This window comes from Trifolium pratense, linkage group LG7, assembly GCF_020283565.1.
Source record: "Trifolium pratense cultivar HEN17-A07 linkage group LG7, ARS_RC_1.1, whole genome shotgun sequence".
Taxonomy (NCBI): domain Eukaryota; kingdom Viridiplantae; phylum Streptophyta; class Magnoliopsida; order Fabales; family Fabaceae; genus Trifolium; species Trifolium pratense.
The window spans coordinates 17957539-18245896 of NC_060065.1; the positions used below are offsets into that span (position 1 = coordinate 17957539).

The 288358-nt window shown below is 33.0% G+C and overlaps 24 protein-coding genes, 3 long non-coding RNA genes, 1 other non-coding gene and 2 pseudogenes across 42 annotated transcripts; 11 read left to right on the forward strand and 19 right to left on the reverse strand.

Annotated features, from left to right (window-relative positions):
* Positions 1 to 393: 393 nt before the first annotated feature.
* Positions 394 to 3075, forward strand: LOC123894569 (40S ribosomal protein S19-3-like). Its single transcript, XM_045944597.1, has 4 exons — positions 394 to 577; positions 1425 to 1515; positions 1657 to 1840; positions 2746 to 3075. Exons 1-4 carry the CDS (start codon positions 494 to 496, stop codon positions 2816 to 2818), a joined length of 432 nt encoding a protein of 143 aa, XP_045800553.1. The 5' UTR covers positions 394 to 493; the 3' UTR covers positions 2819 to 3075.
* A 3317-nt stretch (positions 3076 to 6392) lies between these two features.
* LOC123894570 (probable purine permease 5) lies at positions 6393 to 9017 on the reverse strand. Of its 2 annotated transcripts, XM_045944598.1 has the most exons (3): positions 8855 to 8992; positions 8685 to 8717; positions 6393 to 7839 (listed from the first exon to the last, which is right to left on the reverse strand). In XM_045944598.1, the coding sequence occupies exons 1-3, from the start codon at positions 8880 to 8882 to the stop codon at positions 6758 to 6760; spliced, it is 1143 nt and encodes a 380-aa protein (XP_045800554.1). In that variant the 5' UTR covers positions 8883 to 8992; the 3' UTR covers positions 6393 to 6757. The 2 variants fall into 2 exon arrangements, with proteins under 2 accessions (XP_045800554.1, XP_045800555.1); XM_045944599.1 differs by lacking the exon at positions 8685 to 8717 and having other exon boundaries at positions 8855 to 9017.
* Positions 9018 to 10828: 1811 nt separating this feature from the next.
* Positions 10829 to 12422, reverse strand: LOC123894571 (protein ENHANCED PSEUDOMONAS SUSCEPTIBILITY 1-like). The gene has a single exon (XM_045944600.1). The coding sequence runs from the start codon at positions 12392 to 12394 to the stop codon at positions 11066 to 11068; it is 1329 nt and encodes a 442-aa protein (XP_045800556.1). The 5' UTR covers positions 12395 to 12422; the 3' UTR covers positions 10829 to 11065.
* Positions 12423 to 13665: 1243 nt separating this feature from the next.
* Positions 13666 to 22045, reverse strand: LOC123894572 (methyltransferase-like protein 17, mitochondrial). Of its 2 annotated transcripts, none has more exons than XM_045944602.1 (13): positions 21810 to 22045; positions 20816 to 21003; positions 20445 to 20710; positions 19740 to 19813; positions 19544 to 19638; positions 17544 to 17641; positions 16283 to 16366; positions 15943 to 16023; positions 15758 to 15841; positions 15566 to 15661; positions 15383 to 15462; positions 14844 to 14932; positions 13666 to 14328 (listed from the first exon to the last, which is right to left on the reverse strand). In XM_045944602.1, exons 2-13 carry the CDS (start codon positions 20949 to 20951, stop codon positions 14000 to 14002), a joined length of 1512 nt encoding a protein of 503 aa, XP_045800558.1. In that variant the 5' UTR covers positions 20952 to 21003; positions 21810 to 22045; the 3' UTR covers positions 13666 to 13999. The 2 variants fall into 2 exon arrangements, with proteins under 2 accessions (XP_045800558.1, XP_045800557.1); XM_045944601.1 differs by having other exon boundaries at positions 20816 to 21000; positions 21810 to 21995.
* Positions 22046 to 34400: 12355 nt separating this feature from the next.
* LOC123894573 (protein MIZU-KUSSEI 1-like) lies at positions 34401 to 35178 on the reverse strand. Its single transcript, XM_045944603.1, has one exon. The coding sequence runs from the start codon at positions 35154 to 35156 to the stop codon at positions 34401 to 34403; it is 756 nt and encodes a 251-aa protein (XP_045800559.1). The 5' UTR covers positions 35157 to 35178.
* Positions 35179 to 37923: 2745 nt separating this feature from the next.
* LOC123895987 (protein MIZU-KUSSEI 1-like) lies at positions 37924 to 38640 on the reverse strand. The gene has a single exon (XM_045946446.1). It carries the CDS (start codon positions 38638 to 38640, stop codon positions 37924 to 37926), a length of 717 nt encoding a protein of 238 aa, XP_045802402.1.
* Positions 38641 to 57203: 18563 nt separating this feature from the next.
* Positions 57204 to 61248, forward strand: LOC123894574. Of its 4 annotated transcripts, none has more exons than XM_045944605.1 (6): positions 57204 to 57497; positions 58292 to 58345; positions 60099 to 60236; positions 60333 to 60454; positions 60559 to 60631; positions 60722 to 61248. In XM_045944605.1, the coding sequence occupies exons 2-6, from the start codon at positions 58295 to 58297 to the stop codon at positions 60848 to 60850; spliced, it is 513 nt and encodes a 170-aa protein (XP_045800561.1). In that variant the 5' UTR covers positions 57204 to 57497; positions 58292 to 58294; the 3' UTR covers positions 60851 to 61248. The 4 variants fall into 4 exon arrangements, 2 of the variants coding, with proteins under 2 accessions (XP_045800561.1, XP_045800560.1); XM_045944604.1 differs by having other exon boundaries at positions 57487 to 57497; positions 58285 to 58345; XR_006803870.1 differs by lacking the exons at positions 60099 to 60236; positions 60333 to 60454; positions 60559 to 60631; positions 60722 to 61248 and adding an exon at positions 59400 to 59715.
* A 1295-nt stretch (positions 61249 to 62543) lies between these two features.
* LOC123894575 (protein FAR1-RELATED SEQUENCE 7-like) lies at positions 62544 to 66407 on the reverse strand. Its single transcript, XM_045944606.1, has 6 exons — positions 66269 to 66407; positions 65989 to 66102; positions 65757 to 65824; positions 63361 to 65671; positions 63203 to 63266; positions 62544 to 63114 (listed from the first exon to the last, which is right to left on the reverse strand). The coding sequence occupies exons 4-5, from the start codon at positions 64666 to 64668 to the stop codon at positions 63246 to 63248; spliced, it is 1329 nt and encodes a 442-aa protein (XP_045800562.1). The 5' UTR covers positions 64669 to 65671; positions 65757 to 65824; positions 65989 to 66102; positions 66269 to 66407; the 3' UTR covers positions 62544 to 63114; positions 63203 to 63245.
* Positions 64674 to 65437, reverse strand: LOC123895988 (protein FAR1-RELATED SEQUENCE 5-like). The gene is made up of 2 exons (XM_045946447.1): positions 64785 to 65437; positions 64674 to 64728 (listed from the first exon to the last, which is right to left on the reverse strand). Exons 1-2 carry the CDS (start codon positions 65435 to 65437, stop codon positions 64674 to 64676), a joined length of 708 nt encoding a protein of 235 aa, XP_045802403.1.
* On the reverse strand, positions 66375 to 70850 carry LOC123894576 (protein LNK3). Its single transcript, XM_045944607.1, has 7 exons — positions 70626 to 70850; positions 69198 to 69584; positions 68413 to 68501; positions 68227 to 68303; positions 67520 to 67630; positions 67280 to 67425; positions 66375 to 66844 (listed from the first exon to the last, which is right to left on the reverse strand). Exons 2-7 carry the CDS (start codon positions 69572 to 69574, stop codon positions 66748 to 66750), a joined length of 897 nt encoding a protein of 298 aa, XP_045800563.1. The 5' UTR covers positions 69575 to 69584; positions 70626 to 70850; the 3' UTR covers positions 66375 to 66747.
* Positions 70851 to 85789: 14939 nt separating this feature from the next.
* On the forward strand, positions 85790 to 88870 carry LOC123894577 (cilia- and flagella-associated protein 20). The gene is made up of 6 exons (XM_045944608.1): positions 85790 to 85922; positions 86388 to 86443; positions 86548 to 86579; positions 87611 to 87852; positions 88195 to 88431; positions 88529 to 88870. The coding sequence occupies exons 2-6, from the start codon at positions 86391 to 86393 to the stop codon at positions 88535 to 88537; spliced, it is 573 nt and encodes a 190-aa protein (XP_045800564.1). The 5' UTR covers positions 85790 to 85922; positions 86388 to 86390; the 3' UTR covers positions 88538 to 88870.
* A 1168-nt stretch (positions 88871 to 90038) lies between these two features.
* Positions 90039 to 94661, reverse strand: LOC123894578 (GPI mannosyltransferase 1-like). Its single transcript, XM_045944609.1, has 4 exons — positions 94139 to 94661; positions 92513 to 92695; positions 91186 to 91718; positions 90039 to 90616 (listed from the first exon to the last, which is right to left on the reverse strand). Exons 1-4 carry the CDS (start codon positions 94407 to 94409, stop codon positions 90302 to 90304), a joined length of 1302 nt encoding a protein of 433 aa, XP_045800565.1. The 5' UTR covers positions 94410 to 94661; the 3' UTR covers positions 90039 to 90301.
* Positions 94662 to 100611: 5950 nt separating this feature from the next.
* LOC123894579 (retinoblastoma-related protein) lies at positions 100612 to 107826 on the forward strand. Of its 2 annotated transcripts, XM_045944611.1 has the most exons (17): positions 100612 to 100928; positions 102378 to 102482; positions 102568 to 102710; positions 102792 to 102888; positions 103008 to 103054; positions 103139 to 103331; positions 103474 to 103540; positions 103709 to 103888; positions 103980 to 104182; positions 104265 to 105141; positions 105367 to 105529; positions 105607 to 105679; positions 106106 to 106282; positions 106362 to 106638; positions 106724 to 106845; positions 107255 to 107370; positions 107450 to 107826. In XM_045944611.1, exons 1-17 carry the CDS (start codon positions 100827 to 100829, stop codon positions 107601 to 107603), a joined length of 3096 nt encoding a protein of 1031 aa, XP_045800567.1. In that variant the 5' UTR covers positions 100612 to 100826; the 3' UTR covers positions 107604 to 107826. The 2 variants fall into 2 exon arrangements, with proteins under 2 accessions (XP_045800567.1, XP_045800566.1); XM_045944610.1 differs by having other exon boundaries at positions 100657 to 100928; positions 102568 to 102888.
* Positions 107827 to 111157: 3331 nt separating this feature from the next.
* LOC123894580 lies at positions 111158 to 119315 on the reverse strand. 2 transcript variants are annotated; one of them, XM_045944612.1, is made up of 5 exons: positions 119174 to 119315; positions 118895 to 118982; positions 117019 to 117611; positions 112125 to 112300; positions 111158 to 112036 (listed from the first exon to the last, which is right to left on the reverse strand). In XM_045944612.1, the coding sequence occupies exons 2-5, from the start codon at positions 118914 to 118916 to the stop codon at positions 111583 to 111585; spliced, it is 1245 nt and encodes a 414-aa protein (XP_045800568.1). In that variant the 5' UTR covers positions 118917 to 118982; positions 119174 to 119315; the 3' UTR covers positions 111158 to 111582. The 2 variants fall into 2 exon arrangements, with proteins under 2 accessions (XP_045800568.1, XP_045800569.1); XM_045944613.1 differs by having other exon boundaries at positions 119123 to 119215.
* Positions 119316 to 146679: 27364 nt separating this feature from the next.
* Positions 146680 to 167636, forward strand: LOC123894581 (DNA-directed RNA polymerase I subunit 2). Its single transcript, XM_045944614.1, has 27 exons — positions 146680 to 147134; positions 147333 to 147418; positions 147519 to 147650; positions 148239 to 148315; positions 148589 to 148652; positions 148861 to 148931; positions 150574 to 150651; positions 150764 to 150809; positions 150917 to 151097; positions 151173 to 151225; positions 151688 to 151761; positions 151924 to 152041; positions 153657 to 153744; positions 153950 to 154065; positions 156056 to 156183; positions 156285 to 156364; positions 157516 to 157757; positions 157843 to 158007; positions 158137 to 158301; positions 158382 to 158456; positions 158662 to 158765; positions 158845 to 158920; positions 159968 to 160093; positions 160175 to 160315; positions 162137 to 162349; positions 166120 to 166374; positions 166994 to 167636. Exons 1-27 carry the CDS (start codon positions 146960 to 146962, stop codon positions 167393 to 167395), a joined length of 3531 nt encoding a protein of 1176 aa, XP_045800570.1. The 5' UTR covers positions 146680 to 146959; the 3' UTR covers positions 167396 to 167636.
* Positions 167637 to 168891: 1255 nt separating this feature from the next.
* On the reverse strand, positions 168892 to 176399 carry LOC123894584 (kiwellin-1-like). The gene is made up of 3 exons (XM_045944615.1): positions 176382 to 176399; positions 172822 to 172825; positions 168892 to 169382 (listed from the first exon to the last, which is right to left on the reverse strand). The coding sequence occupies exons 1-3, from the start codon at positions 176397 to 176399 to the stop codon at positions 168892 to 168894; spliced, it is 513 nt and encodes a 170-aa protein (XP_045800571.1).
* On the forward strand, positions 175765 to 176324 carry LOC123894583 (annotated as a pseudogene).
* A 3472-nt stretch (positions 176400 to 179871) lies between the features above and the next one.
* On the reverse strand, positions 179872 to 181247 carry LOC123894585. Its single transcript, XR_006803872.1, has 2 exons — positions 181088 to 181247; positions 179872 to 180466 (listed from the first exon to the last, which is right to left on the reverse strand). It is a non-coding gene; the product is annotated as an uncharacterized LOC123894585 (long non-coding RNA).
* Positions 181248 to 181266: 19 nt separating this feature from the next.
* Positions 181267 to 182664, forward strand: LOC123894586. Of its 2 annotated transcripts, XR_006803875.1 has the most exons (3): positions 181267 to 181276; positions 181357 to 181448; positions 182070 to 182664. It is a non-coding gene; the product is annotated as an uncharacterized LOC123894586 (long non-coding RNA). The 2 variants fall into 2 exon arrangements; XR_006803874.1 differs by lacking the exon at positions 181267 to 181276 and having other exon boundaries at positions 181284 to 181448.
* A 1770-nt stretch (positions 182665 to 184434) lies between these two features.
* Positions 184435 to 186330, reverse strand: LOC123894587. Of its 2 annotated transcripts, none has more exons than XR_006803876.1 (2): positions 186037 to 186330; positions 184435 to 185250 (listed from the first exon to the last, which is right to left on the reverse strand). It is a non-coding gene; the product is annotated as an uncharacterized LOC123894587 (long non-coding RNA). The 2 variants fall into 2 exon arrangements; XR_006803877.1 differs by having other exon boundaries at positions 184435 to 185775.
* A 3946-nt stretch (positions 186331 to 190276) lies between these two features.
* Positions 190277 to 196694, reverse strand: LOC123894588 (cysteine desulfurase 1, chloroplastic). Of its 2 annotated transcripts, none has more exons than XM_045944618.1 (11): positions 196279 to 196694; positions 195238 to 195461; positions 194751 to 194884; positions 194430 to 194589; positions 193864 to 194050; positions 193010 to 193155; positions 192863 to 192935; positions 192624 to 192687; positions 192150 to 192249; positions 191032 to 191190; positions 190277 to 190659 (listed from the first exon to the last, which is right to left on the reverse strand). In XM_045944618.1, exons 2-11 carry the CDS (start codon positions 195457 to 195459, stop codon positions 190489 to 190491), a joined length of 1416 nt encoding a protein of 471 aa, XP_045800574.1. In that variant the 5' UTR covers positions 195460 to 195461; positions 196279 to 196694; the 3' UTR covers positions 190277 to 190488. The 2 variants fall into 2 exon arrangements, with proteins under 2 accessions (XP_045800574.1, XP_045800573.1); XM_045944617.1 differs by having other exon boundaries at positions 195238 to 195465.
* A 1748-nt stretch (positions 196695 to 198442) lies between these two features.
* LOC123894590 (serine/threonine-protein kinase Aurora-3-like) lies at positions 198443 to 203568 on the reverse strand. Its single transcript, XM_045944622.1, has 7 exons — positions 203419 to 203568; positions 202709 to 202842; positions 201832 to 202074; positions 200731 to 200826; positions 199445 to 199659; positions 199258 to 199330; positions 198443 to 198681 (listed from the first exon to the last, which is right to left on the reverse strand). The coding sequence occupies exons 2-7, from the start codon at positions 202811 to 202813 to the stop codon at positions 198586 to 198588; spliced, it is 828 nt and encodes a 275-aa protein (XP_045800578.1). The 5' UTR covers positions 202814 to 202842; positions 203419 to 203568; the 3' UTR covers positions 198443 to 198585.
* A 4016-nt stretch (positions 203569 to 207584) lies between these two features.
* Positions 207585 to 224992, forward strand: LOC123894589 (protein unc-13 homolog). Of its 3 annotated transcripts, none has more exons than XM_045944620.1 (27): positions 207585 to 207736; positions 208160 to 208229; positions 208542 to 208717; positions 208807 to 208871; positions 209527 to 209857; positions 210378 to 210444; positions 210555 to 210711; positions 211772 to 211939; positions 212067 to 212177; positions 212551 to 212760; positions 213565 to 213666; positions 215441 to 215662; positions 216436 to 216510; positions 216625 to 216708; positions 217561 to 217743; positions 217839 to 217994; positions 218617 to 218709; positions 219110 to 219181; positions 220095 to 220212; positions 220339 to 220526; positions 220813 to 220894; positions 221662 to 221754; positions 221836 to 221942; positions 222714 to 222791; positions 222864 to 222959; positions 223664 to 223759; positions 224554 to 224992. In XM_045944620.1, exons 2-27 carry the CDS (start codon positions 208222 to 208224, stop codon positions 224725 to 224727), a joined length of 3312 nt encoding a protein of 1103 aa, XP_045800576.1. In that variant the 5' UTR covers positions 207585 to 207736; positions 208160 to 208221; the 3' UTR covers positions 224728 to 224992. The 3 variants fall into 3 exon arrangements, with proteins under 3 accessions (XP_045800576.1, XP_045800575.1, XP_045800577.1); XM_045944621.1 differs by having other exon boundaries at positions 207617 to 207732; positions 208158 to 208229; XM_045944619.1 differs by having other exon boundaries at positions 207612 to 207736; positions 208160 to 208717.
* Positions 224993 to 226676: 1684 nt separating this feature from the next.
* LOC123894592 (peptidyl-prolyl cis-trans isomerase CYP22) lies at positions 226677 to 233337 on the forward strand. Its single transcript, XM_045944623.1, has 7 exons — positions 226677 to 226985; positions 227474 to 227497; positions 228072 to 228159; positions 231200 to 231292; positions 231636 to 231668; positions 231768 to 231824; positions 233047 to 233337. The coding sequence occupies exons 1-7, from the start codon at positions 226822 to 226824 to the stop codon at positions 233155 to 233157; spliced, it is 570 nt and encodes a 189-aa protein (XP_045800579.1). The 5' UTR covers positions 226677 to 226821; the 3' UTR covers positions 233158 to 233337.
* A 143-nt stretch (positions 233338 to 233480) lies between these two features.
* On the reverse strand, positions 233481 to 233816 carry LOC123895989. The gene has a single exon (XM_045946448.1). It carries the CDS (start codon positions 233814 to 233816, stop codon positions 233481 to 233483), a length of 336 nt encoding a protein of 111 aa, XP_045802404.1.
* A 1344-nt stretch (positions 233817 to 235160) lies between these two features.
* On the forward strand, positions 235161 to 239391 carry LOC123894593 (NADH dehydrogenase [ubiquinone] 1 alpha subcomplex subunit 6). Its single transcript, XM_045944624.1, has 2 exons — positions 235161 to 235491; positions 238966 to 239391. Exons 1-2 carry the CDS (start codon positions 235279 to 235281, stop codon positions 239152 to 239154), a joined length of 402 nt encoding a protein of 133 aa, XP_045800580.1. The 5' UTR covers positions 235161 to 235278; the 3' UTR covers positions 239155 to 239391.
* A 15772-nt stretch (positions 239392 to 255163) lies between these two features.
* LOC123894594 (transcription factor TGA2.2) lies at positions 255164 to 262353 on the reverse strand. 3 transcript variants are annotated; one of them, XM_045944626.1, is made up of 11 exons: positions 262132 to 262353; positions 261368 to 261515; positions 259940 to 260037; positions 259114 to 259391; positions 258636 to 258710; positions 258470 to 258529; positions 257551 to 257628; positions 257314 to 257365; positions 256880 to 257151; positions 255761 to 256009; positions 255164 to 255642 (listed from the first exon to the last, which is right to left on the reverse strand). In XM_045944626.1, the coding sequence occupies exons 2-11, from the start codon at positions 261448 to 261450 to the stop codon at positions 255496 to 255498; spliced, it is 1392 nt and encodes a 463-aa protein (XP_045800582.1). In that variant the 5' UTR covers positions 261451 to 261515; positions 262132 to 262353; the 3' UTR covers positions 255164 to 255495. The 3 variants fall into 3 exon arrangements, with proteins under 3 accessions (XP_045800582.1, XP_045800581.1, XP_045800584.1); XM_045944625.1 differs by having other exon boundaries at positions 262004 to 262292; XM_045944628.1 differs by lacking the exon at positions 262132 to 262353 and adding an exon at positions 261667 to 262012.
* Positions 262354 to 266186: 3833 nt separating this feature from the next.
* Positions 266187 to 266292, reverse strand: LOC123900256. The gene has a single exon (XR_006805904.1). It is a non-coding gene; the product is annotated as a small nucleolar RNA R71 (small nucleolar RNA).
* A 10684-nt stretch (positions 266293 to 276976) lies between these two features.
* Positions 276977 to 280075, forward strand: LOC123894595 (annotated as a pseudogene).
* A 4603-nt stretch (positions 280076 to 284678) lies between these two features.
* Positions 284679 to 285274, reverse strand: LOC123894596. Its single transcript, XM_045944629.1, has one exon. The coding sequence runs from the start codon at positions 285215 to 285217 to the stop codon at positions 284852 to 284854; it is 366 nt and encodes a 121-aa protein (XP_045800585.1). The 5' UTR covers positions 285218 to 285274; the 3' UTR covers positions 284679 to 284851.
* Positions 285275 to 288358: the final 3084 nt, after the last annotated feature.

Consider the following 288358-nt stretch of genomic DNA (forward strand, 5'->3'; position numbering starts at 1 on the left):
ACAGTACCCAATCGATTATATTACTTGATGTTTTCTCTTCCTACCGCGTGTTTCTTTTATATGTCTTGAATTTTCAATTGTGTCCTTGCAAAAAAATTCGATTTTTAGAAACCAAAATTTTTTTGCCTTGAAAAAAAATTTCAGTTTCTAGAAACCGATTTTTTCTCTGAATTTGCAGTAGAAAAAATTCGGTTTCTACGAACCGAGTTTTTCCGCAAGAGCAAAATTGAAATATTGGGGGTTAAAAAGAATCATGAGGTGTCGGAAGAGAAATCATATTACTTTACTTATAAAAATAAAAGGGCCCAAAAATATTATCAATTATTAAATTAAATTATTAATTAATTAATTATAATGAACTTTATTTATAGAAAATAGCATTTGAAACTGAAACCCTAGTTAGGTATTGTGTTCGTTTGTTCACTCTCTCTCTCTCTCTCTAGCGGCGAAAGCTTTACCATTTTCGATTACCAAACAATAATCAGATTCAGCCATGGCAACTTCAAGAACCGTCAAGGATGTTTCGCCTCATGAATTTGTCAAGGCTTACTCCGCTCATCTCAAGCGATCTGGCAAGGTCTGATTTTCTTTTCTGCAAAGATTTTAAATTTATTTGAAACCCATCAATTTTTCTGTTTTATGTGAAATGGGTTCTTAATGTTTTATGCTTTTCACCCTTTTTCATGAATTTTTATTTTTTTTAGTTGGGTTTAAAGTAAATTGTTGTGTGTTGTGTGTGAGTCAAATGGTTACATATAATTACTTAAATTGCTAATGTGAATATCTATTTAATTATTGTTTTCATGATTCTGTTATCAACTAGTTTGAGTCATGTGTGTGCAACAAAAGATTAAATAAATTAATTAATTCATTATTGTTGGATGCGAAGATTTGTGTTTATTATCTTCAACTAGTGTTATAGGTTTAATGCAGTTTTTGATTAGTTGATTTCAAGGAAATAATCAACATGCTAATAGAGCTTTTAAAAATGTTTTTTTATCCTCTGGAAATATATGAAAAAACATGTTATTTGGTCATAGAATTTTTTTTGTTAGATATGTAAGAAATTTTTATTCTTAATAAGTTGGTCCAAACATACAATTGTTTCATGACTTTCGGAGTTGGATTAGTTGTTTGATATGTGGATTCGGAAAAGCCGGCCTGTTCAGTTGTGAAAACCCTGTGACTTCAGGTAGTCAGTCACCCACATTTGGCCCGCACGATTATGGTTCAGATTTCAAGCTCAGTATTTTAGATTTAACATAAAAAATCACAATCTGCATTGAAATCTGGACTGTTAGATGTTGATCGGACAATTTAAATGTGGCTGACTACTTGCGAATATTTGGTTCTGTTTATTTATTTAACATTTTCATGATTTGTTTCGTCTCTATTTTAATTTTCGCTTTTTTGGTTCTAAATAGATGGAGCTGCCTGAATGGACTGATATTGTGAAAACTGCAAAATTCAAAGAATTGGCTCCCTATGATTCCGATTGGTATTACATTAGAGCTGGTGAGATTTTTTTCTCTCGCAAGCTTGCTTCATGATTGTTCTTAAACATGACACTCCTATTGTGATCTTTGTTGGATACTTCGTTGCTTTGGTAATTTTGCAATGAGTTAACTTTTGTGCTCAATTCGATCTTGATTTCAGCTTCAATGGCTAGGAAGATCTACATTAGAGGGGGTCTTGGTGTTGGTGCATTTCAGAGGATTTATGGTGGGAGCCAGAGGAATGGAAGTCGTCCTCCCCATTTTTGCAAGAGTAGTGGTGCTATTGCTCGTCACATTCTTCAACAGTTGCAGAACTTGAACCTCATCGAAATGGACACCAAGGGGTAAAGCTCTTTTTTCCTTACTTGACTTTGTTTTGTCTGGCTTGTTTTGTTATTAAAAGCTACTTTAGAATTAGAGTTTAGAAATTAAGTATAGGTTTTTTTACAAGGAAAATAAAGTAGAGTTTATTGGTAATTATTGTTACTTTTTAGCTTAATAAAGATATCTCTTTAATAAAATTTTAGAATTTGAGTTAAATAATAAACAATAGATAAATTATCCTATGAAGCACATATGCATACACCGGACACCACACACACTAATACGACACCAATTATAATTTTGACAAAATGACATAATTGAATGTAATCATATTTGTCGGTGTTGTGTCAGACATGTGTCAGACATGATTATCATTGGTCTAGCACTGTTTGAAAATCTTCTCTCAACTCCACTACTTTTTGAGAAGGTCCTAATATCTAGTTTTAATACATAAAGCGTAGGCTAATTTTTTATTCAACTACTAGTAGAAGAGAACTCAGAATAAATCAGGCCAAACTGACCCTATATCTACTTGAGCTTATAATTTATATACCATACAATATTGTCTGTTGCAAGCTTCAAAAAAAAAATTGAACTTGATTAACCTGAAAGATTTTGATGTTTTCATGACCTCTATTTCTTAATATCAACGATTGCAAATCTAATTTGTCCCTGATCTAAAATTTTGGTCAATATTAGCCTTAGATGAGTCAATGATTCTTCGGAAATTGATTAGCTATTTTACTATTTTTTTATATCATGGAATTGGCAATATTGGTTAGAAGTGAATAGTGTACTCATTATTATATTGCTATGCTTGTGAAGTTATTGATCCTAGGCTATTGTTTTTCTATTCTGCATCATCATATTACTATCTTTGTATCACACATTTGAATGATTCATCTAAAATGTCTTTAAATATCAGTGGCAGGAAAATTACATCCAGTGGCAGGCGGGATCTCGACCAAGTTGCTGGACGCATTGTAGTTGCACCTTGATTTGTAAGCCAAAGCCAGTGTTACTTGGAGAGAAGTTCTGATGCCGGTTTATGCCAAAAATTTTGGTTTTAGCTACTTAATATCTCCTAAGTTTGTTTTAGCTACTTAATATCTTCTAAGTTTGAACATGAAATGCTGCTTTAGTTATTTAGATTATATTTTCCTACATTGAATTTCCAGTAAAGAGTTTTCAATCTTCACTTTGGACATTATTGATCATTGATTGTCAACCTATGAAATTGAAAGTTTTGATTATAGGGTGCTGTTAACATGTGCATATAGGGCACATGTTAAGGAGTAATAAATGACAGTAGATCCCATTTATTTTACTTTGAAATAAGCAGTATCATAAAGTATGTCTCACATAAAATTTAAAGACAAAATTGTCCTACACCCACTTGAGAATTCAGATCTGTCACCACCTCGTCAAATTCTCTTTCTTTCTATCAATATCATGTTTCTTCATATATGAAAAAAAAAATATATCTGAAGCATTTCCTTTTTATTATCATATATGAAATTGAAGAAACATATAATATTTCATCTTCTTTTTCTATTACCCTGAAGCTTTCCAACTTTAAAATTGGTTACAATCAGTCTTCAATTTCAATCCAAAACTCTTCAATTTCAAACTGAGAAAAGGGAACGACGACGGCAAGTAAGGTTGGGAACAGGCCAGACCTTGACAGGCCAGACCTTGACAGGCCTGAGCCTGGCCTACGATTTTTTTTCAGGCCTGAGCCTGGCCTATGGCCTATCAAATGTTATTTTTTTTTGGCCTGGCCTGAGCCTTTTAAAAGCCTGGCCTTGTAGCCTGTTTAAAAGCCTGTGTTACATTAAAGCTACTCTATATAGTTTTTTTAAATATGCTAAACAGGCCTTAAAAAGTTCACATTTAAATTTTTATAATTTCTACAACATTAAGAAAAAGCTAATAATATGATTAACACAATAATTAAAAACTAATAAAATAACAAATACGATTACAAAAAGTCGCAACAATTAAAAGCTAATAATGTTTATATAAATAATATTTTTTTATAAGATATAAATAATAATATTATATAAATAATAATTATTATAAACAGGCCGGCCTATCAGGCTTCGTAGGCCTTTTTAGAAGCCTAAGCCTGACCTATTTATGTAAACAGGCCGTTTTCAAAGCCTAAGCCTGACATTTTTAATAACCAGGCCAGGCTTATACAGGCCAGGCCGAAGGCCCCTGTAGGCCGCCTGGCCTATTCCCAACCCTAACGGCAAGTCGGAGAAAAAACACAAGAAAGATGGAAAGTTAACATTGCCCTTTATCATGTGCATTTAGGGTTTAAATTCGAGAATTACTCTTTATCATGTGCATTTAGGGTTTAAAGAGTAATAAATGATGGTTGGTCCCACCTATTTTATTCTTTATCATGAGTTAACATTGCCCTTGATTTATATAATGGATTATTTTTAAGAGAAATGCTTAATGTCGCCAAACAACGCAAATATGATGTAGCATAGCAAATGGCAATCTGACTTAAAAATCTTTCCTCTTCTTCCTTTTACTCTTTTCTCCTCTCATCTTTCTTATCTTGGAAATCTCCATTTCAGTTTACATCAACATCTCTACCTTCCAACTGCAACAATACCAATCTGTCGGTGTTGAATGCCATTCAACTGCAATACACCATCGGCTCAATCACAGTCATGTTCACGCTAAACCACCTATTCGCCACTGTTGCTTATCAAAAAAAAAAAAAAAAAAAAAAACCTATTCGCCACTGTTGAATTTGTTGCGCAATTAACCCTTGTGGCGGTGGTTTTATTGGGGAATTTGCGGTGCTATTTATGGGGATTAAACTTTCTTGTAGTCTTGCTTTAGTTTCATGTTATAAAGATTTTAAGTAAGCATGCTGCTGTTAGTCTGCATCTTCATAAAACGAAACGACAGATTTTTTAAAAGATTCAAACACCATTACACCAACATAAGGGTTAATTTAATTCACACATAATAGGATGCAATTGAAAATGATTTTAATCTGCCTCTACTCTAATAAAACACATTGGTGATTTTCGCGATCAATTCTGTTTACGATATATAGCACTTCTGTTTTTAAAAATGTTGAAGAAAGTTCTTCCTCTTTGCTTCGTGAGGTTCACGATTTGCTGCTTTGTCACAGTAAAGTTACTCTGCTTTTTCTTTTATATAAAGTTATTGTTTTTTTATATTGTCACAGTAAAGATTAACACAAAAATGAAAATAAGAACACCAAATTATAAATTTATTTTGAGATGGCTTCTTGGATGAGAGCTCTATCAGGTCTCTCTCACCAGTGTACCACTTAATTTCATGGTTAGATTGAACCACCTTTACCCTATATATAGGCGAGAAAAAAGTCTCTCTGTCTCTCTCACCAGTGTACCACTTAATTTCATTGTTTCAGATCTAATTTGTTCTTTGATCTTTTAATTACATCCTCTTCCCCATTTTATATTTTTTAGGGTTTAAATTCGAGAATTAAAACACCAAGGGAGAATGATGATTTAACAATGGGTCATGTTAACTTGTGCCCTAAGGGCACATGTTAAGCTACCTAAAAATAGAAATATAGCATTTAATGATACATAGAATTTAATGTTTAGATAATTGAATATACCACAAGTTCAATAAATTTTTTCCATATATATCTTCTTAACATGTGCCCTTAAGGGCACAAGTTAACATTCTCCTTTAACAATAAACCTTGTGATTTCATAAACTCAATTGTCACACCTAAATTTCACATATAAAATCAATCCCTATATTATGATTCACCGCTTCCTAAATTCCACACCTAACTTATGATTTCACTGCTTCCTCTCCAATTGGGATTGTTTTAATTTTATAAATTTTGCATAAATTGATTTCATGAACAAAGATCCATATGATGGAAATGCAGACAAAATATTGAGTTGTAATAGAGACTAAAAAAATTATAGTATCGCACAACCATTATGTTTCTCTCGACTGGAATTTTTCAATGATCAAAAAATAAATAATAGGATGCGGTTGAAAGAAAATATGAGAATCACAGATTAATTATAAGCCGATTGATTAATTAAATATAATACATGGTTTAGATTTGGTGTCAAACAAAATTTTGACACATGGTGTCAACGGATCCTAACTATATATATCTATTTGAGGAGATTAATTGCTATACTACACAAGCATCCAATCTAATCACACCATAGGAACATTGTTATAAGTTAGTTTTTAAGATATATCTCAACAAAAATATACATGGCATTATTTTATTAAATGCATGTGTAAAGAAAATTTACGCATATAAATTAAATTTATATTTGGATATTATGCAACTCAAACACCATAAGCCAAAAACATGTTGTACATGGTGGAATGTGGATGATAATTATTTTTGTTAAACTGTGCCTAAAAATTAGAAATAGAAAATTATTACAGTGAAAGATTTGTCTTCTGCCACTTTCAAACTGATACATGTGTTGTGCATACCTTTGTTGGCCAAGATGAACGAGGAAGCATAAGTGAAAAACACAGAGAAGAAATAATAAAACGTAATAAAAAAAGAAGTAAAACGCAAAATAGTAACTATTTAATTTATATGTTTCATTTCATTGATTAGCCTCCAAATTGGATGGAATGAAAAATAAGAGGAAAGAATGGTGTGGGATGGATTCCATCTTATTCCATACCACTCAGTCCAGTTTTAAAAATTCTAAACAATGGCATCTAATTTTATGCCGTTCCGTTCTATTTCACTTCATCATATTCTATCAATCCAAACATAGCCTAAGATACATTCTCAATTTTGAGAAAGAGAATTAAAATTAATATACACATTTAATATACAAACAACTCAAATGTTGTCTCATAGTATTACCTTAGAACTTTAGAAGCGAATATGAATGGAGGCAAACCAATGTAGAGACTAATTCTTATGATTGATTATCGTCCATTGAACTTCCATAAATATATGAGCCAAACCCCCAAAAGGTAATCACCAGAGAGAGGATCTTGAAGCCACTCATTGGATCATGCAACAGTATAACAGCTGCAATGCTTGTTATTGGTGTTCTAATTGCATTGAGTACACCAGCTAGAACAGTTGAAGCCAAGAAAATTACAGCAGTTGCTCCTAAAACCCCCAACTGAAATGTTACTGCACTCCAAACTAGAACTTGATAATAAGCACTTTTACCGCCTTTGAAACTAGTAGCCTCGGATGTCATTGCTTGAAAATCACCACTTACAAATGTCCCTAAACTGGTAAACAGAAATGCAAATAATGAAACCATGATTTGCTGCTCTAAAACAACGATGAACGATCGTCTTCCGAGTAACTTGACGAAAATCAGCTCGGAGAGGGCGAAAATAAGGCCGTGAAGAGCAGAAGCTAAAACATCCCATACTAATCCCATGATGTATTGTTTGTCGGTAATATTATCATATCTGTCTGAACTTGAATCCAAAGCAATGATGGTCAATCCAGCAGTTATGACAAAAAGGGCATTTATTATAGAAGCATTCATTCGGTTTTTTACGAGAATGTATCCAAAAAGTGCTGAAAACACAAGGGATGATGATGCGACAAGAGCAGCAGTCGACGCAGGTAGGTAAGCATAGGCATAAGCATACATTAGGTTATCAGCAGCACTTAGAAAACCCAAAATAATGTAAGACAGAAACAGTTTTAAGTTGAGAGGAGTAGGAAAGGTTTTAGTAATGAAGTATGTAGGAAACAGTATTACGGCAATTAAAGGCCATCCGGCAACAGCTACCCAAGATATGATCCACTTGCTCTGTCCGCCGTTTTCGTAATAAACACGAGATAGAATGCTGGAAGCAGGAAATGCCACTACCATTGCAATGATTCCAAGAATAAGAAGTATCCAATAAGGAATTGGTTTGCTTTTGTATGCTGCAGTCATCATGGTTTTGTATTTGGAAATCTGGTCCTTGAATGACTCCGAGGGAACTGGTGCCGCTTCTGCTGCCACTTCTGCTGCCTCCATACTTTCTGCCAGTACAGTATAATAATAATTTAGAACTTGGTGATTAACTAATCTTATGACATCATATGGATATACAAACACTGCTCGGATTAGATGTGTCCCGGTGTCGGACACGCATCGGTGTCCGACAGCGACACTTATGATTACATTGAATTATGTCATTTTCACAAATTTTTATCAGTGTCGACGTGTCAATGTCGGTGTCGTGTCTGGTATCTGTGTTTGTGTCAGTGCTTCATAAAATAAGCAATACTTTTTAACATAGCTCAGCTCAATGTATGTGAATGAGCTAAATGAAGATCTAAAACCATATTGATAAAAAAAAACACTAAACAAGTTTCAAATCCTTAAGACTAACATTATCACTTGCCAAGAAAAAATAGAAATGTTATTTGAACATCAATTCGGATTTGCTAAACTATACTATTTTTTGTCTCTACGTAAATTTTTTAGGTTCCACTTTAGTCCTTAATTTGTTTTCTTTTCTTTCACTTTGGTCCCTTAAATTACGAAGGTTAAATAATTTGTTCCCTAAGTTTTTTCGTTTCATCTTAGTCTTTTTAAGTTATGAATTTTGAAACACTCTGGTCCTTTAAATTACAAATATTAAGAGTAATAAGAGGACTAAATTGTCTAAATTTTGTAACTTAAGCAAATTGTCTGACATTAATAACTTAAAGGACCAAATGATATAATGTTTTGTAACTTAAAAGGGACTAAAATGAAACAAAAGACTTAGAAGGACCAAAGTGAAACCTAAAGTAGTATAATTTAGCCTACAAAACTTATTAAATATTTAAGGCTCAGTAGTTCATAAACGTACTTAATCACAAATTTATAAGCGATTAACCTTGATTGTTAAGTCTATTTGTAATTGAAAAACCTGAAACCATAGTGATTAACCACATGTGTGAATTCTGAATCTGCATAATTCCCACGCACACAAAAAAAAGCTACGAAAAACAGTGAATTATATAGAACTCAATAATTAGAAAGAAAGTGAAGAAGAAACAAACAAACCAGGTTGAAGCAGTGAGGCAGACAGCATGACAATTGAGTTGGGTGGGGAGAAGGTACGGAAATGGTCAGTCGTCTTACTCTTGTAACCACCACAACGACGGGAGATATCGATTATCGATTATGTGGACACCCCATTTCTTTCTGTATTATTATTATTAGTAGTAAACATCCAATCATTAAAATTAACTTTTGATAAAAATAAAAATAAAAAATCATTAAAATTAACGGTTCATCATTGCAAAAAGAAAAATAATAATAACTGTTCACCAAAATAAAATCATTAAAATTAATTAAAGGTACTCAAACTATCATATAATCGAATACTGTTGATGAAAATAAAAAAAATAAGTAAATTTTTAAAACAAAATTATTTTTTAAACCTTAAACAAATTCACCATATTTAGTTTTTATACTAAATTTTTTTAACCTAAAAGTCCTCAAACTATTTAGTCTCTTGATTAACATTGATGTTAAATTAACCATTATTATTTTCTCATAAACATTAAAGGTAATCTGAGATAATTTGACACTAAATTCATTCTCTTTATCAGAGTTTAGTCCTTAGCATCTTTTTCCCGTGATAACAATTGCACCTATGAAATTTTTACCAACATCATCGATTGTTACCCTTAATATATAAGGATAAGCGATTGAATTATAACTTAAAAAAATATTATCATTTATTTGATTTCAACAAAAACAAATTAATATATAAAATAAAAAATTTAAATGTGCATGGATATATTTACTTTATTTCAATTAGTATATTATATTATGATGCACACTGTTTTTATGGGATGATTTCTTATTAATTTTTGACGTAAATATGCTTATAGCATTTCATTAATTAGAATGTGTAATATGGTATATCAACCAAAATTTGGGGACTAGCTGAAATATGTGACCGCCTTAGCTAAACTATGAGCAACCTCATTTGTTTGTCGCTTAACAAACTCAACACGAGAATTATTATAAAATTGGGAAAAAAGACTCTTATAATGTGTTATTATATCACCGAATTCAGTAGCATCATGTGTACGTGCATGAAACCTGTCTACTACTCCCCCGGTTCTAATTATAAGAAGAGATTTACTTTTTAGATACATTGAAAGTTTGATGTATCTAGTTTATATTATTGTCTAGATACATTAAATTTTGAATGTATCTAAAAAGTTGAATAGTTTCTTATAATTAGGACTAGATGAAGTACTTTCTTCGAATCGAGCTCAAAATCAACCAATCCAAAAAGTTTAACTCATGAGCCCAAGTAAGAGGAGAAAGTAAGCCAAGAGCTTCTCCAATATGAACCGCACACAGGAATAAATTAGTCATACCTAGCCAAAAGAAAGGCTCCAAACTCGTATCTAATGCATATGCCAATTTCCACTTTATTTTATTGAGATGAGAAGGAAGCATCTATATTACATTTAAAACGTCATGTGGTAGGCTTGGTCTATTTTATAATTTGCTAAGGCATTTCTGATTTGAAGGAATAAAATCTCCTATAGCTTTCATGAAGTATGGTTTTCATCCTACAGTAAAGTGATAGCTCTCGTATATACAAAGTTTTGATCATCAATTATATTATTCCACAATTTATTATTCCTTAGTTTCCATATACTCCAAAGTATACAAGCAAGCAAATATGGATGACTCCTTATCTATGAGACAAAGTAACTAATGGAAAATTAAGTAAACTAGCATACGAGGCACTGGTGATAGCAGAAACAACACAGAAAATTGTACTCGTACTCTAAATATTCAAACTACTCGGACAAGTAAAGAACAAATGTTTGTTGTCTTCATCATGAACATTACATAATACACAATCAATACTACAATTAAATCCTCTATCACGAAGTCTAACGCATGTTGGTATACATCTTCTACCTATCCGCCATATGAAATAAAATGTTACATTAAAATTTTAAAAAATAACATAATTTATAATGAGAAATTCTTATTTCAGTTTAAGGCATGTCCCTTAAATACTCAAAAACATAAGAGAGGCACAGTAAGTGAGTGACAAATCAAAACGAATGATATTTCTTCAAACGGCCACAGCCTACAGGATTCTTGCTCTTATACATATTTGCTGTTATAAATAATAATTCTATTATTTATTAAAAATAATCCAAATTAAAAATGAAACCTTCTTAACATAGGCAACAAAAATACTCCATAAATACAAACCAAAGGATCAAAACCACATTAATTGGACACAACCTCCATAAACTCAGAATCATTTCCAATTGCCTCTAAAATTTCATAAGGAAGACACACTTCGAGGTCTATACTTCCTTCTTCTACACCTGCATACACAACAATCTTTCCATTTTTTTTATTCGAACCCCCACTTCGCACCCCCACAGGTATTCCCCAACCAAAATCATTACCATAAACATCAAACAAAGGTGAATTAGCAATCACGGTTGAATTATTATTCGCGACACTAAGGGTAAAAAAACTCGGTTTAATCAACCAATTCTCATAGTGATTTTTCAATTTCTCATCAGAGTACAACGCAATCATCTTGTTCATCTCCCAAGAACCTTTACCAAGCCCAATGTCTTCTAACAACTCACCAGCTTGCATGGTAACCACACACTCTATCACAGCATTACCAAAATAATCCTCTTGCAATGGAGGAACTAACCTATGTCTAACGCCTATATCCAGCATAAAATTCACTTTTTCTTGTGAGTCAATTTTCTTGGAACGTATAATAGAGTGCCAAATGTGCGTGAGAAGTGCTTGTAAAGAAGATACGTTCTTTGTGCCGGCCTCTAAATTGGCTTTGAATTTTAGTTTTATGATATTCTCCTTTTTGAAATGAAATAATCTGTATGGTAGATTGATTTTTGCTTCATCATTAGAGTGATTGTTAAGTAGATCTATTGTGAAAGGAAATCGAATTGGACATTCAATACCTTTAGGAAACCAACGTTCAAATATTGGAAGTTTAGATATTTTAAGACAACCTCTCGAGATTTCAGACCATGAATTAATGAAATGCCAAAATGACTTACCATCAACAATGGCATGGTTGATTGTGAAGGCAATGAAGATGCCATCAATTAATTCTGTTACTTGAACTGCAAGTAATGGTTGTGATGTCCCTTCGTAGTTTTTAACTCCGTTAAGTGCAAAAAATGAAGGGATAATAGGAAGATGATAAGTGGATCCAAGAATACCGGCAACACTAATACTTTTTGCTACGGCATGAACAAAGAGTGCGCCTTCGTTGTTGCAAACAATGCAACATGAGATCGTGTTATCTTCATGTTCCGTTATTTTGAGACGACTTGTGAGTGGTGGAAAAAAATCAAGAGTATTGGAAAGAGAGTGTTTAAGGTGTTGGATTTGGTTTGTTGTATCTAACTCGGAAGAGTGGTGATAAAGAAGACCCTTTTGATTGTATCCATATGGGAGGAATTGTAGATCCCATGGTGTTAGATTGATTGTATGATAAGTTGAGTCACAAAGATTGTGATTTAGTGCATGAATTGGAGCGGAAGAGAGGACTTGGACGGAACTCATATTAATTTCTTGGGTGAGTGGGTGTGTGTGGGAGATCATAGTGTTGGTTGTTGGACCGTCTCATAAATAGCCAATTGCTGTTGTATTGTGTTATGCTTTTTTATCATAGTGTCAGAAAATTAAAGTTTTTATCATAGTGTCAGAAAATTAAAGTGGCAGGGCAGGTAAAGATAACATTAAAATATGGAGAATGTTAAATTGTGCCCTTAAGGCACATGTTAAGGAAGCAAAAATAGAAATTATTAAATGCTAATTTGTGCATTTTGACTTTTGAAGCATTAAATTTCTTGTATCATTAAATGATGAATTTCTATTTTGGTATATCTTAACATGTGCCTAAGGGCACATGTTAACAAGACCCTTAAAATATATATGTGCAAGTTCCTCGTGGACAAGCTGTGTGTAAGCTACTATGAGCAATCAAGTTTAAAATTAGGGTTAAATATTTTTTTTTTATAAATATTTCGAATTTTAGTCTCTAGAAATTTTTAGCAAGTTTTGGTCTTAAATATTTTTTGTTTTGATTTTTTATTATTATTTTTCATTCAACTCGTATATATCATTCAAAATTTTTTAAAAAAAATTCACGTACATATGTTTAGAACATTATAGGAATCTATCTAACAAAAGTTTAAATTTTTTTAACAATGGATGAATTAAGTATGATATTTTTTAGTTTTTGGCACTTAAAAATTCATAAATATTTATCTTATGATAAAAAATTCTAAATTTTTGTGATAGAAATTCTTATAATATTATAAACATCAATGCAAAAAATATTTCAAAGATGTGAAAGCCTACAAGACTTGATTAAAAAGTAGTGACCAAAAGTTATGACAGAAAATATTTGAGATTGCTGAAATTTTTTATAGGGATTAAAAACTTATTTAACTCTTTGTACCAAAAAAAAATATAATTTAACTCTAAAAAATAAATAGTCGATAAGATCCAAAATGAATTTAAAAATAACATGAATCAATTAACTTGTTAGGTAATGAAGTTAAAAAAAAAATGGAAAAAATAAATCATTAGATTTTGCATGTATTTTATAAGCAAAAGATAACATTATATATGCAAGTGCACTATCACCAATTAATTTTTTTCTCATTTTTTTCATTTTCTTTCACTCATTCTTCTTCATCTCCTTTATACATTCATCAATTAAATCCAGATTTTCAAACCCAGTTTTGAAAATTCATCATTCAAAAGTTTGAAGGACAATTTACCCAATTTTGTCTATTCATTTTAACAAATAGAAAGACTAAACTATCTTTATACAACTAAAATATCTTCATTTTCACACATAGTTTTTACAAATGTACCAAAAAAAACATAGTTTTTACAATGAGCTGGGGATCGAACCCAGGACTTATAGCGTACTACCCAAACCCCTCACCACTACATCAAACCTAAACCTAGTGGCTTCATTTTCACACATAGTTCTAATCCCTTTATCATGAATATAATGAAAAGAGCTACTTCAAAAAAGAAAAAAAAACATGAGAAATTTCTTATTTTAATTAAGCAGATATGGCCCTTAAACACTGATACATATAAAAGTGGCACAGTAATAAATGACAAATAAAACTAACAAATGGTTTTGCTTCAGAATGGCCACAAATCACCCCAAATAGATCTCTTGGCTTGATGATGCAAGGTAGGATTCTGGCTCTTTGTTACGACCATACGGTCAAATGAACCCTCTGAGCCATCCCTTTTGGTTGACTTACACACATTCAATACTACTTGTCTACCCCTTCTAAGAGGCATGTACACAATTCTTCCCCAGCCACCTCCAAGATCAGCACTCTCTGTTTCTTCTTCAATTTCCTCATTCTCTTCATTATCATCGTCATTAGGATCAGAATCATATTTTACTACATCTTTTTCACGAGGAGCATCATCGTCGGCTTGTTGCAACTTCAACCAGTCCTCTGAAAAGATGAAAATAAATACATACAAGTTGCAATTCGGTTCCAGAAAACATTTCCATTTAATTTCATGTTTACACTAATAAATATAAATTGTAAAAATATCACATTAAAGGTCTGTTTGCTATAGAAAAGTTTTCATTTCCTATTTTTACAGTTCATAGCCAAATCTGCTGCATTATGTTCACACTGCATCTATTTTTTGAAAACTTGTATATAGAAAAAGTGAAAATGAAGTTGTTCTCATTGTTTCCTATAAGTATATTTGAAAACAGGAAACATGGTGAAAGTAAAGTCGCAAAATATAGAAAAAGAAAACAATTTCTCTTAACCAAAAGACTCTAAATCATGGTTTCTACTTCCAATACAAACATTTTAAAAACAGGAAATAAAATAAAAATAATGTGTATTTTTGTAATTATTATCAAAAATAAGAAATAAAAATTGAAAATGCTTTCTTCAAAATCATAGACCATGAAAGGAAATTTATTTAAACAGAAAACAAGATAACACAGTACCGTAGTCAATTTCAAGATCCTCTGGATTTCTTTTTGCATGCTGCTCCTTCAGAGTGTCAAATGTAATACCATCCAGGGGCCAAGGTTCACTGGTCCAATGGTTCAGTCAAAAAATCAAAATCAAAATTACACCGTGTTGAAAACAAGATTAGGATCCATATTTTGATTATATAGGATAGACATATAACGTGTGAATAGGGATAGAATATTTTGTAATTATTCTATAAATATTTAAGTCTATAAAAAGAGAGACAGTTGTTAAATTGAAACACGATTTCACCATCTCATGCATCTGTTTTTGCTCATTCAACACATGGAATTAAAGCATATTGTTATATGCCTCAAAAATTAAAAAATTTGACCATATAGTAAATTCCATCGAAAGAAAAAAATCATAAAAAGTAAAATTTGACCATGAGATACACATCAATAGGACTGTTTAAATTTCATGTAAAAGAACTCGGCTTTGTTTGTTGTCCTATACTCCTATTTGTTCAATAATGAAGTTCAAACATGAAAGATTTATTTAAAATACATGCCTTGGTCTTCGTCCTTTTCTAAAAACAACATAGGAGAATTTCTCATCTTCAAAACCACGTAAGGGCTCGCCCTTCGAACGCTGCAAAATGATGAAATTTAAAACAGAATAAGTTGGTAATTATGAATGCTGGGACAATATGTCTCTCCAATACATAAAAGTAAAATATGGATTAAGAAAAAACCTTGTAAGCACGCTGCGACGATGTCCTTTCCAAGCGCTGAACAAAATGACAATATTTTCCAGATTTTACCAGTGGACAAGTACCATCATGAGGACACTGCATGAAGAAAATTTATCAAATAAAAATTAACAACGGGAAACTGCAAAAGTGAACAAATGTTTCGGTAAAAAAGTAAAAATAAAATGTACTTACAGGAGCAACCACAAAAGCACCGGCCTTCTCAGTAATCAAATCTTTACAAACTTCATTGTTCTTTTTAGAAGATTTACGAAGTTTCTGCAAAGACAGCAAAAACCAGTCTTATTAAGTATATAAACTATCTGAAGTAAACTGCACAACCAACAATGATGGGAAAACACAGGAATACATAAACTTACTCTATTTTCCATCCATAATATGTGAGATCTCATCTGAGCTATAATACTGGATCCATGAGGCGTTCCAGGTTCAACCAAAACCTACAAGATTTTGATTTCACAAACATAGATAGCATTAGATACACGGTCGAAAAGTTCCTCCAGTTATTTTTTTTCAAGGAATTTTTTCTATAATTCATATATATTTTTCTTTGCTCTGATCACTACATTTTCTCTCCCATTGACTCTGTTTTAATTTCCAAAAATAGTGAAGATAACACCGTTCTAGTAAGTAAAATAAGTTTGTAGCAAACAATCCCCGCCTACATAAGACAACAAAACTATGAGTTTGAAATCATACCAGAACATCTTCTGTTAGATCCCAAAGCTGACGAACTATGGTAATTCTATCCTTTAGCGACGGGATCTCTCCCAGCACATAAGACTTCATTCCACAAAAATAGAGCACAAGCAATTAGTTTTAATTTACATAAACATACGCAAATAATTTATATGCCTAATGGCTAATGCTTGAATAAACAGTATAAAACAAAAGTATATCCCTTATAGCATTACAAAGGGAACAAAGAACGTTTTAAAACCAAAAAATGAAACTAAACATACGGATCAAATTCACCTGAACTATTTAGTTTGTTTAAATGGAAAAATAAGAGTAGTCAATTTGTTTACTATTTGAACATATGAACCGTATACAACTAGTTGATTATCCTTGATACATATGTTCAATGTTATGATAGAGTCTGATAAACTACGTAAAAAAATATTTACATCTCCAAATCCATCTAAGATTTTAGACAGTTAATCGTAAATTAGAGTTGAATCCATGGAATAAAATATGCATAAACTAACAAATCTCAATTACTCAAGTTACATGTGAAGTATAAAATTTTACTCACAGTTCTAGCTACTGACATGATGTAGTTGGATAAGATGTTGCTGAAATTTTATTGTATATAATGCTGATGTAATTCTTTTGTATATGAATATTTTATATTTTTAATTTTAGCATACTTGCTAAAGTAAAAACAGATTAACTAGCCAATCCAAAATGATTTGGTTTTAATATTTAATTCCATTTTATCATCATCAGAGGTCCACATGAAGGAAGCAGGCAAGATTGAGAGTGGAATCAGGGACTGGTAGTGAGAACCTTCCTCACACCAGTAGTGATATTATCAATTTATCATAGTGGGAACATAGTTATTTTTATTGCAATTGTCCTCACTGGAAGGAGATTGTTACCCCATTCATTGCCTTCCTATTCTAGATCATTGTAAAGGGTTAATCTTCATTATTCAGAATATTATCAACAACTTAATAGTTAATACTATTCTGTGTTATATCATATTTAGAGTCTATTAAACTTCAAAGTTATTGTGTTTGTCAAGTGTGATTTAAATGTTGTACCTCATAGATAAGTTAATGTGTCAAAACTAGCTGGTTGTAGAACTTGGTTGGGGTCTGTCCCAACTCAGTCTAACTTTGCTACTGCTGCAACTGTTTCTTAATGCAAATGTGTTTCAGTCCGGAAATAAAAATAAAATTGAAGAACAAGCTGCTTGTTGCAAATTTACTTAAATAATCCAAATGAACAAACTTACAGCAACTACAAGGTCATGCCCTCTGCCCGATTTACCAGTACTTGTTGACAGAGCTTGAATGCTATCATAGCTATGAATAAGTGGCAAATCCTTGAGACCTATATAATCAACAGCAAAACAAAAACAAAATAAACTCATCTTTCTTCAGCATAGCTATCACATGTTACATAATTAAAGACCTAATTCTTAAAAGGTTGATTTTCCCATTCAAATCATCCCTCAGCTATGCCGCAACAAAATTATAACTCTATTCTGATATTTCCCAAGATTCAGTCACCTTCATTTTTTATTCATAATGCAGGATAAATAGTAAAACTAATCCCAATTCCAATCAATCAAGAAATTTGCTAGACACCCAAAAAGATTTCAAGAATAAGGACCATTATCCATCAATCAAAAACTTATTTAACAAATACAATGAAGAAAATAACTTTAAACCACTCTCCAGTCTTGATTTTAAGAAAAAATAACTTTACACTGATGAAGAAAATATCATTAAGTGCAATTAATTTTCTTTATCTAAAAAATAAAGTGTATTCTCGTAAGTTCCCTTCATACGAACTTGCTCCATGTAAATAGAAGAGTCATTGCAAAATTAAACATATATCAATTGAGGGGTATTTTAGGAATAAGTAGTGGCGGAACCAGAAATAATAGTTTAGGAGGGCCACAATTTTTTTTTAATATACAAATTAAATACGAAAATTATATTGCATATAAAAATGTAAGTCGTAAAAAGCACAAAGATACTATTTGGCATCCAAATTTTAAACTTAGAGCTTATAAGTTCATATTAAGAAAAAAAAACTTGTGTGGTAAATTTTTTTCATGAGTTTATAATTTATTTTGATAAGCTAATTCAATTAGCTTATAACTTATTATTTTTTATTCTAATTATCCCCCTATTATCTCACTTAAAAAATTAGATATTAATAAACATATTTATTTATATTATTATTATTTCATATTTATATATGCTGTTCAATTGCTAATTTTACCAATACTATAAATTCAAATAATTATCCGTTATTTTTTGACAAACAAAGTCGAAGTTCATTATTATAAAATTAAAGTGTATAACTTAAAATAATACTCTACTTATATATATTGAGTGACTTGAAATCATCAATAATAGACTATAAACTAACATTTGCACTGATAGTTGAACTAATATGAGTACCGAGTTCCTTATTATCATTAATAATAAACTATAAATTAATATTTACTTTAATATTTGTATAAATACGTATACTGAATTACTTAAAATCATTATTAATATATTTGAATTAATACCCTACCTATATAAAAAAAAAAATTTGGGGGCGGGGGAGGGCCGTGGCCACTCTCAGCCACACCCCAGTACCGCCTCTGGGAATAACAGTATTAAATAAAGTAAAAGTAGTTAGATTTGCTTATATTTGAAACCACTATCGCTGGCATGCCCAAAGTTACCAAGTACCACCATAGTTTCCCGAGTGTACCAAGTGCCAACGCTTGGCATGCCCAAAGTAACAAATACGAGAAGCCCGTAAACAATAACATATCAACCAGTGTGGTGTACCTCATCCTGATAAATTATATTTGCACTATAACACAACAGTTTGTTATTGATTGCTCATCCTCTGTAAGCATTAGAACATGGAAAAATGCTCAACTCTCTAATCAAGCATGCAAATGAAATAATGTTTTAGCTCTGATAAATTCATACCAAATAGTAACATACTACCCTCTAAAGAATAATGTCAATTTATGAGGAATTCCCACAAAGGATATGCTTCAAATTACAATTACATGATTTCAACATAATGGTAAATGTACATCACCTGACCCTCTTCCATTCATTCAAATCTAAATCCAAGCTGGGCTTTACCTTTCTATAGCTCTACTAAAACTAACTATTATTCATCCTTTCTCACCTATATTTAAAACCCTTTACAATAAAAAAAATAGTAATAATAAAAAAAAATATGTATCTTGTCAAAAAACTTATCAACATTTACCTTGTATGAGGCTCTGACCTGCACGCTGCATTGACTGTGATGGTTCTATTAAATTAACTTTCTCCAAAGATTTTGGCCAAACTTCCCGCAGTGCCCTTTGACATCAGATTGAAAGGCAACAAATTAATTCAAAAACAATGCTAAATTTATAATATTGAAGTTAACCCTTAACCAGAACAAAGTTCAAGAGTCTTACCAGAAAGCTGAACCAGTTCCAGCACCAAAATCTAAGACCCTGGTTGGGGAGAAACCAGGAAGCCTTCTACGAACCTAAAAAGACATAGCATTGAAATTACAGTAAAAAAGTTAAAGGGAACATAAGTCAAGGTTCATACTTCACAACTTAAGGAAGCAGAATCATAAAAACTGATCCAACACCTATATGTTATAACTTGGAAAATAAATGGACAAAAGGAGGGGGGGGGCGGAGAGAGAGACCCATCTCACAAGCTGGAGATTAGCTATCATTATTCAATCCAACACATGAATTCCAGTCCCCTGTTTGATTAAATTTAGACCTTAAACTTGCCAGCATTATTCTTGCTTCCATATCCAAATCAGATATTGTCCGACTCCCTAACTCCATCTCATTAGAGCATTCATTTATCATTAATATCCAAATCAGATACTTCCCCTACAATCCTATTGTTCCATATAGTATCATGGATGCACACAAAACTCAAAACCATATTTTACAAATAAAATTTGACTTTTTTATTTTTTCTTTAAACCGACTTCGTCTAATCATTTTGCCGACCAAGTAAAGGAGTAATATTAAAAATCAAATATATTTGAGCCTATTATGTCATAGTTAAAACTTCAATTATTTAATGGTGTGAGCTCCCTACCATTGATATTTTTTCTTTATTTTCAACCTATCAGGATTATATTTACAACCTACCTCTTTAAGTACTCTGTAACAAGCAGAGTAAACGGCAGGCATTCGAGAAGCCACATAAGCAATTGTTTCTTCATCTCTGTAAGTGAGACCAATGTCACCATAGGAGCTCGTAATCTTCCAACGTTTGGATTGTTCAGAAGACTTCAAAGGGTCTTCAACTAACTCCCTCGATGTGGTGGTTGCCAGCTGCAGATTGGCATTCTTGATTTCATTGAATGACTGTGACAATCTCAACACCTTCCTCTTCATATATGGCTCCGACTGCTCTATAATCCCAAGACCACCATGAAAAATTGCAATCACAAATATATTAATAGAATCAATACATATAGATAAAATGTGAAAAAGTAAAACCAGAAAAAATAAAGTACCTCGAAGGTATTTCTTAATGGCACGGCGGAGACGGAGAGGGACAGTGAGGCAACGTTGAGATTGTTTTGCTGCATAGAGGAGGGTTTCAGGGGTGACAATTTTCAGTGCAGTTTCAGCTATTGTCTGAGTAGCCATTCCGACCCACAATTTAACAACTTCTCCTGGTGCTCCAAACAATGCACTTCTTCTATCACCATGAATTAGTATGTTAGCAATACACTTTTTAAAAATAAAACCTCATCAAGGCACCTACACCAAAAATGAAAACTGAACAGAAGATAAGGTATATTTTCCACACCAAATAGAAAGTTCATTTTGTTCTTCATTCCCTGAATGGTTATTCAGGGAGGATTAGGATGATGTGATTCTCAAATTCAGTCCACAAAACTAATTAATGATTTTAGTAATAAAATATGCGGTCAAAGCTGCCACGATGCTAAGTTTAATCCCCTTTTATGAATCCCTTAACAGAATTTCTCTTGCTAGACTTCTACAGACTACTGGTCATAAAATACAACATTATCATGACGGATGTTACAGTTATATCACATTACTAACAACATCAGAAATTGCATTAAATATATGTCTGCGGATTTTCATGGTTACTTATAAATATTTCATGAACTTTGAGTTATTTGTTTATTACATTAAATATATGTCTATAGTATTATTTATGATATAGTGGTCATCCGCTATCTCGCCTTCTGGGTCAGCCGCTATCCGGGATTGACTACCTAGGTTTCTACACTACACTTCCATACAAAACTTTCATATTCAGCCTAATTGAATCACATCAAAGACTTATATAACCCTAGTAGCTAAACAAAAGTCATAGAAATAAAGGCATTAAAAATGAAAACAAAAGTAAATTGTTAATGATTCATTGTGGCAAATTATCAAACAAGTGATGTGCACAAAAGTCAGTCTTTTGTTTTGCTGAAAAATGGAAGAAACTAATAAACATAACAGAGTCATAATGATCTGGTTTTGTACCTTAATTTATGGCGAGAAGGTGAACTCTACAATGATGCAGTTGCGGCGTATGAGTGAGTGGCGAGAGTCATGGAAAGTGGCAGAGACGATAAAGAGAGACAGTGAGTCAGTTTTCGTGTGTAAAGACAACGGCGTGACGGCAAGAAGATGTTGTGCTTTTTTTTTTTTCCAGAACCTACACGTGGTGGAAAAAAAACAATATTTCCAGGACACTAGAAGATCGACCCGTGTATCTCTCTGATTAGCCGTAAGATATATAATTATTAAATAAGATATAATAATTTCAATAATGTAAGGTATATGAAAACAGTTGAGTAACATTAAATGATAGTTCAACAATAATTTTGGATAAATATTCATACAAAGAAAATTATGTTATAGGCTTAACTACATATTTGGTCCCTTACGTTTATTTTAGGTTTCAATTTGGTCTCTTACGTTTAAAAAGTATCAATTTGGTCCCTTACGTTTATTTTAGGTTTCAAGTTAGTCATTTCCGTTAGTTTTGTCACTAACACCTTTTGAACAGGACACGTGTCAGCGTGTCAAAGTGCCACGTGTCAGTCCACGTATGCAAATTGACTGCCACATGTGACAAAATTGACGGAAAGGACTAACTTGAAACCTAAAATAAACGTAAGGGACCAAATTGATACTTTTTAAACGTAAGGGACCAAATTGAAACCTAAAATAAACGTAAGGGACCAAATGTATAGTTAAGCCTATGTTATATTACGAAAGACTTCCTTATATACCACATTCGAAGTCTTAGTCGTATCTTCACAGTCGTCATCGATGATCAATATTTTTAATCATTTTCTAGAAGTAACTCTTGAAATTGCAACATACAACTAACCATGTGAAAACACTGGCGACGGAAGATATATTTCAACATGCTTTAAACATTGTTTCTGACTCTTATTAATAGTCATCGCAAAAGAAATCATTATAGCAAATTGTCTCCGTTGAAATTTAAAAAGAATTCTCACGTCAGATGGTGTCAGAGAAAATCTAGGTATGAAAACCTGATCACCAATATTACTTCCTGAAATAATTATTCCTTCAAGAGCACGTTTTCCCAATCTCGTAATAATAAGCCTTGTTACATTGCATAATCCTAATTTTTTATTCAAATTCCTTTAATTCTCAACTTGTGATTTGGAAGTCCCAACGCAGAAATCGTGTTCAAAAATTCGGGAGTATGAACATCATCCACTGTTTGACCGTCTACATTTTGTGTGAGTGGAGTATCATAACTCAAATATGTTTTTTCTTCACCAGGAATTAAGTCCAACATATAATCATTTATTGTGTCGACTATTGAATTTTTAGGAGCTAGTATAGCTCTATTTTGAAAATACGTTATATCGTTCATGTTTTGTAAAAGTTGAGGATAGGTGCTTTCAACGATAGAAGCAAGAGGATCACATGAATTTGGAATTAATAAATCTGATGGAATGTCAAGTTCTAAATCATCTTCCTTGTCATCTCCAATTTCCCATCGCCAACACCCAAAACCCATTCAGAAAACAATTTTCTTTGTTCAACGTCTGCACTCGAAGCACCACCGAGAAGCCTCATGTTTTTACTCAATGTTAAAACTTCACAAAAATTCCAAAGAACCGAAGAATTAATAGTAGCATGAACAACTTCTGGCCTTATACCTTTGGGTATTACTTGTAGAATTTGTCTAAAATCTCCGCCAAAAACAACAACTTTTCCACCGAAGGGAATGTGTTTATTTTTTTCATCAACAGACTTGAGAATATCTTTTAAAGTTCGATCAACAGCTTCGAAATAGTGTTTGTGCATCATTGGTGCTTCATCCCATATAATGAGCTTTGCTTTTTGTATTAATACCGTCAAAGTACTTTTAGGAGCTATGGTACATGTTGAAAACTCGTCAACATTTAGAGGAATACAAAACCTTGAATGTACTGTTCTACCGCCAGGTATAAGCAATGCAGCGATCTCACTTGAGGCAACTGTTAAAATTATCTCACCTTTTGAGCGTAATGCGGCTGACATGACGCTCCAGATAAATGTCTTCCATGTACCGCCATAACCATAAAGAAAAAACAAACAAGTTTTGTTTTCGTTAATTCTTGTCATAATTGTGTCATATACTTTACGTTGCTCTGAAGTCATAGTTGACATCAATCTAACATGTTTCTCAGCTAATGATTGTTTGTTATAATTCAATTCGTCGTGTATTAAACTATTTTGTATATATATCAGGAACTAATGATGTGTCTGCTCTAGACATCTCAATATCTGCTAGTGCATATTGTATCAATTGATCATCGGGTAATATTAAATCTGCAATGTTAAAATCAAAATAATGAATGTGATTAGTGACATGACTATGGTCGTGTTTGGTTGTATTGCAAAAAAAATTGATTTAGCAGAATTGAGTTTGAATTAACTTTCCAAATCTCACATGATAATTATTCTCTAAATTTATGATCCAGTAAAAAAAAATCATTGATCAGGAAAGAAATAAAAATATTTCGTGTGAATAATATAGTTAACAATAATTTTGATATGATATACTTTTAAAATTGATGGTGTTTATCAATTATTGCACATAATTTTAATCACAATTGGTATACTTGCCATAGTGGTTGGAAATATTGCCTTGCATTGAAGGGTTGCGAGTTCGAATCCTAGTCAAGACAAAATTGTATTATTTTTTAATAAAAATTGCAAGATAAAATGGAGGGAAAACAGGGAAAACAATTTAGGGTTTGCTTGTGTATACAAGCTTATCTATATATATAAATCCTAGATAGTTGTGGAATTATTTATCTAAACCCTAATCCACAAACCAATGAAAACATTTCATTTAGCCACATCATCCACTTTCATCCATTTAATGTGGGGTACTAATTGTAATTATTATTATTATTGTTTTGGGTTATTATTCATTTTAAATTTTTTTGTTCATTTTATTATTTTGTGTATTTTATTGTTTTTTTTTTCAAAAAAGTTAATGTTTTTGCTCCTAATCTTTGTAAATATAAGGAGTTGGTCGATTGTCATGACTACTTTCTAATGTTAGTAAAAAAAAATAGATAAAATAAAATTCACTAATGATTGTTATGCCATGTATGATTTTTATCATTTTCGATATTTGAGTATGAGTTAAGTTGGTTTATCTTTGCTCCAATAAGTTTCAAATTAATATAAATGTCAAATTCGATAATTATAGTAGTTTTTTTGTAAGAGATAATGAAGTAATTGATCCAACTCAGAATCCTTCAATGAGATTTATAATATAAATAAAACCTTATGTTTCAACATCGATTGTTTTCCATGGTCAATTATATGTTGTCATTTCCATAGTTATTTTGAAGAATGAGTTAAAATATTGCTAATCTATGTTAATGAAGAAGATATCAAAGTAACTTCAAATGTGATGTATAAATAAGTTTTTTAAATGTATAAACATCTATATATAATTCTTAGAGAGTATGACCACAAACCGTTTTCATAGTGGCATGCATGACAATTTATGGATTACCAACTTATGTTGATAGATGCGATATGATCCATTGTAATCTTTTCGAAATGTATAAACACATCTTTAACTATCTTATATTTACATCACTTTTATTATTATTATTATTATTATTATTATTATTATTATTATTATTATTATTATTATTATTATTATTTTGTTGTTGTTGATGTTATTAATTATTATAATTTTTATAATACTTATTGTTTCAATTTATACGAATGATTTTTCAACGTTATAATATAAAATACAGCATAACACCCGTGCATCGCACGGGTGTGGGACTAGTATAACTAGAACATCGACCCGTGCGGTGCACGGGTCTGATTAGCTGTAAGTTATATAATGATTAAATAAGATATGATAATTCCAATAATGTAAGGTATATGAAAAAAGTTGAGTAACATTAAACGATAGTTCAACAATTATTTTGGAAAAATATTCATACAAAGAAAATTATGTTATATTGCGGAAGACTTTCTTATAGACCACATTCGAAGTCTTAGTCATATCTTCACCGTCGTCATCGATGATCAATATTTTTAATCCTTTTTCTAGAAGTAACTCCTGAAATTGCAACATACAACTGACCATGTGAAAACACTGACGACGGAAGATATATCCCAACATGCTTTAAAGATTGTCCCTGACTCTTATTAATAGTCATTGCAAAAGAAATCATTATACGAAATTATCTCCGTTAAAATTTAAAAGGAATTCCCACGTCAGATGGTGTCAGAGAAAATCTAGGTATGAAAACCTGATCACCAATATTACTTCCTGAAATAATTTTTCCTTCAAGAGCACGTTTTCTCAATCTCGTAATAATAAGTCTTGTTCCATTGCATAATCCTAATTTTTGATTCAAATTCCTTAATAGCATAACTGGACCTACAACTTTAAGTCTCAACTTGTGATTTGGAAGTCCTGGCATAGAAATCGTGTTAAAAAATTCGGGAGTATGAACATCATCCACTGTTTGACCGTCTACATTTTGTGTGAGTGGAGTATCATAACTCAAATATGTTTTTTCTTCACCATAAATTGAATCTAACATATAATCATTTATTGTGTCGACTATTGAATTTTTAGTAGCTAGTATAGCTCTATTTTGGAAATACGTTATATCGTTCGTGTCTTGTAAAAGTTAGGGATAGGTGCTTTCAACGATAGAAGCAAGAGGATCACCTGAATTTGGAATCAATAAATCTGATGGAATGTCAAGTTCTAAATCATCGTCGTTGTCATCTCCAATTTCTCCATCGCCAACACCCAAAATCCATTCAAAAAACAATCTTCTTTGTTCAACGTCTGCACTCGAAGTACCACCGAGAAGCCTAATGTTTTTACTCAATGTTAAAACTTCACAAAAATTCCGATGAACCGAAGAATTAATAGTAGCATAAACAACTTCTAGCCTTGTACCTTTGGGTATTACTGGTAGAATTTGTCTAAAATCTCCGCCAAAAACAACAACTTTTCCACCGAAGGGAACATGTTTATTTTTTTCATCAACAGATTTTAAAGTTCGATCAACAGTTTCGAAACAGTGTTTGTGTATCATTGGTGCTTCATCCCATATAATGAGCTTTGCTTTTTGTATTAATAGCGCCAAAGGGCTTTTAGGAACTATGGTACATGTTGAAAACTCGTCAACATTTAGAGGAATACAAAACCTTGAATGTGTTGTTCTACCGCAAGGTATAAGCAATGCAACGATCCCACTTGAGGCAACTGTTAAAACTATCTCACCTTTTGAGCGTAATGCGGCTGACATGACCCTCTAGATAAATGTCCTCTCTGTACCGTCATAACCATAAAGAAAAAACACACCAGGTTTGTTTTCGTTAACTCTTGTTATGATTGTGTCATATACTTTACGTTGCTCTGAAGTCATAGTTGACATCAATCTAATATGTTCCTCAGCTAATGATTTTCTGTTATAATTCAATTCGTCGTGTATTAAACTATTTTGTATACCAGGAACTAATAATGTGTCTGCTCTAGGCATTAGAGGATATTCTTTTAAACTCTTCCCACAACTACGTAACATTATCTCAATATCTGCTAGTGCATATTGTATTAATTGATCATCGGTTAATATTAAATCTGCAATGCTAAAATCAAAATAATGAATGTGATTAGTGACATGACTATGGTTGTGTTTGGTTGTATTGCAAAAAAAATTGATTTAGCAGAATTGAGTTTGATAATAACTTTTCAAATCACACGTGATAATAACTTTCCAAATCTCACATGATAATTATTCTCTAAATTTATGATCCGGTAGAAAAAAAACATTGATCAGGAAAGACATAAAAATATTTCGTGATGAATAATATAGTCAACAATAATTTTGATATGATATACTTTTAAAATTGATGGTGCTTATCAATTATTGCACATAATTTTAATCACAATTGGTATACTTGCCATAGTGGTTGGAAATATTGCCTTGCATTGAAGGGTTGCGGGTTCAAATCCTAATCAAGACAAAATTGTAATATTTTTTAATAAAAATTGCAAGATAAAATGGAGGGAAACAGGGAAAATAAATTAGGGTTTAGGATTTGCTTGTGTATACAAGCTTATAATATAAAAGACTAGGTGTAATATGTAACAATAAAAAATAAAATAGGGAATTTGCGGTGCATGGGTCTAATTAGGTGTAATATGTAACAATAAAAAATAAAATACAAAAATTCTAAGAGCATTTTCAATAAGAGTAGTATAGGGAATTTCATGGACTAATTATTCTATATTTGTTTATGTGCTTATTTTATATTTTATATATTTTTTAAATAATTTTGGAACCCCATCGTTTTGTTTACTTATTAAAAAAAAATTGCTGATAACTAAAGGTTAAAAAATTGATGATAATTAAAGGTTAAAAAAAATTAAAGACATAATCAAGAACATAAACTTAAGTAGACATCCATAAATAAATAAAAATTGTGATTAATTATGCCGTTCAAATTTATTGAAAACAGGGTTAACATATTATGATTCCTAAATTCTTTCATAATTGAATTGAAGCACATGTTTCAGCGGTTGAAAGGTTTTATTGTAAGTATGGGATGCAAGTTCGATGACAAATCTGTATTTTTTTTAATATAAAGCTGCAATAAAAAGAAAGAGAAAATGAGAGGGGAAAAAATTGGTTTAGGGTTAGCTTATGTTAGTAAGCTTATAATATAAGAGATTATCGGTTTTTAATTGTTTAAATTGTGCAATGAAAATTGATGGTGCTTAATTGTCGTATGAAATCTTTCCTATGAAAGTTGATGGAGCTTAACACTTTGTGGACATAATTTACATATTGTATCAATTGATCATCGGTTAATATTAAATCTGCAATGTTAAAATCAAAATAATGAATGTGATTAGTGACATGACTATGGTTGTGTTTGGTTGTATTGCAAAAAAAATTGATTTAGCAGAATTGAGTTTGGTAATAACTTTCCAAATCTCACATGATAATTATTCTCAAAATTTATGATCCGGTAGAAAAAAAATCATTGATCAGGAAAGACATAAAAATATTTCGTGATGAATAATATAGTCAACAAAAAGTTTGATATGATATACTTTTAAAATTGATGGTGCTTATCAATTATTGCACATAATTTTAATCACAATTGATATATTTGCCATAATTTGGAAATATTGTCTTCCACTGAAGTGTTGTGGGTTCGAATCATAATCAAGACAAAATTATATTATTTTTTAATAAAAATTGCAAGATAAAATGGAGGGAAAACAAAGAAAACAAATTAGGGTTTAGAGTTTGCTTGTGTATACAAGCTTATAATATAAAAGATATAAAAGATAAGTCGGCAAAAATGTCGAAATTGTTAGACCGGACGTCGTGATTCAGGTTCGAATCCGAGATCTCACAATTATATGTGAGTTTAATTTCAGTGGATTATCACTTCATCTAAAGACAAAAAAAAATTCTAAGTAAGTTTAACGCAAGGATAAGACAATTTTTTTTAAGTAGTTTGATGGCTGAAAATTAGACTCTTAAGTGGATTAATGACATTATCAGAGTTCGTTCGAACTACAACCCTATAATGTAATGTTCCTGTCAACAAGACTAATTAAGTCACTAGACAAGATAAGACAATCTAAAAGAGAACTTTAGGTCTTTAAAAAAATATTATGAGAAAAAGGTATCTCATCTAGTCATTTAAGCTCATTAGTTTACTGTCCAAAAAAAAATCTCATAATAAAAACAAAGACCTTTGGAAAAAAAACTTAAAATTTTGAACCGTATAAAATAATGTAAGATTTTGTATTATGTGAGTAACCGAAGAATGTTTATTCTTTATTTTTATTTGACATTAACGCTCTTTTTCTGAATAAATATTTGTGATATTTTATAAAAAAAAAATATAAGACTCTTTGTATTCTTTATTTTTGTTCGACACTTTCACTCTTTTTCATAATAAAAATCTAAAATAAAATTTAAATAAAAATTAGTAGATAGTTTTACAAAATTTAAGAAAAAACCTCATTTTGATGTTTGCTTAGACCTCATTTAATGTTAAACCGGCACTACTTCTACATTCAAATACATTACTAGAATTATATATAATATTATATTTAGATGTGTTATGAAAATTAAACTAAAATTATTCAAAATTGTCAGCAATATAATCAATCTTTTAAAATTAATCAATATATTTGTAACTTATAAGGATTTGGCTCTTCTAAATGATTCATTTTAGAGTGTAAAATAAGTAATATTAAATGTTAAATGATAAATCAAAGATCAATATTATAGTTGAAACATAATAGTTAACAAATCAAAGGTTGATCTTGTAACCTTAGGCTATAATCACTTTACAGATCCAAAACCTACCTATATAAACTAAAATTGGGTCGGTTTGATGGTATTGAATTGAGAGATAAGAATATGCTCCTCCTTAAGGTTTCAGGTTCGATTCTCTCTGGTGCCAATTTGGATGAGCTAATTTAACTTCTTAAAAAAAAAACTAAAATCATAGCAAATAAATCTTGTTAATAATAATATATCTAAAAATATATTTGACCCAGGTACAACAGAGGCTGTTATGAGAACTCCTTTATTCCATCAAGTTATAGATGATAGACTGATTTGGAAAGCAGATAACAATGGACATTACTTAGTTAAGAGCGTGTACCGTTTATGCGTTAACGAGCTCATTGACACTTCCCATCTTAGGCGACCCGATTTTTGGTCAGGTATTTGGCGTCTCAAAGTTCCTCCTAAGGTAAAAATATTTAATTTGGCGCATGTGTCGCGGGTGCTTACCGACACATGCTCGAAACTCTTGAAGCTTTGGCAATAAGTTTCAGAGACTAGTGTGAAGGGATTTAAGAGGGGTTTTTCAAAATAATTAATCCTCTTAGCGGAACAATCCCGATGAACAGATCTTGATTAAACCATTAATCACAAATCAAAGAACACAAAACCATAAGTTTATGTGTTTACCTCTTGAAGTGCAGAACCTTTGAGGTAGAAACTGTTTCTGATCACGAGCAAAGCAAAGTAGCGATGCATCTACTCAGTCCACACGAACAGAACTTCTCCGATGACCGGTGCTAGCCAATTCCACCAGAGATTCAGAGAGAATAGGGTTTAGAGAGCGGCGGCTAGGTTTCACTTTGTGAATTAGGTTAAAGCTATTTGAAACTTCATCACAAGGGTTCTATTTATAGAACCACTTGTGTGGTCATCAAGCCAAGCACTGCACCGTACCTTACGGTGGACCGCATTTCTCTATTTTCATAAATTAAATAATAAGTCATACTTAATTATTTAATTACTAATAAGTCTTACTTATTTATTTCTCTCATCTATCTGTTCTTTGTGTGTGACCTTATAGGTTCTCGTAACGTTGGCAATAATATTAAATCACATATTTAATATTATAAACAATGAGCGGTATCTAGCAACACATCACTGCTACCCAAGTGACGAGAATGTCATGTGATCTGACGAAACCTTTCCGTGATAACGATCGTGTGTATAATTACCCCTTTGCCCTTATATCTATATTGAACACAAGGCATAGATCGTGTCACCCTTGTATGGTTCAATATCTTATTTCTTGATCCCAGAATATACTGAACAACGAATAAGCTCAATATCTCATATTGACTTAGTTCGGCGTGGCCACGCATTTTATCAGTCATATTCCATCAAGAGGCCTACAGATATTGCTCCTGTTATGTAGGAGGGGCAAATTCCATCTAGGTCACTCATGTCCCTCAGCATGATTTGTAGAGTACCCATCAACCGACTTTATAGTCATCATGTTACGGACAATGTTTGAACGGCAACTAAGTACTCTACTCCACATCTAGGGTCCATAGTGGTTTCAAGTCGAAGGGTGGTATACACCATTATCACTATGAGAATAACTTATGACACTTTTCATAACATACTATGTAGTATTCTCATGGCGGGTCAATCCAATATAAATATTACTCCTAATATTTATATCTATGTGAAGACTTGATATCTCATATCCATGACTCGTGAGATGAAGTCATCAGTCTACTCAAAAGATTTCCTTCTTGAACTTGGCTGGGTTTTGATGATAACAAACTCACATCATAAAAGAAGAAAGCTTATGGAGGCTCAACATGAGGAAACAACATCAAGACCAAAGTATTAGACTTAGTATTTAAATTATTTGTAAGTATGATCCTTATCTTTGATTTATTACTTTTAATAAATATATAACTTAGAATGCTCATAAATTATTTTAAAATTAATTACACATAAATTTCTAAGTTAAATATAAAAGTCCATATGAAGCAAGCTTTTAAAATTATAAAAAGCTGATTTTGAAAAATAGGTGTCAGGACCTTTTAAATCTGTCCGGTTGTTAACCGTTTTAAAATGATCTGTTGCTGTTGGTAATTCAAAGCAGTGCAACGTTAGAATTTTGAAACCAGATCTTGTTACATCGCTTGTTCGTAACAACAGTCTTAATATGTCCTGGACAGAATGCATATTTTATGAACCATTGCGTTTTTTAAACATAACTTTTTTATATAAGTTTTTTCTAAAAGTTGCCTTGCTTCATGGACATTTTCTAAAGCCTCTATAAATATATTTGTGGTCATTACAATCAATAACAACTTTCATATTCACTATATTTCTAAGTTATTAATATCACTTTTTCTCATAAACTTTCATACACATATCTTGTGAAACTTTGATTATATTTTCATATCCAAAAAGGTTTCTGAGCACTAAGATATATATATTATTAAAGTGATATTGATTTGATAACAGCCATACATAGTTTTCTTCATTGTAACTTTGTATTGTTGCTTGTTTTCCAAGGTTGTGGAAACAAGTGTTGTTTAAGATAGTGGGGTGCTATCTTGTGTTGTATGAGAATTTCACCATAGGGTTTGGTGAAGATTCTTGTGGTTAAAGATAGTGGGGTGCTATCTTGTGTATGTTAGAAAGATTGTTAGGGGGTCTTGGGGTAAGATTGCTTGTAACAAAGATTCTAACATAGTGAATTCCTTCGCGGGGTGTGAAGGGAGTTGACGTACCGATAGGGGAACCACTATAATTCTCTTGTGTCGCTTTTCTCTTTCCCTTTTCTCTTTTATTTTTCAGCATATTGTTATTACCTTCATCATAACTTTGAAGAAAAATAAAAGGAATCCAAAACATCTCTAAAATAACCAAAAAGTCTTAAAACTTAATTCATCCACCCTATTAGGTTGCACTCTTAAACTTACAGAAGGGTGGTATACACCATTATCACTATGAGAATAACTTATGACACTTTTCATAGCATACTATGTAGTATTCTCATGGCGGGTCAATCCAATATAAATATTACTCCTAATATTTATATCTATGTGAAGACTTGATATCTCATATCCATGACTCGTGAGATGAAGTCATCAGTCTACTCACATAATAGTCTCTATGTTTTACTGTTATCCCACATCACAGTAAAACTTGACTATGGATACTTTAAGAATAGTGTCATTATGTTTAATGGAGTCTCACTATTAAGTCACACTTAATGTTCCATTAATTAGACTAGCTATTCTAGGGACTTTATTAGTTTGAAACAAACATAATAAAGAAATGCCTTATTGTATATACTAAATATATAAATCAAAGTCATCATACAAAAGACGATTCTATCAAAATAGATTGGCTTTTAGGGCTTACTCCAACATAGTGCACAAATTGTGGATAGAGCAGTGTGCTTATTGGAAGGTTGGAATTCTGCAAATGTGAACACACAGAGGGACACTGCAGGTGTGCGTGGGACTGGTAGTAGATATACCAATGCATACACCGATTGATACTGCAGCTGTTGACTATTATGCGGTGGGCAAAATCGGCTTCCAAGAGATATAAGTAAAATATTGATGCATCGTTTTCATCATCTTGAAATCGTGTAGGTCTTGGCATGTGCATCCGAGACGACGAAGGTCGATTTGTTCTTGCTAAAACGATGTGGATATCGCCTTTGTGTAATGTGGACATCGGAGAGGCTTTAGGCCTCTTATATGCTATCAATTGGTTGCATGATTTGCAACTGGAAGAAGTTGATTTTGCTCTTGATTCGAAGAGAGTGGTTGATTATTTCCACAAAGAGCAATGAATGACGCTATTGAATTTGGTGATGTATTAGTAGAATGTAAGCGTCTTTTTGATTTATTTTTTAAAAACTCTTGTGTTGAGTTTAATAGGAGACAAACAAATGAGGTAGCTCATGCTCTTGCAAGGATAGTCACATCTATAGCTAGTTCCCATATTTTTATTGATGTATCAACATATATTAACCAGTTGATTATGAATGAAATGCTATAAGCACTCTTTAGTAAAAAAATAAGATAATCAATCTTGAACGTTGACAACTAAACCAAACATGTAATAATACACTATGTTAATAGGACAATTACTATATTTATATGAATATACAGTTGTTCTAATTAATCACATGCAATCATACATGCATATAACTAACACAATCATCCATTGTGTGTTATGCAAATATTTAAACAAATTAAACTCAAAATCTTGCCAACTGAATATATCAAACCCTAACAAAGAACACACTAAGTTCGGGTCCATTGTTATTTCCATCAGGCATCATCATATAATAAGTCTCTGAATCCTTAGACCCAATCACACGTTCAAAATGTGCCCTCATGTATGACAATTCTCCGTCTTGAGGGTCCGACATTTCTTTTGGAAGCACGCCAACCGCCACTGATACCGCATGCAACATTTGCATCACATTTAAGTCATCATCTGTTGGATCTCTCTTCACTCCATAACCCGTTTTCTTCCCATTGCAAAATAGCGTCCAAATAGGTTCATCAATGATCTTTGTTTTATCATTGTTGGAATGCTTCTCGCACTCCAATGCTAATCTGTTAAGCCCCATTCCCATATCTTGGAGCAACTTTCCCGTGTGAATAGCCAGCTCCAAGAGAAGGAATGGGTGACATTTAGAGTCTTCTTGAAAAGCAAGATTCACCCTTGCTTTTCGATAACCAAATAGGGTTCCAGTTATCCTTGTTCCGCCATGGATGATTGTTTCACTTGCTCGGTTTCCGTTCAAGGTAGCCATCTTGCACGAGGGCACAATTATGGGAAATGACCGGAATATAGAACGAAATTTGCCTAAGAATTTGTTTGTGGAACTACGTTTGCTTTTGTTGTTTGCTGGTAGTAAGGAAATCGGCATGCGAACTGTCTGTGCGGAGGAGTTTGTGGGAACGACCAATGGTGGTGGTGGTCTTGGCGTTGGCAATGGCATTGTCTGAGCTGCATGAGGCGGTGCCATTGGTGTTTGGGAGAATTAAGGAAGTTATGAGATGAGTGAGGAGAAGAAAATTTTGTGATTTAGTTTCAAGAAAAAACTAAGATTGAAATAATGAATGGTTTGTTGGATGTTTTTATACATGGTATAATTTGTCTGAAGAAAGATGGATTATGGGGTGCACGTTGGGATTTGGTAGATGTTTTTTTCTTTCTACAAAGTATGATGTTCTTTTTTTATAATTTAATTTTTTTACTTTGACTTTTGTTAATTAAACATTATAGTTCTTTCTATCAAGGCTGGCACGATACTAAGTTGACAATTGGTATGGAAATGGATTATGTGCAATTGAATTTTCCATGCAGTCACTTTATAGTCGTCTGATTGTGATCGGATGGTTTAAACAAATGCAGTCAATTAATACAAATTTTAAATCATGACTGTCCGATCTTGATCGAACGACTATAAATAGCATGAATGCACGACTGCACTAACAACCTGACTGCACGGAATCCGGATCCAATTGGTATACAATATTATCAAGAATCTCTATATTCTCGACCTCGAGAATCTCTAATTTCCTATACCTTTATCAGCTTCTTGTGTCTAAGAGAGTTGTGAGGATGCTGCCGGAGAAGCTACAATGACCATAAAGAAAAGAATTAACAAGATTATTTTTTTAATCTTATAATAATTATTTCTGAAATTTGTTGTAATTTTTATCTTCACTTAGTATCTACAAAATTACATGTTTTTAATCACATGTTGTTTTATTAATTTAAAAAAAATGTAAAGTGGATATAATAGATTAAAAGTTTTATAAGGACTTGCACACAAAAAAAAAACGAAAAGTTTTATAAGGATTATTATTACAATTTCTTCTATATATTTTAATATTGATTGTGTTAAATTTTTCATTTTTCAAAAAGGATTTTATGACAATGATTTTATTTTTTTTTACAAACAAGGATATTTATTATATTCCAGTATCCCAATTATACTTTATTTTTAAGTAGGAAAAATACATAATTTTTATTTAAAAAAATAATTTCGGGGGTAGAATAAACTGTGAATTTTTTAAATAATGTAAACAGTGATTTATATTTATACCTATAAACGAAATGGTAAACACCGTATAAAACTCACATAAACATTGAATTTATATGTAAAAAAATATACACGCGAATTTATAAGGACTTGCAAAAATAACGAAAAGTTTTATAAGGATTATAAATTATTATTATTATTATTATTATTATTATTATTATTGCAATTTCTTTATATATTTTAGTAATGGTTGTGTGAAATTTTTCATTTTTCAATAAGGATTGTACGATAAGAATATTTATTATATTTCAGTGTTTCAATTATACTTGACTTTTTTGATAAAAAAATATATTTTATTTTTAAGTAAGAAAAATACATGATTTTGATTTAATAAAATAATTTCAGGGGTAGAATAAATGGTGAACATTTTGGATAGTCTAAACAGTGATTTATTTTTAAGTCTATAAATAAAATAGTAACCAGCATATAAAATCCACATAACATTGAATTTATAAGTAAAAAAAGTATGCACGCGAATTTATAAGGACTTGCAAAAATAAGAAGAAAAACAATTATAAGGATTATTATCATTATTCTTACAATTTCTTCTATATATTTTAATAATGGTGTGTGAAATTTTTCAATTTTTAATAAAGACTTTATGACAACGATATTTATTATATTTCAGTGTTTCAATTATACTTTATTTGTCTGATTCAAAATAATTACTTTATTTTTAACTAAGAAAAATACATGGGTGGAACAATTTTTTGGTCAGACTTTACTTAACTCGTGACCGAACTCTGGACTACTAAGACCCCTTTCCCCTAGCTAGGAAGCAGAGTTATAAACCCAAAAAAAAATTCTTAAGGTAAAATTAAGGGAAATTGACTTGTTCCTTGCTAACCATTGTACTGCCAATAATCTCTCCATGACTTATCATTTTGTTGACCGGTCATTTTCCATTTTTTGCTAACTACACTTTGACCACTGATTCCTAACTTACTTAATTCAATCCTCAACTTTCCTCCCTATATTTTTGCCTCTAAAAACCGGTCATATATATATATAAGTGGCAATCTATCCATACTAAAAAATTTCACACGCATGTACAAAACAATTAAACATCAAAAAATAATAATTTTCTCTCATCTTATATATACATATCTAGTTCATATAGTAACATTTCATGTGTTCGTTTAATTTGAGTTATTGTATTACCTCTGCTATTGAGAAATGACTTGTTGTATACTCTAATTAAGAGATTTGTACACATCCAACATATATGTCTTGAAGGACAGTCTTCGTGACGTCTAAGGTATTATTCCACTCTTTTATTTTATTTTTTGGTCGATGTTAAATTTCATTTACTTATTGATTTTCGTGGTTGTTGGCGACATCAAATAACAACAAATTATATATATAGTATATTGTTATTGGAAAATAACTATTGTTACCCTCAACCTTCTTTGAATTTCTGGGTACTTCTATCCTCAATCCTTCGTATAATAATAATTAGAGTAATTCTTACACGACTATATCATTATAGATATTAATTAAAACTTCAAGATGCATGTATTATGAAAAATAAAATCATGCCAAATAAATATTTTTAACAATATAATCGATCTTGACCTTTTTTTTTTAACTATAATAAAACACTTTTTTTTAAAAAAACACTATGTTCATAGAAGAATAACTCTATTAATTAATATATGAATATATATAGAGCTGAATATATCAATTAAACCCTAACGAAGAATACACTAAGCTCGGGTCCATTGTTATTCCCATCAGGCATCATCATATAATAAGTCTCTGAATCCTTAGACCCAATCACACGTTCAAAATGTGCCCTCATGTACGACAATTCTCCATCTTGAGGGTCCGACATTTCATCCGGGAGCACGCCGACCGCCACAGATACTGCATGCAACATTTGCATTACATTCAAGTCACGCTCTGATGGATCTCTCTTCACTCCATAACCCGTTTTCTTCCCATTGTAAAATAGGTTCCAAATGGTCTCATCAACTATCTTTGTTTTATCATTGTTGGGGTGCTTCTCGCACTCCAGCGCTAATCTATTAAGCCCCATTCCTATGTCTTGGAGCAACTTTCCTGTTGGAACGGCCAGCTCCAAGATAAGGAAAGGTTCACATTTAGAATCTTCTTGAAAAGCAAGATTTACCCTAGCTTTTTGGTAACCAAATAGGGTTCCAGTTATCCTCGTGCCACCTTGTATGATTGTGTCATTCATGATGGGCATCTTGCAAGATGGCGCGAGGATGGGAAACGATCGGATTATAGTACGAAATTTGCCAAATAATTTGTTGGCGGATCTACGTTTGCTTTTGCTGTTTGCCGGTTGTAAGGAAACCAACTTGCGAACTGTCTCAGGCATAGGCGATTGTGGTGTTGGCAATGGCATCGCCTCATCATGTGCATTAGGTGATGCCATTGTGTTTAATTAGGAGAATGAAAGGAAATTATTTATGAGATGAAGGGGGAGAAGAAAAATTTGCGGTATTGTTTGAAGAAAAAAATTAAGGTTAAATTACTAATGGCTTGTTAGTGTTTTGAGGGAAATTATTATACAGGATGTAATTTGTGTGAAGAAATTATGTTATTTTCTTTCTATCAAGCATTATGTTATTTTTTGTTTCTTTATAATTTAATTTTCTTCATAGTTTGCTTTGACATTTGTTTATTACACGTTATAGTTTAATTAGTTTTTCTGTTTTCTTGTTTATCATGAAGGGAAGCCAGCTTCTAGATTAATTAATTGATTTGATTCAGTTGAAAAAATGTGCTAAAGATACGAACAATGTGAATTTCAAATGATTTTTTCGGTTTAAAATTTCTTATTTCTTAGTTGTAATAAATGTGATTTTGTTTTTATTGTTTTTATCACATGCTGGATTTGCTGGAAACCTAACAATTACCAGAACTATTTTTTTTTTTTTAACATATAATTGAAATTAATTGTGTTTGTGACACAAACCTTAGCATAAATTAAAACTCATTGACAATTTCATTTGACTATTGTTTGATATAGATTTTGTAAAACCTTTCAAGAAATCAAGAGGAACAAATTATAGAAATCAACCATGGTGCCATTGTTGCTTGTGGAGGCTTGGTTCATGACAATTCTAGCATTTTCTTTTTTTGCTATGTTGCTTCTCCTATTGCTTTCTCCATTACATAGGGCTAAAGTTTCTTTTTGATGTTGAATCTAATTCAAAGGTTGTTGTGAATTTGATTCATGATGGGTGTAATGTTAGTCATCCCTATTACTCGATGATGGTTCGGAGGACGGCTACTCCGTGGCTCATATTTTTTGTGAAGCTAATCAGATTGTTGATTTATGTTATTTTTGTAAATATGATTTTTGTAAATCAAAAAAAAAATGACTTGAGTCTTTTCTAGCTTAACCAAGGTTCTGGGTTCGATCTCTGACTTAAGTATGCAGAAGTGTTAAAATTCTTAGGGAGAGTTTGCCACCCATTTGGATATCCAAGACTCGAAGGATTGGTCTCTCCAGTTACGCGCAGAGGATACCCGCTTTACATCAAAAAAATAAAAAGAAATGCAATGTGGAAGTCACTTAATGGACACCGACATATCATCCTACAGTATGTAGAGTCGTGAATGCATTTGCTTGCAATAATATATAAATATTAAATTATTAGAGTCAGGCATCTATCTTGTTTCCTAAATGCATATATAAAACTATGGCCAATTCTAGCATAGGAGACCTTGGCATGTCTCCTACCAGTGGGAAACCAACTTTTAGCTGTGTGATGGAGAGAAAAACACACAAGCGGCTGAGATGCATCATATGCAACCTGTTGCTACAGTGCAAGTAGCAGATTTGGAATTTTACCTTTTATTGTTTTACATTAATTCACCATTACATGAATAATATTAGATTCCTTTAAAAAAATAAATTAAAACTAGTTTTTTAAAAATAAAAAATACCATATGGTTTTTACATTGACGGTAAATATAAATGTCTGAGTTATTTTAAATAGCACAAAGGTCCCTCTAAGTACTTGTTGTTGTGGTTTTAGTCCCTGGACATATTCATTTTAAACAAATCCCTGCATGTGAAATTCATATTGTGTTTAGTCCTTGTATAAGTAGACAACTGAAGGATGAAAACCAAAAATCATTATAGTCCCGCCCCTAATTCATCTATTTATAGGTAATTCAAGTGATAACCCTAAGATTAAGAGGAGATTTTGGAAATGTGCAAATTTGGGGTTAAGGGGCGTTTGATCCGCTAAAAAAATAGGGGACTGAACTAGACAACGTTTGTTGTACCATTTTTGATTTGAAACTGGTTATGGGATTGAACAAATTAGGCAGCAAGGGATAGGACAAAAACAAGATATTTTGTCCCTCACATAACAACAAGACAATTTATTGTCCAAAGTACAAAGATAAAAAATCGCCACAAAAATATTATCGCCATATATCTCTCCGGTACAATTTTGTCTTGCATTATCTTGTTATGTCCAGTTGTTATTGTTTTATGAATCAAACGCACCCTAAGTGTTTCAGCTCACAATATTTTGAACAAATGTTTTGAAATTACCATTTTAATTCATGTAGACAAGGAGTTGTTATTGTTAAAATGAGATGATGAAATTCATGGTCAACCTTCATATGTTCGACTCCCGATACATGAACATCGAAATGACACAACAAAATTCATGTGTGGTTGCAACTGCTCTGGGTGTGTCAAGAACATAAGTTTCAATGTTAAGTTGTTTGATGCAGTATTAATCAGTTTAGCAAGGCCTACGCCACGATGAATATGTGTAAGCCACAATTAATCAATCGGCTTACTAATTGTACATGAAAGTTGACAATTGCACAGACTAATAAGTTGTCTTACATAATCATAATCAAAATGCATATGACCATTAAGCCACATGACTTGTGTCAAATACATACCAACAAGGCATAACAAGTTGTCTTAAAGGCAATTAACAAGTAGCTTAAGGAGTTAACGATCTAAAATACATAATCAAAATACATATCCGAATAAGCATCGTAATAGCTCTTAACACACATTGCCAACTACTGAGTACATCGCCCGCTAATAAATCCCCAACCCCTCAATGCACCCAAGCATCCTCTAATCTTTGGGTCAATAAAGCTTGGCTGTGATGAGGGATGATCATCTTGCCTAACAGTAGGTTCTTCGTTACCTTCATCGAGTTCATCATCAAAAGTCAGAGGCTGACTTGGATCACTTCCAGGTCCCTTAAAATTTTTGCATCTCAAAGTCCTTGTCCTATCACTCCTCCTTAAGTTTTTAAGATCAATTTGTCTTACAACCTTCTTTCTTGTTTTCTTTTTCTGCATAACAAGCAGTAACAAGTCAACTACATTGTAAAATGCGGACATGACCATCACATACTCACAGTCCAAAAAAAATCACTTACAACTCAATGACATTAATAGCAAGCTAATTAAAATACTTAACTGGTTTAAGAACTTCAGGGTTTGAAGAAGCACCAAATTCATCGGTAGAAGAGTGATGTACGACTTTTGTTGTTTTCTTTTTCTGTTTAATGAAAAGCGATGACAAAATAATTTAGTTAAATCAGTGGCAACTTAATAAAAACACTCAACTGGTTTATGCAATCTATGGTTTCTTGAAGAACTAACTTGAGAGGCAGGAACATCACTTTCAACAGGTTGCGACAAAATGAAATCATCTGCAGAAGAAATTATATCACCATCTGGATCAGCATCTGTAAGAGCAACTGTATTACACTTGGTCATAACACTTGCATTAGGAACAACATCATTAGTAACAGCATTCACAGTTGGTTGAGTTTGAGTTGGTTCAAAAGCTGCTGCAAGATCTGCAGCAAGCATTTCAAACTCAACATCATCATCAACATTAGGAACCTCAGGAGGTGCTGCACTTGTATTCGGATCTTGGGCAGGTTCAACAATTGCATTTTTCTTTGGCTTTCTCTGCATAAATTAGGACAATATATTAGACACAACTGGGTTAAAAAATTGAGCATTACTAAAATAGCCAGATATTAATATAAGTTACCTTTCTCTTTTGAGCCTCTAGGTTAACCTCAAGACTTTTGCAAGACAATGCATTATGTTTTTCACCACCACATGTTGTGCAAGTATAAGTTGTTTTTGTCCTCCGTTTGCTAGGATCAGGATGGGGGTCCCTTCTCTGCCTTTTTTTAGGTCGTCGAGGCCTTCTATTGTATGCTGGAGGAAGCATTTCTTCAACTTCAACATCAGGCCACATGTCTTGGCCATTAATAGGACTCACATAAAAACTGTAGCATCTTTTATATGCTTCTCTTGAGTAAAAGTCATGTAAAAAATCCTCAGGATTTTCTGATATAAGCCCTAATGCAGATACTGCATGTCTACAAGGGATACCAACTAATTCCCAGAAATTACAAGAACAAGTTCTCTTGTCCGTGTCAACAATATAGCTGCATCCGTTGTTGATATGCTCTACCTGAAATGTGTTATCACCAGTACAGTTTGGTACCCAATTACCACTATGTTCAACCTCCTTTTGTAACCTCAACTTTGGGTTAGGACAAATATTATGTTCCCACATATCAACCTTTTGTCTTAAAGTTGCATTTCTATTCATCAAGTATTTTCTTATCGATTCACACATGGTTAAAATTGGTTTATCTCTATCAGATAAAATTGTAGCATTAAAAGCCTCAGACATATTATTGATAAGTACATCACACTTAGCATAGAAAGGAAATGCATGCTTACACCACAATTTTGTAGGAATTTTTACCAGCCAATCCCAAGCATCTATGTTAATGCTCTTCAGTTCTTGCATCTTAGCCTCCCAGGCCTGTACATATGTTGCCTTTGCAGCTCTCATAATTAAGTCTCTATAGCGTATGCCTCCCCCAAAATTTTGTTTGAAATCAGCATATAAATGCCTGAGACAAAGCCTGTGCTGAACCCCTTCAAACATCTCCTCGAAGACTTCGATCAATCCCTACACAAAATTGAAGATATAATAAAATCAAATAAAAATTTAAAAATTAGTACCTTGTAGAACAATAACAAGTATATATAGTACTTACATTTTTGTGGTCTGAAATGAAAACCCATTTATTATCTTGACCTATGTCATCCAACAAGAGTGTCATAAACCACCTCCATGATTCTGTTGTTTCAGTTTCGCAAACACCAAATGCCAAAGGAAAATATTGGTCATTTGGGTCCCTTCCAACAGCAATAAGTAAAGTGCCACCATATTTGGTCTTCAGATGGCATCCATCAACTCCTATGAATGGTCTGCAAGCTGATACAAACCCCTTCTTAATGGCATCGAAGCAAAAATAAAAACTGCCAAACCTAGGTTGTAGTGTGGGTCCAATCCTGTTAACATTGATCTTGCAAGTATTTCCTTTATTTTTAGTCCTCAACTCTTCAGAGTACCTCCACAGCAGATTGTACTGTTTTGCTACACTACTGTCAACAATTTCCATTGCAATTTGTCTTGCTTTTCGTGCCCTGCTCAAGGTTATCTCAACAGAATAGATCCTTTTTATCTCAGATATTATGTCACTCAACTTGATAGTGTCTTTTTTTGCCAGCATTTTTTCCAAAGTTTTAGAAATCCATTTGGAACTAGCTGTTGTATTGTTCGAAGACGCGGGACACTTGTGAGGACCCACATATTGCTTCATTCTATAAGTTTCCTTATTCCCAACTTTACTTACAAGAGCCAAAAACCCACAATTGTACTTGCAAACCAACCTTACCCTAATTTTGTCATTCTTCACATATTTATGTTCTCTCTGATTCATTACTGCCCAGTCAGTAATAGCTAACTTAAATTCGTCGATTGATGCAAACTCCAACCCCTTTTTAAACTCGTAATTGGCAGTTAACTCCTCCATTTTAAACTTAGCATATTTTGGTAACTTCTCACAATCTGAATCATCAGGATCACTACTACTAAGGTTGTCACTATCATAATCGTCATCCATGTCAAACTGACGATCCCCAAGTGTTGAAGAACCAGTATTAACCACTTTGGTTTTCCCTTGGGATTTCTTTTTTGAAACTGGTTTTTTATTGGATTTTTTTGCACCAGTGACATCAGCATTTTTTGGAGGATTTGGGGGCTCTATGACTACATTAAAGCCGTCGTCCAATCCAAGAGCCCTCTCATCCTCACTGTCGTCAAATGATATACCATTAGCCATATCGTCACCACTGTCATGTTCATCTTCATCTCCACCACCCCCTTCAACATAATTTGCATCACCTCGTGCTACCTCACATGAATTCCCCACTTCAACATAACTTGCATTGTTACCTGTTGTGCCTTTACTAGAATGCTCCACAAATAACTGCACATCGGTGTTCATTTTAGTGGCATATTTCGAAACCTGATACGCACCCTTGTCATTAACAATTATTTTGTAAGTATCAAAATCAGGCTTATACCACCATAACTTATATCTACCTTCAACATGACATTCATCTTTCAATATATCCTTAGCTACACTAAAACTCCACCTATCAACATTCATTACAGGTACTTGATGTTTTTTACCCCCTTTGTAATACATCATAGAGTCCTTAACAAATTGACCCCCATAATGGAAAGTTATTTTGAAACTCATCCCTGTAAAATAATGCATATAAGTTAACTACACATGCCACATACATATGGATTGCAACCCTACCACAAAAAGAAACCAATATACACAAAAAGCAAATGGAAAAAAGCAGATAACAACAACAACAACTCCAAGGAACAGGGGGAATATACTAAATACAAATCTAACCCACATGCATAATGGTCCCCACAATGCCATCGAATGGAGTTTATTTACTGCACACGCACTCAACAAACAGCATACTAAGAAACAATCGACAACAGACAGGGAAAAAGTTTACCTCAAATGCAGCGACACAAATTGATCTCCGCTGAAATTGATCGAACGTGTCGGTTTATATTTTGTCACATATGTACCTTGTCTTCGTCGATTGCTCGTTTTCGTTGTCGTCTTCGATTTCGTTCCCCCTTTACTTGTCGTTGTCTGTATGTGTGTATGTCTAACCGTAAACCCTAAAGAGGATGAACCCAAAAACAGGTGAAAAAGTAACTTTACCCTTGTGATTACGTTGTGGGAGGTGAACAAGAAATCTTGAATCAGGAGGTCCATTTACCATTCACCACGTCAAGCCTTGCCACCACACCATTACAACACGTCAGAATATTAGCCACGTCTTACTATATGTGGGTTCTTACATGATGAACACTATGGTACTAGCTATTAGCTAAGGTGAGGTACTATGGGGTCGCGGTGCGGGTACGCTACCATTATTCGCTATGGGTTGTAGGGGGTGCTCAAATCCAAACCAATCAAAATAAAAACGGAAAACCGATCCAAAAAAAATCGAAAACCGCAAAAAACCGAAGTTTTTTGGATATGTTTGGATCCCTGCATGTGAAAACCGCTGCATCGAATCAGATTTCGGATTGATTTCTTTTAACCGATCCATAACGAACCAAACCGCATACTTATAATTTAATATTTATTTATCTTTTTATTAGTATAAATATATATATTGCATTAATTTTTTATTTCATTTTAAATTTTGTTAATACTATATGTTAGTTTAATTTAATCTATATTTAAATTAAACCGAAACAAACCGCATGAATATTAACTTATCTTGTTATTAGTGTAAATATATATGTTTATTGTTAACCTATTTTTGTAATTTTAAATTTTGTTAATACTATATGTTAGTTTAATTTCTTCGATTTAAAATTTTGATAATACTATGTGTTAGTTTAATTTAATCTTTTTTTTTTTTACTTTTTATATGTTTCGAATATAATTGGTAATTGTCATTCCAAAATATTAATTTTCAATATATTATATGTTATATTTTACATCAAACTTAAATTTTTTTTTTCAAAAATGTGAAACTATTTTTTGCAGCGTTTTTTTGAATATTTATATTTAATACAAAATTTACAATTTATAATTTGGATGTCCGAAAACCAACCCAAATTAAACCGCATATTTATTTGATCGGACCAAACCGCAAATGAATTTATTTTCGGATCGGATGAGTTTTTTCATCAAAACCGATCCAACCCGAACCGCGAGCACCCTTAACGGGTTGTACGGGATACATCTCTTTTAGAAAAATTAAAGTACCGGTACGTCCGAATACTTATTTTTGAATATAATTATATACACCAAATAACTTAATTATATTATCAAAACAAATAAATATGCGGTTTAAATGATGTATGTACACCAGATACATCAAACTTTCAATATATCTTAAAAGTAAATGATTACTTACAAAATAAGGATGGAAGGGAGTACATTTTTTTTTCCCGGAATTCCATATATGAATAATGGATGCTAATGCAACAGTGGACCACCTTCACAAGTGGTCCATCGTGGACAATTGATATACCGAATTTAAATTTTGAGAAATTCACTGTTGGATTGAATTAATAAACCGTTAATCTTGATGTGTCTCAATAACATATCAAATGATTTTAAATTTTTCTAAATTTTTCTACGGATGATCTATACGATATAAATTTTCAATCCAACGGTAGATTTTGTAAAATCCGTATTCGTTATAATGTTATTCATGACTGGTCCACGATGGACCACTTGATGAAGTGATCCATATTAGAATTTACGGACTAATGTATACTATTTAAAAAGTAATTAAAAATTGGTTAAATATGTTGTTTTAAATCCCTTTATATATTGTATATAGACTTTTGTATCCCCTTATTGTTTTCTGTTAAGGATTTTAGTCCTTATTATTAACGGATGTTTTCTGTCACATGTTCTTAACTTAAGTCAATCTAACGTCGATTATCGGTGAAACGGCCACATGTTCGTAACTTAAGTCAAGATAATGTCAATTTTCGGTGAAAACGGTTACAAATTCATATATGTTATTAACTTAACATTAAATTTTTAGGTGAATCCACACCTAAGCATTACTAATTAGTAGAGCTGTCAAAACGGGCGGCCCGGACAATTTCGGGTCGGCCCGGTCGGGCTCCAGTCTTTATCGGGCCGGGCTAAAAAACCCGGATAAAAATCGGGCTATCAAAATTAGTGCCCGAGTCCGGCCCGATACTGGTAGTCGGGCTTTCGGGCCGGCCCGGTTTATTTTTAAATTTTTTTTTTTACTTTTAGTGCTCAAACTCAACCATGTAAATAGCATTAATAATTCTCGCGCGTCCTATTTTTTACTCATCCGCTATATATATATATATATTCTCGCGCGCCGTATTTGTACTCATCCCCTATATACGAGTTTCTCGCGCGCCATATTTTTACTCATCCGCTACCTACGAGTTTCTCGGGCGCCCTATTTTTACCCTTCCGCTACGTACGAGTTTCTCGCGCGCCCTATTTTTACGCTTCCGCTACGTACGAGTTTCTTGGGTGCCCTATTTTTACTCATCTGCTACTTAAGTAACGGACGGTGTTTTATAATTTATATTACAAACTAATTTAAAATCATCAAAAACAAATTATTTATATATATATATATATATATATATATATATATATATATATATTTTAATTTTAATTTTTTCGGGCTTGCGGGCCGCCCGCGGCCCATTCAATCTAGCCCATATTTTAATCGGGCTTTGGCGGGCCGGCCCATTCGGGCTAGCCCATTTTGACAGCTCTACTAATTAGGCACAACAAATTAAAATAATTACAAATTAAAATAATTACAAATCTTTAATATATTAAGTCATTTTTAATAATTAATAGTGTATTGATTAAAATAAAATCTCAATAAATAAGGAAAGGAAAAAAAAAACAATAAGTTGTCATTAGCATATTTTTTGCCTTCTTGTAATAGCTTTTTCTTTTTGTTTTTTGTTTTTATTTTCCTTGTTTTTATTTTCCTTGTTTTTATTTATATATTATTATTAAATTATTTTTATACACGAAATATTTTATTAAAATAAAATTTCGGCATATCAATTTTTTTAATAAAAACATATAATTAATTTAAAAACTATTATTAAACATTAGAGATGATTTTGTGATTCAATAGAAGTTAGTCGTACTTTTTGAACTACCTATAATTTTCGATGTGTTTCAATGAAACCCAGAAATTGTTTTAAGTTTGAAGTTGAATTCTAGATTGATTTTATATCAAGTTTGATGTTGATGAAAGTTGCCACATCAAAACAAATTTGCCCTAAAATGGGATGGGATCAAAACCTAAAAAAAGTTAAAATTGGGGGACTAAAAAGTTTGTTTTTAATATATGGGGACCAAAACTTCATTTTTTTTTAAAATATACGGATAAAAAATGGATTAAAGCCTAATATATTTCTTTAAGCATTCATTATATCAATATTTTACCAATTTAGTTTATTTTTTTGTAAAAAAAGTTTTTTTTTTTTTTTTGTTAACAGTCTGCGGGTTAACCGTTAGGGATGAAAATGGGTATCGCATTGGTAGGGTACTATAGTACCATTCCCCATATTCGCGGATTAGAAAAAAACTCTTACCCATCATCTTTCCCGTGTGGGTAACAACTCTTCAAACGTCCCCATATCCTATGGGTATCTAGGTACCCATACCCGTACACGTTACACGAATTGTCATCCCTATTAAACGTTTAACCCGCGGGCTTATGTGGACCCGACTTAGGCTTAATATTATAACTCGTTTATATTTGCCGACGGGCATGTTCGCCCCGTTTAATATGCGGATTTATGCGGTCGGGTTTAACGATCCGGGCTAGCCCGCATACCCATCTCAATAAAAAAACTGCAGATAACACTAAGTACATCAATTTTTTAATGAATATAAACAAGTTACTTTTGCTAATATATGATGCCAGGTTGAATACACCACGTAGCTAGCGTATCATGTTTGAGTAATTCATAAGTCGGAAAAAAATATTGACATTACATATTAAGTTCAAATAATAAAATTTAGGCAAAATTACATTACCGGTCCTTTATCTTTTTTTTTTGTAACAGTTTGGTCCTTTATCTTTTTTTTGTAACACTTTGGTCCTTATCTTATTTATTTATAAAAAATAAATGACCAAACTGTTACAAATAAAAAAAGATAAAGGACCAAACTGTTAAAAAAAAGGGACTAAAGTGTTACAAAAAAAAATAAAGTACTAAAGTGTTACAAATAAAAGATAAAGGACCAAACTGTTACAAAAAAAAGATAAAGGACCAAAGTGTTACAAATAAATAAGATAAAGGACTTATGGTGTAATTTTGCCTAAAATTTATATACTTAGTTATAACTTTATTTGTTATTTTTTTTAATTTGGATTGTTATAACTTTCTTTTTTAAAAAAAGTTAAAATGGTTTCCGGTCCTAGGACCAACTAATCCAACGGCGTCAAACCCACCGACCATTACCGGGGGCTCATGTGAAGCTGTAGTTTTTTTTTTAAAATTCTATATCTATATGTACCTAGCAATCGAAATTGCCACTACGAGGAATCTAACCAGAGACATTGAGATAACCATATTACAAGGGACCAACTCAACTGCAATATACCAATCCCAAATGGATTTTTTTTTAATAAATTGTTCGTCCCATCATATTGTGTTATCGGGTTTTTTTTTTGTACACGACTAAAAATACCGTAAACAATTCGGGATATGATTTTGAAAGCCCAAATATGAGGGAAAAAACTCCCATTGTGATTTATATTTTTTGACAGTTGGATGTTGTATGCCTGGGGGAACATTTTTTATGTGGGTCTCACACAACCTTTTATGGCATATCCTAGGTGAATAAAACGAGTTGCAGACTTACAAAATTCCCAAACAAACAGTAGCCCCCATGGATTAATTCTACTACGTGTCAGTGACATAAAACTAAACTTGCATGCGTTGGTTATTTATTTCCACTTAGACTGATCAACCACCACTTCACATGCATTCATTCCAGCGTTTATTTCTGCAACCACCACCAACCAAACATAAATCCTCTTATATATTACTACACTGCAACAATTATTTCATTCACCATTACCGAATGAAAAACAAGAAGAAAGAGGAAGTTACAGACCACCACAACATGAGTTTTTATGTTGTTTTTAAAGAAAATATTATGGGAGTTTACGATTCATGCACCAAATGTTTGAAAACGGTGAGTGCTTGCGAGGACAACAATTACCAGTCATTTTATTCTCATGAGGAGGCCATCGTTGCATGGGAAAGGTTTTGCAGTTCAAACGGTTTGAGCAATGGATTTTAAAAATGGGTTATTGCATACACTCAAAATCTCCTACACAGATACAAACAACAAGGGATCTTGCAGTGGAGTTTTCAAATGTGAGCAAGGTGTAACACATGCTCAAAATGCCAACTTAGATGAAGAACAATTAGCTTGGGAAAAAATACGTGAGTGTCTTAATACTTTCGATTTGCATTTTTTTTTCTTTGTAAAATTGTTTTAATATTTGTTGTTGATTTTTTTTTTTTTTTTTTATAGATATGGAGGTTACCTTTTTTGCAGAACGTAACAGAAATAATAAATGGATCATACAACATAGCATGCAAGAGGAGTTGAAGTACATGTGCATCACCATCGGGATTAAATCACCAGTTTACACGAAGGAGGAAGTGCGTGTTCGACAAGGTGTCCCTTACGTTCGTTATAAGGTTTCGTTAGAGGGAATAAGTCCAAGTGGGGAGACTTATTTGTGTTACGGCCGATTTGCAAGACAATCAAACGATGCAAAAGAGGATGCGGCCGTAGTTGCCATGCGACGCTTGCTTGAAACCACCGGTCATCAGATACGCGATTTCAACTACTACAACGTCAAGATATTGGAGCAGAAAATTCAAGTGTTGGAGGCTGAGAAGATTTCAATGAGAAATGTCATTCGAAGTTTAAATGAAGAAATTGATATCATTATGCCCGAATCTAAGTAAAACAACGGCATTACTAGTCGTATTATTAGTTATATTTTACGGATGTTTTAGTACTTATGTGTGTTTAATTATAATCATGTTTTTAATTTATTATGTAGACTTGTATGTATTGTGGGGGTGTCACATGTGGTGATGTCTTAACTAATATTATCAATTTCTCCCTAGTAGGATATAATAGGTTGTGTTTGTTTTTTTTTTCGTCTTTTTTTAAAAAAAATAGCATATTAAGTTTTTAAATTTTATAATGTAATTTTATATGTTGTTCAATAGTTTAACTGTATTTAGTTTGTCAATTGACATTGCATTTTAGATTGTCTAAAAACATAACATAAAACCAGTTTCATTTAAAATTAAAATGGCAGGATCAAGTTCTAGTGCTATGTTCACTTGATAGTAAACTTAATTCATAGCAGTTTACAACTAAAGCATCGGACAAATTGTAAAAATTACATAAACTTGTTACTTAACCAACACTATAAAAAAGGTTAAAAACACCATTAGTAACATTGAAGTGAACATCAACTTTGAACTGGTTGCAATGTTTTTGATTTCATCCATCACTCTGCTTGTTTTCTTGACATCATTCTCTACCGATGTGATTCTGTCCTCTAGAGCCTTCACCACGTCTGCAACATGTGATACATCTTCAATATCCGCAACATTATGAGATGATTCTTTATCATGGCAAGGACAATTAATTGGGTGTGCCCAATCGACGAACCCACAGACATGGTCTTTGCATGCAAAAAACAATTTGTGAGGGTTTCGATCTGTAGTTGATATCCTAAGATCTGCAAATTTGTTACATTTACACAACTTTTTCATGTACTGTAAGATGCATGCTCGACCGAAATTTGTGCAGCTAAAGCTTGAAGAAGACATTGCAAATGAACAAACAAAAAACAGAGCACAAGACACCACAAACTCAAAGAGGAGGCTCACTATTTATTTTGGTGACTTACCCACTAGTTTGAAATTCAAAAACAATGTCCCCCGCGGCAAAACAGATTGGAGTGTTTATGTTTGCAATTTTTTAATGTTTGCAAGTTGTGTTGGTGTTGTATTATATCAATTTAAAATTGTTTTGGGTAGAAGTGTTTGATGCAAGCTATGCAGTAATGATAGCATAGGCGGGTGAATTGCAACAGTAGGTAGAAGCTACTTTGATTATTATATTGGAAGAGAGTTTAATTTCGTTAACCAAGGCCGCTGTCAGCTTATTATATTTATTCTGCAGGTTCTTGGAAAGGAATTAAGGGAAGGTGAGTTAGCGAATTTTTAGCATATTTTAATGCAACTGCTTTATCCAAAACCGGTCACAAAGCCAACAAAGGATCTGAAAAAATATTTTTATAGTGGCTTAACCTTATATATCCTGCATGTCAAATCAGTACTTCTTTGCACAATACCACCTGTGCATATTTGTATTTTCTCTTAAAAAAATAGTAATACCCCATTTGGTCATTATTATTAGCAAAAAAAATAATAATAAATTACGCATTAGTGACGTAAAATTTTTTTACACCGTAAAAGTTTGTCATTTTCGTTAAAATGTTGTTTAAATTTTAGACGTGTATCATTTTATTTGCGTGTGGATACTGCATAAGATATCACGATGTCAAAATTTGACAATAATTTAACTCAAAACTTAACAAAAAAAAGTTACAAACAAATAACTAACAATTTAACGAATAGTACAAATTTTTGTTTAAATGAAAAACACAAGTTACTTAGTGAGAATATGCAAACACGCCGGATCATATCGAAGCATGAAATAAATAAAATGACTAAATATGTTAAGAGCGTCAATTTTTTATTTTAAATGTTAATGTAACTTACGCCGTAAAATTACTAACCAATGCTTAAATAGAAAACACAAAAATTATTAATTTTTTTAATAACCGTATGGTTAATAAGAAAAGGAACATGATAGTCCAGAGTTCGGCCGTATTTATAATCAACAACATGCTAGATACATTGGTTTTGCAAGCTACGTAAATAACAGTTTTTGCTTCAAAATAAGGCCGAGAAGGGAGAATTAATTCGTAACAAAAAATAAAGTTACCCTATAAAACTATTAATCCTGGGAAAAAAAATTAAAATAAACAAGACAAAGAGGTGTTAAATGGTTTGGGGATATACCCTCGTATGGTTGAAAGTAGGTGCAATAAATCCAAATATTTTATGTTGATGGCTTATTGTCATATCATTGCTTCTGCACCAAGGCTATTTTGAATCGACCTCCATTAGTCATGCATTTATTGTGATTAGCTTGGCCAAATCAAGGTCATCTCATCACAAGATTAATACTAATAATTTTTTTCTTTTTTTTTTTCCAGGATTAATAGTCAATTGGTCCCAAATTATAAAAAAAAAATAATTCAAAAAATTGTAATGGATGTCGAGTATTTGGACTGAATACATTTACTTTTGTTGACCACATTTTTTATTTTATTTCTGGACAGAGAGGGAGTACTTATTTTCATTAACTATAATGTTGATATTTTTTTAAAATGCAAATAGATAACTACTACAAACAATACAATGTTTTTTTTTTTCCTTATGTTATCAGATAACTTTTACGATCCCTAAATGCGATATGTCATATATATCTCATGATTATTAGCCAAGAAATAATTATAAAATAACTGTTACTTTTTTAAAGTTCATTTTTACTTTTTATATCCGCAGTCAAAATAAACATGTTGTGGATGTATATAGTCTATATCGTGTTTTACTTCTCTTTGTTTTTTATGTTTGTTGTTTCGACGGAAATAGTAAATAATTTTTTCCGGACACAAATACAAGCAAAATAACATTTTTTTAATATTTATTCGATATAACATGTGTGTAATTTAAATTATAGTCCGAATAGATCCCTTAAAGAAAAAAAAGTCCGAATAGGTTCCTTAAAGACATCTCCGTTAATCAGTTTGGTCCTATTTAGACCACTTTTTAGGGACCAAACTGATTAACAAAGATGTCTTTAAGGGACCTATTCGGACTTTTTTATCTTTAAGGACCTATTTGGACATTTTTTTCTTTAAGGGACCAATCTGAAACCAAAAATGTCTTTAAGGGAGCATTTTACTAATTAAGCCTATTTTAATAAATACATATTAGAATTACACTTTTGCTTATATTTGGGTCCGGTGAGAGTACTAATTAAACACAATAGAGTAGAGGTGTTAGCATTGTTAGCAATCTCAGTTATTTTTTTAAAGTTATGTGTGAGGTTTTTACTTACCTCAGTGTGATGATGCCCTCTAGTCCTATAAGTGTGTGTGCCTTTGTACCTATACATCTACTTCCATAACACACCTTATTGGTCTTCTTCTCTGAACCAAATACAGCTCAAAAACCAAAAATAAAACGCAGAGGCCATTCACGCTTCATCCTTCATCTCTTGAATGTACCAAAGCTATCACCATGGATTTCGACGACGCTTTTAGCCAAGAAATTGGGTATGTGACCTTTGCTATTTTGTTATAATTGTTCAAAAACTTATTCTGATTTGTGATCAATAAACTTCGATCCATTAATACTCACATCCATTAACTATTGTTCTGTTTGTTTAAATTTACAGGACAAACTTTAATGAACTTGAAAGTGAACTACCAAACGCAATGGAAGGAGTATTTGCAAACACCCCTTATGTGGTATTTACTCATGTTTTGTCTGTAACCTTATTCTTTTTTAAAAAAAAACACTAGATCATTTAATGCTACCAACAACGTTAGTAAAATATGGTTTGTTATGATTTGTTCCTAGATTTTGTCAGACACCAAAGAAAATAGTGAGGTTGGTTCATATTCCGAGTCATGTAGTCACGACGTCCTTCTAAACAAAGTAGTGAATGAACTCAAGGTTGTCATCTATACTCTTAACCATAAAATGAAAACTGATACCTGATCTTGTTTTGATTTTTATTTAAACATATATTTCTTATGTTTTATATAGGAGCTTACATTGAAAGTTGCTGAAATGGACTCTACAAACAATAAAATGCTTGAACTCATGATAGGCCTATTGAAATTAGAAATAAAAACACCAAATGAAACTGATAGTAGCATGTTTGAAACACAAACCACAAGGATTGACCATGAAAATGCAAACTTGACTGCGAAGTTTACAACGCTCAACACCAGGGAAAAGGATGTTAATGTTACAACTAAATTAAGGATCCCTGATTTAGGAAAACAGCCCTTCATGAATGATATTTCAACAGTTTTTATATCCTACAATGATGAAAAGCACGAGTCTGATAATCTCAGCAATGTTGTGAGACCATATGAACATGATATGCGTTGTAACCACCCAAAAAACATATATAAGGGTCCAACAACTTTGGTATTTGATTCTGATGCTGGTGCAAGAGGTGTTGATGAATTCACTGGCTCTAGATTCGTAACCGGTAGCTGCAGCTATAGAAAATCCAAGGTTAAAATCTTGCATATTTAATTTTATGAAATTTATGGACCAAGCTGTGTCTAAATTCATTAATATATTGTGCAGGATGATAGGAATGATCCAATAATGTGTAACAAGAAACTGAATTTCCCTTCTCCGTCGCCAAATTATGGAAAATGAAGGCGGTGTGACACACCTAGGCCAGGGTTCAATGCAAAACGCAACACGCCTCCGCCAAAGCCAAACACTGAATCTGCCAAAAAACCTCCGAGGAATTATAAGTTCAACCCAAATAAGGCTACATTGCCAAAAGTATGTCCAATATGTCAAACTTATTCTTTTGCACATGACTATTTGCAAGTGTAAAGTCTTAATTTTCCTGCATAAACTTTGTTTTATGTATGTTATGTTACTAATAAATTCTTGTTAAACTTATAGCTTTTGAAATGCAAGTTTCGTCCCACCGGTGAAATGAGACTTAAGGAGCACCAGGCGAAGTTGATTGCTTACATATTTAAAGATGATAATGACAAGACGTATGTGGTTCATCAACAAGAAAACTTGAATACATTTCAATTTGAATCTTCAAAAATTTAACATGAACCCTATATATAATAAGTTATTCATGTTTTTATAAAAAATTATAGGGATGAAGATGTGGTCTCAATTGGCCATGATTTTGTTGGAAAGAGATCTGATTTCCAACATTTTGTCCCCGGAGGATATGTGGGAATGCCGGTAAATAATATAGTTATTTTATCGGCATCTTATATTTGCGATTTATTTCAATAACAATAGGACATAGTCTAACGTATATGTCGGTATAATGTATTTGTAGATCATAAACATGATGGTCAGGAAGCTTACATGGAATCAAGCTAATGCCGTGTCCCCAAATTTCTGGTGTTTACCTCCAGCATTTGCGGTATAGTAAAACTAATTTCATGCATTAACGAATAATTTGTTCAGTATCAAACATTCTTAATGTATGTTAATAATACTGCCATATTGTTTCTATCGATAGAGAGACGCTTTAATGGGTTATGGTCCTGAAGAATTACAAGCAAAGTATCGAGAACCATACTTGCCTTCTATGCAAAACCTCAAGCTGGTAACTGTAACACCCCAAATTTTATAAACTAGTATTTTATTTATATTATTAATTTAAACATTTTAATAAAATAAATTTGATGATTTAGTTATATGTTCATAATAGTTTGTGAAAATAATTTATTTAAAGAGTATACAATATTTTGTTAGTCCTAGTTACGTGTCTAAAGTGTAAGAATGTTTAAGTAATTATTTTTTTGGAAATGAACTTTAGATGAAGAAAATCTATAGATCTAATCTAATAATTTAATGTAAGATATGGTTGAAATTTTAGAACTGACCGTATAAAAATATACACCGTTAAAAATAAATAGTTGATATCCTAATATTTTCACCTCGTGTAGACTCGTAATTAATATATTCTTTAGACCGTGAATTTAAGAAAAGTAATTTTAGATATCAATTATGAAATATTTTAGTAGGCTATGATAAAAATTTGAGCATAAAATTCTACCGGATTTCGGACAGTGGTTCACTCGATAGTATAAATTTATATCACTGAAAAAGAAAACAAAAATATCTTTGAGACCATAGAAATATCCAGGTAAAGATAGTATCATTAATTTTATCACTCATGTTATTAAAATTAAATGAAAAATTAAATGAAAATTAAAGAGATAAGGATGCACTATTAGATAAGAATTACACATGTAAAAACATGGAAGTGAAAACGTGGTTTAACTTTCTACACAAATGGGAGTGAAAATGTGGTCTCCTAGTTGTCCTTACAAATCATCCAAACTCCCCTATAAATAGCAACCATCACCCTCACCAGTTCTTCACACCAGCTCTGCTCTCCCTCTCTGCATACAATTGAAGTTAGTAATTTCTTTCTTATTCTCTCTTTGTTCTTTTGTTTGTTTTTCTTTTAAATTCCTTTTCTTTCATTTCATTTCTTATTTATATTAGCTTAGTTTCATAGATTCTTTCATCTTTTCATTAGCTAGCATTTGTTACATATACATGAGCCTTTCCATAAAATTCCATGAAGAACAAATGATCTTAGCTATGCAACCTAGACAATACCTGAAATCATGATCATATACTCCAAGAATGATGAAATTCCATTTCTCTTGTTCTGCTTTTATTCAAGTCTTGTGATTAGGAACAGTTGTGTCTAGAATTTATTTCTAAAATTTGATTCAAGCTGTTAATTTCCATACTTAAGCTTATTTTAAGAACAAACTTTCGGTCCTCTGTACTCTTGTCCATAACTACTTGAATGGTATCAAACATATACTACAAGACTAATATTTAATATGGACACATGGACTCATCACTACTACAATTTTGGCCTACAATAGCACTAATTTAATAGCACTTTTTCTAAAGTGCTATTAAAAATCTCAATCTGACGCTTATAATAGCACTTTTTGTCGAAAGTGCTATAATTTAATAGCACCAGCTTCAATAGCACTTAAAAGTGCTATTAAAGCTAAAAAAAAGTGCTATAGTAGTCCTTTTTTGTGGTAGTGCATGTTAATCTTTCTTTACAATAATAAAGCAAATTTAGACCGAACTTCTTATAGGTACATTTTATTTATTAGTTATGAGGAGTGAGTGATTTTGTTTGATGGTGAATTAAGATATAGTTATTGTGATGAGTAATTAGGTGATGTTGGAGTTCAACGACGTAATTTATCAAGAGATTATGGAAAGCTTCGAGGTAAGGGGAATCGCTAATAATAAGTTTCGATGAGCACAAGAAATGTGTTACTTGTATATTTATATTATTAGTTATAATTAGGGGTGTTGTGTACTTTATAGTAATTTAAATTCATTAAGGTATATGCAAAATGCAAAATGATGAGTGATTGATTTGGTTTGAGTTTATGTGAATAAATCTTCTGCAATGATATGATTTGAAAATGTTCATGTGCTTGAGTGTTTATGGTGAAAGTTTGAGGTGATCTCATGAGTTGTATGGTGAGTTTTGAGGATTAATATGTCTAAGTTAGATATTGACAAAGACAAATTAAGTTGAAGAGTTAAATAATTAATCACCTTTGATAGGTGAAGAGCAAAACAGGGTGTTTCTTACAGTACTATAATGTATGTAAGACTGAGGATAGGTTCGTCTGGGTCGCCTCAAGACCTAATGGGGATCACCGGCGTTTTGAACTCCTACCAATAGTCAGAGATAGCCACTCTGACTGGAGGAAATCATATAACCCGACGTGGTGAAACCTGACTGTGCAGGACTATCTATAATAAGGTGTAGCGCTCGGGCCAGAATGGTTGAGACATATTTGATATATGTTGATTTGCAAACGACCATGTTATGGCAGTTGAAACGGCCTTACGCTCATAATAGAGGTCTCCATGGAGTAGGTTGAATAAAGATAATACTAACCAAGTTAGAAGACTAACTTTGAGTGAAGAATTATATGATTGGATTTTATATACATTTTAAATGATTAAATTTTGATGTTTGATATATTTGATGATTGATATATTGGATATATTTGATTATCTTTGTTTTTGACTAATTGTTGAATTGTGATATTGATATAATGTTTTGTGCAACTCATATTTTTGTGACTATTTGACTATATGTGACTATTTGACTACTTGATTCTATTTAATTAAATACATGATTAGATACTTAGGTATGTATATATACTTTTAAATAAATGTATATACTTGTATAATATTATCTGTAGCCTTGTGACATCATCACGATGGTAACTTGTGTACGAGTGATTCACCCCTTACAACAGTTAGTGCAGGATTCTAAGACCTCAAGTTGAAGTTCATTGAGAAAAGAAAAATGGCATTGTGAGAGACATTAAAATAAAGAACGTTAGTGCTGATTGGTGGTCTGGTTTTATTTTTTTGGAGTCCGAAGAGAAAGATCTCTTTGATATGTATTGATGACGTCATTGGAGTACTCTCTAGGTGACATGTATTTTTAGTGTTTGACCAGCTTGTGATCATTTCTGGGATAGAGTCTTCTGTAGGAATTTATATTTTATTACTTCATATTGAAAAATTGTACGATACTTATGTGAAATGGAAATGTTTTATATTTGAAAATCCTTTGAGCAAAATTACTAGATGATTGTTTGATATAAGTGATGCATATTATTTATGGGCTTACTTTAAATTTTTATAAAGAGAATTTTGAAAACTTTCTTAAATAAAAATAATAGTACTTATATTCGAGAACATTTCTCACTTATTACTTTTCCTTTACCAAAAATAAACCAGCATAATTTTATTTGCTTGTATTTAAGCATTTAAATTTGGGTAGAGAACTGTGACGCTCTTCTTTTCAGTCTCTGAAAAGGGGGTGTTACAGTAACTATCTACATTTTTTTATAAACCAGATAATTATTGAGTTCTAGAATTAATACTACATAGGTAAATATTGCATAAGTAAATTTTTGTAGTTCTAACATCGATGAACCTTGCTATAGATATATATTCCTATGGAGGATTCATGTGGCCATTGGTTTATGATGGTAATTCATCTTGAAAAAAGTAAGATATTCCATCTTGATTCATTCTTGGTTGACGACAAAACTGAAGGCAGGCGCCAACAAATTAGGAAAATTGTAAGTTGATTCAATGACCTTAAATTATTAAGCAACTTTTTCCGGTGTTTGTATACTATATTCATTATTAAAATTATGTGTTTACAAAATTCGTAGGCAATTGTTCTTTCAAGTCTGCTTTTGCTCATATACAAAGCGGACACGTCATTTTGTTTATTGCCGGACTTTGAAAAATGGGAGATTGTTGAGCCTAGGGGGATACCAAATGTTGGCAATAGGTATATGGTTTTTATTTTGTAAACTGCTTAATATCTCTTAATATCTCGTAGATGATATATTTTGTATAATTTACTAAAGTTACACTATATTACAACTTTTGAAGCGAAAATTCTGGGTTGTGGGTGGCGGAATGGTTGAACATGGAACAATCGTTCAACGAGCAAATGACAGGAGTGGTAATATTTATTCTTTTTTTTTTTTGTTAATTGAATCTAAATACGACACATCTATTTATTGTAATAATTCTTTGTTTGTAAACATTACAGCTTGACGATCGGACTGTGAGGATGAAAATCGCGTTGAGGTTGTTAACGGGTCCCCACAATGGTCTCCGTCGAGTGTTGGAGATGAAAGCAGCTGACTATTGGAATATGCATACAGATAACACACCATAATCAAGTTTAAATGGAAGTTTGCTTGCGAATTCACAACTGTTTAATGCCTTTTGTAGTGTTTTGATGGTTATGTTGTTTATTTTGGAAGGGCATTCAATGAAGGCTAAACGTGATCCTCATGTAGGTGATTGCTGGAAAAAAACCTGTTTTTTAGTTATCAGATTAGGAAAAAAAAATAATGTTGATTAGTTTTCCAGCTTATGATTTGGTTGATCTATTATTTTCTATGTTTATCTAGGTACTAAGGTTATATTTTGATCAGTAAAACTGCCTTAACTTTGTATCATTTATGAATACTACTTATTCATGGATTATGCATATATGTGACATTATGTTTATGCATTTGTAATTGTACTTGTATCACTCGAACCTGTTCTTAATGTGATAGCTTCTTCTAATGCTAATACCTTCATATTAACAATTATATTCCTTTTCATTTAGTTTGTCTGTGATTAATCTTCTTCTTGGATATGTTTTTCAAGGCAAAGAAAAACATTTTCAAAGTTATACAAAATGGTTTTTTTAGAGATGTTTTTTTCCTAGTATTTTGCGGACAAGTTCTTGAGGTGCCAATAATTCTATAGAGTTCAATTTGTTTATCTAATTGGATTGAATTTTAATGTTTAAATTGGTGTAGGTGAAAAGAGATTTAGGGGGTTCTTAAATAAGTAGTAAGAGATTCGATATCCCACTCTTACGTATTAAAAAAAATCGGTTAATATTTGAGAACTCATCATGAGAGTGGAAACTCTACACATATATTAGCAATTCATGGTTATTGGGATGATATGATGACTACAATAAACAGTCACAATGAGGTAAATTTCATGGAAAAAACAATTAAATTGGTGTTTGTATATGTAATTGACACTCAAATAGGCCACCAACCCTTGCTTCTCAATTTGGTCCCTCGTTTTAAGTGACACGTAGTCAACGGTCAATTTAAAACAACGACTATTTGATGATAAGAATGAAAAAGACATAGTCTAATTTGACGATAAGTTAAAGAATATCAAGGATAATTGGTAATAGAAGGTGAATGAAGACAAAAACTGATTTGACAATTAGAATGGACCAAATTGAAAAACTTTTGATAGAGACAAAAACTAATTTAAAATATTAAAGTCAAGTGAATTTTTTTTTTTGTGTACAAATCAGGAACTTATTTAAGAATGACTTAGAAAAATAAAAACTGAGGTCAATTCAGTGGTTTGCTTAGTATTTTTCTTTAACTTAAAAATTAGAAACTAAGAAATTTTGATTAGTAGTTTCAACCACCAATAAGGGATTAAATGGCCATTTGAGCTACCATTTACTTATAGCCTAGAGAAAGTTTAATAATGCATGAGTGAGTCACGCAGCAAATGCGAAAGTGTTGTTAGTTTCCTCACTCTATACTATTTTTCCCGTCCATAAACATCTACATCTACAAGGCCCTATGAAAGTCTCTCAGCCTATACAGAGCCCTCAAAGAATTAGGCCCAACACCATCAAATCCGAACCAACATGGACACCTCGAAAGAAATTCATTTTTGGGCACGCAAAGTTTTTGCAAATGAAATGCACTTCTTGTAAGAGATAGAAGATAAAAAAAAATTCAATCAAACGGAAAAGGCGAGTAACATACGAAAAAGGATTTTATTTCATTGATCTCTCAATCATGGTGAGCATCATTACATATATAGGCCATAAATTTCATGAATACTCCTATATTTAGGGGTACATGACTCAAGTCTCAGGTGAAGTCATATACTTCCAATCTATTAGGAGGTTTGACTTTTCTTTTGGGTATTTCTTTCAACTGGATCCTCGTGGGCTGCCTCATGACCCAAATAAATAGATCACCCATATAAGAGTATTACCAAACCATTGCCATCAGCATTTATTTCCATCGAACAAATTTTTTCCTTTTGTTTCGATTACATAATTGTCATCAGCACTATCAAATGTTAAATGTGTGGTTTTATGCAAAATTTCGACAACACAGTTTACACATAATAACCAACCCATCAACGTTCACATTAACAAAGGACCATCGAGGCCCTTAAAATTTCACAGAACAAAAACAATTGTCCATTCAACCAAAATTAAAACTACTAGAACAACACACCAAATACGAACAGATACTTTAAATATTACATCAGAACACATAACTAATTAAAAATGAAAAGATACTGAAATGTTCATTTGGCAACATCATAACTGTATAAGACAACGACCATAAAGACAACAACACTGCAGAGTCGCCGGACCAGTGACAAGTCCTGGATCAAACGAAGATGCATTATATTATTACAAGTTTACGCAGTTCAACAAAAAATAAAATAAAACGGTAACTCGTAAGACACTTACCTGATATAACTTTTATTACCACATTCCATAACCATCAACACGTTCAGTATTGCCTTTCATAACCCTACGAACAATGTTTAAAAAAGATTTCAATATTCACTCAACATGTATACAATAAAGAACATAAATTATTTTACTTAATATAACATTTCACTTACAGATTGACCAACGAACTCATAGGAATCGTCATAGTAGTGTCTTGATTCAGATGCCGAATATTGCGTATCTCCACCAAGAGGGGTAGTATGGACGTGAGGACAGCTATGCTTGTTATGACCTACCACGCGATAAACTCCACAGCTACGATGACTTCTATGATTGCTTGGCGTCCCGTTGGGCATTGCACCACACCCTTTGGTTCGAACAACATCAGGGTTCAAAATATCCACTTCTTCGATACCCGTCTGCAGTACTGGAGATAATTCACCACTTTGGTCGCCACTTTGGTCGTTTCTTTTAATTTTCAACCGCCTTATTTCACCACCAAGTATGTCAACAATGTGATTATACTCCTCTAAATCATTAAACACCAACTCCGCAGCAACTTTGCACATCTGCACAATGGCAGAAAATCTAGCAGCCGGTTGTGCATCCCAGTACAAGGAACCACTAGCATAAGTATCACGAATTGAATCTTTGGCATATTTTGACCACCGGGGCAAAACTAAACACTCAGGAAGCTGATCAAAGTCCAGATACAGCATCGTGGCTAAAATATGATCGCATGGCAATCCAAGAGATTCCATCCTCAAACAAGAACATTTAAAATCGATTGGTTCTTCACAAAAGGTTACGTACCATTCACTGCCATCACCGCAATATTTTGAAACATTGAAAATATACCCCATAGACAGTTCTACACTTCCTGTAATACGTAGGAGCACTGCGTTCTTAAGTATAGAGCGGAACAACAAAAATATCTCCTTTGTAAACTGTTTAGCAGCAGATTTCTCAATGGACCTCATGCTCGTTTGTAATACTGGCTCGCCATAATTGGATTGGAAATCAGCCTCGATCTCTCTAAAACGAAAAAAAGTGAGGCACCTGTGAAATTGCTGAACAAAATCAGTCATATTGATCCGAGAGTGTAGAAACTGTCCAATGTGGCTGTGGAGTGCTTCACATCGAGAAGTAGTTCTTATACCCGCAAAGAAACTACCTCTGATATGAGCGGTCGCCCACATTTTCCTTTTCTCGTACATATCCTTCACCCAATTATTGTCTTGCAACCTAAATTTTTCAACCATCTCAGACCAAAGGTTTTCAAATTTCTCAACTTCCATGTCACCCAACATACATCTTTTGATATGAGACATACATTCCGGAATCCCAATGTTGGACGATGCATTCCTTAACAAATGCCATGCGCACAATCTGTGGTGGGAAGTGGGGAATACCCTCCTAATAGCATTTCTCATTGCAAGGTCCCCGTCAGTAATTACTGACAACGGATGCTTGCCATTCATTGCAGTCAAGAATTGTTCCAGCAGCCACACATGTCTCTTCGGTTTCTCGGGTTACAATACCTGTTGCAAACACTATGGTCTGATTATGGTGATTAACCCCGGAAAACACAACAAACGGGCAATTGTAATTGTTTTTCCGGTAAGTGGCATCGAAGGCCACAACATCACCAAATATTTCGTAGTTCTTTCGACTTTCCCCATCACACCAAAATAGCCGCTCAAGCCTTCTTTCCAAGTCAATGGAATGTGTGACAAACATTAGTGGGTCTTTGGTGCTGAGATCTCTGAGATACCTCACTGCACGGCACGTATCAGAATACACTTCTTTGCGCTGTTTCCCAACTTGGTTGTACAAATCCTTTTTAACAAACCCCACTTTGTGGAAACCGCCAGATGCATTAGCCATCGAACCATACACCTGATATGGTCTTATCCCTGCCGTTCGGTTGCGCTCAATCTCATCTATATCACCTTGAGCCATTTTCCTATATGCTGGTAAAAAACCACACATTGTTCCATTCAACAGCTCATGGTTGTGTTCAAATTCAAATACGGTGACATACCATCTTCTGGATCTGATGTCTATGTGCACTCTACATTTTGCCATACACCCACGTCTTGTTGTGTTCTTTTGTTGACGTTGTCGATCTTCCGGATTTAAACCCTGCGAATGTCTAAATCCTTCGCGGGAACATAAAAATGTTTGCTGCAAAACATGCCGCTCCCGATTTCTAATCACATGGCCTTTGCGAACAGAAAACCCAGACATTTTAGCAAATCAACAATAAAACTTGTAGGCCACATCCAAGCTCGCAAATTCGTATTTTGATATATCAGTTAAATGAAAATTTTCTACAGATATTTTCTTTATATCTGCCATGTCTCTTATAACAACAGTGTCTTCTTCAGCAGTATAACTTCCAGCATCATGTTCACTTCCATATTCATTTGAATTGCTATCATGTTCAGGACTTGACATGTTACTACCGTCACTTACATCGTCCTGTGTTATAGTATAATTTTAGCGAAAAACCACAATGATTTAATTGACATTCATACTGGAAAATAACCCTATCACTACAACTTACCGTTTCGAGATCCAAGTTGGTAACCTCCGGATTTTCACAGCTTAATTCTCCTTCCATTGTCTCCAATCCTAAACGTTTCAAAACATAAATATGAAGATTTAACCCAACCAGATGACATAAACATCTTCCAATTGTTTAACATACACATACAGATACACATAATCGTCTATTGCATAATTTTGTTCCCTAAAGTTAAAATCATACTTCTGCAAGCAACTAACAATATACTTACGATTAATTCTGCAGGTGGGCTTGCTCTTCTTCGCTGATTAGAGATCCGATCTGCTCTTCAAATTGAATTCATCGGCGACAATGGTTTCTCATCAAGGTTCAGAGAACAATCGTTCTATCGATGATAAGTCTCAGTCAAAAGTGAATAATTTCCCTTCTAATTTCTATTAATAAAGTATTGTTTTTAATGAATAAATAAATCAATTTGCCAAATATTTAGAAACATTATTTATTATGTCTAAAACTAAATAGTAAAATAATAAAAAATATATTGGTATTACCGGTTCCACCTTCTATAGCAGGTATTTAGGTCTCCCACTGGTAGGAGACATGCCAAGGTCTCCCATGCTAGAATTGGCCTATAAACTATTAACAAAAATGATGATCTTACCCAAGTTTGCAAACAGTTAGTTGATAAACTCAATCATTTACATTCAGTGGATCACTAATAGCTAGTTAATAAATTCACTCATAAACACTCATAGCACAATAGCAAAGTGTTACACTTACACACCTAAGAATCTTGTCCCTAACTTAGCAACTAATAAACATAATTACTTACTGGAGTACATTACAATCAAAATTGAGCTGGGTGGAAACAGCTATTCCTTCAACAAAACTTACATAATACCTATAATTTTTCAGGTACAAAGTGCTTAATAATTTACAGGGAATTGGTTTTTTTAACTTATTACTTATAATTTTCAGCTCAAAATTGCATTGCTAACCAAATTCGGGCATGAACAACCTCTTAATTGGATCAACATTCACAATATGCGGTTCCGTTGAACATGAGATTTGCGACCGCTCTGTCAACACTGTTGGTCTCTGATTCCATCGGTTGCTCGTCCTCAGACCTAAATAAATACCAAGGTAACATTTTAAATAAGGTTGTCATCACTTATCATATGCTTGAATCATAAATTGGTTTTGCTTATTATATGACATGTTTGGATGTTCTCGAGTAGAATTGATTTTGCCTGTTGAAAAAACTATGTTGATTTATGTCAAACTAGTTTCTAAAGTAAAAACATTCAAACATGATCATCCAAAATCAGTTTTTAAAAAACCTCACCCAAACACATACTTCAAATCCTGGTAAAGAAAACATAAGTGTATGTTTGGATGAGGGGTGAGTTTGGCAAAATCACAGCGAAACGGTTATTTTGTTGAAGCTTCAAAGTGTAACTTTTACTAAAATCACGGTGGCCGGGTGGCCGAGCGTGATTCTGACAATCTCACTGTCAATCCAAACATGCACTAGAAGTATACAGCAAATCTAAATCATGTACCTTAGGGATTCATTGTGAACTGCCCATGGCATTGGCTCTTGCATGCTAACATCTCCATCAAGATCATCGACTACAAGCTGTTGTTTTGTATCCCTGGCGAGGCGGTAAAGTGCATCTCGGAAGCTAATTCGAGTCTTATCAGTGAACTGGTTAAGAGAGATAGGGAAAAGATGTATTAGCAACAAATATAATTACACGTAAGTCAGATGTTAAGGATTTCACAGTTCTTAATTATGTTACCTGTGAAATTATTGCTTCAAGATTCTGCAGTGTTGATTCTTCAATAGATGAGTGATTACCCATTCCTTCATCTCCACTGAATTGCTCGGAAAGATCCATGATTTTGAGTGTCTGTGGCATAAAAGATAAATAACTTAATAGATATTACATTAAACTATAAGGATACCGATGAAGCACCGACACAGGCACAAACACAAACACTGGAGACGATACAAACATTGACACCGGTAATAATTTGAGAAATGGAATATTGAAATGAAAGTTGTTTTCATAAGTTATCTTGAAGAGCTTGTGGAGATAAACTGAAAACAGCTTATGGACATTTCATAAGTTGTTTTCATAAGCTCTTCAGAACAACCTCACACGTGTAAATGTAAAATAGGCCAATCCAAACAGTCCCTTAGAATAAAACAAAAACTCCAAGATGACATCAATAATAGGCACAAAATTTTAGACCGAGAAAATATCTGAAAGAGAATAATGCTCATTCTGTGTCGTAAGGACTAAATAAAGACATTATTGAAAAGCTTGGTTGGTGTTAGAATGAAATAATCTATACTACTGTATAGAAAATGACTTGCAGACCACATAAACAAGATAATTTGGATCTGACTACAAAAGTTTCGCAGACTATACCGTGGCATATATCTTACAAAGAAAAGATGAACTACAGATTCGTGATTTTAAAACAATCATCAGAATTATACCTCTATATTCAAGCAATCATCGGAATTCGAGTTGCATGGAACAAACTCGGAAGCTTCAATATCTTTCTGATATCCACCTGATGGAAAGAATGCATATGTATTAAGCAACTTTGTACAACCAAAGAAATCTTTTCGGCTACATATTATTCACAATAAAGTATAAAAACGTGTAAAAAGGGTTATTACCGGTTGAATTGCTGCATTGATTTTCAGGATAAAAGTAAAATGACTTGTTTAGGTTTTCAGCACATGGATAATCTTCAAGTATAGAATCCCTGCATTATGTGAAACATGTGAAGCTGTAAGAATAAGACATACTCATATGAATCGGAATAATTTCATGCCTATGGTAGCCAGTAAGCATTGAATGTCTCGTTTAAAAATTCATTTGTGATGCAACATTAAAAAATATAAGATAATTTTCACGATAGAATCGTCATTAAAGAAAATAGTAGCCCTTACCCTGCTATAACAAGTTCATGCTTATAGAGTTCGGAAGAACCATTATGTATTGGCTCCAATGATAAAGATAAGATTTAAATATATTTTTGATCCCTGCAAATATATCAGTTTTTGTTTTTAGTCCATGTAAAAATATCTTTTTTTTTTATTTTTAGTCCTTGCAAATATAGCATTTTTTGCTTTTGATCCTTAGTGTTTTGTTTTAGTCTCTACAAAATTCGTTCATATTGAAATTGGCCCGTGTAATATAATACTCATTTTAGTCCTTGTGTAACACATATTTTGAGGGACTAAAATCGACTATTCCACATATTACGCAAACCAATTTCAATATTTTTAAAGGGACTAAAAGTAAAAAAATAGTATATTTATAAGGACAAAAAACATATTTAAACCTAAAGATAAATTTGGTAAAATTTGGAATGCAAAAACACAAGAGAGCATTCAATTTGAACTGGAGTTGCTAAAATGCAAAGCATGCTCATGATGCTAGACGATTATTATCATACAAGAAGATGTCATCGGTCTGTTCGAAACTTGATGATAGTTCTTGAAGCTGATAATTTTGCTGCTGATGATGTTGATGACGTGAGAGCCGTGTTTGTTGAAAAGATTGTTCAGTTAAACTTGAACTGCTAGATTGATCTTTATCATAGGAAGAAGATTCAAATTTGACTGCATTATTACTGAAACTTTTGCCGTTGAAATTGAAGTTGGCTTCTGTTGTATTTGAATCCATGGTCATAAAGCTTTTAGGTGAGTTGTAACCTTCAGGTGCAGATATTCCCCATTTTGACCAATTCTCCGGTGAATGATTCTGAGCCAATAAATCTTGATCGCTCGGTACAACAAAATCGTTAGTTCCACATCCATAGTACCAATCCATGGTGAATAATCTGTACATGTTTAAAACATAACAAGATTAGTATATAGAAATTGGAATTTATAATTGAAAATATGTAGAATTTTCTGTCTCAGATCTAAAAAAGCTTTTTGATTACCATGAAAAGTAAACTTCAACTAATAACTATCTTATGTTTCATCAATCACTTTTTCACTCTAGATCTCAATTTATGGAAACTTAATTGAACATTATTTCTTATAGAATCCCTTTAGAACATGTTATCAATTGCCGATCGCGGAAAATAACAGTTTTGTTCAAATTCTGCTAAGCAAAAATCTACTTCTCAGTTTCATTGAATAACTGATGTATATAGACCAGATTCATCGGTTATTCAATGATCTGAAAAGTGAACTTTAGTAGTGCTAAAGCCACAATATTTGACAACACTTTGTACTAAATAATGTATTCCAGAACAATAGCGATTTGAACAAATCCAGCCGCTATTTGACAAAACTTCTTTAGAACAAAGTATTAAACTTACAAGAATTAACCCAAAAAACTAAGAACAACAAGCTAATAGACTAAAAAGTTCTTACTGCTTAGGACAAAATTGAAGAAACTAAGCCATAAAAACAAGTCATCTTGATAAAAGCCTTTTACACAAAGATAGAAAATCACAAAAGAAAAACACTTTGCAAAAATTCTTTGAACATAAAGAGTAAAAAAACAAATGAAAAACCATAAATCCTCCAACACATGATTCAAGAAACTCAATTAAAAGAAGCATAGGAAAGTAATTTCCATATAACTTTCTCATCAAAGACTAACCAAACCATCACTCACAACCCTTTTTTACCCTTATCAAAAAAATCAAAACCCACTTCATATAACCTTTAAAATCATCAAAAACAAGTCTCAAAAACCAAAAAACTAAAAGAGAAAAAACCCAGAAAAAAAAAATTAAAACTTGATCAAAATACAAAACACCACATATAATTCCCATCAAAACTTCAAAACTTGAACTTCAAATAAAACCACTCCTTACTACTCCAAATATAACAAAACATGAGAAGAAAAAGAAGAAAAAAAATACCTTTCTTGCAAGATTGATGAAGAAAACTTAACAAACAAATGAATCCGATTGAAAACTATATGAAGCAAATAACAAAACTTGTTGAAAGGAAGGAACCAAGAGTGTTTTTTTGTTCTTTGTTTGTTTGAGTTTTTGTGATAGCTGAAAAATAGAGAGGCGGCTATAGCAAATGTTGAGTTGTTTAACAAGTTGGAAATATTATAATGAAATATATTTGGAAACCGTAAGAAGAGTTAAGAAACAAGGGACACTTGTAAGAAAAACAATAGGTGAGAGAAAGATGCTTTATTATGTGTTTGTGGCTGAGAATGTTTTGGTGATGAGTTTTGTGGCTTAAAGCTCTCCATCTAAATCTTAAATGTTATTGGGACACGTTGCATGTGGGTCATGTTTTAGATCTCAGCAGCTGGATTTCATGGCTAGAAATGAAAGATCCTATATTCAATCAAAGACTTTTTTCAAGCCAAAGTTAGATGGATATGCTTTGAAAATCACAAACTATACTAGTAATATTATACGCTACTCTCTCCGATCTTAATTATAAGTAAATTTTTATTTTTTCAGATTAATTGAATAATTAATGTGTTTGACCTCAATTATATACTAGATATATTAATTTGAGTCAGGATCCGTTGACACCAACTAGTTTGACACCAAATGTTACACCTCTCAATAACGTTTTAACCGATATAAATTTTATAAAATCCACCGTTGGATTGAAAGTTTACATCATATAGATCATTTGTGTAAAATTTCAAATAAATCCAAAATCATTTGATATGTTATTGAGATACATCAAAATTAACGGTTTTTGTATTTTTTTAAATGCCGTTAATCTTTATGTGTCTCAATAGCATATCAAATGATTTTGGATTTGTCTGAAATTTTACACAAATGATCTATATGATGTAAAATTTCAATCAAACGGTGGATTTTATAAAATTTATATCGGTTAAAACGTTATTGAGAGGTGTAACATTTGGTGTCAAACTAGTTGGTGTCAACGGATCCTGACTCTATTAATTATTCAATGAATTTAAAAAACGAAAATTTGCTTATAATTAAGGTCGTAGAAAATGTTTTCTTAGGATAAAATTATAAACAAAATTATAATGATATATTTGATTTTAGGCGACGTTTATTGTGCACCAGTGTACTAAGTCTTGCACAGTGCACTACTCTCAATAATCTTATTACAAATACAAATTTTATAAAATTTACCATTAAATTGAAAATTTATATCATATAGATCATCATATAAATTTATAAAAAAAAATTGAAAATCATTTGATATATTATTAATACCTGTTAAAATTAACGGTATTGGAATTAATGTACTTCCACCCGTCAATCTTAAAACTAGATAATAATAAATTTAAAACAATCATTTATCCATTTAGAATTCTAGATACATTAATTATTCAATAAATTTAAAAAACAAGAATTTGCTTATAATTAAGGTCGTAGGAAGTGTTTCCTTAGGATAAAATTATAAACAAAATTATAATGATATATTTGATTATAGGCGACGTTTATTGTGCACCAGTGTACTAAGTCTTGGACGGTGCACCACTCTCAATAATCTTATTACAAATACGAATTTTATAAAATTTACCATTAAATTGAAAGTTTATATCATATAGATCATCCATATAAATTTATAAATAAAAAATTAAAAATCATTTGATATATTATTAAAACCCATTAAAATTAACGGTATTGGAATTAATGTACTTCCACCCGTCAATCTTAAAACTAGATAATAATAAATTTATCATTTAGAATTCTAGTATTATGAACATTATCCACCATCAGTGTCAAATAAATGGATAAATGGTTGTTTTAAATTTACTAGCATCTAGTTTTAAGATTGACCAATGGGAGGACATTAATTCCATTTACTAGTGGAGGTTCATTTGAAGATATGGTTTTTGGCCTGTCTTTTATAGGTGGTTTGGTTGACTTTGAGGAATTTGGTTTGAGACTTGGCACCAAGTAGCTATAGTTTTTGTTTTGTATGAACTAACTCAATATAGAAAGTGACATCAAGAGAATTCGAACTTGAAATATTAAGAGGATCATACAGCGAAAAATAAAGATAATGCATACTGTCTTTTCTATATTTAAATATCACATTTCCATCCAAATTATGAGACCCTATTTTTTTATAATATGTAATATTTTTTCTATTCCTAACCACTCATATTTAGTTCCTTCAAAAGAAAAAAAACTCATGTAAATTCACCGATTCAACATGAATTTAAGATGAATTTGGTCCACAAAGATATTGTGTTTTCATTAAATCCAAAGACATGTGGTTAGGAATTAGGATGTTGTTGATGATTCATTATCTACTCTCTCCATTTTACTTAAAAAAAATGGGGGCGTACTTGTTTGTGTGATAATGCTTCTTTTCTGATTCAAAAAATAATAATAATGCTTTTTTTCTCTTTTAAACTTATGTGGATAAATCTTTTCTACTTTATATTATAGACCAGTGTTTTGTTTTTGTGATTTTTTATGTCAATATGAAAAGCGGAGTTCATTTATATGACAATAAAAAACATACTCGATTCTTATTTAGAAGTAGCCGTCGTGATTTCTAAGAGCTTCTACAATTTAAAGAAACGCATACCTTCACATTCAAAACCTTCGTCAAAATATGTAGTAAATAAAGTATTGTTAAAAAAATGTAGGAATGTAGTTGTTGAATAAGATTATGTCATTCTTCCCAACTCCAATTTATCATCATTAATTCTTACTTTTTTTTACTAGTGTTAAGAAGAAACCATAATATAATTAATAACTACAACTTGATCAAAATACTAAACACCACCTATATATATTTCAATTAAAACTAAACAACTTAAATTTCCATAAAATCACTCATATTCACACATGATTACTGCTCCAAATACATTTCTTGCAGTTGATTGTTAAAACAAACAAAAAAATCACTCCACTTAAAAACTACATACCAAATTATGAACACAACTTCTTCAAAGGGAGCCAATTGTATATTTTTTATAGCTAAAGAAAATAATGAGGCGGCTATGGCTTGGTTTTGTTTTTTAATAAGGGTGAATTCTTCGGCACATGTCTTATTTGAATATGTAGCAATATATCTGTTGAGGTGGATAATTCTAATAGATTCAATGTTATCTAAAATCTGAATAAAATGTTTATCGGAGTGTTCATCTCTAATATATTTGATTGAAATATATTTCAAAAAATCCCAAAGATGAGTTAAAAACTTAAGAAGCAAGAAACACTGGTATCAAAAACAAAAGCCAAAGGAAAGAAGCTATATTAGAATTTAGAAGTTTGTGGCTCAAAATGTTTTGCTGCAAATGTGTGTGGTCTAAAGTCTCCATCTAAAACTGAAATACTATTGGGCCAGCTGGCAATGTGAGTCCCATTTTAGATCTAAATATATGGATTTCATGGCTAGAAATGAAAGATCCCATTTACAAAAGACTTTTGTTTGTGCTTCAAAAACAAGTAACAGTGTTAGATATGCTTTGAAAATCACGTTCTCACTTCTCAATCTCAATAAGCCACTAGTAGTATACTATACTACTGTATAGTACCCTACCGTTTTATTGGACGCGTCTCATGTTAATTGTGGATAATACATATTAATGCTATCATCTTCATAAGTGATTCATCATAGACAAGTGATTAGTATTATAACAAAACGAATTTTATAGAATTGATTGTTGGATTGAAAGTTTATATCGTATAGATCATTCATAAAAAAATTTAAAAAAATAAAAATTATTTGATATGTTATTGAGATGCGTCAAGAATAACGGTATTTAAGAAAAACTCATAAACCGTTAATTTTAATTGGTCTCGATAACATATCAAATAATTTTCAACTTTTCTAAAATTTTTTATGAATGATCTATATGATATAAACTTTCAATCTATTGATAGGTGGCATTGGCGCCCTGATCCTGCCACAGGTTACTCTGTTAGAGGAGGAGATGTTGGGGGAGTGTCAGTCTTTACTTTTTAACATTTTTGTGCAGACTCATTCTATTGATAGGTGGCATTGGCGCCCTGATCCTGCCACAGGTTACTCTGTTAGAGGAGCATATCAACTTTTTACTTCTCATGTATCGGTTACTATGGATGGCGCGAATAATCTCATTTGGCACCCTCAGGTTCCTTTGAAGGTTTCTATTTTCGCGTGGCGTTTATTGCGTGACAGGTTGCCCACAAAGGACAATCTGATCACTCGAGGTGTTTTATCTTCTACAGCTCAGTCTTGCGTTTTTGGATGTGGAGAGGCCGAGTCAGTCTATCACTTGTTCATCTCTTGTAGTACTGTGGTTTCTCTTTGGGATTTAGTGCATTCGTGGATTGGTATTCCTTTGGTGGATTTCACTACTTTGCATGACCATTTTGTTCAGTTTGCATCTTTAGCAGGTGGCTCTCGTGCGCGTCGATCTTTTTTACAGCTCATTTGGCTTGCTTGCGTTTGGGTTGTATGGACGGAGCGAAACCATTGATTGTTCACAGGATCAGCAGATACGCCCCATACGTTGTTGGACAAGATCAAGCTATTCTCTTTTAGGTGGTTGAAGTCGACGAGTGTTACGTTAGCTTATAACTACCATAGCTGGTGTGGTCTAGTCCTTTGATTTGTTTGGGCTTTGTATGATTTGTATTTGTTTTTGCTTCTTTGACTCTTTGTAAACTCTTGTAGTCTATCCTAGTACGTCTTGTGCTGGGGAGGCTGTTGTGGTAATATATCTCATTTTAGCTTGTTCAAAAAAAAGGTTAAGTTAATAGTTATTAAAAATATTATTGGAGGGATTAAAAGTTTGAATCTCAAATTTTCTACTTTTTTATATTTATGATGTGCGGATTTAGTCACTAGACTATTGAATAAAAAGAAGAAAAGAGAAAACATAATATAAAATGCTAGAAATGTTTTTACCACTTTTAAAATGTGATTTTTTTTTGTCCCGTGAGCTTAGCTGAATTGGCAAGACATTGATTATATATGCAGCGGACCGAAATTTGAACCCCGGTCATCTCATTTATCCACGTTAAAAGCATGAATATCGGCATTGTTTGCACTGTTCTTTAACTGTGTGTTGTCAGGATATTGCCACTTTCATTGCTCCCAAAGTAAAAACGTCTCTTACTGCAACAACGCTCTTAAGGGTGTGGACATAGTTTTTTTTTTTTTTTAACAACTAAATACTTGCTTTTTTGTTAGTTTTTGTGGGGTCTGATGGGACCCATTTGAGAGTTTTTAGTAAGTTGTATGGATATTTAAGAAATATGGTTGAGTTGTTTAAATAATTAAAAAATGTAAAATAATATAAAAAATTGAACGGGACCCACTTAAAGAACTCATATTAGTGCAATGGATAATGGTGCTCTAAGGATGGAATTTTTAGTCATTAGACCAAAAAAATATGATTTTAATTGTTTGGATTTGTGTCAATAAAAACTTATTTAAAATGAATTGATTATGTAAAATTGGTTAAATTTAAAAGTGAGTTGTATGCGGAATAATTTATAATTATTATTAATATAAAAGTGAGTTTGCTTATTTAGTAGCCGAATTCTAAATTATTAGGTTTCGTTTTTAATACCAAAAAAATAATACTACTTTGGTCCCTAAATATAAGATCAATTTTTTTTCTTTCAAGATTCTCGTTGAATTTTCAACCACATTAATTATTTCCTTCCCAACATACCCCTAATTTGTTTACCTCTTTTTCTATAATTTACAATGTTATAATAGTAGCAAACAAATTCTCTTTTATACAAAGGATAAACTTGAAAGAACAACATTCATTGTTAATAAATTTATTAGTATTAATTCATTAAATTTAGTCAATCGATTTATATATTTAAGAATGCATGTAGTATATTTTAAGCTACATACTCCCTCCGGTCTTATATATATGAAAAGGTTTGTTTTTTAGATTCATTGTAAAGTTGATGTATCCAGACAGTATTATAGTCTAGATACATCAAATTTACAATGAATCTAAAAAGTAAATTTCTTCTTATATATAGGACCGGAGGAGGTATATTAGAATATGTTTATGTTAGGGATGTCAACGAGGTGAAGATTGAAAGGAAACTTTCCCACTTCATTTCATATAATCTAAAGTTCTTCCCATTCTCATCTTCATTCACTCATGAGCATACTCAATTGATTCAAATTTTTCCAATCAAAGACTTTGGGGTTAATCCACTTGGATTGGCCTAGTGGTGTTGCTTTGAGATCGTGGAGTGTGCTCCTCTCATATATAGTCTCGGGTTCGATTTCTTCTAGTGTCAATTTTGGTGGGTTAGTCCATACAGAACAAAACAAAAACACTGAATTTAACTAGGCCCTGCAAGTGGACGGTGGGATTCCTTCCCTCGGATTAGTCGATCATTGGGTACGATACCGAGGTTTTAAATAAATAAAAATAAAAAGCAAAATAGATGTTGGGGCTAGTTAGGTTGGCTGTCGTGGGTAGGGAATTAGTTGTGATGCGTATTTATAAGTCTAGTTCGCGTTGTTGCACGTTTTATTTCTTGCTTGATAATCACTTCAACTCCTTCCACATTATCACTCACTAATTCTCAAGTAAAATTCGTTGCGTCGTTTCTTTCTTTCACCATTTGAAACCCTAATTTCTTGTTTGTTCCACAATTTCTCAATCCATCGCTCACAATACCATGAACATTTCTCCTTCTTATCATCATCATCATCCAAACCTGTTCTTCAACAAGGGTGATCATCTTGATGATCCTGAATGGTTTCTTGAAATTGATAAGAAGAAAAACAACCTAGGTTCAACAATTTACAAATGTGAGTTTTGTCACAAAATATTCAACTTCGCCAAAACACTTAGTTCCCACAAAACTTCTCACCATACAACTTCCAAACCTATTCTTCAACAACCTCAAACCAACAATCAAAATCACATCTTGAAGATCACATGGTTCTTATCTTCTATATGTAATAAGGAAAATAACAATCATGTAGATGATCGGGGAAACAACAACAACGAAAGAAACCTTATTCATGTCGTGTTTGCAACAGGGTCTTTTCATCGAACAAAGCTTTGAACGGACATATGAGATGACACACTTCCAAGAAGGGTTCTTCTGCATCTTCGTTGTTGGAACAAAACAAGATGAAGAGTAGTTATGTTGATCAAGATCAGTTACCAGCTATTGACTTGTCAAGGTTTTTGCCCCCAAGAACCTACAAACCAATAAGCGGTGCAAGAGATTTGTTATTGATCACGATGTTTGTGACGTTGCTCAATCATGGTTGGATATGTCTTGCATGAAATCTCTATATTTTGATGTGGATAATCACCCTGAAGTAGAAATTTTTTATTTTTTTTAAAAAAAACATTAGCGTGCATAGGCATCACATGATAACTATGACATCCCAACTATGTTGGCACCCCATAATTATCACCTATCATTTGCAGCACCCTAATAAATTTATTAAAAAAAACAAGAAAAAAAATACAAACTTGGGGGGACTAGACCAAAACCCAAGGAAACAATAGAAATTTGTTTACCAAAAAATCAAGAAGTTGAAATTTGATGAAAGAAATATATAAAGTAAAAAAAATATCACTATAGTGAGAAGGATCGTGTGTTCCGCTGGAAGGCAATGTAGGTGAAGGATCGTTTGAAGAACACATGGTTATTGTGCAATTGAACAAGATAAACGATAGTGCCTTTAGAGTTAGCCAGGAGGGGGTTCTCAAGAAGGGGGTCACTTCGTTGACATTCTATCACCTTCCGTATTTAAAGCATCCATACAAGAGTATGCTTGACCTCATCTCGGAGACTGTGATATCGAGGATTGTTGAGTCTTTTTCAGATCTTTTCCCAAAGCCTTAGCTGACTCTTGTTGCTTCGTTTCACATAATCTGATGGAGGTTTGCATATTCTTGTATTCGTCTTAATTTCCAATGGGTTTGAAAAATAAATTTCATTCCCACATAAACTTGAAGTGTATTTTGATAAAAAAAATATTAAAAAAAATAGTTTGTTTAAAACCCGTCTTAAAGAAACAAAAACAAATTAATGTAATTTTTTTTGTGTAGTAGTCTAGTGGCTAGAAATTCTAGCTTTAAAGGTGAATAAGTCGGGTGTTCGAGTTCGAACTCCGGCTCCTACATATATATATATATATATAATTTGTTGCTCCACAAATTGTTGGGTTTTTTTGTCAAGGTTTTTGCTCCAAGAACCTACAAGACCAATAAACGTTGCAAGAGATTTTTAGTTGATGATGATGTTCATAACGTTGCTCAATCACTGTTGGATATATCGTGGATAGGGATATCGTGCATAGGGATTTAAATATAAGTGTAGCTTGCGCCGTTGCGCGTTATATTTGTTTCATTCTTGATAATCACTTCAACTTTCTTCCACCCTCTCATCACTCACTCATTCATTCTCAATTAAAAGTTGTTGCGTCGTTCCTTTCTTTCAAAATTCAAACCCCAATTTCAAAAATTTATTCCCCAATTTCTGAATCAATCTCTCACAACACCATGATGATAAATTCTACTTCTTATCATCATCATCATCATCATCTTGATGATCCTGAATGGTTTCTTCAAACTGATAAGAAAATCAACCATACAAACAATCAAAATCGCATCTTGAAGATCACATTTTTCTTATCTTCTGTTCGTATTAAGGAAAATAATAATGATGATGATGATCGTGTGAAACAACAACAACAACAACAACAACAACAACAGAAGAAGAAGAAGAAGAAGAAGAAGAAGAAGAAACCTTATTTGTGTCGTGTTTGCGGAAGGGCTTTTGCTTCCAACTGAGCTTTGAATGGACATATAAGATGTCACACTTCTAAGAAGAAGGGTACTTCTACATCTTCGTTGTTGAAACAGAACAATAACAAGACTAGTTATGATCACCAAGATGCTATTGACTTGTCAAGGTTTTCGCCCCCAAGAACCTACAAGACCAATAAACGTTCCAAGAGATTTGTTATCAGTGACGATCTATGTGATGTCGCGCAATTGTTGTTGGATATGTCTCGGGGGAAATTTCTATATTTTGATGTGGATAATCAGATGAAAAGTAAGGTGTTGATTGATAATGATGTTCGTGACGTTGCTCAATCACGGTTGGATATGTCTTGTGGAAAATCTCTATATTTTGATGTGGATAATCACCCTCACTACCACAGAAAATGGCTACCATAGCACTTTTTATGGTTTTAATAGCACTTTAAAGTGTTATAGAAGCTGGTGCTATTAAAAGTTTGTGCCTATTATAGCGTTTTTAGAAGCGCTATAATATACTTGTTCATAACACTGTTCACAACTTGATTTAATAGCGCTTTTTACAAAAGCGCTATCATAGGTTTCAGTTTCAATAGCACTTGTGCTCAAAAGTGCTATTGTTTTCCCTATCTTTAATAGCGCTTCACCACAAAAGCGTCATTGTATGTCTTTAATTTTTATTTTTTTGCAGCTTGCAATTTAATTTTTTTTTCGCAGATCTGTTTCAATATTTTGTTATACAACCTGGAACTATTATAGTGTTTAGACTATAATAGGAGGAATCCTGGATTAGTATCCCCCAGAATAGGTGTGTTTACACTGAACTGGGTTAACAAACCTACTGTGCCTTTTTATTATTCTGCACTTTATTATTTTGTTAGTCTGTTGTGTTACATATATAGACAACTGTTGTAGCATCTGTCATAGCACTTGTCCACTGCGTGCTAGGAATTTCAATAATGATTATGGTTGAGAAATATATCAAAGTTTATTATAATATGCCCTAGTGGTTGCGTGCTGGATGGATCAACCTGTAGGTATAGGGTTTGATTCTTGTCTCTTGCTATTTTGCGTTTTCTTTGTTAATTAATTTGAATTATTAGAATTCGAATTTTTAGCAAAAAGTGTAACAACCAGGAATCGAACACACATCCCATCGTTACTAGAAAAACGCATACGCCATCATACTAAGGAAGCAATTACTGATATGTTTTGAATTGTAACCGTTAATAACAGTTATTAAGAGCAGTTATTCTCTTAATCAAGTAATGGTAATTTCTCTATAAATAGAGAAACTTGGAACCTGTAAAAGCATACGAATTTTACATACTCCAACCAATTTCTCCCTCATTTACATTATTCTAAATCATCTTTCACTTCATTAATGTATGAGTGAATTGTTGGAATCATATTTCTGTAAAATGTTATCAAAGATATGCTTGTTGTATTAGTGCAAATCACATCAAGGTATTCAAAGTATCTTGCAGGGTATTCGTTGTTCATCTCATTTGCATCCAATATACATTAATTGGTGGGGGCGAATAGAACCTAAAGGCTAGTGTCAAAACACGTTTTGAGTCTTTAAGTGCATCCGTCAACGACATCTTCTTTGTTCAAGTGTTGCAGTATCTTCCCCAACAAATATCCAATATGAGATACTTAATTTGTGTTCAATCTTTACCTTATACAAGAGCAAGACATGCATAGACACAAATCCAAAATTTTAAAACAAAAATAATATAATCACATCAATCAACATCATTTTATTTCCTTTATCTTTAATTTTATTTTGATTGTGTGAGCGTATCTAACACCTATTATTTATGTTTGTGCCTATCCAAGAATTTTTCTCTTATACAAACTATGCATTCTTTATTGTGTTGTGTTGTTTGATTTTATGATTACAAACTTAATTAAGAAGAGCAACATTCTTTATCAAAATTGGATAAAGAGTGATGACAGAAGAAGAGAGAGAGAAAAAAAAATAGAACAGTAAAAAATTATTAGAAAAAGACATAAAATTTAAAATGACACAAATACCCATGATTATACCTTTTTTGAAAAAGAAAAATTAGAGATTTAATCCAAATAAAATGATGTTCAATGCTAAAACACACCTTGTGGGTGTGTTATAACATTCCCCATATATATATACTAGACGCTTACCCGTGCGATGCACGGGTCTTATGCTCTATTTTATATTATAACGTCAAAAAATTATTTGTATAAGTAGTAATTTAAAATTGAAATAATAGGTATTATCAAAATAATAGTAACAATAAAAGTTATCTAAATGTGATATAGATGTTAAATATGTGTTTATACATTTAAAAAACTTATTTATTTATACATCACATTTGAAGTTACTTTGATATTTTCTTCGTTAACATTGGTTAGCAATATCTTTAACTCATTCTTTAAAATAACTTTGAAAATGACAACATATAATTGATCATGAAAAACAATTGACGTTGAATAATGCATGATTCTGAGTTGGATAAACTACTTTATTATCGAATTTGTCATTTATATTAATTTGAAACTCATTAGAGAAAAAATAAACCAACTTAACTCATACTCAAAATCGAATATGATAAAAATCATGCGGGGCATACCAACCATTAGTAAAAAAAATTTTACTAACATTATGAAGTAGTCTTGACAATCGATCAACTCCTTATATACACAAAGAATGGACAAAGTATTATTAGCAAAAACATTAACTATTTTGAAAAAAAAACAATAAAATACACAAAATAATAAAATGAACAAAAAAATTTAAAATGAATAATAACCCAAAACAATAATAATAATAATAATAATAATAATAATAATAATAATAATAATAATAATAATAATAATAATTATAATTATAATTATAATTATAATTAGTACCACACATTAAATGGATGTAAGTGATGTGGCTAAATGAAAGGTTTTGATTGGTTTGTGGATTAGGGTTTAGATAGACAATTCCACAACTATCTAGGATTTATATTTATAGATAGATAGATTAGGGTTTGTGGATTAGGGTTTTGATTGGTACTTAAACAACTTTTCATTCTTAACTCAAATGAAGAACAATTCTTCATTTGAGCGTTGTTTTGGTTTTGATTCTTAACTATCTTTTCATTTGAGGTAAGTTCTCATTACTCAATATATGAGATTTAAATTAAAACGAAAGCTAATAATCATTACCAACTATTTTTTCTTCTTAAGTTGAATTCAAAATATCTTGGAATGGCATAAAATCAAAATGGTTCAATGGAATGCGTGGAGCATCGATCTTGGTAAATGTAGTAGTGTGCGATGCACGGACATTATGCATTGTTTTATTATGAAGCGTCAAAATATTATTTGTATAAATAGTAAATTAATAATTGAAACAATAGATGTTATCAAAATAATATTAGCAATAAAACTTAATTAAAAATATTAACAATATGAATTATATTTGTAATTGCAATTCAAACAATTTATTTGTAGTGTTTCGTAAATATCATGCAAAGTCCCACTACAGAAATATCACAAATTAGACAATAAGAATGCTAAGAAAAAAAATAAATATTGAATATTAAAAAGGAAAGAAATGAAGAAATAAGGATGAGAAAGAAGGTTGGGTAGAAGGGTTATACAATGACTATGATAAAGTGTTAAAATAGAATATACTTGCAAAATCAATAATATAGTCTCACTCGTTAAATACAAAAAAAAAGAAAGATACAATAAAATTATAAAATTTCAGAAACATAGTGGGAATGTCAATCAAAAGGTTTGGCACTAAAAAAATATTAAAAGAGGTGAATACTTATTATATAACTCTTGATTTATCCACAAAAAGAAATGATTTAAAGGCTATGATTGATTGATACAATTAGGGTTAGGATTAGTGATAGGAGAACTATTTGGGATTAGGTCTATATATATAATTCCTAGATAGTTCTCCTACTATCCATCTTAACCCTAATCCACATCACCCACTTACTCCAATTAAATCACACAATAATGCCACATCACTTCCTTATATTATATCATTCTCATCTCTATTTTTTTTTATATTATATCAATCTCATAATAAATAATAAAGAATTATCTTCTCCAATTATCCAAAAGTTGATGTCACAAGATCTCATCTCTATTTTTTTCATAGAAACAACAAAGAGTTTATAATTTAGTCACACAAAAAAATACGAAGATTGTATACATTATTGACTTAATTACATTATAATTGTAGAGAAGAGTGAAGGTTATGCAAAAAGTTAGGTTATGAGATTGAAATATATAACCATTATCATATTTCATTCAATTTTGATGGTCCCTACTCATTCTCTATACATATAGGTATATATATGTAACAGACAAATACAAACTGAGGTTACGTCTATGAATATATTGTTTGTTGATGAAAATGTGATGTACTATCTTGATATACTTATCACATTTTCACAAAATCTCTATTGATGTTTTTTTTTTTATTATTGACTTTTTCTCTTTTTTTACTTTGAGCATCCAGTGTGATAAGATTCTTAACTTTTTGTGGTATTTTAAAATGTATGCTTACCCGTGCGATAGTTCCCAAGGTAAGTTCTTATATGATGTGAAATATGATAATGATAATGGTTATTATATATTTCAATCTCATAACCTAACTTTTTGCATAACCTTCACTCTTGTCTAAAATTATAATGTAATTAAGTCAATAATGTATATCTTCGTATTTTTTTTGTGTGACTAAATTATAAACTCTTTGTTGTTTCTATGAAAACGGTTGACATTTAAATGGGATAAATATTGAAAGAGAATCCAACCATGTTCATCTTCATTGTCACTAAAAAATGTTATAATAATGTAGAAAAATGTAACATCACAACATCAATTTTTGGATAATTGGAGAGGTATAATTCAATAATAATGTAGAAAATTATAACATCTTGTGACATCAATTTTTGGATAATTGGAGAAGCATAATTCTTTATTATTTATTATGAGACTGATATAATATAAAAAAAAATAGAGATGAGAATGATATAATATTGATTATATTGAAAAAATATATAAGGAAGTGATGTGGAAACAAAAAAAATAGAGATGAAAATGATATAATATAAGGAAGTGATGTGACATTATTGTGTGATTTAATTGGATGTAAATGAGTGATGTGGATTAGGGTTATGATGGATAGTAGGAGAACTATCTAGGAATTATATATATATATATATATATATATATTATTGGCAAAATTACACTACAGATCCTTTATCTTATTTTTTTGTAACAGTTTGGTCCTTTATCTTTTTTTTTTGTAACAATTTGATCCTTTATCTTTTTTTTTTTGTAACACTTTGGTCCTTATCTTATTTATTTATAAAAAAAAAGGACCAAAGTGTTACAAATAAAAAAAAGATAAAGGACCAAACTGTTACAAAAAAAGGACTAAAGTGTTACAAATAAAAAAAAATAAAGGACTAAAGTGTTACAAATAAAAGATAAAGGACCAAAGTGTTACAAAAAAAAAGATAAAAGACCAAAATGTTACAAAAAAATAAGATAAAGGACATGTAGTGTAATTTTGCCTATATTATAATATATTTTTTGTTGTACATATCTGATAATAGTATGATAAGCTATACCACATTTAATGGCAAAATCATCCTTATAAAATAATTATATATATTGTGTCAAAAAAAATTATATATATTTTTTGCTTAAAAAAAATAATTATATAGTACACTAACAAGTGCCCTAAGTAGGGGTGCTCGCGGTTCGGTTTGGATCGATTTTGAGGCAAAAACTCATCCAATCCAAAAATAAATTTATTTGCGGCTTAGTTCAATTTTGGATGACAAATAAACAAAAAATCTGATCCAATCCAATCCTTTTTTATGCTGTTTTATTTGGATCGGTTTTTGGATATTCATATTATAAATTGTAATTTTTTATTGAATATAAATATTATAAAAATAATATAAAATAATAGTTTGACATTTTTGACGAAATAAATATTAAGTTTGATGAAAAATATAACATATAATATATTAAAAATTAATATTTTAGAATGATAATTATCATTTATATTTGAAACATATGAAAAAGTAGAAATATATTAAATTAAACTAACAAATAACATTAACAAAATTTCAAATGAACAAAAAAAAAGTTTAATGCAATATATATTCATACTAATAAAAAATAAAAAAATATTAAAATATATGTATGCGGTTTGAATTGATTTTAAAATCAATCCGAAATCTGATCTAATCCAGCGATTTTCACAAAAGGACATCCAAACACATCCAAATAAATTTGATTTTTTGCGGTTTTCCCATTATTTTGTTAAACTTTTTAATTTTATAAATTAAAAAATTAGGAATTTTAAATCCCCAATATACCCGACCGACATCCCTCTCCTCTCAAATCCCCAATTTATTGCTAGCGACTGAATTCTCGCCTCCGTTGCTGTTCTTCCGACGACCTGCCACCGCTCACCATCGTAAGTTTCTGCAACCCTCTCTCTCTCTCTCTGTACCCATCGTTCGTTTTCTCTATCTGTGAATTCCACTAAACCCTAACTTCATCTTTCTCTCAAATCCCTAAATTGTGATTAATAGTTTAGAAAATCGATGTAGCATCATAACTTTGCCTCTGTTATCTAAATTACTATGTAGCATCATAACTTTGCAATAACACAGTTATTAATCTTAAAAATTGAGTCTTTAATAACAATAACACAGTTATTTAAATTGTAAATAAAATCAATAACATAGAGGGATGGATGATTGATAGAAACTACTGTGCTAGCTGCTAAGGGCTTGTACCCATACTAAGGGCCTTGTTGGACTTGCATAGAACTGGCCCTGTGGAAATCGATGTCATTTTTTCATTAGAGTACTGAAATTTTTATTTTTATTGCTTTTGTGTTGAAAACTTGAATTTGGTGTGCCTTTTGTCATTACAGAAAATGTTCAAGAACACATTCCAGTCTGGATTTCTTTCCATATTATACAGCCTTGGGTATGTGGTGTTTTGGCTTCTTTGTTTCATATTTCAGTTTCAAATGTTTGCTGTGATTAAGGGACTGAAATTTTGCATTGTTTTTCAATATTTTATTTTTGTAGGAGCAAACCTTTGCAGATATGGGATAAAGAAGGTAAATGTTTTTTATGTTTGCAGTGGCATCAGGTGTTCATTTTTCAGCTCGTTAGAAATTTGATATGTTGAATTAAGTTGATCGTAAATCATTAACACTAATTGATTCTTTATTCTCATTGTTGAATATTTATTTTGTTATGTTGCGCGTTTGAAATGGTAAGGTTGCCACCTTATGTGTAGCGTTGTCCATTTGGTCATGTTATGATTTATGAAAGGCTGATGTGTAAAATATGTTGAAGAGTGCCTTTGAGGAAAGAAATGTGTTATTTTGACTCTCATTTGTGCTGTGAAAGGGAATTGATGCATTCTGTATTTAGATCAATATATTAAGCTACCCTTTATGTATTGAATTAAGTTACTCTTTCTCTCAGTTGGGAAATGTCGTGTTTTGGAACCCACTTATACTGTTTCAATATGTGCTTAATAATATCTTTTGGATTACTCTTCGTGATCATGCTCTTGATGCAAATTTAGGTGGACAGGTGGAAAATAAAAACTTATATTAGGCATGAATAAGAAGATGGCAGAAACTTGCTTTAGGTTATTTGGCTGTGACTCCAGTGAGAAAAAAGAAGTGGATTAATGTATTGTAAATACTATTATTGAAAATTTAGTTCTTGATGGAGCCCTATTGCATTGATTGGTCGATGTAATTGACTTTCTAGTAGGACAAGGCTAGCTGGTGGTTGTTTAAAGGTGCTTGATAAAAAGTAACAAGATAGATAAAAATTTCTAATTCTCTATGATATTTATTCTATTTCACATTCGAAATAGTTTAAGTGATATGCTTGGTACTTGTCCTTGAAGCGTTAAGAGAAATGAGAATTATATAATCTTTCTGTTATTTTGTTCTGATTCCATTAACTGCTCAATCCTTTTATTTTGTTTCTTGGTGATCTTTAGTACTTTAGCAATGAAATTGTCTCTAATAGTCAACTGTTTATCTTAACATATCTGTCATTTGCTTGATAATAGTATTAGTAACAATTTTTTTATACTTATAATTTTGTCTTGGGGTATTTTTTATAGTTGTGAATGGCCATATTAAGCGACCACAAGATGAAGACATACAATCCAATGTGCTGGAAATAATTGGATCCAATATTCAGTCCACATTCATTACGTGCCCAGCTGACCCAGCTGCCACACTTGGTATAAAACTTCCGTTCTTGGTTATGATCGTCAAGAATCTAAAAAAGTACTTCACATTTGAGATTCAAGTTTTGGATGATAAGAATGTCAGACGACGATTTCGAGCTTCTAATTTCCAAGTGTGTAAGTCTGCCCATGTTTGTGTGTTTTGTAGGATTGGCAATATCTTGCAGATGTTAAATTTCTTCCATATAATATATATATATATATATATATATATATATATATATATATATATATATATATATATATATATATATATATATATTGTGCAGGAGTTTTTTTCCTCGATCTCATCATATAGAGAACTTTGATTTTCTGACTAGTAGCACATACATGATAATTTTTTGCTGGAATAAAATCTTATAATAGTATGAAAAATACTACATTGCTGCCCTTTCTACCCAAATTGTTGTCAATGTGCGTTACAAATGATTTATTATATGATTTTCATGCCATAGGGTGTCACTCGAGTAAAGCCTTACATTTGCACTATGCCACTGAGAATGGATGATGGTTGGAATCAAATCCAGTTTAACCTAGCTGATTTTACCAAGAGAGCATATGGTACTAATTATGTGGAGACGCTGCGAGTTCAGGTCCACGCAAACTGTCGCTTGAGAAGGATATACTTCTCTGACCGTCTCTACTCTGAAGAGGAACTTCCACCAGAGTTCAAATTGTACCTTCCAATGCAGGTAAGAGATGCCTACATTTGAACATCTAGTCTTTTCGTTTATCTTTTCATCTCAATCGCACGCAGCCAAATTTAACATTGTATTGTTCATAATGCAGAAATCATGAAAATGTCATGGGAGGATGGAATTAACGCCACAAGATGGTTGGATGTTATGTGTAGTTCTGCATCGGCTTCATTGCACTAAAAACTGTATCTCTGTTATGCTAGAACAAGAACTTTTTGCAACTGAAAACTGTATCTCTGTTATGCTAGAACAAGAACTTTTTGCAACTGCTCTATTTTCGTTATAGGATGTTCTGATTATATGTAATATTTAACTCAACTATATTGATGAATCTGTGCTTTTATTTTGTATATTACAAAGAAAGTGGGTTGATATGTTTTGAATTGGTGCCCTAAACGATTTTTTATCTTTAATATGAAAAAACAAAGTTCAACATCTTCACTTTTAAAAGGGTTTTATTTAAATACCACTGATATGTTGAAACTTAATCTTATAATTATGTCCTCCAAATGATATTGATGAAAGAAGGTCATGCAAAACAATCATGAATGTACAAATAAGATTTATTCGGCTACCTCTATATCTCATTCTTTTGAATAATACTTATAATAAATATACCTAAACACTTTCTTAAGTACCATTAAATAAGTTTACCTTTGGAGATGCTTATGTTTGATGCATGCTATTTACTAGGCTTATAAAATGCAATGGGATCAATATATTGTCGTCCTCGAGTTAGATTCAAAGAAAATTGTCAATAATTTCAATTTTAATTAGTTTGATGAATCGAAAGCTGGAGCCAGCCATTATTTTCAGAACGCTAATTTTTTGTTTGTAAGAGATAAGAAAGTACATTAGCATAACGTTTGGTGTGAAGATCGACTCTAAATAGAGTGCCTACAGGCTACAAAGGCAAATCTGGTTGGTAAACACATTTTCCCTCTATTTGAAGGGATGTGTTATGGGTGTCAGTCATTTGTAGAATGCTCTACTTATCTATTTTTTGAATGTCTTACTCACTAGTATGGAGAACATGTCTTAAGTGGTTGAGTATTTCTTCTATTTTGCATAATGAGTGCAAGAGTCTTATTTTTGTTTACAATTAGCTACAAATTGTGCATCAGCAGAGGAATTTAAGCTCATAAAGTTGAAGGCCTATTAGGAAACAAACTTAATTAGTGCTCATGTGAAAGGGTTACTTTGACCCTCACTAATTTCTTAAAAAATAAAAATCACACTCATCCGTCGGAGGAGGGAAAAATTATTTTTTCTCGCGTCTAGATGAATAAATCTGAACAAAACGATATTTTCCACCACCTAGATGGATAAATCCAGACGAGAGCGGTTTTGAAGAATCACACGATGAGAAAAGAAAACTCCCTTCATGTGGGAATGGCCTTACCATATGTGCATCTTACGCACCACATAATGTGTTATTTGCACATTTGGTTTAACGATACTGAGGGACTGGTTTGATTAACAGAATAAACATCAATTTGTTGTTAACAAGTTGTCAAATGTAGTAAGGAAAATAATTAAGAGTTTCTTGAAAGACCCTGAGATCAGTTCTACTTACAAGTGCAGATAAAAGAACAGAAAGCTAAGAAAGCAATAAAAATAAATTCATTGATCAAAATTGTGTACTGCAACAACAAAACAAAAAAGGCATACAGGGTTACAAAACAATAATAATACATTGAGTCGCCTCACCTATTGTTCACTTTTAGAAAATTACGCAAGTTTCAACATGAATGTCGGTTGCTGTAGTAATGCCCTTGCATTGTTAAATTGAAGTGCGACAAGGACGATACATAGAAATGGTGGTGATGAAAATTGAAATTCATTGACGACAAATCAGAGTCACTCATTCAAGCTTAGCTTCATGCTTGGAGCGAGTATATTCTAAAGCTTTGAAAATAGAAGAACAATCATGTTGACGAATAATCATGACAAGGATGAATATGTTGGCTGCTAGAAACATTAAGCCTGCCACCCAAAGCTGTAAAAAAACATTTTTACCCTTGAACTCAAGAAGGTAGCCCCACAACAACCAGTGGGTTTGAGCTCCTATCCACAAAAGAATACAAGACAATCCACCCCATTTAAGCTTCATTTTACTCCATGGGAGTATTAGAGGCAATAAGCAAAAGAACCAAACAAAGTACTGTGCTGTAATCACCTGCAATAAACACAGAAATCAGATGCTTTGACCAAGACATTTCTGCTAAAATATGAGAAAGTGTTTTGAGTAACTTGATTTGAAGGACAATTTGGCAGCAAAGGCTCAAACTGACACAATAATGTTTTAATTTACTGATATGTTACACCTGTAGTTAAAGAGTAAATGAGCATTTTAATTTTTAGTCCTTGAAGAGTCGGCCAATTTGGCCCCTCAAATTTGTGGAATAGCAACTTAGTCCTTTAAATTGAAAGTTGGTCAATTTGGTCCTTTTTTCAAATTCAGCATCATAATTTTTTCTTGATGCAATAAGAGACTATTCAAGTCAATATGTAGGTCTTTCATTGATGTTGATGGATGTTAACCAAATAGATATTTTGGTTGAGGAATTAAATTGATGGACATTTTTTAATTTAAAGGACTAATTTGCTATTTTGTAAATTTGAGGGACTATATTGCTCGACTCTTACAATTTCAGAGACCAAAATACTCGTTAACTCGTAATTAAATGATAATATGTAGCAGTGTTGGAAGTCTCAGCATAAGTTTTTCTGTATTACTTAACAAACCTTATTGAAGGCCACAAATGATACGGTCTGCACAAAAAAGCAAAAAGGCAAATCCCGTGCAAAGCTGAAAATAAGAACCAGCTGAACCAAAAACTGTGGCAAAAAGGACACAAGCTTTTCCACCACTGAGATGTCATTTCCATAATGAAGATATATGTGATAGAAATAGATGGAGAAGTTATGCCTTGGATCTGTACGAGTAAGATGGTACAGTAGTGCCTCGTGTAGGAATTCCCATCCATATAAACAGTAGAACAGACCAGTACAAAAGACGAAAACCAATCCTGAGACCAGTCCAAATATGATCCTATTCCTTGTGAATATGCTTTTCAATAAATTATGTAGGGTAAACTGGCCATTCTCGTCTTCGGATCTCTCTTTCTGAACAGCACTCCAGTTCCTTAGGACGGGTTTCTGGCCAGACGGGAAGAAGTTCGGATCAAGAACTAGGATTATAGGAATAGAATAAATTATAGGATAAATCCTGAAATGGACAACAAGTCCATACCAAAATGCTGACTGTAACACATTACCTGCAAACCAGGGGGAATAAGAAGGAAAAAAGAGGAAAAATAACATCACAGCAACAAGATATATGCAAATATCTAACATTTTATATCTTTTACGAAGGAAGCTTTCTTTGGTGTGTCAACCAACAGCAAGACTAAGAATCAAATGAAAGACTCAAACTTAATCTTCTTCAGTTGATATTGAAATTAGAAAAGAAAATTGAAACAGAGGTAAAAGGCATTCTGCTCTTGCTCTACCCCCTACTCAAGCAATATACTTATGTCATATACTGGAATGTTTATCTTGGTATCATTCCTTTTCTTTTTTAAGGATACCGAAACTGCTTATAAATAATGATTTAATATTTGTTCATGTGTCCCTCTTACATGAAATATAAATATAACAACTTTTTTGAATAATTCTAGTTAAATAACACGCATCACTGAAAAGTGTATACTTATTGTCACCACCCTCATGAAACAAAGGATCAAATGAGGTTTTTGAGTATTTTAAATGCTTCGTAAGTGGGAAAAAAGTGGTAATAAAATTAAAACATTTCAATTTTCAGCGGTGAATGCTTGGTAAAAATACTGAAAAATGGAAAGATGAAAAATTACTTCAGTTAACTTCTTTACACTGCATAACATAATGCAAAATCTATTTTTGAATAGTGCTTGTTTTGGTATGTTAAACTGTGTTTTACAGAAAAGAAGACCACCAACTGTTCATAGGTACTAGTACATTTTAAGTACATAGAAAAGACTACAGATTTAAACAACACCTTCAATTTAATCTAATACAAAAGGCAGAGCCATACCTTTCATAAGACAGACAATGATCCACAATATCATGGCAGAAACAATGGGCTCACAGTTCCCTCGTGTCCCAATGGTGAAGGTAAATGGATTAAAAAGCCATGCCATAACAGAGTAGTTGCAGAGCTTTTCAGGAACCTTCTGCAGCTTTAGAATATAATAGATAAAATATCCCACAAGTAAATCTGCATTTAAGAAATAATATACATATGCTTAGGTATAAAGAATGGAAGATCATTCAGCGTATTCATCGTCTAACTACACATTAAATTAAAATTATTCCAGCGGGACAAAATAGTCACTCAAATCAACTAAAAACAGAAATTCCTCTCTAACCGTATAAATATAACTAGGTAACAGTTAGCTACTGTGGTTCCAGTAAAACCGAGAACAACATTGCCCCAGTCACAAATAAATAACCTGTTAAATTGGACTCAAATCCAAATCCTATCTAACCGAGGTCTCTCCAATCCCTCTCTGGGCTTCTCTATCTCATCCCAAAATCCTTTCGTTCACTCAAACATTTGACCTCTCTATTACTCTCCTAATTTCCTAACCACCCTTTGTAATCCTGCACCTTTTTTTCTCTCTGAAGTGCATCCCTCACGTAGGAGAATCTAAATTCTATATAAAAAGAATATACCTAACCACTGCCACAAAGAACCCTTCAATCTACCTCCACATATGCTCTCACAAAGTAGTTTTCATAAACTTGATGAGATAACTTATCGAAATAAGGTGAAACAAAGATTATTAACATATCATAAGCTATTGTCATATGTAAGCTCCTAAACACCATGTCCTCCAAGGAGTAGCTCAGTATTATGAATTTATGAGTTGGGACGCCAAAGTAGTTCTATGCTCTGTAGGCTGTAGCACCGACACTTCCGATGGAATGCGTGTCCGGAGTCCGGAGTCCGACACCGACACATCTGATTACACTGAGATAATTCATTTTTTCAAATATTTACTGGTGTTGAATGTCGATGTATTAGTGTCAGTGTCGTGTTCGATGTTTGTGTCTGTGTTCATGCTTTCTACTCCCTCCGGTCCTTTTTATAAGAAACGGATGTATCTGATCTATAATATAGACCAAATACATTAGTTATCCAATGAACCTAAAAGGTCAACAGTTTCTTATAAAAAGAACCTGAGGGAGTAGGTTTTATGAAGAAAGTTCGGAGTTTGGTCTTGGCTACTAACATTTCCCCCTCCCCAGTCCCCCTAAAGGCTATACCATCCTAGAAGATCAGACATTATTCTCGAAAAGCAGCTACTACCAGGTGCCAGCTACACGGATTCACCACTACTTATGACTTATTACTCCTGCTCCAAGACAAACTAAGAAGCAAGGAAAGAGGAACTATGCTTCTAATGACTATTGTTAGATAAGCTCAAATTCATGAGTCAATTATTACTTACCTAGTTTTTTAGGTTATCTGGTTCGGGGGATCGAACTGCGGTCCTCCCTACTAAGTTCAGCGCCAATCACCACTGAACCAACTAACTATTGGTCTTATAACTTACCTAGTTGAACTCACCTTCTATAACAATTAATAAATCAAATTTGGTAAAAGTATAATAAAAATACAGAATGATAGAGAAAAAGAAGATCTGAAAAGATATACCTGCAGAAGAGAAGAGAAATTTTCCCCAAGAGCGATGAAGTAACGAATTAGGAAGAAGAAGAAAAGCTAGTAAAGGGGAATAACGATAAGTTGTTCTCTGATAAGGAGAATAACCAGAAGCAACAAGAGAAGCGGCATCAGAAAAAACAATGTAATCAACATCAGTATATCTAACTTCCATATGAGAATCTTGCCATTCTCCGTATACGATGAGAATTACGCGAAAAATTGCAGAAAATGTAAGAAGTGAACCAATATTTAACCATGCCATTGATTTGATTTGAATTTTGAGTCTTCGTATACAAGTGGTTGTTGGATTTAAATTGCATAAATGAACCTGAGATAGGAAGGTCAGAGAAAGATTAGCATGTGATCACTTCACCTTGCGACGATGAGATTGGAAGAAGAGATTGAAGTAAGTGATGAAGAAGGATGGTTGAAGGAAGTTCAAACAACTTAGTTGCTCAACATCGGAAAAGGAAAACAGAAAGTGAAATTTAGCTTTTTTAAATAATTTTTCCCCTTTATTTTGTCATTTTTTCCCATAAAGAAAGCATTGCGCGGTTCGATCCCCGCAACTGCAATTGGTAAAGAACTGAAATCACTTGATTTCAGAATTAACCTCGAACCAGAATAAACTGGTGGTGAAAATCAAAAAAATAAAGAAGCATTGCGTATTTGGCTTCTTTGGTAAAAAATAGTGGAATCAGCTCATAGCAAATAAGTTTGTTTATTGAATTTGTAGTGTTTGAAAAAATTAGTTGTTAAAATAGCTTATAAGTTTTTTTTTTATAAGCAATGTTAGTCGTCAGTATTATAATGTTATGTTAGTTTTTTCTCCTTTGTCGGGACTTGAACTCTAGACCTCCTCCTTAACCCTTAGCTCAACTAGCTTAACCAGTTGAGCTACCCATTCCACCCAACTAGCTTATAACTATGAAATGACGTAAAAAAGATATGTTTAATTTAATATTTAATTTTTTTCAAGTAATATGATAGGGGTAAAATTGGAAAAAATTTATAAGCTATAAGCTCATAAACTACTTAAAATAGCGTTTGAAAAATAAATTATAAGCTAGTAAAATAAGCTATAAACTCTTTTTTTAAAATTGTTCTCAATCATCGTCGTCGGTCGCCGGAAAATTGTCGGACAGCCGCCGGCGGTCACTGAAGGTCTGCCATGAGTCTGGCGGCTGCCACCACCAGTTATATCATTATTTTATTATTTATCAATGTAATTAATGTTAATTTATTTAAATATTTATAAACTAATAAAATAATTTAGAAAAACTTGATAAAAAAATATGAAAAAACATTAATAAAAAAAATTTGACCTTCCCGTGAGCGTAGTTCAGTTGGTAGTGACATCGCTTATATATGCAGGAGTCAGGGTTCGAACCCCGGACACTCCACTTATTCACCTTTAAGGTGAAATTTCTAGCCATTGGGATACTTGACAAAAAAAAAATCTAACCTTGAAAAAGAAAACTAATTATAAATAAAAAAAATAGATAAATGCAAAACAGTTTGTAATTTATAAACCAGTTTTAAACTAGTAAAGTAAACTGATTTTGAAAAATAAACTAATTTTTATAAAAGTGGTTTTTATGAACTGAACCAAATCATTTATATGATTCAGTTCAATGTAGTCCATGAACCGTGAACATCCCAACTAATAACTATCCTGCAACTTTGTTGAGGAAATGTAAGTGAACAAGTAGCTGCTATGATAAGACAAAGTTCAATTTTCTGTTATGTATCAATGATTTAAATAATGAATATTTTTATTTTACAAAATAAATAATGAATATTTGAATCATATATATAATGTGAGACACTATTAATATAAATTCAGAACATTATACTTTATTGATAGCTAAAAGTAAAATACTAGTTTTAGGATAACATTGGTTTTATTAATTATGATCAAAGAAGTTAAATTTTCATCTTTTTCACACTTTTTGCTTATAAAAAAAAAGGTTAAATTTACATCTTTTCCACACTTTTACTGGTACCAAAGCGTATATAACATTAGTGGTTATAATTTAATCATCTCTTATGGGTCATTGGTTTCAGACCGTCGGTGGTTGAGCCCCATTGTGAAAGAAGGGGTGATACTTGCACAAACTCCAATGATCAAGTTAATAGACGTCAAATGTGAGAGGTATTTAGAGTTATATGTGACATATATGACATAAGTCATAAGGTAGGCTTATATAGGTGAATAAATAGGGTTTTTGGAGAACCTAAAACGTTCTACTAGACACTTGTTCCCGGGAAAGTTGTAGACTAATGGTCGATGTGGCCTAATTGGCGGTCAATGTGACCCAACGAGTGATAATCATGTGACTTTTAGGGTGTGTCCAACGTATAACTCGCTCAATTAGGCGTGGATCGGGTGACCCAATCCAGTTCGCAAATGGACCATAGCCCACATAATTGATATGAATATGTTTATGTTTGTTTAAAGAAAAAATAAATAAATTATTCTCCCTATCTTGAAAGAAGCATGCATGAATTACACTCTCATCATCTCTTATGTTAAAACATACACTTTAGTCAATTTTAACATAAATAAATATTTTTGTGATAACAATTAACTTTAAACCACTATTTTATGTCAAAAAACTTTAAGTCATCATTGAAGAAATTAATTTTTCTTTCTTTGAAAAGTTTATTATTTTATAATGTAAATTTAATATATAATAGTTTTTAATCCAAGTTAGTAATTTATCCGAGATTTGTATTTTATTTTGTATAGTTTCATAATTATAAAAACATTTGACATTATATGTTAATGATGTGCCTAAAAAACAACAATAATAATAATAATAGTAATAATATTTGCATTAGAAATTTGATTATATTGAAATGAAGTTTTATTAAAATGGGGAAATGTAAGTTTAAATATTAAGGGGGAGGAGAAAGAAATCCAGGATTCTTTCAAGAGAATGGAGTGTAATTTTCTCTAATATATTTTGTATAAGAAGGGATAAAAGTGTATATTTTAACGTAAGAATGAAGAGAAGTGTAATTTAAGCATCTTTCAAGAGAGTGGAGTGTAATTTACTCCAAAAAATATTTACATCTATTTTATTTATTTTGTTGTAAACTAGGTATCCTCCACGCACAAATACAGAGACAATTTTTTTTAACTTTGTGGGACCCAAACCAAAAATCAAGTTAAAAGAGAATCGCGTTATCGCATCTAACATTTCTTGAGTTACTCTATTTTTTTTTTATTTTTTTATATCTTGGGTTACTCTATTTGATGTAGAACAAAACAAATGTTCATAACCGAATATATTAATATTAAATTGTAGTTTTCTTCATTAATAGCTAAAATTATAGTGGTTTACTTTTTTTTCTTTAACAAACAAGTCAAAACTAAAGTTAATGTGTAATAAGTTTCAAAACAATTCATCAAATAATCAATTTTTAAACCATCCAAATTGTTAATTGAGAAAATGTTTTTAACAAATAACTTACTATTTTATCACATGCTATAATACCCATTTAACTTACCTTTTAATAAAAAAAGGCAAAACTCCACCCCAAATTTACTATAAATAATAGTCACACATATGCTACATTCAAAACACTATCATCTTGTAACAAAAAAACACTATCATCCACACTTGACCAAAACAAAACAAAAAAACACTATCATCAACATTTTGTACTTGCAACCAAAACCTAAAATCTACATCTCAAATGACTCAAAACTTTTGGTACATCACTTATGATCTTGAGAGGAAAAGATGGTGTTTGCCACAAACCTACGTATTTGAAGTCGATATTAATGAAAACAACCTCAATTGAAACACAAATTGTGAGTATTGAAAAACTTTTCTACATTTTCATTTGCTTTTTTCTTACTTGTAATCTAACACAATTATTTTCATTGTAGATGCTAACTTATACATTTATCAACTATCTTGGTAAATTGCACGTTACCCTCTACCCGAAAGAACCAAACAATCCTACAATGAAATGCGGCTTACAAATTCCAAATGAGCCATAACTCGAGTAAAGCTAGTCAGACAATGGTAAAACATCTACTATTATAATGATATTAAGTTTGAAAACAAATTAATTTTTGAATTCCGAGAATCGACAAAAATATCGTTGAAGTTGCTAAGTTTAATGTTCAATTTTCTTTACTATTTTGACATAATATGTAACATTCTATGTTTCTTCCAATTTAGCTGGTCTGTAATAGTTATGAACATTGTTTGATTAACTTATGTTTATTGACTATATACAAGAATTAGCTTTATATCATGCACACTGTCAAAGTGACTAATTACTTTGTTAACCAATTTTTCAGATGACTATGCTCGAAGAACATGGATTGGTATAACAAACTTCTAAATAGCAAAATCCAAAGGGTAGTTTCACTATTGTCCATCTCACCAACAAGGTTTGTACAATTATACAGCTCATGAATTTTCTCTTTGTACTCATGTTGCAATTCAAAATAAATATTTAAATTAACATTTAAATTAACATTTGTATCATAATGTCAACAATTTTTCTCTAGAATTATGGCAAAGTTTGTCCTCAATTTTATCACCAAATTGTGGAAGAGTTGGACGATTACTTTCCATGGTAAGTGCCAAATGTTTCTCAACTACGTACCATCATAGCACTATCTTCCAACCAACAATGGTATGTTATTAAGTGGAATAAATTCTCTCTAGTGACATTTTTTTTTACGGTGAAATCTCAAATGTTGATTGTATTTAATGTTTAAGGTAAAAGTCAATCAAAAATCATCTGAACGGTGACAATTAATACTTGACTAGCTACGATAAAGTTTTCACGAAAGACAATCTTAATCCATTTTCAAGTGACACCGAAAAGTTATAGTAAAAAAAATATACAATTCCTGCAAAAAAAAAAAAATATACAATCAATAACTAATGTATTTTACTCTATCCAAATTTCTTTAATAAATTACTAATTGTGCATTTTTGATGTGCAGGCTCCTAACAAAGATTTTTGGAGATTTCATCAAAACACAATAATATGATGACGTTGTTTTGATTGGTCCAACTAGTACTTAATGGAAATGTATAATTTTTGAAAGCAAATGAAATAGTCCTAAAACAAAATTTGGAACATTGGGCTAATGTTAGCATCAAAGTAGCCTAATTTTTTTTGTTAAGTAACCTGATGGCTAGAAAATCCACCTTAAAAGTGAATAAATTGAGTGTTTCGAATTCGAATCCGAGCTCATGCACATATTGTGCGATGTCTCTACCAATTAATCTAAGCTTACGAGGAGTCAAAGTAGCCTAATTTATGTGACTCAAAAAAATTTGCCTAATTTATTAATTTATTAAGATATAATCCATTTTAATTTTAGCTTTCTAATTAATTGTCCGTTAACTTTTTGCCGTTTAGTTGTTTTCTAATTATTATCCGGTAACTTTTTCTCATTTAGTCTTAAAAAAAAAATATTTCTCATTTAGTTTTGTAATATTTATCAAGATATCATTGATTATTAATTTGTTGAATAGTCTATTAGATAGACTCACACACAAATACACTGTGTGATTTTTTCAAAATATTCTTTAAAAAAGGACAGGAGGAAATACTTTCTTTGTCACATAATAATTGTCATATTTTTTTAAAAAAAATCTCAAAATTATTATTACTTTTACTTTTCAATATTACAATAATCATTTTTTTCTTACAATTATACCCACTAATTAAAACTCCCCCATCCCTAAATATAAGACATAGTTTGACTACTGCGCGTACATCAGTACACAATTTTGATCACTAATAATTTTAATTGTGTATTAGTAAAAATTATAAAAACTTAATATTTTGAAAATATTCATCAAAACAAATTAAACAAAATCTTATATGCTAATATTTACATCTATATATTATTAAAAAAAATACGATCAAAACAAGATATATGAATAATACATTTTAGCCAAAATAGCTCTTATAAAGAGTGACAGAGAGTATCAACTTTTTCACTCTACATTTATAATAATTAAACTTAACTAATAATTAAAGAGATTAACTTGGTAAAATTATTATTCTTTTTTTTTTTATTTATAATTTCACCTAATCAGTCGGCAGAGATATACACTATATATCTAAGAAATCGGAGTTCGAGCTCCGATCATCCCACTTATTCACGTTAAAAGTGAAATTTCTAGTCAATAGACTACTTAAAAAAATCAATAATCAATTATAATAATTTTTGCGAGAAGAAAAGAGTAACAATGTAAATCCTAATACAGATTTTTTTTTTTGAAAAATTAATACAGATTTGTTACTAGTTTGATTAAGGGTAAGAAAAGGAAACGTAATAGAAAGCATATAGAAAGATGAAAAAACGACCAAATCAAACCATACAAAATCTCCAAAATACCCTTCATCCACGTCAGACCTATGTTGAGCGGGAAAAACCATGTAGGGTATAACATGTATGGCGCCAAAACACAATCAATCAACTTTTTTAATAACATTAAAAAAAAAACATTATTATAAAATAAAATAAATAAAAATTGTTTATTCCAGATTATTGTTCTTGTTCTCCTTTTCGTTCTCTCTAGGGTTTCTCAATTTCGCTTCGATTTTGCACTTTCTCACCAAAATTCACCGAATTTTCGCTTAAATTATTGTTCCTCTTCTCTCGATCTGCGTCAATTAGGGTTTTTTCATGACTCCTCCAGCTGAATTGGAGATGGAAGATACTAAGCCCTTTGTTGTAGTGGTCGATAATGGTGACCAAGCTGAGTCTCGCTTTGCTGTATTCTCCAAGGTGAATAATTTTTTTTTCTTTTTCAGTTTTTGTTTTCTGGTTCACTGAATTTTCTGTATGTGAAATTAATTTTTTTTATAATTTTTATGGTGTTTTTGTTATAATTTTGTTTGAGCTGATATTGTTTGTGAATTATGTTGTTAAAGTTTTGATCTTTAAGTTTTATAGTTTGTTGGGTTGGTGATTGAAGAAATTAAATGAAATGTATTATTTTTATTTGTTAACCAATTTATTCACTAACCCTAAGTTGATTTTTTATTGAGAGATAAGAAGATGCATGTGAAAATATTTTACTGATGAATTGATTGATCTTCAGACTTTTTCAAAGAAAAAAAAAATATTGCTCGATTGATCTTCATGGAGACATAGATGCAGAAATAAGTTATTCCTGAATTGAGACTTTTTTTACATCTTGATGATAGTATGTAGTGCAGAAAACTTAGGATGCAATTAATCAGCAACCCTTTTAAGGCTATTATTTTTTATTATTTGTTTGGATTACAAGAGGGCCGTACCCCGCCAACGCTATTAATATCAGACAAATTTGATACACTATTATTAATTGAGCGGTTGGGCGTTTTCGCTTTATCATTAATTGATCTATTGGGAGTCTTTGTTTTAGGATCACCATTATTAATTGATCTGTAATTGGGAGGGGAGTTTGACATCGGTTACCTATTCATGATTAATTTGTACGAGAAAGAGTTTATGTGTGCGTCCATGTGCATCGGAAAAGTCGATAGTTGCAAGTAGCACCACTAATTACAGCCGTTGTTCGAAACATAGCTTATTTTTTACGGCTGGATTATGAAGGAAAGTCATGCTGCTACATTAAGTGTTGGCTATCCTTGTTCGCACCTCATCCCCTTCATTTACTGGCCAAGATCTGTCATTTGCCCACATGTATTCGGAAGCTTGCACTATTTTTACTCAACTCACTCCCTTTGCTTGCCATACCTTTTTACTATGGCCATGCTCGGCAGCGTCCTCTGTTCCACGCATCAATTTTCTTTATGTGTATATGATATTATGCGAGACACAAAATAAGATCAATGTACATATATGGTTATGGTTATTGCTTGCTTTTATACATATAAAATGAATTTTAAATTGAGATTTTTTATTCATTAAATTACACATTGATTAGCTCTGTAGAAATGATAGTCTTCTAGACAAATAGTGAAGATAAAGAATAATGACTTTAAAATATGACCGTGATTGATGATACAAAAAAAAAAAAAAAAATCAGTACTAAGTACTAACCCTTATTTATACTATTTAAAGACCTAAATCCTAATTAAATTGAGAAAACAAATTATGTTAATAACTTGGTAAACTGGAAAGTAATCTTGAGAGACACTGCAAGATAAGAAAATAATCCTATGAAATGATATAATAATTTTTGAGAGGATAATTTTTATATCTTCTATCATTCTCTTTTTATGACAGAATGAGCTAGCATTGGATGAGAAAAGCTGTAAAGAAGCAATGGATCTGTTTGGAGAAACAAAACATCTTCTCATGGCAAATGTTTCATCAATCGGGAATGGAACGGTACAGACAAACATTACTCTCTATTATGAAAGCCATTTGTTATTGAAGTTTTCACTTGAATTCACGAGGTTTTAAATCTTTTCAGACAGAAGAAGCAGAACGGTACTGGTTTGCTTTTATTTTATACTCTATCAAGAGACTGGCTCAGAAAAACGTGGAGAGTGGAAAGGAAGAGACTGAGAATACTAGTCTTACCTTGTGTCGAATATTGAGAGCAGCAAAGCTTAAGTATTTTTCTGACCCTTATCTAGTATATAAGTTTGTAGTCTTGTCTATTATTTACAGTTATGTTTATCTTGTATTGAACAGCGTTCCAGATTTTTTTAAAGAACTTCCTCAGTTTGTTGTTAAGGCTGGTCCAATTTTAAGCAATCTATATGGCTCAGATTGGGAAAACAGGCTTGAGGTATTGACTAGACAGCGAATCACGTATTTTTTTCTAAGTTAATTGTGATGATATACTTTTAAATCCTTGGAATCAGTTTTATATTTAGCCAATCTTTTATGTTGCTATGGTTATATCAGGCAAAGGAGATGCAAGCTAACACCATTCACTTGAAGGCTCTTAGCAAGTGAGTGGCCCAGTATTTTTGCAGTATAAGGTTGTTTACTTTGATTTTAGTTTGCAATACATCTTACAAGTTTGATGGTGCCAGGTATTATAAGCGTGTATTTGAAGAGTTCTTTGTGTCAATTGATGCAAATGCTGAAAATAACTCATCTGTTACCACCAATCATGTATCTGAGTACCACCGTTTTGGATGGTTACTTTTCTTGGCGCTCCGTGTACATGCTTTCAGCCGTTTCAAAGACTTGGTGACTTGCACCAATGGTTTAATTTCAATCTTGGTCAGTTAGATTCCTTTGCTGCTGGAACTTTGAACATTTGAAAGAAAAAAATTCAATTATTCCATTTTTTTAAAGAATTATTCCTTTTTTTTAAGCTGCAAAACGAAACAATTTTTTTATTTTCTTGTTGTATCTGTTACAGGCTATCCTAATTATTCATGTTCCAGCCCGTTTTCGGAATTTCAACATTCACGACTCTTCGCGATTTGGTAATTTCGTTGTTACTCCTTCCTACATTTTTAATTATATTGTTCCTGTTCTCTTTCTTGGGGTCTGGTGTTTGCACATACACATTTGCTTATAAATACAAGGTATTTCAGTGGCGAGCTTAAATGTTGATAAAGTTTAATTTTTAATTCCATAAAAATTTCTTGCAGTTAAGAAAAGTAGCAAAGGTGTGGACCTCCTTGCTTCACTTTGCAACATATATAACACTTCAGAAGATGAGTTGAGGAAAACTATGGAGCAAGCCAATAATTTAGTAGCAGATATATTGAAAAAGCAACCCTGTTTGGCATCTGAATGCAAAACTGAAAACCTAGAAAATTTTGATAAAGGTTTATTTTCCTTTTCCCATTTATTATTAATGCATCAAGGTTCAAATATATGATGATGTCTTTAACTGGTGTTTATTATTTCAATATGTAGATGGTTTAACCTATTTTAAAGATCTGATGGAGGAATCATCCTTGCCATCTAGTTTGAATGTCTTAGAAAAAGATTATGATCACATGACTCGCAACAAGGGTGAACTCGATGAAAGGTTATTCATTAATGAGGATGACAGCCTGCTAGCTTCAGGAAGTTTAGGAAGTTTTTCTGGAGGTTCTGTTTCAACAGGAGGTGGAAAGGTATGCCTAATGGAAATTTTCTTCTAAAATTTATTCTGTCTTATGAGGATAATACCTAATAATATATTATTGTGCTCTGTAGAGGAAATTTGATTTGATGGCATCACCTGCTAAGACCATTACAAATCCACTTTCACCCTACCGCTCTCCTGCTTCCCATGCTAATGGCATTCCAGGTAGCGCAAATTCAAAGATTGCTGCCACCCCTGTAAGCACAGCAATGACTACTGCAAAGTGGCTCCGCACTGTCATTTCTCCACTCCCATCAAAGCCCTCACAAGAGCTAGAGCGATTCTTGGCATCATGTGACAAGGATATTACAAGTGATGTAGTACGCAGAGCACAGATTATATTGCAAGCTATATTTCCTAGCAGTCCCCTTGGGGACCGATGTGTAACTGGAATCCTGCAAAGTGCTAACCTCATGGACAATATATGGGCAGAACAACGAAGATTAGAAGCTTTGAAGTTCTACTATAGGGTGTTGGCAACAATGTGCAGAGCAGAAGCTCAAATACTTGGCAACAATTTAACTCCACTGCTTACTAATGAGAGGTTCCATAGGTGTATGCTTGCATGTTCTGCAGAATTAGTCCTGGCTACTCACAAGACTGTGACAATGTTGTTCCCTGCTGTACTGGAGAGGACTGGAATCACAGCTTTTGATCTTAGCAAGGTGATCGAAAGTTTCATTAGACATGAAGAATCTCTCCCAAGAGAACTGAGGCGACATCTTAATTCATTGGAGGAACGACTTTTGGAGAGCTTGGTATGGGAAAAGGGTTCTTCAATGTATAATTCATTAGCAGTCGCTAGACCTGCCCTTTCTGCAGAAATCAATCGACTTGGTCTGTTAGCCGAACCAATGCCATCATTAGATGAAATTGCAATGCAGATTAACTTCTCTTGTGGAGGACTGCCCCCTGTGCCTTCCTTGCCCAAGCCTGAGACTTTGCCAGGTAAATGGTTCTCTTTTATTATTCTAAAACATTAAGTCATGTTTTCCCTGTTTTTATACAATTCTTTACCTGTAATTCTGTGGAGTATTTGTCACTGTTATCTATAACGGTGCACACATATCGTCTTCATCCTTTATATGCATCATTCCCACAAATAGCACACTTTGAAAGATACACATTTGTCACACCTTAAGTAACACAACATCAACTATTTGATGATTTCAGCTCAAAATGGGGACCCCAGATCACCAAAGCGGCTCTGTACAGAATATCGAAATGTGTTAGTGGAACGAAATTCTTTCACTTCACCGGTGAAAGACCGGCTTCTTCACTTGAGCAACCTTAAGTCAAAACTACTTCCACCTCCTTTGCAATCAGCATTTGCCAGGTATAAGTCTGACGAGTCACTTTAATTTTGACTTCCTTGGTTGCTGTATGTTAAATGTTTATGTTTATTCCATGTAGTCCAACAAAGCCAAATCCAGGAGGTGGAGGGGAAACATGTGCAGAAACTGGGATCAGCGTATTTTTCAGCAAGGTATTGAGCCTTGATAAAACTGTTATACCAACTTGATTGTTATATGTGACATAGTCTTCCGTAAGGGTTCATTTGATAACTTTCTACACTGGAATTTTGTGGACTCGAATGAAACCACTCTTGGTGTGAAGTTGTGTGTGTACATGTTGTTCAATGTAGCTAGACATCTATCTGTTAATATGAAGCTCTAACTTTGTGACCCTTAATGTAATTTCATGAGCTACTCTATATGTGTATCTTTTATGTTTAGAATGCAAGTTGCCTTTAGGAATTGGTTTGTTACATCACTTCCATTTGAGTAATTTTATGCTGATGGCTAGCTGTTCTGGTTTATGTCTTTTTATTTACCAAGTCATTTTAATTGTTTTGTTTTTTTACCAAGTCATTTTAAACATTAAATTTGTTGTGCACTGCCCATTTTTCTAGATTGTTAAGTTGGGAGCTGTCAGAATAAGCGGAATGGTTGAAAGGCTACGATTAGAACCGGAGATAAGGGAGAATGTATACTGTCTTTTCCAGCGAATCCTAAATCAATGGACATCTCTCTTCTTCAACCGTCATATTGACCAAATAATTTTGTGTTGCTTCTATGGAGTTGCAAAGGTTTCTCTTTAATCTCTGAAACTTGAGAGTGTAGTGTGCTTTGATTACTTCTTTTTTCTCATTCTATTCTGTTTTGCAGATTTCACAACTGAACCTAACTTTTAGGGAGATTATATACAACTATAGGAAGCAACCACAATGCAAGCCACAGGTTTTTCGTAGTGTATTTGTTGACTGGTCCTTGGCACGCCGTAATGGGTCATCTAGACAAAGAACAGGACAGGAGCACATCGATATCATTTCCTTTTACAATGAAGTTTTCATTCCCTCTGTAAAGCCACTTCTGGTTGAACTTGGCCCTGGTGGAGCAACTATGAGAAGTGATCAACCACCTGAAGCTAACAACAAAAATGATGGTACTTGCTTATTCCCTAAGTTACTTTCAATTATATATCTGCTACATAGTTCTGCATTGTGACACGTGTGCTTTACTCTTTGCAGGCCATTTAGTTCAAAATCCTGGCTCTCCTAGAATATCACCTTTCCCAAGCCTTCCTGATATGTCACCTAAAAAAGTGTCTGCCACACACAATGTGTATGTCTCTCCATTACGATCATCCAAGGTACTAATTTATTTGTTAGGCTTTCTTTTGACAATTTTGTGTGACAAAATGGGTGTGGAAAGGAGGGTACTTGGTTTAGTAATGACTTGTACCCAGTCTTACTGCATAAAACCGACATCTAATTGAAATACAAAAAAAAAAGGAATGTTTTAGGCTAAAGTACACTCTTGGTCCTTTTTAAGTTGTTTTTTGGTTTCACTTTTGTTTTTGCTCCTTTTATATTTTAATTGTCGGACAGTTTAGTCCTTTAAAATTTTTTTGTTCCATTTTAGTCCTTTTAAGTACCAACTTAGACACTTTGGCCACTTGTTCTCAGTTTTACTGCACAAAACCAGAATCTAACTGAAAGACAATTGTTTTATTTTATATGGACCATAATTGTATTCATTGGTTATGTATGTGCACACAGATGGATGCTCTAATTTCACATAGCTCCAAAAGCTATTATGCATGTGTTGGGGAGAGCACTCATGCCTATCAGAGCCCTTCGAAAGACCTTACTGCCATAAACAATCGGTTAAACAGGTATGCTACTCTTTATGTCTTGATTTTTGAATTGTACTTGTGAATTATGTCCCTATTTTAATCTTTTTCAATTTTTCAGCAACCGGAAAGTAAGAGTAGGACCGCTCAAATTTGATGATGTCGATGTGGGCTTGGTTAGTGACTCTATGGTTGCAAAAAGCCTCTATCTGCAGAATGGAAGTTCTGGGTCATCATCTGGTGCACCGTTGAAGTCCGACCAACTTGACTCTTAAGTTCAATGATGTGTACATTCTAATTGTCTCTTTTCTGATACTTGAGTTCATACTAGCTGTTGGTGGTTTTTGAGGGGCTATGTATGAGCGGCGAGATTGTAGAATGCCGTATGCCGCCTCTACCCCTTTTTACTTTTGGTATATTGTTAGGTGTTTTAGTGCAAATGGTAGGTCTTACATTCAATTAGCTAAACAATAATATGTTTTCCTTTGCTAGCTTAAACCCAAATTTTCTCATTTTTTTAAAAGGAAACTAAACTCAGAAAGATGCTGAGAAATAAGCTACACATATTAAACATGTTTACATCTAATAACTATGTTTTCATTGATAATACATGTGAGATATTTAAGCTGTGATTCTGTATCTATTTATTTCTTGATAAATAAATGGGTTATTATGTAACAAAAAAAAGGGTTATTAAAGTCTTTTTCCCTACCTGTAAAATATTTGTTTTATTAATTTTTTTTATTGAAGCCTAACTAAACATGGTTTATCAAATATTTGTTAACATCTATCACAAGAGAGGATTTATTTTGGGAGGGACTTTGTCAATTTTCAACATAATTTTGAATTTGCACATTTGAAAGAAGAGAAATGCTGAATATTACCCAGTCATTTATTATGCCAACTGCCTACATGATTTCCATCAAATTCTGGTTTTATATTTTCTAATTTAACAAATTTGAACCTGAGACATTTTTTTAAGAAATCAAATTTGATCCTCTATTGTAACCAAAAACAAACATTGATTTAAAATAAATTGAATTTTATCCTTAATTTTTTTTTGTAGAGGCTAAATTAGTCCAATCAAATTGGCACCAGAGAGAATTGAACCTCAGACATTAAGGAGGAGCACACTCTCAGGTCCCAAGTGGGCTTAAATTTTATCCTTAAATTAGTTTTAACAAATCAGATTGAAACTAATCGTAATTCAGTTTTGAATTTTAAATGATAATTTTTTTTTGACGGAGTTTTAAATGATAAATTTTTGGCAAAATTTTTAGCTTATTTTTAAGCTTATGCAAAATAACTTATGTAAATAAATAAATTTTTGTGTATTATTATAAGTTTTTCAAGGTAGTTTATGATAAAAACAACTTATAAAGATACAATTTTTATTAGTGAAAACTTATGAATTAACATAAAAGTTTATTTATTTGCATAAACTATTTTCATAAGCTTAAAAATAAGCCAAATTCAAACGAGCCTAGTCCTTCAACTTAATTTTTGGTAACGATTTAGTCCTTTATTTTTTAATATCATTTTTGTCCTTTTTTATTCTTAATTCATGTTTGTGTAAAAAATTTCAAGCTTCAAATATATGATTTTCTTTTAGGGTATAAAATATATTTATGATTGAGACTTGAAAGTGAACAAAGAAAGAAAACTATAAATTTGAAGCTTAAAATTCATATTCAAACGTGAAAAAGCATTAAAATGTTATGAAAAAAATAAAAATAAATGACTAAAGTTTTAATTGAAATTATGTTAAAGGATTAAAGATTTAATTTTGTATATGAACCCTAAATAAGTTTGTATATGAACCCTAAATTTTAGTCATAAACTTCAATCATAATTTTTATCATGATGTATATAGTATGTATGCTTATCAATACACATTTTGAAAAATTACTGTCAAGACCTTATTTGGCTCCTCCCTTTTCTTCCAATGGTCTTTAACCCTTTCCCTCTCTTTCTCTTCCAATACCAATACTTCATTCTTTTGGAGTCATCAACTTTGATGTGCCTCAAATTTGTAGCAAGTTGGTGGCATTGGTTTTTTCGTTTTTTGTCAAGTAGCCTAGTGACTAGCAATTCTATCCTTAATGTGGATAAGTGGAATGACTGAAGTTTCAACCTCGGCCCTCTGTATATATAATGCAATGTCCCTGTCAACTGAGCTAATTCCACGGAATTGCTGGACATTGTTTTAGTTGACAAGTCTTAGTGAATCATTGAGAGAGGAAATCAAAAAAGAGAATTTCTACCAAAGTAAACATCATCTCTGCCAAAGTATTCAAATAAACTAGCAAAATACTCATGTATTTGCTGCTGATTTTTGTATGATAGTTAAAATTGACATTATATTAACATAGAAAACATAGATCAACATGTAAAAAAAAATATTTATTTTTGAAACAGCTTTAATTATTTTTTCGCCGTGGGTGAAAATCGAATTTTTGACCTCCTTATCACTCAATTCTCTATCTCATCCATCACAGTGTGGAACGAGACGGAAGAATGGCAACTAGTTGATCGTTATAGCGAAAATGCAATTGGATTTGTGGATATGTTATTTCATATGATTAATGATGTTGATGCAGATAAGATGGTACCTGCTATTAGGCCATAGGAATTAATGTGGCTTTGCATTGGCTTTGGGATAATTATAGAGAAATTGAAGTGATTCCATTGAAGTGGAGAGTGATTGTTTGCAAGTTATGCAAGCCATCAATTCAAAGCACACAAAATACTGAGTTAGGTAGCATTGGTGTCGGAACTTGTTATTTTTAAACTACCGTAAGGTCAGTTATGTTAAAAGGTAAGCAAATCGATTAGTTCACGACTTAGTTCAAGCTACTCGTTTTATCGCTAGTCCCCACATTTGTAATTATTGTCCACCTTGTATTGAAGTTATTATTGTGATTGAAATGAACTAAGTTTGTTTGCGTCAAAATAAAAAAATGTGGCAACTATTTATCCCATATTTTTTCTATCATTTATCAATAACAACCATCTATGTTATATTTTTTATGTATTAACAAAAAATATTTATCCTTATTTTTTTTATGCATTAATGATAAACGTTTTTGTCATAATTTTCTATATTTTTTATGGTAAAAGCGTTTTTCTATATTAATGACGAATATTTATCTTTCATTTTGAATGTTGCCATGTATTCTTTTATATATTTATGAATGACATATTTACAACCTATTTGTCCCATATTTCTCATAAAAATAAAAGAAAATAGAGTCGGTGTGTTAGTATGATAATTTATGTTATTACATTATTATGTTATTTATATAGAAAAGGAATGCAACAGATTAAAAACAATTATTTGTTATAAAAAGTGAGAATTCAAATAAGGAAAAGTTTGGAATAAAAAGAGAAAGACAAGCTCTAGGTCAGCTATTTTGAAAAAGATATCCTTAATCTTACTTGTCAGTTATTTAAATTGAATTAGTTTAATAATTTTGTTTTTTTTAAAATATATAGTTGATGAATCATAGTAGATTTTTATTTTTATTTTTAATTTCAAGCCAAATTCAATATAGATTTGAATTGTCTAATATCATGCAATGGATAAATATGTACTCTAGATTTCATCCATTGCTTCAAGCATCTTTTCCCAAATCCCAAATTCTCAAATAAATGAATCCAAAGGGCCAAATTTACTGATTGCGCAAATGTCAGATTGCTTACAATAGCACGCATTCACGTAGCCGGTGGATGTGTGCTGTAGGCAATCCAAATCCTAGCGATACTCGTTGAGCTTAACTCAAGGACAGCAAACAGAGTCGATGTTAGAATGTTATCGGCAACACGCATAGAAAGGGCCACGGGAAATTATAGTGATTCCCATTAGAGCAAAGGTAACAGAGTCCTATATAACGGATTATTTTAAAAGATAACTTATCATGCCTTGGCATGTAAAAGCATCATTCTAACTACCCATTCCTCATACTCCCCAATGGTTCTCCAGTCAACAAGTCAGCTTTACAGGTTGAAGCTCCCTCTCTCCTCAACAAGACTACTATCTTTGGTGTTTAGCAGTCTCAAAGTAATGAGCCATAGAGCCAACTAATTTTTTCTACAATTCATGAAGCACAAACCTCACCACACAAGCCACGAGTACATACTTCCACTAGAGACAACACCACTACTTTCATAAGCCATTTCCTCTTCTTTTTTTCTTTTTTTACATATATAAGAAAGCTTGAAATCTGATCAAAGTAGATCAAAAGGTCCCTTAAATTAGGCAGAAACCCATTCAAAGTAATTGCAGCGGGGACCTCTAGTCGAAGAAAAACCTCCACATCCATAGAAAAGGCACCCTTGCTTCGGCCCTGGCTTCCTGATCACGTTCATTATGCTTTTCACCCCACAATAACAGTAAGGGAGATACGGAATGATAGGGTTATTCATATCCTTTGCTTTGAAGGGGCAATAAGGGAAAACACTTGGTTGTTCTGGATACTGCCTCCAGATCAGTGATCGCTCAGCAGCTTGCCACATAATGGAATTGGTAATGGAAAACTTAAAGCCCCTGTGCATGAGCAGTGCCAGCAGGCGAGCAGTATTTTTGGCATCATCTAGGCCACAATGAGCACGGCCCTGCCAAGCCAAGCCAGCTATCTCAACAGCCTCCTTGAGATTGCACCTCACAGCACCAAATACCTCACTGAAAGGAATCCTTAAGTTGATCCATCTAACAGTAGTTAAAAACAGATAAACAAAAGTCAGTTGAAATGAAATCTTGATAAACATAGGTTATCGTTTTACACTGCAGCATTTACCGGTTGAAATATGGTGGCTTTCGTATTTTCTTGAAACGACACTCAGATTCAAGCATCACACGGCAGTCCCAGTTAGACCAAGTAACCACAGCAAAGTTGGCATTCTTTATTCCCTTTTTCTCAAGCCATTTATCATGCCTAAGTAGAGCCTCACTCAATGTAACACCTCTGTCCACCTGAACCAAATATAGTAAGAAATACAATTAACAATCTTCACCCAGGGGAATGTAATATTTGACAAGCGACTCAGAGGTTAGAAAAACAATAAATAAAGCATTGAAGTATTTGTCATTCAAGGTCTGTTTAGGTTGCACAACTTATTAAGTGTTCAAAGAGTTTGTAAGTAAGGGCACAAAGAATCTATTGAGTACATGCCTAAGTGGAGGTTCTTTATTTACCCCCATATACTAACTGTGTCAACCTCAAAGGATATTAATCGTCCAATCAGGACACACGCACACAAGGCTGACACAGAAGATGCAGGGATACAAAAATTATTTGAAAAGCAATCACTACACTGTACTCACCCAGAACATAGTGAGTACGTAGTAGTGACTGAAAGGGAGGGTATGAAAATCCTCTTCATTTCCCCAATTTACAGACCCACATAATATGAATTTCTGCCTAACATCCTTGTTATCCACCCCTTTACCACTTTCATATCAATAAAAAAATAACTGTTTTATGCTGAATATATATTAATCACATTATTTTTACAATCATAATTGCATCACACATCATACCACAGTTGAAGCTGGCTATCAAGGGGAAGAATTATGCCGCTTACATACATAACCAAGCATCCCATACTACTTGTTATGGGACTTGGGCACCCCCATAATACCCAAGTCCCTATCATAACACTGCCCCTGAGAGCCGACGTCACGACAGATGCACTCTATGATGCTTAAATCGGTCTTCTCAGTTAGCCCCTCTGTAGGCAATTGAGAGGCCTCGGTTTTGCACCGGGACATTTTTGTAAAAAAATAAGCATTTTAAGTTTTGATGATAGAGTATGCGAAAGAGAGGCTGCGGAAAGGGAAGAGTTAAGGGTGCAAAGAGTGGATATTAGGAGTAACAAGGCTATCAGTTATCCTTCAACACCATTGAAGGCCTCAAACTTCAAGTCTTGAAAGCTGCCCGTGGAGATTGCTAACTCCAATTTTGTAGAAGTAGAGAACAACCACAAGGTGAAGGGATGGGAAAATAAATTTATGGATTTAAGGGTTTTCTTATTTCATCCTACTAGTACTGGATCTTACATGATGGTGATGGTTGTTTGTAAAGTCAACACCTATAAAGTTAGAGACCTTTGACAGTGGGACTCTGGTGGGATATTGTATTCTAACTACAAATTGTTCACCTCAGGACAAGGTTAATGTTTGGGGGGAGGAGGTGTATTGATTGGTCATCCCCTTAGTTTGAGGGTGTGAGATGGTAAGCTCTAAATAAGAAGAAAGGATGATTGGTCAGGTTATCTTTGGTTTTGAAAAGCCATTAGAACAGGAAGAACCAGGTCTCTCAAATTGTTATGTTGTAAGAATTTTCTATGCATAAACACTATTTTTCTTCTGCATTCAAAACCAGTTTCTATCAAAAGTGATTTTATAATGAATATTTTGCAGGTCTCTCAAATTGTTATGTTGTAAGAATTTTATATGCATAAACACTATTTTGCTTCTGCATTCAAAACCAGTTTCTAACAAAAGTGATTTTATAATGAATATTTTGCATAAGTGGTAGCTTGTTTGAACTAGTTAGACACATAATTTAACCTCAATCATCTACTTCAATATGGTATAAGGAGTCACCCATTACGCCTTGATCCATCCAACTGAGCGCTAAACAATGGTACTTCTTCCACTGTTCTCATCTGGACCAACCTCTAGCTGCCACTACTCTCTGACAGCAAAAACCACTGCCGACAAACTTAAATCAGCAGCAAAGCCTCTAGCTCAGCTTATTGCCTCGCCCTCATCAGACCCGCTATGATCGACTGTCCTATTGCACCTTTTTTTCTGTGTCTTTTACACGCTCTATGCACACGAGCGAGTATGCTACGTCTGAGACCCTGTTCCATAGGCAGCTAATCCCCAACATCATCCACTGTTCATAGATTCTGTTTTTCTAAGAATGGCCACAAACAAAACCCACTCTGTCCAACTGGGCTGCTTAAAATTCGCATTATCATATTGGTCCCACTAGAGAAGTTGACAGCCTAATAGCTAACTTGTGGTTAAACGGATATACATAGATGTTTAGCTTCAATTAAAGAGACACCATTCTCTCTTATGGCCAAAGTTGCTTTTGTTTTCCTCTTAATTGCTGGTGATACTATTCAACAATGGCCATTTCATTAGTTAGACATTAAGAATGCTTTTCATCATGGTGAATTGCAAACTATGATTTTTACTGAACCTGAAGCATCAACATATGCTGCCGACCATGTTGCACCCTTAATTGTGTTTGGTTTGGAAGGTTTTTCTATCAAATTCAATGGATTCACCTAGTTATTTATACACATTACTAAAGCAATACCTGTCCCTATCATATACTTATTACGGATTGCAGTTGTTAGTTAAAATGTTACTGCCGTCACTTTTACACATACTGACATACATGCATGTTACTACCAATCTAAAAATACTCCAATAAATCCTAATGTTGACTGCCTACCCAATTTTGTCAGACTCGAGAGTTTACCAACTATATAAAGAGTTAGTTTGTTTTAGCTTTTTTTAAAAATGATTATAGTGTATTATTTTTGCGTTAAAATAGCTTCTCTTAAAATGTCGTTTTAAGTATTTTATCATTTTGTTACAAATTTTTTTGGATCATAAAATTTCAAAAAAATCTCTAAAAAAGAAGCTATTTTAAATAGCTTTTCATAAAAATTATTTTTTAGAGATATCTTTTTTAAAAAATTGTGATTTTTATTAAGTTAAAATCTCTAACATGAATATTTAAGTTATTGAATGTCAAAATCATCACTCGTTTAATTTATAAAAAGATGAATTTGAAATAACTTTTACTATTTTTAACCTAGTTATCATACAAATCATTTTTAAAAATACAAAGAAAAAATCACTTTTTTAAAGGTAAAACAAACACACCCAAAATAACACCACAAAAATCTCTAATTGGCAGTGCATAATAGAAAACTGTTAACAATAATTCAACAATGCGTCCGTCTCCATAGTAAAGAAAGGTAGCAAAACAAAATAATTGAGACTGTGCTTTAGTACTAGATCTGGGAGTAAGTTCCTAAACTGAAAACAATTCAAGCTAAATGCAAGTTCAAATTGCCAACATAGAATAAACACAGACCTGAGAATATAACCAAAAATTAAATGGTGGGAAGATGCTAAAAGATAAATACAGATGTATGTGAAGACAACTTCCTCCGTGGTGGAAAGATGAAAAGCAGGACACAGATTCAAATAAGCGAGTGAAGCAACCTTGCTCTGGGATGCAATAATAGGGTAGTTTTGAATATGAAATGCAAGGGCACAGTTCCCAGCCTGCTTACCGCTACAGCGGATTGCTCTGCAGTACAGCGTCATTTTCCATAAACCTCTGCCCATTGAAAGCCACGGCTCTCCATGCACATTAAGTTACTGTTTAAGCACCCTAAGCACTCTTTTTTTTTTTGTGGTTTCGAACGAGGCATTGAAGTAAGCATGAAGAGAATAGAATAAGTAAAACGGCTAGGAGGCATGTCATTTTAGGCTTATTCCAACTTGTGTGAGACTAATTGACTCGGTCACCAACTCACAAGCAAGAACAGGCCCAACTGATTCTAACTAAGTCTACCCAAGTTTGATAGAGTACAATAGCAAGCCACGATGTTTTCCCTGCCAAGTTATGGGGGTCTTCTGATAGACCTTGGTTGACCAAACATTAATTTAGTTGTAAGAGTGGGAATATGAAATTGTTCCTTGGTTTAGATAGTCATTGGAATCCTGTAGTCTACATTCCTATCACATATTGCCCCACGTAAAGGGTTAATTTATAACACCAGCACCGGTTGTTGTCTATAGTCTATTCTGATGCTGGTTTGGTAAGTCTATCATCTAATTTAATAAGAAGATTAATTTTAGGGTGCTGTGTCTTTGTTGAGATTAATTGATGCTGGTTGTTACTATATTGAGTATTGTGCTATGGAAAATTTGCAAATTGCCTCTTCCCCAACTTTAACAAAGAACTGAACAAATAGAGATTACCAGTTATTTGGTTAGGAAACGAAAGGATTCTTTCAAGTAAGATCACTATTGGTTCTGTAAATTTAAACAATAGTTAGCTTGCATATTTACATCTCTTTTTTTTTACAAGAATTTACTAAATCTTTTATACAACCTATGGTTGACTCTTTTTGTAACAAGCTGGTTCATATAATATATATGCACCTGCTAAGGGGGAACATTAATTTGAGGTAATTAGTGCTGGTTTTCTATAACATAGGCAATTGTTCCTTGTGTAATTAATAGATATACAGTATACTATCTATAGTATGATAGTTACCTATATGGCGTGAAAAGACACACAATTCAATACAAGCCAAATCTTAAAAAACCTATTATTATACAAACAAACCCAAATAAACATTTTTTGTTACTGAATTGGGTGGTCTGCATAAATTTAGTTTCATATGCTAAGGAAGTTACCATTTACAATTACAAATATTACTGAAATCCTGCTGTTTGACATGCACGTAACACTATATTAATTAGTTCAATACAACAACAACAACCAAGCCATATCCTAATTAGTTCAATAATAAGCACAAAACGAAAATTTAAACGAATCACAGAATAAAGGTGCATAAAAGTTTATCTTGCTCTTTTTGTATAATTTCGTTATCAGAAGTTAAGGTAAGATTTTGCCATTAACACACCTGAATTTGCTGTATACCAGTCAGATCCTTGCAGAAGTCACTCAGAAGCTGATTGCAGGTTGGCCTCACATATGTTTGGAAACATGCTTCCAGCTGACCAGTGACACTACTCACTATGACAGATGGGAACTCAATTATTTCTTGAGGATGGGGATTTTTATCCTTATCACAGGTCGCCTCAAAGTCTATGACCACAAAATACTGAAATTCTTGAAATTGCTCACGCGGGTAACCCTGAGAAACCATATTAATTGGAAGATATTGAAGTTGATTCTCGACAGGATAAGGGTAAAAGTGGCTCTCAAAAGCATTCATTTGGCACTGCTGCAGTTTGTGAGGGTTAAAATGGCAAGCTGTCCAGGTACTGTATTCATGGTGATAAGTAGGTTTACTGTGAAATTCATTGGAAGGCTCAAGAAACTCACTGCCTAAACGGCGGTTAGATTCAGGAACATTCCCAGCTGAATGAGTACCAGACTCATTATTAAGCTCCGGAAATCCTTCGATAGAACTCCCATTACACTGAAAAGTGAAAGGGGGTCCTTTTCCCTGGAGGCACTTTAGAGATGCCTCGCAGGATATTTGCATATTTTCTGCATAAAAAGAAAGAAACAGGATCACACTCTGGAAAAAAGCATGCATCTGCAGTATATGGTCAGAAACTAAAAAACTATCAGCACGAAGAGACAACAAAGGTATTCAGGAAGCAAGTTTCCCCAAAAGTACTAGATCGCAGACAAAATGGAACAATGTATCAACTTCTCAAGATAGATGTTAACTGACAAAATCATTTAGTTTTCAAATGCTTAAACCAAGTCTATATGGCATGACAAACCGCACGCAGGAATTGAATGAATGGGTGAAACCTCAAACATTTGAAATTTATCTACAGCTTGTGGATATCTTTTAAATAAAATAAAAGATAAATTAAAATCAAAATAAAGCTCTTTCTTTCTTAATTCTCTCCCCACGTGAAACATGAAAATGATTTTACTATGTTGGTAGTTTCTTCTACTACTTAGTTATGATTAAATTAGACCCTTCACAAGGGTAAGTGATAAGACAGAAACTAAAAAACAATAAAAACAACCGACAACCGAAAATGAATCTGAGTATTGAAGGGCAAGCTCTCCATGCCACATCATTCATTGGATTTATGCAACAACAAAATCTTGTACGCATTAACATTTTTCATACTTAAAATGCACAACTGAGAATAGAAAGAAATCTTGAACACCAAAAGAATCTTAGTCATGCTATACTATCCAAGGAGTAACATAAATCAAATAAAATATATCAGCACCGATTTAAATTTGTATAGAGTAAACTACTACTCTATTTTAATATTGAATCTGAAACTCTAATGAGATACGATAACATGAAACACGTTTTAAACAAACGCTCCAAACTAGCCTCCCTCCGATGTACACTCCCAGCCCATGCCTTTCACACTAAATTCTTCACATCCAGCTCCACCACATCCACCAAATTCAAAATCTTAATTTCTCCCACTTCCCATCCTCACTCCCACAGCATTAACATACCAAATCCCAACCCCCCACAAGCAATAACAAGCAAAATCCACCATTTCTTGCAGTTGAAGCAGTAAATTAACACCAAAACAAAGTAAAAAACCACTCATTGAAACCCAATTCTCACACACATTGTTCTCAACCACACCAAATCAGCAATTGAACAACCACAAAGCAAGCAAACAAACACTAACCCAACACTCTCAACAACAAATTTCAACATAAATGCAAACCGCACCCCCCAATTAAACACCAAAAATTTAAAATAATAAAAAAAAAAAACGTTTTATTAATCCCAATGATAGAAAATCAAAACCGAATTGCATAAATCAAATCATAGAAACCTGAATTTTCAAGGGCCATCATGATCGTGAATATAATTAAGATCCACAGGCGAGTACATGAGATCCTCCAGTATAATAAAATTCCTCCCTACACAAGAAAAAATCAAAATCATCATAATCAAAATCGGCGAGAAAGCGTAGGAAAATGGAAAAGAAAACGCGAGAAAAAAATTTCAAAAAAAAAAACTGAGAAACGTAGAGAGAGAGAGAGAGAGAGAGAAAGAGAACCTAGTTAGAGAGAGAGAGAGAGAGAGAGAGAGAGGGGTTAGTGAAATTTACCTATGGCAATTTTATAAGCAAGTTCTCTTCTTTCTCTTCTCTCTTTTGTTTTGTTTTCACGATAGCACACGAAGGAGAAGAGTGGGGCCCACGAAACAGTGAAAATTAAAATAAAATAAAAAATAAATAAAATGGGTTATGTTATTTTTTGTGTAAGATGTAAGAAAGAAAGAAAAGAAAACTGTATTTGGCTGAGTGGGACACGTGTCAAGCGTGAGAGAGGGAGTTTATGTGAGTGAGGCTTTGGAGTGTTTTTTGTTTTGGGTAATACGTGAGATATTTTGTTTGGTTTTGTGTGTGACCACCGCTTAACGGTTGTAGATTGTTTCCTGCCGTTGGATTGTGTTGCTTTTTATAGGTTTTAAGGGTTAGATCGTTGGTTTCTTTTGAAGTGAAGCTTTTTTGTGGGTATGTGGGGGACTTGATGATGAATGAGTGTAAATTAAATTTCTAGCTTTCTTAGCCGGTTGAATCTGGTTCAAGAGTCAGTTCTGACATCAAGTGATTCCAACCCTCTTTGATCGTAGTTGTGCGGATCGAACCGCAGTCCTCTCTACCTAGTTTAGCGTCAATCACCACTAAACCAACTAACGATTGGTAAATTAAATTAAATTTCTATTTTGTTTTCATTAGAATATACTAGCGGGCCAGGCAGGCGCGCTGCCTGTGTCTAACTTATGTACCCAAAAAAAAAAAGATACGCCTTATGTTATGGTGAGTTTGTTAATAAAAGATTTTTGTTGCTACTAAAAAAAAAGCAAGGGTAATGTTGGTATTATGAAAATTCTACCCCAAAACTCATGTATTCTTTTTATATATTACTAGCGGGCCAGGCAGGCGTGTTCCGCGCCTGCCTGTGTCTAACTTATGTACCCAAAAAAAAAGATACGCCTTATGTTATGGTGAGTTTGTTAATAAAAGATTTTTGTTGCTACTAAAAAAAAGCAAGGGTAATGTTGGTATTATGAAAATTCTACCCCAAAACTCATGTATTCTTTTTATATATTATAGTATAGAATAGATATAGATGAAAAAACCATAAAAAAAAAGAGAGGAAGTTAAGGGCAATTATGGAATAATTAAAAAACCATAAAGGAAGTTAAGGGCAAAATGGACCAAAAAAAATCCAGCCCAAACTCCCTTATCCCCTTTATATATTGTTATAGATAGTATAGAATAGATATAGATGAAAAAACCATTAAAAAAAAAAGAGAGGAAGTTAAGGGCAATTATGGAATAATTAAAAAACCATAAAGGAAGTTAAGGGCAAAATGGACCAAAAAAAATCCAGCTCAAACTCTCTTATCCCCTTTATATATTGTTATAGATATATTCATCTAAAGCCTATTTATTTAATCATTATAGAAGTAAATCAAAATTCGCTAAAAAGGGATAAACACTATTTATCCCAGTAACAATTTTTTATACTAAAAGTTACTTTTTTTTATTCTTTAAACAATGTTTTAAGCGCAATTGTCAACATTTTACTTTCTTATATTGTTATTGTAGATTGTGATCGTGAATTGGAGTTAAAGCTAAACGGAAGTATTAAGAATGAATTGATAGATAAGTGGTCCGAGATTTAGACTCTTTTAAATCTCTTATTAATATTCACCAATTGTTAGTTTGGTTCAGTAGTGATTGACGCTGAATTTGGTAGGGAGAATCATAATTTGATCCCTACAACTGCGATCAGAAGAGGCTAAAATCACTTACTAACCCCCGAACTAAATAAAATTGATGGTAGAAGAAAAAAATGTCTTAATACTCTTTTAAATTATTATTTTTTACAAGAAAAAATATTAATCTTCTTTTTTTTGCGGTAAAAAGAATATTACACTTTTAATAATTAGTAATAAAGCATATTCCTTTTGACTAATAATAATTTCCTTTTATTGATGCAATGATTAAGGCAATATACGTGGTTTAAGAATGAAAATATTAATTATCCTCGTTATATTGAACACTTATGTTTTAATAAAATGAATTGAATTTGCTTTTGTAAAAAAAAATAAAAATCTAAATAAATATAAATAATAATAGTAATAATGTGTGCCTTGAGACATGAGAGTGATTAGTAACCATCAGAGACATCTACTGGAACTAATATTATGTCTCTTTGTTCATGTATATATAATATCAAAAAAGGGAAAACTATACAAAGTTGGGTGGTTAATCCTTACCCAGAAGAAAGCAAAAGAATGTATTAAATAATAGGGATTCGTTGTTGCCAAACCTTTGGTGCATTTGTTCTACCATATGTTAGACCTATAGTTTCTATTGATGATCAACGAGTCTCTTTTACACTTCATGATGGAGGCATATTGGACTGGGCAATGGGCTTAGAAGCAAATTCAACAAGCCGAATTAATATAAGAAAGAATATTAGGCCCAAATCCAAAAAGCCCTAAACGTCATATTAGGCGACTCAAGACCAAGGCGTGACCAACGACAACATGGCAACGCCCAGAAGTGAATTCCGCATGATTATAAAATATCTTCTTCTTCCCTGCGACAGCAACTGACTTGGGAAGGAAGAAACCAACCTCCCGCAACCGCCATAGCTTGGAGACCAAGGTCTTTATCCCTATTTTTACGATGTGTCACCGAAGAAGGCGCTGTAGACCGGATTTCTAGGAATCCTTACTTGGAGAAGAAGACTAGAGGCTCTATAAATAGCTCCATGCTTTCATTTGCAAAGGGATCCTTTTTCTGACTGATAAAACTCCCAGGGTTGTTGGGATTGAACCAAGTGTAACCACATCATTTAATCAATAATACAAACCCCTTTGAGTTTTTACCAGAACATTTTGGCGCCCACCGTGGGGCTGCGGTAAAATCATTTGATCCCAGCCTACCACAGCAATTAGACGAAAAAATCAAACATCTCCACATGGCTGGAGAACATGGAAACAACGATAATTCTAGCGTTAACACCTTGCAAGCCGCCGTCATAGAAATTCGGCGTTTGCAGACCCAGATCGCGGCTATCGAAGCCGAAAGAACACATGAGAAAGAAAAAGCAAAAATGATTTCAGAAGAGGAGGAAGGAGAGAACATCATGGATGTACAGCCTTTGGCACAACATTTATGGGATACACAAGTCACGGAAGCGATCAAAGTTCCTCACCTTCCTACCTTTGATGGAAAAACTGACCCTCGAGAGCATCTGATGGCAATTGGAACACAAACTGCCATAATCAATGCTCCAGAACACCTAAAATGTAAACTACTAGCCGGCACCTTCAAGGATGTAGCCTTGCGTTGGTATATGAACCTTCCAAGAAATTCAATAGAAAGCTACGCGGATTTTCACAAAAAATTCGTTCACCAGTTCGCCGGATCGAAACACGTGAAAGTCACGTCAACTAGCCTATTCTCCATTCGCCAAAACCACGGCGAATCGTTGCGTAGTTTTCTAGCCAGATTCAGCGAGGCCACCATCAAGGTCTCAAATCCAAACCAGGAGATGTTCGTGGCGGCCTTCCACAATGGGCTAAGAGCAGGACATTTCAACGAATCCCTAGCCTAAAAACCAGCCTCATCAATGCAGGAGGTAAACAAAAGAGCGGAGTGTTACATAAAGGGCGAAGAAAGCAACGCCGAGAAAAGGCAAAGAGACGCCAAGGAGAAGGAATATGTAGGCCGTGCTACTAGAACCCCAGAACACCCGCGACCAAAAACGGGAAGTCATCAAGGAAACACATGGCAAAGGCACCATGGTAAGCCATACCATCAACCACCAAGGAGAGAGTTCAGGAATCACCCCGCCGAGGAAGGGTTTACGCCATTAAACACTTCAAAAGTGTACGTGTTAAACGAAATTCTGGCCAGTGGCTTGGCAAATCTCCCCCCAAAAAGAGCCAACAATATCCCCATGGGACTCAACGACAATGCCTGGTGCGCCTACCATAGGTGCAGAGGTCATTCTACGGAAAAATGCTTCCGCCTAAGAGATTTGATCGAAGAACTGATTAAAAGCGGACACCTCCGAAGGTTCATTGACGATGCAGCGCAAGGCCGAGTCGTCGTGCCAAAAATCCCCAGGCATGAGCCACGAGATACTCCGGGACCAAGTAAAGAGCCTCCAAAGGAGAGGATCGCTGTTAATACAATAGCGGGGGGGTTCTCAGGAGGAGGGGAGTCAAGCTCAGCAAGGAAAAGATATGTGCGTCGAGCCATCTCAGAGATATATCTCGTGAGACAACCCCAACCACTCGACATCCCGGATTTGGCATTTACTGCAAGGGACGGCCTGGAGGTAGCGCCCCATGACGATGACCCTTTAGTAATACAAGTCCAGATATGCCAGGAATAGATGAAGGGGTGATAACACATAAACTATCAATATCACCCAACACAAAACCTGTCTCCCAGAGAAAAAGAAAAGTTGGGGAGGAAAGGCGAGCTGCAATAGCAGAGGAAGTGGAGAAACTAAAAGAGGCTGGATTCATTGAAGAGATAAAATATCCCTCTTGGTTGGCTAACGTCGTCATGGTGAAAAAGGCCAACGGAAAGTGGAGAATGTGCGTGGATTTTACGGATCTAAATAAGGCATGCCCCAAAGACCCATATCCTTTGCCCAACATTGACAGGTTGATTGATGGTGCTTCAGGATGCAAAATGTTGAGTTTTATGGACGCCTACTCAGGGTATAATCAAATAAAGATGAACCCCATAGATGCCTGTCATACAGCCTTCATGTCGAATACCTGTAATTATTTTTACAACGTTATGCCTTTCGGGTTGAAGAACGCAGGAGCAACATACCAAAGGTTGATGGACAGGGTTTTTTCCGAGCAAATAGGAAAGAACTTAGAGGTATACATTGACGATATGGTAGTGAAAACTCCCGAAGGAAATCGCCATGACGAAGACCTTTTAGACATCCTGGGATCAGTAAGAAAGTACAACATGAGATTAAACCCAGCGAAATGTTCCTTCGGGGTGCAAGCAGGAAAATTCCTAGGTTTCATGCTCACCAACAGAGGAATAGAAGCCAATCCAGAAAAATGTCAAGCTATCATAGACATGAGAAGTCCTACATCTGTGAAAGAGGTCCAAACTTTGACGGGCAGAATAGCGGCATTATCCAGATTCTTATCATGCGCGGGCGAAAAGGGCTTCCACTTCTTCGCATCCCTTAGGAAAAATGAAAGATTCTCCTGGACACCCGAATGTGAAGAAGCCTTCAGACAATTAAAGGAATTTTTAGCATCGCCGCCCATCTTGACGCGCCCATTACCAGGTAATATCCTATACCTTTATCTCGCAGTTTCTGACAGAGCCTTAAGCTCAGCTCTGGTTCAGGAAGTGGAGGGTGAAGAAAAGCCTATATATTTTGTAAGTAGAACCCTTAGAGGAGCAGAAACAAGATACCAGAGGATAGAGAGGTTATCTCTTGCGGTGGTTGTCACAGCTAGAAAATTAAGACAATACTTTCAAAGCCACAAGATAGTTGTTAGAACAGATTACCCTATCAAGAACGTCCTCAGAAAGCCAGACCTAGCAGGAAGGATGGTAGCATGGTCCGTTGAATTATCAGAATTTGATATCACTTTCTCGCCTAGAGGGGCCATCAAATCGCAAAGGCTGGCTGACTTTGTATTAGAAATGTCTACCCCGCCAACAACTGAGAAAGCTGCGACGTGAACCCTCTCAGTAGACGGAGCCTCCAACGTACGAGGAAGTGGAGCCGGAGTAGTGCTGGAAGGACCAGATGGCGTTATGATAGAGCAATCATTACGTTTCGCCTTCAAAGCCAGCAATAACCAGGCTGAGTACGAAGCCTTGATAGCAGGAATGAAGTTAGCAAAAGACATGGAAGTGAAGGAGTTAAAAGCCATGAGTGATTCCCAACTGGTAACCAACCAAGTGTCAGGAAAGTTTCAGACGAATGAACCACAGTTAATCAAATACGTAGAGGGAGTGCAAAATCTAGCTAAACACTTCGACTCGTTCGAATTAGTTTATGTCCCTCGCGAGCAAAACATGAGAGCAGATCTATTGTCAAAACTGGCGAGCACAAAGAAACCAGGGAGCCATAGAACCGTTATCCAAGAAACGATCAAAACTCCCAGCATCGGCGGAGAAGATTTGATGATGGTGATAGAAGAAGAAGATTGGAGATCGCCCATTATACGATACCTCCAAAAGGATGAACTCCCAAAAGAAAGGGAAAAAGCTTTCAAATTGAAGAAGACGGCGGCATGGTACTCTATGGTAGGGGATAGGCTATACAAAAGGGGATTTGCATCCCCCCTCCTCCTATGCGTCAGCAAGGAAGAAGCAAAACATATTATGTCTGAAGTGCATGAGGGCTCATGTGGCAGCCATATCGGTTCAAGAGCTTTGGCAGGAAAAATATTAAGGGCAGGTTTTTACTGGCCGGACATACACGATGACACCGCCATGTACGTAAGAAACTGTGATAAATGCCAAAGACACGCTAATTTACATCACATGCCTGGAGAGCCATTGAAATCAGTATTATCCCCATGACCTTTTTTCATGTGGGGGGTGGATATTGTTGGACCATTCCCAGTTGGCTACAAACAAGCAAGATGGATCATCGTCGCCGTTGATTATTTTACAAAATGGATTGAAGCAGAGCCAGTATCTAGTATTTCGGCGGAACAGGTCAAGATTTTTTATTGGAAAAAAATCATCTGCAGATTCGGCTTGCCTAAGTACATCGTGTCCGATAACGGCACTCAGTTCGCCAGCGAAAAGGTCGTGGAATTCTGTCATAGCAAAGGAATCAAAAACACCTTTATATCAGTGGAGCACCCACAAGCTAACGGACAGGCTGAATCGGCAAATAAGGTTATATTAAGGGCATTGAAAAGGAGGCTAGATAGCAAAGGCGAGGCTTGGGTAGCCCACATCTCGCCCATCCTGTGGTCCTATCATACCACTCCCCAATCCTCAACGGGAGAAGCACCATTTACAATGGTTTATGGCTCAGATGCAATGATCCCGGTGGAAATAAATCCTCCCAGTTGGCGCAGAGAAACCATAACGCAGGAGGAGAACGATAGAGCTTTGGAAGAGAACCTAGACATGATCGAAGAAAGAAGAGAGAGAGCACACTTCAGAGAATTCGCCATAAAACAAAGGGCCGCTAGGCGTTATAATACGAGAGTCAAACAGAGAAGTTTTCAAGAGGGCGATCTAGTGTTGAAAAGACCCATGGGAAAGGATAAAGGAGGGAAGTTCGCGGCAAACTGGGAAGGCCCCTTTCGTATACAAGAAGCCTTTGAAGGAGGAGCATATCGCTTAGAGACTATGGAAGGAAGAACCCTCCCAGGACGTGGAACATAGCAAACTTGAAGTTCTACTACAGTTAGTTACGGAGCATCACACCACGGGCGGAAGAATAAGTAAATTCATTCCTTTTCAGCACTATTTAAATGATGTATAAGAACCATTTCCATTAATAAATAAAAACAGTGAGACACTCTTTTCCCCTGTGCAAACTGGGGTTTTTATCGAGGCTCATTGAATTTCAAAATTTTAGTAGTTTTTATTACACATGTTTTCTTTCACAGTCAAAATATTTACGTCAATCAAGGTCAACCTGATTAAGTAACGGGCTCTGAATAAAAAAGAAATTAAATCACGGTTGAAAGGCCCTGGCGTCACCCGTAGGGGGCGTCAAGAATAGAAATTAAATCAAGGTTGAAAGGCCCTGGCGTCACCCGTAGGGAACGTCAAGAATAGAAATTAAATCAAGGTTGAAAGGCCCTGGCGTCACCCGTAGGGGGCGTCAAGAATAGAAATTAAATCACGGTTGAAAGGCCCTGGCGTCACCCGTAGGGAACGTCAAGAACAGAAATTAAATCAAGGTTGAAAGGCCCTGGCGTCACCCGTAGGGGGCGTCAAGAATAGAAATTAAATCACGGTTGAAAGGCCCTGGCGTCACCCGTAGGGGGCGTCAAGAATAGAAATTAAATCAAGGTTGAAAGGCCCTGGCGTCACCCGTAGGGAACGTCAAGAACAGAAATTAAATCAAGGTTGAAAGGCCCTGGCGTCACCCGTAGGGGGCGTCAAGAATAGAAATTAAATCACGGTTGAAAGGCCCTGGCGTCACCCGTAGGGGGCGTCAAGAATAGAAATTAAATCAAGGTTGAAAGGCCCTGGCGTCACCCGTAGGGAACGTCAAGAACAGAAATTAAATCAAGGTTGAAAGGCCCTGGCGTCACCCGTAGGGGGCGTCAAGAATAGAAATTAAATCACGGTTGAAAGGCCCTGGCGTCACCCGTAGGGAACGTCAAGAACAGAAATTAAATCAAGGTTGAAAGGCCCTGGCGTCACCCGTAGGGAACGTCAAGAACAGAAATTAAATCAAGGTTGAAAGGCCCTGGCGTCACCCGTAGGGGGCGTCAAGAATAGAAATTAAATCACGGTTGAAAGGCCCTGGCGTCACCCGTAGGGGGCGTCAAGAATAGAAATTAAATCAAGGTTGAAAGGCCCTGGCGTCACCCGTAGGGAACGTCAAGAACAGAAATTAAATCAAGGTTGAAAGGCCCTGGCGTCACCCGTAGGGGGCGCCAAAAACAAAAAAATGAACAGCGAAGAAAAGCAAGATTATCAACATCACCAAGAGGAAAAGCTTGCACGCACTCAAAACAAGGCGACATATCGCCATACCAGCTACAAACAACAGGTATAAACTTATTTTCAAGCAACTCACAATTATGTTAAAGTGTCAAAGAAATCGCAGGTGTAAGGGTAAAAGTTTACGAAGAAAGAAAGGTAGGAGGCGTTATTTAATAGCGCAATATCAAAATAATCCGCAAAAGCATGAAGAAAGAAAATCAGACAAGCGAAGAAATTAATAAAAAACCCACTGAAGGGCAAGATGTTCAGGCCACAAAAGGGCACACAGAATAGTTACAAAAGCCACAGAAGGGCAAGATTTAATCTAGTACAACAGAAGAATAAAGCATTCACTGAGGAGGAACGTAAGGAACGAGCTTGCCATCAACTATCTGCTTCATTGCATCGGCCTCGCCTAGGCGCTCAACATCTAAATCAGGAAAGAGCAGCTTAACCTGCTCGATCGCAAAGGCAAAACCCTCATCATATTGATTGGCTGCACAGAGTTGAAGCTCGTTGATATCGTTCTCCAACCTAGCCTTCTCATCAGCCAAGGTCCCAATAGACAATACCGCCTCATTCTTCTCCTTGGATAGCTTAGAGAGTTTCTCATCCTGGGCAGCAGCATTCTCCTTAAGCCTGGTCTCAGAAGCGGCATAGCCTTCTTTAATCTTGGCCAGCTTCTCTTCATACTCTTTCCTCAACCTCTCCGCCTCGCCTTCCTGTTCTTCCTTCAGCTTCTTGATGTCTGCCTCCAGCTTGGTCTTGGTCTCAGTATACCTCTTCTCAATATCAGCAAGGTTATCATCAACGGTCTTCACCTTCTGCTTCGCCTCTTGGACCTCTTGTTCTTGGCGATTCGTCAGCAAGTAGTTGAGAAGAGTTCCTTTAACTTCATACTCCAAAGCCTTCCTCCTCAAATCTTCAGTAGAAGTGTTGGTAAAGCGAGTCATATCGCCAACCATAGTCACCCCCCTTTCGATGAATTCAAAAGGATCAAAGGAGCTCCAAGTAAGAGAGGCACCGGCGTCGGGGTCTTGAGAGGAGCTGGAAGCCACACCTTTGCCTTTGGAGGCGTACTTGACAGTTTGAGTAGTACTCTCGACGCTCTGCTTTTTGGGAGGAGGAGGAGCGACACCCTCGGTTTCCTTGGCTCCAGGAGCGGTTTTCCCCGGGATCTCGACACGAATCCGCCCTTCGTGCTTCTTCTTACTTCGCCCTTCTTTGGCAGCAGCTTCCTCCACTTGTAGCTGCTTCAATGGGTCGACCACAGCAACGGCGGGATTGGCCTTCTGCTGGCGAGCTTTTGCCAAAAACGCCAATCTCTCCTCATTCGAGATAGTTCTCATTCTCTCTACAAAAACAAGGAAGGCAAAGAAACACAAGTTAGTAACGAGGCGAGATCAACATTAAACAAATAAAGAAAGATACAAATTCATTACTTACGTAAATACTCTGTCAGGGCTTCACTATTACCCTCACACCTAAGAATGTCGGCGGTATCCATAAGAGCATAGGAGTCAAGGAAGTTGACAGTATCTTGCTCAAAATCGCTTAAGGCCTCAAAGATAGCACCCTTGATAAGCCTAGGGTTATCGGTCCAGTAGAAAGGAAATAGAGGATCATCAACCTCATCATACATCAAGTCGGAAAATTTCTCATCACTACGAACCCGAAAGAAAGAATTCTTAAAGTTCTTGAAGTTGGAAGCATATAGATTCAGAAGACGACGGTTAGGTTGACTGCTAAGGGAGACCAAAGTTTGAGGTTTTAAGTTCTTTATGTGGTAGAAAGAGAAAAAAACGCCAATTGAGGGCTCCAGTTCGAAGCCTAAACACATTACCTCGTAGGCTTTGATAAAGGCCCAACTATTAGGATGGAGTTGGGTAGGGGCGACGTTAAGAACCTTCAATATCTCCGCCTCAAAGGGAGTAAAAGGCAACCTAATGTTGAGGGGTTGGATCACGCCAGTATAAAGGTAGAAATAATGCGGCGGGTTGTCATTCTTAGAAAATACAAACTCGTCCTCTCTGACGGGTTCGGTTATAATAGAATCTTCATGAGAGGGGTCAGAAAGCTTGACGGCTTTCCTAAAGCTCCTCACCATCTCCATACTGGTATACTTTGAAGAAACTTCCATGGTGACGGGAGTATAACCAGCAACAACCAGATCTTGACAAGGATTCTTCCGCTTTCCTGTGAAAGAGGAAGGGGAGATTATGACGCAATCACTGTCATTACCACTATCAACACTACTACTATCACTATCACTATCACTACTACTACTCCCAACATCAAAACCCCATAATTCCGAGTAAAACCCTCGGCTATTAAGGACGCCGTTAGCCCTAGTATAGTGGGCGCGAACTTGTTGCGCCCATTCGAGATAACTAGGAGAAGAAATAGGAACCCTCCCTTCATTATCATCTAACTCCCTCAAAATAACCATCTATCCAAACCTAATCAGAAAACTAGGGTTCCTACTCAAGACAGACCAAATTGGAGAAAAGGAGTAAGGTATAAAAGTAAAATACCTTAAGAAATTGACAAAGCTGGGAGCAATAAATTGGAAGCGTCCTAACACGAAGCGTTGAACAAAGGCTTGCTGGAGGATCGAAGAAGGATATGCGAAAAAGAATACGAATTTGCGAGAAGAAGTAAGTAAAGGGAAAGAGAAACGGAGATACTATTTAAAGAAAGAAACCTTTTCGGCTGGTTGAAGTCCAGAAGTTGAAGCAAGAGGTAACGCACGCGTCGTCGGATTAAATACGTGTCAAAAGCGTGTATCCCGAGAGTAAGTTTTGGAAGATTTATCGTCAAATAGTTATTATCCTAAAGGCGAAGTTGAAGTCGCCTCGAAGCACAACACGCCTCGAGAATGACCACGCCAAAAGTACGAGCCTCGCCTTTTTAAGGCGTAACAGAAGTTAAAAGGGAAAAACGCCCAAAAGAAAAAGATTCAAGATTAAGGAGAAAGCAAAACGCAGGAACAATAAATTCAGTCCTAGACCAAAAAAGAGATCTTTATTAATTTCGAAAAATAAAGGTACAATGATATAAAGCAAAGTTACAAAGAAAAACTAGTCCTAAAAATCCTATCACTCGGATTCCGAATCCTTCTGCGCAGGCTCAGGAAAAGTCATTTTGGATTCCACGGTGACCCGGGACCCCTCTTCTTCACTGGACGAAGAAGCACGAAGCTCAGGAGGAATATAGGTCTCCAGAAACGAAACGTAATCCTCATCACCACTACCAGAATCGGAGGTATCTGAGGAAAGAACGATAACCTCCACCTTTTTGACCTCTTTAGACCTTCGGGAGCGAGTGGAGTTAGAGGTAGATACCTCTACCCTTTTCTTCCCTCGCTGAGGTTGAGACTTCTCAGCAGCAGGTATTTTGGCATTACTCTTTTCCATCGAAAGGATTCCAAACAAGTTGATGGAAATTCGAGTTTTAGCAGACTGCAAAGGGAGGCGGTACTAAAAGGAACAAAAGAACAACACATAAGGAAAGGAAATTGCTTAATATTCAAATTTTTTGCAAAGGAAATACAGCGGAAGCAAAGAAACAGAATGAAAATAACGAAGGTTCAAAGATACGGAAACAAATTACAAACATAGGAAAAAAGACATAAAAGAGCAAGCAAGTAAAGACTTCATGGCATGGTAGAACTCCCCAATTCACCAGCATCGGCGACGGCGATACGGTGCATTTCCTCCAGTGCCCGTTTCACCCTCTTCGCCTTCACCATGTTTTCTTCAATGGGCTTCAAATCTTCTTTCAGCTCGCCCTGCTTGTCCAAAAGGTCCACCAAAGAGTGACGTCTGGAAATCAGCTTAGTAACATCATCCCTAATCTCACCCTGAAGAGCCCTCTTCCTCTTCAAGAGTGGCTTCATCTCCTTGTTCAACATCGCCAAACGATCATCCACCCTTCGCTCCTCGTTAAAGCATATACCCAGGATCTCCTCTTGCACATCCATGGTCTCTTTCGTGATCTCTATCTGGCTGTCGACAGCTTCGGTAACTTCGGCATGGCATTCTTTGACATTCTCCACAGCAATCACAAAAGATGGACTATCCTTCAACTCCTTCTCCAGACGCAGCACACTGTCAAGAAAACGTTTCTCTTCCTTGGTCAACCTCCAGCAATAATCATTAAGCTCTTTGACAAACTCCGAGAACTCACCAAAATCGTCCATTAAGTCCTCCGTACTCAGGGTCAACATACGCCGGAGCCGCTTGATGACGGGGGAAGCAGGGGATTGACCACATTCAAAGGGAGGATTTTTGGGAGACATACTGCAAAAAGAAAACTCTCAAGCAAGCAGGTGAGAATGTGATGGGTTGATCCCAGCATCGAATGCTTCATTTTATAGAAGAAAAATCTCATCGTGGCTGCAGGAAGTGGAGAAACGGTTAGTAAACATGGTGTAAATAGAACAACGTGCACTAGAAAATGGGTAAGGACGTGACAAGATTCACCTCGCGCCAAAAATTTTAAAGGGAAATTTGAATCATATTCAAGCACTTCGCTCCTATGGATTTCGTGCTTGGGGGGCTGTGGACTGGGCAATGGGCTTAGAAGCAAATTCAACAAGCCCAATTAATATAAGAAAGAATATTAGGCCCAAATCCAAAAAGCCCTAAACGTCATATTAGGCGACTCAAGACCAAGGCGTGACCAACGACAACATGGCAACGCCCAGAAGTGAATTCCGCATGATTATAAAATATCTTCTTCTTCCCTGCGACAGCAACTGACTTGGGAAGGAAGAAACCAACCTCCCGCAACCGCCATAGCTTGGAGACCAAGGTCTTTATCCCTATTTTTACGATGTGTCACCGAAGAAGGCGCTGTAGACCGGATTTCTAGGAATCCTTACTTGGAGAAGAAGACTAGAGGCTCTATAAATAGCTCCATGCTTTCATTTGCAAAGGGATCCTTTTTCTGACTGATAAAACTCCCAGGGTTGTTGGGATTGAACCAAGTGTAACCACATCATTTAATCAATAATACAAACCCCTTTGAGTTTTTACCAGAACACATATAAATAATTTCTTCTCAAAGAATCGATGATAGCTTAATCACACTAATCTTAGTCAAATAACATATCATGTTGTAAATTATTTCACTTCTTCATTTACTTGTAGCAATGTTGTGCAAGACAATGACTTAACTGAAGAGGTTATTCCATCTTTAGTTTTTGGTATGTGTATTTTTTTAATGTGTTCCTTATACATAGGACCGGAGGGAGTATGCTGTTAAGGATTTGGATTTCTTGTTGTACAAAAAGCATGTTGTACTGCATCATGGCCGTCCGATCACGATCCAACAGATCAGATCTGTAGTGATTGTTTTTTACTGTATTTAATCTAAACTGTTGGATCATGATCGGACGGTCTGGATGCAGTACAGCATGAAACTGCGTGTTGTACAGTTGGAAGGAGGTTTTTACTAATAATTGGAATATTGTAGTGTCATTCCTAATGGATATTCTTTTTTTTTTTTTTTTGAGGTTCCTAATGCATATTCAATTAGGGCTTAACTATACATTTGGTCCCTTACGTTTATTTTAGGTTTCAATTTGGTCCCTTACGTTTAAAAAGTATCAATTTGGTCCCTTACGTTTATTTTAGGTTTCAAGTTAGTCCTTTCCGTCAATTTTGTCACATGTGTCAGTTAATTTGCATATGTGGACTGACACGTGGCACTTGGACACGCTGACACGTGTACTATTCAAACGGTGTTAGTGACAAAACTAACGGAAATGACTAACTTGAAACATAAAATAAACGTAAGGGACCAAATTGATACTTTTTAAACGTAAGGGACCAAATTGAAACCTAAAATAAACGTAAGGGACCAAATGTGTAGTTAAGCCTTCAATTAGTCATTATGGACCTATCAATATGCTTCATAAGAAATCTTTTGGTCGCAATCTTGTTATCAAACTAGATATTGCTAAGGGCTTTGACACAGTTGATTGAAATCAATATTATTTTATGTAGCTGGATAGAAACAATTCTCAAATCTGTGAAGCTCTTAGAGTCTGTTTGTTACAGAATAAAAAAATAGTGATTTTGATGTAAAATAATTTAGATATTAATTTTTAGAGATTTTTGGAAAAATTGAATTTACTTTGTGTTTGTTTATTATAATAAAAATCACTTTTTTTAAATAAAATAATCTTTAGTTTGTTTGGATACAACTTATAAAAATGATTATTTTTTTAATCACAAATAACTTTCTTATTTTAACATTTCTTTTCTCTCTCCTCTAAAAAAAAATCTATTATTTTATTTAGTAGCTTATCATTTTTAGCTGTTTTTTGATTATTTTTAGCTTCTGATTATTTTAAAAATCTATAACAAATAGATGCAAAACAATTAAAAGTGATTATTTTCTAAAATAAGCTATAACAAACTACCTCTTAGTAGCTTCTCATTTTTAGCTGTTTTCTGATTATTTTTAGCTTCTGATTATTTTAAAAATCTATAACAAATAGATGCAAAACAATTAAAAGTGATTATTTTTATAAAAGAAGTGATTTTTTTCTAAAATAAACTATAACAAACGGCCTCATAGTTTATTTAAAAAAAAATCACTTTTTTTATAAAAATAATCACTTTTAATTGTTTTGCATCTATTTGTTATAGATTTTTAAAATAATCAGAAAACAGCTAAAAATGAGAAGCTACTAAGAGTAGCTTATAAAATAATATATTTTTTTTAGAGGAGAGAGAAAAGAAATGTTAAAATAAGAAAGTTATTTGTAATTAATAAAATCACTTTTATAAGTTGTATCCAAACAAACTAAAGATTATTTTATTTAAAAAAAGTGATTTTTATTATAATAAACAAACACAAAGTAAATTCAACTTTTCTAAAAATCTCTAAAAACTAATCTCTAAATTATTTTACATCAAAATCACTATTTTTTTAATCTGTAACAAACAGACCCTTAATCTCTATCAATGAAAAATAAGAGAGGTATTTAAGTAATTAAATTTTATCGGGCCAAAGTCGAGCAATTGTTAAATTTGGGAGGTTAATAGCGAGCAATTGAAACTCTGAGGGCCAAAATCAAACTATTCTAAAATTTAGGGGGCCAAATTGCATTTAACCCAAATAAATTTTAACTTAGAAGACACACACTACACCAATGAAACATTTTTTAAATATTTTTGGAGATTTTTTATAAATTTTGTTTATTTTTTTAGTCTGTTACACTTCAGATTTACCCAAATAGTGGTCTCATCTTTGAATCTTGTTGACGACTCTAGATATTTTTTTTGAAAAAATAAAATGACATTCAGTCATTCAAATTGATATAATACATCAAATACAATCACATATTCAACATCGCTAAAAATATAAAGGATGAAGTTGTAAAAAAGTCGTAACATCCAAATTAATAGCATACAATGGCAAAATGCTACTATAAATAATACTCTCTCTAGTCTTGAATGTAACAAAAAAACACTCTTTAAGAAAGTGCGTAAATTATATTAAATGCGAGAACAAGTATTTCATTTCCAGTATTACCCTTACTTTTTTTTTAATAATGAGGGCCTAAGCCCGAAAAAAATTACATGGTAATGAAACGCGGGGTCGCTATCCCTAATACATCAGCTAACATCACATTGTGACACTCTTTAGGACAAGTCTCATAATACACCATAGTCGCGTCAATAGTGCATCCCACATTAGCAAGCACGTCGGCACACTTGTTTGCTTCACGGTACGCGTTATTAATCACAACTTCCCAATCAAGCTCTAACATACTCCAGATACACATGACTAAAGCTCCACCTAGCGGTCTCCCATAACCGGATTTGCGAAGCACTTGATTCACAAGACTTGAATCCACTTCCAAATCAATTATAGTAAATCCCAACCTTCTAGCATACCTCAGCTCTTCAAACACTCCCCAAAGCTCCGCAACATAAGCACTACAAAATGCCCAAGTTCTTAGCAAACCCACCCCTCCAAACACTGTTGCTATCACGTATCACACCTCCACGACCAGCTGCACTACCTTCCTTATATGCATCATCCGTATTAAGCTTAACCCAACCTTCGATGGGAGGCTTCCATTTAATCGTCGCTTCTGTCCTTTCCATAGTATGCAGCACCATCTGCAACAGCTGTAACTACATTTATAGGTCGCCGCCCGAAACGGTTCGTCGTGTTCTTCCTTATTCCGCCATGACCAAAGACAACAACAAGCCGTAGCCCAATAATCCTTCCAAGCAATGTCATCACTCCATTTCCGCGAACTGTAAAGATTCAAGTCTATTCACTGTTGCCAATTTCCTAAAGAAAAAAAAATGCTTCTCAAACTGTCCTCCACCACATTTAACCATAATGGCATAACTGACAGATAGTCTCGTATTGCATGCAATTCATTCTCGACAATACCACCACAAAACCGGCACATAGCATGACCTAACCCCATGCGGTTCTTCCTAGCGTTAGTTAACAAACGCTCATGCAACATAAGCAAAACAAAACTGCGAACCCTATAGGAAGAACAAATAACTTCCAAACCTTATTCCAACGCGAATTATCCTCCATGTGATGAATTTCACTTAAAAGTATTGATTACATTTGCACACGTGATTGTTAAAACTCGAACTAGAAGCAACTCTTGATATTCTTCTTCCACAACTGCGTGATTACTATTCAACTTTTGATATTCTTCTTACACTATAGCCTAATTAAAATTGGGTTAAATAAGTTATTGGTCCCTATAAATATTTCAAATTTTAATTTTAGTCCCTATAAATTTTTTTAGCAACTTTTGGTCTTTGAAATATTTTCTGTCACAATTTTTAGTCCCTCATTTTCAGTCAACTTTTGTGTACTTTCAATTTTTTTAATGAATTTTTGTATTCATGTCTTTAATATTATCAGAACATATCCTTTAAAAATTAATATTTAATTCATCCCTTGCTTAAAAATTTTAAAATTTTGCAAGAGACATTACGATAATGTACATGTTTATTGCCACGAAAAAAAATTTCGAATGACATACATAGTTGAATAAAAAGCATAACCATAAATTGTGACAGAAATTATTCGAGGGACAAAAAAAATGCTAAAAACGAATTTGAGATATTTATAAGGATAAAAAATACATTGAACCAATTAAGTATGTGTTTGCTTCTACGGCGATAAGAATTGATTTTGGCAATTGAGTTTGACAAAATTAATTAATTTTGATTAAAAGTGAGTTAAACAAAATTGATTTATGTTTGAATATACTAATGTAAACGTGATTCTTAACATTGTAGTAGCTTTCGCTTTTGAGACTTTCAATTTTTTGTTGTTGCTTATATATGAGACCGCAAGAAGTATAATAAAATTAAAGTGACCGAAATATCAGATAAAAAAAAAAAAAGTGACCGAAATATCCAAGTCTCTAGATCTGCAACGTTGATGCCTAAATTATTGATTGAATCTATAATTGATTGAAACAGATATTTCAATATGAATCAAATGAATACCACAACAATCGATAAATCAAATAGCATCGTACAAGACGACAAACAACACAACGCCACACTTAAACCATGAAATCACAAAAACTCAATCTATATAAAAATCATTTATTTTATATTAAAAGAAAGAAAAAAGGTATTGAATGGTGATTTTAGGCCAAAAATAGACCCAAATCTTTTCGTTTTACAACCTTTTTTTTCTTCATAAAATAAAATTATAATTTACCTTTTCTAACTTATAACTTATTTTGATAAATTAGGGCTAGTTTGGATTAACTTATTTTTTAACTTATACACATAACTTATACAATTTTTATGTATTATCATAAGTTTGTCAAGGTAGTTTATAATAAATAACTTATAAAAATATAATTTTCAATACTATGAACTTATAAAATAGCATAAAACCTAATTTATATTACATAAGTTGTTTGCATAAGCTAAAAAAAAAGTTAATCCAAAAGACCCTCGGTTCAATTAGCTTATAACTTTATGTAAAAAAGAAGAAGCTTAAAGCGTATAATTTATAATTTTTTCTCTCAATTTTATTCCTGTCATTTTATTAGAGTAAAAGTAAATATTAATTAAACATATGTTTTTGTCATTTTATATTTATAAATCACTTCAACAACTAATTTTATCAAATATTACAAATTTAATCAATTAATTTATCGGCTATAAGTTCTTCCACTATAAGTTAACTTAACCTTATCCAGTATTTATTGTCGAACAAAACCTAAATATCTAAATTACCAAATAGGTGAATATAATAATTTTGAATTCACCGATGTCTACTTTTCCACGCATTCGGTGTATCGATATCCGTTCAATCATGATTAGACAATAAAAGAAGTGCAATTTTTTTTTATATCAAAAAGTTTTAATTTTTTTTGTCAAGTAGCCTAGTGTCTAGAAAATCCACCTTAAAGATGAATAAGTGGAGTGTCCCGGGTTCGAACCCAGACTCTTGCAAATATAGTGCGATGTCCCTACAAACTGAGCTAAGTTCACAGGGACAAATTTTAAATTTTACTCAATAAGTTAAAAATACCAAATTTAAATGTTGATCATCCAATTTAAATCAAATAGCCACCGTAAAAAATTTACCCTTAAAATAAATACATAGAATGACTGGAGTTTGAACCCCGAACCCTTTAATGCAATATTCTGTCGACTAAAGTAAACTTTAGCAATATAATACTATGTGGAGTATAAATTATAATTATATTGTGACAAAATCGTTTGGGTTGTAATTTTTTTTTGGGTAAACCGGTTATAAATCCTTTTATATATTAAGACAAAAAACAAACTTCCCGTCTAAGTGTATAATTATGCCGCCCAAACTTCATTCTTTTTTTTTTTTTACAACCAAACCTTATTTATACATTTTGTTTGTCTATACTGCTAACATAAATTTGAACCTATTAATCTTCCAAAAGTTCAATTTATATTCATTCTCATCCCAAGGCCTTGCAATCGTATTCGTGGGATGGTTTTACTCCCTTTGCCACTGGTCACATGATTCCAAAGAAGTCTAATTTCATAATTATTCTACATGTTTCTATATCTTTTCATTAATTATTTTAAATTTCAAAATAGAATTATACTAACATGTGTTATAAATACTGTAACGCCCGAACTAAATTGTCTAGAATATTTAGCCGAGACATATATAATTGAATCTGAGTACATTAAAATTACAGAATAATTACTTGAATTTTACAATATCACGATAATAATGTGATAATCCAGTAAAATACAGCGGGAGAGAATTATATTCTAACTTAACAGATTAACATAAAAACAAAGAAGAAGACGACAGTCTTCTAATCCGATAATTTAAGCTCAACCTTGATCATCAGTTCCTGCCTGGTCCTTTCTCCTGTTAACCTGTTTTCCTAAAAAAAAATTGAAAGTCGTGGGATGAGACTACTAAGCCTCAGTGAGTTCCTACTACCCAACTACTGGTGACTATACCGGGGCAACTGAAACTAATAGTTTCTAACTTTAACCTGAACCTGAATATCTAATAGTCTAATCCTGACATAATCCTGAAGTTTTCATAATATGATAATAAAGAAATAGAATAAGGTAAACCACGTTAAGGTAAACCATAATTAATAGAATAATAAAATGAAATAGAAAAATAATCTATGAAGTCAATTACTTCATTCCTTTTATATTTCAGACAATGACACATTTTTCTCTATTTGATAAGTATGAAGTTTAAGAATAATTTTTTTTAAGCGTATCAATTTCTCAATTCCACATTTTTCCAATTCATTCTATAGTATAGTCATTCGAGGAGTTTCTATTATTTTATCAGTGTATTTGTTAAATATCACATGAAAAATTAGACAAATAAAAAAATAATGAGTAAAAAAATAGAGTACAACATTTATTTATAAATAATAGTAAAAAAACATTTATAAGCATGATTTAAATCCAATAAAAAATAATATGAACAACAATTCTTTTTTAATAAGTAAACATATGATTAAAAAAAATGACAATAAAATATAAAAAATATAAATAAATACTTAAAACTCTAACATCAATTGATAATACTTAATCATAATTTGAATAACAAACAATGTTGTTCTTCCGTATATGGACCTGCAAATAAAGAATTATAACTCAAAATTAGTGCAATTTTCTGATTGTAGAATTAAACTTGAATATTTTATTCACTCCTCTGTTCCCAATCCACATGTTATTTATCCCTCGTAGTCATCTTCATCAGTCTCTGCAAGAATCCAAATAGTAAATAAAAGTTACAAAGATAGATGAATAATATTTTGGCTTCTTAAAAAGAAGTTTACAATTTCTACCAAAAAAAAATAAGTTTACAAAATATTATTGACTTTAGAGAAGAAAATGATTTCTTTTTTTTATGTTGAATCCTCTTATTGTAACCTAACACAAATAAACAAAATACCTGCAAAGAAAAACAAATAAAATTTAGATTTCATTCCACTTGAGAGCAACAAAAATTATATTGAACAAATAAATAAGAAATAACCAACAATAGCAATAGATTTTTTATTTAAAAAAAAAAACCAACAATAGCAATAGATAGAAAAAAAAGTAGTGAAAGGCTATGTTTTGTTACTATTGCGGACTACTAGGCCATACCGATGATACCTGTGATATACTTTATTCAGCGGAGGTGGACGATGGAACCAGAAACTGGGGACCGGAGGTGAGGGTGGAGACAAAGAAGCCTAGGGACGGTGGAGGAGGTAGGTGGCTGAGGGAGGAAGGGCAAAATTGGAAAACCCCTGATCAAGGAGAGAGACAGACAAGTTTAGACATTAATGGCTCATCAAAGGCCACTTTGAATGCTGCAGAAAGGGGAAAGGAGGTTTCAAAAAATTTACTAGCAGAATTAATAAGGAATCCTTCCACTTTAATTCCAAAACATAACAAACAAAAAATAATTGAGGAAGTTAATGGGGGGCGGCTACATCATTAGGAGAGATGGAGGAATGTAGTAAGGGAGTAAATGAGGAAGGTTATGATTCTGACATAATTATTGAGGAGAAAAAACGGAAAATTACTAATTCACATTTACCACGCCAAGTCAGCAACATTGAAGGAGAAGAGAGGATGATGGTAGATGCAAATGAAAGGGTAGAAGCCACCAAGAATCATGGAGTACACGTGGCAGCTGACATGGATGGTTCTCAAACGCAAATTTTTTTATCGGCGGGTCCTGGCAAGCAGGCCTGCCGGGAAAAATGAGTATTCTCAGTTGGAACTGTCGGGGCCTGGGCAACCCGAGTGCAGTTCCTACCTTACGTGACCTCGTTCGGAAGTATAAACCGGATGTCATTTTTCTATGTGAAACTCTTGTTCATGCAAATAAAATAGAGGAAGTACGTGTTCGTTTGGGCTTTGACGGATCTTTTGCTGTCGATAAAATTGGACGAAGTGGAGGTCTAGCTTGTCTTTGGAAATCCCCTTTCGAAGGACACTTGATCAACTATTCAACCTATTTTATCAACATGGAAATTCGTCATCAACAAATTCCAACTTGGCGGTTTACGGGTTTCTATGGAATCCCGGACGGTGAGAGAAGAAGAGATTCGTGGGACCTTTTACGAACTCTGGCACAAGACAACTCCCTTCCATGGTGTATCATGGGAGATTTTAATGATATTCTTTCAAATGAAGAGAAGAGAAGCAGGGTTGACCATCCACCTTGGAGAATTCGTGGTTTCCGAGAAGCAATACAAGATTGTAATCTTATTGATATCCCACTACAAGGATATCCGTTCACTTGGATACGACGTAGGGGGAAGCCTGACATAGTGGAGGAGAAATTGGACAGGGCGATGGCTACACAGAGATGGATTGATTTATTCCCAAACTCCAAATTATCAAATTTAATAGCAGATAGGTCTGATCACTCATCTATTCTATTAAGTTTGATTGATCGTGATAATAGAAATGTGAAGAGATCTTTCCGTTTTGAGAATGCATGGTTGAAGGAGAATGAACTTCAGAATGTTGTTACTAGCTCTTGGAGGCGCGACGAGGAACTAGAGGTGTTGGAAAAATTAAATCAATGTAGGGAGGATCTTGAAAGATGGGGAAAACAAATGCGGTTACGTTTCAAAAAGGACATCGATCAATGCCGAGTTGAACTTGAAGCTTTGAGGGAGGATGAAGCTTTCCATTAGGAGTACACAACCACACGAAATAAGATGAGTCTCTTACTATCCCAAGAAGATGCATTTTGGAGACAAAGAGCAAAGGTCCATTGGCTACAAGACGATGACTCAAATACCAAATTTTTTCATGCGATGGCAAGCACTAGAAAGAGGACTTGTGCAACGTTGCAAAAAATTATTTTGATACTTTATTTAGCAACAACACAAGTACTTCAAAATCTATCTTAAATTATGTGCCTCGAACAATCAACGAACAAGATAATGATATGTTGATGGCCCCGTTTGTGAAGGAAGAATTTAAAATAGCTTTGTTCCAAATGAATTCAGATAAATCACCGGGTCCAAATGGTTTCAACCCGGCATTTTATAAAAGATTTTGGGATATTAGCGGGGATGAAATTTTTAGGACAGGGGTTATGTGGTTGGAGCAAGGTGCTTTTCCCTTGCAAGTTGTAGAAACAAACATTGTGCTTATTCCAAAGAAAGACAATCCTGTCACCATGAAGGATTTTAGGCCAATTTCTTTATGTAATGTTCTCTATAAAATTATTTCAAAGGTGTTGGCGAATAGATTGAAATTGTTATTACCAAAATGCATTTCTCAAGAACAATCAGCTTTTGTAGAAAATCGATCCATAATTGATAATGTGATGGTAGCTTCTGAAATTTTGCATCATATGAAGTGTAAATCGAGGGGACGAGTAGGAGAGGTGGCCTTGAAAATTGATATCAGTAAGGCTTATGATAGAGTCAATTGGGGATATGTGAAAAACATGATGAGGATGATGGGCTATCATGAGAAATGGGTCAATTGGATGGGATTGTGTATGGAAAGTGTGCAGTATCATGTGCAAGTTAATGGAGAGAGGGTTGGTTTGCAAACACCGGGTAGAGGACTCCGACAAGGGGATCCTTTATCTCCTTATCTTTTCATCATATGTGCAGAAGGTCTTTCGGTCCTACTAAAAAGACTAGAATCTCGTGGAGAAATTCACGGGGTGAAAGTTTGTAGGGGATCACCAATACTAACTCACCTTTTATTTGCCGATGATTGTTTTTTATTCTGCAGGGCTGAAGAAATAGAAGCTACCGTATTGGTAGAAGCTCTTAAAAAATATGAGGAAGCATCAGGCCAGGCTATCAACATGCAAAAGTCAGAGATTTTTTTCAGCAAAAATACATCAGGTGAATTGAAGGAGAAAGTGCAAAATATTTTGCAGGTAATTGAAAGCACGGGGTCAAATAAATATCTTGGCCTACCATCTATGGTGGGTAGAAAAAAGAAGGCTATATTTAATTACATCAGGGATCGCATCTGGCAACGCATTCAGAACTGGTCAGGCAAACACTTGTCAAAGGCAGGAAGAGAAGTCTTAATCAAATCGGTGGCTCAATCTATACCAACATATTGCATGAGTGTTTTTCTTCTCCCGACAACTCTAGGTGAAGAGATTCAATGAATGCTAAACTCATTTTGGTGGGGATCAAATCGGAACAATGGAAGAGGCATCAATTGGTTGAGTTGGGACAAGTTAACAATGCGGAAGGAACATGGCGGTATGGGATTCCGACATCTATATGGATTCAACTTGGCTATGCTAGGGAAGCAAGGTTGGAAATTAGCAACCAACCATGATACTATAGTGGCAAGAATTTTCAAAGCTAGATATTATCCAAGAGGGAATTTTTTTGGGGCCAATTTGGGCCATAATCCAAGTTTTATATGGCGTAGTATCCACACTTCACAGGTAATTGTCAAGGGAGGCATTAGATGGCGGTTGGGAGATGGAAAGAATATTAGAGTTTGGCGTGATGCTTGGTTAAGAGATGGAGCGGACTCTTATGTTACAACTCCCATGATACTAGGAAGGGAGGACATGTGTGTTAATGATTTGATAGAGGAGGGTGGTAGAGAGTGGAGAAGGAGCTTAATTATGGACTCTTTCAATGAGAGAGATGCTCAATGTATTTTAAGTACTCTTTTGTTTGGTGACATGCAAGAAGATGTGCCTAGTTGGAAGCATTCAAGAAATGATGAGTATAGCGTCAAATTGGCTTATTATTACACGATGGAAAATCTTGTGGATAATACGGGTTTGAGAGTTGAAGGAAATTGGGGAAAAATTTGGGGATTAAAAATTCCACAAAAAATGAAGGTGTTTCTTTGGAGAGCGGCGAGAGGATGTCTACCGACAAGATATCGACTCCAACGGAAGGGTGTAAATTGTCCTCATACTTGTGCTTATTGTCAAAATAATTTTGAGAATGATTGGCATGTTTTCTTTGGTTGTGTGAAGGCACAAGAAATTTGGGAGGAAGCGGGGCTATGGTCTTTAATTGAAGGCATGTTTGAATCGGCTGAAGGTTTTGTTTCTTTATTTTTCTCTCTATTAGAACTATTGTCACAACATAATATTATCTTGTTTGTTGCTGCCTTCTGGTGTATCTGGAAGAGAAGAAATCAAAAGATATGGGAGGATATTGAACTGCGTCCATCAGTCTCTTTACAACTAGCAACCGACATCATTTACCAATGGAAAACAGCTCAAATATCTCATCAAAAACAGCAGACCAGCACTGCTATTTTGCCACATACAGTAGCAGCGAGAAATGTTCCAAGGGAGGAAAGCAGTGTCAGCGCTAGTGCATCAGCCGTACATGTAATATGGACACCTCCGGTGCAAGGTATGCTTAAATGTAATGTCGACGCAGCGATATTTAAGGAGCAAAACTGTTTCGGTGCGGGTATGTGTTTAAGAGATGACAAAGGAAATTTCATCCGTGCTCAAACAACATGGAGTTATGGCAATCCACTTCCATACGAAGCAGAGGCATGGGGATTGAAAGCAGCTATTTCTTGGTTACGAAATTTAGGCGTTGCTAATGTTGTTATAGAACTAGATTGCAAAGTAGTGGTAGATGGCATTAGCGGTAAACTAAATCTACGTACAGAATTTGGTGCTATGTTAGACGTGTGCAAAACTTCTTTACGTTTATTACAAAACTTTAGGATAAGTTTTATCAGGAGACAAGCCAACAATGTTGCTCACTTGTTAGCAAGAGCGGCGTTGTCCTTTGCTAGTCGCCAAGACTTTGATTATATACCATCCTGTATTGAAACTATTTTGATTAATGAAATGAGTTAAGATTGTTACGGTAAAAAAAAAAAAAAAGGTAGTGATTCTGTCAAAAAAAAAAAGAAGAGTAGTGAAGGTGAGAAGAGAAAATAGAGAAGGGGCGCTGAGACACTCAATGACTCTCACTCTTACATGTTGACCCGTATATATAGAAACTATAGTAGATTTTTGGTCCTTAATTTTTGAAATTTCCATACATTTCAGCATTGATTTAATTTAATCAATATATATTCTAAAAATGAGTTGGTCAATAATCAAAAGTTTCCATATGTAAAATTTCAATTGTATCAAAATATTAATATATAGACATTTGTTCATAAAACCTGATTGATCAATTTCTATATTTATAATCGAGCAAAATAAATACTATGAGTTGGTTGGATATGTGTAGTCTCTAATAGGTTGACACATAGGAAACCTATAAACAAAGAGAATTAAAATTAAAAGAAAAACTTAAATAGGAGTTTTAAGGAGTTTTAAATGTGATAAGAAGATCAAAAACTACCAAAATTGTGAACATAAAACTCAAAAAGTTGTAAACAAATGACACATATGCAACTGATGCTTGAGAAGATACCATGTAGGATGAAAACAAAGTTCGCTAAGCAAGAGAATACCACATAGGAAAGTTTTCATGAGAAAAAACTCCCAAACATATAAATAATAGATAGTACTATCACATACATTTAGAGTATAATGTCTATTTTGTCCTTCCACTTACTACCAAATAAGCTTGTGTCCATTAAATCTTCCCTCTTTATATAATCACTTATGCCAAAATAGTCTCTAACAATCTTCTCTAATTAATATTCTTTTATTAATTAAATCTGGATGTTACAAAAACACATATAAGATTCAAATTAAATATTAAAACTTCGCATAATATGAAAAATTTAAGGTGAATGATACAAATCTTATTTAAACATTTACCAATATACTGTTGAGGTGGAAAATTTTCTAATAGATTCACAAATAGTATTTAATATAAAAGAAATTAATAGACACTATTTGTGAACCTATCACAATTGTCCAACTCAACAAGTGTACTAATACATATTTAAATAAATATTTATCGAAGAATTCACCAAAAGTTAATATTTAAAAGTTAAATTTATAAATTCTAAAAAAATGTTTTGACATTTATCTCTTTATTCTTTAACATGTGAAGGTCATATGTTAATTTTTTTTAATTAAATACAATATAAATATTACTCTTTCTGTCTCATGATAATTGTTGCATCTGCAACAGAAAATTTATTTTAAAAAATTGTCACTTTAAATTTTCAATGCAACATTAATTGTTTTTTTTTTTTTTTTTTTAATTCTACCTTCAATTTAGGGGTGTGCATTGATAGTTAAGATAAATAATTGGATAAGATCACTATTTTTTTTTTAAGTTTAATTTTATTTTTTTTAAACACTTAAGAATTTATTTTATATTTATTTTTTTAACATGCACATATTAACATTCTCCTAATTTATATCAATATTTTTATGAACAATTATTCACTTTTTTATTTGGCTCTTTGCAATCAAGTAGTATTTACTTACCAATCTTGAACTTTTAAATTTCTACATTGATTTATAATTTGTCCCGTGTATCGTACGAGTATACGGACTAGTTTTCTTTACAGCGCAGAACAACAACCCTTATCACTGTATTGAATCTATACGGTCCGCCGATTATTTTAACGAACCGAGTCAGACCGGATTAAATCGACCGGTCCAAACCGAGTTTTAAAACCCTTCCTAAACCCTACACACTATAAACTCGTTAATTTCATCGTCAAGCTCTGAACTGCCTCAAAATCAATTACTCTGCAACTTAACCCTAATTCCTCTTTCTCTCAAAATTGAGCTTCGAAGATGGCGACTAAACGACCGGGTTCGGTTGAAGATTTGAACTTAGATGCACTACAGGAGCTTTTCAAGCCACACATAGAATCTTTCGATCATATGATTGATGCTGGATTGGAAACCATGTTCGACCATATCAAACCTGTTGTAGTTACTCATCCTTCAAAGCCACAAAAACTTACAAATATCCTTTTTTTTTTTGTTGTTGAAGTTAATTAATAGTGATTCAATCTGCTTCAAATATGCATTTTTATTGTGTTATTTTAATGTTCTAAGTGCTATTTTTTTAACTTGATTTTTTCTAGGCGGGTTTGTAGCTTTAGAATTTGTTTCTAGTTACATTTTTTATGGAGTTAGTGTTTGTTCTTAACTTGGATCTTACTTATGTTGAAAAATCCGAAGATACATCTGCCACAGAAGACGGATGGAATTGCGAGGACAACACACGGTTGGTTGTATCCATTTGAGGCAAGTTTCAAATTTTAATGGTTAAGTTTTTGGAATTTGGGTGTTTTTTGATTTTTTTTTTTCAGTGTTTGATTATGCTGTGTATTTTTTTTCTGAGCAGTGTAGACAAGCAAAAATCTCATATACAGGGAGGTTCACGGCAAATGTGTGTTTTCAATATAATGACGGTGGGAAAATTGGGCCTCAAATAAGAGAAAATATTAATTTTGGGCACTTTCCCATAATGCTGCAGGTTTGTTACTTTGTAATTTTAAATTTAGTTTTGAAGTTTTTGGCTTATGAGAATGCACTTATATCTATAGTTAAATTGGATGATACTAGTAGTGAGTATTAGATACTTGCATTACATAATAAAGGTTTGTATAATGCAAAGTTTCCATTCCGACTATTGGATCATATTATATTGTTTTGCACATCATGTATACTAAATTTTTATGGATAATTTATATATTTGTAGGTATGCATTTGAATAGTACATATTTCCATATATTTTAAATGCCAGATTATTCTGTATAATGAAGTGGTGTGATGAGAAGATGGGAGGGTGATGCACCTATAGGATTCAAGTAGGGTGAATGAAAGGGAGAAATTCTGAGTGTGATATGGGATAAAAAATACTACTTTATAAAGCTTACCTTCATGATCTGTTTGCATTTTTTATCCTTATAATTGATTCTTAATTTCTTGTGGTACTGGCTTGTTTTTGTTGTAATGAAGTAAAAGTGCTGGGACCATAGTAAAAGTGGCATAATATTAGCTGATAATTATCTATCTTCTGAAATATATGAATATATTTTATTCATTTTTGTTACCAATGCAGTCTAAGCTATGCAACTTGAAAGGCAAGGGTCCCCGGGAACTTGTGTCCTACAAGGAAGAGGCAACGGAAATGGGCGGGTATGTTGTTGGACTCTGTCTATGCCACTTAAACTTCCTGCATGATGTTGGATTAGATAATATTATAGATTACCATCAGTGAATCAATGCTGAATCATCACAATAGTTCTATTGGAAAAATATATGATTTTTTTTGTTTTATAAGCGTCATTAGCATTAGCCTTATTCAATTTCCTTGTTCAGTTTCTTACTTTATTTCAATGCCTAGTTATTTTGTTTATGTAGTTGACTTGTTGACTGACTGTTGCTTTATCTCACACCGTTCCTTTCCAGTTACTTCATCTTGAATGGCCTTGAGAGATTTATTCGACCTATAATTATGCCAAAACGGAATTATGTAAGCAATCTTTTTGTCTTATGAAAATACTTTGCTGTAAGTGAACCGCAGCAGTTGTATGCCTAGATTAGTTTCTGCTAGAGTTTAAATTTGTTCTACTAGTCCAGGAACATATAACTTGACTACTGAGGCTAATAATGGATTTAAAAAAACTCTTGTCATTGCTCATCAATTTTTTATCTTCTTTCTGGTTCCTTGAATGTTGCAGCCGATGAGTACGGTGCGAAGTTCATTTAGTGACAGACGGGAAGGATATACTGATAAAGCAGTTGTAATAAGGTTTGTTCTGTCTGCTGGCACTGCTATTTTACTTTTCGTATCATCAATAATAGTGACTTGGATGTTTACATATATAAGGTTTATGAAGATGCCTTGTAGTGATGACACCAAAAGGGTCAACCGTTTTAGTCTTTCAGGAAAGGCAATTTAGTCAGGCGCATGCCATAGAATGTCACCCTTTTGTATTGTTCTCGTCCAGGGATGTAGCTTACCCTTAGTGGGGTCTTACTAAATTTTTTGTATTGTGGCAAAAAGACTAAGGCTATAGCAGAGTCTGCAGTAAATCTCCTAAAGTCACTCCCTACTATTAGAAAAAAGATCACTCATTCTGGTGGCTAAAATGACGTTGAAAAGGGCTTTGAATTTAATAAAGAGAGCTATGGAGCCAAATCTGATGATTCCATGGACGAAAGGCGCTTTTGGATTGATTTCTATTATTATATTTCCCTGATGATAAACGTATTTCTAAGAAGTTTGGTTTTTGCTTACTTCTCCATTTTGGTATAGGGAAATCTTGCATCTCATTGTTAGTTGCATGTGTATGCATAAAGTATTGAACGGGTCTATTAACAATAGTTTTCAATGGATGTTATAAATAAACCTTGTTAATTTGCATGTTATGAAACATTGTTCTACTTCATTAAACCCAAATCTACTTACTAATGCATTGCATCTTTTCTTTCATTAGTTTGTTGTAATAACTGCAGTTAGTTACAGCTTGATGGTTAGCTTGGTTAGCTTTATAAATAGCTAAGGCTCTCTCTTTTGTTGTAGCTAGTTTTTCATTTTACCGTTTCTTCCATTTGAGTTTCCAGTTTCTCTCAATTTTATTTGAACTCAATAAGAGTCGATGTTATATTCAGAAAAACTTAACAGGACATGCAGCCTGTGAGCCAATAGTTGGGTTTTCTTCACTTATGAAACTTAGATGATTGTTAGTGGTTAATTTCTTTTTCTTACTGTACACTGATACCCCCATGTTGATTTCTTTCCATTGATAAAAAAAATTTGAATTATAATTTTGAAGATGTAGTACAATTAATCAAAAGAGTGCTTAGCATGATACGGAGGTAATTAGTTCAGACTTCAGACTAACAAATCATTCTTTTTTGTTAAACTCTATCCAATCCTAATCATAATTCCCTGATAAAAAATTGGAATTTAGTATAAATACAGGATGCAAACTCTGCTGTATGCCTTGAATTTGGTGTTATTGATTGCGGATGGTGGAAGGAAAAAAATCCGCTATTTTATGCCACCATTTCCACCATAAAATGCTATGGCGCCACATCTATCATGAATTGACCAAATCAGTTGGCAAAAAATCGCATTCCATTTGTCTGCAATTTTGATAACACTGATCTAATTGGACACCCTGTGCATACTGTTTCATTTGTCCAATATGCGAAAATTGGAAGAAATAGTTGTACTTGTACTTGATGATGAGCGGTTGTTGAAACAGATATTGCATTCAGATTTAAATTTATATATATACATGGAAATTTAACTGTTTTGTTCTTCATGTCCTATAGAAATTAGTTTATGTTGTGTCCAAAATGTTAAGCATATTGATTCCTATAATGTTTCACTCTATTTTGAATACTTCATGCTTTTTTTCAGATTTTATATTTCAATTTTTCAGGTGTGTGAGAGCTGATCAAACCTCGTTAACGGTAAAATTATATTACCTTAGTAATGGAAGTGCAAGACTTGGTTTCTGGTAAGAAGTCTGGTTTATGTAAAAGACCTAATCCAAATATTCTTCCATGCCCCATTTTACCCCTAGAAAAGAGTACATGCTTATGCAGATGTTTCATCATATCATTTTGCAGGGTACAAGGAAGAGAGTACATGCTTCCCGTGGGCATTCTTTTGAAGGTAATTATTGCTAACTCTATTAAACAACCTCTTTAATTTTCCCATTTTGGTTTTGAACTTTGGTTGAATAAAGATTTACTCATGGTGCTACTGTTCATTTGTAACAGGCCCTCATCGACACCACTGACCGAGAAATTTATGCAAATTTGACAAGCTATTATAATGAAAAGTATGAAAAGGGAAAGGGTGTTGTCGGAACCCCGCGTATTGGTGATAGGGCACAAATAATCTTAGACGAACTTCACGATTTGTCTCTTTTCACTCGTCTTCAATGTCTACAATATATCGGTACTTTATTTGAAGTTCCTTTGTTTTCTTGATCAATTTGCATATTTTTGTACTCATTTTTTATTTGAAATTCAGGAGAGCATTTTCAACCTATTATGCGTGAACTCAGAAATGAAAGCCATTATATTGTAAGTCTTATTTTATCATTGTCTTATATAGGGTGAATTACACTAAGCTCTCCTGGGAAATTAAGTCTCACCACTCTCCCCTCTTAAAAAGTTACATTCTGACTTCTCCTGAGAGATTAATATATGCTTCACTTTAGTACTGTTTAATGTGAATGGGCCTCCTAGTGGCAAAGAATTTGATTGCTTTGAAGTTTGAAGTCCCAAAGCCAATGGTTATTCAAAACTTCATATCATCATATAAACTGCCAGAGTTTGCGTTACTAAAATAAATCCAAAGTGTGCCCAATTTTATCTCAAGAAGGGGAGTGTAGTTTTTCAAAATAGAGAAGGCAGCAATATCTAGTCATCTCTTGGGAAGGATGTTGCGATTTATACTTGCATTAATTTGATTGGAGGGAGAGTTTTGCTTGCCCTTATTTCTGAATTCTGACTAGTGCTTTCATGACTTGTTTTGTTTTCTAGGTCGCTGATGCTGTTCTGAACGACTACATACTTGTTCATCTCAAAAACAATTTTGACAAGTTCAATCTGCTCATGTTAGTCTGTTGCTTTCCTTTTATATGTGATGATTTTAATTAATTAGTCAAACTATGTTGTTTCTTATGGGCCCAAATTATATTTGGTAAAGGATCTATGTATTTTTTTTTCTTCCACAATCTAGTATTTGATCTCGGCTCCCCCTTTCATATGCCCTACAGATTCATGTTGCAGAAACTTTTTTCACTTATAGATCATACATCGGTGCCGGATAACCCTGATAGCTTGCAAAATCAAGAGATTTTACTCCCTGGGCATCTGATCACAATTTATCTTAAGGTATATAGCTTTTAACCATTTTAAAAATATTATTAGTATTATCAGTAGTAGTTAGAACATTTCATCTACATTGTGAATCTGATTAATTTCAACCATAGTTCAGTATCAAGCTGTTATGGTGTAGTGCCTCAGTTCTCTCTTCTGAAGGCATTTGACTAAGCTTCTTCATTGTCAGCATTTGGAATTTGGTTTGAACTCAAATTTTGAATGGAATTGGGCTATCAAATTCTAAATATTAACTCTCAGTTATGCCTTTTTGAGTTGGTCAAGTTCCTTGTTACATATTTCCTCCGTACTTAAATTTAAACAAAAAAAACAAGTCATATTTGGCGGACTTAAATACAAGCAACTTCTAATTAACGTGACCATGATACATGTAAGCATTGCAAAAATGCCCTCAATCAATATTTTCATGTAACAAATTCTCATGAAAATTTAAATGAAGAAAAGCGGTAGGTAGTTTAGTGGGCAATTGGTTATTTCTTCCTATATATATGAGTTCGGAGAGAGTAAAACAGCTAAGTTTTCCACAATTACTATACTTGGCCTCCTCACTTTTCAATAACCACCCATGTTTGAAGTAATAATGTCAGCACCTGTGTGTTTGTTAACCACAGTTACTGCTGCATTTCTTAACACTGCTAATTGTTAACCACAGTCTCTGCTAATGCTGCAGCTGCCTTCATCTCTTCCACAACATTTGCCAAAACTTATTCATTTTGACAGGCCAAAGTGTAGTTAGTCATAATGGTTTGTTCTGTGTATTCAATAGTGCACTCAGAGGCCCCTTTTTGCTACACCAAACTCCACCGCGTCGTGGTTTTGAGTAGCGGTTGTTGTGCCACTTAAAGTGGCCAAATACAGGCTGTAGCAGCTCAAACAGTGAAGATCTTGTAAAATTATGGAATTTTTGGAGTTTATGGTCATGTAGGCTTGTTGCTAGAAATTCCACCTTTAAAGTGGTGGGTGGATAAGTGGGGTGTCCGGGATGTAAAATGCGATGTCCCTACCAACTGAGCTAAGCTCATGGGGACGCCGCATGCTCCCTTTCTATTCTTTAGACTTTTTGATCATTTCACCCTAAAAATTGAATGAAAACAAAATAGACCCCTTCTCACCTTGTGCGGATTTTTGGCCGCACTTCCTGTATTTTTTGGTGGCCTTTTTTATGACATTTTTGTGGCGATCCTCACCTGGTCCTCTTGGAGATATAATCACTTGTGTTTATTTGAAATGCTTAGATGCGTTACCAGTGTTGTCAAGTATTGGTCATGGATTGCATTTGTGGAATTTTTTATAACCACCAAGTCAATTTGTGAAGGATGGCGGGTTTTTTGGTTTTCCGCCATGTTCCGGCATCAATATCACTATGTGTTACCCAATACTATGGGTAATGCTGTCATCTAATGTTTTCCCCCTTAGTGTTAGTTATGAATAAAAAATGGAATACTCTGTTCTCCACTTCTTTGTAAGGCTTTTGTTATCTTCTGCTTATTGAACTGTATTGTTATTGTATAAACCTTTTCAGTTATGTTTGTTTTAACAAACAACAGAGGTTTTATTACTTAGTTTTATATGTTTGTTGATTTCTTGCATCTGTTGACTTGGATCATAGGAAAAACTAGAAGAGTGGCTGGCGAAAGGAAAATATATGGTTCTGGACGAGATTAATAAAAAAGGAGAGAAGTTTGATTTCACTGACAGTATGTAGTTATTTATTGGCTCTTTCAACTTGTTACGTATTTCTTTGCAATCTAATTTTGTTCTAACTGCTTAAATTTTTGTTTTGCTTAACTTCTGTTAATGTTTATTGTACACAATCGAGAATACTCTGACCATAAATGATAATTACATTCTTCCTATTGATACCTCTTGCTACATGTAAATTTTCCCCCTTTGATATTGCAGGTTTTCAAGTTAGGAAAATTTTGGAAAAAAATCATGCACCGGGAATCAGTTTAACAATTGAAAACATGTTGAAAACTGGAAGATTGGCTACACAGACAGGTCTGGATCTGAATCAGGTATGGACTTGCCAGTGCTAAGTTAATATTTTTTCTCAGTCTGTTTTTTCTGGGTGTCAATTGTCTATTTTGTAGGTATAAAATATTAATCGCTGTACGGTTACACTTACCTAATTGCATATAATTAGATGTTCTTTTGTATTTTTAATTTTGGGATTCAAAAGTTTGAACCATCGGTTTATAAATGAGCCAGACCACCTATTTAAAAGAACTTTCTGTTGGAAGCTATGGTTAGTAACAGAACTGTGTAATAGCAGTTATTTGGAATTTTAATGGCAGTTATGAATTATGATTAGAAAATAACTTCTGTATTAGTATGTGTCTATAGGATTGATATTTTCAGAAGATAGGATGGTTATTCTGTCTCTGGATCCTATGTGATTTCTATGTTCAGTAATTAAATTACTGTTATTCTTCCGTAAAACATCAGTGCTCTATCACTTCACTTGTGCAGATTATTAATTGCATTTATTGTTAACTAGCGGGCCAGGCAAGCGCGTTCCGCGCCTGCCTGTGTCTAACTTATGTAAAAAAAAAAAAGATATGTCTTATCTTATTGTGAGTTTGTTAATAAAAAAAATTTGTTGCTACTAAAAAAATCAAGGGTATTGTTGGTATTATTGTTAAATGTTATTTCAAATTAGTGAAGGGCAAAATGGACCAAAAAAAAGCCAGCCCAAACTCCCCTATCCTCTTTATATATTGTTATAGATGTTCTGTTGTCGTGCTCAACACCCTGTGCTTGAAAGCACTGCCGCCGCGTCATAAATGAATAGGCCACATCGTAAAAAATGACCCAAAACTGAGACGAGGGACTAAAATTCAGAAAAAAGTTAAGTGGGCCTGTTTGAAACAATTTTGGTTTTTAGTTTTTAATGTGTTTTATAAAAGTGTTTTAGAAAACTGTTTTTAAGAAGAGAAAACCAAAACTTCTTGAACCTGTTTTCCTTTTTTAGTTTTAAAAATTGATAAACAGAAAACAGTTTTTGAAAACACTGTTGTAAAATTGGATTACCAATCAAGTTTTTAGTTTTTTTTTTACGGCAAGTTTTTTAGTTTTTAGAAACTAAACAACTGTTTTTGAGAAGGGAATCAAACAGCCCTAAAAGGCTGGTTTTTAAAATAGGAGGTCCATAACTTAATTATTTTGAAAATATGGGGACCAAAGGTGCATTTTAGCCTTTGTTTTTTATGCTTTCATTTTTTAAGCAAAATTCTTCCCATCCGCTAAGTTGATAGACTTCTTTACACATTCTGTATGGCACCTGCATTAATCTACAACCACCGTTTTCTGATTATATTTTTCTTCGAAGACTATTATCATTTACATATGATGCATGGTTATTTTTGAAGTGTTACCCATAGGATACTTCATACTTAGAAAACTGGTGCTGTATGTTTCTCACCCAGCAAAATTTTTAGAACGGAAGACTATATGTCTAGGAGAATCCGTTATATATGCATTAGTAAAATTATTAATTACTTTGCATCTGATTTTCCACCTTTTAGTTATAATTTGAATAATGAATAAAATACCAATTCATCGCTCACTACAGTATAAAAAAATAAATAAATTTCAAGTACCTACTTCGGCATGCGCAGTTTGACAAGTTGAGTTTTATTATTGTAAGGAGATATTCTGAAAATGGCTTGTAGTTTATTGAAGTTTCTTGCATTTTAGCCTAAAATTGATATTGAGCAAACTCTATTACTTAAATTCGAAGTTAATTATGTGAGGAATTGTTGGTTAATATTTTAAGGAAAATGCTAACTAGTGCGGCGGGTCACTAGTTAAGGAAACAAAGATAGTAAAAATATCTTGGGATTTGTGTAGTCAAATTTTTAAAAATATAAAAGTGTTGGTTTCAAAATAAAACTTCTTTTAGTTCCTTAACTAGTCCCCCTGTTAGCACGGCCCTTGTTTTAAATCTCTTTTTATTTTTAATTGATGCCTGTGTAAAATATTCACGAACTACTTTTTCTTATTCAGAGGGCAGGATTTACAATCATGGCTGAACGGTTAAACTTTTTACGATTCCTGTCGCATTTTCGTGCTGTCCATCGAGGTGCTGCATTTGCCGGAGCTCGTAATACAACTGTGCGGAAACTATTGCCTGAGTTAGTACATTTTTACATAATCAGCTGATGACACAATCATGTCACAATATACATGTATATTACATATTATTATTTAAGGTTTTTTCTTTTTTTATGAATAGATCTTGGGGTTTTTTATGCCCTGTACACACACCTGATGGGGAGCCCTGTGGATTATTAAATCATATGACCCACACTTGTAGTAAGTTGTCATTCTTCTTAAGCCCTCTTTTTTTATTCCATTTGTCTCACACTCTTAAAATTTATAGAAAAAAGGATAATTCCTAAAATGCACCATCAAAGTTAAGTGTGTCGTCACATTAGTTCTGTCATGTTTTCTGTTGCCAAATTAGTCTCACCACTCACCATGTTAGTCCTTCTTCTCAAAGCTTTTCACCAAGTTAATCCTTTTGTGACCCTACTTTAGTCATTCATAATGAAGCATTTTGTGACAATTGTATCAGAAAGACGATTAGTAAAAATAAAAAAAAAATCAGGACATTGATGAAAAATTATTTTGAGGACTATGATATTATCCACAAAAAGCAAGAACCTAGGCACCATTTCTTGTTTATGTTTGATATGTATTTATTGTAATTATCCTCTTTTATACAAGGACTATGCCATTTGATGCACATTGTCATCCCACTCATATTTAAGTGTCACTTTATATGTTTTTAATGTAACATATTGACATTAATCATTTTATTTCAATTCTACCCCCAAATTAATATTATGCACATCACTCTCAAGTTATTATACTCCCCTGTGCATTTATGACAACAGTAAACATCCAATAGTCAGTAAGAATAAATTTATAAAACTGTTGCATTCTTTCATTTATATACAACTTTTCTTAATATGTGTGAAACAACTTAAAGATGGGACAAAGGGATTATGTTTTAAGATGCTTCACTATTTTTCTGAAACAAGCGTTAGTTATAGTAAATTCACAAGATACCACATAATCTAGGATATTTTTGTGTTGGATTCCTTTTATTATTCTCTATTCTAAACAAGGGAAAATGGTGTATTCTTGGCTTTTCTTTAGTCAGATTCCCTCTTCATTTCTCCTATTCCAACAATGAAGACGGGCTGGAAGTGGTGTAATCTAGTAAACAAACATGACATGTCCTTCCATATAAAATAACGCTTGGTGTTAGATATAATAAATAAACAACGGTGCACATGGTACTCTTAAATTATCCTTGTATGGGAAAAACTTAAAGTATTATTTCACAAATTACTTACATATTTTTTATTGACTAGAAACAATGTTCAATGTTCATCAGAAATGTCATTCGTTCATTGTTAAACTTAGTTCATTCTTTATTTCTCTCTTCTTTATTTCAGGAATTACGTCATTCTATGATTCTCAAGGAAATCTTAAAGTTGATTACAAAATTAAAACGTCTATCCTCAACATTTTAATTGAGACCGGAATGACACAATCATTGCCAAAGATACTTTTACCTGGCCCGCCAGAAGTTCTTACTGTTCTTCTAGATGGTTGTATTGTTGGTTTTATCCCTTCCACTGAGGTTGAGAAAGTTGTTGCTCACCTTCGAGAACTGAAAGTGTCATCTTCTGCAGTGGTTTGTTTATGCCAAGATTTCTTTTGTTTCCTATTAATATATTTGTTCTTTTATGTTAACTTAAATATCATGCCATGTGATGCAGATTCCAAATGATTTGGAAGTGGGATATGTTCCTTTGAGTATGGGTGGACAATATCCTGGCCTCTACCTCTTCACATCTGCTTCAAGATTTGTTCGCCCAGTGAGGAATATATCAATTCCTTCCAATGGAAATGAAAATATTGAACTCATTGGTCCATTTGAACAGGTAAATATAGATTATTTTTGTGTGCATCATCTAATTTATTAGAAATAATCATGTAAAGGCATCTTTATGGAAAATAGTACTTTCTACTGGGGATCTTTCAATTTTGATGTGATACTTGTTTCTTTTCAGGTTTATATGGAGATACAATGTCCTGATGGTGGAAATGGTGGAAGAAAAAGTCCATTTCCTGCAACTCATGAGGAAATCCATCCAACAGGAATGCTAAGTGTAGTTGCTAATCTTACACCATGGTCAGATCATAATCAGAGCCCACGAAATATGTACCAGTGTCAGGTTCGACAATCTTTTTAATTGTGTACGTGGTCCATATCTTCTTCAGTTGCAAATTTTTATGTTGCTTGTTTTCTATATAGATGGCAAAGCAAACAATGGCATTTTCTTCACAAACGATTAAACTTCGTGCAGATCAGAAGTTATATCATCTTCAGGTTTGTTCAATTCAGCTTGATTGATATTGCACATACCTTCTGTTCCAGATCGATATAGGTTTGGTATTTTGGAATTCAAAACCAAATTGGGAAAAAGCCAATGTAATTTTTCTTTAGGAGTTATATCTCTTGCATTTAATAGAGCCTAACCTATACATTTCCTACTCTTCGACTATAATAAGTTCAATATTTGGTACATTTTCAGACTCCTCAGTCTCCCATTGTTCGCACAAGTGCATATACTAAATACAATGTTGATGAATTTCCAACAGGCACAAATGCTATAGTTGCAGTTCTGGCATATACAGGGTAATTAATATAATTGGGCAACTGTGGTTTTAACTTTCCTTGTACTATGTTTAACACCTTTTGTTAACAAAAAATGCAGATATGATATGGAGGATGCCATGATTCTTAATAAGTCATCTGTGGAACGTGGAATGTTTCACGGACAAATATATCAGGTTTTGATATCCGACACAACTGATTAAGCTTTCTAGATTTGAATTTAGTGGAGTTAATTTTTTATGATTCGTGATTCGTGTGACACTTTATTGTGATATGCCATGATTTTGTTGTGCCACTACTCACTTTGAAGTTTTAGCAATTTGTTTACTTAATTTTGTTTTGATTGAAACTTTGTTGTTATTTGTTTTGCCAAGTTTTCTACCTGCTTTTGCATTGTTTGAATATCATCCCACAACATTACCAAGGATCTGGAATTTGTTGTCAAGATCACATCTTTACCTGTAGCCTTGTAGGGTTGTACATTTCTATGATTTTTGGCAGGGTATCCGTGCTGGTTCATGTCTGTGTGTTATTGAATTTGGATCACTGATCTTTATTGCAAGACTTCCCAGCTTTTGCAATCCTAAATGTGTAATTTACCTGGTCAATTTTGCTACCCGGTTCGGAAACACTATTTCCCCCTAATTCCTTACTAGGGCGGATCTACATAAGCTCTGATACCATCTTAGAATTGAGAGTTGGGCCTAACTCAATCCTACAAAACCGGCTTCTAAGGTGAGGATTACTATATGTTCAGGCCATCTCGCAACCGATGTGTGACTTCTTAACAAGAGTTTACTCCCCATTTCTTGGAAAGTTTTCCTGGAGTGCCAGTCTCTTCCTAACTTTTTATTTCCCAACACCCTCTTCTGATTCAGCCATGTTGCGCCTTAACACTGAATTGAGCTATATTATTTCGAGTCTGTCTGTTATAGTTTTTTTCTTTCTAAAAAATCACTTTTAGGAGTATGCCATACGTTTCTTATAGCTTTTTTAAAAATTATTGTATGTGTAATGATCCTGGGTTGAGCTAATTTTGTGTACAATGAACCTGGACAATATACGAAGTTAGGTTAGTCATGTATTCAATGATGTATGTATGTGTACTTTTATTTTTTCCTATTCCTTGACAGTACATAGTTTTCTTATAGTTGGTGTTATTTACAGAAAATATTTACTGCCAAATTCTAAATTTAAACTTGCTTCTACAATTGTTTTGGCAGACAGAAACTGTTGACTTGGCAGAGCGAGGTAGTCGGTCAGAACAAGCTTCAAGAACATTCCGAAAAAGTAACCAAGATAAATCTTGTCCTGCAATTGATTCAGATGGGCTTCCACATGTTGGTCAGGTTTGTCATTGTATCCCCTTCTCTCTTTTCTCTCCCAACTTACGAATTTCTTTGCAAAAAGTCTGAATGTATATCTTTCAGAGAATACGGCCAGGCGAACCCTATTGTAGCACTTACAACGCAATAACGAATAAAACATATCTATTCAATAAAAAGGGTACTGAAGATGCTTATATTGACTCTGTTGCTGTTGACGTCAAAAATGGGAAGCATCTAAAGAAGGTCAGTTGAAAAAATTCACTACAATTTTCTTCTGTGGTTTAATGAATTTTTTACATAAAAAATAAATAATTGAATAGGTTGGTCTTATTAATGATGCCATTTACTTCATTTTGCTGTTGATTCCCTGTTTATTTTGCCCGAGTTCCTTTCGATTTTGATAGGCTATAGGCTAAGGACTGAATAGCTGGGTATTATGTGTTGGGGATTTTCAAAACTTCTCTTAGCGAAACAATCCCAGCAAGTTGATCTTGATTTAATCATTAATCACAAACCGAATAACAAGTTAAAGACCTCAAAAAGATTCTAGGAATACCTCTTACAGCACACTTTAACTTTGACCACTCAAGCTCGGAATAAACCGATGCCTCTACAGAACGGCGGTGCTTGTCGCAAACGAGAGGGAGCTTGGCTGCCTTTTGATCGATCTAGTGAAGCCTTGTGACTTCCTCCTTATATATATAGAGAAGTAGCATTAACAATCTGTTAGGATATAAAATAATAGATATTAGAGTCATTAAAGTAGTTATGAGTTGTGAGAGAAGTTAGTTAGTCTCCTATTCTATCCTATTTCTTTAATAAAATTGTTCTATCTTTGGAATCCAATTCCTGGGTTCCTAACACAATCTCATCTTTATCCAATTTTAGGGTCCTAGTATTTTAATTAACTCATTTAATTAAAGGGTTATATGTTTTTGTTCCATATAAAATTACCAATTTTAGGAACTCAAAATTTGTTTTTTAAGTCGAGATTTTCGTTACTTTTAACTTTATCTTTTGAAATTTTAAAAATTCATATTCAATTCTTTTCATTTTAAAATTTATAAAATTTATTAAAAAAAAATTCTTTTCATTTTAAAAAATTTAAAAGTTTTGCAAAGAAACATGACTAAAAAATTTAAAAGTTTAAGTATAATTAAACAATTTTAAAAATTTTAAAAAAGAGAAGGGACCAAAAACATATTTAACCCTTAATTAAAATACTTTTAATTAATTAATAAGTTAGGATCTTATTCTTATCCCTATAAATAAGGGATTTTGATTGTAATTCATAAAAATAACATTTTAGGCCTTGGTGAGCAGTGGTTCTATTGTTGAGGTATCACATGCTAAGAACACGATAGTGGAGAGTGGAAACCGAAAGGGAGACATGAGTTTTTTGACATTGGATCCACGGGTTAAGTACAAATTATGGTTGCCTCTTCTTAGGCTCTAGATTGATTGTAGATACTAGATACCATGTTGAAGAGGAAAAGAGAGAAACATGACGGAATTCATTTATTACGCATTAGGCCTATGTTATATTTATACATTGTTAGAAATAATATAAAACCATTGATGTGGCTCTATCCTAACAGCTTAAGTTTTTGGGATAATCGGTTATTTGACATGGTATCAGAGCCTCTATGACTAAGTGCTCTAGGTGGGCCTATGCATTATCCACGCTTCAAACCCAAGTGGGCTCTTGCGTGAGGGGGCGTGTTAGAAATAATATAAAACCATTGATGTGGCTCTATCCTAACAGCTTAAGCTTTTGGGATAATCAGTTATTTGACATACATACTGAATTAGAGAGTAAAGACACTGATTGACACTACCTTATTTAATATATAACCTAATCTTGTACTACCATAAATGTCGTATTTGTGTTAATTCTAGCATACCAATCATAGTTTCTTATTTATTTATTGGGCTTGTAATTCTCTTTAACTTATTATTTAGTTTGATATGGTTTTATTTATTTATTGAGCTTGTAGATCTCTTTAACTTTTTATTAAGTTTGTTCTGTTAAGTGTTAGCTTATGCATTTAATTTTTGGAGCAGGCTAATATACGCTTTCGATACCCTCGAAACCCTATAATTGGTGATAAATTTAGCAGTAGACATGGGCAGAAAGGTGTTTGCTCTCAGTTGTGGCCAGATATTGACATGCCATTTTCTGGAAATACGGGGATGCGCCCAGATCTTATTATAAATCCTCATGCATTTCCTTCTAGGATGACGATTGCTATGCTTTTGGAATCTGTTGCTGCTAAGGTACTACAATTTGTAGAGAGTAATGAAGTAAATACTTTCATATTTTATTTTGTAGTACATTACTGTTCATATATGCAAAAATATAATAGGTGTTGTCCCTTGAGTGTAACCTTGTCCTTTTAATGATTGGGTCAACTTTTCAAATTAAGTCATTAAAAATTGTTTGAATCCAAGACCATAGAGTGGCTTTTGTATTTTACACATTTGAACCAAATTTGTTTTCAAATCCTGGAGGACTATTCATGTATACATCTTCATGTAAGTAACAATTGATGAAGGTATTCCTCAAATCAAACTGGTTTAGTGGCCGATCTAAGTTGGCAACAAGAGTATGTGATTTCTTTTGTGATGGCAACACTGTCTCTGAGTGGTCTAAACATAAGTTGAGAGAATACCTTTGCCCCCAAGCAGGTCTTGTACCTTCCAGCGAAACATCTAAATGTGCTTCAAATTGAAATCCAATTGCCAATCCGTAGAATTGTTTTCTCTGGTAATGTCATAACGCTTTAAGTTTTATTCTTCTCAAGAGCTTTTATCTCCTCTAGACCAACTTCCTTTCACTTTGGAACTTTTAGAGTTTCCTTATGGTAAATAACTAGCTCCCATGTTTTATTCTTCTCCGGTGCCTTCAAATCTATATCCACGGTTCATTTCTAAGCATGCTTGATAATGCCGTGTTTGGGTTTACAAGGATAGTTTTGTGGGTTGGTGAGTTAGTTTGAAAGAGGGGTATAGTGGTTGACTGGTTGTACGGTACACTTTATGGCAATTAGGAAGTCGAGGTTCGTCTGTTTGGATTTTTGTTTCATTTTAGGGTTTGGAAGATGGGTTTCTATTTTATTTTGAGAGGCTGGACATATCTCCTGTAATGCTAAAATATTAGAATTTTTTACCTCATCTGAAGGAGTTGGGTTTGACTCTTGAATGTGTGTTGATTTAGGATTGACCTTTAAAAAGCCTTTCTTGAATACCAATTTTAGAGTCACTATTTTTTTAAGGGGATGATAACATTGGTATCTTTTTTAGTGTGGTACTGGTACCATGCAAAAATACATTTTAGAGATCCAAGGTTAAGTTCCCATTTACGAAGAACATGGACAAACCATCGAACCATGGTTGTCAAAATCGGGATCCCCCTAAAGATCGTTGGGGTATAGGAAAAGCGTAGATCGTAACAAGGATTGTAAGATCCCACAAATTTATCAAACACTCAATTTTCTTAAACCCAACCAGAACATAAAAACTTCATTAATCTTAAACATAACCAAAACACAAAAACTTCATTTTTTTTTAAATATAACCAGAACATAAAAAAACAGTCTTAAACATAAAACTGGAACATAGAAAAATAACCGCCAGAACCTAAAACAACTTAGTCTTAAACATAAAAACCTTAACATAAACAAAAAAACCATAATTTTTCTTGAATAGACTTCTAAAAACAAAATTTGAAAGGAAGCAAGAAAAATTGCAAATATGAGCAAGTGCAGTTTTGTAGGGATGGCAATTTGACCCATACCCAGAGGGTACCCGCAAAAATTACCCACAACGGGTAGGGTAAAAACCCGCATTTTGGGTACGGGCACGGGTATGGGTAATTACCCGCAAAAATGAACGGGTATGGGTGCGGGTACGGGTACCTTAGTACCCACCCCGCCCCATACCCGCATAATATATATTTATTTATTTTATTTATATTATTATATTATAATATATGTAAATCAATTTAAAACAATACAACTCTACTAAACTATTACATATTTTTAATAATAATATTTATTTATAACATAATATAAAAATAATGTAAATATTTAACATAAATATGAACTTTAACATAAGGTTAATAATAATTTTGTTTATAATTTTCATTAGTCAATATTAAAATCTTTGAATTTTTTTTAACTCTATTAAAATTATATGATATTTTATAATTGATCAATTTATTTTTAGTAAAAATGCGGGTAACGGGTACGGGTATGGGTACCTAGGTACCCATAGGGTATGGGGACGGGGGCAAAAGTTGTTACCCACGCGGGTATGGGGATGGGTACGGGTATTTTTTCAATTCGCGGGTATGGGGATGGGTACTATAGTACCCTACCCATACCCTACCCATTGCCATCCCTACAGTTTTGAGAGGTTAAAGATATGAGAATAGTTCATAGAGATGAAGAGAATATATAGAAGAGATGGAACTAGGGAATACAATTGAATGATTAGCAACCATTAAAGCAATTAGGGATACAGTTGATGAATTAGGGTTAGGGATGCAAGGCTCGATGAATCTGAATTAACACCCACTGATTCCACAAGTTCACAAAAGCTCCGTCATTTTTTAAGCAAAAAGAGCAGTTTTCCATTTGAAACAGTCCGTTTTCGGGTCGGGGCAGTGCAATTTCAACTGGGTTAGAAACAGGGCAACCGAGTTGGGACGTTGCGAAACGGGTTGAAACTTGATCAACCCAGTGCGAAATGACCCGTGATAGATCGCTGATCCTGTGATTTCATGCTCTTCCTGTGCGCTTTCACTGCTCTGGCCAATCTAACGAGTTTCGAACCGCTCCGGCGGTATGAAGAGAAACATGTGAGGTCGTACGATCACAGGAGTTAGATTGCGTGTTAACAACCATGCATTGAACCCCAAAGACATTTTGAATAGAAGATGGTCCCTAAAACATTAGTGTATGAACAAAAAAAAAAAAAGAAGAAGAAAACTTCTATGAAGATAGTACAGACTTTTGACTCAAATGAGTGAGAAGTATTTTTTTGGTGTGGTGGACAAATTTGGTTCCTCAAGATAATAAAGGAATACCTTTTGGTGTGGTTTTCTCTTTGTCTACATATTGTTATCTTAATTCCTACTTCATTGTATTTTTTCCTTTAAGTATATCATCTTTGTAACAACCTCAGATAGTGACAGCTGTATCCTAGGGGTTAGAGACAGCCGTACTTAGATTATTGAGAACTGTACTCACGGCTCTATATATAGGACAAAAGAGCTCGTGTAAATATAACACAATTCTTTTTCTATTTTGGCTTGTTAAAAAAAAACAATTCTTTTTCTTATTAAATATTGTTTTTCTTATTAAAATGAGTAATACATTTCCCTCCGAATTTCTCTGATCCTAATACCCAGTTAGGTTATTTCATTACACTGCTTGCGGAAGCAGTGTCCCCTCCCCTAGACCAGAAGCTCTAATGTCATATGAAAAGTATGAAGACGAAATCTTTTCTGAACATGCTTGTGTGAATTATGTCCCAGCAGAATGCTTAATTTACATACACAAGAATTAGGAGGAAAATAATTGTCAAGTGCAATTTACAAAATTAGTTATTATGCTATCTAGATTCCCTAGGATCATTGGACCTATTCTTGTTATTCAATGAATCTGAGCTACTTGGGAAGTGGAAAATTGACGAGGTATTTGGAAGTGGAACAACAATGAGGTCTTATTTCTAGCCATTTCCAAAAGTTATCTGTATGAACTCTGAAGCACCATCCTTAAACTTCATTTTGATGCTATGCTAGTGTTGGACATGTATTGTGTCAGTCTGTTAGGTACTTCTAGCCTACACCTTTTAACTGTTTTTTTAAATTCGTGCTAACAGAATTAGGGTGCCACAATGATTTCTGATAATGCTGATTTAACAAAACATAGATATCTTCATAATTCATTATGATTAAGGATTTATGTATGCTATGTCTGTGTTTCTAACCATACTTCCCTGGTTAGGAAATTGTTTACATGAATAATAATTTATTCTTGCAGGGAGGTAGTTTACATGGAAAATATAAAGATGCAACTCCATTTCGTAGTTCAGTGAAGACAGATGGTGAGAAGTCTGGATCCAAGTCGGCTTCACTTGTTGATGAGCTTGGTGTTATGTTAAAAGAGAAGGGATTTAATTACCATGGATGTGAGGTTCTGTACAGCGGGGTTTATGGAACAGAACTGACATGTGAGATATTTATTGGGCCTGTTTATTATCAGCGGCTTCGTCACATGGTTTCAGACAAATACCAAGTGAGCAAATTCACTGTTTTTCCTTCCTATAAAACTAGCAATATTTAATCCTAATTTTCTGTTATTTAATCCTAACTTCGCAATATTTATGTTTTCTTCTGAATCTGAGAGAAAAATCAATCTTTTGATTTGGCAATTTAAATTTCAAGCTTTCAAAGTGGGAATTGTTTGTGTTAAATGGCTTTTTTTGGTTTTGTTTTGTTTTGTTTTGTTTTGTTAATTGCATATTTGGTCCCTTATATTTATTTTAGGTTTCAAGTTGACCCTCTATGTTTTAAAAGTTTCAATTTGGTCCCTTATGTTACTTATGTCAACTTAAGTTCGTCCTTTTTATTAAATTTTGAGTTAATTTCGTCTAAAACATCCACTTAAGGGATCCAATATGTAATTGAGCCTATATAATATATGCCACTCCACTGGTGCCAATTTGGGTGGGTTAATTTAGCTTCTTCAAAATATATATGCCACTCCACTGTTAATATATTTTTTATTTTATTTGTCGATGAAAGTGTCAAGTATGGTTACCTCCGGTGCAATTCACTGGTCCACACCTTTTGTCAGTAAAACATTATCCTGTATTAACTTTTGTTGCTAACACCAAGTGATTTGTTTGTTACAGGTTAGATCTACTGGCCCTATTGATCCAGTCACCCGGCAGCCAGTAAAAGGACGAAAGCGTGGTGGAGGAGTACGATTTGGAGAAATGGAACGCGACTCTCTACTAGCACACGGGGCCGCGTATCTTTTGCATGATAGGCTGCACACCTGTTCTGATTATCACATTGCTGATGTGTGTTCCATTTGTGGAAGCCTGCTTACGACAACATTCATCCAGCCTCAAAAGCTGCCGGTTCGACAGATTGTTGGACTACCACCACGAAAACCTCCAAGTAAAGTTGCTTGTCATGCTTGCCAAACCGGTAAAGGCATGGAGACAGTTGCCATGCCTTATATATTTAGATATTTGGCAGCAGAGTTAGCATCAATGAACATTAAAATGACTCTGAAGCTAAGTAATTGAGCTAACACCACTGAGACAGGTGTTTGAGAATATAGTCTCAGTGGGCTATGTTGAACAACATATTAGATTGATTAGATGTATTAAGATTGTGAATCCCATGAACATGAGTGTCTAGATGCTTCCTTACATCACGGGGTTTGAAATTTTGTTAAGGGATATGGTCTGACTGTACCATATTACATGATTTTACAAAATGAGACCTAAATTATTATTTAAATACCACAATTTTGAACTTTCTTCATCTTCATTCTGTTTTGACAAATTTGTGATTTTGGTAAGGTTCAGTCCTTTATATGAAACCGTAGTACTATTCAAATTGATGAATAATATTTCCACCATTATCGATCCATCGGATCGATAACCTGGTCTATTTCCACTCTGACTAGACTTTGTATGAAAGGAGCTTCTTTTATCACCCATCTATGTTCTAAAATACACTTCTCTTTTACTATTATTTTTAGTCAAAATCATCTCTCAAGGTGAGTATTTAGAATTGAACTTGTTACTTCTGAACAACTTGTCTAAAACTCCACTTTCATTGGACTAAAATAAACTCTTTCAAAAGTATACCAATTAGGCCAGTTTGGAATAGCTTATTTTTGAGCTTACGCAAAACAGCTTATTTGTAAATTATTTATTTTTTCTTGTCCTCTTTAGTGTCAATGAATTTACTGGAATACTAGTAAAAGATCCCTGTGTTTTAAACTTAAGTTTTAGTTACACATTTTAAATAGTTCTCATCGACGGGACGGGTGGGAAGGTCTTTTCTTTCTAACTTTGTAATTTTGGAATCGTACCCATAAAATTAGTATGATTTCATCTTCCCACATAAGCCTCTGTGCAATATGATACTGCATCCTGATGCTGCACGCTCCGAGAAAAACAGTGTCCATCTCTCTTAACAACTCTATTTTCTGATAGATTCCTTAGAGAAGAAGGCACGTCTCCATTTAAGCCGATTTTGGATTAGTCTACTCAAGATGTTGGATCTTAAATTCAGGTAGTGAAGAATCTAACTCTTAAATCTAGGTGTTCCAAGATTCTCAAACCAGTAAAATCTTGCAAGCTCCCTGATATTAAAAGGAAGCCACATAATGTGTGTACACTCAATTTTTATTACGTTCAAAATTTGGAATCTGAACATTTTTAGTTCATTGAATTTCAGTTTCAAAGGACCAAAAACTTTCAATGATTATTTTACAATGAATCATGTTAGTAAATATGAGATCTAAGGCCATGGATTCATGTTACTTATAAATCATTATTTATTTATAAGTACAGAATATCACTAAAGGGAAAATTTGGAGTATTAATATAAAAAACCAAATATTTAATTTAAGATTTGAGCTCTATAAATAAAAGTATGTATTGTATTTTCTTAATTTGTAACATAATGATAACAATTATATGATAGACATATAAGGAGAAACATAAGTAAAAAACGTCACTAAAACTAAACCATAGAAACACAAACAAGGATTTCAACTTATGCAATATCAAGCATCTGACCATGTAATGTCAAGGCCACCCCATTGTTCCTTGGGCACATTTAAGGCTTTCCACACAGCCTTGGAAGCATCAACAATGTTGTTTGGACAAGGAGGTTGGTAGTCGTGTTCTTCATCACATCCCTTTGTTGAGTCACACTCATCAACAACCATGGCCACAACACTTCTTCCGTTAGCACTGATTGTAATGTTGTTGAGACATCTACTCCTGTGGTTGAACCATCCGGTGGAAAGTGCAACCACTGGAGTATCGTCAGAATGATACCGCTTGTCACATTCTGAAGGGCCACCGCCGTCTCCACCCTTTTGAAAGCTATTAAGAGTAAGATATGCCTTAGTGTGAGTAGACACAAACGGAGAACATTTATAGGTTGTGTACATTTTTCCTCGCACACAACAATCAGAATCATCCTCTTGATTGCATTGTCCTGGAGGAGCTTTCTTTCCTCTAATTGCGCCGTTTGGACGACACTTTTGAGCTTCAGAGTGCACAAAACTTGTTAAAATAAGAGTAATAGCCCAAATTACAACTATAATACATATAAGATCAATTTTGAGGTCAAGAACAAGATCTTCTCTACCTTGTTTAACGGATTGGAATTGAGTGCAGTAGAATAACGACACAGTCATTTAGTTGGCAAGATCAAAGACCGTCTGATCTGATTAAAATCAGAAAGTTTAGATTTAATTTCAAAATATTATATTAAATAAAAGGATTAAATATGTGTTTGATCCCTGTAAAATTACCAAATTTTGTTTTTTCTCCTATAAAAAATATGACATGTTTTGATTCATACAAAATTTGTATTCATGAAACCAACCGTTAGTTGGTTCAGTGGTAATTGACGCTGAACTTGGTAGGGAGGACCACGGTTCGATCCCCCACAACTGCGATCGGAATGAGACTGGAACCATTTGATGCCCAAACTGACCCCCAAACCCAGATCAAACTGATGGTGAAAACAAAAACAAAAAATTTATTCATGCAGTTTTAATCCATGCTATTTATCAAAATTTTAAAAATTGTTTAATTATGCTTTTCTTTGTGAATAATTATTTTCCTGGACATGTTTATTTAATACTATAAAAAATTTCTTTACAAAAATTTAGATATATTTTTTTTTAAAATAACAAGAATTGAATATGAATTTTTAATTTTCAAAAGATAAAGATAAAACTAATGAAAATATCGATTTAGAAATTAAGTGCTTTTGAGGAACTTGTTGTAATGTTGTAAACACGTCTTCAAAATAATCATTCAAAAATACACATTGATTTAATAGAATAGACTAAAATTACGTGCATAATAATTTTGTAAGGACCAAAACATGTAACCTTTTGTATAGTGATAAAAACAAAATTTAATAATTTTATAGGGAAAGATAGTTTCAAAGAAAGATATTTTTTTTAATTTTTTTTTTAAAGAGTATTCAAAGAAAGATAGTTAATTTGCAAACACTTACTTTAAAATATTCGTCAAATTAAGAAAATTCCGATTCCTGTTCAGTCATGCAATATATATTTCGAACACTAACCAGCAATTTCGTATTAGTTATTACTAGACAATTACCCGTGCGATGCACGGGTTTTATGCGTTGTTTTATACTATAACATAAAAAATTATCGCACGGGTTTTATGCGTTGTTTTATACTATAACATAAAAAAATTATTTGTATAGGTAGTAAATCTAAAATTGAAAAATAAGTATTATCAAAATAATAGTAACAATATAGAAGTTATCTAAATATGATATAGATATAAAATATGTGTTTATACATTTAAAAAAAATTATTTATACACTACATTTGAAGTCATCTTGATATATTCTTCATTAACATTAGTTAGCAATATTTTAATTCATTCTTTAAAATATCTCTAGAAATACCAACATATAATTGACCATTGAAAAACAATTGATGTTGGAACATAAAAAGTTTTTTTTTTATTATAAATTTTATTGGAGGATTCTGAGTTGGATAAACTACTTCATTATCAAATCGGTCATTTATATTTATTTGAAACATATTGAGGCAAAGATAAACCAACTTAACCGCGTACTCAAAACTGAATATGATAAAAATCATGAACAACATACAAACCATCAGTAAATTTTATTTTATCTATTTTTTTTATTAACACTTCAAATTGATTTTTATTTGGATCAATCAAAAGAATGTGACGATGAATTTGCGTACCAAAATCATCAGTAAATAGTCTTGACAATCGACCAACTAATTATATACACAAAGATTGAACAAAAGATTATTAGCAAAAGCATTACCTATTATGAACCAAAAATAATAAAATACACAAAATAATAAAATGAAGAAAAAAAATTAAAATGAATAGCAACCCAAAAGAATAATAATAATAATAATAATAATAATAATAATAATAATAATAATAATAAAATAATAACATTTAGTACCACACATTAAATGAATGTAAGTGGGTGATATGGCTAAATGAAAGGTTTTCATTGGTTTAAGTGGGTGATGTGGATTAGGGTTTAGATAGTCAATTGGACAACTATCTAGGATTTATATATATAGATATAGATTATGTATTATATTTTTTTTTTTTGACAATAACAAAATGATATTCATTCATTCATTCAAAACGTAAAGGATGAATCTGCGAACAAAACTCACAGCATCCGAGTTAATAGCATACAACGGGAAAATGCCTACAACAAATAATATGATAAAGTTAAAGTCACCGAAGTATCCATGCCTCCGGATCTGCAGCGTTGAAGCCCAAATCATTGGTTGAATCTGTAATTGACTGAAGCCGATCTTTTCAATAGAAATCAAATGAACACCGCACAATACGGGACAACAAAAACGTCGCACAAGACGACGAACAACACAACGCCGCACTCAGACGGCGAAATCACAAAAAAAAACACAAAAAAAAAACTTGATCAATGTGAAGATCACTTATTTAAATAAAGAAGAAAGGGAAAAACAATTATGAGGGGTGATTTTGGGTCAAAAATTGACCCTAAAACCACCCCTCCTTGATAGATCAAGAAGAAAAAAACTAGGTTAAGGTGGTGGGGGGGGGGGGGGGGGGGGGGGGGGGGGGGGGGGGGGCTATTCTTATGTATTAAAATTATTATGTATTAAAACCGACAAAGTTTATGGTGCACAAGTCACCGAAAACAGTATAACGAATATGAATTTTACAAAATTCACCGTTAGATGGAAAGTTTATGTCGTATAGATTATTCATAATTTTTTTTTTGAAAAAATTGAAAATCATTTGATATGTTATTAAGACCATCAAAATTAACGGTTTATCGATTTTTATTCAATACCGTTAATCTTGATGAGTGTCAATAACATATCAAATGATTTTCAGAAAAATTTAAAAAATTTATGGATGACCCAAACGATATAAATTTTCCATCTAACGATGAGTTTTATAAAATTCGTATTCGTTATAAATATATCGAAGACTTGTGCATCATGCACCACTTAATCAAGTGGTGCATGTTATACAAAGCCTTAAAACAATTGATCTAATCTAACACCCATAAAGTTACTGGTGTTTTTTTTTGTCTTTTTATTGTGACCACTTAACAACAAAATGTAATTCTCTCATATCTAAACATATTAATCCTGCTTTGTGTCTTACATGAAATTGCCAATAACCTGAAAAAACAATAACTATATGAAATGCCTAATAGAAACAAGGTGCTATCTAGCTTCATGAGAAAACAAATAAAATACTAATCAAGAAAGTTCGTTAGTTTGCAATGTACTTAAAATATTCTTCAAATCAATTCAAAGAAAACTTATATTCTTTTTACTAAACTGGTGACTTTTATTTTGTTTTTTTTTTTTTAAAAGCAAAATATATTATTATTGATAATAACCGATCTTCGTACAAGACGAACAGAGACCGGGACAAACGGAACTAAAAAAACAGAGACGCCGTATATAAGCGGAACACATTGAAGAAAACCAAAACCGACACCACCTAATAGAGGTAAACTTCTAATCCCATAGGTATCGTTTGGTCCGACTTTTTAAGGGTCTAAAAACTACTTTAAAATAAAATTTAAAGTAAGTGCTTTAGAAAAAAAATTAAAGTTGTTTGGTGATTTCTTTTTTAAAAAACTTAAAATAAACGCTAGTTCATATTTGTTTGATAAAATATTTTATTTAAGGATATTATATTTTCAAAATATAATAAACAAATATTAAAATTGTGTGCAATATTGTATCTTAATTTTGCGTGTCTATATAAAACAATTATACATTTTTGAAATTCATAAAAATAAAAAGTGCTCAGTGAAAGTGCATAAATTCTCTAGGTCTCAATAACATAAAATAATTTTAAATTTGTGTAAAATTTTATATAAATAAATAAATAATCTAAATGATATAAACTTTAAATACATTGTAAATTAAATTTTGTAAAATTTATATTTGTTAAAATATTATTATGTGGTGTAACATTATCGTTGTGAGGGAGCCGAAGTTCAAACTCCGATCATAGTGTCCGGGTTAACAATTTTAATATTTTTTTCAGCTATGCTAGGACTTGTGAACTATCGGTGTAATTTTATCCAAATACATGTATAGTTATTTAAATGATTAGTTTCATATTTTGAAGAAGAAAAATACTACAGGGTTCTTATTTTTTTTTAATTAATAGTACAGTGAAAACTAATGATAGTGCATTTTTTAGATAAAAATAATAATAGTGATTTTTTAAAATAATAATAATAATAATAATAGTGCGTCAAAAAAAATGGTGCACAAGACGTCAAAGACATGATGGTAGATGTAGATGCATATGAATATATCAATTAAACATAGGCTCTATTCGGTAAAATTAAGCTATAAGCTAAAATTAAGCTATAAGCTAGCTTATAGCTGATAAACTAGCTGATAGTTGAAAATGAGAGTGGTTATAGTGTACAAGCTTTTTCCTTATGCATCATGTATAAATAATGAAAATTGCCACGTACCTCCAGATTGCTTAGCGCAACCCTAAATTTTATGGCGCGCCCCCCCGATATTTTTTTTCGTCCCCCAGTTTTATTTTCTAGCGCGCCCCCCAGTTTTTTTTCTCCTCAGATTTCAAGCGCGCCCCCCTGTTTTTTTCTACCCCAGATTTCTAGCGCGCCCCCTAGTTTTTTTTTCTACCCCAGATTTCTAGTGCGCCCCCCAATTTTTTTTCCTCCCCCAGATTTCTAGAGCGCCCCTCATTTCCAATTAAATAATTACTTTTGTTCCTTTGAAGTACATACTATAAGAACCCATTTTAAATTAATTGTGTTGGATGATTATATAGCCATATTTTAATTTAAAATTACATACTAAAACATGTACTATAATTATGGTTTAATTTATCACAATTAACATAAAACTATTAAGTACATCTAATGATTTTGGAGTACAACCCTCTGAAACTATTCCACAGCAAAATTATTTTGGCATGATTAAGTACATCTAAAGGTTTTGTAGTACATATTTCTGAAACCATTCCACAGCAAAATTGTTTTGGAGTACAGATCTCAGAAACTATTCCACAACAAAATGATTTTTGCATGATTTTAGTTTAAAACTAACTACTAAAACATTTAACCATACATAATACTCTCAAAATTATCCCTAATTAATAAACTAAAATTCTATTAATCAAAATTAATCAAAAAAAATTTTAAAAAAATAATAATTGGGGGCATGCTAGAAATATGGGGGCGCGCTAAGCAATTTGAGGTATTTATGTCCAACAGGTGCATAATGCATAAATAATGCATAAATGGACATAAATGGTAAAATTAGCTGAAGTGTTTGGTAAAATTAGCTTTTTCAATGATTGATAAATATAAAAAGACATAAATGGACATTTATATGTAGTGGGTAGTTTCTTATTTTATAAAAAATAATAAAATTAAATTAAAGGTTAAAAATGAAAAAAATTGTAAAAAGCTATAAACTATAAGCTCAAACGCTACTTGAAATAACATCTCAAAAAAAGCTATAAGCTCGTGAGAAAATCTTTTTACCAAACACTTTTATTTTTTTCAAACAAGCGTATAAGCTAGTCCAATAAGCTATAAGCTAGCTTATTGGACTTACCAAACACACTCATAGTATATATGGTTCTGCAAGGATTCGAAGAAGGATTTAGCCGAAAAGCTGATTTTCCTCATAAAAAGTTGCATATATTAACTTTATCAAAAGCTCGTTATTGATGTATTTTACGCATAAAAAATAAGTAACTTTTTTTTGTAAAGTACTTAAAAAAAACTGTTTGGCCCGACTTCTACTTTTATAGAGTAAAATGTCAAAAATAAGTACGGCCAAACGGTACTTAGAAAGACACTCCTCAGCCTCCAGACCACCAAAGTAGACACCAACTCGACCCATAGATACGCCACTAGACTCTAACTCCCGATCTTGAAGCAAAAGTGACCGGCCCATTGGAATCCAAAGAGCATCTCCGCGAGCCAAAAATTGTTGGGGCAACAGTAGAAATAAAGCCTAGGTAGATAGGTCTCAGCTCACAGTCCGCCTCCAATTCGTCAACGCCGAAGCAAAAGAGGTCCAACTAGATAAAAAAAAGCCTGCAAATCTCAGCAGATTTGGCAACCGATAGACACTCAAAAAGAATGGTAGTTAGTAATTGAAATATAAATTAAGCTTTCCTCCACCATCAATACTTAAGGATTTCTTCTTGTATCGTAACAAGTTAGGACTCATTTCCTTGACCCCAAAACAAACATTTTCTTTTCTTCTCTTACTTTATATATATTCATTAAAATCCTAATCTATATGCATTAATCATAATTCATTGATTGGAAAAGAGGAGAAAAAGAGAATTGCATTGATAAATATACAATGAAGAGTTTTTGTTCCAAAACTTCTTTCCTTTTATTGATTACTCTCATCTTAACCATCATGTATTCTGAAGCCTAACAATGTCGTCCAAGTGGTAGAATCAGTGGAAAAGAAGAACCTTCTAGACAATCCAATAAGAGAATGATTCAGATTACTGTGTACAAGGACAAATACAACTTATGAATGTTCACCACCAGTATCAACTCCAACTAAGGCATATCTCACACTTAATAGTTTTCAATAAGGTGGTGATGGAGGCGGTCCTTCTTATTGTGATAACCAATACCATTCTGATGATACTCCGGTTGTTGCACTTTCTACTGGATGGTTCAATAACAAGAGTAGATGTCTCCACAACATTACTGTAAGCACAAATGGAAGAAGTGTGTGTGGCTGTGGTGGTTGATGAGTGTGACTCGACAATGAGATGTGACCAAGACCATGATTACCAACCTCCATGTCGCAACAACATTGTTGATGCCTCCAAGGCTGTATGGGAAGCCTTGGGTGTGCCTCGAAATCAATGGGGTGGCCTTGATATCGCATGGTCAGATGCTTGATATAGCTGAATTTGAAATTTGTGTTTTTGTTTTTGCATTGTAATTAAGTGATTTTGCGAACTTATTTCTTTTCATGGACATTCGATATATATGTTATGATCATTCTATTGTACATTATGAACGGTTAAACCCAATGTTTTCATACATACTATAGGTTAAGTAATTAACATAGTAACTTTATGGATCTCGATAACATATCAAATGATTTCCAATTTTTCTAATTTTTTTTTATGGATGATCTATATGATATAAACAATCCAACAGTGTATTTTGTAAAATTCATATTCGTTATAATGTTATTTATGACTGGTCCACCATAGACCACTTGATGAAGTGATATTAGAATTTACCTAATTTATTGATCTAGATTTCCTTGTTTACATTCACTTTCAACAAGATGAGGTTTGTAAATACCTTGTTTCTTCACATTTTAGATGTTTTCCTTATGTGTATATGTGCATGATTTAAAATTGTGGTTGTGGTCGTTGTGATTGCGGTTATTTGTGGTTGTTGCTACACCGTAATGTAGTTGTTGCGTCATGAAATCATTTTAAATTTTCACAAACTATATAAAAATAAACTTTTATGTCACTACACTATTTATCCACTATTGCAGAGTTTTAATTTATTCCATAAGTATTGATTTGAAGGTGCTTGAAATAGACGGTTTAGAGATTATTCCATAAGTAAAAAAAATTATTAAATTTGACACAAATTACATCGGATTCATAAATTTTAATTTTTGGTAAGAAAATTTGGAGGAATATGGCCAAAATCGTTTGATGCAGTTCCTAATGCAATCGTACATGTGACTTAAAATCACACCGCAATTGCAAATGCAGACCACGGTTTTTTTTTTTATTGCATCCATACCACAATTTGAAACCATGACATTGTGCAGTAGCAATTATTTAGACGTGATGAAAAATTCTGTCAACAACGCAAGAGGAAAATGGAATATTTGGTGGTCAAATTTAACGAGAATGGATCCTTTCAATTTTGTTTTCCTCAATTTTCACATCTCAACCATCAATCACATTTTCTCCATTTCTTTTAAATTAAAATATTGTTTTATATTTATCATGGTCTATTGTTCGTGTTCCACATTATTTCCTCAATTTTTTTTTGCACTCGAGAGAATTCTTTCTCAAATTTAACTATGCCAAGTATCAATTATATATGAAACCGTTGGATGTCATATTTTTATGACGAAACTATACAGATTTCTTGCTCGTAAAAGAAATATATAGATATAGTTCTGCAGGAGAGAAACTATGATGAAATATCCTTAGAATAATAACATCATTGTTACAGGTCTGAAATTTCAAAATTAGATCTCTTTCTTTAGATATTTAGTTCAAAGAATAAATAATATAAGTAAGAAAAGCGGGTATCAAAGAATCTTTAAACATACCAGCTAAGTTGACACCTTAAAAAAATGTGAAAAGTAAAAAAGAAACTAACCGAAAGCAAGAAAACCAAACCGGGCAAGTTCGATTAACTTTAAGCTTATAGCAGGGCCGGTCCAACATAATATGAGGCCTAAAACAAACGTTTTTTTTTAAAAAAAATAAAGCGAACGTTAAAAACAGACTTTTATAAATTCTAATAATAATATTTTTGTTAAATGAAAAGGGATGGATGATGGAGGGTCCGGTTAAGGTGCATAAGCCAAAGCTTATGCACCGTGCATAAGCCCAATAAGTGTGTACTATAGGTTGTGAATAATGGTTTGAATATTCAGGATTTAAAAAATCTATTTTACTCTCATAGTCAATATTAATGGGTTCACAACACTGAAACCATTTAACAAGACTAATGGTTTCAGTGTATAACGTACTGAAACCATTTATCAAGCATAATGGTTTCAGTGTATAACTTACTGAAACCATTTAACAAGAGTAATGGTTTCAGTGCACAAATCCATCATGGGTTAATAATATTCGAAATCAAGGTTATAATATTGAAAATCATAAGTATAAAAACCAAAATCAAGAGTTTTTTCAAAATTGAGATAATTTTCAAATGGGTCTGCTTAATAGTTAATGTCGTTCAAATGCCTTTATAATTAAGTTGAGAAAGATTAAAATGTATTGGATTCGAAGAGAGGAGAATTGTCTTCGAATCAACCCATGAACCTAAACCTCGGAAGAGAGGTGATATGTTGGATTCAAATGCACGTCCTTCAAATGGGTTGATTCGAAGACCATCCTTATCTTTCTCATGTTGGGAGACCATCCTTAAGTAGGTTTCAACTAATGGAAGTTCCTGAACCTTTTATCAAGTGTATATATAACTGAAACCATTTAACAAGACTAATGGTTTCAGTGTATAACTTACTGAAACCATTTATCAAGCATAATGGTTTCAGTGTATAACTTACTGAAACCATTTAACAAGAGTAATGGTTTCAGTGTACAAATCCATTATGGGTTAATAATATTCAAAATCAATGTTATAATATTGAAAAGCATAAGTATGAAAACCAAAATCAAGAGTTATTTCCTTTCACCAAGAGTGGTTAGAGGCACACAAAAGAAAAATTAAATTTCTAAAGTGGCGAGAGGTTTTTTCAAAATTGAGATAATTTTCAAATGGGTCTGCTTAATAGTTAATGTCGTTCAAATGCATTTATAATTAAGTTGAGAAAGATTAAAATGTATTGGATTCGAAGAGAGGAGAATTGTCTTCGAATCAACCCATGAACCTCAAACCTCGGAAGAGAGGTGATGTGTTGAATTCAAATGCACGTCCTTCAAATGAGTTGATTCGAAGACCATCCTTAAGTAGGTTTCAACTAATGGAAGTTCCTGAACCTTTTATCAAAAGTGTATATGTAACTAAAACCATTTAACAAGACTAATGGTTTCAGTGTATAACTTACTGAAACCATTTATCAAGCATAATGGTTTCAGTGTATAACTTACTGAAACCATTTAACAAGAGTAATGGTTTCAGTGTACAAATCCATCATGGGTTAATAATATTCGAAATCAAGGTTATAATATTGAAAATCATAAGTATGAAAACCAAAATCAAGAGTTTTTTCAAAATTGAGATAATTTTCAAATGGCTAGAAGCACACAAAAGAAAAATTAAATTTCGAAAGTGACGAAAGGTTTTTTCAAAATTAAATTGAGATAATTTTCAAATGGGTTTGCTTAATAGTTAATGTTGTTCAAATGCATTTATAATTAAGTTGAGAAAGATTAAAATGTAACTGAAACCATTTATCAAGAGTAATGGTTTCAGTGTATAACTTACTGAAACCATTTATCAAGAGTAATGGTTTCAGTTAATATGAGTGCTCATCTTTATCCAAACTACAAGTAATATGAGTGTATAACCCACCAATAGATAAACACAACAATCGCAGAACTTCATCTCAAGTATATCACATTCTACAGTTAATATGAGTGCTCATCTTTATTCAAACTACAAGTAAAATGAAAATGATAGATTACTGATTTTCAACAATGTGAAAGTCAAATTCTTCCTTTTTGGTGTATAATAGTCATGCTCAATAATATCAAAATGACATAACTCATAATAAATAACAAATATGCTTTCTCCACCAAATTGGGAATTAAGACATGAACCACCAATTCTTCATACACCAACTCACATGTCAGAGACTCAACAATGAATACATAAAAAAGTTTCAACCTAGTCTCTGACTCTTGGTCACTCATTATATCCTCTAGAACCTATTTGAGCAAGGCATTTTCAAAAATTCAAAAATTCAGAAATCTATCATAAACTAACATAACAAGAAATTCAAAAATTTATCTATATACAAATCCAAAAACTTAGTAAGACATCATCTAGAACCTAGACATCATGTTGCAGCTTCTTGTCCAATTGCAAATGTGCAGCATTCCTCCAAACCCGTATTCGTTCAATACCTCAATTATCTTCTTTTTTGTTTTTTTTCCATTGACAGATTGCACAATATCATACACTTTAGGTATGCTCAATTTGTGTCTCAACCTATGTTCAGCCTCGGTAGGTTTCTGCTTCTATTCAGTTGCTTTTGCAGCTTGCATTTTCCCCTTTTGTTGTCGGGTAGTATGCGAAGATGAAGCCTTCGAGTCTGATGACTGCGATAGGCCAAGGCTGAAGCTTGGTCCTGACTCGTCAACCTGCATTGAATGAAACCATTATCAATCAAAAATCCTATACTAACAGATCAACAAACATTGTCATATCACATATTCCCACTGAAACCAAAATCCTTGCCTAATGGTTTCACTTAGATAGCAGACATTATAAAATCTAGATTGTAACTCAAATCATGGAGAATCAAATGATAAATCAAATAGATTCCATCAAACAACAACTTAACCAAGGAATTCACATTAACAACAACTTGTCAACCAAGCAATTCACATTAGAAAAATGGTTTCATAGAAATGCAGGTTGACGATCAAACAAACATAAGTAGCCAAAATACAATCATGATTACTGAAACATACTAGAGTGAAACATAATTAGTCAAACATTAAGCTTCAGGTCATCTGCATTAATTGAAACCATACTAACAGATCAACAAACATTATCATATCACATATTCCCACTGAAACCAAACACAGAACACATTCACTATACAAAACACCTAAAAAAAGAGAGATATAACATTGAAACCATAAGTATGGTTTTATGGTTTCAGCAAGTTATACACTGAAACCATTTACCAAGAGTAATGGTTTCAGTGTATAAACTATTGAAATCATTTTCAAAATCAAATTAGAATCAATACATACTCCAAGTATGACGGCACATCAGGATGGCGAATATGTTTCTCAGTATCAATAGCAGAAGCTTTCTGAAAGCATAAAATATCACCATTTTCTAACTGCATTCATGGAAAAACAAATCAATCAGAAAATCAATGGTACATTAACTTGGTGAGCATCAACTGGGTATGTACTATACCTGGAACCGGAAACCAGGTATAGTACATACCCAGTTGATGCTCACCAAGTTAATGTACCATTGATTTTCTGATTGATTTGTTTTTCCATGAATGCAGTTAGAAAATGGTGATATTTTATGCTTTCAGAAAGCTTCTGCTATTGATACTGAGAAACATATTCGCCATCCTGATGTGCCGTCATACTTGGAGTATGTATTGATTCTAATTTGATTTTGAAAATGATTTCAATAGTTTATACACTGAAACCATTACTCTTGGTAAATGGTTTCAGTGTATAACTTGCTGAAACCATAAAACCATACTTATGGTTTCAATGTTATATCTCTCTTTTTTTAGGTGTTTTGTATAGTGAATGTGTTCTGTGTTTGGTTTCAGTGGGAATATGTGATATGATAATGTTTGTTGATCTGTTAGTATGGTTTCAATTAATGCAGATGACCTGAAGCTTAATGTTTGACTAATTATGTTTCACTCTAGTATGTTTCAGTAATCATGATTGTATTTTGGCTACTTATGTTTGTTTGATCGTCAACCTGCATTTCTATGAAACCATTTTTCTAATGTGAATTGCTTGGTTGACAAGTTGTTGTTAATGTGAATTCCTTGGTTAAGTTGTTGTTTGATGGAATCTATTTGATTTATCATTTGATTCTCCATGATTTGAGTTACAATCTAGATTTTATAATGTCTGCTATCTAAGTGAAACCATTAGGCAAGGATTTTGGTTTCAGTGGGAATATGTGATATGACAATGTTTGTTGATCTGTTAGTATAGGATTTTTGATTGATAATGGTTTCATTCAATGCAGGTTGACGAGTCAGGACCAAGCTTCAGCCTTGGCCTATCGCAGTCATCAGACTCGAAGGCTTCATCTTCGCATACTACCCGACAACAAAAGGGGAAAATGCAAGCTGCAAAAGCAACTGAATAGAAGCAGAAACCTACCGAGGCTGAACATAGGTTGAGACACAAATTGAGCATACCTAAAGTGTATGATATTGTGCAATCTGTCAATGGAAAAAAAACAAAAAAGAAGATAATTGAGGTATTGAACGAATACGGGTTTGGAGGAATGCTGCACATTTGCAATTGGACAAGAAGCTGCAACATGATGTCTAGGTTCTAGATGATGTCTTACTAAGTTTTTGGATTTGTATATAGATAAATTTTTGAATTTCTTGTTATGTTAGTTTATGATAGATTTCTGAATTTTTGAATTTTTGAAAATGCCTTGCTCAAATAGGTTCTAGAGGATATAATGAGTGACCAAGAGTCAGAGACTAGGTTGAAACTTTTTTATGTATTCATTGTTGAGTCTCTGACATGTGAGTTGGTGTATGAAGAATTGGTGGTTCATGTCTTAATTCCCAATTTGGTGGAGAAAGCATATTTGTTATTTATTATGAGTTATGTCATTTTGATATTATTGAGCATGACTATTATACACCAAAAAGGAAGAATTTGACTTTCACATTGTTGAAAATCAGTAATCTATCATTTTCATTTTACTTGTAGTTTGAATAAAGATGAGCACTCATATTAACTGTAGAATGTGATATACTTGAGATGAAGTTCTGCGATTGTTGTGTTTATCTATTGGTGGGTTATACACTCATATTACTTGTAGTTTGGATAAAGATGAGCACTCATATTAACTGAAACCATTACTCTTGATAAATGGTTTCAGTAAGTTATACACTGAAACCATTACTCTTGATAAATGGTTTCAGTTACATTTTAATCTTTCTCAACTTAATTATAAATGCATTTGAACAACATTAACTATTAAGCAAACCCATTTGAAAATTATCTCAATTTAATTTTGAAAAAACCTTTCGTCACTTTCGAAATTTAATTTTTCTTTTGTGTGCTTCTAGCCATTTGAAAATTATCTCAATTTTGAAAAAACTCTTGATTTTGGTTTTCATACTTATGATTTTCAATATTATAACCTTGATTTCGAATATTATTAACCCATGATGGATTTGTACACTGAAACCATTACTCTTGTTAAATGGTTTCAGTAAGTTATACACTGAAACCATTATGCTTGATAAATGGTTTCAGTAAGTTATACACTGAAACCATTAGTCTTGTTAAATGGTTTTAGTTACATATACACTTTTGATAAAAGGTTCAGGAACTTCCATTAGTTGAAACCTACTTAAGGATGGTCTTCGAATCAACTCATTTGAAGGACGTGCATTTGAATTCAACACATCACCTCTCTTCCGAGGTTTGAGGTTCATGGGTTGATTCGAAGACAATTCTCCTCTCTTCGAATCCAATACATTTTAATCTTTCTCAACTTAATTATAAATGCATTTGAACGACATTAACTATTAAGCAGACCCATTTGAAAATTATCTCAATTTTGAAAAAACCTCTCGCCACTTTAGAAATTTAATTTTTCTTTTGTGTGCCTCTAACCACTCTTGGTGAAAGGAAATAACTCTTGATTTTGGTTTTCATACTTATGCTTTTCAATATTATAACATTGATTTTGAATATTATTAACCCATAATGGATTTGTACACTGAAACCATTACTCTTGTTAAATGGTTTCAGTAAGTTATACACTGAAACCATTATGCTTGATAAATGGTTTCAGTAAGTTATACACTGAAACCATTAGTCTTGTTAAATGGTTTCAGTTATATATACACTTGATAAAAGGTTCAGGAACTTCCATTAGTTGAAACCTACTTAAGGATGGTCTCCCAACATGAGAAAGATAAGGATGGTCTTCGAATCAACCCATTTGAAGGACGTGCATTTGAATCCAACATATCACCTCTCTTCCGAGGTTTAGGTTCATGGGTTGATTCGAAGACAATTCTCCTCTCTTCGAATCCAATACATTTTAATCTTTCTCAACTTAATTATAAAGGCATTTGAACGACATTAACTATTAAGCAGACCCATTTGAAAATTATCTCAATTTTGAAAAAACTCTTGATTTTGGTTTTTATACTTATGATTTTCAATATTATAACCTTGATTTCGAATATTATTAACCCATGATGGATTTGTGCACTGAAACCATTACTCTTGTTAAATGGTTTCAGTAAGTTATACACTGAAACCATTATGCTTGATAAATGGTTTCAGTACGTTATACACTGAAACCATTAGTCTTGTTAAATGGTTTCAGTGTTGTGAACCCATTAATATTGACTATGAGAGTAAAATAGATTTTTTAAATCCTGAATATTCAAACCATTATTCACAACCTATAGTACACACTTATTCACAAATGCATTTCCATTTTCGCCTTAAACTATAGAACAAATGTGATCAATTTTCTGAAATAGATGAGGAGTGGAATCGTTGTGCGCAAGGCAGAGATCACAGCCAGAAACTACGACACAGCCCCTGTGCATGCATGAGGTTCTCGTCTGTAGGCATTTTATTATGGAAGCATCGCCAGGCAATAAATGATGCAGATGGTGGTACACAAACATGCCAAAGCCAAGCAGTCCAATCTACCCGCTGTTGTGCCGGAAAAAAGAATTCATAGGCTTGGTTTGCAGTCAAATTACCGTCCTTAGAAGAGCGCCAAACAAACCTGTCGTCAAGAGGTTGCTTAGGAACTATGTTAGAATATGCATTCAACATAACAGATGATCTAAAGCTCAATATTAATAAATAAAAGCATTCATGATTTTCGATTAAAATCCTCTTGAGGTGGATCATACTTCCGGATAAGTATGACTCACAGTACAGTAACCTCTCAATCGAAATCTAAAATCCTCTTGATGTTTGGCACTAAAGTGCGGCCATCCGAAGATCCAGCTCTAGCTGTCTTAAGTGTGTCCTCTGTAGGCATTTTATTATGGAAGCATCGCCAGGCAATAAATGATGCAGATGGTGGTACACAAACATGCCAAAGCCAAGCAGTCCAATCTACCCGCTGTTGTGCCGGAAAAAAGAATTCATAGGCTTGGTTTGCAGTCAAATTACCGTCCTTGGAAGAGCGCCAAACAAACCTGTCGTCAAGAGGTTGCTTAGGAACTATGTTAGAATATGCATTCAACATAAAGGATGATCTAAAGCTCAATATTAATAAATAAAAGCATTCATGATTTTCGATTAAAATCCTCTTGAGGTGGATCATACTTCCGGATAAGTATGACTCACAGTACAGTAACCTCTCAATCGAAATCTAAAATCCTCTTGATGTTTGGCACTAAAGTGCGGCCATCCGAAGATCCACCTCTAGCTGTCTTAAGTGTGTTAACTGTTAACAACCATTAGGTAATTATATGAAATGAAACCCACAGGCTTGAGCTAGCTTTAACCCTTCAAGTACACTCCAAAATTGGGAAACATATGCACAACAAACACCGAAATACTTTGAGAATCCAGTAATCCACTCTCCATGCTCTCCTCTTAAAACTCCACCACAACCATCCCTTGGAGCCTCCCACTTGATATTTTACAACAAGTTGCTCCACCATGTCTCTACTCACAAGCTGCTCAAACAGCTAACAGTGCCTCCGAATCTATCTCATCTAGATATGAAATATGAAAGGTGCTATATCAACAATCAAAATGAGAAGAATGAAATTCTTGCTCCTCATGATGGTTGAAATACAATAATTGACAAGTAAATTTCAATGATGATAATCAATTCACTGTGACTCCTCATTGCTCTATTATGTAACACTAATGAATCTATTTTAAAAATCATGAACATTAATAAAAAATCAAAACCTAGAAGCTAAGAGAATATCAGAAACAAAATCAAATTAACAAGGAAAAACGAAACTTACATAATCCCAAGATGAAATTAGAATATTGTTAGAGTTAGGCGCAAATTGAATCTCCAATTTCGAGAATTCAATCGCAGCTTCTGAGTGACGGAGAAGACGATACACAGAACAAACACGACGGCGAAGTCACAGTGACGATACAGAGAAGAAACAAGAACACGACGGAGAATCACGGTGGCGATGAACGGAAGAAACACGGTGGCTACAAAGAGAAGAAAGACGGTGGCGAAGTGGAGAAGTGAGAGATGTGTGGATCCTGTGACTCAGGTTCACAGTATGACAACTTGAGATCATAACACGTGGCAAAAAAAATTTTATGATCAAGTGGCTGTAATTCACTTATGCATCATACATAAATTTGGACTTATGCATATTAACTTTTGCCGATGATGGAGTTATCATATATAGGAAATCCGATCAAACAAAAATATCATGAATTATTAAAAAAAGAATTATAGTTGACCCTTGATAGGAGGCTTTTTTCTCACCGTAAACTTTTTTGTTGGCTTTTGGACTATTAAACTTATCACTTGTATCAGGTTTTTTTTTCCTTGCGAAAAAATATGTTTTTTTTTTGGGGTCTGAAGCCCCCGGGTTGCTTGGCCTTTGGGCCGGCCTTGACTTATACTTTGTAATTTTCTCTCAATTTTGCTATCGTAATCTTTCTTGAATGAAATTAAATATTAATAAACATATTTTTATTTATATCATTTTATATTTATAAAATAGTTCAACGGCTAAATTTATCAAACAATATAAATTGATCAATCAATTATAAACTAGTTTATAAATTATTGTCTATAAATTCACCCACTATAAAATAACTGATTAACTATGCGCTATTTTTTTACCAAATAAAGTCTACGCTAAGTCGCTAACACATGATGTGCCTCAAAAATTACATACATTAATTTGTTCTCTTCAATTTTCGCATAATTTAATACATAATCCTAGTAATTACCAGACACACCTCAACATTGTAGTAAGAAAATGGAAGAAATAATTTTGTTGGTGAAGAAATTCACTACTCACTAATCTCTCCAAGTTAAGATTTCTGGGAAGATGATTGCCGTAATAGAGAATGTTTGTGAGAGTGGTAATAGGTTCAAACACTAATTCCTTTGCTAGCTTCACCACTGAACTAGACATTAGGGGCATAATTAGGATCTGAAAAATGCAAAACCAAATCACATCAAAATACACTAATATAAAGTCAATATATAACTTGTTGAATTTAATTGATATACATATAAAAATTATTACATAATGACATTGGATTTAATTTACTTATAAAATACCGATACACAACAATATAAATTGGATATTAATCATCTAAAAATTAACATGCATATGCATATAAAAACTAATATTTGTCATTGTCCAATTATACAATTCTTTTTTATTAATTACAAACACAAATGTAAAAAGAGAGGAGGTAACTAGCATACATACCATGGTTATAAGTGTCGTTGACAATATGAAATTACAAGAGAATTGAAAAAGTGAGAAAAAAAAAACAACAAAAGGAGTTAAGGGTTCTCTGTGCTTATATCATGTGCCAAGTACTCTTTTTGGCAGTAATTTCTCAACCAGCTTCTTGGGAAACAAGCAAGGAGTTTAGGGTTCTAAATTATTAACTTAAATATTAATTTCTATTTATAGTAATATATATATATATATACACACACACTCAAGCATACCGTTTTTTAGATTAAAAAAAAAAATTATACTCAATCATAAATCAAGAACAAATTATAATAAAAGTAATCAATATAAAATTTAATCTTAAGAGATATTGAAAGACACTCTTTTTTTATATTCAAGATATTGAGAGATACTCTAATACAATATAAAAGATACTAAAAATATTTTTTTGATACAATATTTATTTCTTTTAATATTCTAACAATATGAATAATATTTTATTACTATTATTATTATATATTAAATTATATACTTTGAATTAAATTATAAATTTATTTCTTTTTTCATTAATTCAAGTTTATTAGTCTACACTAATTTTTTGCACCATTAATTAAGTTTCAGTATTGCTATATATCGTGAAATTAAATTCACGAATATATCACGAGCGTGCTTTTGCTGTATGTAAAATGTGTTCATTGTTCGATCCAATTAGTGAAGCCTACTAATTTAGCTATTTTATTAAAATTAAAGGTGATGACAATTAACGTTTGCCAATTAATTGCCACCACTCCACTTGCATGGCCTAGTAAACGTGTCCCCATTCACCTCTCCTCTGCTTCAAGCCTCACTAAGTAAATCAAAATAAATATTTTCACTACCACCTGAAATTAGTCAAGTTGAATTTGTCTGAGGTCGACTTGATAAAAATTGGTTCGGCATAAAATTCGATTCAAGTTCAATATGAACTCTTTTTTCAGTTCGAGTTCAGCTCATTTAGAGTTCGCGAGCAATTTGGTTCGACTTGTTAGGTTCAAATCGTTTTCAACTTGAAACTCAACTCAAGAGTTCCACATGATTTTTTTTTCCTTCTATTTATATACAATCCGATGTGAGACTATTTATTTTTCAATTTTTTTTTTTACCGTTATTTTTCAAATCCTTAAAAACACATTATTGTGCATTACATTGTCTAACAATTTTAATGTTACTCATTTTTATCCTATTATTGTTAAATGTTTGTCTTGGTCTCTTAACATGTGGTCAGAGTTCGATTTCTGACTCACGCATATAGATAAAATTCGATTGGGAGGGAAGAATCCATCTTGTGTATCCCACAGGTTCCCCAACAGATAATAGTAATCACTAATGACGATAAAAATTTCATATCAATATCATAGTAACCCAAAATATAATATCTAAAAGAGAGATATTTTAACATACTAATAAGACATTTTATTAGACGAGGGAGTATGAGATACATGTATTTGTTACCTTTGATTATAATATTAATACATGGAAGAGAGACCTCTTTGATAATTAATCAAGTTATATTGAAGGTGTTGTGTCCTTTATGAGTTGCAGCTATGTACTAGGCTTAGACTTCCAACTTTTTGTCAGATCAGACTTAAGTTTGATAAAGTATAACTTGCTATGAAGTACAGACACTCCTCAAATTAGGCGTGTTCTGGTATCTGACTTTAAATTATCATCCGTCTCAACGTAGTATATGTATCATATATGGTGTTCTTATCTTATGTTATGTGTGTTCGTGCTTTATAGATAACTCTACCTAACTTATTATTATCCCTACATTCTACTGTAGGTTGCCCCTATACGACGCTATAAAGAATCTCTTCTTATATTTAGGTAAGTTCGATTTATGAGAGGATGAGGAGAATGGATTCCCTCCCGTGAAGATTTCTCGGGAGGTGATCTAGTGTACACCACAAGTGTACACCACAACCGTCTATTTTTTAAAATAAAATTGTAATAGTAATAAAATTGAAAGGGTCAAATTTCAGTGTACATAAAGTGCTCATGAGATGATCGTCTCTCACAGGATGAGACATACATGTATGTGATAGAAGTTTATTAAAATATTTTAGTTATTTTTATTTTTTTTGGTACATAAATATTTTAGTTATCTATATGTTTGAATAATTCATTGGCGAGATGTTATTTGAGTAGTTTTTATTTAATTTTTCTTTTTTTGGACTAATTGAGTAGTTTTCATTATACTTTGTTAAGTTAAGTACCTGATTAGTAAGTGTTTCTTGGAGTTTTATTTCATTGTCACTGTTCTACTGAAACACCTAGAAACAGAACAGTCTGTGGGCAAGAGATGAAATTTTGTTAGCACTAATCAAGTCAGAAATTTTGTTAGCACTAATCAAGTGTTTTCAATCTATTCGACTTTAACCATAGTTTAGTAATCACATGAGTAAAACCATTTGGTTTATCAAAATGTGTTAACATGTGGAAAAACAAAATTTTATTTTATTAACTAAATTGTTTTCTTGGCACCCCTGACTTTAACACATTCATCCCCCAAGGTCATGTGTGATACACACTTTAAATCCAGAACCATAACCAAAAGCAACAGATTCATTGCTTACCATCAGGAATAGACATTGTTGATTAATTAATAATATTAGTCATCAGTCATCACCAAAAATCAGAATTATAAGAGTAAAAGTGCAGTATAGATATGAACCAAATGAAATGATAAGGCACTATCCTGCAACCTATGTCACAATACTTTTGTCAACATTGAACTCAAATTGTGAATGAAAAGCTTATCAAGTCATTTGACATGTTGAAGATAAACAAGCTCATTTAAAATATATAGGGATAAGATTAATTTGTTCTGCTAATGACAATTGTTGCATTTAAAGTATAGTACACCATAGCGTTGTTGCCGCGAATTATACATCACTCTAGTCTCATCCAAATTGAAGGTACGTATAAATCGAACCAATCCTAACTGATGTATAAGCAAAATTTAATATACAAATAGATACATTCTGACTACTTGAATGAATTGAAGAAGCTGACTGTGTCGTGGAGGGCGTGTATAAAGTTGTCGACATCCTCCTTAGTATTGTAGAAATAGAGGCTAGCGCGTGCACTTGCGTTGACTCCTAAATAGCGATGGAGGGGTTGGGCACAATGGTGACCTGATCTGATAGCCACTCCATGCTGAAAATGATACATTATTAATTGCAATTCAAGAAAGAAAAATTTTCCAACCATGTTTAACCGCTATCCCGATTACTACCAAAAATTCGGGCATTTAGTAATTGATTATATAGACTAAGGAGGTATTTGAAAAAGCTTAGTTCAACTTATTTCATGACATAAACACTTGTATTGATGATTAAGATACAATTATAAAAATAACTTATGACATGTTCATCAGTTGTTTTCAACATTTATAAATAAGCTCTTGATCATCTACCTAGAATAAGTTTTTGGATAAGTGCTTGTCTGAATTGTTTACTCAAATGCACCATAAAATGTGTTAAGACCAAGAAAATGCATATAGCTCAAGATAGTTTTTCATCTTCTTACCTGTTGGTCTAGAAACGTTGCAAGATCAGTAGGGTGCAAATTCTCAACATTGAAAGAACAAAGAGAAGCTCGTTTGACTTCTTTCGAAGGGGCTGGCCCATAGATGTGAATATTTGGGACTGAAAGAAGCCTTTCATACAGGTATGTACCTAGCTCCACCTGTGAAAATTGAAAATTCATACAAATAGTATCACACTGTTCATAGAATATAAATATAATTTATCTCACTGTAATGAAATATGAAAACTGAATTTGTCGATGAGCATACAAACATAATATGTATTTATTACAAAGGATTGATTGAGTTGATTGAAGATCAGTAATTTAGCTTGTGATTTCAAGTATACCAATGACATTGACGGACACAGACTAGGAGAACATTGCTTTGAATATGACACTAACGAGGTTGAGGAATCAAATCATGAAAATTATGATGATAAAGAGATGTACTTGAAGAAGTAAAACAAGCAGGATCGCAAAAAACGAATCAAGTGTTGCGACATATCAAGCTTATCTACAAGTTATTTTGGCAATTATACACTATACATACTACTTAGATGTACACCCAGCTATAAATGAATTTATGATTGACTTTAGTGCTTAAATTTGATTAGAATGTTTATTTGTTATGTTTATTTTTAGAATATTTACTTTTCACAGTTCCTTGGTTTTTATAAATGAATCATACATTTTGACACTTCTCTATCAGTTAAACCTACGCAAGAACGGACAAAGGGATTTTTCTTTCTCTCATATGTTATGGGAGTGACTGAACTGCATAAAATGTGCAATCACTACATTAAGTGCAAGGTTTTAATGCCATTAGATGGTTAGGCAAATTGGAATCCCAAATATTCAAAAGATGATACTCATGAAGGGAAAAAAGCTACCGCATAAATTTGGTGTTGTCTATACAAACATGCTAAAATACGTGAAGCTGATATATACATTATATTACATCATCGCAAACATGTGATACAAGATGTCACGAAGGGTGGATGGTAACGTAAAATAGTTTTTCACAGCATCAAAATTAAATTTTAAAAATTCACGTATCACTTTTCCTGCAAATTACAGTAGTGTCAGTAATTCATAAGACAGACTGAAGTTCAACATACCTCATACTCATGTATGGCTTCCATTCCAATTCCAGATAAGTAATCAATTGCAGCTCCTAATCCAATTGCTTCACCAATAGCTGGTGTTCCAGCTTCAAATCTAGGATGGTCAAAAAGCTTCGGATAATAAGATACCAGTAACTGATGGTAAATGTCACCGTAGTATAAAATAAATTGCACTACTATAAGGCAGAGGACAATGATTATATTTAAATTTAGGAAAGGAGTAAACCACCAGAGTATCGGTGCCAAGATAAGGAATGAAAACTCTTTCTTTCTCTTGACTTCTACTAAAAAAAATGGTGGATAGTAGATCATTTTTTGGTTAAAGAATTCTACGGATGTCAAAACATCAATGACTATCATCAGGAGCCAGAGAAAGTAAGGAGAAATTATGCACGGAAAACTAGCTAAAATGCAGTAGATCATATTTTTAAGGTAAGCTCGAGTCAAAGGAAAAACAAGTTCACAAACCTGGACGGAGGTTCGGCATAAGTTGAATGATCCAAATATACATCTGAAATCATTTCACCACCACCTAAAATCAGTAAAAGAAGAGGTTGCCAGAAATATATTAGTTTCAAAACACAATCTTATTAACATGGTGCCTAAGCAAACAAGAACTTTTATTTTGTTCTACTGCATTTTAATTAGTTGTTCATGTTTGATGGGAAAATGTAATTGTAAGTAAAGCGCCGTGTATAATAACTTACCCAAAAATGGAGGCATGGAAGACAAGAGGTCCAATTTACCATATAAGAATCCAATGCCTGTAGGCCCACACATCTGTAAGACATGTTTAACAACTTGTTACACTGGTCTGGAAGAGTTACAATTCAAGAATACAGACACAACTCTACCTTGTGAGAAGAAGCAACAAGAAAATCAACGTCAAGATCTTGAACATCAACCGTCATGTGTGGAACACTCTGGCAGGCATCTACAAGAATTTTTGCTCCAACGTCATGTGCCCAATGTGCAATATCTTTAATAGGAAGAACAGAAGCTACAGAAAAACAGAACAAAAAAAACAAGTAAACTCATCTATTTCAGTTAAAAAAATTAAAACTTCGTAACAGTACTATCATTGAGGAAAATAATAGGTTACACATTAAAAAGGCATGGAAACATTTAGGGGGTTGTTGTGATGACTCGTATATGATAGATGCGGTTTGTTTAAATGCTTTTAAGGTTTCAATAATATGCATAAGCAATTACGCACTTATTGGCTTAGTATTAGTAGGAACTAGGAAGTCTTTAACCTTGACGAAATAACAACATAAGCAAGTCCCTTATAGTTAAATGTTGGAAAATCTCTTAAGATGCACGTAATGTTATCTCTTTTTTCTTTTTGGTCAAGTAACCTAGTGGCTAGAATTTCACTTTTAAAGGTGAATAAGTGGGAGTGCCAAGGTTCGAACCCCGGTCCCTACATATTACATGCAATGTCCCTACCAACTGAGTTATGCTCACATGGGCATGTAATGTTATCTCTATCAAGTAACTACCAGTTTATAAATTTATTCCGAAAGATTCTCTATTTGTGCTACTGTACTAAACCCTAGATGCAATACTGCTACGAGAAAAAGTCACTAATGAACCAGAAGAACATTAATGTCAAAAACTATAAAATTAATCCAGGAGGCAGATGATCTTTGACAGCATAAATTAAAATATCATTCACCATAGAGTAGAATAATGGCGAGAAACATACCAAGCACGTTTGAAACATGATGAACAACAACAATTTTGGTCTTCCGTGAAAGAAGCTCCTTCAATTGGTCTATATTTGGAACTTCTTCGTCGTTTAAATTCACAAATTTCAAAACAGCCCCAACTTTTTGAGCTACTAATTGCCATGGAACAATTGCACTGTGATGTTCAGCAACTGTCAGTATGATCTGCAATAATATACAAAAGTTAAGATTTTATTACATGAGCATAATTAGGAGAAAATGATAATAATGCAAAAAATAATAATAATGCTAAATGTAATGGAATAGAACTAAGTGATTAAAAAGGACCCCAATGCCTCCTCTTGATATTAAAAATCCTATGTCAAAATCATATTTGATACATTCAATTTAGCCTTAATACTCTCCGAATCTTAAAAATATGCACAAAATAATCTCATATTTAACAATTCGGTTGGGAAAATATTTGTTTTTCTTTCAAAAGCTGTAAGGCTGCCAAAACAAAGTGATCATTCCTCAAAAATATGCTAATACAAACATGCACCAATTTGAAATTCCTTAAAAAAATAATCTAGAATGAAAATACCTCATCTCCTGGTTTTAAATTTGACAAGCCCCATGAATAAGCTACTAGATTGATAGCTTCAGTAGCATTTCTTGTGAATACAATTTCTCGGGAATCAGAAGCATTTATAAAAGCTTCAACCTTTCTTCTAGCTGATTCATACTCGTCTGTGGCCTTTGCACTACATCCATAAATAATTGCGCACAACAAAAAATTTGGCTCTTTACGCAATCATATATAGAAATTTGTATATTTCCATCCCCCGTTAAATGAGAAGGGAGGAAATTATATTAAATTGTCTCCAAATTACATACGCAGTTCCAAATGTAACACAAAAAGTACCTTAAGAAATGTATGCCCCGATGCACGTTTGAATTGTAACCTTCATAATAGTTTTGCAACGCCTTGATGACAGCTGTAGGCTTCTGAGAAGTTGCTGCATTGTCTATGTAAACAAGTTTTGATCCATTTACTTCCTGTGGATTTAGTTTAAGTATAATAACTTCATAATAGACAAAACAAAAACTCTAATCCATGAATAAAAACATATCTTTGTGAATGAAAGTCGATTTTTATCAACAGCATTATAGATAAATTAACTAAAAATGAGGCAGTGGAACCAATGTTCGGTTATAAAATTTGCATTGTATGTCTATTTGTTTGATTCTTAAGCTTTGGCTTGATTCAACTTGACGCATAAAAAGGGTTGTATCATCAATCAAACTAGTATTTATAAGTTGTAATATTGTGTTAATCAGGTTGAAAATTTAAATCTGAGCTATATAAACACTTCAAAACATATATAAAATTAAGAGTATGAAAAAATCACCTGATGAAGTATAGGGAAATGGGGTCTGGTAGAGTGACCCAAAGAAGGGGAGTCAACAGTTGGATCAGCTAATGCTTCATTGACGGTGGATGCACAGACAGGAAGAGAAGATAAACGACGGAACCCAACTCTAACACATGATGAGGTCTTAGTAGTGATTGAGCGGCAATAACTTGGGGTTGGAAATTTGAAAGATGGAAGTTTTGGCAGCAAAACTTCCATTACTAACTAACCAACAGAGGAATTACAACATGTCAGTTATATCTAAGAAAAATAGTTGAAAATATTACAGGAAAATTGAAACATTAGAGAATCGGCTATACATATGTACTTGCATAATAATCAGAATTTACAAACCACCAGAAAAATCAATTTAACCGAACGCCAAAATTCACATAATGAATCCATAACTTGCCAGTTCATACCATTTGTGTGAATAAACCATAAGAACATGAGGTGATAATGGAGTATATAATAAAAGAAAGGGTCTCTCTTTAAGGATAATTGGATTGCACAAGTTTGATCCAAGTTATTGGTGGCTGCAAGTTACTTTCAAACTAAGGGAAATGCAGTTTCAGTGTAGCATTAGCATAGCATACATATGAGATTGAGGTTTTGAAGATTACTAGCCAAAAACACATATCTAAGGTTCACATTTGAACCACAGCGTACAACACAAGTTACACAACACAGTATCAGAATGCAATTATAATACTCCCTCGTCCCTTTGTCTCAAAATAAGTGTCATTTTAGGAATAAAATTTTGTTTTAAAATGAATGTCATTCTCACTTTCCAATGCAATATTTTCCAATTGTACCCCTAATTATTACTATATGCACTATTCTCAAGGAAACCAACCAATGTTCTAACTTATAGACTTATAGGGATAATTTAGTAAAGTATTACAGTACTTCTTTTGACAATACTCATTATTTTCATTGAGTAGCATCAAAGTAGCCAATAAACCAATTCAATTGGCAACTGAAAACTGAAAAGTACCCAGTTTGGAGCACAGAAAATGGATTAAGGAAGGATTGTACCTTGAGAAGGAACAAAGACGGCAGAGACACGCCGCAGTGGGGGAGTGGACGAAAATAGAGACGGAGCAGTACTTCCCAGCTGTACTGTTGCGGACGTGAAGGGGAAGAGATTGGTCGGTTTAGTTTCTCAAGAGGAGGCTCGTGGTGGCCGGAAAACGAAAGAGAAGGTGGAGGCTCAAAATTTAAATTTCTCCAAAACGAAAAATAAACTTGTGGGTTTTGTAGAGAGTGGAAAGATGAGTTCAAAAGTGGTGTTAGTTTTCAATTTGGACCAACGTGGTGGCCGGAGGGACACAGGAAAGTGGAACACGGTGGTGGGTTTTGAGAGAGCGAAAATGAGTTTCTGAAGATGATGAAAAAAGAAAATGGAAAAGGAAAAGGAATGAGAATATGAGGCTGTTTTTTTTTGGTAAGGTGAATATGAGGCTGTTTGTTACGGCTTATATGTATTTTGAAAAGAAAAAACAAAAACTCACTTTTTTTATAAAAAGAATCACTTTTATCCTTAACCAAAAAAATCACTTTTAGTCAAAAATAAGAAGCCGATAAGAGTAATTTCTCAAATAATAAATATTTTTTTAGAGGAGAGAGAACAAGTATTTAAAAGTGTAGGTTATTTTGTAATTAAAAAATCACTTTTAAATGAGTCTGAATAATTAGACTTGGTCCTTAAATCGGTTCTCCTTTAATATTGAGGTATGGTCAAAATCTTGAGAAATTGTTTCTCCCCCGCTCTTAATGAAAGGTTAGTTGAAAGATATATAAGTGAAACCATAATAACCATTCTTGTGTCATTCTTAATGTAGATGGAAATTATCTCGATTCTCCCATTCGATCTGAATTTGGCGGCATTATTAGAAACACATTCGGTCACTATCTTGCAGGCTTCTCAAGCTTCATTCAAGCGTTATTTGACATTTTGCTCTTTGAATTGTATGTTATCCACAATGGACTCTTGCTGGCCAAAGACATGAGTATTGATGAACATGTATGCTACTTTGATTCTTTACATTGTGTTGACTTCATCAAGGTGCACAAGTTAAGTAGTATCATTATATGATGTGTTGATCCAAGATATAAAGGAGCTGTTTTATCAAACTAATGTTTCTCTCTATCACACACTTAAAGAAAATAATCAATATGCAAATTTCTTCGCTAAACTTGGAGCCTCTTCAAATGTCGACTTCTTGACTCATACTTCTCCTCCAAAAGGCGTTCGTGATCTTCATATGAATGACGCAATAGGAACTTTCTATCCTCGTAAATAGTTTTATTTTTAGTTCTATTTTTTTCTTTCATTTTAGTTTTCTTACCAACAAAAAAAACAGCTAAAGATTATTGTATTAAAAATAATAATTTTTATTACAATAAACAAACACAAAGTGAACTCTAACTGTCAAAAAAAAAAGATAAAGTGAACTCTATTTTTCTATAAAATTTTTGAAAATTAATCTCTAAATTATTGAATTTTAAAATAACTATTTTCTTTTAGATAAATAACTATTTTTTTAATTTATAACAAACGGACCCAAAATGTAATAATAATAACAATAATAATAGAATTAAATTCGTTTACGAGTGTCAAAGTTAATTTTATCACCAAATCTAACTCAAAATTAACTAAGACAACGTAACAGAAAGAACATAAAAAAAAAAAAAAAAAGTGAGACAACATATAGAAACATAAACTTATAAAAGAATAGAGCAACTTACACGAATAGGAAACCAACAACCAAATAGTTATAAATTATGTATATTGTTAATTCAATGGGAATAATTTATTATTGGTTAAGTGGAAGGTTGAATTCATTTTATAGTAAAGATTAATTAAAGCCACTAGGTTTGGTCTAGTGATGAAGGGTTTGGATAGTACTCTATAGGTCTTGGGTTCAATCCCCAGCTCATTGCAAAAACAAGAATAAAAAAAAAAAGATTAATTAAGGTTCAAATTCCATGTTTAGAAGAAAAAAAAATGCAGTAATAATTTGGGGCGCGATGCAGCCTTGCCAAGCTCTAAGGCAGCTCCGCCCCTGGATAGATAGTTGAATTGGCGTCCTTGAATGAATTAGTTCTTGTGCTGGATACCGCGGCGGAGGGCGTCCCTTGCATTTGTCATCATCCTCAATCTCCAAGTAAACTTAGATGAATGAAATTTTTTAGAGAATTTTATGGCAATTATTTTTAATTAATCAATGTCTCAGTTGCTCAACAAATCTCTTGCAGTTCAAATTTCAATCAAGATTTGTACTATTATTATATTATATTATTATATTATATATTGCAATACATTAGTGACTAAAGATACTATTAGCAGACACCCATACGATTTGCATTCTTGATTATCCAAGGATGCTCCATTATCTTCTGGAGTGACAGCCTTCTTGAGGAATCTTTTACCAGTAGCTGTGCATGAATTTACAGATAGCAGTAAGAACAACATTCTAATCATGGATATAAAATGTAGACATAGTCACATAGGGTTAAATCAGCTTTTTTAGATTCTATAAAAAAATTCAACTTTTAGTCCTTGCAATATTTTTTCCTTGACAATTAGTCTCCATAAAAAACAAAGTAAATTGATACCTTATTGAAATGCTACCAAATTTTGCATATACACATTGATTCTATACACTCAGTATTATGTTAGAAGTCTTTGCAAAATATATGAGCTAAAAATTTGAATTTTATGTTCAAGTTAGGTTATTTTGCTTTTTTGAGCTTTTGACACTTGAAAAATTAAATATTTACTTTAATCCTTGTTAAAAAAAAAGTCTATTTTTTATGAGGAATATGTTTAAAATGTTCTAAACATTCCTTCAAAAATGCAAAGGGTACATTAGTTGAGTTAATAGCAAAGACTAAAATTGCTGACCAAAAATATTGTAGATACTAAAATCAAAGAAAAATTTTATAAGGACCAAAAAAAAAAAGTTTTTAGGTACTAAAAGCATATTTAACCCTATAATAATAGAATCATACCCGACTTATCAGATTTTTGGCATCAGAAGAAACAAGAGGGCTAGGAGGGAAGCTTAAATCAACCTTTTTTATCCTGCACAAATTGAAATACATTATTACATATATATGCAAAAAAGGCTTCAAATGTTTCTCTGTGAGACAATATGCAAATTTACTATATATATGCACGTTCCATGCCCTTGGATACCTTTCAAAGGTATCAGCTTGACTTTCAGCCTCAAATGGAGGAACACCATAGAGGAACTCATAACAAAGGATACCAAGAGTCCAGTTATCAACAGCATAATCATGATCTTTGTTTTCTACCATTTCAGGAGCTAAATAATCCAATGTACCACACATGGTTTGTCTTTTGCTTTTAGATTGTACTGACCAACCAAAGTCTGCAATCTTAAGACGACCCTGTAATCAAGCCATTATCAAATTAATTGCTACAAACTCCCTCAAAACTTGAATTTAATCATATAATAATCCACTGACTAAAACTAATTGCCAACAGTATTCATTATATATTATATGAGAAATGATATATGGACACGCATATTTTGGACAACATTGGACAACAATAATAAAATATATTATTTTCACATGACAACAGGTCAATTTTGTAATTTTCTTATGTTGGTAAGGGTAACTTGATAATTTCAATGACAAAATCTTCTCTCTCTTTACAACCCATCGTCTTCCTCTTTTTCTTCATAACGCAGAATCGTCTTCTTTTCTTCACCCATGGCTGCCTTTTCCTCTTTCTCTACATAAGCCGCCACTCACCAACTCCCTCTATATGGCCGCCGCTCTCAGCAACCCAGGACAAAAAACAACAGAAGATTGAATAACAGTTAACACCCTTATAGCACAAATTGAATCAATTCCATTTCAACAAATTTCAAAAAATGGATCTAACATCCTTATAGCAAGTGTTTAATTAAAATGCAATTAAAAATTGATTGATAAATGTAATTAAGCTTTATGCAAGTGTATCAATTTAAATGGAGTGAAAAATTCTCTTTGTTTGATTTCAAATCAGTGAGAACGGCGACGAAATGGCGAGGTTCGGTCATCACAGTGAGTTGGTGTGTGGAGAAGATGGAGGAAGGACGTCACCGATGTGACAGACGAGAGCGACAACAAGAGGAAGAGACTGTGAGTTGAAGATGAAATGACAGAGAAACAAGATGAAGAAACGGTGTTTTTCTCCTTATTTCCTTTGTTTAACCTTTTAATCTTAGTCGCTACTTTTCTCCTTGCCACTTGTGACTCATCTGTGCAATGAACAGATATAAATGGAGCGGGTGGAAAAGGAGCATAGCTCCACTCTAACGTTGTCATGTAAAAATAATATATTTTATTATTGTTGTCCAATGTTGTCCAAAATATGTGTGTCCATATATCATTCCTCATATTATATATCCACAATAAAGGGCAAGAGGTTTCCATCTTTAAAGGGCAAGAGGTAAAAGAATAAAAAGATACCTCATGGTCAAGCAACAAATTTTCAGGCTTGATATCCCTGTGAATAACATGCTTCTCGTGACAATATGCCAATGCCTCTGTGAGGCTGAAAATGTACTAATATTTTCAAATTTGAAAGAAACAAAAGTAAGGGTCAATATAATACAAAAAATTGTGGCAAAAGGAAGGCGTACAATTATAAGCATAGAATAGAATGATATAAATGATCACTAATTGTACATTCTTTGTAAACAACTTGTTCAAACCCAATTTTTCACCTACTTTCTCTGCAGTACATATTTTACTGTATGTCATTTCAATTAGCATAACTGCTAAAACTATCATAGATATATCATAGTTTCTAAGAAGTTTGGATACATAGTACAATACGAATACTATACAACGCCGATATGGGAATACAAGAAACTTCTAAAAATCAATATATGACATGGGCAAGATACATTTATAAACTCTCTCTCTCTCTCTCTCTCTCTCTCTCTCTCTCTCTCTCTCTCTCTCTCTCTCTAGTTAGAGAGATGTGTATCAAATATGCATTGCATCTAGATGATAATCATGTCATTAGACAGAAAGATGTATTGTAGATATATCTAAGAAGTTACGAGGAAAATATTGTAATTTGTTAAAAAGAATAAAAACAATTATCGAACGCCTTTTGGATACATATCAGACACGTATTGGTATCGGATATATCTTTTTCCATTTCTAAATTCTTAGGTATCGGAGGTTCATATTGGATATCTAATTTTCAGATTCTCAATCAATCTTTTCAGCTGGGTAACTAATTTTCTCTCAAAACAAACTATGGCTTCTTCTCTCTCAACTTTTCTTTAAAGTCAAAACCAAACAACCTGACACAATGCCTTGAACCAATAAAAATGTTACTCCATGATTCAGACACAGTTAAGGAATCCTCCAACAGAATGCCAGGTCAAAACAATGATAATAGTTTGTTATAATGGCATAAAAAGTTAAGCAAGAAAGACAAACTTCACATTATTATGTCACTAGTCATAACTCTAGTTAAAACCAAGTTCAAAATCCAGCCTCGTGATGGTAATTCTTCAATATAGTCATACACTCATCAAACTAATAAAGGATTACCGTTGCAGCTTGCTTCTCTGAGAAACGGCCTCTTTTGCTAAGCTCTTTGTATAGCTCACCATTATGAGCATATTCAAGAATCAAGATAACGCGCTCGGAATCATGAAACCAACCATAGAGACTCAAGATGTTTGGATGTTTAAGACTTATCTGTATCTCCATTTCCCTCCTTAGTTGATGGTGAATCCTATACTTTTCAAGTTGTTCCTTAAAGATAACCTTCAATGCAACCACAAATTTACTCTGCAAAAAAGAAGTTAAAAATTAGTAATAAAATCTATTGGATCCTTAAGTATTCAATAATTCTTTAAAATAGCTTATGATATATTTATTACTTGTTTTCAACTTAATATATCACTTATTCAGAACATATACTTAATTTAGCCTCATTTTCTTTGCCCGTGTAGAACTAGCTTATTTATAGACTCTCTTATATGATAAACTCTTGTATACAGCTCAATTAAGCTATTCACTAAGCACTCCCTAAATATACAATCCCATTCCACATGAATTCAAAACGTCTTCACTTCAAGACCAATTTATAGCAATCTAATTAACACTAACACTTTAGATTGAAGACATGTTTGGTCTCCAACACGTGTTGGTATCTGACACCAACATGACATGAACACATTTGGTTACATTTTATGTTCCATTTTCATAGATGACTACCGGCGTCTTTCAGCATGTCTCCGGTGTTTGTGTCAGTGATTCATAATTTGTGCATGTAATAAAAACTTTCAAAATTAATCAATTCATCGCAAAACAGATTTTAGGGTCAAATTGTGTATAAACTATTTGATTTTGATCCAAAATGAAATACCCACCAAATAATAAACAACACAGACAAACAGCATAAAGGGGGGAAATTTGGTACCTTGACTTCTCTGGCGACATAGACTCTGCCGAATTTCCCTCTCCCAAGTGGCTTTCCAATCTCAAAGTCATTGATGGACCATTCCCGTTTCACATTTTGATCCATTTTCCGTCGGAAAGTTCAGTTGTTTTACCCTAATTTGAAGACAAAATATTTTGAAAACTGGATTGTTAAAAACCAGATCAGTGGTCGTAAGACCTCCGGATCATGGTTCAATTAGTTGAATAGGCTAAACCACCACGGTTGAATCAGATGGTAAGTAATGTAAAAGCACAACACAAATAGTAATGAGAAAAGGAATATGTACCGACAGTGTAAACTAATTTTACACCATAAACTCCACTTCACCCCACTTTCTCGATATGACATGGAAGATTGAATCATTCTTATTGGTTGTCGGTGTAAAATTAAGTTACAGTGACGGTGTGCATCCTTTAAACTCAATAGTAATTAAATATTAAAAAAATAAAAATAAATAAAAGATGGATACTGATGGGAAGAACAAGTACCACAGAAAGATCACAAACTCCATTGGAGAGCAATTTGAACTAAATCAACTAACAAATAAATAAAATTGATAGTACATGCAAACACCAACTTGAACTAACAAAACAAAATTATTCAACAGCAACTGAGATTCATCAATAATAATTAATAAAAAAGAGAAAAGAGAGAAACGGAATAGCGAAGAGAAGGATCAAAGGACAAACCTGAAATGACGTAAAAAGTCGGAATCGCGAAACGGAGAAACTGAACGGTGGAGTGGCTTGGCCGGACGTGAACGGCGGTGGCGGAGTGTACTCAAATTTGAATTTGATATACGGTTTTATTGGGGGAAAACGTAAAAACAATTGGCAGATTCTCATGACCCGGTTTATTTATTTATGGACCGGGCGGTTATCATCCCGGTTTACGTTCCATGGGTTTTCGAAATTCATCCGGTTTGAACTAGATACTGATACACAGTTTTTCACTTTAGACCAAACTTATGTACAGTTCCATATACACAGTTTTTACTGTGCTAGATACATGGAAAATTATTTTTATTTAAAAACAAATTTCTTTTTCTTTTTTTAATTAAAAAATATAAATAACTACATTTTTTTGAGAGTAACAGAAAAACTGCATCTACATATAACTTTTGCATTTCACTTTTCCTCTTGTTTGAATTAAAAAAATTAAAATCGAAGATAATTTTAGGTGCCGAATAAATGTCACATGGGTCGGTCCCCGTAAGTTTAACTCAGTTAATAGAGACATCGCATTATATGTGTAGGAGTCCGGGTTCGAACCAGGGACACTTTATTTATTCACCTTTAAGGTAAATTTTCTAGCCACTAGTCTACTTAACAAAAAAAAATGTCACATGGATTGGGCACAAGTGATCATATGAAAGGTTCCAAATATGATATGAGCACCAACTATCTTCATTTTTAGGAACTCTCTTAGACTATGTACAATGATTTAAATTCTCAACACCAATTTTTTTCACTTTTTACACTTCATATCATATTCTCTCTTTTCTATCTAATAATTCAGCAAACACTTAACTTTTACTTACTATAATAGTTTTGTTTAATAAAATTCAACATCCTCCTACCCCACCACTTTTATTTCATATTTTTATTTTATTTTCTTTTATGTTTTTGTTTTTTCATTATATGTTAATAACAATTATCGATTGAAATTAAATTAAAATAATTAAGAGTTAAATAATTAAAGATAGGGATAGTCATTATTAAAACAATTTTCTCCCAACAACACTGTTTGTTCCATATTTAATCCACCCGCTGATTAGAACTAAATTTTGATCAGTGGTCCAATTGGGATTTTTTCGGCGAGCAGGATTTGAATCCTCTGCATTTGGAGTGGCTTCATGACCACCGCTCATGCCACCAAAAGTCATTTGTGTTGAAAAATCAGGAATTTCATCAAGTCCAACATTCGAAACATTTTCATTTCCCACCGGAGTAGAAGAATAATAAGGGAGTGCTTGAGATGAATAAGACATCATTGATCTATTGGGTAGTTGAAATTGAAAGAGTAATTATTAGAATTTTGGGTGTTAAAAAGGTTATTGTTGGGATCAATTTCACTAAAAAGATATTTAGAGCTACACACAAGAGTTTATTGAAGGCCAAATAGAAAAATTAGAAGGAAAAAAGAGAATATCATATTAAGTGTAAAAAGTGGAGTAATAATAAGGATGAAATAAAAATCCAAATATCACAGCAACCAATAATATGTTGTCAAGTGGAGGAACGAGACTCACTCCCTCCCCCAGCCACTTGCTTCTTCAACGGTTGAAAATATTCAACCCCAATTTATCCAATTGTATTTCAACTCTCTATTCAACTACCCATTGCATATATTAAATAGTTGAAATTTTTTTCAACTACCTCATTGCATATAGTCTTAAAGTGTTTTAGTAAGAAAGGTCGAAACCATTCAAGTTCAAGGAGAGATTTGTGAGATAATCTTAAGTGATCACGTGACCATAAATTGATATTTGGTCCCAAGGCCGGCTCCGAGATTTTGGAGGTCCATGGCAATAATAAAAATGGATCCCTAATAAAAAATGCAATTTTTTTTATAAAAAGAACATCATTTATTTAAATTGTAAATAATGTTAACAACATAAAAAATAGTTATTTATATGTCATATTCCGCAACATTGAAATTGAAATGATAAATAAAAGATTAAGAGATAATTAATAAATAAAATTATCATTTACACAACAAATAAAATAAATAACAAAATTGATAGTGTTTTGATGATCTAAAAAAAAATTGATAGTGTTTTTTCATAAAAATTACAATTTAATTTTATAAATTAATTCTTTATTTTCAAAGAAATAACAAAATTTGGTTTTTTTTTTATATAGTAAAGTTATTTATGAGTTATAAAGTGATTTTATTTATAGAAAAAATCATCATTTAGTAAAAAGAAATAATTTTTGAATTAGTTTGATTTATAATTTTTATGGTGTGGTATTGATTGTCATTTTTTGAAACTTGATCTATTTAAATAAAACAAACAAAAAAATGCCAACCAAAAAACTGCCACAGTTGGGAATTGAACCTACTCCAAGCTGATTCAAAAAATACAAGATAGCTGCGCGCTAACCAACTGAGCCAACAAACTCTCCACATAAATACTTAATCAATTAATCTTAACATGATGGGCCAAAAAAATTGTGGCCCCAATTTTTTGGAGGCCCTGGGCTCGGGCCCTGCTTGCTCTGGCCCAAAACCAGGCCTGTTTGGTCCTAACCAATTAAAAAGTGACACAACGCATTAAAAGAAATAAAAATAATAACTACCATTACATTAGATTATTATAATAGTAAAATTGATAAATAAGTATAAAAGAGAGAAATAAAACAATTTCATCTCACACTAAGTTACTTTTTCAGAAGAAAAAAAAAATCGTTTCCCGCTATTTATCGTTGTTGCAAGCTTCCTTTTCCTTCATCTCATCGATATCAATCTTCATAATCTATTTTTAAGCTATATTTTCATTTGAGGTGAGTTCATCTACTTCATTTTTCATTTTTTTAAAAATTGTCTTTTTTAAATGTTATAAACTCACATGTTTTCCATTTGCTATAAATTTGATGTTGCAATTGTAATTATCTGTTTTAATTTTGTAATATATTATTATAACTCACTTCTTGTATCAACACTAAACTTTTTGTTGTATACATTGAGGTTTTATGATTATGGCTCATGTATCATTACTTAAATCGATGGAAAAAATTGAATGTTGTTCATCATAATCCAACGCATTTATTGACTCTTCAATCAAGTCTCATGAACAATTATGTGAATCAATAATTTCTCATTTACTAAGTTAAATAGTGTTGCCGGCCCTAATTTTAGAGAGATAAGCTCCTTATTTTCTCTAAGTTTTTTCATCTTCTTTCATCAAAAAGGGGTGATTTTGGGTCTTTTTCGATCCAAAATCACCCCTATGCGTATTTTTATATTTGCTTTAATCTAAATAAGTAGTTTTCACATAGATTAAAATTTTCTTTTGTGTGTGTGTGTGTGTGTGTGTGTGTGTTTTTGTGATTTCATCATTCAGTCTTTGTGCGGTTTTGCTTTCCCGTCTTGTTGCGATGTTCGTTTGATTGAATTGACAGATCAACCTCGGTCAACTACTGATTCACAATGTGGTTAAGTTCGTCAACGACGAACTTCCGGAGAAATAGGTATTCCGGTTACTTTGGTTTTATCACACTATTTGTAGGCATGATTATACCATTTTATGTTATTAACTTGGATGCTATGAATTTGTTCGCAGATTTATCTTTTTTATTTTTAACGGTATTGAATTTGTACTTGAACCTGATGTACTCCATCAATTTGAATGAATAAATATCTTTTATTTTAGTAAAAAAAAAGTTAAATAATTATCTCGGGCTTAGACCCTCATGTCTATATAAAAAAAAGAAGATAAATAATTATCACGACACTCTCATCAATAGAACAAAATTAGCTTGTCTTACAACGATATAATATTATTACACATTTAATTTAATAGGATAACATAAACGATTAAGTTAATCCTTAAGAAAAATAAAAGATTAAGTTAAAGTACCCTTGCCACAATTTTTCCAAAAATGAAATGTTGAAAATTTGAACCCTTATTTGACCTTTCTTGTTGTTTTTACTTTAAAAATTTTGACTTCATTATTTTCTATTTATATCACCTCTCACAAGTTGCCACTTAACTCCCAAATTACAACGGCACTGTCACTTTACGCAGTAGATTAATTTCTGTTAATTTACAATTAGTACAGATCCATCTTCTTAATCTAAAAAGTTAATCTAAATATATTGCATAATACAGTAATATATTATTATTTTTTTAAATAAAAACATAATATAATAACAAAAAATTAAGACTTTGGATTGGATCCGAAATTTGAGACTTGGACTCAAAATTTCTCAGATTTCAACGTTGCTTTCAGAGTTCACATTCACCAAGTCTTCAAAGCTCAACGCAACTGAAAAAAAAAAAAGGTTCAATTTTTGCTTCAAATTCGCATACCCATTTGACTCTACTTCCATTCTCTGCATTTTCAAGATCCATTCATCTAAATAAATATCTATTTTCTTTAGTTTTTGTTTCTGTTAGAAGCAAAAAAAGGTTAACTGCTTTGAAATAAAAAAATGGGTTTTCGTCTTTTGTTTCATCACCCCAACAAATAAATAAAATTTGGGTTTTATTTTTTATATGATTATTATTTTTCTTGTTTTTCGGTTGTTTTTTTTTGATGAAATGAGTGAAGTTTTTGAATTGGGTTATCTGATCTGAACTGATTCTGTTTTTGTCCAACTACTGTTTGATGAAATGCTTTCAGTTTCTGCAATGCATGATCGTAACATGTTTTTGTTTTCAAAGTTTTGATTGATTGTATAATGTATGAACTCTTCATGTTGCAGAAATAGTATAGTTGCTGAAGTTGGTTGTAGTTCTGCAATCTTGAAGCTTTACTTTACTAACCATGGAAGAGTAAGTATCTCTTTGTTCCTTCACTAGTTGTTAGGTTAATGCACCGAAATTTTGTCGAGTGATGTTATTATGTAATGTTACCTATATGAAGCATGGACACTCTTTAATTAGGCGTGTCCCAATTCCGGACATGCGTCGCTTGCTGACACCGACATGACACCGACACTTATGATTACATTGAATTATGTTATTTTTGCAAATTATTATCATCGGTGTCAACGTGTCAGTGTCCGTGTCGTATCCGGTGTCTGTGTATGTGCCTGTGCTTCATTGAATGTAACATTTTGATTGTGGTGGTTTAATGAATTTCAGAGAGAATGCCATAGATCTTCTTCAAAGATATAGAAGAGATAGGCGAGTACTTCTCGATTTTATACTTTCGGGGAGTTTAATCAAGAAAGTTGTGATGCCACCTGGCGCAGTTACACTTGATGATGTGGATCTAGATCAAGTCAGTGTTGATTATGTTCTTAACTGTGCTAAAAAGAGTGAGTTTAATTTGGTCCTTTGTGTTGTTTTTCATCCTTTTTCTTTTGATTTCCTTGTCTCAATTATTATATATTATTCTATAATACAGGTGAAATGCTTGAGCTTTCAGAAGCTATTAGAGATTATCATGATCATACTGGGTTACCCCAAATGGTATGTTATTCTTGATATTTAAATAAATACAATATTTTGTATATAGGATTAGTATATTCCACTGTAATTAATGATGTTGATTGTATATTGAATTATTTCAGAGCCTCTGTGATGTAGTTTAAACACATGTTTTACGATACCCCTTTCTCTCATTAATCAGTTATGATTGGTATTTTTTATATTTTGAGCCGTTAAGTATTATAAAATATGTATTATAAAATAAAAAAAAGTATTATAAAATATGTGCCGATTTGGCTTGTGCACTTTCTGATGACAGTTGTTTTCAAACATGATTTTTAGTTTTTTACTATGCTTAGATGTCATTACTGCAGTGCATTGTCTTTTTTAAACATGAAACATTTGGTCTTCCTTACTAATACATGCTAGTAAATAGGAAGCATCTTCAAAACATTTGTGTTAATCTATGAAGCACTGACACAAACACGGATGATTAACATGACATCGACACCGGTAATAGTTTGAGAAAATGAAATTTGAATGTGATCACATGTGTTTGTGTTGGCTGGACACACCTTCAATCTGAAGTGTCAGTGCTACATAGGTTCTAATTATAAGTTCTCTCTCCATTTTAATGCTTTTGTTCAATTATTTGCGAGGATTATGTTTGAATGTTAAATGCTCCTGGCTTTAACAGAGTGACTCAGGTTCAGTTGGTGAATTTTATTTGGTCACTGATCCAGAGTCTTCAGGTTCACCTCCCAAAAGGGCACCCCCACCTGTTCCTATTTCTGCAGTGCCTCCTATCGCTGTTTCCACTCCACCTCCTGCTTTTCCTTCATCTCCAATGGCTTCTAATATATCAAGATCGGAGTCTTTAGACTCAGCACATGAAAGGGAGCTAACTGTGGATGACATTGAAGACTTTGAGGATGACGACGATACTTCCATGGTTGAAGGTCTCAGGGCTAAAAGGACATTAAATGATGCTTCTGATCTTGCTGTAAAATTGCCTTCTTTTTCCACAGGTGATTGTTTTTGGAAACTTATTGTTGGACAAATTCTTTACATTCCCACTGATAGAATTCAAGAACCAGTGCCCACTGAAAAACTGAGTGAAAGCAAGAAAGTGAAAGAAAAACTTAGATAGAAGCATGAGAAATTTTCTGTGCTGTTATCATAACTGAATGATCTTGTAGCTGGTTCTGTTCCATTTATAAAGCAGTAAAACATCTACTACAGGAAACTGAGTATTACTATTAAGTCATTGATGTCATGAAGTCTATGATAGGACAATATATTGTTGTTTATCCATTTAGTCGACATCGCAACAGTGGAAAAAGGCTCAAGATTTTGTTGTTTTTATAGATCTAATAGGTTTCTTATCCCTATTCTTTGTACATTTCACAGTTTATTTCAATGGTTATTTTTTTCCCCACAGAATTACTAAAATATTAGTTTTGGGTAATTTATGCATTACACTTTAGGTGAAAGGTTTAAACCTAAGCCATCACAAACTTGCCTAATATACGATGTTACTGCTTCTAGGTATCACAGATGATGATCTCCGTGAAACTGCATACGAGATCCTCTTGGCTTGTGCTGGAGCCACAGGGTATGCTGTCGTGAGGGATCTCTCTCTCCCTCTCTCACTCACGGTGAAAGGTGTTATAGTAGATTGTTTGTTCCATGTGTGAAATCTTTGATTTGTTTCTGTTATAACAGGGGTTTGATTGTCCCATCAAAAGAAAAAAAGAAAGATAAAAGATCCAACAGCTTGATTAGGAAACTTGGGCGCAGCAAAAGTGGAAGTGTTGTATCCCAGTCTCAAAATGCTCCTGGATTAGTTGGCTTGTTGGAAACCATGCGTGTTCAGTTGGAGGTATACTTCGATTCTTCATTAAATTTTTAGGTCCATTTATATTTTGTTTTTTGCAAAGTAGCTTGGTGTACTCTTCTAATAAGTAAGGACCCTTTTTGATACAAACTTTATAAAGATGATTCAGGAACTTGGTTGGTATTATTGAGATGGATCTTGGAAGCTTGTCTATCATCATTTTAGAAAATTAAGTATCTACTTAATGTTGTAGCGTGCCTAGATGTTTAAGCTAATACTTGCCAATTGTTTTGAAAAATGATTACAGTTGAGTTCAATTATAGTTTATTTCTATCAAACACCCTTCTTCAAAAGGGCATTTTTTCGGGGGTGGTGGTTGTGGTGGGGAGAGTGTTATTGTTGGCTAAAGGAGGCCTAAGACTCAGTAGGCTGAAGTGGAGATAAAGTGAACACTTTGGGCTTTGGTCCGAGAGGGGATCTTAGGTAATACCTGAGCTAACGGTGGTTCAAAATTGATAGGTTTTGAATTTGTTGAGACTTGAGACTCCCACATTGGATGATGTATGGCCTAAAAACATGTTTATTAGGGGAAGTTACCCTCACTTTACAAGCCAGTTCTAACGTTCTATAGGATCGAGTTAGGCCAAACAAAAATTTTAAGATCATATTAGAGTCTATCCAAGATCCGTTGGGCTACCCGCTATTAGGTCATACTCCAGATGCCTAGTCCTTAGTTTGAGAGTCTCATATTGCATGAGATATGACATGAAAATGTGTTTATAAGTGGGAAGCATCCCTCACATTCCAAGCTGGTTTTGTAGAGTTGAGTTAGGTCCAACTCAAATTTTAAGAAAATTGATAAGTCGGATACAATCCGATTCCATTTAATTTCCTTATTATGGATTCATAAATATGACCTTATTTTGTGTACTGATATATCTTTTAAAGCCATGCTAAAACAGATGACACATTTTAACTGTCAACTATTATTTAACTGGAATGAGTTTGTAAACTGTGAAAACTGATGAAATATTAAATCTGTGTCTGCTTATGTTTTATGCATCCATATATATATATATATATATACATGGATTTCTGGATGCAGATATCTGAGGCAATGGATATTAGAACAAAACAAGGGTTGCTAAATGCTCTTGTGGGAAAGGCAGGGAAAAGGATGGATACTCTTTTGGTTCCTCTGGAGTTGCTTTGCTGTGTTGCACGCACAGAATTTTCTGATAAGAAGGCTTTTATTCGATGGCAAAAGAGGCAGGTAGTAGAATCTGTTCTAAACTATTTTTTCGTCTATTAGCCTGTAATTCTGTTGATGGAAAGATGAGGATGCTTCCATCTTATATTTTTTGTCTACATTCAACGTTTCGAGATTTGTGGCATTGCAGTTAAAAGTTTTGGAGGAGGGCCTGGTTAATCACCCTGTGGTTGGATTTGGTGAATCTGGACGCAAGACAAACGAGTTGAGGATTCTTTTGGCAAAGATTGAGGAATCTGAGGTATGTGATTCTCCATTTGGATGTTTGATTATATTATATAGGGTTAAATATGTTTTTAATCCCTATAATTAATTACCTCGACTAATGTGTAGTCACTATACCCACTTTTCAGTCCCTACAAATTATAAAAATGCATACTTTTGGTCTCTCTTTAGGGATTAAAAGCATGTGATTTTGTAATTTGTAGGGACAAAAAAAATGTAAATTTTATAGACACTGAAAATATATTTGACCCTATATTACTATACTGCCTGTTAGCATTAGGTCATAAGAACTGGCTTACTTTTGTATTATGTCTAATTGGCTGGCTCACATGATTCTTATAACTACGCTTGTCATGTAACTCATTCCACTCTTTTTATTTGTTCTTCAGTTTCTCCCATCTTCATCTGGTGAACTTCAAAGGACAGAATGCTTGAGGTCTCTAAGGGAGATTGTCATTCCACTTGCGGAGAGACCAGCTCGGGGTGACTTAACCGGAGAAATATGCCATTGGGCAGTTGGTTACCATTTTAACGTCAGACTTTATGAAAAAGTACTCTTAAGCGTATTTGACATGCTAGACGAGGGAAAGCTGACAGAGGTTGGTGTCTTTAGCTTCCCAAAGCCATTATTACAGTTTGAGCTTTTAAATTTGTAAATTGTTTTTGAGAAGATATATTTCCTGGTTTTTCATTTGTTCAATTTTTGGCAAGTGAATTGTGATATAGTCCTGAGTTTGCAGGCTGGAAAGTCGATGATGTATAAAGGGAAAGGAAACATATGGTTATTGTTGCAATGTGCAGATAGGAATAAAATCTACTTATAAAGATAAAAAACAATTGTATTGAAACTCTTATTTGATAAACTAGTAAATAAAATAGAATTGAATTCGGGTGCATTTGTTACACAGAGGTACAGAACAATGAGAACAACACAAGATAAGTGCTCGAGTCACAACACAACTCCTTGTCTAGTAGTACATTGTTTGGTTCACATAAATAATATGAAATTTATACAAAATATATAAATTATATTATATACATAATAATGTAAGAAAGCATTATATATTTATGTATGTATAATTTATTATTTATTTATTATAATAAACAAATAATGGTTAAGTTATAGAGATTATATTTATTTTGTAGAAAACAAAAATAGGTACTTTTGTCTTTCAAATTGTTTATCCTTGAGACAAGAAGTTGTTCCGTGATGTGTTTAGAAAAGAAATTTTTAGTTTTATTCCACCTTGTTTTGTAACTTTTGTTCAGTATTATAACTAGTTTTAAAATCAAACACGGAGCAACTGGTTTTGTCCTTTCTAGTCCCTTCCTTTTATGCAAATCAAACACACTGGAGATTTGTATCTCTGAACTGTGTCTTCTGTGGCTTACCTTATCTTCAGGAAGTAGAAGAAATTCTTGAACTTTTGAAGTCTACTTGGCGAGTTTTAGGTATCACAGAGACGATCCATCACACCTGCTATGCATGGGTTTTATTTCGTCAGGTATATCCATCACATTCTCTAATTATTTCTTCAAAAACCATTTTCAATTTTGTTGTTTGACTGTTATACTGTATTTTTGTTGATTGCTTCAACTTATTTTTAATTACAAATTAAACTGAAAGACACAACTATATTTGTCTCATCTAGGACTGGTTGCCTATTACCACTGTGAGGCCATGTTTTTCTGTGTTGTTCTCTCACATGCGTTACTCTCCATAACTATAGCAATTTAAGTCTTGATGTCGCTTCACCAAATTTTCATTTTCTTCTCCATTCTCTTGCCGAAACCTAATCTGTTGGACCTTTATTGCTTGCTTTAGACCCTAATCTAACCTCATAGGTGATCAGTTTTTTGGAACATTGAATATAAATCCTTATTCTCAAAGATGGTAATTGGCCCCTATGCAGATTAAAAAATATAGATGGAAAAAATTTGAACTCCGGAATGTGTTACGAACACGCATTTTAGATTTTAAGTTAATATTCCTTCTAAAATGACATGATTTAATCAAGAAGAAAAGGATCTTTATTTTTATGATAATTAAGATTAATGTCAATTGGTTAAAATTCCACCAATAGGGATTATATTGAGGGCAAAGTCTATGGTGCTAAAGTGCCTCAAGTTGTGCACCATACACAAGTCACCGAAAATACTATAACGAATACGAATTTTACAAAATCCACCGTTGGATTGAAAGTTTATATCGTATAGATCATCCATAAATTTTTTTTAAAAAATCGAAAATCATTTGATATGTTATTGAGATCAGTCAAAATTAACGGTTTATGGATTTTTATTGAATACCGTTAATCTTGATGGGTCCCAATAACACATCAAATGATTTTCAAAAAAATTTAAAAAATTTATGGATGATCTAAACGATATAAACTTTCCATCCAATGGTGGATTTTGTAAAATTCGTATTCGTTATAAAAATATCGAAGACTTGTGCAACATGCACGACTTAATCAAGTGGTGCATGTTAGACAAAGCCTATGTTGAGATGCCATTTAGCTTGATTTTCTTTGTGGTTTGTCTATTTTACCTTTTTTATTCTGCGTAAGTGATTATTGTGTCACGAATATCGAGGCCCAACTCATCCTTACAAAACCGGCTTGTAAGGTGAGGATTGCCTCCTCTTTATAAACTCTTCTCAAGATTCCTATCTATCCGATGTGGGACTAAATCCCACCGAGTGTTGGCCGCTAACACACCCCCTCACGCTTCAGCCCGGCCCAATGGGCCTGAAGCGTGAACGATGTCGGAAGCCCAACGATAGACCCGATAGGCTCTGATACCATGTTACGAATATCGAGGCCCAACTCATCCTTACAAAACCGGCTTGTAAGGTGAGGATTGCCTCCTCTTTATAAACTCTTCTCAAGAGCCCTATCTATCCGATGTGGGACTAAATCTCACCGAGTGTTGGCCGCTAACATATTGTAGTATTTGAGGATTTGGCTCCGCCAATATAAGAAATTCACTTTGGATGGTAAAGACGTTTCATTACAACCATCGTTGAAAACTAGTAACTCTTGACATTATATGCACGTACATGAGGGGTCATTGATGTCTTAAAATAGCAATAGTTTAGTTGTAATCAACGTTTGAGATGTCTTACTTCAGGCTCTAAAATGAAATTCCACTTCAGAGGGAGCCAAATCCTCTATTTGATTTGATAATATATATTTAATGTTTAATTATTTGAGTTATTTATCGAATAAGGTGACTCAACTTTCTTTATGTAATAATTATTTAATGTGTGGATTACAGTATGTTATCACAAGGGAGCATGGAATTTTGCTGCATGCACTAGAGCAGTTAAATAAAATACCACTAATGGAACAGCGAGGCCAGCAGGAGAGGTTGCACTTAAAAAGCTTGCGTTCCAAGGTCGAAGGTGAACGAGATATGTCTTTCTTACAGGCTTTCTTAACACCAATTCAAAGATGGGCTGACAAACAGCTTGGAGATTACCATCTGCACTTCAGTGAGGTTTGTTGAACTGCTTAATTTAATAAGTACTACTTGATCAGATATGTGGTTGTTTATGTGTCTTTTTTCTAATTGTTGTATGTAGAGCTTTTGTGAAGTACTCCCTCTGTTCCTTTTTTAACTGTCGCTTTTATAGAAAAATTGTGTTCCTATTTGTTCGTCGTTTTCAAACTTCAATGCATCATTAACTATTGTTATCAATAAGACCCTTAACTATTTATTGCAGAGAGAGAAATAGGTGAAATAAGATGATACATAGCTAAGGTTATTATAGGAAAAACATGCATTGAAGGGACTAATATTTTATAATATCCTTCTTTTTAAGCGCGGTGGCTATTTTAGGAGGATTCCTCATCCAGTCACTGTCTTTATTTTGGAACATGTTTTGGTACTTTGAATTTAATTAGAACTTGAGATGCTCACAAATAACAACCACTATATTAAAAGTTGGAATTTATGCTTGCATTTGTGGACGTAGTAACTTACCATAATTTGTTGGATGGTACTGTTGTAGTTTCCAGAGGATTCTACTCTGCTTTATGTGGCTGAGCTCCCTTAGATAAACAAACTGAATTTCAGTTCCTATCCATTTTGTTTTGTGTCTTTTAAATAAATACCTTCGAAATCATTTTCCCTCTTTTTTTTTGACAAGTCGAAATCATTTTCCCTCTTCTTTTCTCTTAAAAACTTGTTTTGATTTTTCCCTAATTTATTCTAATATATTGAGTTGCACCTTTAATTTTGTTTTGAAAATCTCCTCTTATATCTTATAGGGCTCAGCAATTATGGAAAAGATTGTAGCAGTTGCGATGATTACCAGGAGACTTCTACTGGAAGAACCGGACACTGTGTGTAATTTAGTTTGATGACATCTTTTGCATTTGGCTAGATTTGTTGAAATTGTAACAGTAGAAGTTGTTAGTTTCTTTTGTTGAACGTTCCTTTTACTATTTTTACTGCAGACCGATATCCAGTCCTTGCAAGTTAGCGACCGAGATCAGATAGAGATGTATGTAACATCATCAATTAAGCATGCATTTGCAAGGGTGAGTATTCTGGTTGTTGATGGTTATATATGATAATGTAGTTTTTGTTGCGAAAATTGAAAATGTTTGAATTTCGATAGTTCTTGCATGTTCTATTTCTGCATTGAAATTTTTACTCGCTATTCTGGTATAACCCTCCACTTGAATATTAAATAACAGACAACTCAAAATTTTCCATTCAATGATATTGATTATACGTGTTTGAATTTTAAGCGAACTTTTTTAAATATTGTTAAGAAGTCCCACATCGGTTGCGATATGGCCTGACTAAGTGTTTATATACTAGAGGCAATCCTCACCTTACAAGCCGGTTTTGTAAGGATGAGTTAGGCCCAAAACTCATTTCTAAGATGGTATCAGAGCCTATCCACGATTCGCTGGGCCACTTCGTCGGGCCGCCTGCAATCAGGTTTCTGATCGGGCCCTCCACCATTCATATCCGCGCCTCAAGCCCATAGCGCTTGGCGCGAGCGGGGGTGTTAAGAAGTCCCACATCGGTTGCGATATGGCCTGACTAAGTGTTTATATACTAGAGGCAATCCTCACCTTACAAGCCGGTTTTGTAAGGATGAGTTAGGCCCAAAACTCATTTCTAAGAAATATTATAAATTCTGTTCACACCTTGAAGGAATTTGACTTTTACTTTAAGTGTAAAATCAGCGAGCTGGTGATAATTTGGAAGTAAAAATTTGATTAGAATTGCTTTATCAATCTTTGTCCTGCTGCTTGATTTGTATGTGCACGGAAACATTTGTTTTTTCAAAAAAGTTAAACTATTGGATAGAGAGGAAGAGATTATTTTTGTAATCCATTTATGTGGTCATATATAATGAATCTCATTACTTTCTGCAGATAAATCAAGTTGTTGAAAGAGTAGATATGTCAAATGAGCATCCCTTGGCATTGCTTGCAGAAGAACTCAAGAAGCTCCTTAAAAAAGATTCAGCAACTTTCATGCTTGTCTTACAACAGAGACATCCTCAAGCAACTATTGTATCTGCATCATTAGTTCACAAACTTTATGGCCACAAACTGGTGAGTGTATATATGATTGTTTATGTTTTTTCCTGATCACATTGCGGAATATATCTTTTAAAATGACATAATATGTTTTTTGGTTGTATTTTCAGAAGCCATTTCTGGATAGCGCAGAACATTTAAGCGAGGATGTGATATCAGTTTTTCCAGCAGCTGAAAGTCTAGAGCAGTTCATAATGGCACTTATTACATCGGCATGCCATGAAGAAAATGCCGAGATCTTGCTGAGGAAATTGAATCTCTACCAGGTAAGTGGTTCATTCGTTTAGTGGACTCCTCTAACTCGAAAAATTGAATCTTCTCTCTGTTTTGTCTTTATCCATGAATAACAACAGTCATCAGTATCAACATGAGTAAAGTGTTGGAAGATATATAAAGTGATTGCCTACTTTTATATTTGACAAAAAGATCCTTGCTATCACTTGTTCAGAGGAACCTTTTGATCCTTATTAGAAAAATATTTCATCAGAAATAAAAGGCTTTCTTATGTCTCATGATTTATTGGTGAAATACTATATTGAGGATGATAAGGTGGTCAGCATAATGCGGATAATCTAGTGATTAGTTTTCTTTTATTGTCATTTAGGTCATTGATTACATATGTTTCCAATAGTTTTACATTTGTGAACTCTTTCGTTTTTTTTTATAAGTTAAGAGCATCTAGGCTTCAAGAAATTAGTAGACATCCCAACTATGTTGTCACCCCTAAACATTCCTATCCCGAACCTATAGCTCATAATAATATATATAAACAGAAAAAGATATTTACAAAGAACTCTTTCGTTTGTTATTTTAGGGTTTTGTCATTTATTCTCTTATCATTATTCATTCTAAGCGTTTAGCCTTATCCTGTTTTTTTTATTGCTATAGATTGAGACAAAATCTGGAACATTGGTGTTACGTTGGGTCAATTCACAGCTCGGAAGAATTTTAGGTTGGGTGGAGCGAGTTGCTCAACAGGAGGTAAACCCCAATCAACGGTGCTTTACTTTCAAATGCCAGACATTTTTAATTGTTTCTTTTCTTGACTAGAATATCTATGGAGTTATAAACAATTGTAAAAGATGTCTAATGTTAGGGTGGGAAAAGGAAATACAAATGAAATATGAGGACTCAACAAAACCTTGAATGTTTAGATTTAAAAATTAAATTACCTTTACCAGAATTGGTGTAAGATATGACAAACAGTTACACATTCTGATAATTTTAACAAGAAAGTAAGACTGATCTATTTGACGGTTAATTTGCAAGCTACATTGTGTTTTTTTCTTTTCTCAAGCTGGATTTATTCGTCTTTTGTCCTGCTTCTACTAAGCTTTGTCACTGCATATATCTATAATAATTAGTTGATATACTTTCGCAGCATTGGGAACCAATATCTATTCAACAGCGGCATGCCGGTTCTATTGTAGAAGTTTACAGAATTGTTGAGGAGGTAAGAATGTGATAGTATTTCTGTGATTTGTCATATGGTTGTATAACAATAGTTTTTCATGATCTATGAAATCAAACTCCATTACGGCATAAGTTATGTTTCGAAAGAAGGATGACAAACCAGCATTTCCATTAACCTGTATCTGGGTCGTTTATTTTGGCATTTCTACATGACTTATTGTTTTGGCATCTTGCATTATAAGAAAAAACTATGATCCACTATATCTCTTCACAAAAATGCTGAAAATCATGCCATGTTTACAAAAGAAAAATGTCTAGTACTCATGAGTAGCTCACAGGGCAAACGAATATGGCTTTTCAGTTTCTATAACATCATTTGAAATCTTGTTTCTGCAATCTAGAAGATATCTTCTGGTAGTATTTTTTATTTTTTCCCTTTCTTTCTAGTGAGCAATGCAGGGGTGTCGAAGAGCAATCATCAATTGATTATTGATTGATTTTTTTGCTGTAACGAGACCAATATTAATCCAATTGATGTCATAAAAATGTGACCAATAAAACAACCAAAAAACTTCCACCAAAAAGGTTTCTATTAGGAGCATAATTTAATTCTAAACTCGCATTTTAAATCTCTTTTTTTGAGTAATAGTTGTGAATTTTGATGGAGTAGAATTACTTAATGTTATTATCTCTTTCTAGAGATGCTAGTACTGAATCATTACCATTTTCATCATTGTTCCATTATGTTCAATTAAATGTGAGTACCTCCGCAAATAACCACTAAGGTAGAGAAGAGCTTGGTTCAACCTCTCCCAGTTGACTTGACGCCTTTATTTTTAAATGTTTCTGCATTATGTCATTCACAATGAACTATTTTATTTCTATTTATTTTGTTCTATCATGTCCTGGTATATATTGTACATTCAATTAGTTTGCTATTTTATTGGTTGCAGACGGTTGATCAATTTTTCGGTCTTAAAGTGCCAATGAGGTTCACAGAATTGAATAGCCTGTTCCGTGGCATTGACAATGCTCTTCAAGTGTATGCAAATCTTGTTGTTAATGATTTGGGTGAGTAGATACTACATGTTTATTTTAAATCTAACTATATCTATTTGTCATCCTCTGGTAAGATTTATGCATATTGTTTAGATCCTATGTTCATATTAATACCAAGGTTTCCTTTTGATTACACAGCAAGCAAGGAGGATTTAATTCCACCGGTGCCCATTCTCACGCGATACAGTAAGGAAGCTGGATTAATAAAAGCTTTTGTAAAAAAGGAACTATTTGACACTCGTGTACTTGAGCGTGAGGAGACAAGGCCCCGTGATATTAGCGTCCTAACAACTCCAATACTTTGTGTTCAGTTAAATACTTTATATGTGAGTTATGGGGATCTCTCCCCCCCCAATGAGCATCTGTTTTTATCATTTTATATTTGGATTGGAATATTTCATTATCAGTTAAATGTTTTCATTTTTTGTACTTTTTTATTTTAATTTTTGACATTTTTGAATAGAAAATTCTGCAGTTACATTGAATTCCCCTAGCCCTCTCCGAATAGTATTCTCTTTTAATACTTCCCTTAATATTTGCACACAACATGCTAAATATTCTTTCATTATGCTATATAATTAAATTAATGAGTTTTCTTTTTGCCATCTCCAGTATGCGACCAGTCATCTGAATAAATTGGAAGATACCATTTGGGAGCGATGGACAAATAAAAGGTCACAGGAAAAACTCATAAGTATGTGATGAACTGTTATATCTGTATCAGTTTTGTTCGGTTACGTGTGTTTTATACCATTGCACAATCATGTCCAAGCACTCAGTTATCAAATCGCTGAAATAAGTTAAAAATTATATAGCTAATTACATTGGCACAAGATGGATGACTACATTTTAGAGGTTGTCTCTATGTAATTACATTGTTATGGTATAGGATCGTATTCATGCATTCTTTATGATTATTTCTCGTATTTTTCCTAATTAATTAAAGGGAACTCACATTACTGTTATGAGATAGCTTTGTTGCACTTATAAACATGAATAACTTAATCTTGTTGTTTTTCTGTTGTCTCTTCTTCTGTTTAAGCGGATTTCTTATCCTTCCCTTACACAAGCTTTTTCTCTTTTCTCCTGACATTTATATTTAATTATAAAAGCGAATGTGAAAGTTTTGTTATCATCCAAGTAAGAACGGAATTGATGAACTTAAGGTACCATCTTTTGTGGGGGATACCAGGGGAGATAATTTTTTGGAAGTGTATTGTAGATTGAATAGATTAATGGACCATTGAATTTCTGAATCATATACTCGTCATGATTATGCACAACAAGTTTATCATTAATACTGATTTCGATCTCTGCTATTGTTATTATGTGCATGTGAACATTTCTACCGATGTTCCATTGTGTGTCCTCTCTTTATATCATGCTTTCTGAAAAAATGTAAAATAAAAAGAAGTTTACAGAATGCTGACAACTGTATTATTTTTTACACTTTTTGTCTAGGAAAATCCATTGATGACAAATCCAAAAAGGATACCTTTGATGGAAGTAGAAAAGTTATAAATGCTGCTATGGAGCGCATTTGTGAGTACACCGGTGAGAATTTGCTACCTCATCTGCTTTGGCTGCAAATCAAACTTGTCTAATTACTGTGTTGGGTTAATTTTCAATTTGCAGGAACTAAAATCATCTTCTGCGATCTTAGAGTGCCTTTCATTGACAACTTATATAAACCTAGCGTTTCAGGCTCTAGGGTCGATGTACTTATAGAACCACTTGATATGGTAAGTTTTTTCGCATTGGAAAGATATCATTATTTTTTTAATGTACCATGATAGACTGCTCTTAATTTGCAGACACAATGTGAAAAATAAATTATATATTTCCAAAAGCGAAATCACATAGTAAACTCATTCAAATTTCAGAATATATTGTTGGCTATTGTGAAGACAGAAAAAAATTATATTCTCATTTATATTTTATTTTTTAACTGGTATGAATATGTAGAGAATATATACTGCCTAACATAACTCCCTATAACTACTGCAACATATGTAAAAGAAGATAATAATGAAATATCGAGGATCAAATTGAAGGGAAAAAAAGGGAAACCGAATTCCTAATCCTATTATTCCCTCCATTCCATATATTTGGTAGATTTAGCTTTTTCATTTTTTTTCAAAACATTGTCTCTTAGAAATCCAAGATGTTATTAATTTTTTTCTTTCCATCTATACCCTTAAATGTAGTTAAGAACATTCGATTTCCACAATGTTGTTATAATAGGGTATTAATACTTATTGTTATTTGCATTGAAAAGGAACAAATGTCATAAGAAAAGTAAAAAAAAATATATGAAGATATTTTAGTCTAAATTTACAAAAATGAAATGATGCTGCAAATATGTGTGACCCGTTCAATTGCTTATCCTACCACGATTAAGTTTAAGCCAAATACAAATGTTGTGGAGTTTATTATTCATTATATTTGGATTCACTTGAAACTCTGACACTAATATAACTGCTCATGTGCATTCCACAATTGACTTTCCATAGGAACTTAGCCAACTCTGCGATATTGTTGTGGAGCCTCTCAGGGATCGGATAGTGACAAGTCTTCTTCAAGCATCATTGGTTGCTACCTTACTCTTGCTTTTTGATAATTTCATTACTTGGATAGTGATTTTAACATTTTACCACTTGCAGGATGGCTTGCTCCGTGTTATCTTAGACGGTGGTCCTTCAAGAGTTTTCTTTCCCGGTGATGCAAAATTGTTAGAAGAAGATCTGGAAGCCCTAAAGGTATCTTACTCCAATCATTTGAATGTTAATAGGAAACCGTGTCTACAATTTGCAACAAGCTAATCAGACATTTGGACTTTATTGCTTCTTTCTTAATAATTATAATAATACTGAGTTTGAGACATACCAATGAATGGTTAAGCTTGCCATACCAATGAAGAAGGTATTTCTTTTGCAAAATATTAAAAAATTGAAAGCTTTATTAAGACCGAAGTCCACAACCATCATTACATATTACATTGGATGTCAAATCAAAATTTCACTTTTACTGCCGACAGAAAGAATGCTTAATAAATAGCCCTTTGTAAACCGATACTACAAGGAATTGAGAAAAACTTGCAATGAGAATGAATGTTTCTATTACATCTGAACCGTGGCGTCCTCCATAGAGGGATAGGTGGAAATTCTCTTTGGGTCTTTGCGTTTCATTTCGATGTCATCTATTTCTTAAAATTAAGAAAATAGATAGAAAAATCACTAAATAAATAAAGGTTCAAAGCCACTTCCTGACATTAGTCTCCTTACATATCTCACAAATTAAATCCCTTGATAAATCTCACAATGAGAAAAGTTACCATGATTTGAAGATTTTTGTGCTCTGATAAAGGTTTCGGTGTGCTTTTAGTACTTATTGACAGCAACTAATACTATTAATGCCTGAATACCCCCTTGTTTAAACTTTACTGTGTTGATGCTTCTTGTAGGAATTCTTTATATCTGGAGGTGATGGACTTCCTCGAGGGGTTGTCGAAAACCAGGTTGCACGTGTTCGGCTTGTGATAAAGTTGCATGGCTATGAGGTTTGTTCCTTTACTTCTCCTACTTCTCCATTTGCAGTCTGCTGTGCTGTCTGATAAAAGTTATTGATAATCAGCATATAGATGACTTACCGAAGGATTTGAGTCTTCCAAATCAAGGAATTCACTTTAGAGGCAAAATGGAAGAGTTAATAGCTTCTACCTTGAAAATCAATGCTTGATATTGTGATACATGCACATGTATTATAACAAACTATGAAATTGTTAAAATCTTAAATGCTGTTTTTCCAATCAATCAATATAACAACACCTTTTAAAAGGCATTGGACCAGCTTGGAATCCAATAGCTTTATCTATGATTCCATATGAAATGCCCATCTTGTGATTAATGATTGTGTTGTGATTTGCTAAGTTTTGTTGCCAAATTCTTGGTTAAGTTTACAAAGTAAATGAATTCTTCACTATGTGATGTATGTAGCTATTTGTTAATTGTTACTGACAATGTTTTAAAAATCCGACCGGACATCGAACTATTGAGACCTCTGGTCGTGGTTCAATTGGTGCAACCACGGTTGAACCGGATGACAAATAAGTAAATAGAAAAGTATTAAAAAAAATGGCAAAAGTGAAAACCCATTGAACCTACTGTAGTTAGAATGAGATTGGAATGTAACTAGAGGATCAAACCAACTGACAAACTGGTAGGTTTCGGTTCAATCGGTTGAACCGACCGGTACAGTCCTGTTTTTAAAACATTGATTAGTGGTATAAAATATCTTGTATCAATCATTCCTCAGAATATATATACTTACATAGTAATTTGTATTGTTTTGCAGACTAGGGAGTTGATTGAAGACTTGAAATCTGCTAGTGGTCTAGAAATGCAAGGTGGCAAAGGGAAACTAGGAGCTGATTCTAAAACTCTATTAAGAATATTATGCCATAGGAGTGACTCAGAAGCTTCTCAGTTTCTGAAGAAACAATACAAGATACCAAAGTCTTCTGCATAAGGGAATGTAGACAACAAAAGGAAAGCAGCAAAATTTTCATTGTGACTCTATCTTTCTTTCTGTGAATATTCATTGCTGCCAATTTTCCTTTTTTTTTTTTTTTTTTTTTTTTTTGGTATTTTGGAAATAGGTCATTTGGTGTATAATTAGGTTTCAGAACTGGTTTTTATGTCTAATTACATTGTTGTTGATCTTCATCATTTGTAAAATTTCCTCCATGTGAACACTGTGATTCAAATAATGAAGCTCCAATTCATATTTTTTACTTGGATCAGTTTTTTTTTTCTTTTTACTAAATTGATCAATTATTTCTAAAAATACAAATTCATGTGGAATTTATCCCCTAAACTTTATTTAATGCAATTTCTTTTCTATAAGCACACCAATTAAACTTTGCAGCCATCTCCACATGTGAATGGTAAAAGGGGAAACAAAAGAGATGCAGAGAGGTTTCTGGTTAACACCACAAGGATCACATCTAGAAACTAAAGCTCAAGTTCGTTCTTGATTAAGGGATTGTGTTTGTACAAAGGTCTATTAAAATGATACTGACACCCTCTCTAGTTTAAAAACTTGTGGAGAGTATAAATTACTCGTTAAGAGAATTCTGTGCTTTTCCAAAATCTTCATAGCGTGAATACTACAACTTTTTCGATTGGAAAAAATCCTTATCAATTTTGTGCAAAGAATAAAATCAGGTTTATAACCCTGAATTGTTGGTTCTTCTTCTTAGCTTAGCGTTGTTGGCTTGTTGGCTTCGTTTAGGAGTGGGATTGAGGAATGGCAGCAGATGGGATTTGGATGTCAAAAAGTGTGGTTTGGATGAATTTTGAAATTGAGTTTTGCGCTCTAAAAAGAGAAGTTAATGAAACTATTAACTGTGTTAAGGGAGGTGTTTGTCTAAGACCTCAAGGAGGTTAATGTAAGTTTTTATGGGGAGGTAATTGTAATTTTGGCTTAATATTGAGTGTTCATGATTAAAAAATATAAGCAGAGAGAATAAAAAAATGTTACACAAACAACCAATAATGTTTTATCTTTCTACTTATATGACATGAAAAAGTGGTGGTTTCTCATTGGATGTTTGTGTAAACTTTCATTAAACTGACTGCTTACTATCTTTAAACTCGTATTTTAAGGACGCGTATTATGGTATTTAAAATTAGAAATTTGTATCTAATAATAGTAAAAATTTAATGTTTAAAAAGTATAATGCACAATTTATTTTTTAAAAAAAGTATAATGCACAATTTATTTTTTTATAATAACACTTTTTTTTTTTGGCTTAATTAGTATTTTTGTTCCCTTAAATAATTTTTTTTGATTTCACACTAGTTTTTTAATGATGAATTTTTTTTCTTTTTGGTCCTTTAAAGATATCTCTATTTGTCATATTGATCTCTTCTGTTAATTTGATAGAAGATTAGGAGGTCGTTAGTTAAATAATTATAAGTAGTAGTTAATTAAATAATTGGATATTAATGAGACATAATATTTATATTATTAGTTGACATTTATGTTATTGAGTTTTGTTTGGTTGAGCTTTATCCCTTAGGCCAATTAGAGTCTTATATATATATATATGCAATGTTCCTTCATATTTTAATCGATGAATGAAATCAAATTTATCTTTATTTTAATTGTTTTTTATTTAAGTTTTCTTTATGTTTTTCTTAGGATAGTTCTAGCTCTCAATCATTATTTTTTGCAAAAAATGTTAATTTTGAGACTAATATAAACGTACTAGATAAAAGATCAACATAAAGCTATATAAATGACCAATATAAAACCTATTAAATTAGATAAAAAATCAATATGAAATCAAAGTTAACATCTTTTTGTAAAAAATTAACCCAAGGACAATGTGACAAAAAGATAGACAACAAATAAAATATTTAATTATCAAGGGACCAATATAAAATTAAAAAATTCTTTAGGACTAAAATATTAATTAAGTTTTTTTTTTCTTCTCTAGGCCAAAACTAAATAGTTCGAAGTTCATTCAAATTCTATAGTGCTAGTGAAGTGAGTGAGAATAACTCGGAAGCATTGCATTTTGCTGTGTTTGAATTGCAGGTGTGTGTGTGAGAGAGAATGGGTTCTTCAGTAGGAGGCAATGGCGTGGAGTGGCACGTGCGTCCTCCAAACCCTAAAAACCCAATCGTCTTCTTCGATGTCACCATCGGTAACATACCCGCCGGTAGAATCAAAATGGAACTCTTCGCTGATATTGCCCCCAAAACCGCTGAGAATTTCAGGTACTCCCTCTCTTTCTCTACCACTTCAATTTTCTTAATTTATGTTCTGCAATTATAAAACTTTCAAGTCAAATTATTACTGTATTATATTTCTCAGATTGCATGTGTAGGTATTAGGTAATCACAGAGGAACCAGAGATTTAATGCTGTTTTTTCATTTTTAGTTTGGTGTGAGAAAATCCAAAATAATTTCAATTTTTAATAAATAAATAAATAAATAAATAGGTAGAAGTACTATGTGGTATAGATATTTTGAGCTATGTGGCAATGAAATGAAAAATATGTTTAAAATGCAATGCATGGTTTGTAGAGTGGTATAGATATTTTGATGACTTCTAGTAGGAAAATTCATTTTTACACCTCCTTAAAGCTACATTTTGGACTTTTATATTCCTTGCCGAGTGTTTGTTATTACACTTCGAGATTCTGTTTATTTGAGAAATTATTGTCCTTCTTATTAACATGCTTGTTTTGTTATTTTGTTGCAGGCAGTTCTGCACGGGGGAGTACAGGTAATGTAACAATCTTTTTCAAAGTAGCCAACAATCCATTGCGGGTTTTCTTCACTTTTTATTTTGTTTTTCATTTGGATTCATGATAGGTTTTGTTCAGTGTGCTTTTATTTTAGATACCCAATAGAGATAAGGTGGCTTGGGGGGAGAGGAGGGGATTGTTTTTTGACTTAAAGATGTTTATGGTCCCTAAGAATATTATGTTTATTGGAGAGGTCCCTTTTAATTTGTGTTGGTGTTTTAACCCTTACAAATATGAAAAATCATGTGCTTTTTTTAAAAATCATGTGCTTTATTAGTCCCTAAAACTATAAGTACTTTAGTGAGGGTCAGAAAAATCCATTATTTTGTTCAATGTAAGGACTAAAAAATGAAAAAAAAGTTTATGATGAAGAGGGACGGATTAATGAAAAAAAGTTTCATTTTTATGGACCAAAAATATATTTAACTTTTCTCTTCCTCATAAATGAATTGACTGTGATTCATTTTCCTATTTAACACTATTTTGCAAAATGTATATCAGCATATTTGACTCTAATGATTGTCTGGTTTTATGATATGATTTTATTGGCAGGAAAGCAGGACTTCCTATTGGTTACAAGGGTTGTCAATTTCATAGAGTGATTAAGGATTTTATGATTCAGGCTGGTGATTATGTAAAGGTACTTTTCTGGTCAATGTTATAACTTTCTGTTTTTACATATCAGTACAGGGGTGTTTGTGTTTACAATTTACATTCATTATTTATAAAATAAGCTCATTGCTCATATGGTCTATATGCACGGCTTATGTATCTTAGGTTTGAAGTCAATATTCTTTTTCTTGCCTAATAGTTTTGGGAAACCATCTTAGTTGACCTCACACACTTAGATGTCCAAGCCTATTATTCCTTTTGTTTGTTCTAATGCTTACTATATTTATTCTCATGGTAGGGTAGATTAATTAATTGGAATTTAGACCCAATGCGTTATTTATGTGTACACTAAATCTGATTTTTAAGAATCATAGCCAGTAGCAGCTTCATATAAAAATTTTAAACAGCAGAATATCAATCATTGTAATAGCAAATTATCAATATTAGAGGACAGAGTCAATTTGCATTAGAAAGATACTGTAATTATGTACCAAAAAAAAAAGAAAGATACTGTAATTAATTTTTATGAATATACTACTTATTGATCACAATGTAGTGATTGTGTGAAACATGAATAAAGCAAGTGTGTTTTATCTCACGTTTAGGAGTTCAGTCTAAAATGTTGTTTCTTCAAGGCTAATTGACAAATACTAGATTTGCAAGATCCTTATGTTTCTTCTAGAGAGATGAGAGATTAAAACTCCTTTTACAAGGGTATAATCCCACATCTTAACATGCTACTTCTCTTGTTTACACACACTCTCTCTCTCTCTCTCTCTCTCTCTCTCTCTCACTCTCTCTCTTCCCCTCTCTGTATTCCTATTTCAGCTTCTCTCTTTTTGAACTCTCTATCCTGTTTTTCTCTTATAATCCTTAAGAGATATCTAACTCAACTTTCCAATAAAGATTAGGATTTCTTGATTACCTTCGTGAATTTTGAGTCTGCTAAGTTTTTTGATTTGATTAGAATCTCTAAATATTAGTATAAAAATCCTACAAGAAAGGAGCTATCAATTAAATGCAGGTGTACTTTACATATAACCTAAAATATCTAACTTCCTTTTATACTTTTTTATACTTTAACCTTTTCTTTATTAGTTGTAGGGGGGTGTATTGGATTGGGATTTCATGAGACAATTTTGGCAAAAAAAGTCTTGATGATTTTATGAGATTTTGTTGGACTATATTGATTTTGTGAGATTTTAAAGACTTTTTTACAGAGACTTTTTTACAATCAAGATTTTTAACACATGATTTGAATGGATTTTGAGAGATTTTTTTCAAAAAACTTTTTACAATCAAGATTTCATAATACTTTATATATTAAGAAACTTTTGTATATTAGGCAAATTTTAAAAGAATCAATAAATTTTAATAAAAGAAATTATATTTTTTTGGGAATCCAAATTTTTAAACAAAAAAAAAGCCTTACATTTTTTTCACGTATATGTTTCTAATCATAAATAAAAACCATTATCACCATTGATGGGAAAAGAAGCAGATGAGGGTAACGAAAAAAAAATTGCCGTAAAAAGTTGTATTGAATCAAAAGTTTGTAAAAAAGATGTAGAATTTGTTAAAATATTTTTTTGCAAAAAAACATATTTGATAGAAGAAGAAGAAGAAGAAGAAGAAGAACTGATATAATGATGATGAAAGTAAAAAATCTTGGAGAGTTTGAAAAAGTCTCAAGTCTTTTGGTGAGATTCTTGAACAAGTGAACAAAGAAAAGAAGAAGGAGTGCAGTGATGATGAACTATGAAAAAATAAAGAAAAAAAAATTTGATACAGTGATGATGAAAATAAAAAGTCTTGGAGATTTCAAAAAAGTCTCAAGGCTTTTGGTGAGATTGTTGAAAAAGTCTATCAAGTGTATTTTCAACTAAAAAGTCTCTCAAAATCCATTCCATAGAAGAATCCATCAAAATCGGTAGACTTTTGAATACCAGTAGACATTTTAAAAGTAGTACCAAATCTCAATTGAATACCAACGGATTTTATTGCCCTGAAAAAAAAATCATGTTTGTCTTAATTGAATACCATAAGATTTATTTAACTTTTGTAAAAGTCTTGATTGAATACCTCAAGATTTTTTGGTCATAAAAAAGTTTTTTAAAATCCCATGAAATCTCAATCCAATACACCCTCCGTAGCCTTTAATCATCAACTCAGTTTTAATTAGTTTTTATCATGATTGGCTATGCCCATTTTTCATCATCTGATACCTTCGCAATGTTGCATATGGATTTGCTATTAACATTATTTTATTAAATGTTGGGTTAGATCTTCAATTCCTTCACATCATCTCCCAGAGACGACTTAATAGTGTGACTGTGTGAGTGCCGTATTTTGGGTTTACACTTTACACACAATAGTTCGATTTAAACTTTTAAAGAAATGGTTATCCCTTTGTAACAGCTTGGCTTTTATAAATGGACTCTTGCTTCTCCTCTATATCACATGTTAACAAGGTTCAGTTTATCTAACTCTATACTTTGGCTGGTTTGGAACACACAACTCCCATTGAAACCAGATGCTCTTCTCCTATCTAACAATCTGGCAGGCTTTTAGATGATGTGGTTTCTCCTACATCACATATGCTCCCTATCATTTTTATTGCTTAGCTTGTTTGATATTCATCTTTCCTCATCCCACAGAATTTACCTCGTCTGTTGTGGACTGTGGTCACATATCTCAAAGTTGTCTCTTGTCAGATCATCGTAATCAATTCTTTAGATGAAGCACATTCTATTTGATTTTATTATGTTGGCAGTGGGCCATTGATTTAATTTGCACAAATTTTGTTGCTATCTTGATGAAAATAATATCAAAAGAAGTTAAGGTTTAGTTTGGGGAAGGACTTGATGCTCAAGTTTTAAATTTAATTGTTTATGTATTGTAAACTACAATGTTTGAACCACCGCTCATGTGGATTTTTGGAATATACTCTGAATCCGGATCTGCCTTTCATTGATCATTCATATACTGCTTATATAAAAGTTGTCAGTGATAATATAATTGAATCCTGGTTTTGTATGAACTCTTGCAAATATATTCTTCCTTGGTAGGGTGATGGTAGTGGATGTGCTTCAATCTACGGACTTAAGTTCGACGACGAGAATTTCACTGCCAAACACACTGGACCTGGTCTTCTATCAATGGTATGTATTTCATATTTTAATCTGATGCTATTTTGGGTTATACAAAAATACGGAGAATGTTGATGTAACGCGGTAACACTATAATTGCACAATGGTTATGAATTTCAGATTTAGCTCCTTAATTTGAGGACTAATAGACCATACATGTATATGCAAATCTACAAGTTATTTACAAACATGTTAACTTACAACAGTCTTACTTCCTAAATGCGTTGAAATCATATTATTTATATTTTGCTAAAAGCCAATTCTGCAATCAATTAATTCAACTTCTACGCCTAAATTATGCTTTTTCTTACTCCAATATAAAGAAATATGAACGTCCTGATTGTGTAATCTGCAGGCAAATAGCGGACCAAATACCAATGGCTGTCAGGTAACTTTTCAATGGTCATTCCCTTCCTGTTTTGTCGGTTGTAACTTCAAATTGGAAAAGCTCTACTTCTACTGATGAATCTCATCTCTTTTCTTGCAGTTCTTTATATCCTGTGCAAAATGCGACTGGCTGGACAACAAGCATGTCGTTTTTGGGGTATGCTTCGATATCTTCAATTGCATGTTTTTTTTAATTTTTTTAATGATGATATTTGGGCAGTTAGGTTCTAAGATGCACCAGACCTGTACACTTAGACTGATGCCTTAAACTTGAGAGCTGAACAAACCAAAGCCACTATTAAATTTAAGGCCCCATTTACTTTGCGAAAACGTTTTCTATTTTCATTTTCTAAATTTTGTTCATTTTAACTTGCTAATAAGAAGATATAAGACTCTTGAAGAGAGCAATTGTGATGGAGAGAAGATGAAATACTAGCTCGGGATAATGCATTTGTGGAAATAATGAAAACGAGTTTTTTGCATTTTCATTGTTTTAAACAAATGCATGTGATTGTTGACGACTTCAAGGGTCTATTATCTCTATGTTAGTAAGTAAAAAATTAACACATTTTAGAAAATGAAAATAGAAAATGTTTTCACAAAGCATTAAAACAATGAGTATCACTTGCAGTTTTCAATATAATAGAGGTAAATTTTAATATGGAGTAAATGACTAAATACGGTTTGATTAAAACAATGCAAAACAAATATGCATCTGGTAGTGACCCGTCATAAATTAGGTCACCGTTTAAGCCGTCAAAAAATATGAGGGTCATGAGTTTTTATTTCTTTAGAGTATCGTCGACAATTATTAGAATTTATGATAAGTTTTTGACACTAGTCCACGGTTGACCATCTATTTAGATTGATTACTATTCTAAAATTGTATCATTTAATTAATAACATGTGCATCATTTTCAAGTCAATATCTTCTTTGAATTTATGGTAATGATGAATACACTAATGCATGGGCCGGGATTCGAACCCCGCACGCCCCACTTATCCATCCACCTTAAGAGTGGAATTTCTAGCCACTGGGCTACCTGACCAAAATAAAAAATAAAAAGATTAATTTGGTAATTAAGCAAATGTGTGTCTCACAATGTGATACAGAGAGAGTAACTTTTTTCTTATGTTATGCACAGATTCTGTGTTATTCCATAAAAAATGATTGCATGGTAATAGTATTCTGTTCCCTTAAAGTGGTGGACTAGCTTCAGCTATGCTCAACCCCTGCTCATTGTTGATTAATTGTGTAAAAAGGAATTTTGCTTGCCTTTCATATACATCCTTAAATATGTGGCCTTATTTCGAATATTGCTAGCATCTTTCTTCTCCTAAACTGTTGATGTGTATTTACATGACTTTCCTTTATGCAGAGAGTACTTGGAGACGGTCTTTTGGTCGTGAGGAAGATTGAGAATGTTGCAACTGGACCCAATAACCGGCCAAAATTAGCTTGTGTCATTGCTGAATGTGGTGAAATGTAAATTTCAAAGTAACTTCGCTAACAAACTATAAAATTGATTGAATCCCTTAGACACGGGATTTCTATACAAAGGATATTTCTTTCTGGTTAGTGAATCTATATATTTGGTCTGTAAGACTGATAATTTTGTCATGAATTAGTTGAATAGCACAGCTAATTGAATAATCGTGCATGGGAATTATAGAATGATCTCTACTAACTGTTTTGCATCACTGTCTTTAGGAACTATTGCAAACTCCTTCTTCTTTAATATCCCCAACTTACAAAATGAAACTTCATTTTTTTTTGGTACATTGGCTAAAAAGAAAAAAGACAAAAAGAAAACTAAGCTCTAGGGTGGAGTACCCTTAAAGCATCAGACAGAAGAATGCTCTTTAAAGCTTCAGGAGGGGACTCCCAAATTTTTATCTTGATATCATTCGCCGAACCCAACTTAGCAAGCCAATCAGCACTGAAGTTTCCTTCCCTGAGAGAATGAGATAAAGTAATGTCCCAATTCAACTTCAACATATCCTGGATGTTAGTAATAACAACAGCGTAGCAATGATAGATGCTATGTCCCTTCAAAATAAGATCCAAGACTGTTTGGGAATCCGAATAACACAAGATGCTCGAAAAACCCAAGTTTCTCGCAATCTTCAAGCCATGGTAAATTGTCATAAGTTCCGCAAAAGTATTGTCTTTTAAGCCCAAGTAGCCACTGAAACCAATGATCCAGCTACCATCGCTTCTACGGATTAAACCTCCAAAATCGGTTCTGCCCGAGGTGCCCAAACAACTACCATCCACATTTAAAACATATCCCTCCTGTCGAGAAGGATGCCATGAAACTTCATTTGCCACTAAAGTTGCAGGAATGTTAACATTGGGTTTTTTATTAACGAAGATTTGTGTTTGTCATCTTTATTGTATTTGTTTTTATTTAATTTTTTTTTTATATTTTCACCATCAATATGGACTTGTCTAGGTAGCTTTGAAATTTGAATAAAAAATTGACACCCATTGGTCCAATGTATCAAATTTGAGACACATCATAAAAAACAAATAGAAAGAAAATGTTAGGGATGTCTTTGACTAACGGATGTTCGAATAAGAGAATTTTAAATATTTTTTTGTTGATTCGAAAACTATTATGACGGTGAGTGACACTTTCATGAACTAAAATAGTCGGTTGCTCTAATGTTAATCTTAATCGTTCAACCTCAAAATTAAAAAAGATATGTTCTTGATTCCTTTCAAGAATCTTAAAAAGCTAAGAACATATTCCGTCCGGTCATAAATATAGGAGAAAATCTACTCTTTAGATACATTGAGAATCTAATGTATCTAGTCTATAATATGAATCAAATACATTAGGTTTTCAATGAATCTAAGAAGTAAATTTTCTCTTATAAGAGGGTCAAAACAAATGTAACATCATGAAAACAAAATCAGTTGGATATCCATACTTAAGAATGGACTCAACCAGCAGATATGATAGTTTGAAACTAAATTAACATTTGTCGTTTTCAACCACCAATAAGAGAAAAGTTTGACCCTGTCCAACATTTGATATAAGGAGTTTGCAGAGTTTTGGAACAATCTATGGTTTCTTTTATTCCACACACCCAAACACAAACAAGCCAAATTAGTTGTATGAAGGACCGCCGTGCCCGAAGACCACCTGTCGAATAAGTGAACTAACAAAACAATCGGATATATTTTGCGAGTCCACTAATGAGAAGTCAATCCAAACTGAACTAGCGATCAAAGAAAACCAAAAATACTGCAAGAGAGAAAAAATATATTGGTTAGATGCCTCCACATCCAACTAAAATATCCTAAAAAATTTATAAATATACATACATAAACTATTTTACGTTGGTTAAAATATAAGTTAATCTAAATGAGTGATAATTCAATTAAGCTCACGAGTACCAATTAAAATTACACCTAGGGGTGTCCACGTAACGACAAGATGAAACACACATTAAAAACGACGCCGTATGGCTCGTGCTCTTCACAGTTACACGCTCTATCTAGTTCTCTCATTTCTACCTTGAACAACACAATACAAATCCCACTCGCAAACAGAACAAAGAATCATAATAAAAAACACCGAGTTGAGTGAGTTGAATCGGAAATGGCGCAAGCGATTCGAAACGCGAAAGTGCCACCGAACTCAGTGAATCTGGAAGAAGCGCGTCAACGAGTCTTCGAATTCTTCAGAATCGCTTGTAGATCGTTACCTACCGTCATGGAAGTTTACAATCTATACGACGTTGCTACCATTTCTCAGCTTCGTTCCACCATCGCCTCTGAGATCCGTAGAAACGACCACATCACCAATCCCAAGGTTCATTCTTCTTCATTCGCAATATCATATCCCAAATTGCATTTTCGATTTTTTATTTCATGCGGTAATCTTTAGTGTGATTCAGAATATGGATATAGGAATGCTTATGTTTTGATTTGATTTCAATTGAATTCACTGAAACCCTAGGAAATATGACTTTATTGGCTTATGGAGCTTTCTTTTACATTTCACTCGCGTGCAAACGAGCATCGTGTTTGTGTGTTCTCTTTTCTATTGCGCTTAATTGTGATTGATTAGTTATATTTGGGCATAGTTAAAATTAAATTGGTAATCAACAATGAATTGCTCATAGTAAAGGACTTAATCCCTTAAGGAGGTGGTCAGGATTTAATCCCTGAATGTTGCATATGGAAATAATTGGTTGAGAAGGGAGAACCCCGGCAGAGATTAGTCACAGCTAAACGGTGGTGGAAAGTTGGAAATTTCGTACCCCTATAACATGTTCAAAAAAAAAAAAAAAGTAAACTGGTAAAATTATTTGTAGTAAAGGACAAGTTTGTAAGAGAAAAAGGCTACTTCAAAATTTGACATTCCCTTTATATATAGGTATAGGTGAAAATTGTTTGTATATAGATTATTGGGAATTAGGCTTGAAATTCAACTTGTTGATTGTGGTGCTAAAGAAGTTGGATATCTCTTTGATACTTTTGAATTGGATATGGAAGTTGGAAACCAACTTGCTTTGTTAAAATTTTTTTAAAAAAAAGGGATTTTAAAAGATTTTGGTTTGTTGAGTTTGTAGAATGGATATTCTGGTTAGGTTTTAGTTGGTTATTGTTGGAGTACCATGAAATGTACTGTGCTGATTGAGAATTCTGGTGTTGGTTATTTAGTGTGTTTGGATGAGTGTTTGTCAAACGTGATTTCAAATAAACTTGATTTTGCTAAATTCATGAATGAAATTCATGTTTGTATGTGTGGATGCTTTTACTTTAAAACCAAATTTGATGCAAAACTTGGTGCAACTTTTTTAACGTAATGCAAAATCTACTTTTTATAGCTTCTTGTCAGATAGAGATTTGGAGGCAAGATCAACTATGATACAAAATAACCGAACATATTAGTAATAGTTGCAAAAAATCACTAATATTTGCAAAAATGTCCCATTATTTTCACATCATTTACTATTTTCACATATTTATAGAAAAAAAATGAAAATGTTATTAAATTATGTTCACTAAACCCACTTGGGTTGGTCCGGTGGTATTGGCTTGGGGTGGGAATAGGCTAGGCCGAGCTAGGCTTTGCCAAGCCTGAGCCTGGCCTGTCAAAAATTTGAAGGCCTGAGCCTGGCTTGTGGCCTATCATAGGCTTATCTTTTAGGCCTGGTCCTGGCCTTTTGAAAGCCTAATGTGGCCTGTTAGCCTGTTTAAAAGCCTATTTCACATGAACATATTTATATAAATAATAATAGTAGTAAAAATATTATTCATATTAACTTAAATAGGTTGGCCTAATAGGCTAAAAGACTTTTTTAATGGCCTGCAGCCTGGCCTATTTAACTAAATAGGCTTATAAAAAAGCCTTGGCCTGCTCTATTTAAAGAAATAGGCTGACCTGGCCTGAGCCTATGTAGGCTAGGCCTTAAGGCCCGGTAGGCCGGCCTGACCTATTCCCACCTCTACTTGGGACCTGGGAGTGTGCTCCTCCTTAAGGTCTCAGGTTCGAGTGCCAATTTGGGTGGGCTAATTTAGCTTCTTAAAAAAAAAAAAAATTACGTTCACTAATTCCTATGAAATTCCTTAAAAGCAGGGAAATAAAATGAAACCAACGTGACGTGTTTATAATTATTGTTGAAAACATGTTCTTTATTTCCGGTTAAGTAGGCCCTAAGCTTATCAAAATTTGCTTTCTAGTAATTTGACTATTTTATTTTCTCTATTCCAATTCATAGTTTGGTATGTTAGATTTCTCATTTTTTTGGAGAATTTACTGGCATAATTTTCAATGGGATAAAAGTTACATATCATATGGTATGATAGGGTCTGCAACATTTCAATGTGATGTCTTATTATCAAATTGTGGAGATAATGGTTTTAAATTTAGTCATGTTATGATGAGAAGATATGGAAAAGATAATCTGTTTTGCTAATCTGTATTTTGAACAAGGGTCCAACTTTTCTGGGTTGGGCCAAATTTCGGGCATTCCTAATTGCCATTTGGCAACCTGTGAATTAGTTGTTTCAACTTTCAACCATGTTAGGTGTTTGCAAAACCCTTGTCATTGTGCATCTCTGGATGTTTTCGAGTAATTATCAATAATTTTTTTGTTCTTTCATGCTATGCTTGCTTTGCTTGTACCATTTGAAGTTATTGTATTTTTGCAAGTCACTATTTCTTTTCTAATTTTTGTACTTACTGTACAGTGATCTCTTAGGCAAGGTGATTAAAACCGAAGTGGAAATTTAACCGGTGTAGGCCCTGGTTTAAAGGTCTGGCTGTGGTTGGATTTGGTTGGACCGGGTAGCATTGAATCAACATAAATTTTTAAAAAAATACAAAAAAGATATTGTTGGATTGTCCAGCTTTTTTGAGAATCCTAGTGCATGGGATTGATTTCATTGGAGGTTGTTTTCCACTATTTTTGTTGTTGCTTCAAGCGAACCACTTACACATTTACTTGGCTGGCTAGAACCTTTTTTCATTAGATTTAGCCATTTAGGTTTAATTTACTAAGTCCCATGCCCAACATACATAACCTTAAATCCCTATCACCTCTTTTGATTCTCATCTTCACAAACATGAATCAGCCGCCCTATCTCTGTTCTCAATTTTTTTTTCATTTCGTCTTCTTTCTCCCAGCATGCATTTTGCGTCTCCTGATTTGTCTCCTGTATTTTCTCTCTTTATCCATGCTTCCCTTTATTTTTATTTTTTCGTTTATTGCATTCCTGTTCTTGTTTCCTTTTCTGTTGATGCACTAAATCATTTTTAATGTTTCCCAGTTACAGAAACTCTGAACCGTGGCAAACAGGTCAACTGCCGGTTTGAGCGGTTTTTGGCTGGTTCAGTGGTTTTCTGGCCGTTTTTTATTCAGAGCAGTTATTAGGCTTCATTGGACCAGTGCTGGGTCCGGTTCCCAGTTGAACTGGACAGTCTGATTTTAATTACCTTGATCCTAGGGCATGTTTGATGAATTTTCCGATTCCTCCTTTGTTCCTTAAAGACATGATTGCTTGCATTTCTGAATGTTGAATTTCTGCTTATATGTGTTTGCCTGTTCGGCTCATTTCCTCTTCCTTTCCATGCAAAAGAATCTATACTTCTACTTGCACATATAGCATTTATTCAAATATAGATCTGTGTTTCATGGATTTGATGCATCGACTCTAGTAATTAATTCAACATTTCAAAACTGATGTATCAAAATGATTTTATTCATTAAAGAGGCAGAGAGAGAATTTCGGCCACGAAAGTTTTCATCACTGTCACTAATATCTTTTGGACGTTCAGGTCATCGATATGCTGCTTTTCAAGGGGTTGGAAGAGCTGAAGAATGTTGTGAACCACTCAAAGCAGAGGCACCATATCGTCGGTCAGTACGTAATCGGTCGTCGTGGACTTGAGCAACGGGAATTGGCTTCAAAAGAGCAGGGCATCTCTAATTTTCTGAAGGATTTCTACAACAGCAATTACGCTTGAAGTGTGATCATGGGTTGTGTTTTCTGTTTCCTCAAATAAAGAATTTTCTTAAATGTTATGTATGTCAATACAGGATGAAGTTAATACTGTTAATTTCAGATGAAACTGTTACTTTCATTATTCCTGGCTTAATTTGAGAAAGTGGTTTTCTGCTTATTCTTGTGGACATGTGTGCATACTGCTGAAAAAAAAAACTGCGCATTTTGAATAAAGGCATAATATTAAGTCTTTTCGATATGCAGGTACTTAGTTGTTTATTGTATTATAATAAAGAAAAAAGAGATTGGTACTTTGATACTTTTGAGAAAATACAAACTGATTATTATCTTAACAAATTTTATGATTATATTAAAAATAAAAGAATTAATGTTTATTTCTTCACTTGGTTTGAAGAATATTGTATAGAACAAAAAATAATTAATCCTTTCGTACAAACAAATTATTTAAATGTTACAACAAAAACTGCTAAAAAATGGACAACATTAACCAATAAAACTGTTGAATCTGTTCATCCTCCATTAGAAGCTATTAAAATAGAAAGTCATAATGTATCCTTAGAAGCTTATCCTTTTAAATCACCAGATAATGCGGATATAGGAAAAGTTCAGTCTCAGCTGAATTATTCAAATACCATACTAAGCACCATAGCAGATCAATTAGATAGAGTAGAGACTCACATGTCTCATACTCCCCTTACAAATAATAAAATAGAATCTTACAAGGATTTTCCTTTAGATCCGAAAAGACCTATATATAAATTGATTAATGTTCCTGAAAAAGATTTAAGCGAAGTTAAATTAGGGCCTAGCAAAGATGAATTAGTAGACAATCTTATGAAAAAATTATCTGATTTATCTATTAATGGAAAAGCAAAAGCCCAAGTTAATATATTAGAAAAAAGTGAAGATAACTCTGAGATAAATAGAATTAGAAAACACATGGGTTATCAAGGAAGAACTAGAAACTATTATCCTAGACCTAGTTTTCCAGATCTTCAATTTGAAGAAGCTAGAGACATGGTGGCCAGCTCTTACAGTGGCAATTCAATTATAGAATGGAATATAGATGGACATAGTGAACAGAATATATTAAATACCATTCAAGAAATGACCATGGCAGCTACAGCTTTTAAATCAATAGGAGAAAATTCAGATAAAAAAGCTGCTATATTAATAATTACTGGTTTTACTGGACAATTAAAAGGATGGTGGGATAATATAATTAGTCCTGAAGAAAAACTTGCTATCTTAGAAGCTAAAAAATTAGATCCATCAACCGGCATCATAGGAGATGAAGATGCTGTTAATACTTTATTATATACCATTACCAAACACTTTGTAGGAGATCCATCTCAAATACAGGATAGAGCTGCAGATCAATTAACAAACCTTTATTGTCCTACAATGAGTGATTATCGTTGGTATAGAGATATGTTTTTATCAAAATTATGTAATAGACCTGATGGTGGCGCTGATTATTGGAAAGAACGATTTATAGCAGGGTTACCTAGGTTATTAGCAGAAAAGGTTAGAATGGCTATTAAAGCTAAGAGTAATGGAGTAATTCCTTACTCTATATTAACTTTTGGGCAAATATCTAGTCAGATTATAGAAACCGGAATAGGAATTTGTACAGATTTTAAAATACAAAATAAAATTAAATCTGAGGTAACTCAAAGTAAAAGGGAATTAGGTTCCTTCTGTGAACAATTTGGAATAGAACCTATTAGAGCCCCTAGTAAAAAGGTTAAGAAAAATTATACTAAAAACTCTAGTAATTATAAGCCTTATAAAAAACGAAAGAATCAATACAAGAAAAATAAAGAACCCTCTGAAGACAAATCTTATAAAAAATCTAAAGGAAAGAAGAAAACATTTAAAAATGATAAATCTGATATTAAATGCTTTAAGTGTGGACGTTTTGGTCATTATGCGAAAACTTGCCGTGTTAAGCAAAAAATTAACGAAATTCATAAGTTAGACATTAGTGATCAGTTAAAAGAAAATTTAATTAACGTATTAAAAAATATTATGTTAAATGATACTTCATCTATTAGTTCTGAAGAATCTTCTTATGAAGAAGATGATCTTAATCAAATATTAACTAGTTCCGAATCAGAAATTAGTTCTGAAGAAGACAGTTGTCTAGGAGCTGAATTATGTACTTGCGATAAATGTATCAAAGGTATAAATGTGATTACTAGTGATCAGGCTACTACCTTAATAAGTATATTAAAAGATATGCCTGAATCTTCGCAAAAGGAAGAATTCATGTTACAAATTAAAAACATAATAGAACGTGAAGAAAAGAACAAAAATACAGTCCAAAAAATAGAATTTAAAGAAATCATGAATAGATTTAAACCTAGTATTACTCCTCCTATAACTATTAAAGATTTACAAAATGAAATTTCAATTATGAAACAAGAAATAGATTTATTAAAAGTAAAAGATCTAGAGTTAGAAGTTAAATATTTAGAATTAAAAGGAAAGCAAATTATAAATAATGAAGTTGGAACTTCAAATATTAGGCAAGAAAAAGATGATCCCCCCTATATTGCCACTCTAAATAGAATGATTACCCATAAATGGCTTTGTCCAATTACTTTACTTGTTAAAGATCAACGATTTGATCTGGTTGCATTAATAGATTCTGGTGCAGATATGAACTGTATCCAAGAAGGATTAATACCTACAAAATTTTATGAAAAAACTTTACAAGGATTAAGTGGTGCAGGAGGTCATAAATTACAAGTTCAGTATAAATTAACAGATGCTAAGATCTGTAAAGATCATGTTTGTTATAAAACTCATTTTTTATTAGTAAAAAATATACATCAACATATTATCTTAGGTACCCCTTTTCTTTCATTATTATATCCTTTTACAGTCTCTCATGAGGCTATCACTTCAAATGCCCTGGGAAGGGAAGTTATATTCAGATTTTTCGATACACCTAGAAAGGTAATGGAGAATATATAAATGGAGCATATCTGAACTCATATAAAATGGACACGCTAACTATACTATTAATAGTTCTTAATTAGAGTGAAATTTACAAGATACTTCCGTTTACATTTAAAGGTATATGTTCCGTATATACCAAAATAGTTTTATATCGTTTGGTAATCGAGGTTAAGGTTAATTTATATACAACATTCACACATTTCAAACCATCGAGACGTTTTTTTTACAAAGGACAAAACCGTAGGTTAATCCCAAAGCGGACAATCTCTCGGAGATGTCGACTTAAGGTGGAATCGGAACAGTATAGTATTTTAATGTATTTATATTTATTTCTCTAACTTTTTATTTTCTAAAGTTTGTAGATAATTCGAATAGGACAGAGAGCATAGTATAAATATGAATCATACAAAACAAAGCTGCCTACGATGTGTGCTCTTAAAGTCTTTAACTCCTAACCCACTTTCCTTTTCAATTCTTGTTGTCTTTCTCATTGTCCTCATTCACGCCATTCATGTGGACTATGGACACCGCACCTTTCAAAACAATCATTTTCTCTCTACTTCACTCATTTTTTATGTATCTCTAAAATATCCTTCAATTTCATTTTCATCCATTTAATTTTTTATTTATTTTTAAACAAATATCTACTAGTGATTCGTCTCCAATATATAGAGATATCTAATATCTTCTCTGCTTTATGGTAGCTCCCAATGGCCAATTCCCATCTTACCTAATCAAGAACTACAAAATAAAAAATAATTTGTTCCATATATTGTCGTAAGCTTAAAAAGCACAATTTTAAATTGCAGCACACTATTTTAATTGCGGCAACAATCATAGTTACGTTTGTGCCTTACATGAGAGTGGGACTACATTTACATGTAAACGAAAATTGGCTGGCTCTGATACCATAATAATTGGCTGGATCATAAAAATATAATGTTTCTGTAAACGAAAACATAATCCATAAAATAATATGATCAAAAGTAGGTAAATTATCAAGAAATAAATCTAATTCAGTTGTTAAATAGAATATAATTTGGAAAGTTAATATAAGAAAGAAGAAATTATAACAAAACATTTTTATTCAAATAAGATGCTTACAAAGTATTGGATCTCTAGAATTCCTCAGATTGTTGTACTGTGAGAATTTTTCGATGATCCTTAACACAAACTACACTTCCTTTTATAGATGAGAAGGAAGCTCCTAGACTTTAATGCACTGACAGCTGTCAGTTGAAACTAAATAATTACATGACCATTATTTCTAAAACAAACAAAAAACTTTTACAAAATAGTCAAAAGTAAAGATAAAGATGTCTGCCACGAATCTAGCTTTCTGAAAAGCAAAGATTCCCAAATAATCTTGTCGGCCAAAAGACAATAATGATACTTGAACCAATAAATTTTTAATCCTGTAGATCTATAATTCCATAGCAATCGTCTCCATTATCCCTGGTGAGGCTTTGAGACGAATCTCCTGAGTCTTCATCGTTGTTGATGTCTGACTCCGATATTGCTACTTGTAATTTCTTTAAAAATTCTTTTTTGTTGGTTGAAGAAGATAAATCAGCCAAAAATTTTGATTTTTCGGCTAAGAATTCTTCTTCTTTTTCTGCGACCTCTTTGGGAACGAGGCACTTTGGATTTTTATTAAACCAATCTTGTAATACTTGTGCTTTAATTAAATCGGGATTAAACTTGTTCCACCATTTAATTCTTATGCTCCGAACGATCCAAAAGGTGTTGGAATTGGGAATTGATAATTCTTTTTTGAAAGTCCATGAAGTAATCCATGAAATTCCAAATGTAGCATGAAAAGCTAATACCTTTAAATGATCTGGTATATTAATTCTTGAGCTAAAAGATTCAAATGCTATAGCTGCAAAATCTGGATAAATATTGTCTTCTGGGCCCCATTCATGGAACCATTTAACAAACCATAATGGGAATTTAAGGGGGAAGTCTTTCCTAAACCAGATGAACCAAGAATGATCAAATGGCTGATAATATAACATATTGGACCAAGCGTCCATGTAATCATAATATGAGTAATTCTGGGGAGTAAAGCGCCTAGTGAAGCTTCTGGTATGAGAAGGATGAGCCTTCCAATCAGAAGGTGATAAAATTTTTAAAATTTTAAATTTTGAAAAAATAATTTTATTTTTATCATTCTTATCAAAAGTATGAGTTATATCAATGGACTCAGTATCCACTAAAATAAACTCATAAAATAATCTGGACTTTTCTGGGTGAGAGGGTAAGTAATGAAAACCTTGAGGGAAGAATTTGGAAGTAATTTGAAGTAATGATCCATTGGAATTAAATTCTGGCTCTAATAGAAAAAGAATCTTTTTGTAATCTTTTTCCATAAAAGGACAGGATAATGAATCTGGGGGAGTGTAGAAGGGTAATTTTTCTGGGTTTTTTGAAGGGGTATTTAATGAGGATGGAGTGTTTAAAGAAAAAGTTAATGGCGAAATTAATTTTGAATTTAATGATGGCCTAATACCTCTAGGTGATGAAGAGGGATAAAAGGCTGGTAAGGCCAAAGGGGTTAATGGGGTGAATTTATTTTGGGTTGTTAATGAAGTAGAAGCCGATGAACTCTGTAATGCTTGTTTTGCGGTAATAACTTTTTTGGACTCCTCAAGAGGAGGGCCATAACTGTCTTTTTTACTCATTTTCCCTGTAAAAATTCTCTAGTAAGATAATCTGGTAATGAATTCTTTTCTCCTTTAATATGTTCTATATCAAAATCAAAACAGGATAATAAAGCTTGCCATCTGGCAAAAATATGTTTGGAAACTAGATTTTTAACATCTTTTTGTAAAACTTCTTTTGCAGCCTTACAATCAGATCTTAATAAAAACTTCTTTGAAAATAAATCATCTTGAAATTTAGTAATACATAAAACAATTGCTAAAACTTCTTTTTTAATAGTACTGTAATTTAGTTGTGCCGGATTCCAGGTTCCAGAATAATACCTAACCACTTGTTCTAAGGATGACTCTGGTAATTTTTGTTTTAATATTCCTCCAAATCCTAAATCAGAGGAATCAGTTTCTACTATAAGAAAGGCTTGGGGATCTGGGATTCCTAAGCAGGGTAGTCTTTTGACTAGTTGCTTAATTTGTCTAATACTTTGACTCATGGTTTCATCCCATGGGGGAGGGTTCTTCTTAAGTCTTTTGAACAAAGGTAGACAAATGATTCTAATGTTGGGAATAAAGTCAGCCACATAATTTACGCATCCTAAAAACCTTTGTAATTGTGTTTTATCTTTTAATTCATCTGGGAATTTATCTCCAAATTCTATAGCTCTACTAATGGGAGTAATAGTTCCTTGATATATGTTAAAGCCTAAAAATCTCACATTAACTTGGAATAATTTCATTTTTCTAGCTGATAAAACTAATCCATTGTTTTTAATGATTTCAAAGAATTTTTCTAAGTGATCAAAATGTTCATTTAGAGATTTGGAAAAAACTAATATGTCATCTAAATAGACAATGGAAAATTCTTGATAATCATTTAATATATCATTCATAATATGTTGGAATTCACTAGGAGCATTTTTTAATCCTAGAGGCATTACATTCCATTCATAATGACCGAAGGGAACTACAAAAGCAGTTTTATACTTATCTTTTTCTTCTAATTGAATTTGATAATATCCTGACTTTAAATCAAATTTAGAAAATATAATTGAATTAGATAATCGTCCTATTAAATCTTTTTTATTAGGAATGGGATATCTAATCCATTGAAGCACTTTATTTAAGGGTTTATAATTAATAACTAACCTGGGAGCACCTCTCTCTAATTCTCCTGGATTATTAACATAAAATCCTGTACAACTCCATGGTGATTTACTTGGCCTAATTAATTTTTTATCTAAATAATCTTTAATTTCTTTTTTACAATATTCTAAATATTGTTGATTCATTTGAATTGGTCTTGCCTTTGTGGGTATAGACCTTTCATTAAAGTTAGGTTCATATGGTAATGATACAATATGCTTTTTTCTATCCCAAAAGGCATTGGGATGTTCAGAACATATTTCCTTTTCAAAGCGTTGTTGTAATAGAATAATTTTGTCTTTTATATTTTTTGATTCTAATTGGCTCTCTATCCTTTTATATTGAATTTCTTTATTTAGCATATTAATATGTTTTTTCTTTTGAGAAATTAAATTAATCGTAGATGTAGAAAGATTTTGAACAGTATTTAAATCTTTAATTCTAGGTGTATCGAAAAATCTGAATATAACTTCCCTTCCCAGGGCATTTGAAGTGATAGCCTCATGAGAGACTGTAAAAGGATATAATAATGAAAGAAAAGGGGTACCTAAGATAATATGTTGATGTATATTTTTTACTAATAAAAAATGAGTTTTATAACAAACATGATCTTTACAGATCTTAGCATCTGTTAATTTATACTGAACTTGTAATTTATGACCTCCTGCACCACTTAATCCTTGTAAAGTTTTTTCATAAAATTTTGTAGGTATTAATCCTTCTTGGATACAGTTCATATCTGCACCAGAATCTATTAATGCAACCAGATCAAATCGTTGATCTTTAACAAGTAAAGTAATTGGACAAAGCCATTTATGGGTAATCATTCTATTTAGAGTGGCAATATAGGGGGGATCATCTTTTTCTTGCCTAATATTTGAAGTTCCAACTTCATTATTTATAATTTGCTTTCCTTTTAATTCTAAATATTTAACTTCTAACTCTAGATCTTTTACTTTTAATAAATCTATTTCTTGTTTCATAATTGAAATTTCATTTTGTAAATCTTTAATAGTTATAGGAGGAGTAATACTAGGTTTAAATCTATTCATGATTTCTTTAAATTCTATTTTTTGGACTGTATTTTTGTTCTTTTCTTCACGTTCTATTATGTTTTTAATTTGTAACATGAATTCTTCCTTTTGCGAAGATTCAGGCATATCTTTTAATATACTTATTAAGGTAGTAGCCTGATCACTAGTAATCACATTTATACCTTTGATACATTTATCGCAAGTACATAATTCAGCTCCTAGACAACTGTCTTCTTCAGAACTAATTTCTGATTCGGAACTAGTTAATATTTGATTAAGATCATCTTCTTCATAAGAAGATTCTTCAGAACTAATAGATGAAGTATCATTTAACATAATATTTTTTAATACGTTAATTAAATTTTCTTTTAACTGATCACTAATGTCTAACTTATGAATTTCGTTAATTTTTTGCTTAACACGGCAAGTTTTCGCATAATGACCAAAACGTCCACACTTAAAGCATTTAATATCAGATTTATCATTTTTAAATGTTTTCTTCTTTCCTTTAGATTTTTTATAAGATTTGTCTTCAGAGGGTTCTTTATTTTTCTTGTATTGATTCTTTCGTTTTTTATAAGGCTTATAATTACTAGAGTTTTTAGTATAATTTTTCTTAACCTTTTTACTAGGGGCTCTAATAGGTTCTATTCCAAATTGTTCACAGAAGGAACCTAATTCCCTTTTACTTTGAGTTACCTCAGATTTAATTTTATTTTGTATTTTAAAATCTGTACAAATTCCTATTCCGGTTTCTATAATCTGACTAGATATTTGCCCAAAAGTTAATATAGAGTAAGGAATTACTCCATTACTCTTAGCTTTAATAGCCATTCTAACCTTTTCTGCTAATAACCTAGGTAACCCTGCTATAAATCGTTCTTTCCAATAATCAGCGCCACCATCAGGTCTATTACATAATTTTGATAAAAACATATCTCTATACCAACGATAATCACTCATTGTAGGACAATAAAGGTTTGCTAATTGATCTGCAGCTCTATCCTGTATTTGAGATGGATCTCCTACAAAGTGTTTGGTAATGGTATATAATAAAGTATTAACAGCATCTTCATCTCCTATGATGCCGGTTGATGGATCTAATTTTTTAGCTTCTAAGATAGCAAGTTTTTCTTCAGGACTAATTATATTATCCCACCATCCTTTTAATTGTCCAGTAAAACCAGTAATTATTAATATAGCAGCTTTTTTATCTGAATTTTCTCCTATTGATTTAAAAGCTGTAGCTGCCATGGTCATTTCTTGAATGGTATTTAATATATTCTGTTCACTATGTCCATCTATATTCCATTCTATAATTGAATTGCCACTGTAAGAGCTGGCCACCATGTCTCTAGCTTCTTCAAATTGAAGATCTGGAAAACTAGGTCTAGGATAATAGTTTCTAGTTCTTCCTTGATAACCCATGTGTTTTCTAATTCTATTTATCTCAGAGTTATCTTCACTTTTTTCTAATATATTAACTTGGGCTTTTGCTTTTCCATTAATAGATAAATCAGATAATTTTTTCATAAGATTGTCTACTAATTCATCTTTGCTAGGCCCTAATTTAACTTCGCTTAAATCTTTTTCAGGAACATTAATCAATTTATATATAGGTCTTTTCGGATCTAAAGGAAAATCCTTGTAAGATTCTATTTTATTATTTGTAAGGGGAGTATGAGACATGTGAGTCTCTACTCTATCTAATTGATCTGCTATGGTGCTTAGTATGGTATTTGAATAATTCAGCTGAGACTGAACTTTTCCTATATCCGCATTATCTGGTGATTTAAAAGGATAAGCTTCTAAGGATACATTATGACTTTCTATTTTAATAGCTTCTAATGGAGGATGAACAGATTCAACAGTTTTATTGGTTAATGTTGTCCATTTTTTAGCAGTTTTTGTTGTAACATTTAAATAATTTGTTTGTACGAAAGGATTAATTATTTTTTGTTCTATACAATATTCTTCAAACCAAGTGAAGAAATAAACATTAATTCTTTTATTTTTAATATAATCATATTATTTTATGGATTATGTTTTCGTTTACAGAAACATTATATTTTTATGATCCAGCCAATTATTATGGTATCAGAGCCTCGAAAGAGGTCTCTTAGAGATTAAAGTTTACATAAGGTTTTTTAGTAAACTAAGATTTACTTCTTATTTTCTTATTTGTTTTTTCTATTTCTTAGCGTTGGTAAGCCCGGATAGTTGTGTTGGTAAGCCCGTTAAAATCCCAGGAGAGGAGTCGAGTGGTGTTCCTGCAACCTTTTGAGTCCGTTGGTGTTCCCGTTAAGAAGAGAAACTAAAAATTTAGAAAACAAGTAGTATGTCTAGAATACTTAGAACTTTAAGTGAACTAGGATCTTCTAGGAGAGATCGTGCCATAGTTACTTCTGGATTATCACCCCAAGAATTAGAAGTTAGAAGTGACCAAGATAGATATCAAAACCATGAATTAGAAATAGCTGAAATTGAAAACAAATTACAGAATTGGAAATTACCCGAAATCAGTTATAAAGAGATTTATAAATCAAGTATGTTTGATAACTTTAGAGCACATAGTATTACTCAAACAATAGAATCCTCAAAATCTATAACTCATCAAAGAGAAACTATTAATTTATTAAATGAAAAATTAATAGAAGGACATGTAAAACAAGGCTTTCGTTATATTCATTTAGGATTAATTCAAGTAGCGGTAAAACCTCTACATAAATTAGGATTAAATACTCCGATATTACTGGTATTAAGAGATAGCAGAATTAAAACATTTCCTGAATCTGTAATAGCTATTCTTGAATCAAATTTAAATGATGGACCAGTTTATTTTAACTGTTATCCTAATTATTCTATGAATTTAACAGATAGTTTCACACCTACATCATTAGTAATTAATATTCAATGTATAGATGACTTATTTAATGAAGGAGTTGCCAATATAGATGTATGTCATAGAATTAAATATAAAGTTTCAAATATTAATTATAATTTTAAAGCAATTAGAAGTTCGCCGAAGAATGAAACCATTATTGTAGAAGCTAATTTAAGAAGATCAAATATTACTACACCTAAAAGATTAAAAGCTTCTGACTTAAGACAGAAATTACCAGAAGAATGGATATTACAGGATGTCATGCCTCCCCCAAAATTAGAGTCTAGACAACCTAGACAATTTATATTAGAAAATGATGGTAGCATTAGAATAAGAATGAATAGAAGTCAATCTATGAGGATTGAAGAACCTATTAGTAGTAGAGCTAGTACAAGCTCTAGAAGATCTATAGATTCTACCATTAATATTAATTTAGCAGGAGTTGATTTTACTCCTAATATTCCCCAACCTATCTATGAGACTGAAGGTAGAAATGATTCTCCTCCTATGTCTCCTACTGCCTCACAAATCCTTAGTATTATAGAATTAGAAGAAGATTTTGAAATAGATAAAGCTTGGATTAGAGAAGATTTTGAAGCAGATTATAATAAAGAAAAAAGAGATTGGTACTTTGATACTTTTGAGAAAATACAAACTGATTATTATCTTAACAAATTTTATGATTATATTAAAAATAAAAGAATTAATGTTTATTTCTTCGCTTGGTTTGAAGAATATTGTATAGAACAAAAAATAATTAATCCTTTCGTACAAACAAATTATTTAAATGTTACAACAAAAACTGCTAAAAAATGGACAACATTAACCAATAAAACTGTTGAATCTGTTCATCCTCCATTAGAAGCTATTAAAATAGAAAGTCATAATGTATCCTTAGAAGCTTATCCTTTTAAATCACCAGATAATGCGGATATAGGAAAAGTTCAGTCTCAGCTGAATTATTCAAATACCATACTAAGCACCATAGCAGATCATATAATTTTTCATTAGATTTAGCCATTTAGGTTTAATTTACTAAGTCCCATGCCCAACATACATAACCTTAAATCCCTATCACCTCTTTTGATTCTCATCTTCACAAACATGAATCAGCCGCCCTATCTCTGTTCTCAATTTTTTTTTCATTTCGTCTTCTTTCTCCCAGCATGCATTTTGCGTCTCCTGATTTGTCTCCTGTATTTTCTCTCTTTATCCATGCTTCCCTTTATTTTTATTTTTTCGTTTATTGCATTCCTGTTCTTGTTTCCTTTTCTGTTGATGCACTAAATCATTTTTAATGTTTCCCAGTTACAGAAACTCTGAACCGTGGCAAACAGGTCAACTGCCGGTTTGAGCGGTTTTTGGCTGGTTCAGTGGTTTTCTGGCCGTTTTTTATTCAGAGCAGTTATTAGGCTTCATTGGACCAGTGCTGGGTCCGGTTCCCAGTTGAACTGGACAGTCTGATTTTAATTACCTTGATCCTAGGGCATGTTTGATGAATTTTCCGATTCCTCCTTTGTTCCTTAAAGACATGATTGCTTGCATTTCTGAATGTTGAATTTCTGCTTATATGTGTTTGCCTGTTCGGCTCATTTCCTCTTCCTTTCCATGCAAAAGAATCTATACTTCTACTTGCACATATAGCATTTATTCAAATATAGATCTGTGTTTCATGGATTTGATGCATCGACTCTAGTAATTAATTCAACATTTCAAAACTGATGTATCAAAATGATTTTATTCATTAAAGAGGCAGAGAGAGAATTTCGGCCACGAAAGTTTTCATCACTGTCACTAATATCTTTTGGACGTTCAGGTCATCGATATGCTGCTTTTCAAGGGGTTGGAAGAGCTGAAGAATGTTGTGAACCACTCAAAGCAGAGGCACCATATCGTCGGTCAGTACGTAATCGGTCGTCGTGGACTTGAGCAACGGGAATTGGCTTCAAAAGAGCAGGGCATCTCTAATTTTCTGAAGGATTTCTACAACAGCAATTACTCTTGAAGTGTGATCATGGGTTGTGTTTTCTGTTTCCTCAAATAAAGAATTTTCTTAAATGTTATGTATGTCAATACAGGATGAAGTTAATACTGTTAATTTCAGATGAAACTGTTACTTTCATTATTCCTGGCTTAATTTGAGAAAGTGGTTTTCTGCTTATTCTTGTGGACATGTGTGCATACTGCTGAAAAAAAAAACTGCGCATTTTGAATAAAGGCATAATATTAAGTCTTTTCGATATGCAGGTACTTAGTTGTTTATTGTGGATCTTTCATTTGCATTTCCCTATAGACAGTTTTGCTTTTGTCTTAGTCCAGTTAGATGACCAATGTGACCTTGATTTAGCAAAGGAAGGTAGGATTTTATTTGTATTCCAAACCACCTCTAACTTCCTCAACTACCTGCCACACACAACTGCAAAGCCCCTTGTAATTATAGTTGTCACTTATCAAAATTATGAGAGATCTTCATTACTTTTGCTCTTACAAGAAATCTTGCATCTTATCAAAAAACCACCTTGTAGCCTTCCATTGCAGCTACATAATTTAGGGGTTTTTGTGGTTCATAAACTGAATTGAATCGTACCACATTAATAGTTTGGTTCAACTCTTATAAACCACTTTAGTAAAAATTAGTTAATTTCTCAAACTAGATATTTTCAAAACCTAATTTTGAATTGGTTTAATTCATTTGAACTTAGTACAAATTAATTTTTCTGTTTCAACTAGATTATCTTTGAACTAGTTTTCAAATCGGTTTTTCATGGATTTTTGTTTAGACGGGCTTGCAGTGTAAAAAAAAAATAGTTGTATACCAATTTTTCATCGACTTTTTTTAACATAGCCATAGATTGTCATGTTATTTTTATTTACCACATAATAACCTAATAATTTTGATTGTGATATTAGTTACAGAGGCACAACATTTAAATAAACGAGGGAAAAAAAGAGCTTGATAAATATAAATGAATAGAATAACACGAAAAGGAAGGCATACTAGCATGATCGGAAACTGTAGAATTTCCACAGTTTTGATGATCCTGTTGAATTGCTCTTCACCACCTTTTTCGGATTCCACTTGCAGTATGTCCCTTCCACTGCCGCAGAAACAATCTCCTTGCCATCTTCGACAATGGTGCCGATTCAGTGAAGATCTTCTTCACCGGCAAATGGTTTCCAAATTTGATAACGTAATTATCAGTTTTTTTTACCAAATTCGCTAATGTAATCATTGGTTAAAGAGTTCAAACCAGTATTCATAATTAAGTTTGCTTAATTGAACTGTTTAAATTTTGTGATTAAGTTCTTGAACTATTTAATATAATTTGGTCTTTTATGATTAAGTATAGTTCAGTTATGATTCAGCTAACAATATATTTTGCACACCCTAACAAAATCTGCCATGTGATGCTGCTCACCACGAAGTCTGGCATTCTATAGAAAATAGAAAAGGAGTTTGTCTTTTACTACTAGAACTACTTATTTGTGGTGCTTTATTTACTTTTGAAAAAGATTGAATGATTCATAGTATTTAACATAGTTTTAAAAGTTATAATTTGTCTTGATAAACAAGAGACTATTCAAAATAACATGTAATCTCTCGTTGATTGTGATGAATGTTTTTTTAAAAAAATATCTGAACTTTTTTGTGGAACGGCTATAAAAATTAGGATTATATTAAAAACTCAATTAGGAAGAGAACAAACAAATACAAACAAAGTCAGCTGAAAAGTCACAAAAGCTTATAAAATATATAAAAAAAAAAAAAAAAAAAAATTTAAAAAAAAGCCAAAAAACAACCACCCTGAACCATGGAAACCAAGGCACCGTAATGGATTGTGCCACCAAAGAGAAAAGCCATACACAAAACCTTTATATTTAGCTTTAATCCACCATCATGGATGGATTTTAATTTGAGCAACAATTCCATCTAAAGAAAATTCCTTTGTTACCAAAGAGTCGATTATAGCGAGCTTTCTAAATTGACTAAATAGAAGCTAACCAAATAATATTATAGACCAAATACATTAATTATACAATAAACCTAGAAAAGTGATTTTTGCTTAAAAGGAGTATGTTTAAACATCAAAGCTCTCTCACGTGTAATCCACAAAATTGTTGAATATGAAAATTTGTGTCAGGCGAGAGCAGAAGAGACACCTAACCAATTCAATAGCTCAGTCCACACTTGTGAGACATTGCACTCGGAAAAAAAAAAGATGATTTAAAGATTTTTCAACACCACATTTATTGACACAAGAAAGTTTTGAGATAAAAAAACTCTACGGCGCAACAAGTTGTTCTTCATCAAAATACGTTTAAATAAAAGTCTCTAAGCAACAAGATATAATCCTCCGGTCTTTTTTATAAAGAATATTTTGAGAGAAAAAAAATTGGTCCTTTATATAAGAAATTTTGACCAATTTTCAAATGTTTTAAATGTTTAATTTCACTTATGCCCTTATTTATTATGAGAGAGAATATTAAAAATAAGTAAGTTAGTTAAATGAAGGGTAATTAAATAAGGGTATACATGAAATACATTTAAATTTATAAGAACATTAAAATGCAAATAACTATGTAAAATGTGTTTTCTTAGTCCATGTAATTTTTTCAAAGTGTTCCTTATAAAAAGGAACAAAGGAAGTACTTTAAATGGCACCATTTTATTCCAAACAAAATCCAAGACCCTCAACCATTCACCCAAGGGTTAGCAAGGAGTAGCTTCTTTAACTAGGAAATTTTCTTTTACCGCTCTACCTACTTCTCGCGCCCTACGCGTTTTCATTTTTAGCCATTCTGCTACTTAAATAATGAACGTTATAAAAATAAAATTTAGTAGGATATTTTCGAGGAATATCCACTACCTAAGTACCGGATAGGGGTATTTTGATAAATTCGTAAAGCACGTGAGAAAAATGGGTAGTGTAGCAAAAGAAATTCTCACTGAATAGACATCATCATGACAACACCTCCAAGCCTACTTGTTATCTTAAGTCTTAACAAACATTCTTTCATTTCATAGACTAAATTATCACTCATAAATTTAAACGACTAAATTAACCACCTCTTACAATTTCAATTATCAAAATAAGCTGCTTATTTATCAACAAAAAATGCTCACCCAAACACAGAAATTATTCCTAGTCAAACACACCAAGAAGAGGATTTTTCTATTTTCTCTCACTCCTCCTACTTCAAAGTATATCAACTTTAGTCAAATTTGACTATTTGAGGAACAAAATATAAAAATGAACAAGTTTTGTGAACCAAAAGTTCTATGAATTCTGCATAAGACAACACATTTTTTTATGAAAACAGTTCAACAAATTCATATCCATTGGAAAACTTTGGCAACTGAAACAGTTAAATAGCATATATCCCAACCAAACTACCTTTGTGTGAAAAAACCAAATACCTTCCACGACAATTACAATGGACAATATTATTAGTAACAAAGATAACATAAATGCATGTTTCCAATTCCATTCCTAGACTATGTGAACTCTAGGAAACACTAGTATCGGTATTTCAACAACTACGAGTACAACACCAAGAACACTTGTTAAGAAGAAGCAAAACTTATAATGACCAAAGTATTAATGGTGATTGATATGTGATAATTAAATTTGACAGACTATTCACTACACTCATTAATCTCTTGGACGGGCTAGCCAGAGGGAGCTGAGAGCTCGCAGCCGCGAAAAGTAATCATGTATGGCAAGGAGTGCACGAGCTGATTGACGTGTTGTCAATATCCGGTGCATTTGTTGTAGTGTCTGCTGGCGCAGATTGTCAGCCTTGTAATAATAAACACAGAAATGGAATACATGGTAAGATATTTTATATAGGGCTATTTTATAGTAAATAATGTGACGTGAAATTATTTGGATACAAGTTAGAGAAAGAAAAATTTACCTGTCGAATGAAACCCTCGAGTGTCCCAAGCTTACCCATGGCCATAGCCATTTGACCCATGTAATTTGCCACATTCCCTGATGAACCAGATGAGGAAGGTGCGCCAGTGGACAACGTCTCTGCAAGGGACTGTTGTAATGCTTCCATACCCTGAGACAATGCATCTTCTGCTTGTTGGGAGGATTGTTGCAAGTTGGTAATACCCATCAACTGCTGCTCTGTGAGAGGTTCCAATTGACTTACCAGAAGCTGTAATCAAATTTGTCGCACAAAGTCAAGGTAAAGAAAGAAAATAAACTCTAAAATGACTCTAGATCTAGGCATCGAAAATCATGTGACATTTATTTAAGAAAAACAAGCATATGAATCAACTGTAAGAAACTAAGAACCATCAACAAAATATAAGCCCTATTTCAAATTACTAGATATATTTATTATTATTTTTTAAATATACCCCTTATTAATACTGCTAATTTGTTGTGGGAGATGAAAAATCAGAATTGGACAGATATATACACAATCGAATATTAGTAATATTCATATACTAAATATATTCATTAATTACACTACCAATTTCTCTTAATATATGTGAAAAAGTGCCCGAGGGACTAACAAAAGAGATGGAGGTAGTAATCTTTATTATTTTGTTTTTAACACTTAAGTCTTTATATATTTCTTGAAAATAAATCAATAACTTGGGTTTCAATTGATATCAAGGAACAAGAAAATTAGCCGAGTATTAGTAGAAGAAAGGACTTAACCATGTTAAAAAACATGGACGACTAAAGCTTTAACGGGGTGACAAGGTTGAAAACGTAGTTATATATATGAAAGTGAGAATAGTTATGCATGTTCATTCAATTTGAAAGATAAACAGAAATATTTTTTACCAACCAGCAATTGAGGCAGCAACTAAAAATAACGATGTAACAAGCCAGCCTAGCATTTTTATATAATTACTTCTGTTTCAAAAACTGTGCATCTAACTTGTAATGAACCGAAAAACCTATTGGAGAATTTCACTCTTTAGCCTTCACGTTAGCAAGACATAGCACTGCTTAGGGAAACCGATATTTTAATCAATGAGATTCATAAAGAAAAGGGTCAGCATAAGCTCACCTTGAGAAGTTCAGACGACCGGAAACCACCGAGCCATAGAAAACACCTCTCAGCAGGCGTTTTCCACATGCCAGACAACAAATGGAAAACATCAGCCTTAGCTGCAACACCTTTCAGCCTAAAAATATCATCATAATGTGCCAATATACCATCAACAATCATGCGAAGTTCGGTATCACTTGCATGAGAATTTACAGCTGCTCTCAATTCATTAATTTGTCGATTCTGCTCTTCCAGCCACCTTGCATATTCTGCATCAAATTGCATTGCCCCTGTAAAACAATTAAATGATTGTTATTAACAAAACATAACTCAAAGTGTATTGATATAACCTGTTACATCATCAAAGAAATAAATATATACTATGAAGTTATTATAGACATATTTCTAAGTTCAAACTATAGAATAAATAACATAGTTTAGAAATAAGATACCATTTCCACTCATTGAATGAGTTTGTTCACCCGAACTTGATATGAATACTCCCTACAGGAAGAAACAAAAGGTTCTGGTTTAAAATAGAGCATGACTCCCAAGGAAACGTGTCATACAAAAACCAAGAGGGGTGGGGAGAGAGAGAGAGAGAGCGGGGGGGGGGGGGGGGGGGGGGGGGGGGGGGGGGGGGGGGGGGAATCGGCACAATCTAAGTGCAAGGAATAACAGAGTTTAACCTGCTGTCGGGCTCGCTGAAGCTCTTGCTCTAGTTGGGTCAGCTTCAAACGACTACTTTCCAACTGTTGGACATAGGCCTATGTAAATGAGCACATTGTGTCAGGTATTGCATTTCAATGGTCAATTGAGGAATGTTACAACAATCACATTTCTTACAACTATCATAGAGGCCAAAGCAGTATGCATACATGTGTGTTTGGCTGAGTCGTGGCGAAATTGATTTAAATGAATTATGAATTGATTTTGTAAAAATTATTTTGGTCAAATGTGAGTTGTATGTAAAGTGATTTATGTTTGAATATATTTACATAACACTAAGTTGAATAATAAAAAAAATCAAAGGCTAAAAAACATGTTTGGAGGCAAAAGCTAGAAATCTCAGCTTCAAGTCAGAACTCATTCTGGAGGCAAAAACAATTATACTCGAGAACACTCAAACATGTAAAATCAACATTATGTATATAGAATCACTTTTGTCTCCAATCATGCACTAAACATTACAAGGAAGACACTTGATTCCACAATATAGCAATCAACTTAACTATGATAGAAAACACACATAATATGATTCTTCAGCAGCCAAATACAGAAAAAAAAAAAATAATTAATCAATTTCCAACTCTTTTTGCTGTAAAACACTAAGTGACAGCCTAAGCATCCCACTTCCGTTAAAATTATCGGCTTGTGAATTTAACTGACAGAAGACTGATATAAGTGCAGCTTTCTATCAAACAACAATAATGACAATTATAAGCAAGGAAAACCCTACTGGTTTTTCTACAAATTTATTTTCTAATCAAATCCTTGTCGTTGAATTATTATCACATGATAACAATATTTATATGGGGAAACAAGAAAATATACAAACTTCAAAGAACAAATGATAGCTGAAAATATTTAAGTAAAGACAATCCCTACTTTCTTTCTCAACCGGCTTTTTCTTGCCGCCTCACGATTCTGAGCGAGCCTGCGGAGAGTCTACAATAACATTAAAAAAACCCATTATATAACAGATACTAATTGAAAATTTAGATAGGCCTTTTAGATATTATCCATGCAATAAATTTGTTAAATATTTATTAACCTTCTGATCTGATTTATCCTTTGATCTATCACTGGAGTCAGAACCCACAGGAGCAAGAGATTGATTTCTATCAAACTGTAAATATAGCATGCACAAAATGTTAGATTATCAACTATGGAAAAGTGATGTCAGCACAGCATTCAATAATTTAGAGATTATTTTTTACAGATTTTTAAGAAAAGTTTAAGTTATTTTGTGTTTGTTTACCATAATGAAAATCACTTTTATTAGATTTTTAAGAAAAATAGTTCAAGTTATTTGCCGACAATGCTTCTTCTCTGATTTAAGCAGACCCTAAAAAACCTTCTGCTCATAGATTACATTTGAAAACCGTTTAAATCAAACAAATCATGAAGTTTGATTCATATTGAAAAATTCAACTTCAACAGGTTTCCCAATATGCAAATGTAGGATAGGGACTTAAGATGTTATCATTTGAACAAAAAGGGAAAAAGCATAAAGGTTTAAAATACGTTACCCGCTGATTCTTGTCATCGGTGTCGCCATCTGTTGAAATATCAGTCCTAGGACTGGCATCAGCCATGGCAAACTCTTCCTGGTTTTCTGTACGAACACTTAATATGTTACCACTGCCTGGATTTGATGATTGAAGATTTGTTAATTGCAACCTATGCGGCTCTGTTTGGTTCGTCAATGGGCTTTTATCAAGTGATGTTGGCAAAGTACTGGTGTGAACAGGGCCAGGTGAAATATTTTGGCCACTTACTTTAATTGAGTTAAAAACCGAGTTTGAATCTATAAAATCAGAAAAATTCATCAGCAAAGATGGAAATAAAAAGTACATGTTTGTCAACAAGAATTGATATAAAGATAGACAACGATATCTATATGCAAGTGTGCATTTCAGTGTTGTTGAATAGTGGCTATAGCGTTGCAAAATTTGAAGGAATCGCTATTGTTTCGCGATAGGCTATTTAATACAAAAGATTATGAAAACAGCGACTCTAGTATGTTGCGTACAAGAATTAGAACAAACCACTATTTTCTGTGATTTGTGACTGATAGCAATGGTACATTTGTGAATGTGTGTATCTGTGTGTTTTCTTAACATTATCTTTGCCGAGTGGTGAATAAGTAAGTATCATACAGCAACTATTGTATAGTTCTATTTTTTTTAAGAAATGATACTTAAACATAGTTTAGATAAGTAAAAAAGGAAAAAGGTTTTATGAGATTACTAGTGCACCAAGACACGGGATAATACAAGTTACAACATACTGATTACTGCGGTATTTGCTTTTTTACATGTAAACTATGCAATATCGGGTTACAATAAGACTTACTTCCACTCAGAGCAACAGCATCCACTAAACGATATGTTTGACCAAATGCTCCAAAGTCAGAAACATGAAAAGAATCAACTGTGTTTCCCTCTGTATAGCTGAAATCCATATTTTGTCAGAATTAGGCTAACACAAATTACATGTTTCTATTGCTAAAACAAAATAAAAAGATTCCATTAAAAGAAGTAACTCGAGAGCAGTTCTACTCGTATTGGAAGGGAAATAAAAGTGAGCTAACAGATCCTTCGTACTCCATGTACTTTGTTAAAACATCTTCAAAGCTTGTGAAAATATTTTCTCAAATCTTGATCATATCAATTTAAAAATAAAGAAAATGAAAAAAATAAATAATGCAAAACGAAAAGACCTAATATTTTTCTATTGAATATCTTTTGACGTGACAAGGAACCTCGCAATGTTTCTCTTTATCCCAAATCAAGAAACAAATGTTTCTCCTTAACCACAAGAAAACACATCTTTTGACGTGACAATGAACCTCGCAATATTTTTCTAAGTACCCAGTAAACACGATACACCATGAACCATGCCAAATTTTGAACAACAAATCTAATAATTCACATTAGTAAGAGAACTTTTTCCAGTCATACAACTGGCTGCCTAAGCATTACTCGTTTTGGTTACTCTCCAAGACTTAAGCTCAATTATGTCATATATTTTGATCCATCTACTCCTCAAAATAAAACATTTTCTTTGTATGTTTGATTTATGCCGAGGACTGAACTCGAAACAACTAGGGAGCGATACTTGTCACATGACCAGCATGGACATGTGACGCGGCAGATTTTCCTTGTATGTGAAATAGCTTTTCGGAAGATACTTATTTCAACCATATTAGATACTTATTTCAACCATATTAATTGCATGTTACATACTATACTATGACAATTTTTCTTAAGAAGATTGTATACAAAATTCTCAACATGTTAAGGTTTAACCTAGAATGCAAAATCGAAGTGTCAGACCGCACAAAGTGCATGTTTGGATTGGCGATGAGTTTGGTAAAATCACGATGGCCAATTCAAACATAAACTTGCCATACTGTAAACAGTACTTTAGTTCATCAAGGTGTAAAGTGCTTATGTTAGTTAAACCTATCATAGCAATCCAGAACCTAAGATAAAATTGTAAACTACAACTTAAGTTCAGAATCCTTCAGTATCCATTCTTCATCTAAAACAGAAAAAATCCGAGCAACAATATAAACCAAAATATCACGCATTCATTTCACGATATCATTCCAAATGCATCACCAAAAGATTCAAGGCTCGTCTTAATAAAAAAAGACAAGGAAAAAACATTCGATAAATATATACTGCCGAAACCAAGTCAAGTTAAGATTCATTCAGAACAAAAATTGAGCAAAATATCACAATCTATATTCAAATCCTAAACTAAGATAAAATATACCGTGCATCGTCGGAATTGAAGCTCGGCATGCCTATTTCGGCTCCCTTCTCATCTTCAACACCAATCCGAATTCTACTTCCCATGCAACATTCACACCATTAAATTCCCCAGCTTCTCAATCTCAACAAAATGTAAAACACTAAAATCCCTAAACCAAAACAAACAACAAAATTGCAACTTCAATTAAGCTAGAACAACCAACAAACCCATAAATCTCAACTAAGCAAAACATAGTGTGAAACAAAATCATAACCATAACATAGTATAAAACAAATCATAACCAAAACATAAATTTCAACCTGGTAAAGCAAGAAATGAATTCCAATCACAAGACAGAAAAAACAAAATCAGAAAAACATGAGCAAAAGCAAAACCCCTTTAGCTGCAAACAGAAAAATCAATCAAAAAGGCGCAAACTTTGGCAAAATTTGATGTGTACCCACAAAACCCAACACACGCAAAACGAGAACACACTCTACCAAGGAAGTGCTTAAAAGTCAAAGTAGCACACTTTGACAAGAAAAAGACTAATTTGACACCAACTCAATTAGACCCAGATGCAAAAATAATTAAAAAAAAATAAGAAAAAAATAAAAAACAAATCCAACATAAAAAAGATCAACAATTCAAAATCACCTTTGTGTTGTCTTAAGTTGAACTAAAATTCAACATTGAATATCATGGTTTTTTATTTACTCTTCATGCACTATAATAAATTATGAATAAATAAGTTATTATTAAAGATAAAAATGAACCAAACCCACCTTGAAATTTTGATGACGATGAGTGATGATGGTATTTGTTCAACTTTTTGTTATTTTGTATTAATAAATTTATGAATTATTAAAGTAAAGGAACGAGGAAAAAGATGGAAAGAGGAGAGAGAAAGAGAGAGAGAGAGAGAGAGAGGCTTGGATGATTCCAATCTCTAGATGTCTTCTTGTGTTCAAAACTTCCACTCTCCGAGAACTAATGATTTTTTAATTACGTTTTTATTTTTTATTTTTAATTTATCTATTACAACGTATTTTAAATTAATTTTATATGAAGAATTTTTCTTGTGATTGATTTTTCTTACAATTTTATTGACGTTGATATTTTATCATCATCAGATCGTATGTTATATCATAACCAATCCATTTTAGAAAGAGTTTTTTCTTCCTAATAAAATTCATTTTTTCATTAAAAAACAAAACAAAAAGCCACACCATATAAATATAATTTGTAAAGATATTCTGTCAAAAAAATAAAGGGTTATGCTAAACAGTGTCTCTGAGACACTAGTTAAGCATACTAAAAAAAGAAACAAATGAAAAAGTTAATGATGAGAGAGAATAACTTTTTACATATTAAAGCATTGAATGCACAATTTACGAAATGAAATTTCCATATTTATATTCTTAACTAGTACCCCGGGGGCACTATTTAGCATTTTCCAAAAATAAATGTGAAGATATTTGACCCTCTCCAGACGTGAGATGGATGCATGGGTATTTGGTCTTTTTTCCAAGATACTTGTCCGATAAGAATGAGAATCGGGAATCAGACAAATTGTCGTTGTAATTTATCAATATTAGTCAACAGATGAACTTGGTGCAATCGATATGTATATTTGTGCCACTTGTTATTAGCATTGGGTATAGACTAGATCTGATAACCAAAATTACATAATCAAATTAAAACCAATTCATTAACTAGCTTTGTTGGTGGCTTTCGCTGTCTTCTTGATTGCACTGTGCATAGGTGACCATGCTGGTCATCTGAGAAGGATAGGAGACCGATGAGTCTCACTACGAACCACAACACTGTTTTCTATAGAAGGTGTCGTATTTTCTTGTGGATGTCAGATGAGTTGTTTCCCTTCCTTAATGAGGTCGTTGGGACCTAATTTTTTCTTCATTCTTAAAGCTTTTCGGAGTCGGGTTTGAGTTTTTTGAGATTTTTTTGTTGTTACTTCTAGGTGTACTTATTTCAAACTCGGTTAAATTAAATTCCAAAATCATTGTTGATTTTATGTTAACTTTCTCTATCATTGAATTCTCGGCTCAGTCTTGGTGATTGCTTCTGTTTTTATGCTTTTCAATGATGCCAAGAAGCATAAATAACAAGCTTCTAGGTCGTCCTCGGCCGTTGCTAATTTCTCTTCGTCTGTGTGGTATATTTCGTTTTAAGATGTACCTTCGAAGAGGCAGCTCCCAGCTCTGCAATATAGGTTTTCCCATAATGCAGTTATACAAGGATTTAATCCACGACTATGGATTGTGGTGCCACGGTTTTTATATGCGTTCATTTCCATATGGTGACCAAAAGCTCGACGTAGCCCCAAGGCTTAGTTGTTACGGCGTTAAAGCCTTGTAGGTCGCAGTAGTTAGGAATGATGTTCTTTTTCGTTAACTACAAGGCGTCGAAAGCTTCGTACATAATGTCGCAAGAATCCCATTGGTCTATTAGGATGTACATTGTGATTAGATATAACGACCCTTATCAGTAGTAGAACGTGTTGGTTATGAATTCCATTGACCAGATCCTTATCTTGAAATGAGAGAGTTGGACGATTCTTTCTTTTTTGGGTTTTCAACTCAGCGTTTGGTGGTGAAATCATGTCTTTCAGTTTTCTGTTGATAGAGTTGCAAGAAGCTTGTTATGTTATCTGGAATCCTTCTAACACAACGACTACTATGGGCATAATGTTTTATGCTTCTGGTGCCCTGCTTTCTTAACCATGATGGATAATGTTTCTTCGCGGGTTTTGTCAGTTTTGCTAGGTACGAGAAGTGTTGGGGGAGGGGGGATTTATCCCTTATCGGGAATCCTCCTCACACAACGGCTGTTATGGGTGTCATGTTTTATGCTTTTGGTGTCCTACTCTTCTCAACCATGATAGATAATGTCTCTTCGCAGTTTTCTCGATTTGGCCGAGTACGAAAAGTGTTGGGAGGGATTTGTTCCTGGAAATTGTCACTAAAGACCATAGAAAGTGAAAAGTCAAGTTTTGTATCATATGAAGACCCACATTTTCACGTGGTATACAGACACAACTTTTTCATTCACAACAGAAGTATAATACTATGTCCTGAAGCCTCACGCAACCGTGTGGGTATCAGACACGGCTGTGTGACACCCTGCGGTGCTAATCTTCAGTTTTTTGTTTTTCATTTCTATTTTTAATGTGTTTCATTTGTAATAATATACCTCAATGAATGAGGGTAGTTACGAGAATCAGAGGCTTAAGGCTATAAATAAGATGTTAGATCAATGTAAACGTCAAGTTCTCCACATTGTAAAACTCTCAAAAATCAATATAGTTATTTTAGTTCATTTGTGTGTTCTTAGCACATTTTTCATATTTTTAAGAGTTATTGCTCATGGCCAAGTGTGAGTAGTTCACATATATGAGAGAAGATCCTCTCCCATAACTTTACCCTCTAGTTGAATCCTGTCCATTCATTTTTTTTTCATTACATAAAATTTTAATAAACATAATAATTATGAATGGTGGGGATATAAACTATACTCCCTCCAGTTATATTCCCACTGGAGAGGATCTCAATCCCACCTATATATAGGATCATGGAGATCAGTCTTTAGCATGTTCTCTTTATCATGGCTTTGATTGAGATTATATCTAACAAGGTATATCATAAGCAATATATGTGAAGCTTTATCTTAGGGCATGAAGATGAAGGTCCTAAAGGAGAAATTCGAAGCGCTCTGTTAATCGCCCTTAATCGAGGCCTTTGTATCATGGTTTTTCCATCCCTTATACCGTGCTCATGAATTGTTTTCTCATGACATTTGTTTTATGTGATGGAGTTAGAATCAAAATATGCTATTGATGAAATCTATGATCCTATGATGTTTTAAAATAATCATATATTGTTAGTTTATTTTGCTTGCATATCTATTAAGAATTCAAAGCAATCTCTTCTTTTTATATTCTCATACTTTACCACATTTGCCTTCGAATCATATTTTCTTTGTTTATAATTTTAGATTCTCTAAAATTTTACTTTCTCTCTCTTACTACATGTAGATTGATACTCTTTTAGTTACGATGACAATCTCGTTCACTTGCAAGGCTATTAAATTTTTGACATTGTTGCCATGGACTAATCATAGAAAAGGAGTAAAAGAATTTAAAATCTTTATAGTTGCTGTTTTTTTTTCCTATTATAGAGTTAGTGAAAAAATTATAAAACAAAAATTATATATTTTCTTGAGCTTTAGTTGATGTTTTATTTAGTAGTTTCTACATATAATCATAAACACAAAATATCTCTTATAATATTTTATTAGTATATCTATGTTGCTATTTTTCTTTCTATAGTAACCTCTTTGTTGAATGCAAAGAACTAGAAGTCTCGGGATATTGTGAAACCGATTTCTGAAATAGAGAGATTCATACATAACACTAGAAGGAAAAATATAAAAAAGATCATGGCCAAAGATACAACATTGAAAAACTAGGCAACTCCGACTGTTTCAGAATCTCACTCTAGTATTGCTAAGCTAACGGTTGATGGTAATCAATTTGAATTGAAACCATCACTACTTTATATGGTACAACAAAACTAATTTTCGGGTTCAATTTCCGATGAACCTAACTTGCACCTCTCAATCTTTATTGAATATTGTGATACTTTGAAACTATATGGGGTGCCTAGTGATGCTATAAGGCCTTAGGCTTTTTCCTTTTTCTCTAAAGGATAAAGCTAGAGTTTGGTTAAATTTTGTACCATCAGAATCTATAACAACATGGGATGAATTGAAACAAGTTTTTCTTGCCAAGTACTATATTATCCTTTTTCAAAAACGGCACAAATGATAAATCAAATTACAAGCTTCAATAAAAAAAAAGGAGAATCTTTATGCGAGGCTTGGGAAAAATTAAAAGAAATGCTAAGACTTTTCCCTCATCATGATCTTGTGCCCTGACTTATTGTTCACATATTTTACAATGGTCTATCCTACAACACAAGAATGATGGTTGATGTTGCTGCGGGTGGTGCTCTAATGAATAAAAGTGTAGAAGATAAGATGTTCATGGACTAATAGAAGAAATGACACAAAACCACTTCCAATGTGCAAGCAAAGTTATAGTGTTTTAGTCACTAAAGTTGAGGTCTTGCAAACTAAATTAGATAATCTTAAGGTTAATGCGGTTTCGACTACTAAACTTACTTGTGATGTGTGTGGGATAATTGGTCATATGTCTAATGAATTCATTATAGGCTTAGATTCCATGGGAGATTCTAATGTTGAAGTAGCAAATTTTGTTAGTAACCCTAGGAATAATCCTTCCTCTAACACTTATAATTCGGGATGGAGGAATCACCCAAATTTTTCACATAAAAACTCTTCTCAAAATACCACTCCTCCCAATTTTCAAAATAATTTTAATAGGCTTCAAAAATTTAATTTAGAAAACTAAATTGATAATTTTGTCATTATTCAAAACAAACAAAATGATGAATTCAAGAGACCAAATTTTCAAATGGGATAAGCTTTAAAACAAATGCGAACTAAAATGGATAATACACGGAACCATAGTAAATGTTAGAAACACGAATTTCTCAAATTGATCAACAAATAGCTTCACTTTCTAATACAATTTCTAAAAACATAATTTCCTTTCTTGGTCAACCCGAGCCTAATCCTAAAGAACAAGTTAGTTGATAACATTTTTTTTTTCAAGAAGTCAAAATGGAATATATATATATATATATATAAAGAGTAACGGACAAGTGATTTCCTTAGCACAAGGTGTGCCAATAGAGACCACAAAGGTTTACAAGAACATCAAATAACAACAATCAATCAAAACCCATACATAGCAATGGATTCGACCACTAACAATGAAAGTTCGAGACTAAAGAAACATTTGTCGACTTCAACCACCAATATCAAAACAATTTGACATTATCCAACATTTGATGCAAAGTAGAAGCCGTGTTCCTGAACAACTTATAATTTCTCTCGTGCCACATAATCCAAACACGAGCGGGCCAAATGAGCTGCATAAAGGATTGTCGTGCCCGCCGACCACCTACTGACTTGGTGAACTGAACAAAGTGATCAGACAAGTTGTCAGCGTCCACCGCCATTGAACCAATCCACGTTCGAACCATCGACCAAAGAGAACCAAAAAAACTGCAAGTGAGAAACAAGTGATGCGCCGACTCGGCCTCACCGCATCCAGATAAACATGAATGAGCTTCTGCTGAAATCATACCTCGAGTAATCAAGTGTGTCTTCATTGGCAACCTATCCCTCAAAAGTCTCCATGCTAGAATGGAAACCTTCAAAGGAACCTATCTGTGCCATATAAGATCGTGACCCTCAGCCAAAGTAACCATGTCATGAGAAGTCAATAGCTGATACGCGCCACCAACGAAGTAACCATGAACTGGATCTAACTGCCACTGCCACCTATCTGAAATATGATCCTGCAAAGAGATATTAAGTAATAAGGTCTGCCACTCCCCCAGCAACTCCTCCTCCCACGCCCACAACTGCCTCCTCCAAACCCACGCTTGACCGCCAATCCCCCATCCTAACAAAGCTATCTCATCTATCAAAGCTAATTTATTCTCTCCTAAGTCAAATAAACGCCTAAACCTCACACACAAGGGAATATTCCCAAGCCATGGATCAATCTAAAACAATGTATCAGATCCATCCCCCACCTTCTTTGAAACATTCTCCCGGAACCACCCTACACCATCAAAACCCTTATGGATTCTCACTATCTCCCTCCACCATTCAGACCCTCTCCTCCCTCCCTCTCCCACCTTGCCTCCCTCCACCCTATACCTGGCTGCTAACACTCTAAACCATAGCCCCTCTCCATCTGTCAATAACCTCCAACACCATTTTCCTAGAAGAGCTAAATTAAACTCTCTCAACTGCCTAACCCATAACTCTCCATACTCCTTACGTAAATAGGTAGTGTTCCAACTAATCCAAGATGTTTTCCTATGATCCTCACTCCCCCTAGAAAAAATTAATCAAAAGTGATTCAATATAAGAGATTATACCTGAGGGAGCTTTGAAGAAGGAAAGAGCATAAACAGGTAGAGAGGTCAGGACAACCTTTAGTAAGATCAGACGACCATCAAAAGAAAGGAAACGACTCTCCACCCACATAACCTGTTCTTAATACGAGCTAGCATCGGTTCCCAAAAAACCAAATGACGCAGATCACTACCAATAGAAAGACCTAAATAAAGGAAAGGATTTTTTCCCACTTTACAGCACAGAGCCGACGCAGCCTCATGTAACCAGGAATCAGGGATATTAACCCCTACCAATAAACTCTTGTTAAAATTGACCTTCAAACCCGACATAGACTCAAACAACACCAGGATAGCCCGAAGCGCACAGACGTTCGCCCAACTTTTAGAGCCTACCAACAACGTATCATCTGCAAATTAAAGGTGGGAGACCATCACCGAATTTTGATCTCCAAAACTGTACCCTATAAACAAATTACTCTCAATCATATCCTGCATCATCACATTCAACCCCTCAGCTGCCAAAAGAAACAGGAAACTCATCAGTAAGGCTGCCATTAACTAAGACTGATATTGTGGTCGTACCAATGCATTCTCTAATCCATTTCCGCCAAAGCATCGGAAAAGACATACAACCCATAACATCATCCAGATAGCCCTAGTCCACTGAATCATAAGCTTTCTCAAAATCCACCGTGAATAACAACAACTCCTTTTTGGACCTACGCGCCTCAACAACCACCTCATTCGCAATAAGGATACCATAAAGGATTTGTCTGTCCTTAACGAAAGCAGTCTGAGACTCAGATATGACACTCCCAATCACCAGCCGTAAACGATTAGCAAGAACCTTTGCAATAATTTTGTAAAGGCTTCCAACCAGCGAAATAGGACGAAAATCGTTCAACCGTTGGGGATTATTCACCTTAGGAATTATGGCAATGAAAGTAGAATTTAAGCCTTTAGTCAGCTTGTCGTTCCGATGGAACTCCGACATAAAACACATCAAATCACCTTGTAACTCATTCTAAAAAGCTTTAATAAAACCAAAATTGATCCCATTCGGACCTGGACTTTTATAACTATCGCAATCCCAAACAGCTGCCTTAACCTCCGCCATAGAAAAAGGCTTAGTTAGGCTACTACACTCTAAAATGCTTAAACGTTTAAAGCGTAGATTATCAACCTCGGGTCTTTCCACATTAATAGCCTTAAAATGATACACAAAATGCAAAATGACAGCTTGTCAAATAGGGTGTACACCCTCCACCGTAATGCCACCCACCTGAATGGAAGAAATAGAGTTCCTCCGTCGACGGCTCGCAAGAACTGAATGAAAATATTTAGAATTAGCATCCCCTTCCTTGAGCCACAAAGAACGAGACTGCTGCCAGGAGATGCTGGCGTTCATCCTTGAAAGCGAGCGAATGTTCGACATTATCGCATGAAGTTCCTCAATCTCAACATCCAAGAAATCCTCCTCCTCCCCCTTATTATCTAAGTCAGCTAACCGATCTTTCAGAGGATCAATCTTGCTGGAGAAATTCTGAGCGTGATCCGAATGCCATTCTTTCAAAGCCAGCTTAATCATTTTGAATTTTTCTTTAAGGACAAAGCCTCCCCATCTGTCAACCTGCAAAGAGTTGAATTTTTCTCTCATAAAAAGAATCAGCGGAATGTCTGACCAACACTTCAACATCCTTGAAGGGCGTGGATCCCAATTCTCCTCATCAGCTAATAGAATCAACGAACAATGATCAGACAAACTCCACATCTGAGTCACCTGAGTACAATTAGGCCAAGCCAAACACCAATCCTCGGAAAGCAAAAACCTATCTAAACGGCTCATCTAGAGACCATCTCCTTTATACCATGTAAACTTGCGTCCGCACAAAGCAAGATCGACCAGGGTGTTATCCTCAATGAAACGATTGAAAGGGATCGAATCCAAAGAACGATTAACCGTCCTTGACGAACGACGTTCCTCAACACTCTTCACAGCATTAAAGTCCCCCCCCACACACACCCTCCTCCTATCCAACAACTGGATACTACTACATAGAGAGTCCTAAAGGCTTTGTTTCGCCCCCTGACCACACGATGCATACACATTCGCCACAAAAAACCCATCTCCAGTTTTAAAAAATCGCCAATGGCACCACAACACATGCTCATGACTCACAAAAGACCACACCTCAACCTCTAGGGAATCCCAAATAGTTAACAAACCTCCCGACGCTCCTGCCGATGGTCGGTAAAAATACCCATGGGGAGAATCCCCCCCAAGGCTGAACAAAGGAAATCATCACACTGTTGTAACTTTGTTTCTTGAAGACGGACTAAAAGGGGGTTATGTTCCCCCACCAACTTCCGGACCTCTTTCCTCTTTTCACGCCCCTAGGCCCCTAATATTCCATGTGATGATCTTCATCAAACACGCTCGCCACCCACCTGCTTGCCTTTAGCCGCCCTAGATAACACACTAAACATATTCAAATTGTCACCTTTAAACTTAATCCCTATAGCTTTTTCAATACCCCATACATCTTCTACCACCACTTATCAGTCCCCTGCATCACCACCCAGTTCTTCCAGTCATTGTTAACGGACGCTGACGAGGCATCCTCTCCAGAAACAATCTGGTGGACAATCTCACACAGCCGACTATCGCTCGACCCACCCTTTCATTTGCGAGCATGTTTCCTTAAGACTTTGAGCACCTCTCTACGATTTTTGTTTGGTAGCCTAGCTACCTTTTTAAGACTATGAACCGAGTGGCGCAACAAGCCTCCTGCTTTCCTTTTCTTGAGCAAATTTTGCATATCTTTTTGTTGACCACCAGAAGACTTTCTTTTCCTCGTACACTTCTTAGTTGAGAAAATAACCCTAGCATCTCCATGATTATGATCATGCAACCATTCCAAACTCCAGGGTCCTGAAATCGTGGATCTTTTCCTTCTAGGTGGGCACGATGTCGTTCGTTTAGTGCAGGGCAAGTGCCAGACTAAACCCTTAGGACTCACATCCTTACACACAGGACCCTCCAGTACGCCTGAAAGAATAGGAGCATGAGCTCCATCCTCCTGGGTATGAGCGACATTCTCTACACCCTTAGCTTCCCATTTATTACACGAAGTTGATCTCAAAGAATTTTCAACCAACAAAGGCTCGTGCTCAACCCGGGGTATAGATAGGTTCTGATTCTGACTAGCACCCACTCCTAACCACGCCTCAAACAAAGGATTCTCATAATGGTGATTGGAGTTGACCGTATGAAAATTCTCTTGCAAGGCGGTATGTTCCTCGTCCGCCATATCATCCACGATTTTGTTAACCAACATATCAACATTGTGGCTTCCTGGTCCCCATGCGCTATTTCACAGTCGTAATGAGACGCCACAAACGCCTCGTCGTTTGCATAAAGGCAAGCATCTTCACCTAAAGCGTAGCCCCATTCCTCCACTATCTTAATATCCATCAAAAAATCATCCACCATAACTGTCTCTACTCTCTTGATAATATTCAGATCAGTCGTGGCAATCAAAACACGGGCAAAATCTAGTATGTCTTTATCCGCAGAATAGCTATCCGCTTGTAAGTACCTTCCAAAATCTAAAACGCAAAGTTTGAAGAAATTCTCGTTCCACGCATGCAGCGAAATACCGTACAGACGGACCCACACTCCTCTTCGGTAAGGCGTCACCTCCTGGTCCCACTTCACCCAAGATGAGAATAAGATCTGGAAAAACTCATTGGCGCTTTCAACAATAGTAACAACCTCCACATCCGTCGTACTACGAACAAAGCTTTGTTCGCCCCCATAGGTATAATAACAAGACTTGTAAAGCCTGCATCCAATATTCTATTTTGCACCACAGAAATAACTTTCTCGTTAACGACGGTTGCTATCAAGCCATTACGGGCCCAAGAAACATCGTCATTCATTGTCGTATACTTTCGCATAAACACCTTAGCGGTCTGTTCTTTGATCACTCCTAACGACATTTCATTCTTAGGTTTTTTCCTAACTGCCTGCTTCTGATACTCCGCAAGTATTTCCTTCTCCCGATGATTTCGCAAACTCACCATGACTTCACCCACTTGCACTCTTTCTACATAGTTCGACCCTCCCACCACCGTGGTCGCGGGAACCAGGGGGGCCACGGCCAACCCCAAAAAAATGGGAAATTACTAATATACATACCCTATATATTTGTTTGCGCCCAGAATATAAACATTGAAAAGGTAGCTCAGTTAATGACTTGATGTTTCATGCTTCTGCACATTGAGGTTGTGGGTTCTATTCCCAAAGCATCACATTTTTTTTGTATTTTGTTCTTTTTCTTTTAAAAAATCATTTTTAATGTTCATAAATTTTTCGCAGCCCACCCTAATTTTTTTTCCTAATTCCGCCATTGGTATGAACACTCCCGTTTGGGAAATTGTGTGCCAATCGCTATCATGTTCGGTATTCTTAAGAGAAATCTTTTCAACAAAGGAACTCGATGGAAATGAGACAATGATTTCCGCAAAAGTTTGAGACTTAATAATTAAGGATATCCATCCTGCTAAAACGAAAGATTCGAATAGCTTTTTTATTCCTTGTAAAATTTATGATATTTCAATCTCTAATGTTTTATGTAATGCAAGTGTTGGTATTATATCAACATCTATTAGTGAAAAATATAAAAATAAAAAATTGGAACCAACTAGTACCATGATCAGCTTCATGGCTGATTTTTCACAAAAATCTCCTAAAGAAATAATTAAGGATATCCCAATAGAAATAAAAGGAGTTACCATACCAACTGATTTTTATGTCATGGATATGCAGGATAATGATGAATTATCTTTAATTCTAAGGAAACCATTCCTCACTACAACAGATACAACCATAGATGTGAAAGATAGAAAGATATAATCTTTAACATATAGGAGGAAAGAAAATTGGGTTTAAACTTGTGGAAATCACTAGTGATAAAAATTCTAAAATTCTTAATAATACTCACTTTGTTGATTTTGTTGAGAAAAACATTGTAGGTGAGGTGGAAGAAAAGCAAACACCTCCAACGAAAAGGAGAAAATACAAAAGAGGATTCAGTGAATTAAGAGAATGATACATGGTTATGCCAGAAGTTCATGAAAATGTGAGCCTTTGGTAGTGACCAAAGTTGAATTTGAAGATTACATAATACTCCCTCCGTCTCATTTTAAATGACATATTTGACCATTTCACACACTTTAAAAAGTGCATAAATAAAAGAGAGAGTTGTACAATTACTAAATTGTCCTTACCTTTTTCATTACTAGTAGTAATGATTAAATTGGTTGAGTATGCCGCACATAAAAAGGGGTCCACATAGAGGGTAAAATTGGAAAAAATAGCTTTGAAAGTTGTATATGTCATTTATTTTGGGACAAATCAAAGTCAAAAAAATGTCATTTAAAATGGAATGAAGGGAGTAACAATGTGGAATAAAGAGATGAGGTTGGTCACTGTTAATCGTTGGCAATTGGCTCAAATTAAGGAAAAGAAAACTAGAAACAAGGAAATTGTGAGAGATGGGAGAATTATTTTTATATGGTCACGTGATAAAATATAAATTTGTTAGTCATTCTCACAAAATTTACCTTTTTATTTTATTCTTTTAATTATTTTAAAAATAATCAAAAAAGTCGAGCCATGGAAGTGTTGCTTGAGAAGGAAAAGAGGGAGATGGAACACCTTAGTCTAAAGTGTCAAAAAGTCGAGCCAATAACTTTAAACAAGTGCGCTTAATAGGAGGCAATCCATCATTTTTATTACTAATGTTTTTATGCTTTTTGCAATTGAATAACAATGGTTTTTAAAGTATTCCAAAGTATATGCACTTGTAGAAGTCAGATTGTGATGAGAAAATACAATAAAAAAAAAAATGTTTTCAGTTACGTTAAACTTATATAAGTTTATATTATGTTAAAAAAATGTCAAAATTTTTCCATTACGGGCTAAAAGCAAAATATTTTTTTTTAGGAATAAAAACAAGTAATTTTATTTTGCAAAGACTAAAACTAAAACTCGCAATAAAAATAGAGACTGAAAACATATTTTACCGAGCAATAAAACATAAAATTAACCCTCGTAAATACACCCACCCCTAAGCCCTATACCCTTCCCATATAAACCGCCAAAAATCACAAAAACATATATACACCCTCATCCACCACTCTCATGCATCTAAACCTCATCCATCACCTAGTCTCATGCATCTTCATCCATCATATCCCACAACCATACGATCCACCAACATAAAACATCTCAAAAACACAAAACCCAACCCAAAAACAAAAGCTTCAAAGAATCGAATAGAATAATACTCTTTTAAATTGTAAATAATATCAATACCATAAAAAATAATGATATTATAATTAATACTTAACAAAATATCTTCTAATTATTTTTTTTAAAAAAAATCTTCCTTCTAGCGGTGGGAGGGAGAAAAAGTAGAAACTTCACGCATTTGTTTGTGTTTAAGACAAAGCAAACCTTTTTTATTCATTTTATTTTATTTTTCTAAAACTTGAACTTAATCACTTTAGATTGAGCTAACAAAAATAGATTAAAAAAAAAAATATTAGAACGTTTTATTTAAATTTTTGAATCAACTTTACTAGTGTTGAAAATATAGCAAGTATGAGTTTGTGGAAATAGTCTCACATTGGATAGAAATGTGGTGACTTGAACATTTATAAGTTGGAGAACCCACTCACCTATCACCTTAAGGTTTTGGGTGGATAAGTGGTGTGTCTCCTACAAAAGTGTATTGCTCAAAAGAAAAAGTCACATAAAAATGAACGCTCCTCGCTCGATCTCTCCAATTGTTGCGCTAACAGAATTGATAGTGAGTTGTGAGTAAGTTTGCATTTGTGATTTTAGGAGTTTTTTATTTTGAAAATATTTGTTTGAATGCTTGCAGCTGTAGTATGTCAGAGAATCAGAGATGAGAAGATACACTGACAAAAAACACAACACACAATGTCTACCAATTTTTTTTACAGCTAGCTACCTTATTTTCAGTGCGCGAGCTATTGGTCACAATTTCTATTCTACACGAGCTTCATATTTTGCGTGCATGATGATAACACAACTAGTACTACTACTGTACTACACTTCTCATTTTAAATAATGGAAAATTAAGAATTTTAGATTTCAACTTTTATTTTTTGACACAGTTTGTGACTCCTAAACTGAATTTATTGAAATTATAAATGACTATTTTGTTTTGAATTATCATGTTATCGATATCAAGTTTTACTGCTGTTAGCCGTGATTAATTTTTATCAAAAAACTAGCGATATACCCGTGCTATCGCACGGGTCGTAACGTTACGCCGATTTTTTTTAAGTCACACTTTCTGATATCAGATTTAATAAAGAAATTATTTCATTAACACAATAATTTGCTAAAAAGCAGATTTTAATTAAGTAGACATTTATTACAACATTTTCTTAACATACATTTGCTTGCATAACCTAAAGTAGGTATCAAAAAAAAGTTACATGAGCACAACATTGTTGATTAAAATGTCATTGTCAACCAATCCATTACAACTTATAATAGTTAATCATTTAAAATTTTCATGAGCAACTATTTGTTCCCAGTATATAATAGTTAATTAAAAAATTTCATCAACAATAAGTTGTTCTTTGTATATAATAGTCATGTATGAATTATTTTGCAAAGTTAGAATTTCTTCCGATAGTTTTTTGAAATTATTATTAGAACTTATCTTATATCTATACCTATATATAAAAAAATTTGTTGCCCAACATATTAATTGAATAATATTAAATGAAAAAAAATACAATTTTGGCTTAAGAAATTCTATGGAATGTGTTTTAGGCCCAACATGACATAAACTCATATAACATGCTACTAAAATCATTATTTGTTTAAACATTTTTTATTCTGTCTCTCTCTTTGAAATTTCTTAACCTTCCCTTTGAAAACCCTAGCCGCCGCCAACTTTTCATTCCGGCCGTCTCCCCCTCCGCCGAGCAAACTTTGTCATAATAAAATACATATTTTTTATGCTCTCTTTCTCCTCTATATTTATATTAGAGTGTATTTTAAAAAGGAGCAATCTTGAAAATTAGTGGATGTGCATTTTTCAACCTTCAACTATTCATCTATGAAGCCATGAACAACTCTCTCTACATGCCAACAACAAAGGAATCAAAGACATCAAAAGAATAAAAAAAAATCATATCTAGTTTGAAGCGGTTTTTTTTTTTTGCATCTTTGTGAAGTTCACACCGGAGCTCAGGGACGGAGGCATGTACAACCTTGTGTGGGCATAGGCCTGCACTAAATTTTAAGAATTTTTTTTATGGTAATATATATGTATGTGTTGAACACTTGACTAGTTAGACCCACATAAATTTATCATCCAATAAGAAACTACTATGAAAACTTATATTCCACTCTAACCAACCACTACACTCAAGTTGTACACACGTGACACTCTTTTTAAATTAAAAAACAATTAAAAGACTCTTATTGATTAAAACAAAAAAACACTTTAACAAACTTGCAATACAAAACCCACACCACACACGCACAGAGAAAGGAAGGAAGGAAACATACAAAACCTAGACTCATTCACTCTTCAAAGCTTGTCTCCCTCCTATGGCCATGGATGATTCTTGTCTCTAATCTTCTTCTCCCTTTATTCTTCTCTCTCTTCAAGTCTTCCTCCATTGTTGATGTTTTAAGAGGTAAACATAAACCCTCTTACTGTAAACTTTAACTTTATGATTTCAATCTTATACTTTTTTGTTTTGTTTATTATTGTAATGAGAGTGAACATCTATTATTTATTTTTATTGACCATGAATTTGTGTTAATGGTGGAAAGTAGAAACTTTATTGTTAGAGTTTGATAGTGCTTGTTTGGGATTGGGATTGATATTTTTCAATGATATTTAAACTGTGATCTGATCCCCTGTTTTGTGAACAAAGGTTTAATTGTTTTTATTTTTATTTTATTTCTAGCCATAAGCAATGGAAAAATATTTCAAAAGAAAGTCAAGTTCAGAGCAATCATTAACTCCTAGTCCTCAAGCACGTGATCCTCAAGCATCTGATCCTCAAGCACTTGATGATGGACGTAGAAGTAAAAAATTGTGTCCTATGAAAAAAAGGTTTTTGGAATTTGATTTGGAAATGCTTCCTAGTGATCTGGCTTGAGACCTAGAATTTCTGATTACCATCCAAGTGATAGAGACGAGATTAGAAGATATTATTTCCTAAAGGGCCCTTGTCAACCAAAAGAGATTAATTTTCCACTAAGAAAATTTGGAGATGCCTCTCGCAAGTTTATTCCGGATTGGTATACGAAATTTGGCGGTTGGTTGGAATATAGTCAAAAGGAGGATGCGGCATATTGCTTATGTTGTTATCTCATTTAGATCACATGTTGGAGAACATAGAGGTAGTGGTGAGGCCTTTATAACAGAAGGTTTTACAAATTGGAAAAAAAGTGATAGGTTCCAAGTTCATGTCGGGGGTTTAAATAACGCTCATAATCAAGCATGGAGAAATTGTCAAGCTCTAATGAAACAAAAGCAACATATTGAAGGAGCTATGTGTAAACAATCCCGTCAAGTTAAAGTGGAATATCGAATTCGCCTAACTGCCATACTTGATTGCATTCGCTTTTTACTTAGCCAAGGTTTAGCTTTTCGTGGTAATAAGGAGTCACCGTCATCAACAAATAAGGGGAATTTTCTTCAACTTGTGGATTTTCTTGTTAACCACAATGAAACTATTCGTGAAGTTTGGAAGAATACTCGTGGAAATCTTAAGCTAACATCTCCTCCAATTCAAAAGGATTTTGTTAGAGCTGCTGCTAGTGAAACCACTAAAGCAATACTTGATGATCAAGGAGATTCTTTATTTGCTATTATGATTGATGAATCTCGGGATATCTCAGTTAAGGAGAAAATGGTTGTAGCTTTGCGTTATGTTAATAAAAAAGGGCAAGTTATTGAGAGGTTTCTTGGTATGGTTCATGTTTCTGATACTAGTGCTTCATCATTGAAATTAGCTTTGGAGTCATTATTGGCAAAGCATAAGTTGAGTTTATCAAGGATACGTGGACAAGGGTATGATGGAGAAAGCAACATGCGAGGTGAATATAATGGTCTCAAAAGCTTGATATTGAAAGAGAATTGTTCTGCATTCTATATTCATTGTTTTGCTCATCAACTCCAATTTGCTCTTGTGGCATTAGCAAAAAAGCATTCTGAAATTGCATCATTTTTTAATCAAGTAGCTACTCTGTCTAATGTTGTTGGAGCATCAGCTAAGAGTCGAGATATTCTTCGTGAAAGTCAAATTGAAAAGGTGGATGAAGCATTGAAAGAAGGAGAAATATCTAGTGGACGTGGCTTGAATCAAGAAGCTACAATTAAGAGGGCGGGGGATACTCGATGGAGCTCACATTTTGGTACGTTACTTATCATAGTTTCTTTATTCTCTTCTATGATTGATGTGCTTGATGTGATTGAGGAAGATGGAACAAGCTTAACGATAAAAGGAGATGCAATGCTTTTGTTGAAATATATGCAATCTTTTGAATTTGTTTTTATCTTGCACTTGATGAAAAAAGTCTTGTCAATTACTCATGAGTTATCTCAAGCATTACAAAGAAGTGATCAAGATATTGTTAATGCCATGAAATTAGTCAAAGTGTCCAAACAAAAGTTACAAACTATAAGGGACAAGGGTTGGGATTCTTTGCTCAATGAAGTTTCATTATTTTGTGACCATCATGAAGTTGTCATGCTTAATATGGATGATACCTATCAGGCATATAAAAAGTCAAAGCGCAACTTAGAGAAAGTTTCTAATTTACATTACTTTCAAGTTCAATTGTTCTATCAAGTGATTGATCGACGACTACAAGAGTTGAATAATCGTTTTACAGAAGTGGGTATTGAGTTGCTTCTTTGTGTTTCTTTTTTTAAGTCCAAGAGATTCATTTTCTGCATTTGATAAGGAGAAGTTGCTTCGTTTAGCTCAATTTTATCCTTCAAAATTTTCTCCTATTCAAATATTAGCTCTCGATTCTCAGCTTGAAAATTATTTCATAGATGTATGCTCTGAAGATGCATTTTCAGAATTAGAGGGGATTAGTGATCTTAGTTTAAAGCTACTGGAGACAAAAAAACATATTGTTTATCTGTTGGTATATTTGCTTTTAGAGTTATCTTTGATACTACCTGTGGCAATTGCAACAGCTGAAAGAGCTTTCTCTGCTATAAAGATTATCAAGAATGAGTTGCGAAATCGCATGGGAGATTCATGGTTAAATGATTGTTTAGTTACTTATATAGAGAAAGATGTTTTTATTGAGGTTGAAAATGAGAAAATCATTCAATCTTTTCAAAAGATGGCAAGTCGTAGAGAACATTTGTGATGTATATTTTTACTCTTCAAAATGAAATGTATAATATATTTAATGCTACAAATTTAAATATATGGTGCCCCCTCTATTCGAAATTTCTGGCTCCGTCACTGCCGGAGCTCCGCCACAAAAGCTCCACTCCGGTCAACTTTGAACTCATTAATGGAGTATAATACCATATGTATGACATTCATCATATAAGCTTTTTATTGGATTTTTTTTTGGGGGTGTGGCTTCATCTTCTCCTCTCCTGTCATACATGCATCAACAATATTAGAGACAAAAAAAATAAAAAAATATTAGTTCTAGTATTTTAGTAGTTTATGCATATGTTTCTAGATCAATATTGGTACTTGATCTGCTTATATTTTTCATAATTTTAAATCATAATAGATCATTTATTTTATTTTTCATTTTTTCGGATATATAAAAAAAATTTGCAAAACTTTGTGGTTGTATTTTTTTTATATTTTCCTTTTAGATTTTAGATCCTACAAAAATTTCTGAAATGAAATATATTTTCTTATTATTGACTTGTTTCTTTTTGGATCTGTTTATATTCTTATTCCTCTTCTTTAATGTTAATTGCTCTTTTTTATTTAAATTTGTTTACTTTTACTCATCTTTTTTTTTCTTTCTTTTATCCGGTTTGAGATATTTTTAGAATAATTATTTTATCTATTATGCTTCTTCTGCTTTTTCTTTAATTCTATCATTAATTCTAATTTTAATTTAAACAAAAATCATGATATTTCTTATTTTGTACCGCTACCTGCACCCCTCTACTGTGCAGTACTACCGATATTATATTAAATTGAAGTTACAGATGTATGCAGTTGTATGTTAATTGAGACCCACAAAATAAAAAAGTTTATTGCATCTGATACATCACTGTAACCCATGTCTCACTTTCTCTCTCCATTTATGTTTTTACATTTTACTCAGTATATGATTCCTTCTTTTTAGATCTAATTATTTTTACTATAGAAAATAGTACAATAAAAAATAAAAGTATGCTATAGAAAATAGTACAATAAAATAACATGAATGTTAAAAGTATGTGATAGAAAATAGTACAATAAAAGTATCGTATACCTGTTATATAATCACTCAAAAATGTTACCAGATTCAAGTTCTTCCGATTTCTTGGTATGTGCTTTGTTTTCCAGTTTTATTTTTTGGTAGTGTTTTGTTTCCCGTGTTCATTTTTGGTATGCATTCTGAAAAGAAATACAAGATTGTTAGTACATATCGTGTTTTGCCATATCTCAAAACATAGAAAAAAAATGAAAGATCTTGTTTTGCCATCTCTTTGTTATTTTATCTTCACTCTTAAACTTTAGTAAAAAAAAAAATTGCACTCTTAAACTCTTGTTCTTTTAATGAATGAGACAGATTTTTTAGTCTACCTAAAGAATGTTTAAAATCAAATTGTTCTTTGTTTTTTTCCTTAAGGACATTGTTCTTTGTTTTATTTTTGAAACATCACATTTATTTATTAATAAAAGTAGAGAATATTTTTATGAGTTGTGAGAACATATAAATTTTTTTTAACATAGAAATTTTTATCAGTTGGAAGATAACAAATATGAGTTTAATTTTCATACCTTCATACATGAGTTTGATCTTCAGATATTTATTCGGCTGTGATGAAGTTCAAGAAAAAAAAAATCATAAACATGATATGATAGAAAAAAGAATGAAGAAAATTGAGTTTCATATCCATACCCGTGTTGTTGTCATTGGATAGAAATGAACTTATTTGGCTGTCATGAAATTAATGGAAAAAAAAAATCATAAACATAATATGAAAGAAAAAATAATGAAAAAGAAAAATCAGATTAATTTGCATGCCCATGTTGTTGTTGGATTGAGATGAGTATATTCTTGTTGTTGTTAGATGGAGATGAATACCTTTTATTTTTACTACAAAACACAAAAAAATGGGTATTAGTAGAATGAAGAATATCACAAAATATGAATAAGAAAAAGAGAGTGAAGAGTTAAAGGTAGAAGAAAGAATGATGAGAGAGGAGTGATATATCAACTTGTTTGATTTGAATTTTGAATTTGAAAGTTTGTCTCCACTTTGATGAGAGAGGAGTGATATATCAACTTGTATGTTGTCATAAAGTTGTGTTAATGAAAGTTCAAAAGTGGGAAAAGTGTTTTGATCAAAAGGAAGTTTTGTCCTTTATTTCAAAAAATGTTTGATTTGACATAAAGTTGGTATTTGATTTTCAATTGGTTCAGTTATATTTCAACCATGGCTTGGGAGAAAGTTGGTTTTTTTCTCACAAAGTGGAAATATGGCTTAGTTAGTGAGTCATATGACTCAGTTACACACTAATCTGGTTCAGTTAGCAATTTTTTGGACATAAAATACCCTTCATTTGGACATGTGGCAGATTCTTAGGCAATGGCATTTTTTATTTTACCAGGGACATCAACTTTTTTATATTGTTATTGATATGTAGAACACATAACATAAGATAAATTCTCTAATTCCAACCAAATACTATTTTCATATGTAAAACTTAAGGATCAAATTTCTAACCACTTGTTTATGCAAGAATGATAACAAGACATCCTCTTACATCAAATGTGACACCTTCTAAAGGAAAAAAATGACTCAAATTAGGCAATAAATTCACATAATAATTAGCTTCTCTGTAAGGGTGTGTTATTCAATCGAAGAAGAGATTAGATGTAGAACCTTGCCTGATAAACATATCCACGACAACTTTGAAATCCATTTTAAAGAGCTTGCTCAAGGAAGAAAAATCCATAGTTAATTTTAGGCTTAATTAATTATAATTTTGATCCTTATATTTTTACTCATTCACAAAATTAATCCCTCATTTTAAAATCATCTGAGTTATGTTTCTCTATCCTATTTTTTTATACTCAATGGGATCAATAACTTCATTCAAAATATCTTTCATGTCTTCAAATCCCTAGATAGTTAATCTTAATTCGATTTTGAGAACACAAAAATCTTTTATTTATTTATTATTTTTTTAAAAAACACACACTACATCATTATATACTCGTAATCAAAATTATGTATTGACATATATGCAAATGGTCAATGAGTTCTTATATTTTGGAACGAATGAAGTATTATTTTTAATTAAACAGCCTCTTCTAATAATGTGTAATTGGCCTATGCATACCAACTAAATTCATTTAATCATGATACTAATAGATAGTAAGATTGGTTTTCTTAACAAACTAAAATATAATCAGGTTCTTGATCTCTTATACAATCCATAATAATAGAAAAATCTTAAACAAAAATTCTAGTAAATTAACTTATTGAAAACAATAGATAATTTATTAAAGTTAAAGAAAGGAAAGTAACTTGTAGAAAGTGAGTCAGTCTCCATCGAGTAATTTTATTAGCATCTCGTCTTTTTTGGAACTTATTCACTCAGAGTAGAATCAAACCACGAATGATTTTCAATACTTTGCTCTAACCAGCTAAGCTCCCCAAAAACAAAGTTCAACTCTTTGTTAAACTTTCACATTTTTGCTTTGGAATCCTAAATGAATAGTCACTTTAAAATTTACAATTTTACAAAATCGTGTCTTCTTCTTTGCTATAATGCTTGGTTCTGATCAAACTGCAGTTTCAAATTTGAATTGTAATAAAACCATGTGCTGAGAGATAATGGTCAAATATGTTGAAATAGTGTCTTTTATGATTGTGTAATAAATGGGTCATTAGGCAATACACGATTGAAGAATCTAGGATAAAGATTACAAAACATTTTGTTATTGTTAATCTTTTTACCAATTAAAATCCACTCAAAACTTCTTTGTAGAATGAAAAAGCTTTTATATCATAGTAATTGAATAATAAATAATGTTATTTTTGGCTAAAAACTAAAGTGTTATATTTCTCTGATTATGTATTTGTGCATATTGTTGTATTGTTAACAACAATGTGGATATCTCATGTTGTACACTTCACTACAATTCTAATCTATTTTCTTGCCCATGCCATAGCCTTGAATCTAGCTATTAATAACCACTCAACTTTTTTTTGTAGATGTTGATATAGTAATTCAATAATCCTCTTTTTGGTTTTTTTATTGTTTTTTTTTACAGTTACTCAATAATTCTCTATAACTTGTTTCTCTTGAACGGTTTGTGTTTGTATTAAAATTATGTTCAAGAAAAATCATATCTGCAAATATTGTTCCATCATTCTACCTCATTCAAGGATATAAGTGCAGGAGGAGAAATAGACACGAATTATTAGTGAATGAGAGAGTGGAGAGAATCGATTAAAACAGAGGATCTAAATCTATATCTATGATAGAACTTGACTTTATAATTAAGAAATATACACACGCACACTTTTATTCGTATTTTTACCCGTGTTTAGCACGGTTCCGAATACTAGTTGGAAATAAATTGAACTTGTACATCAAAATCAAATCCGACTGGTCTACTAATTAATGCACTATTGGGCAATGGGCAAAGACCAATTGATTTCTAATTTTCCAAATTTCATAAATCTCCCCTCCAAAGTAAATTTTCCAATGTTGTTTCTTCTTCCCCAAATTAATTAATTAGAAACCAATACTGAATACTCCATGGGATCAATAATTTCATTCAAAAAATATTTAATGTCTTCAAATTTCTAGAAGATGCAAAATGGTCTATGGGGCATAATTCAAAGTAGGACAAATATTGCAATCGGTCATGTTGTGACGACATTTTTTCTCATTTGATAAGAATTTTACCATACAAAAATTATCCATCAAGTTATTAAGATCAAATAAATAGCTCAAATTTAGTTATTGAATCAACAATTTATAAACAACTCAAATTAATGTTCAATAAATAAAATCTAAGTAGTGCTATATTTCAATGATTAATAGTGAGTTAGGTAACAACTACTAAAAACATAGATAAAGCAAATATATATAATATATAGAATAATAGAAGTACTATGATTTTAACCCCCCCAAAAAAATATAAAAATTAAAATGCTAAAATTATAGTAAAAGCCTAGGACATATTAAAGCTCAACAAATCATATGGAAGATGTTCACTTAATGGCTCCACAAAGGATTGTCTTGAAAGAAACTCACTATAATCAGCCTTCAAAAAGGTGTCTTGATGAGACAAATGATCATCAACCTTCCATTGTTGATGAGTTGAAGCACCCTTGTTCATCACTCTTTCATCAACACAATCTTTTTCTTCCAGGGGCATAGTAGTAATTTCAGCAACGTTAGAATCTTGACCAGTTAACTCTTGCACAAGTGCTCTAAAATTTGAAGCATTAGTCTTCACCTTCACTGGACTTGAAATATATGTAACTTTGATATCTTTTTTGTCCCTTTTGCTTATCCTTTTGTTCTTCATCATCATGACCCTATAGGGTATTTATGTGTTTGTGTGTATTTTTTGTTGGTCTAATAAGTAGAATGCAATAGTGGATAAGATATAAAATGATCAAGTTGCAAAGCCTTTATATATAAGCTAAAGTTGAATGAGTAATTTTGGTCAAATGTGTGTGCTTCATGCCATATGGAAAGTGACAATGGTTTGAAAAAAAGGATGGTTAGTAAAGGAGGTAATTGACTAAGGAAAAATATGGAAAATATTAGGAGAAATATTAAACTATAGGAAAATGGGAAATTGAGTATGTGACCCGTAAGTAAGCTAGCAAAATATGCATAACATAATAATTTGTGAACCGCTTAAAATAATGATTTTTTGTCTTCATTGAATAAATTCTGGCACGTGCGCAGCCATGTACGACTGGAACAAGATCATGATCATGAACTTTGGCGGTTATATTTTAATGAATGTATAAATTTTAGAAAGACAGTAAACCTATGTGATATTTTTTGTTGGTGATGCATGCATATTGCAATATGGATATTCATTTCTATTTCTTGACAAAGGATATATATTCATGTCTTTTGTTGACTCAATAGCTGTTTGTTTGTAATTTCACAAGTGTTTTTTTAGATATAATAAGAATATTTGTAACCTAAAATATAATTAATAAAAAGTAGTAATTTAAAATATAATTATTTAAAAATTAAAGTAGTTAAAATTATTTTTTGGTAAAAAATTATTTATGTTTAACATGGACACATATAACTAAATTTAATTGGTGTAATGTCAGCATAGGGCATATATCTTCAAATTTTTTTTGATAAAGATATATCTTCAATTGATGTAAGGGTTAATTAGAAAAAATCTTTTTGACCTTATATATGCGCGTGTATTTTTAAGTAATTTTGACAAATGACGCAACTCACACAAGACATATAATTAATTTTATATGGAAAAAACAAAATTAGAAACAAAGTAACTACTTCTCACCCTCTTTGTTTTTTAATTTAGTTTATCTATCTTTTGTTGTATTGTGTACGAAGTATTGAACTATTCGAAAATTAGGGATTTTTGAATAATTGAGGAGTTTTAGATGTAAACAAAGTTTCAATCTAACTCGTAGTAACTGGTCTGTTCAACCTGCCACCTGTACGACCCGACACCCAAATAAACCGAAGATATATATGGTCGAAATTGAGTCAAAATTAAATAGTTGTGATTTTTATCCGTTTGGTAATTTTCCGACCGACTGATGCACCTACTACATCCATTTTAGGATATGCCGTCTTTTTCATGCCCTAGTATTAAAATCTTAGAGCATCCACAATGGAGATATTCATTTTTGAGTACTTAACTGGACCACACGTATACACATCACTTATTTATAATTTTTTAATAATAGTACTTAATAAGTATTCAATCCCTCCAACCCAAATATCTTAAAAAGTTCTAAATTGGTCACACCAATAACACATTCCATTCCACCAATAATTATACATCATTATAAATGGGATCCACAAAAACAAAATAGATATCACTTCTTATTATAGAACCAGTACCTATTAAGTACTCTTTGTGTTTTGCTCTAATGGGAGTACATATTAAGTACTAATACTTAAAAAAATAAATATCCACCATTAAAGATGGTCTTATGAAGAGTTGTCATCGATTTATATTCCACAAAATACTTATTAAGTGTGTTCTAATATCTTTTTATCTTATAGAACAAGTGAATATAAAATACACTCTATTTCACAATAAACGTTGTTTTACTTTTTTTTTTGGGGGTAAAAATAACTCATGTTCTTTTGAATTTTTATATATATATATATATATATATATATATATATATATATATATATATATATATATATATATATATAAGATAAGCTTAATTAGTCTTTTGGTCCCTTAAAGACATTTTAGGTTTCACAATGGTCCCTTAAAGAAAAAATGTCCGGATTGGTCCCTTAAAGACACATCTGTTTCTCAATTGGTCCTTTCTGTCAATTTTTTACAAAAAACGTTAGTTTTAATTGACTGGATTGTGGATGCCATTAAGTGTAAGTGGTTACCAAAAACCTTATTAATTTTTAAAATTTTAACCATTGGAATTTTTTGTTATATTTGAAGTTAAAATTTAACGGAAAGAACCAATATGGCAAACATATACGGTATGTCTTTAAGGGATCAATCCGGGTCTTTTTTTCTTTAAGGGACAAATCTGGGCCTTTTTTTCTTTAAGGGACTATTGTGAAACCTAAAATGTCTTTAAGGGATCAATAGACTAATTAAACCTAAAAGATAATTACACATGAACAAAAGGCAAACGGGTAACAAGCTGGACCGCTAAATCTTTCGGTATTCACAAAATCTGAGTTTAATTTCTAAATAAAATAATTTTAATTTAATCAAATTTTATTTATTTTGTGACAAAATTTCGAATTATTAAGATCCTAAATATCGACCTGTCAAAAAATCCTAAAAATCGGAGAATTAAAATAAAAAAGGCTTAAATGCACTTTTGATCCCCCTATTTTCAAAAAAAATGAAGTTTTGGTCCCCCTATTTTAAAAACCAACTTTTTAGTCCCCCAATTTTTATTTTTTTTTGAGTTTTGATCCCCCATTCCATTTTAAGGCTAAATTTGTTGATGTGGCATTGTCACTAATGCATATCAGCGTCTATATTAATCATATTTCAATAGAGTGTAATATATTTTTTTCAGTTTCTATGAATTATTAATTTATGATTTTCTTGGGACCAAAAATTATAAAGAGATCTCCCGAAAAATTACTATCTTATTATTTTATCGAATTTTTCAATTTTTTACATTGCCCCAAGTTGGGACCGGACAAATTTATTATTTTAGAGAGTTTATTAATTTACCGAGTATTAATTTAAAGAGTTTCTACTGTATAAGAACATCTTTCATAAAAATTTAGAATTTTTTAACGTATATTATGTGTAAAAAACTAAAAAATTCATATTTAATTCATCCCTTGTTAATAAAATTTAAACTTTTGCAAGAAAGATTCATATAATGTATTAAACATGACCGCGATTTTTTTTTAAAAAATTTTGAATGATAGGCACGGGTTAAATGAAAAGTAGAGACTAAAAATCGTTACAAAAAACACTTTAAGGATCAAAAGTTGTTGAAAT

Bases quoted from the DNA above. Each gene is read 5' to 3' on its own strand.
- LOC123894589 (XM_045944619.1), top strand. From the start codon at position 208,531: ATGAATTTCAGAGAGAATGCCATAGATCTTCTTCAAAGATATAGAAGA. The intron at 210,445-210,554 runs GTATGCTGTCGT...CTGTTATAACAG, and splicing joins GCTTGTGCTGGAGCCACAGG to GGGTTTGATTGTCCCATCAA. The intron at 211,940-212,066 runs GTAGTAGAATCT...GTGGCATTGCAG, and splicing joins TTCGATGGCAAAAGAGGCAG to TTAAAAGTTTTGGAGGAGGG.
- LOC123894571 (XM_045944600.1), bottom strand. From the start codon at position 12,394: ATGAGTTCCGTCCAAGTCCTCTCTTCCGCTCCAATTCATGCACTAAAT.
- LOC123894572 (XM_045944602.1), bottom strand. From the start codon at position 20,951: ATGGCTACTCAGACAATAGCTGAAACTGCACTGAAAATTGTCACCCCT. The intron at 16,367-17,543 runs GTAAGTTTGTTC...TGTGGAATGAAG, and splicing joins GGCATGACCTTGTAGTTGCT to TCTTATGTGCTGGGAGAGAT. The intron at 15,842-15,942 runs GTAAGTTTATGT...CTGTCTTTGCAG, and splicing joins TATTATGGATGGAAAATAGA to AAACTTCGTAAATCTTCTAA.
- LOC123894569 (XM_045944597.1), top strand. From the start codon at position 494: ATGGCAACTTCAAGAACCGTCAAGGATGTTTCGCCTCATGAATTTGTC. The intron at 578-1,424 runs GTCTGATTTTCT...GGTTCTAAATAG, and splicing joins ATCTCAAGCGATCTGGCAAG to ATGGAGCTGCCTGAATGGAC. The intron at 1,516-1,656 runs GTGAGATTTTTT...TCTTGATTTCAG, and splicing joins TTGGTATTACATTAGAGCTG to CTTCAATGGCTAGGAAGATC.
- LOC123895987 (XM_045946446.1), bottom strand. From the start codon at position 38,640: ATGGCATCACCTAATGCACATGATGAGGCGATGCCATTGCCAACACCA.
- LOC123894578 (XM_045944609.1), bottom strand. From the start codon at position 94,409: ATGGCATGGTTAAATATTGGTTCACTTCTTACATTTTCTGCAATTTTT. The intron at 92,696-94,138 runs GTATATCTTTTC...TCTTAAATGCAG, and splicing joins ATTTCTCTTCTCTTCTGCAG to ATTTACTTGTGGGATATTTT. The intron at 91,719-92,512 runs GTATGGCTCTGC...CCTGGTTTGCAG, and splicing joins CATTGTCTGTCTTATGAAAG to GTAATGTGTTACAGTCAGCA.
- LOC123894576 (XM_045944607.1), bottom strand. From the start codon at position 69,574: ATGGATTGGTACTATGGATGTGGAACTAACGATTTTGTTGTACCGAGC. The intron at 67,631-68,226 runs GTATAATTCTGA...TTTATGCCACAG, and splicing joins ATGATTGCTTGAATATAGAG to ACACTCAAAATCATGGATCT. The intron at 67,426-67,519 runs GTAACATAATTA...TCTCTTAACCAG, and splicing joins TTGAAGCAATAATTTCACAG to TTCACTGATAAGACTCGAAT.
- LOC123894596 (XM_045944629.1), bottom strand. From the start codon at position 285,217: ATGATGATGAAGAACAAAAGGATAAGCAAAAGGGACAAAAAAGATATC.
- LOC123894579 (XM_045944610.1), top strand. From the start codon at position 100,827: ATGACTCCTCCAGCTGAATTGGAGATGGAAGATACTAAGCCCTTTGTT. The intron at 103,889-103,979 runs GTTTATTTTCCT...TTCAATATGTAG, and splicing joins CCTAGAAAATTTTGATAAAG to ATGGTTTAACCTATTTTAAA. The intron at 107,371-107,449 runs GTATGCTACTCT...TCAATTTTTCAG, and splicing joins ATAAACAATCGGTTAAACAG to CAACCGGAAAGTAAGAGTAG.
- LOC123894580 (XM_045944612.1), bottom strand. From the start codon at position 118,916: ATGATGGCCCTTGAAAATTCAG. The intron at 117,612-118,894 runs GTTTCTATGATT...CTTTTTATGCAG, and splicing joins GATGGCCCTTGAAAATTCAG to AAAATATGCAAATATCCTGC. The intron at 112,037-112,124 runs GTAAATGCTGCA...AACTACTGTTAG, and splicing joins AAGCCACCATATTTCAACCG to ATGGATCAACTTAAGGATTC.
- LOC123894575 (XM_045944606.1), bottom strand. From the start codon at position 64,668: ATGAATGGCAAGCATCCGTTGTCAGTAATTACTGACGGGGACCTTGCA. The intron at 63,267-63,360 runs GTAAGTGAAATG...CATTGTTCGTAG, and splicing joins ATGAGTTCGTTGGTCAATCT to GGTTATGAAAGGCAATACTG.
- LOC123894593 (XM_045944624.1), top strand. From the start codon at position 235,279: ATGGCGCAAGCGATTCGAAACGCGAAAGTGCCACCGAACTCAGTGAAT. The intron at 235,492-238,965 runs GTTCATTCTTCT...TTGGACGTTCAG, and splicing joins ACCACATCACCAATCCCAAG to GTCATCGATATGCTGCTTTT.
- LOC123894573 (XM_045944603.1), bottom strand. From the start codon at position 35,156: ATGGCACCGCCTCATGCAGCTCAGACAATGCCATTGCCAACGCCAAGA.
- LOC123894588 (XM_045944618.1), bottom strand. From the start codon at position 195,459: ATGGAAGTTTTGCTGCCAAAACTTCCATCTTTCAAATTTCCAACCCCA. The intron at 192,688-192,862 runs GTAAGTTATTAT...TACTGATTTTAG, and splicing joins TTCCATGCCTCCATTTTTGG to GTGGTGGTGAAATGATTTCA. The intron at 192,250-192,623 runs GTTTGTGAACTT...TGACCATCCTAG, and splicing joins TATGCCGAACCTCCGTCCAG to ATTTGAAGCTGGAACACCAG.
- LOC123894590 (XM_045944622.1), bottom strand. From the start codon at position 202,813: ATGGATCAAAATGTGAAACGGGAATGGTCCATCAATGACTTTGAGATT. The intron at 200,827-201,831 runs GTAATCCTTTAT...TGAAAATATTAG, and splicing joins CAGAGAAGCAAGCTGCAACG to TACATTTTCAGCCTCACAGA. The intron at 199,660-200,730 runs GTATCTTTTTAT...GCTTGATTACAG, and splicing joins ATTTGTTGCTTGACCATGAG to GGTCGTCTTAAGATTGCAGA.
- LOC123895989 (XM_045946448.1), bottom strand. From the start codon at position 233,816: ATGACAATTTACCATGGCTTGAAGATTGCGAGAAACTTGGGTTTTTCG.
- LOC123894577 (XM_045944608.1), top strand. From the start codon at position 86,391: ATGTTCAAGAACACATTCCAGTCTGGATTTCTTTCCATATTATACAGC. The intron at 86,580-87,610 runs GTAAATGTTTTT...TATTTTTTATAG, and splicing joins GCAGATATGGGATAAAGAAG to TTGTGAATGGCCATATTAAG. The intron at 87,853-88,194 runs GTGTGTAAGTCT...TTCATGCCATAG, and splicing joins TTCGAGCTTCTAATTTCCAA to GGTGTCACTCGAGTAAAGCC.
- LOC123894594 (XM_045944626.1), bottom strand. From the start codon at position 261,450: ATGGGAAGTAGAATTCGGATTGGTGTTGAAGATGAGAAGGGAGCCGAA. The intron at 256,010-256,879 runs GTGAGCTTATGC...ATTTGATTACAG, and splicing joins GGTCGTCTGAACTTCTCAAG to CTTCTGGTAAGTCAATTGGA. The intron at 255,643-255,760 runs GTAAATTTTTCT...TATTATTACAAG, and splicing joins TCGAGGGTTTCATTCGACAG to GCTGACAATCTGCGCCAGCA.
- LOC123894570 (XM_045944598.1), bottom strand. From the start codon at position 8,882: ATGCTGTCTGCCTCACTGCTTCAACCTG. The intron at 8,718-8,854 runs GTTTGTTTGTTT...CTATGGTTTCAG, and splicing joins TGCCTCACTGCTTCAACCTG to GTTTTTCAATTACAAATAGA. The intron at 7,840-8,684 runs GTTAATCGCTTA...CTGTACTGGCAG, and splicing joins AAATAGACTTAACAATCAAG to AAAGTATGGAGGCAGCAGAA.
- LOC123894581 (XM_045944614.1), top strand. From the start codon at position 146,960: ATGGCGACTAAACGACCGGGTTCGGTTGAAGATTTGAACTTAGATGCA. The intron at 156,184-156,284 runs GTTAGTACATTT...TTTTATGAATAG, and splicing joins GTGCGGAAACTATTGCCTGA to ATCTTGGGGTTTTTTATGCC. The intron at 156,365-157,515 runs GTAAGTTGTCAT...TCTTTATTTCAG, and splicing joins TCATATGACCCACACTTGTA to GAATTACGTCATTCTATGAT.
- LOC123894592 (XM_045944623.1), top strand. From the start codon at position 226,822: ATGGGTTCTTCAGTAGGAGGCAATGGCGTGGAGTGGCACGTGCGTCCT. The intron at 228,160-231,199 runs GTACTTTTCTGG...CTTCCTTGGTAG, and splicing joins AGGCTGGTGATTATGTAAAG to GGTGATGGTAGTGGATGTGC. The intron at 231,669-231,767 runs GTAACTTTTCAA...CTTTTCTTGCAG, and splicing joins CAAATACCAATGGCTGTCAG to TTCTTTATATCCTGTGCAAA.
- LOC123895988 (XM_045946447.1), bottom strand. From the start codon at position 65,437: ATGTCTGGGTTTTCTGTTCGCAAAGGCCATGTGATTAGAAATCGGGAG. The intron at 64,729-64,784 runs GTTTGTTGTGTT...TGTTTGCAACAG, and splicing joins AAAAACAATTACAATTGCCC to GTATTGTAACCCGAGAAACC.
- LOC123894574 (XM_045944605.1), top strand. From the start codon at position 58,295: ATGTTGGAGTTCAACGACGTAATTTATCAAGAGATTATGGAAAGCTTC. The intron at 58,346-60,098 runs GTAAGGGGAATC...ACCTTGCTATAG, and splicing joins AGATTATGGAAAGCTTCGAG to ATATATATTCCTATGGAGGA. The intron at 60,237-60,332 runs GTAAGTTGATTC...CAAAATTCGTAG, and splicing joins GCCAACAAATTAGGAAAATT to GCAATTGTTCTTTCAAGTCT.